The sequence below is a fragment of the Natrix helvetica genome (assembly GCF_964273705.1).
Source record: "Natrix helvetica genome assembly, chromosome: 6".
NCBI lineage: Eukaryota > Metazoa > Chordata > Lepidosauria > Squamata > Natricidae > Natrix > Natrix helvetica.
The window spans coordinates 25,358,793-25,647,150 of NC_138553.1; the positions used below are offsets into that span (position 1 = coordinate 25,358,793).

Sequence of the window (288,358 nt, forward strand, 5' to 3'; positions counted from 1 at the left end):
AATCACCTGTATTTATTCAGTCAATTATGCTGAACCATCAAAAGTGATCCTCAATAATGTACAGTAATTCCTAGGCTGGCTTTTTGTAGTATTATGGAATATTTTATTTCAGTGGTGAGATTCAATATTTTTTATTATCGGTTCTGTGGGCGTGGCTTGGTGGGTGTGGCTTGACTTGGTGGGCATGGCAGAGGAAGGATACTGTAAAATCTCCCAACGGGAAGGTTACTGCAAAATCCCCATTTCCTCCCGATCACCTGGGACTCGGGAGGCAGAGAATAGATGGGGTGGAGCCAGTCAGAGGTGGTATTTACCAGTATTTTGAACTACTCAAAATTTCCGCTACCAGTTCTCCAGAACTGGTCAGAGCCTGCTGAACACCACCTCTGTATTATTTGTATTATTTGTAATGGTAAAAGCTACACATATCAGTGTTTAAAAACTGATAATCAAACTGTTTTAGGGATCCTAAAGTCAATACTTGCAAATATACTTCTTAATTAGTACATTTTCCACTGTACCTATAAGATTGATTCAATGTGATGTCCATATCGTCTACATTTCCTTTACAGCTCTCAAGCAACAATTTTAAATGACCGAATACATTCTGAGACACTTTTACAATTGCTGTGATATTTACTCCTGAAATGAAGACAGCCCCACTTCCGGAATCTTTGCTGTGGACAATAAAACACAAATGCTCATTTTATTCTCTTGTTCTCAAGAAAATGCCAGGATTGCTTTAGAATTAAATAACAAAATAACCATTCAGATATAATATATACACAACATATAATATATAATATACATGTCTAATAATCAAAGTAAAAATACATGTTTCTATAAGAATATCAGATCTTAATCATCAAAAATTAAAAGTTCATTTTTATCTTTCTCAAATAGGAAATTCAAAAGGGATCTCCAAATAGAAACAAAGCAAGATAAGGGTTTGTCTTTCATCAAAGTTGTCAGTTTGACATCTCTGCCAGTTCCATTAATTCCACAATCCACTCTTCAGTTGTGGCAATTTGTATATCTTTCCACTTCTGATTGCTTAAATTGTATATTTTTATATGGTGTTTCTGCTTTTTTGTTTTAACCTTAGACTAAGGGGTTCCTATATTATATATTTCAGTATCTATACTGAAGAAAGTCAGAAATTAACTTTTTCTTTTTAATTTTCTTGTTGTTTCTTCTTTCACTTTGCCCTCCCATTTTTCCTTTTATTTTATATTTTATTTCTCTTTAAAATGTAATAAAGTTAATAAAAAAGAAAATGCCAGGAAAGGTTTTGCTGAAGAACGTGAAGGTGGGTTCTTTTTAGCAAGCAATATAGCTATTTTTTTGAAAGCCTGCCTTAAAGATTCATTACAACTTCAGACATTTCTTGCTGACATCTCTGGATAGCACTAAATTATGGAAAGTTGATGCAAAATCTAAGTTATGCCTAATACACCAGAAGTACCTACCAGAAAAGCAATTCCACCCACTCAAAAGAATGTACAGGTAGTCCTCAATTTATGACCACAGTTAAGCCCAAAATTTCTGTTGCTAAGTGAGGCATTTGTTAAATTTTGCCCCATTTTACCACCTTTCTTACCATAATTATTAAGTGAATCACAGCAGTTGCTAAAGTTAATAACCAGATTGTTAAGTGAATCTGGCTTCCCCATTGACTTTGCTTGTCAAAGGTGTAGAAGGTGATCACATGACCCTGGGACACTGCAAGTGTCATAAATATGAGACAATTGCTAAGCATCTGAATTTTGATCATGTGACCACAGGGATGTTGCAATGGTCGTAAGTGTGAAAAATGGCCGTAAAGTACTTTTGTCAGTGCCTTTGTAACTTTGAATGGTCACTAAATAAACTGTTGTAAGTTGAAGTCAACCTGCAACCTTCTGAAATTTATTCAGTGGGTATATACCAGTGGTGGGTCCGTGATACTGAAGACTGACAAGAACAGTCATCTTCCTTCTGTAAGTTGCTCTTTTATTGTTTTTGTACTTATTTTAATCTTATTGTAGTTCATCCATTGGGGCAAAGAATTCAGTGACATCGTCTTGGCCACTCCCACCCAGTCACATGGCCGGCAAACCACTTCCACCCGGTCATATGGCCAGCAAGCCACTCCTACCTGGTCACATGGCCGGCAAGCCACTCCCACCAGGTCACATGGTCAGCAAGCCACTCCCACAAAGGAGGCCACACCCACAGAGTAGGTTCCAAAAAAATTTGAAACCCACCACTGGTATATACGTACAGTATCTGCATTCTTACAAAATTGGTTGTATTTTAGGCAGGATAAGATCATTGTCTTTGGTTGAAGATGCTGAGGGCAGCGAGATGCAGCTGCTCCCTTTAACTGCTTGCTTTCCTTACTTCCTGAATCTCCCTATTTTCTATGTGATCCAGGATAAAAGTATCTTTTTAATTAATCGTGAGTTGTCCTTTTCCTGCAAAGATTTAGAAGTTGCAGTTTTTTAGGCATAAAATTTGTCTAAATATGTATTTCTTCAAGAGGCAAGATAAGACAAACCCCCATAACTTTAACCTTAGACTGTCTACTGTTGACCTCATCCCATTCCTAAGACGTCTGTAAGGAGCGTGCATAAGTGCACCAACGTGCCTACCATCCCTGTCCTACTGTCCCCACTTATTCGTATCCATTTCCTGTATTCATAATCATGTTTATACGTATATCTGTTATCTTATACAAGCTTGATAAATTAAATTAAATTAAATTAAAATTAAAGTTTTTATCCCTTTGCAACACCCTTCAATGAACTCAAGATAAAGCACATAAACCTAGTTTTTTAAAATTTATTTTGCAATATTGGTGAATTTTTAAAATTAAAATATAATAATGCGTTTGTGGTTGTCTTGTATATTCACGGTACTTTCACCATTCTGCCTTGACAATGTCCCTCCTGATTCAAACAGCCACTTTGGGGAACATTTTTTGACAGGAGCACAATGGAATAAAAGACTTGCCTTTCCACCTCCTCCTTCTGGGACTGTTATGCGTGCTTTATAAAATGTGTGCAAGCATTTGAATTTGTAAAGCTGACATGATATTAATGTCTTGCCTTCATTATTCCACTTACAATAGCCAGGTCTCCACGCTCCAATCCGCAGTGGCAATTGCTGAAGCATTTTCAACTAATAGTTTAATCCCAGTTCCAGAGATGAGAGACAAGGATGTATTGGGGAATTCCATGTTATTAATTCTTATCCTGTCAAACACCAAAATTATGTTAGCTTGATTTAAACCACAATCCATGAACATAGGTAAGACTAGCAGGAATAGTATAACCCACCATCCAATTTCTGGTGAAACACTAAGCACCTACAGATTTTGTATCATCCACTTATATCTGTTTTTCCAAGCATTGCAGAACTCACTGGACTCTACATGTGACTTTTTTTAGATGATACTAACCAAGCTACATTTATTTATTTTATTATATTTAAGTGTTGTATCACTTTAATATATTTGTTTATTATATTTGTATACTGCCAAGCTTAGAAAATGACTTTGTGATATTTGCCCTATAACTTTATAAAACAAAGATAACACACACTTTTTTTTCACAATATCACAAATGAATTTAGAATCTATTGAGATTCTAAATTATCCAGGTCATGCTTGTCCCAAAGGTGTTCTTCATAAGGCAGCTGGACATTCCTGAGTTGTTCATGTGATGGGTAATGTTGCTGACCACAAGAGCAAAAAAAACCCACCAAGAAAGCCCAGTTGTTTTTTGAAAAGCACATTTGGGTCACAGTATCACAGGTAAGATGCTGATGATTCACTTCCCAAAGAGTCTTTTAAAAAAACCCTCTTGGTTTCAAGTTTCCAGAAGACCACTTATAATTCAACCAGGATATTTAGAAAATGCTGCCCTTGGGGACCCATCACTTGATAGGTTTTTTGGTATATTCTTAAGCAGTTGGACATATTTGTGAAATAGAATAACTAGGCCTTCTATGTTCAGTGCCTGAATATATATTGCTCTGTGTTGTTGAACGTAAGGCTAAACTTGCTCTGTTAGTGACTCAAACATGGCAGCAGTTTAATCTTCTACCATCCTTTGAGATTATTGGCTTAGTTTTATAGAGACTAGAAATGGCTGTTGAACCTTGCCCATAATAGAATGATAAGAGAAGCACATTATTAAATTGGGCTATATGAAACATTAATCAGAAACTGGGAGATGACTACAACATAGCCATACTAGGTAAAAGGTAACATAGCCATACTAGGTAATCTCTTCAATTGGAAACCAGATTCCAATAAGTGCAGAAAGAACGCCTTCATTCATTCACCCATTTCAAAACTCAAGGTGAAAAAAAAAGGAATCAATTGGGTTTTTTGGGTGTAGTAAAGAACCGGAACTTTGAGAAATCTGTATTAAAAAAGTGCTTGCTCCCAGATAGGGTTGTGAAATTAATGAGGTGTATACTGCCTAAGAGGGATAGAAAACCATTGGAAATACTTAACACTGAGCTATACTAAAGGGCCCTGTTATGAGAACATTTCTTACTTTGAAATTGCATATTTGAGTGCAAATAACCCATATGTAGAGTCTCCATTCCAGTCTTCAAAGGTCTTTTCTTTTAATTTCTGCTTCAGAAGCTTTACTCCAAATTGATTACCTATAAGCATACAACATACATGTACACTGAAATAGTAATTTATATAAATTTGTGTTACTCCTGATTCTGCTTCTATGTTTTTATCAGCCTGGAGTGGTTGCTAGGAATGACTTACTGCATTTTAAGTTACTAAAGTATTTTGAAAATGCCTTGGTCCATCCTATGCAGAATACTATTAAAGATCTCCTAATAGTGATTGAGGGCCATGCATTATTTTATTATTGAATAATATAGTGACACAAAAGTTTGGATAGTGGATATTGCAGTAATGGAAGCAGAAGAAAAAGAAGTGAAGGAAATCACAAAATACAGAGGTTTACAAGGAAAATAAACAACTGTGGCAAAAGAAAGCAAAGAGAGTACTAATAGTAATAGGTACTTTGGGTGCAATACCAAAACAGTGGATGGCCACTGTTATTATTAAAATTACGTATATGCTGCCAATTTCACCAAGGTTAAATCAACCACTTGAACATTATCACCATCACCAATGCAAAATCACCATCGATCAATTGCAAAAAACAGCTTTACTTGCTGCAATGATACCTTTAAATAACATCTGCCTATCCCACATCTTCGGAAAGGACTCAATAGGTCGATAAAAATGTCAAATCCAGCCTAACATCTTACTGATTATTATAACCAATTATTATATCCCACATTTCTTGTAAGAACTCAGAGGAAATTTCCTCTTAAGGGGAAGATACATTATTTATTAACCTTGACTGGTACAATCAAGGTTGGCATTTGGGTCAACATCTTGATTAAATGTCCTCTGGTACACTCATTCTTCTAAAGGTTACAATATAGTCATAATTCCAAATATTTCTTCCATACTCACCATAGTCCAATGCTTTTTGTGTGATTTTCACTTTGATTCCTGGGTGAGCCTCAAGAAGCAGGATGGATAAGCCCAAGATAAGGAAAGTGATAGAAACTTTCATTCTCTTTCTTCCCCTCTTCCTTCCTTTTTTCACAGAAATGTATAAAGGTAAATTAATTTTTTTAAAAATGTGGTGACTAAATACGTACTGTTTAACTATCTGATTGCACTCATTTAATTTTTTTCCAGAGGGAAAGAAACCTCCCATCCTTTAAAACTTAGCATCTTGGTCATGAAAAGGCAATTATAAAGATATGATTGTGAAGGCATTATGTATATTTACAGAATCATATTTTTGTTTAATAGAGCACCAAACTTTGGAATAAAATATTGACAATATTAAATCTTCCTTCATTTATAAGTGCTTATGTTGTTTTTATGACACTTTGCATACAGTGAAATGGAATCAGTGAACCCATTCTAATTTAGATTAGGTTGAAGTTAAACATCTCACAAAAATTAGCAATAAAATTATGCCCACTTGTAAATAGGCAAATTGACTTCCTTTCTAATGAAAATAAAGCTGACTGCTTTGATTGACAGTCAATTGTAAGTTAATTGAAGCAAGCCTTTATCAAACAGTAAAACCTTTGCTCAATATTATGCTGACAAGAGTATTTTGCTTTCAATAAAACTTATTCTCAGGTTAATATGCATCAGCGTCATTATTATAACTTCATATTTAGTGGGAATTAATACCACAATATCATCTTCTGCTGGTCAAATAACTACAGGGCAAAGAAGTAAATATCTTTGTGCTAGAACTTCAGTTTGAACTTTGAAACTTCTGGGCTGAGCTATGTTACCAGATCTGGGCCATGCCAACTTAGTTGACAGTTAGTTAGCAATAAAAAGACACAGAAAAGTCTAACTCACAAACCCTTTGGGTTTGCCATATGTGTAACTCCTAAACCCCTGTCTATAGGTATAAGGGCTTACATCATACACCTGTGTATAATATCCCTTTAACATAGTAATAATCCATTGCCTCTTTCACTGGAAGACTATTATAAATTCTCAAAACCTTTCCCATTAAACATGAGGCAATTCTGAACACCCATTCATTCTCAGACCATTTGCAAGAGGTTGTAATTTTTTCAAACATGTAAGTAAGCTAACTTAGTAAAGTAAGCTTCTATGTCTTCTTCCTCTGTCAATTTAGGGAGTTTTATATCTTTTATGTACCACCTCCCTTACTATATGTTCTGAAAATGCTAAAGGTGAATGTGACCCTTCTGGAAGTGTATCAGCTCCCCATCCTCTTCTCTTCTTGCTTCTCTTTTACACTTTTAACATTCTAGATCTAGACTCTTTCTGTCTCCCTCCAAAGTTGCTTTTTTAATTAATCAAAGCCTTTCTTCTTGCTGTGGCTTTAACACTTTTGTAATGGTATCAGAACCTAGCCCAGTTTCTGGTTGATCTGCTTTCTTCTTTTGTTTAATTCATTCATTCATTTTCATTTCAGTTTAATTACTGGTGTAGAGTGGATATATGTCCCTACAAAAGTCGTAATCTGTTTTAAGGGAGAATCTGTCTCTTCTGCCTTTTTACATGTCTGTTTGGCGTAGGCTCTAGTGAGATGTTTGGTTTCTGCAGCCAGGATGTTGGATACTGCTTGCAAAGCCTGAGCATTGCAAGGCCAAACTCCCTTCCTTTTGTCACCAAGGTTTGTTCTCTTTTCATGGAGTATTTAATGAATTCCTTGAGTTTAAGCCAATCCCACTTGTCCTTCTGTTGGATATCCACCACTATTACTTTCTCACAGGTTCTTTTAAGTATATCCAATTTAGTTGGGTCAAAACACCCAAGAGCCAGCACAAGTCCCTAGGCAACTATTCACAAGTTATTACTACTCACCCCTACTGTTCACCACTCCTACTACTCTAGTACTCCTTGTGAATCCTACTACTCCTAGTCCTGGTGAATACTGCTAGAGAAAAAACTCTCTCTTTCAATCTGCTTTACTTCCACACATTAACACACACCTTTTTGCTCTGTCTCTCTTCTCTCTCACAGACGTGACACCCCAGCTCTTCTCAGCACAGCTTTTATAGCTGCCCTGCCCTCTGGGGAGAAGTCTTAAAAGAAACAGGATGAATGCAGCACAGCTGCTGGCCATTTTCTGGGCAACCCACCCTCTCCTGTTTACATTGTTTTTTCTCCATTATAGATAGCAACAATTGGGAAACTCTTTGTAAAGAGATACTGAAATAACCTTTTCCATATTTTAATTTTGCCTTGAATGAAAAATATTGATTTGGACATAGTGAGTTCTATATTTCCTAAAGAAAAAAAGATTATACTGTGTCAGACTTTAATTTTAAACACACTGAGAAATAGTCTGAGGCTGAATTTATGCATACGGCTGAGACAGAAAGCCCTACTGAAATCATATTTCTGAGTTAGCATGCTTACGATCATATTGTATCTGTAAGAATGTGTTGTCATATGAACACATTGCAATAGGATATTTATCTTCCTGCCTTATTCATATGAATTCCAAAAAGCAATTTACAAAGGCAAGTAAATATTATTACCTAGTTAGATTTAGGGCCTGCATTTTCTGTAGAAACTCATGGTAGCTTACATATTAGACTTTTATTGCAACACCACCTTGTAAATTGTGTTGGGCTGAAAATGATTGGCCCAAAGCACCCACTAAGCTTTCGTGGCTGATGTGAATGTGAGTCCTCCTATTCTTAATCCAATAAAAATTAAATAAGAAGAATATAAAATTCAAGCATTTGCTGATGATTTAGTATTTATATTAGAAGCACCATTAGAATCTGGACCTAAATTAATTCAGAGAGTAGAAGAATTTGGCAAGGTGGCAGGTCTAAAAATCAATAAAAGCAAAACAAAAATAATAACAAAAAAATTACAAAAAACCAGGAAAAAGAATTAGGAAACAATCTGCAATTGTCACTTATTGGGTTTATTGCTGCTATTAAAATAAACGTATTGCTGAGATTATTATTCTTATTCCAAGTCGCCCCAATAAAACCAGGAATAGTTAATTTTTATCACAACTACTTTCTCTTGCTTCTAACTTAAAAAAATCTCTCTATACAAGGGCAATCTTTTAAAAAAATGCTTATCATCCAGAACTCAAGGCAAAGGTGCTATTATCATTCATATGATCCACAAATTGTAACATAGGATAGAACCATAAATTATTTGTCTTTTTTGTTATGTAGCATTTTCAAGTTTTATGATGAATTTCAGTCATTGGTTACTATGTTTACCTCCTGAATTAAGTTTTTTTTACACAGAGTACGTTCTCATTGAATAGTTTATGAGAAACGGGTTCTTTATTTAGAACTAATGAGCAGAAATGGTGATCCAGCTCATTGAATTTAATCAGGATTTGCTACACAATAGCACTTATTTTGGCCAGCAGCTGCTGAAAGCTAATTTTGCCTCATTCATTTTAGACCAGCTAAGAATTTTTGTTTCTTTCAGTTCTTGAAAGACACCCAACTAATTATTTCCCTTAGAATCAAAGCTTCTTTTCTTCCCACAACTAACTATCTGATTAATCACCAAATCCATGGGTTTCCATTACCTTAGTTTTGTTAGGATGAATCTCAGTAAGTACAGGATGAATCTTGTCTGTCTCATAAGCAAGCACCTTTATTTATAACCCAGCTGTGGTAGAAACTCATGCAATGAACATAATCTGTAAGACATTTTTTAAGTTCAAGCAAACATTAACTATACCTTATGATGTACAAACAATGGATCTAGTTAAGGTATTCTTTTAAAAGATAAAGGATTACTCCTATATTTCCATCTTTGTAGATTTCTGGGCTGTTACCATTGCTGAATGGCTTTGTCAGACTGTTTTCTATCTTTTCTATAGTTTATGACTCCTTGGACAAATAAAACTGCTAGTAAATGGTTTCTAAAGGTAAAGGTAAAGGTTCCCTTTGCACATATGTGTTACTTGTTTCCGACTCTAGGGGGCAGTGCTCATCTCCTTTTCAAAGCCGAAGAGCCAGCACTGTCTGAAGATGTCTCCATGGTCATATGGCTGGCATCACTAAATGTCAAGGTGCACGGAACGCTGTTACCTTCCCGCCAAAGGCAATTCCTATTTTTCTACTTGCATTTTTTACGTGCTTTCGAACTTAAGGTTGGCAGAAACTGGGACAAGTAACAGGAGCTCACTTCGTTACGCAGCACTAGAGATTCGAACCACCAAACTCATCTTAGCCACTGAGCCACCACATCCCTAAATGGTTTCTAAAGGGAGCCAAAAGTTTACATACTGTGGAATGAAACTCTGACATATAATACTTTTATGCATAATTATTTTCCTTATTAAAGCAAAAGCTTGATTATTGTGTTGTTGGTCGCAATACAAAAGGCTCCAGAGTTAAAATAATAATAATTTTAAGTTCCAGTTGTTTGTCTCAATAGGCTTTCAACAGATTTGGTCTCTAAAAGAGCAAATATTGCAGATAATATGGCTTGGGATATTAGAATAAGGACAAAATCTTAATATGCTTTATGGTTGCAGAATTTAGCCTTATGGGATCAAGATGTTGTTTTGCTAGAACTCCTGTGTTGATGACTGAAGTCAGGTTTAAACAGTAGTCAAAATGCATAGAATTAAGAAAGGGAACACTTTTGGAAATATGCTCATCTGACTTTGAAAAAGTACTTTTTAGTTCTTTTCCTAAAAACATTTATTTCTCATCCTTCTTCATTTCAACATCCTTGTTTATGATAGAGAATATATGCTCATCCCTAAGAAACTATTTAATGAACTATTGTAAAACATACCTAGATCTTCCCAAGATATATTTCTGTCTACCTTTATATCTTACAAAGAGTGACTAACTAGGGATTTAAATTTGCAAAGGGAAATCTCAGTATAGAAGGTCAGGACCTTTAGGGGTTTGATAAAAGCCAATGAATCACACTTCCCTGACATGGTAATGGTTTATGGAGACTTAGTCTAATAGAGCTGAAGGGTCTCATAGTGGGGAAGGGTGAATTATAGAAAAGGATAGCCTGATGAAAATGTATAACTACCAAGAGCTGAGAACTTATTAGACTATTGATAACTGAGGTCATGTTTCAAATGTTGAATATTTTCGTAATGTTGTTTGTTTAGTATATAATTCTGAAACAAAAACAAAATAAAGAAAAAAGTTATTTGTAAAATATAGCAGTTTTGTAGGGTATTATTTAGAATACTGTATATATTTATCACGCCAGGATCCTCAGGTATGTTCTGGCTTTCTTGGTCTATATAGTTTGGTTCCTTCAAAAGGACTTTACCCATAGAGAACATTTTGAAAATTTGCAAATCTTTGGTTCTCTAAACCTCTAAAGCCTAAACCCACATCTTTCTTCTGTATGAGTGGTATCTGCTTACATTAAAAGAAGACACTTGGGGAATTCATTAATCTTGATTGTCATTTTGGCCACTATGCTGGCTTTAAAAGAGAAATTAATAATTTCATGTTTTATAAGTGATTCCGTGATACCTCTGGTTAGAGGTAACATGTATTCAAATATGAGTTGCAGAAGAATGTCAGTGGACACTGGCATGTCTCTATCTTCTGCTTCTGAGCAGTACGTTTTTTGGGTCGGGTCAAGATGATGGTTGCTCTTTATGGAGAATTAGGCAGACAGGGACTGAGGCGAGGCAGGTTGTGCAATAAAACAACCTTTATTCTAACAGTTAACAAGGCAGAATGCAGTACTGCAGGCAACTTCTGCTGACTACTGGCTTCCTGCAGTTTGGCAGTTTGATCCTGACCGGCTTAAGATCGACTTACCCTTCCATCCTTCCGAGGTCGATAAAAGGAGGACCCAGATTGTTGGGGACAATATGCTGACTCGTAAACTGCTTAGAGAGGGCTGTAAAGCACTATGAAGCGGTATATAAGTCTAAGTGCTATTGCTATAAATACATGCCGGCTGACCAGCACCCAAATTTTGATCCCATGACTGCGGGGATACTTTCTTCAGTGCCATTGTAATAGTTTCTAAACAAATGGTTGTAAATTGAAGATTATCTGTATATCCATCAAATACAATGAAGAAACTCAAGACATCTATTTAAAAAGTCAGCCCATTTAAGCAATAAAATAATCAGCTCCATGATGTCTTTTCACAAGCTACACCATTATGGATGTACTTTTTCTTGGTCCAAAGAAATATTTACACATTTTCTTCCTTTCTTAAAATAAATACTTTAATTCCAAAACACAAAGGTTGCATGCGCTACTGAGAGAGAGAATAGGAAAATACTAACAGATTATTTCACAAACAGTAATAGTGATATATCAAACAAACTTTTGAGATTTCAAAATGTGATGTGGTTGTACCAAATTGTTTATTTACAGCATTTGGAAGTTTATAGACAGTTAATGTTTTGTTTTTGACACTTATTTCAAATGATTGTGGTCTTCTTTAAAATCATCTAGAGAAAACTGCTTACAGAGTGTTAAGTATTCCACAGTAATTCTTCCACTTGATGAAACATCCGATTTCTTAATATTTGTAATTTAGGTCAGTGCAAATCAGTATATATCCCTGGGAAGTTTAAAACAACAACAGAAAGAAATAATTTATCATCTCCAGTTACATTTAAATAGTTTCATTATTTGGTTTTCATGTTGGTTTTCACTATGTGCTAATTATACTCCTCATTGCTGACTGTATTTTGCAACATTTTTTTAAAATAAAAAACATGTTTTATTTATACGGAAAAGCTTCAAGTCAACTTTGTTAACATGTCAGAGATTATATTGCCCATATGGGATAAAAAGTCAGCTGTGAATAGAACAAAATTAGTTTCATTTCTTTCTACAGAGCAGTGCAATTAGTTTACATTGCAATACAAGTATGCAACAAAATCAAAACCATGTGTTTCCCCATAATCAGCATACTGAAGATTAGAGTGCAAAGTTTGTTTTTAGAAGTCTATCAGTTTATAGAATATTCCTTTGGGAAGGAATAGTTCACTCATTTAGTAGCAGTTGTATTTTTCAATACTGTGCAGAAAGTCTAAAATGAGTTGAAATATATGGCAAATAAAATATAGCATATACAGTAAAAAAATACAATTATACAATGAGCTAACAAAGAATGACATTCAAGCAGACTTACAAAACTGACATCTCAAAGACACAGAATATTTATTATGTACCACCTAGTTTTCAGCAAAAATAGTTTGGTTGCTCTACAACTGCACTTGCATTTTGCAACATTTTATTATCATTGTTTTCTTGTGGATTTGTAACTCACAATTTTAACTTCCCTCTATTTTGCTGAGGGGACTTTAGTTATTAGGGCGTCTAAAATATTGTTTAAAATGTGAAACCTGTAGAACTAAATTCCATATATAGTATAATGTAAGATTCCGAGAAATTCTGAAACAGAATGGGTTTAGGAGACAACAGATTAATACTTTTAAATTAAATTAATTTGTAGGACACTTCATTGCTGACTTGAAGGTTGCTATTTTTCATCAAGAAAACTTTAGGAAGAAAGCCTAGCGTGAAAGAGCTAAATGAGATGTCTAACTTTGCCCTTATACTAAACTAAATTAGAGATTGTGGTTTCCTTTACAGGTGTTAAATTAACATAGCAGTCCTGAAGTAGTCGTATTATAACTAACTTGGAATGGTTATTGATAATCTTTAATCTATCATTTGATAATTGATAAAATGGTAATATTTATATTCAAAAGGGTTTTGCTTCACAAAGCAATCTAATCATGCTCCAGGTTCTTTGCTAAAATGTCAAATCCACTCAGACCCCTATTTCAAGAGTCTCCTAATATTGACTGACCATGCACTGAAGTCATGTCAGCTCATATTGCCTCCGCAGTGACAGAGACTTATGTACAATTCACATAATCAAATTAACATGCAGAAAATGAAGGTGTTGCAAAAATGTTATGGGATGGAGAAGCACATCTGTCTAATAAACCCTCCAGCTTATACGTATATCCATTCTTATCTACTAACGCTTGCTTTTGAGCCAATATCTGATTATTTCATTAAAAACAAAGCAGGTTGTAGTTTGTTGTTATTTGTGTTGGGACTGAAGTTCTGAATGTTCCCAAACGTATCTTCTCAATAACTTAAATTTATGAGTTTTGTCAGCAAGGACACCATCACTTTACAATTAAAAATAGAGGGAAACAAAGAGGATATTCTGCAAAGAAAACTGAATTCTACCTTGTTAACTTCAGTCACAGCTTCAGAAAAAACAAATTTGGCCATTGTGGGTAACTGTAATCCTCTCTTCAGTGCAGCTTAAGATAACAAAGAAAAAAAAAGGCATTAAAAGGAAAATACACAACAAATAGATGCAATATGGATTCTTCTTAGTAACACAAGCTCTGGATAATTCGAAGTGGCATTTTGGTGGCTTTCTAGGAACAAATAATAATGTTAATTATTATAGTGTAATTAAGACTATAGCATGGAATGCCAAGCTCAAGGCAACTCTTAGCGATCAGAATCAGCCATTTCCTCTCAGCCTAATGTACCTCACAGCAGGGGTGGGTTCCAGCATCTGTTACTGCTGGTTCACTCAGGGGCACGCTTGATGCACGCTAGGCGTGCATGCACAGAAGTAAAAAAACTGCTTCTGCGCACGTGCAGAAGCAAAAAACAAGATGGTGGTGCCTATATCGTCACCAATAGAACCAGTTTGGGGGTGTGGCCGGCCAAGTTACTACTCGGCTGAACCGGGCTGAACTGGTAGGAACCCACCTCTGCCTCACAGAGTGATTGTGGGGAAAACAAGAGAAGGAGCTGGGTTATAGGATTGCACAAAATAAGGGTGGGATATAAATCTAACATCTGTATGTCTCCATACGTTTCTGGAAAAAGGTTGTATATAAATCTAACAAATAAGTAAATGTAGATTCTGATCATATTGACATTTATTGCTTAGCTATCACACTATATTTATTATTCTCAAGACTTAATTGCATGCCATTTTGTTGCTGACATTTCTGATTGTTTTTAAACATGATTTTACTTTTTAGTTCTTATTCTTAAGGAGTAACAAAGCCTCCGTTGATGGCTGTTTCTGCTATACCTTTCTATAAGACCTAGGATCTTGGTAACCCTTGGGAAATATTTAACTTAAAAGGCAACCCAAGAACCATAACTTCTGAAGAAAGTTTTCATAATCTTACCAGAGATAGGTGGAATTACTGTATTCTGTAAAGAGTAAGATAAGAGGTTCTTCAAACGTTGGACCTATATAATAGAAATATATATTTAACACTACTCCCAGGAAATAGACATATATTTAGGCAAAGTCTGACCTTGATTAAGTTGCTTCATTTAACTTCTCCTCTAAGTTGACTCTATTTTTCAATTTTGTCTAGTCATGTCTCAACCAGCATTATTTTACAAATACTCAAGATTCCCAATTTTGATCTCTCATCTGATAAATTTACTTCTACAAGAGTATATACTGCCATTGACCAGAAAATCAATCAGTCACAATCTCATCAAAGCCCTCTCTTCTTCTCCCTAGTCTTGTCCCTGGTAATTCCTCTTGCTCCTAGTATTTATCCAGATTCAATCTGGAAACAATGGAGAATTTTCTGGCAATATGAACAATTAATCAGTGGGACAGCTCGCTTCCTGCAGTTGTGGCTGCTCCATTGCTGGAATTTTCACAAAAAGTTTGGACAACCATTTGTCCTGGATAGTATAACAACTCCTTCCTAGGGCAGACAGTTGGACTGGAAGACTAGAATGGACTCCAAGACCTATGATTCCATGGCTATCTAGTTATGAATTGCTGTGGAGTCAAGAGCAAATATATTGAGTTGTATTTCATTATAACAGGTATACAAATAAGTATAAAAAATCTGACTATAAGAATTTATTTTTATGACTGTCCTCCTTTCTACTCTTACCCTTTATTCTACTCTGAATTTCTTTTCAATAAACTTGTGTTTGGAGTAAATTGTGTTTACTCTAAATTATATATTTAGAGTAATGAAGGGGTGAATTTCTTTTCTCTTTAAATGATCACTCTGTATACATTTTGATTGCTTGAAAATGTTGTATAACTGTATCTGTTTAGCTAAAAGCTAATAAGTCAGATTGTCTTTTCATTCACACAATCTAGGAGAAACTCTAACTTCTGTTTTTAATTGCTGGGTCAAGCTCAGAATTAAAACTCCTTGCCTTGTATTTTCACAATAAGAAGTATTCTAATACATTTTCTATTATTATTGTCATTTGTCATTTACCTGGAAAGAGCCAATGCTTGAATAAGTCAGAGATAGGTATAATCTAAAATAAAACATAGGAATATGATAATTTGGTATTTGTAAGTCTTAACATTTTAGTGTGAATGGTACAGATGGAAGGAGGCATCCATTCTAATGCAGAAATCCAAATTAAAATGAGCTCACCAGCAAACATCTACCCAGGTTTTGCTTGAACATGTCTGGTGAAGAGAAGCTTACAACCTTCCTAGATAAATCACAGCTGGGAGAGTAATCAACTTCCTTTATCACAAAATGTAGGAATAATACTAGTATGGATTAGTGTGTAGTAAGATAGTATTCATGATGCTATTCATTATCTTCAGCACTAGGACTAATCTATATACAGTATTTTTCGGAGTATAAGATGCACCTTTTTCCCTCAAAAAAGAGGCTGAAAATCTCTTATACACTGAATACAGCATTTTTGGCCCCCCAAAACCCCGCCCCTTCACCAAAATGGCTGTGCATAGCTTGTAGGAAGCTTTTAGAGAGCTCCTGGGAGCTGGGGAGGGCAGAAATGAGCAAAAAACAGCCAGTTTTTTGCTCAATTTTAACCCCCCCCCCCAGTCCCCAGGAGCACTCTATAAGCTTCCTAAAGGCTATCCATGCCCTTTTTTTAAAAACGAAAAACGGGTCTGTTTTCATGAAAAACAGGCTGGGATTTGCTCACTTTTGCCCCCCCCCCCCCTGGAGCACTCTGCAGGCTTCCTAAAGGCTATTTATGCCTTTTGGGGGAGAAAAAATGGGCCCGTTTTCATGAAAAAAAGGGCTGTTTTGGGAGGTTTGCAGAGTGCAAAAACTTTTTTTTTATTTTCCTCATCAAAACCTTGCTGCATCTTATACTCTGGTGCATCTTATACTCCATAAAATACGGTATATAAAAATGGCTGTGTGTGTGTATGTTCCAGCATAGCTCTGGAACGTCTTGAGAAATTTCAACCAAACTTGGTACACAGATGACTTACTCTCTGGAAACAAATAGACACCCCTAACACCACTCGGGGTGTGTCATCTGTTAAGATATAGCCTGTTGTGCCTCAAAATGGCTTCTACTGTACTGCTGTAAAATGGCTTCTACTGTACAGTGCAGTGGAGTTGCCATGGTAACAGCTTCACAGTAGTCCACAAGGGGGCTCCCTCTGGTAAGGGGGAAAATCCAACATTAGAAATTACATTGGTCTGGACATTTTCCCTGTATAAATAAATACCCAGGCAACGTCGGGTTATAGTGTATCACTAAATAAGTGATATTTCAGAAAATGAATAGTAAGGTCTTTTTAGGTGCATGTCCTACTTATGCTTATCAAGATCCACCCGATCGGCTACTCTGGGAACAGAATGATATAAAATCTGTTCCTAATGTAACCAGAACAGCACATAGGGAGGTTTAAGGTACTCCTTTACATGGAAGATTTCTTACGGCACAGAATACTTAAGGAACATTCCTGTAATCTATGAGTATTTACAATAGACAACTAGTTACAGTATTGAAATAAAAGGCAAAGTGTCAGTAATTCAACAATGCATTGATGAAGGTTGTTCTAGTTATTTATGGATGGGTTGAAAGAAGTTATTAAAATGTCCCTGAAAAAGAATTTATTTGGTATAATAAACTTATTTCTGTGTACCAAGAAGTCTTTGTGCTGTTTTTTGGGGGGTGTTGGGGTTAATTAATATCTTGCTTTTCAATCTATTCATTCTTTTCAGAAAAATCAATGCCAGACTTCCCTCTTTTAGCATCTTGTCCATTAGTATTATATTCATAAAACCTGTCTGCTGAAAAAAAAAATCAAATCTACCGTGTTTCTTTTTCCATTGTGTAAATGACAACAATGACAATCCCAAGTGAGAAATTTGGAAAGTAATTATTATTTAAATTGTAATAATGGACTGAGTTTCTCGATTACCTCTGCAGCTGCAATAAGACAATTAGCTTTTGCTTAGCTACTACTGCATTGGCTTTCAAACCTATAGACTACAAAGAGAGAAAAAAGTATTAATAGATGGACAAAATAATATTTGTGTTTATTTGGGCTAAAACTAGAGTGTTCTATTCATATATGCGAAATAGAAGTTCTTTTTTCTTGTTCCTGATCTTTTATTCAAGAGGGGAGAATTTTTCATGTTCTACTTCACCAACATCTCTTTTTTCCCAATTGTTTCCAGTAGGTAATTTAAGTTCTTTGTAACCTGGTCCCTGAATATCTAAAGGTAGTCATTTCTCACTATTTTCTTTTTTGTGTTCCATCCAATGTATTGTACAGCTGGGGAACAGGCTGACCTATTTGCTGTTAATGTTATGTAAAAGCTCTAGCTCTTTCTTTGGGTAGAAAACAAAGTTAAATTATTAAAGTTTTAAAAAATGACATTTTAACCTCTAATTTGCTTAAGAGAATACTAGGTGGACTGAATATTTAAACGATTTGATTGTGAGCACTTTCATTAATTTCAATTCTTAAACAGACTACTGTCTTTTTAGCACCAATTAAAATGTAAATGCCAACAATTTTTAAATAATGAGCATGGACCATATACCTCTTGAGGGAGTCATTAATTCATCTACATGACAATCTATTATATGGTTCAGTGAACCATAGCTAAGAACAACACTATCCTAACTAACAAATCAAAGACAAACTAATAACAGAGAACCCTCCATAGATGCATTATCTATGACAATTATATCAAAGAGAAACTCACACATCTATACTTTGCTTCAAAAGCAAATATTGCTTCCTTTGTAAAAGTGAATACTAAAGGAGGAATTCAAATAGTCAATCCTAAAATAGTGCCAATGGATTAGTATTATTAGATTTGGCCTTTTATAATGTAAAGATAGAAAAAATTCTGGATAGGATTTCTAGGAGAGGTATGAAGAACTGAAGACAGCTGAGTCAGAGGTGATATTCAGCAGGTTCTGACCAGTTCTGGAAACCGGTAGTGGAAATTTTGAGTAGTTCGGAGAACCGGTAAATACCACCTCTGACTGGCCCCACCCCCATCTATTCTCTGCCTCCCGAGTCCCAGCTGATTGGGAGGGAATGGGGATTTTATAGTAACCTTCCCCTGGAGTGGGGAGGGAATGGGGATCTCACACTATCCTTCCCTTGCCATGCCCACCAAGCCATGCCCACCTACCATGCCATGCCCACAGAACCTGTAGTAAACAAAAATTGAATCCCACCACTGAGCTGAGTGATATCAGAGCCAACAAATCTGATTGGCAAATACCAAGGCAGTGGTAAGCCTGGACATGGAGAAAACATTTTAAAACAAGGAAAAAGCATAAAAACAAACATAAAAACAGAATGTCAGAAATGAGAAAAATGAATGGGAACCAAGAAAACAAGAGGTTTAATCACTTTTGCACATTACATCAAATTATTACATAGCTATGATTTTCATTGGCTGGCTCTTGATCATCTCTATAATAAGTGGCAGGGAAGAAGTGAGTTTTATCCAACCAATTACTTTTATATATTGTAATATTCTATAATTACTTACAACATTCACAGCAAAGATGGGCTTAATCATTGAGTTTGACAGAAGAGCAGATACTACTACAAAACAAGGAATCTCAATAGTGAAACTGTTATTTTTCAGTATTAAAACTGGAGCTGCAGTTACCATCAATTTCATTCTCACTGGGTGTGATTTGGCATAATGCTGCATAACCTGCATAAAGAAATAATTATTTCATAATAATTATATACATAATTATTTGGCCTCAAATCTACATTGCTACATATGTTTACTTTAAAACAACATGTGTACGTGATTAATCCCATGCATGTTTGCTTGGACATGTAATCCCACTATCCCACTATTGTTTAGAATTGTTAAGTCTGGTTATTTCAAAGCTGGAATTAGCAATATGAGGAGTAATAAAATTCTTAGGTTTTTACATTTTACTTACACATTATGTGCATGTTGTCATTCAGAATTTACAAAATTTATATGCCTCATATCTACTCCTGCCATTCTAGGGTGAGAGCAACTACCTTTGTAGAGTAGCTACAAAACTGGAAAAACAAAGAATCAGATCTCATATTGGTTCGTATGGGTTGAAATTCTGATCCTAATGGATCTGGATTAATATTTTTCCTTCATTGTTGAGTCAAATCATTAATTTCCATGGAGGAGGAAATGGACAAATATCAACATGAATTTCCTGCTATCACATGTCCTTTGATCCTTTCTTGAACACATTTTCCTCATGCTGAAAGAGACAATCTTTCCTAAAATCACATTTTGTCACAAGTAAATGCTGAAAACCTTTGGAAATCAATCAATACTTATCCAACATTCATGCATATAAACCCACAATTATTTAGATTTTTAAAATAGTTCATGCTTACTTGAGGAATGACTTTGCTTAAGGTATCTGTGGTTAAATTAAAGTATGAAGAATGCTGCAAAATGAAAGAAATATATGAGTCTCCTACTCATCTTTTAAATGAAGGACTACTTAAATCCCTTCCCTTGATTACCATCATGGAGTGTTGTGTGCATAGGAGCAGAAACTTTTATGTTTCTTTCCACATATTTATTTTTCAAATTTATATCCTACCTTTCTTTTGGAACATTAAGAAGGTCTACATAGTGCTTTCCACTCCCCGCCCCAATAATTCTGTGAAATAGGCTAGTTCAAGAAAGAGGATCTTAAGACATCCAGTGAGCAGTGAGAATGATGCTTCTTTGTTGAAATGGAATGAGTGATTGGATGGATGAGAAAGGTGAAAACTTGAGTTTGTATTGTGTTGTGTTGCCCCTTTTATAAAAGGCATATTGAATCTAGGGAGACCAAATGTACAAAAATTAGGATGAGACTACTGCTTGTTAGTCATCTGTTAACTTGGTTTAACATTAAAGTTATTCGGCAAACATAACAGGGAATTGGAATATAGATTATTGCTTTCCTCTTTGCTGCTGTTCACAGTCCTTCAAGTACTCAAGAAAGGGGCTGCAAAAAATCTAGATGACTGCTGTATAGCAAAAAAGCTTAGTTGCTAAAAATTGACTCTGACATGATGGTACATAATCAAACACTTATCCAACAATGAAGATGTTCAAGTTTGAAAAAAACACCAAGATTTCCTTCTACAAATAAACATATGAATATAAAAAATATGAACTTAAGTTTAAATTACAGATATTTGCAGCCTTTATAATATCCAAATCAGTTGCTTTGCTTGAGTTAGTGGTATTTTGACCCCATATATGAACACATGCATTTTTTCAAGATCACTTAGGACTTTTCATAAGTTCAGGCTCATTCACAAAATATGTAATACTACTAATAATGCTGTTGATACTATTGACAATTACCTCTTCAGAAAAAGTTATCTTTGACACTCTAGTAGTGTAGTAAGTTAAAGTAATAGAGTTTAGCAAAGATTCAGAAATTCCACCGAAGAGCATATAGTTGTTCTTTTCTGGAAAAGTGAAGGGAGCAGCCGCAAAGGAAGACTCTGTATGATTACTTGAAAAATACACAGAAACCTGAAAAATATATTTATAGAACAAATTTTTACTTATAAAACGAAACAGGTACTCCACGGCCTCTTAATGGCGTGTTAGTCTTATTGATTTCAATGGGCTTAATTTAGAAGTGTACCTCCTTCTCTGAGAAAATGTCCATGACTGCTCATGCATTTCTTTACCATTCCAGCTACAGGTTTCCCACAAGTGAATGAGGTGATTTTGATTGAAAAATGCAACTCCAAAAACCTAACTCCATTTATGCAGCTACATATTTTTATAATGAACTCACAGGGACAAAAAAGATGGTTGTTTAAAAACTCCATTGCTCCTTAAAGGTAAAGGTTTCCCGTGCCCATATGTGCTAATTGTTCCTGCCTCTAGGGGGCAGTGCTCATCTCCGTTTCAAAGCCGAAAAGCCAGCACTGTCCTAAGACGTCTCCGTGGTCATGTGGCTGGCATGACCAAACACCAAAGGTGCACGGAACACTGTTACCTTCCCACCAAAGCTGGTTCCTATTTTCCTACTTGCACTTTTACATGCTTTCGAACTGCTAGGTTGGCAGAAGCTGGGACAAGTAACGGGAGCTCGCTCCGTTACGCGGTGCTAGGGATTCAAACTGCTGAACTGTCAACCTATCTGATCACCAAACTCAGCATCTTAGCCACTGAGCCACCGCGTCCCTCCATTGCCCCTTATTGGCCTCCATTTCTGATATTTGAAAGAAATGTTCCCATTCACTTCATTGTATGTTTTCCACTTTATCTCAGACAACTTTGGATCAGAAGTGAAGCACAGAGTACAAGGTGATCCACAGTATTTTGTCAGCATCTAGGACAGGGTCAAAACCTACAGCAGTAATTTAATTTAGAAATTATATATTTTATAATTTCTTCATGCATCAAGTATTACACTCATTAGTGGTGGAAAATCGCTTATGTACTTTTTGCTGAAAAAATGGCCCTTAAGATAGTTTGATATAACCTTAGAGCAGGTGTGTCAAACTTGATTTCATTGAGGGCCGCATCAGGTTGTGTCTGACCTCGGGCTCTGGATGGGGCATGGCCACGGAGGGCATGGCCAGCTCGATGTCACTCATCAAGGCTCCATTTTTGGCTGCGACGGTCTCCTGGAGCAGCTTTCCTGGGCTCTGGTTTTGCTGGTAGAAGGCTCCAGGAAGCAGTTGCGGCTGAAAACAGCCTGGGCAGGCCGTGTGTGTCCTCCCTGAGCTCTGTTTTCACTGGCAGAGGGGTACAGAAGGCCATCGCAGCCGAAAAAGGAGCCCGGGACGGCTGCTCACAGCCCTCCTGAGCTCCATTTTTGCCGGCAGAGCCACCGCAGGCCAGTTGTTTGCTGTTTATAGGGTGGACCTGGGGGTCAGATCTAATTATTTTCTTTGTTCATTTTCTAATATTTGTACAGTATTGTTTTTATCTTGTTAACAATTTTCAATCAAAATATAAGAAATACAATATTTGCAAGTGCTGAATGAACAGTTACAATATCTTGTTTGGCTCTGAGTTTTGATTTATTTCACTTTTGACTTTCAGCTTTTTCAAATTTTCTATTCCTATTCTGTGCTTTCCCTATAATTACCATTATCTCTCATGCATGGCTGGGGGTTATGGAGTTTGTAATTACACAGACTAAAATGGTCGAAGAAGGCAGATTTAAGTCCAATTTTAGCTGTGTTTAGTTTTTGTTATTAATTTGTGTCCCTACCCAATGAAGGAGGTACTTGCATTTATGAAAAAAATCTAAGAATTAAACAAGTAAGCTAAAATAAAATAAATAAAAATTAAATAAATGAATGAAATGCAAGAATCAAAATGTTTATCTACATTTCTTAGAAATGGACGAACATTGAATCAGAGAATCTGACAGTTTTTTTCAATTTAATAATAACATACAATTATATTTATAAGTTTAATAAATTTATAAAATAAAGAAACAATGCTTTAGGCTTTTGAAGATCTCTGGATGATCCTTAAAGCAAAAATAGCCTATTAAACTACAATTTCAAACAGTATAACAACCAACAGAATTACCTTAAAATCCAGATCAACATGGGATTTAAAGACTTCAGGAGGTGTAATAAGTGAATACTTTACTTGGATAATGGGATTAATCTGGAATACACCTGCAATGTTATTGAAAAGAGGACATTGAGGTCTCTCAAACTCTCTCTCCCTCAAGATCTCATATATTCAAGATTTCAGATCCCCCCCCCCACTTCCACGCATCCTGTAAGGTAGAGTAGGGCTCTCAATGTCATCCAGGAAACCTCACAAATAGCAGGAATTTCAAGAATTTTCCTTTCTAAACCCAACAACCTTACCATTAATCTTGCCGATGACTAGCTAATCAAGCGAAGCATTTTGATATAACTAGTACACAAAACTTGAAGCAGACCAAAATGTTAGGAGCATGACAAGTGTCTAATCTTTTCTGCTCGTGAGCAATGCCTATTGCCTATTAGGCACAGATAATATTGAAATTAACAGATCTCCTGATAACACTTGAAATTTAGTTTCAGAGGGGGGGAAAAAGGTTTTATTCTTTGTTTATCCTTCCTAATCCACGTCCTGAATATGAACAGATTGACCACAGCTATAAGAAACTGCCACGAAATACTTTGATAAAAGATGCAAGGTACTTGAAAGAGATTACAAGTCTCTGGCCTGTATTTGCTGTTATTCTTGGTTTGTTAGCTTTGCCATGGAAGAAAACTGCGTGTCATTTATCCAGCCTACTTTCTGTATTACTGTATTACTTTCTGTAATAACCTAATCAAAATGCAGCTCCCCCCCCAGAAAGAACAGCAAGATTGTAAATACATAAATAAAACAATCAATAGTATAAATGAAACAGATCAAACCAAACACTCCCATTTAAGAAAAATTCTCCATGCTACATCTGAGTGTAACACAATACTGTGCTTTCACTGCAACAAACCAGAGGTGGGTTCCTACTGGTTCGGACCTGTTCAGCTGAGTAGGTAGTAACTCAGCCAGCCATGCCACCCCCGGAACCTGAACCCACCCCTGCAACAAACCAAATCTGAATTCTGCATTTGAGGTTTCTTTACTCTAAAGTGAAATGGTGATAGGATTTTCCTATAGTGGGAGTACTGGATGCTATAACAGCAATTTGAAAACTAGAGAAATGTAACAAGAAAGAGGGTGAGCAAAGGAACCCTCATGTCATGCAATAGGAAGAAATAGACCCTCTTTTTTTGTACTGAAATATATTCCCAGTAATATTACAGAGATTTTCAGTCAATAGCTGCCTTTCATGAGGTCTTTCATGTACAAATCGAGAAAAGGTAAGATAGAAATATGAAATTGTTTTTGGAAAGGAAAAACAATTGGGCTTTTGAACGCATGCGCTAAAATAAGCCCTTCCCTGAAAATATTGCAACACAGCAGCAGTCATGAGGTGACCACGCTCACCGCCTCCTGCACCTCAAAATAACAAGACCTCCCCGAAAATAAGGCCAGGTGCTTATTTCGGGGGTCAAAAGAAAATAAGACCCTGTTTATTTGGGGGGAACATGGTAATTAAAAAAAAACCACTGTGTGTATGGATGACAAATATAATTCCACTTGAGAAAAACTAAAATTTTATATTGAGCACAGAAAGCTGGGCTGTTTTAAGCACACTTCCCTTAACTCAATATCAGTGTAAGTATCACATAAGTAGTATTTATCAAAACAAAAAGGATCAGAACGCCTTTCATTTTTAACTTCAGAATTCTTAGATTTTAAAGATTTTGCATATTGCTCAAATGTTGTTAGTTTACAGTACAGTAAGTCCATCAGCAAAATATAGATAGTTTGTCACAGACTCACCTTTTAGTCCTTTAAGTACTTCAGTTTCCTTTTGGATTCTTAATATAACATTTAGGCAGAGCTGTGAAAAATATATATACATACATAAGATTTTTGATTTTTGTCAAGCGTAGGAAAGAGTCGACTAAGAAAAAGAACATATTGTTCTTTGTAGGCAAATTTATAATCCACTCATATTTCCCAAACTTACTTGGCTTTCCAATCTTGTACGTATAACCTTTTCCAAATGTTGAACAAAAGTGTTATAAAACCACCTAGAGATTTTAAAAAACCAGAACGTATGTTAATTCTTTCATAATTTAAGTTTTAGATAATAGAAATATGCAGATGTATGCAACAGTTGAATGCTCATTGAAAGTTAACTGCTATGAAGCTTAATAATTAATTAAAATAATACCTCATGGCATGCCACTTTTGGGAGAAGTTTTAAAATGATTGGATTCTCCATTTGGTTTCCACATGTGAAACACAATGTGGAAAACTGAGCTATTTATCTGAAGAAGACTGGAATGTTATAAAACCCATTTAATTTGTTGGGGCATAGTTCACAACAGACAGATTTAGGACTGGGTGTAAATAACTGGATGTTTCTAATATATGGAAGCCTTTAATGTACACAAATTTTTAATCTACACATTACAGGTACATATATCTATATATTCATTAGGGTGACCTGAGTGAAATTTATCAGACTTTGATGTTTATCAGGCTTTGTATACAACAGACCAAATTCTGCTACTATTTATGCTATCTACATAATTTGCAACCTCATACAAACAACAAAATTCCGACAATTATGCACTGTTCAATATATTAAAAATTCATTAAAAACAGATCCCCATTACTGTAGTTCCTTATAATTAAATGTCATTAAATAATATATTTCTTGAATTTACCTTCCTTCACTATTAAGCTGGACTTCAATTTTACCAGTGTTCACTTGGCAGTTTTGAATAGACACCAGCAAATCTCCTATATTATTTTGTGCCACAAACATATTTGTTGTAATAGACAGTCCTACAATTGATATTTCAACTTCTCCCTGATAGTCACTACACAGGGAAAAATAAAAAGACATAGCAAGAGTTAAACTCAATATTTCATTTGGTTTAAAAAGTATATTTGTGATTCAGTTTCTTGTTTAATTTCCAATTTAAATACTACCTGGGTGAAAGCAGCTAATCTAATGCATAGCTTTAATTATTTTCAATTATCAGGTGACAGAATAAATAGCCTTAGATTTACAAAATTGCACTTACATCAACCAGTTGTTCAAGGTCCAGTGTGTAGTAACTGTCACAGAAATATTTGTAATTAATAGTCTAATACCATTCCCAGGTATCAAGATCACAGAAGAATTATATATTGAAATAGACAGGATTTGAATCCTATAAAGAGAGAAGCTTGACATATCATATTGCAAGGTGAAATGAAGCTTAATCTATGTAATGTAAAGCAGGACATGTTAACTCAGAATAAAGTTCTTCGACATGGCTTGTGAAATGAAAAGAATAACTGCAAAATAAAATATGCATTTATAGAAAAAAATGATAAACAGCAGCAGTTATACTGAAATAAATGAATATATTTTATATCAAAAAACTGGTATATTGTCACAAAATTCAGAAATTAAAGATAAGATAACACATACATGGCATAAATAGTCAAAATACCTTGATATTGTGTAGTCAACTGTGCCCAAAAAGTATTTCTCAGTGCCAATCTCATCTGGAAATATTCTTGTCCTTAGTTCTTGTTCAAGAAGCTTCATTCCAATTTCTTTTGCTAAAGGAAATACATAATCTTTAGATCCATCACTTGTCAATCTATATATTATTTACTTGGATTCATAAGCCACCCAACCCAATATTCTTGTGAGCATGTTTGAAGATGGAAAATTAGTGGCAGATTTGTTAGTAATTATTCTAATTCTTCATATCCTGCTTCTTACGTACCTTGAAATATTGTCAAGAAAGAAGGTTAGTTTGTCAACTGCATAGAAAGGGAAGAGAATTTAATGAGTACTTAAAAATTGAAAATGAAGTTCTTACTTCATAAGGAAGATCTTACTTCTATTAATGAATGGGACTGCTTATTGTATTTCACTTTCAGACAGTTAGGAATGGACTTGTGTAGATATGCAATTTAATTTCTACTTTACAGATATGAGATTCCTTAAGCATGTTTACCAACAGCATTTTAGGCAGATCAGATTACTCAAGTTCTCTGAGGTGACCATTGCAATTGCTATGATGCTTTGAGGAAATCCATAGTATTATATAAAAGGTTTGAAGTATATTGAAATATAGTTGCAAAATAAAATAAATCAATTTACCATAATTCAATCCCCTTTGTGTAATTCTTATTCTGACTTCCGGGTTAGCCTCAAGTTGAAAAGGACATAAACTTAAAAGAATTAAAACCCACCAGAATCTCATCTTCCTTATTCACCTTTTGTTGAGTATTACCTGTTAAAATATATTGTAAATTTAGTTATTTCATAATCCTAATCCTAATTTCATGTTTGTTAAAAGTAAAATTTAAGGCACAATTAGCCAATTACAATTAAATATTTAGATCTAAAATTATTAGGAATATGTTTACATGAGATTTCAAAAATACCATTATGAGTCTACCATTTGCCATATATTTAACAGCTGTAACATTGTCATCTGCATATTTTAAAAATATCTCCATTGTAAATAGTTTTGTAGAAAAAAAAGTAGAATCCTATAGACATCATATTAATTCCAATGCATCGATGCAGGCTTAGTCCTGAAATAAAAGAGATGCTTTATCATGATTATCCCTGATTTCAACAAGTCTCCTTGAAGGAAATTAAAGTCTAGTTACAACACCCTGATGCAAAGCAAATTAAGATCAGAAAAGAAAACCCAGGGAATGCATGTAGGGTTAAAATCAAGGTACAGGATAATTGTAATAATCTTTGAAAAGAAAGACTTTCTAATCCTTACCTTTCAAGACTCCCAGTGTTCTAAATGTCAGAAGCAATTTACGGAGCACGATACTGCAAAATGTGAGAACTGTTCATCCTACAAGCAGAAGCAAACACTTCATTCATTTTTTAAAAAAATGTTGGCCTGATTACTTTTGTTTGTATATGTGGTTTCATTGTTTGTGGTACCGGATGCACAATTCAGAATCCTGAAACGGTTAGTCAGAAATGAGGACATGCCAGCTAACTGAACTGAGACTCCGTCCATAGCAACTACTCAGAAATGCTGAAGTTTAAAAACTTCAAGAAGCTGTGTTTCACCTCCAATGTTTACGATCCTCGAAGGCCTTCATGGCTTGGCACCAGGTTATTTATGTTATATGTATTTTATTTAATTTTTAATTTAACCACCAAGAGTCACATTTAAAAAAATATTTTTATCACGGTTTAAAAAGAATACAAATGAAGAGAACTATAAAAATACAATATAAAAAAGAAACAATAAAAATTGCAGAGAAGAAAACGAGAAAAGGGAGGAAAAATATATAAAGTGAAAACAATTCAAAAGAAATTACATTCCCTTTCATCAAATCAAGTGCAAACATTTTCAGTAACTTAATATCCTTCTCTAATACTGTATTTCAATCAAAAACCTCTTTATCCCATACCTCAGCTTCTATCTACTAGCATAAACCCTCATCATTCGGTCTTATTCAGCAAGTCTGTTAGAAGCTGCCAGATAGAACACATCATAATTTTTAATATTTAATCCCTTCAAATGATGTCCTACAATTAATTTATCAATTTCTCTTCATCTCCTTTCAACTTCACTTTCTCAACCAAAGTTAGAATGTACATGATTATTTTTTTAAAGCAGCTTAATGGTTTTTTTCCTGGATTAAAACTGAACGTAAGACTTTATGGAAAGAAGAGAGTTTCTAATGCATTTTTAGATAAAGTGATAATCTTGTTTTTATAGAAAACATTGCATTAGAACTGTGATGGCAAATCTATGGCACATGTGCCACAGGTGGCACACGGAGCCATTTGTTAGGGCACGTGAGGCGATGCCCTGTCAGCTGGCCAGCCCTCATGCGCGCACTGGCCAGCTGATTTCAGCCTTCTTTTGAGGCCGTTTTTTTGCCCTACGGAGGCGTCTGTAAGGCTCCAAAGGCTTAAAAATCAGCCATACGGGCAAACTGGAAGTTTAGGAATGGACTTCCAGTTTGCTTGTAGGATTGTTTTTTGCCCTCTGGATCCTTCAGGGAAGCCTCCTGAAGGCCCCTGAAGGCTCCGGAGGTCAAAAACCAGCCCTACAGGGAACCCGGAAGTTTGGAAATGGTGACTTCCGGTTTGTCCGTAGGGCCAATTTTCGACCTCTGGAGTCTTCAGGAAAGCCTCCTGAAGGCTCCGGAGATCAAAACTCTGCCCTATGGACAAAATGGAAGTCACCATTCCTGAACTTCTGAGTTTCCCATAGGTTCGTTTTTTGTCCTCCGGAGGCTTCAGGGAAGCTCCTGAGGCCTCCGGAGAACCTCCAGGGGGTGCAGAGAGGCTGTTTTTGTCCTCCCCAGGCTCCTAGAAAGCCTCTGGAACCTGGGGAAGGCGAACAAAACCGTGGCAAAAGCAGTGTGTGTGTTGCTGATTGCACGCATGCGCACGTGCTGAGGGGGGCTCGTGCATAGCATTATGGGTATGGCACACCAGCGCATGACCCCCCTGTGCTCCCTCCGCTTTTGGTATGGCAGCCAAAAAAGGTTCACCATCACTGCATTAGAACTTCTTCAAAGTGAACTCTGCAACCCTGAGTCATTTGATTCCACAGCTGTATTCACAGGTTAGCAAACCATAATCATTGTTATCAAACAATGGTAAGCCTAACAAGCCAACCCGATGCAGAGATATTGCCAGATATGCGTGCACTAGGTTGAGAAGTGTTAATTCTTTTTCTTGGTTCTTCTTTGAGTGGATAACACTTATTTTTGAGTGGCAAAGAAGATAAACATATTGTAACTGAGACCTTAACAGAATAAGTAGCATAAAAGATGTATATAGCTTGTTTGGTTTTAGTGTTTTGTGTGAATTCAGGTAATTGTCCATGGAGAGAGAATTGTGTGTAAATACTCTTGCCCCTTCATTCAAACTTCAAGCTTCCATCTCTACATGAATATACGACTCGCTTCTAAATATATATGGTTCTCGAGTTTCCGAATGATAGTTAGAAGGGAATCAAGGCAAATGAATGTGTGTCTACTTCTGTGTAATTACCATTGGGACTTCTCCCACATAAGTTTGATTGCCAATTAAGCCAGCTTGGATTCTTTCTAGATTTTGTTTTTGCTAACATCAGAATAAAATAAAAAGTGTGCCAACTCACACATATATTTTAATGATCAGCAGCAAAATGCTACATGTTCTAATTAATCATATTACTTTTATTTTATGTATTTGACTTGCTAATTATTGTTTGAACTTCACACTGTGGTCAGTGCAAGTCTGTCTGATGAAAAAGAGAAATATCCCGAGGGTTTCACATGTATTCAATTCTCTTTTAGAATGGCAAAGAAACATTGTGTTATTTTCAGCAATCCCATAAGGCAGGAGACTATTCCAGCCTCTAACACCCGAGATGGATGCTCTTTTAATCATTTTCACCGGGAAGAAAAAAATATTATCCAGTGTGTGTGTGAATGTATGTATGTAAAGTGTTGGTGTGTAGCATATGCCAACCTATCTGGGCTTGGAAGCCAAGAAGCTCAGACCTGTTAGACCTAGTAAGTTTATGGATGGGAAACCACCAGAATCCCCCTCCCCCCCTAAATTGTGAAGTGGAAAAAGTAACTGGAGATAAAGGAAACCACTTTCATGTTGCTCCCATTACAGTCATCTAGAAGTGTCCACAAAGGTACCAGCAACTGAGATTATTTGAACGAGATTCTTCCTTTTTTAACAACATGAATCGGTCCTTACTAGAGCTGCCATGTTGTAATCCTGTTGTAAAGCAAGACCCTGCCGTCATAAATCACAAAACCCAGAGTCCTCCACATCCTGTTTTGGGCAGCCTGATGACATCCCATAACCAGATGCTGTGGACAAAGATGGCTCGACCCCCAGGATAAAGAATCCTCTTTAGTCTATGGAGATTCTCAGCCATCCAGGTCATGGCTGTCCCAAAAGTGCTTTTTCCAAGAGGCAACTGGACTTTCTAGTTTTTTTCCTTGAACATTTCACTTCAAGAAGCTTTTTCAGCTCTGGACTGAAGAAATTAAAGAATCTTCTTGGATGAGAAGTGAAATGTCTTCAAGGAAAAAACACCAGAAAGTCTAGTTGCCTCTTGAAAAAGCACCCATGGGAATTCTCTTTAGATCAGGGGTCTCCAACTTCGCCAACTTTAAGCCAAGTGGACTTCAACTCTTAGAATTCCCCCAGCCAGGTGGGGGAATTCTGGGAGTTGAAGTTCGGCAGACTTAAAGTTGCCAAAGTTGGCGACCCCTGCATTAGATGACAGCCCTTGGCTATCAGAGAAGCGCCAGACGGGAAGAACGCCGATGTCATCAACCGAAGACCAACTTCGGTAGAGAGCAGGGATGATAAGGCGAGCACCGAATTATCATCGCGCAGCACCATCAGTTTCTGCCTTCCTTCGGTGAGGGGGGGGGCCGCGGGGAGAGTAGTTGCGTGGAACGACGCAGCCGCCGAGAGGGGAGGGTTCAAGCGACGGACGGAACTACGTCATCGTAAGGTCGCCGGGGTCAAGGAGGCGGTTCCTCGGCAGCCCAAACCCACAACAAACAACGGCGGCGGCAGCGTCTTCGCTTGCGGCCTCCTGTGCCGCCACCTTCGCGAAGGGGCCTCTGCGGCGCGCGGGACGGGGAGGAGGGGGCCAGGGGGCTTAGGCGGCGCGAGCGCAGTTCGCCGCCATGAAGCTCCGCGTACGGCTACAGAGGCACACGGCTCCGTTGGAGTTGGCGGAGGCGGAGCCAAGGCTGAGGGATCTGCGTGCGCACCTTGGCCAAACCCTCCTGCCCGCTTGGGGTTACAGGTATCGGCGAGCGGAGCTGCCTGGCAATGAATGTGAGGGGTGGTGATCGACGAGAGTGATGGGAAGCCGGCCTTTCCCTTTTCTAGGAGATGGAAACGGTTTCCATTTGTAGGAGAGCCCAGGGGTGTTATGCTGGCTGGGGAATTCTGGGAGTTGAAGTCCACAAGTCTTAAAGTTCCCAAGTTTGGACACCCCTGGCCCAGAGGAATGGCCCAGAGTCGGAGAAGACTCGTGGAAGACAATAAATGTTTTATGCTTTCATTTATTTATTTCCTCAAGCGTGTATTAGATAACATATAAGTATAAACGTGATTTGAATACATGAAATGGATACGAATAAAAGGGAACTTTTTAGGACAGGGACGGTAGGCTTGGAAGTTATCAAAATGCTTCAATTCGATAGTGACAGTGAATGGAACAGACGAATAAATAATTTGGGGATCCAAAGGACCTATCTGTCTGCCTGCCTCCCTGCCTGCCTCCCTCCCTACCTATATATTTTGGCCTGGCACAAAATAGGAATGAGGGAAATATTAAGAGGAGGATTTCCCTCGTGACTAAAACTGCATGTTAACTTGATATCTTAACAAGATTGATTCCCAAGATGGATTGTTTTAAGTTAAAAACTTAACTGTCAGATTGGCAACTAGCGGGGGAGATGGGGAAAGCATCTCAAGGAACCGGATGGTTTTACCCACTTTCTGTATTGCTGCTGAGAAAATTACATGGATGTGTTTAGGGAGTTAACCAGAACTCAGGCATGGCTTAAAAGAGGCTTTATTGTTAAAGTGTTGAATCAGATTTTAGGATTTTTGGCTTAATGATGGAGCTTGCAGTATTGTTGGCATTTGTAGCATTATAAATTACATGGGATGTGTGTGGAATCAGTCCCATCCTTCACACACAATTTTTGTGCAGAGGAAAACATGAGTGTTTTCTAAATGCTCATACATTTCAGGCTAGAAATGGTTTGGTCAATGTTTCAATGCATTGACCAAAGCAAAACAAAAATAAATATTTACATACCAGCAATGTTCAGAATCTTGATTTCTGAAAAAGTGGAGAATATATCACCTGAATAGTGTCTTCAGTGATTATATTTCCCAATCTTTAGTCATTTATGTTGAAGTCTTTTTAATTTTTGGTAAAACATTTTTGCAAGACATATTATCTAAATAGTGTAGCAAGTTGGACTAGAACTGATTTATTTTCTCTCTCCCTCCACCTAATGCCAAGTCATCATCTTTCAGGTTTGCCTTATATTCAAAATTGTAAATCTGTACATAGTTTATTGAAAAAAACCCCACGTTTTTGCAAGCATTGTGGGGAATCTGCACAGGTTTTGATCTAGTTACTGAATATCTATTCTTTTCTGTAGAGCAGATTTAATTTCAAAACTTATATAGCAAACCTTTTAATTCATGTGGCTTGATGGATATTTTAGAAATGTTTTCATTAAATGATGGATTCCTGGATTCCTAACTTTTAAAATAAACTAATGTGTAGAGTAATTGGAGAATTAAGTAACGGAGTCAACATACTAAGAAACAAATCTTATTTTCCCAAGTAAGCGGTACATGAGATTGTATTTTAATGAACTAGTTGATCTATAATCCTGAATCCAGTCTTACTAGTCATAGGTATATTCAGAAGGTATTGAGATTATGTTGTGATAGTTAGAATCAGACTTTTTCTGTCCTGTTGATGAGAGATATACTGTAAGAGAAAGATGATAATATTTTTCTTATGAAACTGAAAGTCAAAGTAAGATTACACGTTCAGTTTCGTTTATGGGCTACAGTTACAATAGAAACTGATAGTTATTTCATGGAAATTATGTGATTTATTAAAGTGTTAGTAGTACACATACCTCTAATTATTTTAGCTTATTTTATTCAGTTGAATTCTGGATATCCTCTCTAGAAGACTGAGTGGCTTACAAACACACACACACATCCCACAAAAACAACTTGTACCATAACATCAAACAGTACAAAAACAATATAATAGGGGTTCAGCCAATAAATTACCTACATTAATCCCAGGCCTGGGAATAGAGCCAGGTCTTAAGCGTTTTCTGGAATCCCAGAAGAACGAATGCTAGTTTCATAGCTGAGACTTATAATGGTAGGGTTTGGTATGCTAGAGATTTGGGATTGATTTGCCTTGAGTTTACAGTGAAAAAAGTAATTATTTTAAAAATTAAACATTGCTGTTTTCCTCAGACATGCCCTGTAAAATAATAGTCACTGGAAAAATATGTATAAAAACTGATTTTGTGATTGTTGAATATGAAAATATCTCTTGTGTTCAAAAGTGAGTTGCAAATGTTGTAAGGTGAAATGCACCATTTAGGTTTTGTGGAGATGGACATTGTGTTTGATTGTGAAAGGTTTCCCTTGGTACCTACTAAATTTCTTTTTTAAAAATTACATGCAAAACTTAAAATGATACTTTTGAAAGGCAAATCATAAATTAGATACTATTTAGTTACTACAATGCAGGCAAATTCAAGAGCCTTGATAATATGTTTTATTTAGTAAGACTGAAAGCATTCTTTTAGAAATGTGGCCTTCCTATTTAGCATTCTACTACTAATAATTTAAATGCTAATAGTACAAATACTACTTTTAAATATATATTAGACTTACATTTCTAAAAAAAAAAGTAACATGTATAATAAAGGCAGGTGAAAATGAATTAGTTTGAGAATTGTTTTGGTTTTAGTGGCTATACTTATTGGTTGCATTATAGTAAATTGTGGAATTAGGTAATTAAGGACCTATTTTAGTTTGCAGTTATTGTGTGTTTCTCAATACAAAATGTGTGCTTATTGTTGTTTCCCTGCAGTTCTGACATCAAGTTTGCGATAACGTTGAACAACAAAGACTCCCTTACTGGAGATGAGGAAACCCTAGCATCATTTGGGATTGTTTCAGGAGACTTGATTTGTTTGATATTGGAAGATACTGAGACAGAATTAAGAGTATTTCCAGCTCACACCTCATCTCTGCAACCACAACAGAATAATCATGAACCATCCACTTCAGCCATTTATCACAACCAATCTAAAATTCTAGATAGTGAAAGACACAATGTACATGTACCAGACCATACAGTTCAAGATGATGTTCAGATGAATATAAACCATATGGTAAGTCCATTAGAAGTGAAGATGTCTTAAGTGAGCCACGGTGGTGCAGAGGTTAGAGTGCAATACTGCAGGCTACCTCTGCTGCCTGCAATTTGGCAGTTCAAATATCACCAGGTTCAAGGTTGACTCAGCCTTTCATCCGTCCAAGGTGGGTAAAATGAGGACCCAGATTGTTGGGAGCAATATGCTGGCTCTGTAAACCGCTTACAATGGGCTGTACAGCACTATGAAGTGGTACATAAGTCTAAGTGCTATTGCTATTATGCCTAGTAGGGAAAATACTGAGTAGAGAAAATACTGAGTAAGGAAAATACTGAGGTACTGCTTCCATTAATTTTAGAGAAACCAGCTTTTTTCACAGAAACCCTTTGCTCTTATCATTTTAAATATAATTTTTAATATAATTTTTCAATGCTCTCTTGTTTCTGCTGCTATCCTTTCAAGGAAGAATCCAGCCAAGCATTTGCTTCAGAAGCTGTATCTGATGACTTTGACTTCCAAGAAGCTTCAGGTTCTTATCCTTCAGAGCCAATGCTTTGCTCTGAAGCTACGGATGGACAAGTACCACATTCGCTTCAGACCCTATATCATTCTGCAGAATGTACCAGTGCCAATGATGCCTTGATAGTTTTGATTCATCTTATTATGATGGAGACAGGATATATACCTCAAGTAAGCAAATTTTTACAAAGGATGTCTGAATGTGAATACTATGCATCCCATCAGATTTGGTTGATTTTCATTTCTCATCATTTCTCATAATTTTCATCATTGACATAGATCTTAGGTCAGTAATAAGATAATGTTGGCTTCTAGTAAATCATAATTTGCTGATAACACATACTATTGCTCATGAATATATTGGTTGTTATTGGTTCGTTGTTATCCAGAATATTATGGCCACACACTGTTCTGCCTTAGAAAGTGACTTCTAGCCTGTTAACATTACAGAGGCTGGATGAAGAAGCACACAAGCAGGAACTTTAATTTCAGGATGAATGGGGTTTCATTTGATACTCGATGGGCACTTTTGTACTGCTTACCCATTGAGCAGAACACAGTTAATGCACAACACATTATCTAATGAAAGAAATGTGAAAACCAGAATTGCATATAGTATTCTAGGTGTTGCTTTACAACATAAATTTGTATTGTGAATGTTGAATATTAAAATAAATGCAGAATCCCAATTAAAGAAACATATCTGATTGTCCTTTTTAAATGAGCTTTAGCATGGAAGGTATTTAGGTAAATTCTTGTCTTGCAGACATTTTGCCTTTAGCCCCTGGAAGATGAATGAAATAATAGAAAATAGATTTCTCCTTTCTAATGTGTAGAGTGTATCGTATTAAAAATAATTAAGACTAATTAGAACTGGGATAGTGAATATGAGTTATCAAAGATTTATCAAACTTCCCAGCCCAGCAATGTATGCAGAATTAAGTTCTGAATTTAATATTTTAATCTCAGTACTTTTTTGGGCAAATATTTGTGGCTTTGAGTTTGATTCATAACATTTCAATTTAGCCTCTTCATTATCAAAGGCATAATTTTAGATGATGATCTTAATGGAAACTAGTTATCAAATTTCATAAATATATAATTAACCAAGGTATAAAGCTATGCCAATGATGGGGACTGCTTTTCGCTGGGCTGGGCTGCAGATGATGCACAGCTGACCTGTGAAAGCTCTCAAAGGAGGTGGACATGGACACTTGACCAAAAGAAAGTGACTTCTAGCCTGTTAACATTGCAGAGGCTGGATGAAGAGGCACACAAACAGGAACTTTAATTTCAGGATGAATGGGGCTTCATTTGATACTCGATGGCCACTTTTGTAATGGCTTTATTAACTCGATAACAATAAATCTCCTGATTAGAATTATGGTTCTCAGTAAGGCTTTTTTGTAATTTCTTGCCTGACTGAGAAAGATTTGACAATGACTATTTGCATGCTTTAGTTGCACTGTTGCAACTAATCAATATTCCCCTCCCTATGATTTTAGTAGTGCTGTTGGAAACACACAACAAATCTGTAGTCAAGTTTTAGTTGCCTTGTTAAATTCTTCTTTTATTATTTATAGGGAACACAGTCAAAGGCAACAAGAATGCCTGACCAATGGCGGAACAGAGGTGTTTATAAGCTACAGTATGCCCATCCCCTCTGTGAAAATGGTATTGCTGCCCTTACTTGTGTGCCTCTGGGAGATCTTATTGTTATCAATGGTAGGTATATTCTGATATTTATTTGTTATTCTTTGTCTTCCATGCTATGTAACTCCTAACAAACTTGAAAGTCATAAGAATCAGTTGACTCTTACATCATACGTGATGTCAGCTTTTAGACATTACTAAGTATGTCAAAATGCGTTGAGAAGTGCTATGAAATGAGATAGATTAGCCTTTTGAACTGTATTAAAGAAGAAATGGTAGACTTTTATATTTTGCAACTTGACTTGTCATGTCCATCTCTGAAGAATCAGCAATACAAATGTAAACTTGGACAGAAAAAAGCTTTCTTAGCTGATTTTGCAAAGGTTTCAATACAACTTGTGTTTCCCTTCTTCCAATGTTTCAACTGCCTATCATCTTTGTCTTGGAAGAAATGTGATATTTATTCTCTCCAAACTGAACGTTTTTAACCAGATGTGCATGGAATTTACATTGGTTATCAGTCACCCTAATCATCTTCCTCCAACCCTTTTATTGACTTCCCAGCACATCCTCCCTGTTTCACAAATCTTGCCACCAGCTCTCCTTGCAGTCCTTCCGCAACCCTGGCTGATTGATTCACGTCCATGCCCACTGTCTTCCAAATCTCTCTTCCTGATGCGCTGCATCAAATTGGCTCCAGCTCTTCCTCTGAGCAGCAAATTGAGATCTGATAGTGGCCAGTCTATGTTCCTGCTTCATTTCCAAACAGCTCTTCAGTCTTTCATTAATTCTCCTACTCTCAGTGCTCATTTAAAACACTTATAAAATATTCATTTAATGGTAAAGTAATAATAACTAGATAACTCTATGGCTCAATGAATATTTGCTCCAGAGAATTTCCAAAGATAAACAGAAAGAGAAATAGAATGACATCTGGCAGGCAAAAAAGCTGTGGGAATGGGAACGACTTCCTACTTATTGTTGTTTTGCCCATTGGTGTTTCTTGTGGAAAGGTGATAGGGAGTTGTTGTAATCGACAATCATGTGTCCAGCTGACTGCGGCAGAACGGAACTGCCCACAATTTAGGCAAATTTCAATTGCATGAGAGTCCTGGGTCCCTGATTTTGGTTTGTTAGCCCATTTGAGGTATGTTGATAGAAAAAATAGTGCCCTGTGATGCATGTTTTGAAGGTTTGAAGGTTACAAGTAATCAGATAAGAAGCCGTTAGTAGTATATTTAAACTAATTTGCTTAAAAAGAAGTATTAGGCTGTAAAACAGATACTGAGATACAGTATCAAAAGAGATAGAACAGTGGGTAATCCCGAGATGCTGTTTAAGGTCTCAGAAAAGTCCCTTTCGAAAGAAGTGAGAAAGACTTTCCATGAGCACAGACAAAATTAAACTATTCACTCTGTAACACATTACACTTAATAATCCAAGCTAGTTAGATTCCTTCATATATCCTGGAATATTATGCCACACAGCCTCAAATGGGAAAGAAGGGTGTTGTGTGTTGTATTTTTTATTGTGTTTCTCATAGCACACACTGCTATTGGTTAAATTTATTCTGTTGAGTTTCCCCAGGAAGTTCAGAATCATTAGTAATGTTTTGGTTAAGTTCTTTTAGTGTCTTTTTTTTATTTTTAGCAATGCTGAAGATTGACATTGACATCAAAAGTGTGAAGAGACTACAGCTTCTGCCAGCAACATTTATCTGCTTTGAAGACTCAGGTATCTGAATCTGAATTTTGGGGAACAGCAAGAAGCTAATAGATGAGTAATGCCACAGTAATTGTAATTGTTAACTGAGCAAATTAGAAGATGAAGTTGAGTGCAGTAGGTGGGAGGCATTTTTAAGTTGCATCATTGAACATTTAAAACATATTCAAATAACTACAAAGACCTCAGGAACTCCTATCAGGCTTTGAGTTTATCAGTAAAATATTTTATTAAAACAAAACATTCCAAACAATGAAAAAATATATTGCAAGGGACATATTTTCTCTTAGGGCCTTAGAAAATACTTATACATTATAGAGCTGTGATGGCAAGCCTATATCACGCGTGCCAGAGGTGGCACTCAGAGCCCTCTCTGTGGGCATGTGCGCGCCGGCCACCTGGTCTTTGAATTTCTGGTGCTCTGGTGCGTACAAAGATCAGCTGGCTGGCCCGGGAGCCTGAAGACCAGGTGCTGCATTGGCCAGCTGATCTTCGGGTTTCTGGTGCTCCGGTGCACGCACATATTCTGGTTTGGGCACTCAGTTCCAAAAAGATTTGTCATCATTGATCTAAACAATTGTGGTGGGTCTAGAAAATCTAAATATTCTGAAAAAAAAACTAATTTATTATGATACATTCCCCCCCCCCCCCGCCCCCATAAAAACATATTTATTCTAATGTTTCAAGAAACCCATGGTAAATCTGGAGAATTTGATACCAATTTAAAATAAAACAGCTTTTAAAAGAGATAACTTAAAATACATGTGGGAAATTAACAAGCAAGATTAGTTGTGTTTCCACACACACCCACACACACACACCACACTATTTACCAAGAAGACTTTACTTTTATTTGCAATTCTGGTTTATTTTCCTTCTTGGCCACAGCAGAAGGAGATATTGATGCTTGAGTTGGGAGCTTTATGCTGATCCTTTCGACTTGTGCAGCTAATCTAAGTTAGAGCTTTATCCAAACTTGTCCAAATGTGTTTTCTTTCATTTCTGCACAATAACCTGTAGGAAATCATGGGTATGTTGTGTTCAGGGGAAGGTTTTGAGCTAGATTCTAATACAGGCTTCATAAGAGGCAACCTTCCATTTTCAGCCTTTCACCATTTACATTTCTAAGGCTGTATCTGTAAAAAAAAAAGTTTACACAATCTTCTTTGTAAACCACTTGTTTGTTTATACAGTATTAAGCTAATGGTGTAATGGCAGATAATGCCTCACTAGGGGGACCCATTGTGTTCAAAATTTTAAGAAACTCATTCTAATAGCATTCATAAAGGAGACAACAATAGTTTCCCAGCTCAAAGTGAAATAATGAAACAGCCATAGATGCTTATTATTGAAAGATCTGTTACAGTCGATATAATGCAGTTTCTTATCTTCTTCTTCATTAAAAGCTTTAAAAGAAACTTTCCATAGATTCTCTTTTGTGCTATTTAACCATGGTAATAGGTCCACCAAATTCATCAGCCCATGCAGGCTTTGCTATTTGTTGTAAATCAAATTATTACAGCATATTGCCAGTCTGAATGATAGAACCAGCTGTTTTCCATTTTCCTGCTTGGTGATTTATTCTTGGAGGCAAATAATTAGAATAGAATATACTCAGCAGATGATAACTTACTTCTAATTTTTCCTAAAGGAAATGTTGCAGGTGTGTATAAGGACCTTCAGAAGCTCTCTTGTCTCTTTAAAGATCGACTGGTATACCCTCTTCTGGCTGCTACTCGGCAAGGTAATCACATAATGGAAGGAGTCTTATAAATCTTTTTGTAGAATATTTATTATGGAACAGGTAAAACCACCGAGAATGATGAGTGAAGTATGTTTGTAGCCCAACGTGCTTAGCATAAGACATGGACACACACACACACACACACACCCGAACTCATTTAGCAGGAATGTTTTGAGAGTATAACAGCAATATTTTTTCAGTATGATTCTGGATTCCCTTCACTTATTAAATGTGATCATGTTTGATTCAAACTGTGTTAAGAGTTGAGATGACTCTCTATACATTGAGCTCTCTGCTGCTGACTAACCTAGTGTTTCTCGACCTCAGCAAGTAAGATGTGTTGGTTTCAACTCCCAGAAACTGAACTTGGGCAATACTGGGAACTGAAGTCCAGATATCTTAAAGTTGCCAAGTTTGAAAAATAGTGGTCTAGACCAGGGGTGTCAAACTCAAGGCCTGTAGGGCTGGCCTGGAAATGGACATGCATGTGTTGCTTCCAGATGGGTGGGGACAGGACGGATACCACTTGTAGCACCCTTCCGGCAAAAATGGGATGCCGGATAAAATGGGGTATGGGGAGGCTGCATGTGGCCCCCCTTGCGTCTCATTTTCACCTTGGATGGCCTCCAGGATTCTGCCTGCCAAAATAGCATGGGGGGAGCATGCACTACTGGTCAAAATGGGGCACGGGGGGCTGTGTGTGCCACGGCGCCCCATTTTGGCTGGCAGAATGCTGCAGGCTGTCCAGGCTGAAAACGAAGTGCGGGGGGGCCCATGCGTGTCCCCCATGTCCTGTTTTGGCTGGCAGTATGCTGGTGCCCTGCGCCCTGTTTTGGCGGCAGGGTGCTGCAGGAGGCATCCGTCTCATTCCTTCCCGCTCCACCTGTCCAGTGGATGACAATTACAATGCTGATCTGGCCCTCGAAGAAATCCAGTTTGACACCCTAGACCCTCAAGGGTACCGCCTGAAGCTCATTTGTGCAAACAAATTTGCTACTCTCTGTTTAGGCTCTGATGCCAAGTAACCAGAATGGATCTCAACTCAGAAAGATTTTGTCTCCACCACTGGATGAGTACTCAGTTTCTAAGTCACAATTCTTTTGCTATTTATAAATTAGACACTTCCTTCTGCTTCTCATCCTATCATGGCTGCAGCTGTGACTTGCAAGTTGAACAAGTACCAAATTCTAATTTGAGAAATGTTATAAAATAGATTAAAATCTGTAAGTGCCTTTTGAAACAATTCTTGTTTCACTTAACAGGCAACGCTCTATTGTAGTTGAGCCAGCCAAAGAGGCTTTTTCCTATGTGGCTTGACAACATAGTAAAGCAATAATATATTAACTTTGATCTGAATAGGGGTGTTTTTTGTTTCTTTTCTTTTTGATTAGGCTGAAGAAAAACTGGATGATATTGCATACTGATCTCATTGTGTAGCTGCCAAAGGATTTTGGCTCTAATCAGGAGAGTGAAACCTTTCATTGTGGAAAGTCTAATGTGACTTCTCCCTAAATAAGTGCCTTCTAAATCTTGTTAGGGAGGGTGCTTTAGAGTTTTATTTCAGGGATTATTGAGAATTTGGTTAGTGGCCATCATACCTCTGGTAACATTGTTTTTTAGTCCCACTTAGTCATTTGTTTCAATAGAAATACAGTGGTGCTTAAAATTAATGAACTCTTGAAGTTTCAGTATTTCTGTATAATTTTTCTGATGTGATCTGTTTCCAATAGAAGTCCAAAAAGTAGGTAGAGAACCCAGTTAAACGAATGATCTTAGTATTATGTCATTTTTGATGTCTTTGATAAATGAATGATTAAATTCAAAGCATTTGCATAAAAAATAGGCTTTTTCTTTAGCCAAATCTTACCAACGTGCTTTGTTTCATGCAGTATGTAATTATAATTATGAAATGGATAAGAAGTTAAAACTCTTGGAATGTTGTAATAATGTTGTTCTTCCCCTTCTCCTTTTAGCATTGAATCTACCTGATGTGTTTGGCCTGGTGGTTCTTCCGTTGGAGCTGAAACTCCGAATCTTCAGGCTCTTGGACTTTCGCTCATTAATTTCTTTGTCTGCTGTTTGTCATGATCTTTATGCTGCTTCAAATGACCAGTTATTGTGGAGGTTCATATACTTGCGAGATTTTAGAGGTAATTGTTCGTAAAACCTTTTTTTACTAATGACATGACGCTGAATGAGAGGCTTGTTGTCAGCTTTACAAGTTAATTTGCCAGGGTTCTTTGTAAGGAATTATACCTCTATGAAGCTGTTTGAACATTGTGTCCAAATAAATGGTTATTGTCTTGGAGCAGTCATGCAATCAATGCAAGTTACCTAATGTGTTGTTGTCCACATCGTTATAGAATTGCTGTAGCAAGCTGATTTGTATCTTACATGTTTATGCAGATCCGGTTGCCAGATCTCGAGACACGGATTGGAAAGAAGTAAGTGGATGTTATGATAGGTTTTTTGGGTTTGGCTTTGTTTTTTTTAAAGAATATATGCAGTTAGAATAACCAAGTTACATTCTCAGCTAACTGAAACCTCCAGTTATCACAGGAAGCAAACTCTACATTAAAGATCTCAGCTGAAAGAGCAGGTGAACAATATTATTCCAATGGATGCCAGCCTGCACTGCTTCTTTCAAGCTGTTGGATTCTGGTCTGAAATCTCATATCGATTGAAAAATTGCATGAAATAAAAAACTACGAAGCTGCAGAAGGCATGGAGATAGTTGTGCTAATAAATTTGGTTCATATATTCTAAATAGCTAGGCCTGTACTAGAAAACCTTTTGTAACAACGAACGCTATGAAATGTCAAGCTAAATTTTATTTTCCCCCTTTCTACAGCTGTACAAGAAAAAATTGAAGCAGAAGAAAGACGCGCTGAAGTGGAGACACACAATGTTTCTGCCCCCTCCTCCCCTCCCTGTGCCATTTCACCCCAGTCCATTGTATCCCAATCCTTTTTGTCCTAATCCACTTTATCCCCCCAATATCATTGGTGGTGAATTTGATGAGAGGTTAGCAATCCCTTCCATTGGTGATCCAATAAGCTCCCTCTTTCCTGGCCCCTCTGAGCTTCCAAATCAGTATCTTCCTATTGCCCCACACTTAGATCCATTCTCCACTTTACCATATTTCGATCCTTTTGTGTCATTTCCAGAACCCAATCCAACTCTCCCAGGAAGAGCCAATCGGAGCCGCCCAATTGATAGTCGCCGTGCATTCATATGAGAACTCTTTCAGCCTTATTGATAAAGTTTTAAACCTCTCTTTGTTGGCTTACTTTAAAATTGTACAGCTTCAGAGCTATGATGCCTACTGTTTTAAAGTTATGACAGTGCATAAGTACTATAGCATATTGATTCCATAGACTTGGGCCCAACAGTTCCATGCAAACGATTTTTCCTGCCTCCCTTGGAAACGCAGATACCTTTTGCAAGAATATTGAGGGACACTATTCTTTTCATTTACAGTGGCAGGCTCCCTAGAAAGTAAAAGGTGGTTTGCTTTTGTTGCATCAGATAAAAAGCACTTTAAAATATAAGATTCTAAGTTGGTCTGGGTTGTTTTCATTTTTAGATCTGTCATTTAAATATTTGTGCTATGTTCTTTTCTCCCAGTAATTAGCCTGACTCAGTGCTTTTTCCATGAAAATATTTTCGGTTCTATGCAATATCTGGCACTTGGAAGACTGCAAAAACCACCTGATTTGATTGTTCTTCGGACACTTTATGTATTTTATTACTTGAAAAACAATGTTGGTATTGGGGATTTCAAAGCACAAAGAATATTGAGTTTAAATGATTTTTTTTACATATGAGGGAATAAGACATTGAACTGTTCACCTTACAAACAGTTGAATAATAACATGCTACACAGTATAACCCAGAAGATGAGAAATGGTGAATGTCAGAAGATCTGGCAAAAAGTTGCTGCCTTTCTACTTCAATTTTTTTCTAGTAAATATCAACAGAAAGTACCCCAAGTACTTTATGAAATAAAATGACAGGCCATCTGTACATTTAAAGAATCGTGTGATTGATGGGACTAATGAGCATGATCGTTGTTTTTAACATTTTTCAGGCAACTACATTGGGTAAACATTCCTAGTTATTTTTAAATGTATAATTACAAGATGTGCAATTCTTAGGGATAAATAGACATAATTGTGTCTAGTTGATCAGTGGATAAAGAGATATAAGTCTTATTAGAAGGTGATCTTCTAAAGTTGAGCATAAATAATGGATGACTGTCCATTGATGGCTGCTCAAGGGAAAATGTATTATCTTTGCTATTCCTCCGAATTTTTCTCTGTATAGTATTTTCAGCCTTATTAACAAAACAAAAATAATCACTTAAGTGCACTGATTTGATGTGTCAGTTTTGTCTCATTCTAAATTTCAACTTGATGAAATTGAATTTTAAATTAGTTTTACAATAATGAACTCACTTATTAAGCCTAAATTAAAGATGTGGTTGTACTATATTTAGAATATATAGTACTTTATAGGTGGAGTGTTATAAATATGTGTTTGTTTATTTACTATCACAAGGAGTGCTCAGTGTTTGTGACCACTGATTATTTGTTCTAACTTTCAGGAAATGTCTTAGTTCTCTCCTTGATTAGTTTCCATCCATTGCTTCTTGTCCTACCTTCAGGTGCTTTGGAGAATAAGTTAACTCCCTCTTCTTTGCGGCAGCCCCTTAGGTATTAGAACACTGCTATCATGTCACCAACAGACCAACAGTTAATACTTAAGTGCTAGTTTATAATACAGTAAAGTGCTGTAATCATCCTTGTTAGAACTCAAACATGCATAAATCAGTTCTAAAATTGCTTGAGTCTTAACACAATTTTGCTTTGTTACTAAACAATTGGTTCTTTGTAATTGTATTTCTAATACTTGCATTGTGGTGGCATTTTTCCACTTAGGATGCATACTGCTCAGAATATTGCAGATGATAAAGATCTTTGTCCCAACAACTGCACAACATTGGTATAATTAGCTCTTTGGCTTGCAAAATAGGCTAACTGCTTATGAGAGGAATTATTTAACATTTCTGTAATATTTCAGTGCAAAATGGACTAGTATGTAATGGTTCTATTATTATTGAGGTAGGTTAAACTTACTTGAGAGGAGAATTGAAGATGAAATTTAGTAGATCTAAGAATTACATTAATTTATTATGTGCTGGTGATGGGAAACTGCACTAGCAAATTCTGTCGGAATTTTCCTATTGCGCTCTGAAGTCATTGAACAGTTGGCTGTACAGTGCCATCGTACATGACACATTCAGAGAAATAAGTCACACTGATAATATTGAAGACATTTGTTCACCTTGCTATCAACATTTAGCTTGAAACCGAAACTATGGGCTGGGTTTGACAAGCAATTCCAGTTGGGTAATTTGAAATGGAAGTGAATCCTTATCTGTACTTCTCTTAAAATCCTGAATTGTTGTTCAGATGCATCCCATATAGCTGGTAAACAAAGTAGTGGTAATCTTTGTTTTCATCAGTCTACCAAATGTTGTTAACAGCATTTAGGAAAAAGGCGGGGAAGTAGGTAAGGTTCCATTCTAGAACTTGGAAAAAAGTAGCTCTTGCCAACCTATTCAGAGCTTTCCCTGTGCAAACAATATTAAAGAGCAAAGCAGTTTGTCTGGCTTTTTTTGAACTTGGCTCTACTGAGTTGAAAAATTATGTGCTTGCAGTAGACTTACTCTAGAGCAGTGATGACTAAACTTTTTGTCGCGGAGTGCCGAAAGCGTGCATGTGAGTGCACCCAAAATGCAATGTGTGTACAGTCCCCCCGTGCATGCGTGCGACCACTGTGTGTGCTCCATCCCACCCATGCGCATGCATTCCCACATGAACTACACCCTGTACATGTGCACATGACCCCCGTGCATGCCCCATGACCTCTGTGTTTCCCCAACCCACATTTTCCCCATCCCCTGTGCATGTGCGGCAGAGACACGAAAACTAGCTGGCCAGCGGGAGGTGCGCACACATGCACGGTGGAGCTGAGCTGGGGAGACGGCTTGCATGTCCACAGAGAGGGTTCTGTGTGCCACCTGTGACACACATGCCATAGGTTTGCCATCACGGCTCTAGAGCATGGGTGTCCAACCGTTGGCTTCCCTAGCCTGCATTGAATGAAGAGGAATTGTCTTGAGCCACATATAAAAAAGTAGTTAATGTATATAAATCACAATGTTAAAAATGTACAATCTTGTGGGACTGCCTTAGCTGTCTAGGGCCACATGCGTGTTGGACATGCCTGCTCTACAATCTATATACAGCAAATGCACACATAATGCGATGTCCCCTTTGCATCAGTTTTGCATAGGTAGGTTTTTTGCGCTCCGGAGGCTTCAGGGAAGCTCATGAAGCCTCTGGAGGGCCTCCAGGACGAGGGAGGCTCTTTTCGCCCTCCCCAGGCTCCTATAAAGGCTCTGGAGCCTGAGGAGGGCGAAAAATGGCTTTTAAAAAGGGTGAACTCAGCTGATGGCAGCGCCTTGCGTGCCCTGAGAAATGCCTCCGCGTGCCAGCTGTGGCACGCGTGCCATAGATTTGCCATCACTGGCATAGATACTGTAGTAAAAGGAGGTGGATCATATCAATGCTTAAAGTGAGAAATCTCTAAAATTTTTGCAACAGAACTCATATTTTCCTCATCTCTTTTAACACTTCACTTGTATCCTGACTTGGATGGCTAAAATGTTATGGTATACTGCGTAATTTGGATATTGATATTGGGGAGAACTTTTAGGCTGGGATCAAAGATTTTTGCTTCAATTATCTTTTTCTGAAATGCATGATACGCAGCTCTAAAGATGAATTCTGGCATGCTGATATAGTTCAAGACCTGTATATTCATTTCCATACATGGTACTTCAGTGTAAAGACCTACATAATCATAGTTTAATTTATTACTTTGGAATAGGACAGTTGATACTAGGTCTTGGGCAAATTGCACCATTGTAACAGAGCAAGCAAAGGATTTTAATGCCAAATGATCTCTATACACTTGCACCTGGGAATCAGAATGGATTTCATCCTGGTTGTATGCCGACCAAAGTAAAATGCTTCAGTTGTGTGCTACCTAAGAATTAAAATAATTTAGTCCAGTAAATTTGACTTGAGAAAGAATAATTCTGGATTTGAAGGGGATGTAACAGATAACACATTTTCTGAGTAGTAGTTTCATAATTGAGTTTTAAAAAAAGTAAACTAAAACCTGACTTATAAAAGACATGAAGAATCATGCTAGTAGATAAAAATAGTTAAGATAAATGAACATTGAGGGAGATGATTATGTGTTTCACCTCATTTGCCTCTTTCCTGCACATCTGCCGTAAATGGCACAGCAAGTGTTCAAGGCAGTTTATATGCACTGCAGCATTCTATAGGCTGGATTGTGCGTGAGATGACCTCTGGGTGTAGGCAATGATGGACATGTATTTGCCTTCTGTTAAGTTGATAGCATTTAGACGCCAATAGGATCCAGATCACAGGGAGGCAGATTGGATTGCCTTTTGATTTTTTCCCCTTTGCTGAATATAGGAATACATACAAGAAACTATAATGACCGATGCATTTAAAGACAAATTTGTATAGGGAACTATAAAATGAGTGAGGAATATGCAAGAAAAGAAGACCCAAATATCCAAAATTGCTCTAAGGTTGGATTGTGATGCTAATCAGAAAACAGGCTAGCAAATGACTTTCTCAGGTTGCGGATGGTTTCAGCCTTTGCCTCATCTTCGTTTGTGATACCTCGCTGTGAAGATTCTGAGATGTTGAAGGTGTTTGTCAAGGATTGTGATTTGCTGAAAAAAAGAAAAAGGAATAAAAATTTGGTTATTTCCTTTATAAAATTCAGAAGCTTTAGGAAGTAGTGGGTCACTACTGTTGTTAGACACCTATAGTGGTGCTTAAAAGTTTATAAACCCTTTTGAGTTTTCAATATGCATAAATATCACCTAAATGTGATCTGTTCTCCATATAAATCCTAAAAACTAGATAGAGAGCAGTAAAGCTATGAATCAAAAACATACTTGTCCATTGATTTTTTGAAGACAATAGCAATTAGACATATACCGCTTCATAGTGTTTTACAGCCCTCTCTAAGCGGTTTACAGAGTCAGTATATTGCCCCCAACAATCTGGGTCTGGTGAGATTCGATCTGTCAAACTGCTCGCAGCCCAGCAGTAGAAGTAGCCTGCAGTACTGCACTCTAACCACTGCGCCACCGTGGCTCAATGATCTAAAGCAGTGTTTCTCAAACTTGGCGACTTTAAGTCCTGTGGACTTCAACTCCCAGAATTCCCCAGCCAGCTATGCTGGCTGGGGGATTCTGGGAGTTGAAGTCCACAGGACTTAAAGTCGCCAAGTTTGAGAAACACTGATCTAAAGCTACATTTTTGTGTGGCAAAAGTATGTGAAATGTTGCAATGTCATGTCTTGGGCCAGCTTTGCAAGTTTCCAGGTGATTTTCATCATTGATGGAATTATGAATTTCGGATTGTATCAGCAAATTGTATAGGAAAATAGGATATCTGTCTGAGGTGAAGCTCAAGAGAAGCAGCAAATCAATGATCCAAAACAGAAGCTATATGTCCAAAGAATGGCAAAAGAAGAAGAAACTTTCCTTCAGGATTCCTTCCTCCCAGAATTCCTTCAGGCTAATGTGCAGAAGAGATCCAAGAGTTATCACAAATAATTAGTTACAGTTATTGCTGACCAAGGTGGGCATACCAATTCCTAAAAGCAAAGGCTCACATGCTTTTGCCATATACTGTATATCTAGCTTTGGATCATTTTCCTCAATAAAAAAATGAATTACAATATGTTTGACTTATTTTTTTTAATAAGTTTTTCTTTATCTAGGTTTAAGGTTTCTGTGATGCTTTATGTCATATTTATGCAGTCATGACAATTCAAAAGAGTTCACAAACTCTTAACATTACTGTATTATTAGGATTTATGTTAGATTTGAATATTATTTTCAGGGTGGGCTGTGGTTAAGCTGGAAAATGTTTCCCTAAATAAGACTGTGCCAAAAATTAGGTTTAATGTAGTCTTCCCTTTAAGTTCAGTTGTTGAGTCTCATGTATGCACTTGTTTTGGTGTTCTATTCTGGAGAAGATACTGATAATGGCTTGATCTTGACTTTAAATTGCAAGAATTATCCATTGTAAAAAAAAATCCCACATACTTTAGATGAGGATGCTGCTTAGAAGGTTCACTGAATCCTTGGCCAGGAGCCCAGCCTTGTGCTGGAGGCCGAGGTTGCTGGGCAGGAAACGTGCCTAATTTGGAAGGCTGACTTGGTGAGCTTCCTGAAGACGATCTAGTTTGCTGGGGAGATCCAGGTGACTTCTGCTGCTGTGATGAGGTGGACTGAGGGCTCAGAGGTTGCTGACCCTGGGGGGACAGCCTTTGCTGTGGTGGGGCTCCTGGCTGTATGGGCTGTGATCCTTGAGGCTGCCATGGGCCACCTGGAACAAAGGAATACAGACACAGTCTGTAAAACAATGTTAGTTTTTATAAAAGGTCTGATCTTTGTCTATATTATGAGACTGGTCTGATACAAGTTCATTGGAAGACTGGACACTTCCTTTTCTTGGATTATTAATCAGTTATAATTAATTATAAACCTTAGCTGATGAAGAGTTCTAAGAAATATGAAAACTTTCAAGGATTTTAAAATGTATTTTGTTCCCGAGAATATATTATCTCTCTATTTCCACCCCCTCATAATCAACTTTGGGAAATTTTCATAAAGGAGGTTGAATATATGGCTCCCCTAGATAGCTAACCTCTTTAAAAAATCAGTAACTATGAACAGAGAAACTGCCAAAAGGTTTTGCGGGCTGATACCAAATGCACTAAATTAGAAAGGATGAAAGTAGAGTGGGTCACTACTTTTCTTCTTGCAAACTAGTGTTTTCCGTCTAGTGGTGCCAACTCTAACAGCCATTTTGTAAATGGCAAAGTCTCTCAGGAAAACCATTTCCTTTGTGCACTCCCATTGCAGTCACTTATCACACATACCCACTGGCACAAATATTTATAGATCATTGCCATAGCTTAATAAAAGATTAATAAAAAAATCTTTATTGTCTCAGTTCGCTAACATTCTCCTAATAAACTGCATTTTAAATTCTGCTCTTTAATTTTTGAAATTTGTAACTTCAATCTCTGGGCAATCTGAAACAAAAACACGTTTTTGTTGGCATTGGTTCTGTTTCCTTATTAAGCTTGGATGTTAAATCTAATACTGTCTGAGAAGAAATCCATATATATTCTTCATCTTTTCTCCTTCTCTATAAATACTGCTGTAATTTATTAAACTTAACCCTGCCCTGTCACCATATTCCCCTCAATAAAATAAGCAGAAATCTTTGACAGCCACATTTCATTACTCATGCTTTTACACAGGGAACTAGTACCTCACTCTTAAAAAATTACATAGTAGAGGTAGTACCTTGAGGTGGTGGTCGGGGTTGGGAAAACTGTCCAAGATGTGGTCCTGACATTTGTGATTTCAATGATGGAGGCTTGAAATAAAGACAGTACAGTCAGAATATCACAAAGAGAATCAACAGAAGTCTGTTACGTATTGCCCACAGCAATTTCAAATCAGTGGTGGGTTTCTACCGGATCGCACCGGATCGTGCGAACCGGTTGAAGAATGAACCCGGAAGTAATTTCCGGCCCCGCCCCCTTGGCGTTTTTTTTTGCATCGGGGCTGACTCCCCGCCGCCACTGCTGTTCCTTGTCTTCTGGCCCGTTTCCCAACTGGCCTTTCCTCGCTTGGAGGGCTTTGGAGGGAAGCTTCTGCAGAAGCCCGGGTGAGTGACAACAAGTTCCCGCCGTTACGAAGTCTCGGAGGCTGTAATTTTCTGATCTGTGCGCGCGCGCCTGTTTTCCACGGCGTGGAGCAGCAGCGAGGCTCTGCGAGGCCGGCAATGACTCAGGATGCCATCCGGGAAGACGAGGAACGCGAGGGGGGACAGTTGACAGCCTCCGCAATCATCGCTCGCCTCGCAGAGCCTCGCTGCTGCTCCACGCCGTGGAAAACAGGCGCGCGCGCACAGCTCAGAAAATTACAGCCTCCGAGGCTCAGAACGCTTCGGAGGGAAGCTTCTGCAGAAGCCCGGGTGAGTGACAACAAGTTCCCGCCGTTACGAAGTCTCGGAGGCTGTAATTTTCTGAGCTGTGCGCGCGCGCCTGTTTTCCACGGCGTGGAGCAGCAACGAGGCTCTGCGAGGCGAGCGATGATTGCGGAGGCCGTCAACGGTCCCCCCTCACGTTCCTCGTCTTCCCGGATGGCATTTGGAGTGATTGCCGGCCACACAAACCTTGCTGCTGCTCCACGCCGTGGAAAAAAAGCGGGCGCGCACAGCTCAGAAAATTACAGCCTCCGAGGCTCAGAACGCTTCGGAGGGAAGCTTCTGCAGAAGCCCGGGTGAGTGACAACAAGTTCCCGCCGTTACGAAGTCTCGGAGGCTGTAATTTTCTGAGCTGTGCGCGCGCGCCTGTTTTCCACGGCGTGGAGCAGCAACGAGGCTCTGCGAGGCGAGCGATGATTGCGGAGGCCGTCAACGGTCCCCCCTCACGTTCCTCGTCTTCCCGGATGGCATTTGGAGTGATTGCCGGCCACACAAACCTCGCTGCTGCTCCACGCCGTGGAAAAAAAGCGGGCGCGCACAGCTCAGAAAATTACAGCCTCCGAGGCTCAGAACGCTTCGGAGGGAAGCTTCTGCAGAAGCCCGGGTGAGTGACAACAAGTTCCCGCCGTTACGAAGTCTCGGAGGCTGTAATTTTCTGAGCTGTGCGCGCGCGCCTGTTTTCCACGGCGTGGAGCAGCAACGAGGCTCTGCGAGGCGAGCGATGATTGCGGAGGCCGTCAACGGTCCCCCCTCACGTTCCTCGTCTTCCCGGATGGCATTTGGAGTGATTGCCGGCCACACAAACCTTGCTGCTGCTCCACGCCGTGGAAAAAAAGCGGGCGCGCACAGCTCAGAAAATTACAGCCTCCGAGGCTCAGAACGCTTCGGAGGGAAGCTTCTGCAGAAGCCCGGGTGAGTGACAACAAGTTCCCGCCGTTACGAAGTCTCGGAGGCTGTAATTTTCTGAGCTGTGCGCGCGCGCCTGTTTTCCACGGCGTGGAGCAGCAACGAGGCTCTGCGAGGCGAGCGATGATTGCGGAGGCCGTCAACGGTCCCCCCTCACGTTCCTCGTCTTCCCGGATGGCATTTGGAGTGATTGCCGGCCACACAAACCTCGCTGCTGCTCCACGCCGTGGAAAAAAAGCGGGCGCGCACAGCTCAGAAAATTACAGCCTCCGAGGCTCAGAACGCTTCGGAGGGAAGCTTCTGCAGAAGCCCGGGTGAGTGACAACAAGTTCCCGCCGTTACGAAGTCTCGGAGGCTGTAATTTTCTGAGCTGTGCGCGCGCGCCTGTTTTCCACGGCGTGGAGCAGCAACGAGGCTCTGCGAGGCGAGCGATGATTGCGGAGGCCGTCAACGGTCCCCCCTCACGTTCCTCGTCTTCCCGGATGGCATTTGGAGTGATTGCCGGCCACACAAACCTCGCTGCTGCTCCACGCCGTGGAAAAAAAGCGGGCGCGCACAGCTCAGAAAATTACAGCCTCCGAGGCTCAGAACGCTTCGGAGGGAAGCTTCTGCAGAAGCCCGGGTGAGTGACAACAAGTTCCCGCCGTTACGAAGTCTCGGAGGCTGTAATTTTCTGAGCTGTGCGCGCGCGCCTGTTTTCCACGGCGTGGAGCAGCAACGAGGCTCTGCGAGGCGAGCGATGATTGCGGAGGCCGTCAACGGTCCCCCCTCACGTTCCTCGTCTTCCCGGATGGCATTTGGAGTGATTGCCGGCCACACAAACCTCGCTGCTGCTCCACGCCGTGGAAAAAAAGCGGGCACGCACAGCTCAGAAAATTACAGCCTCCGAGGCTTCGTAACGGTGGGAACTTGTTGTCACTCGGCTGGGCTTATGCAGAAGCTTCCCTCCAAAGCCCTCCAAGCGAGGAAAGGCCAGTTGGAAAAGGGGCTTTGCTCCTGCTCCGGGCTGGAGGCTTCCCTCCGAAGTCTTAGGATGTTCTGAGGAGCCCCTCAAGGAAAAACGCCGCTGCCAGGTAGTTAAAAGTACCTCTCTGATTCTGTCAGACTCTGTCAGTCTCTCTCTGATTCCCTCTCTCACTCCCTCTCTGTTCCTCTCTCTCTCTGTCTGTCTGTCTCACTCACACACACACACTGTGGTCACCTTGTTGAGTGTTCCAATCACATTTGAAACACTCAACAACTGGCTTGCATTTATGGTATTTTGCAGCATTCTGCAGTCATAGGACCAAAATATATGGTTAAAAGCATATATTTTGGTCCTATGACTGCAGAATGCTGCAAAATACCATAAATGCAAGCCAGTTGTTGAGTGTTTCAAATGTGATTGGAACACTCAACAAGGTGACCACAGTGTGTGTGTGTGAGTGAGACAGACAGACAGACAGAGAGAGGGAGTGAGGGAGGGAATCAGAGAGACTGACAGACACACACACACACACAGAGAGACAGAGAGGGGGAGGGAGGGAGAGAAAGATAGAGAGACACACACAGAGTGAGTGATTAAGTGAATGAGTGAGAGACAGACACACCCAAATACACAGAATGACAGAGAGAGAGGAAGGGAGGGGAGAGAGACAGAGGGAGAGACAGAGACAGACACACACACACACACACACATACACACAGAGTGAGTGAGAGACAGACAGACACACACACACAGAGTGACAGAGATGGGGGAAGGAGGAGAGAGAGACAGAGATACAGAGAGAGAGACAGACAGATAGACACCCAGAGAAAATGACAGAGGGAGACAGAGAGGGAGAGAGAGAGAAAGAGCCAGAGAGAGAGAAAAAAAGAAAAAGAAAAAAAGAAAGTGGGAGAGAGAGATGAAAGAAAGAAAAAGAACTTATGACCACAATTGAGCCCAAAATTTTGGTTGCTAAGCAAGAGCATCGTTAAGTGAGTTTCACCACATTTTCCAAGTTAGCCATGCCCACCTGGTCACATGACTGCCAAGCCACTCCCACCAGGTCACATGGCCGGCAAGCCACTCCCACAAAGGAGGCCACACCCACAGAGTAGGTTCCAAAAAAATTTGAAACCCACCACTGTTTCAAATTAACTCCTACTAAAACTCTTGTGTCTGTTTGATTTTTTTTTTTTGTAACCTTAAATTGGGTAAGCATCATAGGGCAACTATTTGCCCGATTACAACCATTAACATATCTCAAATGATCTAACTTAAAAACTGTCTCTAAAATGCAGGATTTGGGACTCCTGTAGGATTGAAATTTGGCAAAGTTGTAGCTGTTTCGGTAGTGCTATGCTCTGTGCTCAGATGCAATCACATGATTGTCATTTCCAACACAATCTGCCTGCGTTCTGTAAGGTAAGTCAATGGGAAAGTTAGCAGGAAGTTGGAAATCCTTCCTACAAGCACTTCTTTAAAACCCATATTAGTCTGTGGGTAAGGAAATATCTCTACAACAATGATGTTGCTCAGAGGTGGGTTCCTACCAGTTTGGACTGGTTCAGGAGAATCGGTAGAGGTTTGGCGGCCTGGGTTGTTGGAACTGGCAGCAACCCAGGCCTGCCATGCCCCTAACTGGTTCATAGGTGCCACCATCTTGTTTTTTGCTTTGGCACAGAGCACTTTTTATTGCACTGCATGTGCCCGCACAGGGCACATCAAGCACATGTGCGGCCATGAGCAAACCAGAAGTAGTGACTGCCGGAACCAATCCCTGATGCCGCTACCATCAATCAAGGAAGCACAACCTATCGGTGCCAAAGCACATTTTCTTTACCAATTTGTAAGTACAGAGACAATTACATCGCCAGAACTGATAGGTGCCTGGCTTTCAGAATGAAGGTACACTTTCCGAAGTGGGTTCAGACAATATTGAGTAATCCAACAGCAAACCATGGCCACAAATGCCTTCTATCATGAGACATACTAGCTACGGGTCAATTTAAATACTGTGTTCAAAGTTTTGCCACAGGAACTCTTTGTTTTCTGCGTTTCGCCAAAGCGGTTGCCATCAATCGATTGAAGCCTCCTTTGTGTGTGCAGAAACAACTGTACCTCACTCTACGCCTTCCGTGGGCGTAAGGTTTCTCATGGGCTGGTTTCCACATATGTCACATGTTTCACTAACGCTCTCGCTGGACCCTATGTTTTAACACTTTATTGTAAGTTTGGTCCTAACGAGTCATTACAAAATGCTTGCATCTACCGCTGTTGGTTTTTTGAACTGCATTGTTTAAATGATCCAATTATCTAGTACAGTGTTGGTGAACCTATGGCACACATGCCAGAGGTGACACATAGAGCCCCTTCGGTGGGCATGTGCACCGCCGCCCCAGCTCTGTCTCAGGTCTCTGCTGCGCATGTCCTCACGACTCCTGCCAGCCAGCTGGTCTTAAGGTCTCTGCTGCACATGCATAGGGCGTGCATGCGCCCGCACCTTGCAGTTTGGGTGTGCATGCGTGCACTTTGGGCACTTGGTGCCTAAAGTTCACCAACACTGATCTAGTTGGTGACTATAAGCCCATATTTATAGTTAATCCTTGACTGTAGCTAGAATAAATGGGGAGAATATGTTGTAGATGGGCATGGAAACTATGTAACTTTAGCAAAATGTATAACACTTCTTGAACTTTTATTCCTTATCTGAGTAAAAGGAAGAATTTAGGTAGGCGCAGATTCATGCAATACAATAGGGAAAGCTGAGTTCTTTTTTGCATAGCCTTTAATAAGCCAATTCCAATTCTAATGCTTCTTCACAAAGTCACTTAATGAAGCCTAACTAATTGTAATACAGTCTATCTTAAAAGCTGCTTAGGACAAACCTTGCAATCTTGAGACCTGCCTGGTGTCTTTTATAAGGATCTGAGCAACCTGCAGAACATTAGGATGGCAAGTGACATCCTAGAGTGATATAATGGCCTTTCTGGGAAATCCTACTGGAGCCTCTCTAAAAGGGAAACGTCTCCTTTATATTAATGCTAAGTTTTTTAATATATTGGATTTTTTTTAGTTTAGAAATTTGCATATGGGTTTTGATCTGAACCAACTCCACCACATTTAAAAGTTGGAAAAATTAGAGATGCTTAATTCTTTTATAATGAATAAATAAGGGTTTAGAAGCACTCAAGTTTATTCATGGATAAAGTTTTGATCTTAGGATAAGAAGCAACCTATTAAATCAAAGGCCTGGTTTAGCAATCAGCCTCCCATAGCACCAAGTGAAAAGACCCAAGAAAAGAACACGAGAATAACATTTCTCTTTTGCTATAATTCCAAGTGATATTCAAACACATGCCATCTGTGGGCCTGGAAGCTGTGTGTGTGTGTGTGTGTAAAATTCTATACCATCCATTACACATGCAATGCCTCTGGGTGGTTTACAGATAAAACAGTAAAATGATATTAAAGCTATACTTAAAAAACAGTTAAAAACAAGATTAAAGCAAAGTTAAAAGGAACAATTACAAAATGAAAAAGCAGCCCACCAATCTCCTTCAGGGTTGCATGGCACTCTTAGGCTCCCTAGTCAGTGGGAGAACAATTGATATTGTGAATGAATATGTTCCTAAAATAAGGACACTTATATCTGACCTGAGATTGAACACAATGCAACAATTAAATGTGTTTCCGAGTCAAGAATCCGAGTCAACATTCAGTAGCTTATAAATACATTTTTCTAGCCTTAATTCAGAAGCTGATTGGCTCAGTGGACTTCGACAGCTTACAATATTTGGAAGGGATGGTGAATGTGATAGCTTTCTTCAGGATTAACCAAATTGAGGAACGGATTTCATACAGATATCTGTGCACATCTGCCATTTGATTTTTGCTACCTTTCCAATAAGGTAATAAATATGCCTTGTATCATCTGTTTATTCAGATAAGAGATGAAATTAATATTTCTATTATTTGCATTGCTGCTTTTTGCATAAAGATGAACCTTGAATTTTTAAACATAACCTTGATGAAGAGAAAGGAAAGTTACACATGCAAATCTACAATATTCTGCACTTGTTAAATGAATAGCACTGCATGTTGCTTACACAGTTGTCTATGCTGTCGTAAAAAAACTTTAAGGAATTTTCAATACTTCCCCCCCCTCTTTCAGCTACACTTCAGATTGTAGTCTCAGCTACTGTGTTATCCTGTTTAAAAAGTGCAGAATTACATGTCTGTAATGTATTTAAGAATTCTAGAAAAAAGAGCATAGAATTTTATTCAGAGTAATATTTTTTCAAATTAAGGAAGTATTGAAAAGGTCTATGTTTTTAGACTCACTGGACTGAAGGACTCACTGGAGAAGAGCCTAATTCTGGGAAAGATTGAGGGCAAAAGAAGAAGGGAATGACAGAGAATGAGATGGCTGGATGGAGTCACTGAAGCAATAGCCGTGAGCTTAAATGGACTCCAGAGGATGGTAGAGGACAGGAAGGCCTGGAGGAACATTGTCCATGGCTTCGCAGTGGGTCGGATACGACTTCGCAACTAACAACAACGTTTTTAGATGTCATTTGAAAACTATCACCTGGTTAGATTGATTTCTCTGAAAGATGCCTCCTGTTCTTACCCAAGGCCTCAGAGGTGAAGGCGAAGATCCCACAGTCATTAAAGTCTGTGTCATCCTGGAGACCACCATATCAGCTATAAGCTGCCTATCTTCCTCCACGTGCTCTCCTATCAGAGGCATTGAGCTGTCCATCACCTGTTGAAACAAGGAAAACATTCTTTTCAATCTGGTTATCTTTGCTAGTGCAGCAGAAAAGCTCAGACACTGCAAAAACACATGTTCAAGAACATGGTGGCTTTGCTTCTTGCTCTCTTGTGTATCAGTTTCCATACAAGTCAGAAGCTTTTTTTAAATGTGACACTGACTTTTTCAGTGACATCATTCACATTTTTTTGAAGTTAAAACACAATAAACCTTTTCTAACACAGGAAAGAATAAAAGCTTTCCATATTTCACAAGGATGGGATTGCAACTATTGTATAAATTGCTGAAAGAAAATTTTCAGGTTTTCCTTGACAAATTTAACAGTTTCAGCCTTGGCTGAAAATCTTCCCTATTCATTGGTCCTTTATATGCAATATGCTAAGCCATGGTTTGCCTAATGATAGTTTACTCAATAAACTGTGATTGGATGGATCTGTGCAGTTTCTGTAATTTTTTTTTAAAACCAGGACTACATTTTGGCATAAGGTGTGAAGCAGGCCGATACTTTCATTTACTGCATTTATATGGCTAATCATCTAATATAAATTACTCAAAGCAGACAACAAAATAAAAACACAACACAACCTGAGTTGGCTGCAGGATTTAACCAAATGTCAAATAGAATTCAAACCAGAAACGTTTGTCCCCGGGATAATTAGGGTGAAGTATAATAGAAAGTTAAAATACTTGATGTTACATATAGTAACGGTGGCAAGGACTGCTTTTGCGCAATATTGGAAGAAAGCTAATACTCCGCCAGAGGGATTAGTAATCAAAAAAATATTTGATGGTGCAGAAATGGACAAACTCACGTTAAAGGGAAAGGCTGATTCAGAATATTATGCAGTACGGGAGAAATGATATGAATGGATAGATAATAGAAATAAGAAATGGAAATGTACAAAGGGTTAGAACATTAGAAAATGGAATGTATATAATGTATACATACTAATATTGATTCTAGTTGTATGAATAATGCCACAGACCTGTTAAATGTGTGATAGAGACATGTAAAGAAAAAATGTGCAATAAAAAAAAATAAAAACACAACCAATAATTAAAAACATAAGCAACACTGCATAAAGTAGCATAAATACTGAGAACCATAACATTACATAATAAATATAACCAAGAAGCAGGCTCACCCATGCTGTCAGGGCCCAGATTTGACAGCAAAGCCAAGTTTTTAATGCTGTGCAAATTTGTAGGGTGGAAAAATCGATTGCAATATAAGATGAGCAAGAATGACATGGAACTCTTCACAAACCAATATACATTCCCTCTTTAGTTACATTTTTTATCTACAGTTTTAGATTTCATGTGAAAAATATTTCCTCTGAAGCTATATTTACATGATTATTCTGACCACAAGATGGTGCCCTCATATCTCCCAAGTCTTTGTAGTTCTATTCTAGAAACTAGCAATTGGGGTCTTCTCCATCAGAGTGATAATAGTCAACTTACTCTCTTTTTTACTCCATATGTAGTCAGAAGATCTTCCATGAAAAAGAAAACATCAATTGGCTTAGAAGTTGCAAAACTACAAAAGTTGTATTCACCGCCTCCCGATGTCTAAGATTCTGACCCAGGATGTACCAAAAGAGTGAAAGAAAAGGACACCGGTTCTTGCCTTGGAAAGCAACCCTGCCAATCACGGGGGCCTGCAATAATGTGAAAATGTTGAAATGTGGCACCACAACACAAATTCTGCCTTTTCTACTTGTATTCCCAATGTGGCACATAAATATGTATATTGTGTTGTTTGTGTGCCACACTGTAACCCAAATTTAGTCATATGCCACCTTCTCCACCCGTGGGTATCATGTTTCCAATTCTAAAGTAGTAAATAACCAAAGCTGCAGGAAACTGGTTAAACTGTTATTTTTATGTATCAGTTATCTTACTACAAAATAGGGGGTGGACCTTATAAAATCAAAATCAAACCGTCTTCTAGCGGGCCCAGGTGACTAATGTTGTGAGCATGAGATGTTTCATCAGTTTTTCTATCTATCTGAAATAATTGTCTATTTTTTAAATACTTTCGAGTCAGTGTTGACTCCTGATGACTGCCTGAATTATTCCCAGCATTTTCTTAGCAAGGTTTTTCAGAAGTGGTTCTGTTGTGGTCCGCCAGCGGCCTGCGGACCTGGCAGCAGATTTGGACAATGAGGAGGCTGGGGAGGAATATGGGCCAGTCCTGGAGTCTTAGGAAGGCTCGGACGATGGCTCTGCATCAGAGGCAGAGAGGGGGCCAGGGCCATCTGGGAGTTATGTGCTGCCTCCGGAGCCTCCAGGATCGGACATCAGTGAGGCAGAGGAACAGGGGGAGCCTGTTCCCATTGCGCGCATGCACTGAGCTGCCAGAAGGCAAGACAGTTAAGACAAAAGGGACAACTCGGGAGCAAGGCTTGGAGATGATTGGCCTCTCCCATAAGACATAAAGGCACGTGGGACTTTGCAGGAACTTTGCAACTTTGTTCGTTCTGGTCAGTTTAAAGTCTGAAGCTCCGTTTTGACTGTGCTCTGTGTGGTCTTGAAAAGCTAATTGCCAATTAGGTCTTTGGCAGCGTTTCAAGAGAGATAAAGGTGGGTGCTAATCAGCCTTATCCCAAAAGACTTTGGCAGACTTCTGTCGGACTCTTTACAAACTATTTGTGATTCATTACCAGCTGTGAATGAACATAATTCACAGTCGTTGAAATAAAAAGAGGGTTTTTGGGACTAAGTGTGTGTTTTTTACTGTCTCAGGAAGCCTAGGTCAGAACAGGTTCACCCTTGCCTTCTTCCTAGGGCTGAGAGACTGCTTGGCTCAAGGACATCTGACTGGCTTTGTGCCCAAGGCCTTAACTACTTCAAATTGGCTGTTAGTTGTATATTGCTTTCCATTAAAAAAAATCTCAAAAACAATTACAATTGAAATGCAACAGTAAAAAGAAAATACAATATAGAGATAAGAAGTAAAATAAAATTAAAACAAGTAGAAGCAGCAATAGAAACTTAAAAATTGCAAGTATTATCACACCATTAAAGTATATTGGAAAATAAAGCTTTCTGCATTAAACAAGAAGCAATTATTTAAAATTAATTTATAGTCTAAGAGTGGACACCAAGTGACCTTCCAAAGCTGAGATAAATACAAGATAAACTCAAGGCAAAACTTATTTTCCTTGATTCTGGGAATAAGACATTCATGTAGTAGCTGAGAAAAAACAGGTTGACCCAGCTATGCAGTTCTGCTGTTTATCCTGTACAAGGTTTGTGGCTTTCTCCACTACACTTGTTTTTTCCTGATAAAAGTCTCTCAAAGAAATGAGGGATATGGTCAAAGAGAGGGAACTACATGGAAAGCCCCTTTTCTTCTACTACTTCCCTAATTCCATGAAATCTGTAGACTAAACATTCCTGTTTCCATGAGTTTCATGAGTCAGTAAATTTGTATTATCACAAGAACTCATTAAAAACATCACGTGAGCATGTCCAGTAGCATAAGGTTAACTAGACATTTATATCACTAGCAGTAGGGCTAAATACAAAGAACAATGAAATGATTATATTTAAAGTAGTTGTTGTGAAGTCGTGTCTGACCCATCTTGACCCCATGGACAACGTTCCTCTAGGCCTTCCTCTCCACTACTATCCTCTGGAGTCCATTCAAGCTTCAGTGACTCCATCCAACCACCTCATTCTCTGTCTTCCCCTTCTTCTTTTGCCCTCAATCTTTTCCAGCATTAAGCTCTTCTCCAGTGAGTCCTTCCTTCTCATTAGGTGGCCAAAGTATTTTTGAGTTTCATCTTCAGGATCTGGCCTTCTAAAGAGCAGTCAGGATTGATCTCCTCTAGGACTGACTGGTTTGAATTTAAAACGGAGAAACTGACAATTGATTTTTAAAAAATGTCTCTTCAACTGCTACTATATAAGCAGCTAATCTAAAAGATGAACATTTTCTCAACCTGGTTATCTGCTAAGGAGGTCTGATTGGGTTTTATCTTGTCTTCAGAAAGATGCTAAAATGTGGCTGTTCCAGAAATTTCTATATACCGTATCATACAAATGAACAGCCTTTGGACATTAACATCTGTCCTTTGCCTGCTATCTCTTTGGCAGGATGCTATCCTAATGGTACATTATTTTTAATGAGTATTCCTATATGGTTATATAGTTTGGCTTTTAGGTTTGTGAGCCACCTAGAGATGCACAACTATGGCAGTATATAAGTAATAGGAAATAAATATCCATACATGAATGCTTTTAAAATAACATGTCAGCTCAAACTACTGTATGCATAATTTTAGAAAGGGATGGATGTATATTTCAAAAAGATTTGTTTTATTGATTTGATTGCTCTTGTGATTTATATCTAATTGTACACCTCCCTTATTGTACGTGATTTAAAAGATTGTTAAAAAAGAATCAGCTGCTTTTGGAAGCATGTCAATAGGAATATTCATTCTATAGGGTTTCGTCCTACAGCATTTGCTGCAGTTCTGCAGTCATCCTATAGGGTTTGCTGCAATTCTCTTTTATTAAAGATAATTCATGTTTTGGAGCTGGGTTGTGATTCTTTCTCATCTTCCTAGGTAATTCTCATTGCAGTACTTAAAATGGCTGGACTAAGTAAGTGGTTGTGACCCTATATATATTCATAGGAAATTCAGATATTGCAAGCATAGGATAATTAATTCTATAGTCTTTGCCGCAATTCTCCTTTCATTTAAGATAAATGGACGGGGTTAAAAGCAATCATTTCTCAGCTATCCCAATCCCCATTAGTAAAACAGTCCTTGAGTGGCACAGTGGTTAGAATTGACTCAGCTTTCGATCCTTCCAAGGTCGGTTAAATGAGGACTCAGATTGTTGGGGGCAATATGCTGACTCTATAAATCATCTAGAGAGGGCTGTAAAGCACTATGAAGCGGTATATAAGTCTAAGTTCTATTGCTAAGTGCTATAAAACCCCAAGGTAGGATCCTGAGACATATCTATATGTGTGCAATTCAGGAGCAGGGACAGACTAGATGGAAAATTATGCAAGGGAGTAAATCTGCATTCTTATGTGGTCTAGATGGAGAAATAAAATTGTGCTTTATATTAAAAGTTGGGATTATTCAACTAGGAAAACAATGAGTGATTTAACTTCTCTTTGTTTTCTATTTTTACTGGAAAGATTTTAGTATATCACAAATGAAATCACTATTAACAGAAATATTGATCAACTTTTAAAGAGCAGCCGTTCTTACTTTGCTTTCCCTTCATTTTTTAATATATGTTCTCTCCTTAGAGATGGGGGATGGAATAACCACAGTTTATGGTTTGGGAGGGAGTTATCTTCAGTGACTGCAATGATGATGGTAAATAGACAACCTGTATCATACATGAAGGTAGGAACAGAAATGAAATGTTTTTCAGACAGATGATTCCTATGTCTAGCAAATTTTTTTTTAAAAAAACCATATACCTATACTATTTTTTTCTTCTAAATCAATACCTGTTTTGGTAAGAAAATAGCTGAAACAGCCATGGAAAAAGATGGGAGAATTAGAAATGCAGAATATTGTTTAGATCTCTTGTAAAATTCTAGAACAAAAGAGAACAGCTTTATTTTACAATAAAAGCTTAATCTGCTAATATCCTGTGCTGCTTTCCAGTTTCCTAGTTTGTGCTTTTAAATGCTTTGTATCAATAGTACGCCTAGGATTTCTAAAGTATAACTTGGGATAATCAGAAGAAAGGTCATTTGATTTTGGCCTGAAGCCACCTATACTGTATATATTCCACCTCCATATGAAGGTTGTGGCAAGTACAATTTTGTGTTAACCAGTAAAAATGACCCACACAATAGTTGCTCTTGCTTGATTTACAGGAAGAGAAGAAATAGAAAAAGCAGAGACACCCCCCCCCCCGCCGCTTTCCTGGCAGCACACTTGTGTCACATAACCTTTGACCTGTCACTGATTCCTGCAGGACATTTATGCATCAGAAGAATGTGCTGGTCTTAGAGGGCTCATGTGGTTCTCATCAGCTTCCCAAGGCTCAGTGGGTGGGAATGCTCTCCCACATGCAGCTATTTGGATATGTCAGTGGCCCTGAATGTTGCAGTAGGCCGGCTCTATTCACCTCCCTGCGTTGGTGGAGTTTACAGCAGGGCAGACACTGAGTCTCCATTCCAGCATCCTCATATGGTAACCAAGGACACTTGCTCCTTTTTCTCTCCAGTTGCCCTGATTATCTTCTCTTCCCCCACACCCCTTGAGGAGGTCTTGCATTTCAGCTTTGATGATTTTCAAATATCCATCCCTCTCCATGGTCTGACCCACTCTACTCTGACAAATAAGTTTCTCTCAGCATGACGAGCTCTACTTCAGAAAACTTCAAGTTTTTTTTTTAAGATCTAGGGTGTCCCTGATAAAGAGGGACAGAAGGATTTATTATTCACGCCACCCACAAGCTCCTTGGGGAATTTCCTTATTTTGTTTTAGCTGGAATCTCAAAAAAGCTGCGGCTCTGATTCAAGGCTTCATTTTGGGGTTAGGCCAAGAACTGCAATAATACATATTAGAACCTTCTGAAGAAATATGAAAACCAGCATCTAAAGAAAGCTAACCCAATAGGGCAAGCCGGTGCCTTCCAGGTGTTTGGAGTTCAACTCTCATCTTCAATTATCCTGACCAAGGATTGCAGGAATTGTAGCAAAACATCTGGAAAACACCATGCACCTGCTAAGTTTTTGTTTAATTGTTAAAAGACACAGGAGCAGGATAGATCCCCTTTTCTGGTCTGATGGCTGCCAACAAGGTCATCGGTTTTCTTATCTTTTGACTCCGCCAGCCTTTGATTTGCATTGTTCCATTTCTCTCTGCTTTAAACTTTTTCTTTTCTTATATCGCTGCTTTGATGTGCATAATCTACTCTTTCCTTCCTCTGAGTTGGCTAGCTTCCCAAGTCTAATGAAAACAGCACAAAGTTCAGTCTACACATCCCATTATGATGCAATCTATAAAAGCTGGGTGATGAAAAGAGACAGGAGTCCTCTCTATTACAGGGCATTCAACTTTGTTCTGCCTCTTTCTTTCTCTCCTTTAGATCATATACTTACCATCTACACCAATGAAGCAAGTGGAAAAGGAAGTTGAGTGGAATTAGCATCCTGAACATTGTTATTGAACTGCCAGGTTTATTTATTTTTTCAAGTTAATAAGGGTTTTGTTTCCCTGCCCTTTATTATTTCCATTCATAGCATTCACCTTGTTTCAAAGTGCATCCGAGGAGGAAAAATCCTACTCCTTGTAATTTAAAGGTACAAAAGGTGCTTGAAAGGGCCTGGCAGACTGAAATGGAAAAAGTGCTTCCTAATTATTTTGACATGGATGTATAACCCTGAGAATAGTTAATACCCTACTATTTTGATGCCAAGTGCTCTGTCTTTTATTAAATCTAGTTAAATGATTTCATAGATTCCGTTCTAAGATGGAATAGGTGAAAAAGATATGTAGGCAAAGTGCTGAAATAACTGCATGTGTGTCAGGATGGGATGCCATGGTTTTTTATTAATTTCGTATGGCATACATTTGTCAAGGAGCTCTACAATGCTTTGTTACAGAGTGTCAAACCTGCGGCCCGCAGGCTATATGTGTCATGTGATGGCCATGCCCACCCACACTTTAGTGAAGGAAGAAAAGTTGCGATACATCACATGATGACAATGTGATGATGCGGTGCTTGACGCCCCTGTTACAGAGTATCCTGACAGCCTAATTCCTAGTTTGTTCAGTTTTGTGCTTGCACGCTTATCCATGGGAAGTAAACTAGCTTGTACCAGCTGGCTAGTAGCATTTAGGTTGGTGACATCTTCCAGAGTCTCTTCCACCAATCTCACCTCGCATCTGACCAGGTCCAGCATCAACCCCCATTCTCTTCATGCAACTAGCCTTTCCCACTGGAGTGGTACCCATTTATCTATTTGCAATAATGCTTTAGAACTGCTGGGTGGACAGGAGAGGAGCTAGAGGCAAGTGATGGGTTGCCATGATGAATCTCTTTGTTTAAATGATACTTACATTCTATTCATTCAGCTCTCCTCACCTCAATGATATAATCTTTGCCATCCTTGCTGTGAACAGCTTTGACTGCACAGATGTCAAGGCCACCAAACATCTCCGCAACAGAATCTGCCCAGAGCCGGTATCTGCCAAAACCAGATAGGAATATTATTTGTATAAACTGTGATTAAAATAAATAAATAAAACAAACTTCTTATTTAGGAATGGCAAAATTCTTAACTTTCCACAAAAGGGATAGCTTTGTTTTACAATGGTTTTATGCTAATAATATAGATATTTTCTTAAATTAAAGTATTTCTGATTAAATCCATATTTGTGATGAAAATATTAATTTATTGTCTAGCTTCTGCATTTTACATTCAACTGTCAACACTACAAGAATGTAATAAATACACTACAGGTTATCATTTGGTAGAATAGTGTTGAAAGTATTACAAAATATATTAAATGTCCTATTAATCTATACCTGCAAAGATCAACATCTGTACAATACAATACAATACAATACAATACAATACAATAGCAAAGTTGGAACTGTTCTTCATATGTTTTAGTCTCCAGTCCCCTAATCATCTTTGTTGCTCTTCTCTGCACTCTTTCTAGAGTCTCCACATCTTTTCTACATTGTGGCGACCAAAACTGGATGTAGTATTCCAAGTGTGGCATTACCAAGGCATTATAAAGTGGTATTAACACTTCACGTGATCCCTCTGTTTATAGGTTATAGAACTGTGTTGGCTTTTTTTGGCAGCTGCTGCACACTGCTGGCTCATATTTAAATGGTTGTCCACTAGACTCCAAGATCCCTTTCACAGTTACTACTGTTGAGCAAGGTACCACCTATACTGTACCTGTGCATTTCGTTTTTCTTGCCTAAATGTAGAACCTTACTCTTTTCACCATTGAATTTCATTTTATTAGATAGTGCCCAATGTTCAAATTTGTCAAGATCCTTCTGTATCTTAAGCCTGTCTTCTGGAGTGTTGGCTATTCCTGCCATGTAATGGCTTTTTTCTGTGACACTTAATGGAAGTAAACATTGGACTTTGAAAATGCAAGATAGAAAGTGTATTGACATGTTTTAATTTTGATGTTAGAGAAAATTCAATATCAAAACCGGAGAATATCATGAATAGCCAAGAAAAAAAATATATGGACCTTAACAAAAAAATATCATACAAATGTCCACAAATACTATATTTTGGATGCATTGTGCAAAGAGCTAGCTCTGTTGAGAAGATTATAAAGCTGAGAAAATGGAAGGAAAGACAAAAACCCAATTGCTATGCTGATAGGTGAGCTATTGGAAGACTTGAAGAACCGGGTTGAGAAGAGGCCACTCTGGAGATAATCTATGTATGTGGTGACTAAGAATTAACACCAACTTTATAATACAGAATCAAATAGAATAACCACGCCCTCAGGAACTTGGTGGGAAAAGAAAGAGAATTAGAAGAATTAAGAGCTTTGTTGGCATTGCGGTTAGAATGCAATAATGCAGACTACTTCTGCTGACTGGCGGCTGCCAGCAATTTGGCAGTTCAATTCTCACCAGCAAAAAGTTGACACAGCCTTCCATCCTTCCAAAGTTGATAAAATGAAGACTCAGATTGTTGGGTGCAAAATTCTGACTCTGTAAACTGCTTACAGAGGGCCCGTAAAGCACTGTGAAGTGGTATACAAGTCTAAGTGCTAAATCTTTTGAGAAAGCTGGACAAAGAATGACTTCTGTCCTTAGTTCAGTACTGAATATGTTGACTAGAAAGTGTCCTATTTTGTGTCTTAATAGGTATGTTAATTCTTATCACTATATCAAGCAATACCAAATATTTAATGGGTTATTTTCTCTAATAAAGAAAAAAGTTCCCAGTGCTGGAAAGCTTAGTCTTCCTGGGTTTTTTGGGGGGAAAAGCAACAGTATGACTAGCCCATGCAGCTCTTTCCCTACATAATCCTTTTAAAACAGAATCTCAAAAGAATAGGGGAATGGTAGGCAGAAAAACAGTTCCCAGTAAGTACCCCTTCTGCTTTAGATGATAAGAAAGAAGAAAATTCTCTGGAAGCACATGGTCTCGCAACAGTTGTCTAAATGAAACAAGCAACAGGAATTTTTAATCGCATGTTTCTATTCTCTTGAACATTCAGCAAATTTCAAAAATTCCAAACATTTGTGGAGAAGATTAGAAAGATTAGATCCAGCCTGGATAAAGAACATGGAATGTAATTCCTCATGTATCTTCCAGACCACATGACAAAAGGGACTTTCCTTTCTTTTGTACACAATTGTGGCAAAGATTAGGGCTAGAGATATCGGAAGATGATCCATCGCCATAGGAATCTTCCTGACTATTATGTTCTTTAATGGGCATAAAATTTAAAGTGGCCGCATGTTTTGACATGCCGTCAGTGAGAATAACCCCTCATTTCCACCCATGGTTGCTTATGTTGGCATCCTTACGTCAATCACTGCCCAAAGGGAAAAGGATCAGAGAGGCAAACGGCTTTAATTCCTTGTTGCCCACATTGGACAACTAGATGACAATGATTAAAAGAGCAGCGGTAGCACTTGGGTGTCATTGGTTGTGGAACTCTGTCTTCCTAGCCCCTGAAATGTTCTTTGTTGATTGTAATTGTAGGTAAAATGCTTTTGCTCTGCTGGGTGATAGCACCTAGGCAACCTTAGCTTAATTAATGCTAATTCATTCTAATTCTAATTAGACTTAATTAGAATTGGGTGAGAGGCACAATTCCTGAATTGTAAGCAAGACTGGAAATTAATAATAAAAAAGATTCAGAATACACTGGAAAACTACTTCTGTATCATTTCCAAGAAAAGCACATGGACATGTCTGTCAAAGCAGGGTCAAAGCTGATCCCCATTTCACTTGATTTCAGTGCAATTTAATTACCATGCTACTGCCAACTGTTTTTATTCCTTTGTTTTCTTTATTTTACATTTTATTGCAGTTTATTTTGTTGCTTTTAGTTTTTATATCTAAGTTGTCAGTCACTTACAGAAGTAAATGTATTGCTTTTGAAAGCTGCATATGAGTTTTCTGTAGCCATGTCAAAATATCTAGTACATGGAAGGCCTATAAAACAAAAAAGGTATTCTGTATTTCATCCTTTCTGTATTTAGGTGTATTACCTTATTTTTATCTTTTATAAGGGCTTAAAAGGGGTCTGCATCGTCTGCTGCTTTCCTGAATTGAAGCTGAAGAGATGTAAACCAGGATAAGATTTTGTAGTTTTGGGTATTTTTATTATTTATTTATTTGTAAAATTTATTATCTCAGGGTAACTCTGGGCAGCTTACAATCTTAAAAGATAAAAACTATGCAAAGCTAAAAAGACATAAATAAAATACCACGAAGAGCCAAATACTTCAACCCAATTAAAAGATGGAATGGAGCGGAAGTGGGTCTGTTATTAATTGATCAACCACCTCCGCTGTGATGCTTCTACATTAGCGCCCCAAGCTTACTGGCAAAGTCAGGTCTTTTGCCTCTTATGGCTCCCAAGTGAAGAGCAAGATGATCTGAAGGGCAGGTGCAATGGCAGATAACACTCTTCTCCTGAACTCTGCCATATTTGGACTGATAGGACCCTTTACTTTACTTTTTTACTTTATTTTGGACTTTTATACCGCCCCCTCTCCCCAAAGGGACTCGGGGCGGTGTACAGTCAAATAAAACAAATAAATAAATAGAAAGAACAAACATAATTACAAACTCAGTACCTAAAAGAGGAGGCAATAAGAAACTGTACATAAAGCAAAGCAGCTAAAAACAATATTTAATAACCCTAAAAATACCCATATCAGACCTCCTCAGCTGGTATGAATAAAAGGTAGAGTTGGAGTTTTTCATATTTCTGCATAAGTAGCAGTACTTGCTAAATACTCTGTCTGTAGTTTATAGTCAATTAAAGTTTTAAAAAAGTCTTATTAGGGCCAGCCCTACCTATTAAGCCTAATGAAATAGACAACTTAGATAGCTTATCTTGTGAATCATTAAAAGGGAGCAAAGAGTTACTTGATCCTAAAAATGCAAATGAGCCACTTTATCCAAAGCTGCATATTCACTCATGCTGACCAAACAATGGATAGGAGAGATATTTCTTGTACTTTTATTTTCCTTAAATTTTCATTTCTTTTCTTTCCTTTCACCCATGACAGTAGGAGAAAAAATAGTTATATTAACTCTGAAGGCTTTTCAGAAGTCCGAAAGGACTTGAGATTCTGCAGCCCATGTTTTCTGTTCTGAAATACCTTGGGAATGCCCTCATATGGTGGAAATCTGTGTCTAATGGAGAAATGGCTCACACTGATTTCTGACTGACATCATCCTAACAGTGTTGCCATTGTAGTCACCACTGCACTTCTAGAGCGAGGTGACAAAGCATTAGGGAAAGGCAGAAACAATGGGGACAAAGGTGAAAATCTGAATACCTTTCTTGAAGAGAAACTCTAAAATTAGAATACATTATCATTGTTAAGCTAATTCTTTCCCACACTGGGTTTGTGTGAGGAGAAGGGTACTAGGAATGCGCTGTTGACATTATGGATTAACCCCATGAATCAGACAGGTTGCCCATGCTAATTCACAAGGAACTTCATGGAAATCTAGGGCTGGAGGAAGGGAACAAAGTAGCTCCTCATGAAAGAATGAACAAGAAGACGTTGGAAAGACAGCATACAACTTTCTAGGGTAAGTGTAGATAGGAAAGAATTCAACAGTCTCAAACAAGATTTGAATGCAATAGTAGTTGGGCATTATAAGCCCATCCTGAATACTTCAGTAACTCGCATGGTCATGTGGCCATCCAAGAAGTGCTGAATAGGAGTCTGTTCAAATGCTTTAAAAAAAAAGAGAGATGTTCAAATTGTTCGATAATCTATTCCACTACAAAAATTAGAGGAAGTGGGGAACCAGAAAATGCTAACTGAATTCATCCAGCACAAAAGAGAAAGACTCCAGCACCTCTCCACCAGTAATCAGCACCCAGATCAGCATAGATTAACTCCAAGGTTAACTTCAGACCAACAATCAAGTAAGCAATACCCCAATGAAGAAACTGCCAGAGAGCCATCAGTAAACAGCCCAACCAAAGAATCTCTAAGACCACCCCTACCCACACTGACAGGCAAGACACCAGAATATAACCTGACAGCAAACAGCATTCCTTAATAGCACTGATGATGTTACCTGGTGAGAGTAATGCAACGATTACAAGAAAACAAGCAAGCTCAGAGACCACCAAGGACCCCTCATTTCAACCCTGAGCTACAAATATTCTCCTTTATTGAATTAATTCTGGCTAGCATCAGTCCTGTCTAGAATCTGTAGGAAGTGAAACATTCAAATTGATTTATGCCAGGATTCTACATAGGATTTGCTTAGAATTCAGCTACAGAGCTAACATGGCATCATAAGGGGTCAATAGAAGACTGATCAATTACTTGTGACTCTGTTTTGCATTCATATTATAATATGTGGGTTACCAAGATTTAGCTGAGCCCAGTGAGATTCATGTGTCTCACATATTTCATAAAGGAGTACTTGAAAGTATAATATTAATACAACACAATTCAAAAACGATTACACTTTTCAAGTTAATTATGATTATATATCATCTTTTACAGGCTTGCATTTGAATGCGTGCAGAAGACATTGCCTTACGTTGGCCTATTCAATTCAATGTTACGGTATATATACTGCAAGTATACACACAGAGCTCTTCTAAACTTATTTTAATTCAGTCCAGGTTAGCCTAGGACCTTGATGCTTTATTACTTTCCATAATGTGTAATAAAATATACAACGGCAATGTAGTAAACACATATAACAACCTGATTGTAGGCTGAATAGTTCTGTGCAGAAAATGTTGGTATAGGAAACCTGCCTTGACTGGAAATGGAAAAGCTCAGGCATATTCTCCTTTCAGCCTGCCTCTCCCTCTGCCTTCTTGGCATGACAATCCAGGCTGAATAAGAGATATCACCCCACTGTGCTTTCTTGCTCCAGAGAAAGGAACAACAGAGTTGAGCAGTTAAATGAGAAGGAGGAGAAGCAGAGAGCAGCAGATGCCATGTTTTAATGTTCAATAATGCAAATTGGGTTTCTGCACTACTGCTGGCTGTTGAGATAATACTTAATGCAGTTTTAAGCCTATCAAATGTACCCCAAAGATTGTATGTTACTAATAGTAACTCTTTTCTATTTAATACCTCTCAGTCATGGCGATCTGTTCCAACATGGCAGAACCTGTGTTTGCTTTCCAGTTTCCAGAGATCGATGTCCTCCTGGGAAAAACAAACAAGCCATATGAGAACAATCAATGCTCCCAAACATTGTAATTCCTCTCCAAACTGAACAAAGGAGGGAAGAAATGAGGGAAGCAGGACAGACTGAGTTGGCACAAAATCCTTTCAGAGCCCTGCTGTCTTCGAAGCTTTTAACTGTTGCTGATGATTCAGTCCATGCGTAACACCATCCATAAGCTGGAAATGGCCCTCTAAATGCTGGCAGCCTCCCACGTAGTTACATCTTTATCCAAATCCTTGTTGGGTGTTCTTATATCAGCCTTATGAACTCTTTTTGCAGGGTATGCCAGGCATTGTACAGTAGAAATGCCTGTGAAAAGGCTGTGGAATAATTAACCTTGCCCACTGTAGTATAGAATTTAAACTGCTCATGAAGCTCTATGCCAGAAAGGCCAAGCAAAAGCTTCCCACAGAAATCAGTGAGCTTTAGAATTGGCTTTAAAAAAAAGGAGATGATAGGATAAAAAGCTAAACCGGTGGCTTTCATTGAGGTCTGCTTCCTATTGTGATAGAAATACAGCTATCTCTTCTGACAGAGATTGAATGGCACTAAAAACCACCCACTGACTTTCTCCCACTGATTCCTCAAGTGGTATTAAAGGACTGAAGTCTTTTTTTTTTGTAACTAGTTATTAATGCCTGTGCTTGCTGGTAGTGCCGCTGGCAGACTTGGTCTACTGAAATTACATTTAGAATGTAGCACCTACTAGATTGCCCAGCTGCATGATCAGATACTACAAACGTCAGCTTTCACAGGCTCTTGATGTGCATCATCAGAAAGGTACAAGAACATAGCTGTCTGCTGAAAAGTAGAACATTTTGAAACTAATGTTCAGAATTTTAATTTCAGTATCAGCCATGGTACCAGCTTTGAGCGCATCACTTGTTACAGTGATACAAATATTTTTCCACACACTGGAAAAGAACTAGCTATCAGATACATTTAATTACATTTTGGCTGCTGCTTGGGTAAGACCAACACAATGTGGTTTAATGTTTACAGCAATGTCTAAGCAAGATATATGGAGAAGTTCCTTCAAATACATTATTATTCTGTTAAGGAAACTATATTGACAAGCTAAGGAAGTGCTAATCTTTCTGGACTTTTAAAAAATCATTTCAGATCAAGAGCTGAATCTATTTTACAATTTTGGCTGATGTCTCCTCCTTGTGCAGTCTTAATGTTTGTAAGGTAGTATCTCTTCTGCCCTCAAGTAAAGGTAAAAGTTCCCCTCACACATATGTGCTAGTCATTCCTGACTCTAGGCGGCACTGCTTATCTCCATTTCAAAGCTGAAGAGCCAGCGCTGTCCGAAGATGACTCCATGGTCATGTAGCTGGCATGACTAAATGCCAAAGGCACACAGAATGCTGTTACCTTAATTTAATAATAATAATAATTTATTAAATTACTAGACCGCCCCCTCTCCCCGGAGGGACTCCCCACCAAAGGTGGTCCCTATTTTTCTATTTGCATTTTTACGTGCTTTTGAACTGCTAGGTTGGCAGAAGCTGGCTCAAGTAACGGGAACTCACTCCGTTACATTGCACTAGGGATTTGAACCATTGAACTGCCGACCTTTCTGATCAACAAGCTTTGTGTCTTAGCCACTGAGTCACTGCATCCCTCATCTGCCCTCAGAAAAGATGGCATCACAAACAAAAATTTAGATCATTATGTGTTGTCTATATACATTTTATATCACACACAAAAATCATAGTTTACTAAGATGCATGTTGATGGCTTCAAGGAGAGGTTTAACACAAAATTGGCAAAGAGATATATTACTGATAATATCAGAATGGGAAGTATAATCAACAGTGGTAAAATTAGCAGCATATATTCACAATTGAAGTTTGACTAAATTTAAGCAAAATTAGTTTCCATGCATGTTATATATTACATAGCAAGGCAACTGTAAACATTAGAGTACATTTTAAGAGGAAAAGAATTGATTAAAGAACTGAAGTTAGAAATAAATAAAATTTTGAATTATATAAATCTTCAATATCAGTCAGGATAAAAATGGGAAGTTGGAAACTAAATATTTACTCAATAATGCTTTTAGCAGATCCCTCCCCCCCTTTTTTCTCTTTTCTCTAGGGGAATTTATCTTTAAATAATAAATAGTGGAGATATTGGCATTCAACTCAGACATTTAAAAAGAAACATAATCCTTTTCCTTTTTGTTAAAAACAACTCAATACATTTTGCTTTTTATCCATTATCAACAATATACTGAGCACCAACTGCACAATTTTGCTATCTCTCGGTCCACCTACCAATTCAATGTTTGCTCTAATTGTTTTCTTTTTTATCTATTTAGTTTTTCAAAAATATTAATAAAAATACATTCATTCCTCCCTTCTTTCTTTCTTTCTTTCTTTCTTTCTTTCTTTCTTTCTTTCTTTCTTTCTCCCCCCCTCTTTTTCTTGTACTCATCAAATGAGTGTACAAAAAATTTCTGAGATGCTACTGATGACAAAATGTCTTACCTTTTGCTGGACAAATGTTCTTTGTAACACAATATATTTCAGAAAATATTATATTGTGAACAATTGAACAAACAATAGCATTTGGGAGTATGTTCTAAGAATGATACAATTATAACAAGGATTAGTTGTGGTTAAATTCCACGGGTTGCAAATTTTGCTTTTCCTGTTATTGTTGAGTTCTTAGTCTTAATTATTAGTCTCTACCCATTGCAAAAGGGCTTGTTATCCACATCCATAATAACAGGCTGCTGATATTTAACACTTATCTAGTCCAATATCGAGTATAATATTTTCAGTTGCCATTTTCCCTAGCCTTCAGCAACCTATAACTGTTGCCGTCCATGTATATTGGGGCTGCAGCTCTAAAATTGCATCTCTCACATCTGGAGAGCACCAAATCCACTGTTGGTTGCCTAAATCCTTCTTTTAATAGACCTTCCAACATGTCTTTTTCTATGTGCTGCTGAACAGCAAAGCAACCGCAACATGTGTGAATTTCTTTAACTAGTGATTCAGAATCCTGTTAAGACAATATGTTTGGCAGCTGCCTAAAGCCTCACCAGAAGGGAATGCATTATATCAAAGTTATTATTTCTCTTTTCATTTAACATACATTACTTTTCTTGGCTAGCCTTTAAAACAAGAGAAGAATGCAATATTTAGAATGTAACATGCGTTTAGAATTCTAACATTTCTTTGGTTACTACTTTTGTTTTCAGTTGAAAACAAAATCTCTTCAACATAGTCACAATATCTGTAAAAAAAAAACCTCACATGTAAGCTTTGTAATTGTTGCCAATTTTCTGGATTCGGATGTCGTATTTGGAGTCCACAAAAGTTTCTGTCGTGACATATGTTTTGGCCATGGCTACCACACTTACAATGTCCTGGAAATCATGCTGGTTCTCAATTTTCACCTATGATTGAGAAAGATCCAAAACAGAAAAATGAAAAACAGTGCAGTCAGTCAGGGATTACTAGGAATTACTGTCATTTTGCTGGGTGAAATGCCCTGGGGAGGGAATGCATTTAAAAAAAACCCTGAGGGATAGGAGTTGTAAGACATTTCTGTGCTCGCTGCTCACCTCTTTCAGAGTAACAGAATCTTAGTCTTGTCCATTGCTCAATTCCTCCAAAGCAATTTGAAATAAGCCTACTAATCATCTTCATTCCTATCAATCTGAGAATAATAGAACCACATAGTGTCATGAATTGGTGTTTGGGGCTCAGGACCCCGGACAGCACCCCGAGGTTTGGGGAGCTGGTTAGAGTTTTTAAAGAGGATTTGGGTTAATGTCAGAGTTTCAATTAACACCTCCAACGAAAGAAGAAGGCTTGAAGTTCCTCAAAGTTTGATTTTATTAGAGATGTCATATTTGCACATCTGGAAAACCCGAATCTGAAAGCTTCCAGGTTTTCCTCACCCAAATGAATGTCAAAGTCCCTGCCCAGCACTCACATGTCCATCACATGGCCTAATCAGGCATTGTCCCAATTAGAGATATCTCCCAGTCACACCCCTCCAGGTGCAGGACAAGATGTCCTTGACTCCCCGAAAAAGGAAAGTTATTGTGACTATATATCAGTGATGGCGAACCTATAGCACGTGTGCAACAAGTGGCACACGGAGCCATTTGTCAGGGCAGCGAGGCGCTGCCCTGTCAGCTGGCCAGTGCGCATGTGCGCGCTGGCCAGCTGAGTTCACCTTTTTAAAAGCCATTTTTTGCCTTCCCCAGGCTCCAGAGGCTTTATAGGAGCCTGGGGAGGGTGAAAAGAGCCTCCCCCACTGCCCCAGAAGCCCCCCGGAGGCTTCAGGGACTGTCCGGAGGCTTCCCTGAAGCCTTTGGAACGCTTAAAACCACCCTTCGAGCAAACCGGAAGTGACTTCCGGGTTGCTCGGAGGGTCGTTTAAAGCGTTCCGAAGGCTTCAGGGACCGTCCGGAGGCTTCCCTGATGCCTTCGGAGCGCTTAAAACCACCCTCCGAGCAAACTGGAAGTGACTTCCGGGTTGCTCGGAGGGTCGTTTTAAGCGTTCCGAAGGCTTCGGGGACCGTCCAGTCACTTCCGGTTTGCTCGGAGGATCCTTTTGAGCACTCCGAAGGCTTCAGGGACCATCCGGACAGTCCCTGAAGCCTTCGGAGTGCTTAAAACCACCCTCCGAGCAACCCGGAAGTCACTTCTTGTTTGCTCGGAGAGTGGTTTTAAGCGTTCCGAAGGCTTCAGGGAAGCCTCCGGATGGTCCCTGAAGCCTCCGGAGAGCCTCCAGGGAGGCGGAGGAGGCTCTTTTCGCCCTCCCCAGGCTCCTATAAAGCCTCTGGAGCCTGGGGAGGGCAAAAAAAGCATTTAAAAATGGGGGGGGGGTTGCGCATGTGCGCGCATGTGCACTGGGGGGGTGCGCATTGCATTATGGGTGTGGCACGCCCGCACACGACCCCCCTGCGCTCCCCCCACTTGTGGCACGCGAGCCAAAAAAGGTTCGCCATCGCTGCTATATATCATCCATATTCCATACAATCCCTCCTCCCAATTTCCCGCAGCTTTAAGTGTGGAGGCTGGAAGACCCAATGCAAAAGATGGCTTCCAGACTTGACACATAGAGGGGCAGAATAAGAAGACAAATCAATCATCCCAATATGTTTGCTATTTTCCATGATTTGTTCTAGATTACTATTTACCATATCAAAGCTACTGAAAGTCTTGAAGCAATGTCCCTCTCCCAATCCTTTTCATCATTCCACAGAAAAAGGAAATGAAATACATTATTGTTTGCTCTTTCGTGTTTTAAAATATGTACTGTGTGCATTTTCCTGTTGTCAAAATATATAAATCAATCTGATGCTTGCAATGGTGTGAAGCCGCCTTTCAAGCCACCATTCCTCCTCTACTAGAGAATCACCGTAAAATGGAAGGATAGCCCAGAATGCCCTTAGTACATTCTAAAACAATTGCAGAATGCTTATCTTGCAAAAACAGGAACAACACTTCTATGCTGCCACCAACTTGATTGCACTGGGATAACCAAAATCAATTCTCCCACCTCCATCCCAAAAGGGAAGGGGGAAAAAAAGACTGAGAAACAAAAGGGGCTTCTTCACCCTTTTATGTAAAAATAGCACCCCCCTTCCTGGACTTGCTAAGAGGGCTAAAACTCAGAAAGGAAGAGGAAAGGTAAAGCAAGAGATCCTTCCAGCAGAAAAATACCTATAGTCTCTCCAAAATCTCCTGTTGAAAAAGGTTATGATTTGCATCATCATCATCGATTAAAACAGAAATAGGCTTAGACTAAACTCAGTTAACATGGGATCTCAAGAAACCAGAGCTGCTTTTGAATTGGCATAAAGACCTCCATGGAAATATCCTTGGAGTGCACTGGAATTAATAGAGCAGAGGTGGGTGGGGGATACTAATTTGAATCTCTTTTGTGGAACTGAACATCTACCCTCCAACCTGGAGACATAATGGGTTGATTCTCAGTTAAATCCGGTTCAATTTGAGGCATAACCCTAACCCTAACCCTAACCCTAACCTGAAGTTATCTCAATTTTGCCTGGTGCTTTTAACACCTCATACTCTAAAAACCAGATCATCCTCAAGCTGGAGATAATAACTATATTCATTCATATCATCTGGAAAGTACGAGATTGCAGAAGGAAGTTCTGTCTGAGTTTGGTTTTGTATGTGGTTGAAAAGACACCAATGTGTGTATGTAGCAGCAGTTTGCAGATGTAGGTAAATATGTGATGTGGCCTGCAAAAATCAGGATAACTGCTAGATAGCTTTAAAGAGTAAATGTTGGAATGGGGGGCGGTGGGGAGAATAAAAGTTAGGGGTTTTATCGCTTTGGTGCCATTTAGTGATTATCTGGCTTTTGCAGTGTCAGATCTGGTAGCTCTAGGTTTAGGACCAGAAAGGCTTATTGGATCTTATCCAGACTGCTTTTTACCAAGAATTGTTTGCTTGTCCCTGTCTTTACAGGGAAGGATGCTCTTTGAGAGCTGCATGACAAAGAGAAATGAACAAACATTTTTCTGGCATGGAGTGGACCCATGTTGCTTCTGCCTGTTTGTGCAGCTGCTGGAGATATAGAATGTCTATGTGGAAAAGAAAGCAATTCTGCTGCCATTTTTAACTTTTACCATTGTAAATATATTATGGAATTGTAGAAATATATACTTTAGATGCTGCTAACACCCCCCCCCCAAATCAGCGATATTGCTTATAATTTTAACATGTTGTGTGACATTTGCAATAATTATACTATTGACTGCATTGCTATTAACTGTCAATATTATAAAACTGGATGCTCTTCTATCATTAAACTTAAACGTGTAAATAAAATAATTGCATTTCTCTTCCTGATTAAACAAATACATCTCCTGATTTTTATTTTTATTTTATTTTTCTCAGTGTTTGAGACTGTGATCTTGTTGGAACCAACTTACCAACTTGCATTGTGCAATAAACATGATTTTTTTAAAAAAACAGAAATAAAAAAGCATAGTAAGCTGCATTTGGATAGAAAAATAGACACCTTAGTGCCACTAAGCTTGATGCTATGAAGCTGCTTGCTGCATCTAACTTTATTTTTAAAATATTTACAGTAAATTTAAAAGCAAAATTCTGGCGTCTCATTTTGCAGCCCCAAATGCATTCTTACAAAATAAAAGAGGACTTCATGTGGAAATGGACTAACCCATCCCAAAAAGACAGAGCTGAAATGGCAGAATATCTAGCAGTCCAAAGGACCAACTTCACCATGTAGTCTTCTAGTAAATGGGTATCTTATGACCATTTGGATTCAAGCTGGCAACTTCTTGGGCTAGCATAGGGGTGCCAAACCCATGGCCCGCATCCAATGCATTACACACTGGCCACGTCCACCCCCAGTTTAGCAAAAGGGGGGGGGGAAATCATGATATGTCACATGACTACAAATTGATCCTGCGAGTTTGACACTCCTGGGCTAGAAAGTTAAGCAGGATTGGTCAAATCTGTGAGTGAAGGACCACAAAAAACACCTCAAGAAAACTGTCAATGTGGTCAACAGAAGTTGTACTTAAGTGGACAGCATCATTATTTTTTATGTCAGTTACACAATTTGAATTCCAAAGTTATTGTTGGAGTACTGCAGCCCATTTAATAAGTTGATAAATGACTTTAAAGAGGCGGGTTGCTGTTGACATCATCTCAGGGCAGAGATGACTCTAGACCAGGGGTGTCAAAATTGGGGTGTCACAGAGGTGTCATGTGACATATCGGGACTTTCCCCCCCTTCGCTAAACCAAGAAGGGGTGGGGCCAGCACATGATGCATCTGGTCCGCGAGCCGCAAGTTTGACACCCCTGCTCTAGAGTCATCTACAGGTTCTAGGAAAGATTAGTTGGAAATCAAACTTTATTTGTGTCAAAACTTTGATTCAATTTTCTTTCTTCTAGAATGCTGATCCCCTTGTTCCCCCTTTAAGTTTACTTATTATTGGTAGTCCAAATAAATACAAAATGGAAAAGAGTGGCATGCTTGACTGTAGTTTGATTCCTTCATCTCAGTGAAAACTATTTGTGCAGATGCAAATGTATAGTCTAAATCAGGGGTGTCCAAACTTGGGAACTTTAAGACTTGTGGACTTCAACTGTTGAAGTCCACAAGTCTTAAAGTTCCCAAGTTTGGACACCCCTGGTCTAAATCTATTAACATAAAATCATTCGACATTCTGAGTGGGTTTTTTTCCCCTGTGATTGTTAAAGCAGGGTGACAATATATTTTGTTATCAGTCAAGGATGTAAACTATTAATCCTGAAACTGGGGGCCTCCAACTGGGTTGGGATTTTAACTTCCAGAATTCTAAATGCTGGCATGTATCATGGAAGTCTGAATTCATCTGCAAATCATCAGATTGAGGAAGGAAGATAAAACCTGAAGTCCATTTATCTATCTACAGTAATATAGAGTTAAAAAAAAACTTGCTGCATTTACACATAACTTTCTTGGCAAGACAAAAACAGTTGGAAACAGAGTATCACACCTCAGGAATTCTTTAATTTGGATTACTGCACTCAGTAGGATGTTGACTTGGTTTCCTGGCCTAAATGACCCTTCCCAATGTATGGATTTTTATGAAAAGATCAGGGATGGAAATTATTATGCAGCCTAGAAGCTCTCTGATTACTCTTTCCAATTTTGCTATTTCGGAGTATTACGTCACAATGATTGGAACTTAGCTAATCTAAACCTCTGAAACTTCCAGTAAGGGCAGACTCTCATGGTTTCTCTTTTTTTGGAAAGATAGGAGCCATGGTGGTGCAGTGGTTAGAATGCAGTATTGCAGGCTAATTCTGCTGCCTGACAGCAGCTTGATCCTGATCGGCTCAAGGTTGACTCAGCTTTCCATCCTTCCAAGATGGGAAAATGAAGGCCCAGATTGTTGAGGGCAATAATCTGAGATTTTGTAAAGAGGGCTATAAAGCATTATGAAGCGGTATGTAAGTGTTAGATCTGGGCAACGAGAGAACAGACTGCGGACACGAAGTGACTTAACAGCTCTTTATTAGTAGTAGTAGTGATCCAGCTTGCTCTGTGGTCGGAGGGTTCCCCTTTTATAGGGATCGGGTATGCCCCTCGACCAATCAGAACGATACCTGTTTCCCGCTGTAGCAGCGGACCAGAGAGGAGACTTGCCCCGATATATGCTAATATCTAACAGTAAGTAAATATTATTGCTATTGGCATTTGACCAGATTGCAATGTTATAACCACGGGGTAAGCATCTTGCTTCTAAATACTATGTGAACATAGTCCTGTCTCACACAATGGCCAAATAAGAAGAGTGTGTGAAAAAGCAGAACCCGTATACTCTCTTGATTACAGACTTCTTAGCTTTGAAATGTCTCTATGTGTGTGTGCATGCATGTGGGAGCGTGCTTTTTTCAAGCCTATGCTTGAGAATAGGAGTGATTGCTTATGGTTTAAATTTGATCCTCCAACTTTATTAATGGGTGGCATTTTTGCCAAATAAAAGCCAAATACTGTTAGGAATACTATCTAATAATCCAGGATGTTGGGATTAAAAGGATTACAAATTTCATGTCCAGAAAATGTTAAAATATTTATTTATTTATTTATTTATTTATTTATTTATTTATTTATTTATTTATTTATTTATTTATTTATTTATTTATTTATTTATTTATTTATTTATTTATTTATTTATTTGATTTCTAGACCGCCCCCTCTCCCTGAAGGGACTCGGGGCGGTGTACAGGTACCAGATTAAAAACCATACAAATAATCATAAATATAGTTAAAATCGGATTAAACTTTAAACCCCTGTACAAATTTGTAAAAATTAAAAACTTAGCCTAAGACCAACCCGTGAAATTTAAAAATACAGACTGAGGTGGGAGAGCTGGAATTAAGCCAAGCCGGCTAGATTAAACAGGTGGGTTTTGAGCTTCTGGCGGAAGGAGCGGAGGTCCGTGGTTGTTCTAATATCAGGGGGAAGGTCATTCCAGAGGGTCGGGCCCATCACAGAGAAGGCCCTTCCCCTGAGCGTCGCCCGCTGGCACAGCCTAGTGGATGGCACCCGGAGGAGTCCCTCTCTGTGTGAGCGAATCGGCCGAAGGGATGTGTGGGGCAGGATACAATCCCGCAAATAACTAGGCCCTGTGCCATGGAGCGCTTTGAAGATGATAATCAGCACCTTGAAACGCACCCGAAAAGCTACAGGTAGCCAGTGCAGCCCACGCAGGAGAGGTGTTACGCGGGAGTATCTAAAATATTATGTTATCTCTACTTGAATATTTCTTTGAACTTTTCCCTATATTTTTCAGCCAAATGATCCTAAGAGCAATTAATGTTCAAACAAACAAACAAAGGAACAAAGGAAATGAATGGTCTCACTATGCCATTTGCAACTTCCTGTATCTGTTTTGTTTTAAGCAGATATCAGCATCCAAATAAAAATATTCTGTCCTGATCTGCTGAGGTCCAAATAGATACAAGCATAATTGTATCTGATCCTTGTCTGCTGAGGGGTCAGTTATGTTTGCAGGAAATCAGTTTGTGCACAGTATGTTTTTTTCCCTTTATACAACCGCACACAAAAGAAGTAACTGCAGAGAAACGTTGCAGATTTGAGGAAAATATACATATTGTACTTCTTACATCTCACATCTTCAATAAGTTTGAGGAGTTCAGGAAAAGCATTGGGGCACCACAACGTTGTAGGTACCCAGGAACCCTCAGCATTTTATCATTATACAGGTAGTCCTCAACTTAGGACCACAATTGAATCCAAAATTTAAGTCGTTAAGTGAGAAATTTGTTAAGTGAATTTTGCCCCATTTTACAACGGTTCTTTGCCAAATTTGTTAAACGAATCACTGCAGTTGTTAAATTAGTAACTTGTTTGTAAGTGAATCTGGCTTCCCCATTGACTTTGTCGAAAGGTCGCGCAAGGAGATCACATGATCCAGGGACACGGCAACTGTCATAAATATGGACCAGTTGCCAAGCATCCAGATTTTGATCATGTGACCATGGGGATGCTGCAACAATTGTAAGTGTGAAAAATGGTCATGTCACTTTTTTCAGTGCCATTGTAACTTTGGTGGTCACTCAAAGGACTACCTGTATATACCCATTTAATTCCTCACTCAGTTCATAGATTGCTTGCCTTCTAACTAACAGGCAAGGCAAGGCTGAATCCAGACAGCTTGGTAGATCTGCTGGCTAAAGGAGCCAAAGCTGACCTAAGTTTGACTGTTGCACACAATGTGCCTTATTTCACACACACAAGTGTGCTCTGCACTGCTGACTCTATCTCCATAGCGTGCTTCAGAATAAGGAATAGCACACCATAACATAGCACAGCATAGCATAGCATAGAACTGGAACGGACCTTGGAGGTCTTCTAGTCCAGCCCACCATTCAAGCAGGAGAACCTGTACCATTTCAGTTAAGTGGCTGTCTAGCTTCTTCTTAGAAACCTCCAGTGATGGAGCGCCCATGATTTCTGAGGGGAAGCCATTCCACTGGTTAATTGTCCTCACTATTACGTAGGACGTTTCTTCTTAATTCCAGGTTGCTTCTCTCTTTGATTAATTTCTGACCATTGTTTCTTGTCCTGCCCTCTGGTGCTTTGTAAAATAATTTGACCCCCTCTTTTTTTGTGGCAGCTCCTCAAATTCTGGCATACTATTATCATGTTACTCCTAATTCTTCTTTCCTTTAGACTAGCCAAACCCAAATCCTGCAGCCGTTCTTCATGTGTTTTAGTCTCTCGGCCTTTGATCATCTTAGTTGCTCTTCTCTGAACTTTTTCCAAGGTCTCAACATATTATGTTAGAATATTAGAATGTTATTGGCAGTTGGTGTCTGAGTTCCACCTGATGTTAGCTGCCTCAGGCAAAGACTTTGACAATTCACAGACTGGCTGCTTTTTAATTTTTTATTATTATTTTAAAAAATAGAAAAATATTTTTTGGTAATCAACAGCGTGACCCACAGGGTCCATTGGCTGATTTGTCAACATGCCAACTACAGGTACTTGTGTAATGTGTAGGCAATTGCTGATGAACAGTGCATGAAGGGTGGGATATCTTTGTGCTGAAATGAGGAGCTTGGATAGAAGTGCCCATATTTCAGAGCTGGGAAAGGAACATTCAGTAGAGGCCAAAAGCTGACTTTAAAACTGAGTATTAAAAAACTACTGAAAAAAAAAATCAAGGCAGAAGACAATGCAAGATCAGCTCTTTCTGTGGCTCAGGAAATTAAGTTCATATGTTGCTCATGGCTTTATTTCCCAGGTCACTGTCAATGTTTCCCCCTTCAATTCCACTAACTTTTTTTTGGAAGGGGAAAACTTAATTAGGTTATAAATGAAAAGTGAAAGTATCTGGACTAAAGATGTATACTTTGGCTCCTTTCAAATAGGAGGAAATGGAAATTTAAAGAGTGGCTTTGTTTCCATGGAACACACACTGCAGGTTTTTTTTAACCTCATAAGTCTTAGGTTACATGTTCAATTTTGGGTTCTCCTAATTTGGTATTCAATAAACACATTTCTGAACTTAGTGTTACACACTGTATTTTGGGTTGGAACCACTAATTTGATCGATTTTTTTTTTCTTTCTCCGAATATAAGCAGCTCTGTATTAAGATAGATCAGTGTTTCTCAAACTTGGCGACTTTAAGTCCTGTGGACTTCAACTCCCAGAATTCCCCAGCCAGCTATGCTGGCTGGGGAATTCTGGGAGTTGAAGTCCACAGGACTTAAAGTCGCCAAGTTTGAGAAACACTGAGATAGATCTTTAGGTTTGAACAATTTAGTGAGTTTTATAGATAAGAGTTAGCAAATCTTCAGTAAACTAAGCAAAGAGTTTGCTTCCATCCATAAAAGGAAAGGTGTGGTTTGACAAAAAGGAAACAGCTTTTGGCCAGTGATCAGACTCGTATATTAGTAAAGCTGTATAGAATTTTTATTTATTTAATTGCACAAAGGGAACTCGGACTACAGGTATAAGTAATCTAATTAATTTTAATACAATTATAAGAGAAAGAGAGACAGAAGGAGTTGCAATATGCTGGACATTGGTGTGAATATTCAATAATGGCTAAGAAGTCTGAATTAACTATTGTTTTTCTGTTGAAGATATGTGAATGTACAGTATGTGTCTTTAAATGTTTTGAGATTTAAATATGAGATTCTAGGAATATTTAGCTTGGAATAACAGAATAACAGAGTTGGAAAGGACCTTGGAGGTCTTTTCTGGAGCATATTTTGATTTGCATTATTTTGAAGTTCTTTTCAAGAATATATATTTCATATACACAGACATACACATATGCACATAGCTAAAAAGGGTGGAAAGCTTAAATATCGCTTACATTTTTTCTTGAAATAACACAAGCATTAGCTCAGTGTGATATGCGTTCTACTAATTTCTCATTTCAACTTTCCAAGAGCTTCCATTTAGAAACCAAATACTTAATTATTTTGCAAAGAAGTCATGCCAAGAAACAAACTATAAATCTTCTTACACAAAGAATTTTAAAACTCAATTACAATGCTTTAGTTATTTCCATCTACAAGCGGTTTATTCTGAACAATCCATATTGCTAATAATTTCTAGAGACTGACATTGTGACACAATGTCTTTATTTTCAGAAAAAAGATTTAATAATTGAGCTCATTATTTGAGCTCAATTTACAGCAAAGAGTGCAGCTGCTAAAATGAATTTGTGTGAATGGAACGCTTAACCTGTGTTACACCTGAACTTATTTGCCCTCCTTTAAAGAAAATATTTGCCTGTTGTCAGGTAAAGACTTTTACTCTTTTCCTTTTGAAAGCAGTTTTTCATACTTCAGAATCACTTATTTCTAGCTTTGGAAAAAGCATGATGATGATGAAAAAACTTTCTCCTCTAAAAGACTATGTTTAAACAAGACATTAATGATCCTCCTTATTTTTGGTTACCTGTAAAAAAACAAACAACCCAAATCCCCAAAGCATGAAAATACTCCACCCTAAATAATTCAAATAGTAACTACAAACAACTAAGTGTTGGTCCATGAATTGCCTTAAATAGGTATTTTAAAAACGAGAAAGAAATATGACTAACAGGAATATGAAGAAATCTCTTTATTTGATCTAATTTTAAAGTTAAAGTTACAAAAATACACATTACCCATAAATAGGAAATGTACTTTCCCTTCAATATAAAACTGGCACGACACTGTTCCATGATCTGGTCAAAGAAAGGTGAAGACTCTATTTGAAGGAATGTGGTATGGTTGGGAGCCCAGTTACTATATAACTGGCATGTATTTTCACAATGAATGTTTTAAGTTTCATATAGATATGGAGAAATTTGGAGACATATGCTGTCCTCTCATTTGGTCAGTAATAGCAACAGCACTAGCAATAGCACTTAGACTTATATACCGCTTTACCACTGTAAAGCGGTATATAAGTCTAAGTGGTATTTTACAACCCCCTCTAAGCCCCCTCTAAGCAATTTACAGAGTCAGCATAATGCCTCCAACAATTTTGGGTCCTCATCAGAGGTAGGTTGCTCCCAGTTCAGCCTGGTTCAGCCGAACTGGTAGTGGCGGTGGTGGGAAGCTCTGCCCACCCACCTGGACACTTCTGCACATGCGTGAGCATGAGAAAACTGGTAGTAAACCAGTAGTAAATCGGTTATCAACCCACCACTCATTTTATCTACCCCAGAAATATAGAAGGATGAGTCAACCTTGATCCTGGGGAGATTTGAACTGTCAAATTGCAGTCAGCTGGCAGTCAGCAGAAGAAGTCTGCAATACTGCACTCTAACCACTGCTCCACTGTGGCTCATAATAGGTCTAGAGAGCAACTTTGCAACATTTTTTTGTGTGCGCTGAACCAGCAGTAATGCCAGCAGCAACCCACCCTTGAGTTGTGACCCATGATTCCTTGTTGGAAACAACCATCTGATCTTGGAGTCTTGCATGATGTTTGTGTCTGTGTGGCTACCTTGACCTGGAACTTTTGTTAAATAAAATCCATTCAGATAAGTTTCTTTCAGAGAGTCTGTTTTGGCTTGCAGTCCTTGTCTGCTGGTATATTTTGGCCTTAACTAAACAGCTAATAAATGAATATATAATTGGAATTTGAATTGGGATACCTGAGGGATTTCAATGTACAACCTGGCTAGTATTACATAAATATGGAGTGGGGACAAGTTAACATTCAAAAGATACATTCTTAAGAACATGTAGCTTTTGTTATTAATTTAGCTTTTGTTTTCAATCTGTTTATACCTTTTGAGATTTCTTGGTTTACATATAATTAATGTCGTTCAGCTCATCAATATAATTCAGATTGCAAAGGTGGGCTGGTTGAAGAATTTTGATGCTGGTGTGAAATAAAAATGCTCCATTCAAATGACACCATTTATGTTGTTATGAGTTGGAGGGTGGGTCACATTATGTCACCAACAATCCTTTTGTTGTATTTTGTATTTTATTTCATGGAAAAAGGCAAAGAGAGTGAGAATAGGAACAATGATAACTGTGACAAATAACAGCAAATATGTAATTGGGAAAATATGTATTGGGGAATTAGAAAGTAACCCTGCAAGCTACATTATGAGAAATATTTAGTCCCATGCGTTGTATCCCTTCTTAAAATATTTTTCTTTGAAAAATTTGCCACCTCAGTAATTCTTGTCCATAATTCTATAAATTGAACAATCAGTTTGGGTATTCTCTGACAGTATTAGAGGAGTTTCATTGTGTGGGTAGTTTGTTTCCAGTTTCTGATGTCCAGAAAAAGTATATACACATCTTCCAACAAAATGAATACCCATACAACTTTATCAAAAAGTACCTGGCCATTCAACTCACTACTGCACAATCAACACAAGCCATGAAAAGACTATTACTGCCATACACCAAAAATATATCAAACAACCTAAAGACTATTGTAATCTGCAAGCCCTCCAAAACATTTTAAGTAAACCAAAGACCAATTCGGACAAATACTCAAGCAGTAAACCAGTGGTGTCCAAACTTGGCAACTTTAAGACTTGTGGAGCAGAGCTGGCTGGGAATTCTGGGAGTTGAAGTCCACAAGTCTTAAAGTTGCCAAGTTTGGACACCCGTGCAGTAAACAATAACCTAATCAAGGAAATACTAAGGAGAAAAGAACACCCCTAGTAACACTGAGAGGACAAGCTACAATATATAAAAAGCAAATTCCACACCTTTTTAGCACTGAAAATGTTACTTAGTCTGGTAACAAATTGTTTGCAAGAAAACAGCCAAGTTCAGAGAGCACTATGGACTCTACAAGCTTTGTTTGCCAGGGGGAGAAATTAAGGCAGAGAACTGAATTTTCTTCCTACAACAAATCTAATAGTAATAGGATTCTCCTAAAAATCTGATGGGGAAAAGTGCTAATGCTGTAAAGCTTCATCTTATTTCAGTCTTTCTCCCTCTCCTTCTGTAAATAAACTTTATACCACAGAAATGTTGAAAACCTCAATGAATCCTTTCAGAAAATCTTACCATTAAGAAGCGAAGTATATAAACATAAACATAACTGAAGATAATGAAAATTTACTTCTGAGAATTTTGATCCCACAACCAAACTAGTAAAGAAAATCTTCTGCTGGGGTCACTGAAGTTGAGCCCCCCCAATATGATTTCACATTGGCCAGATTAGTTTATATAAAATCAAAGTCAAAGACCAGTTATTTTCTGTGCACATTTCTGGATTGAGTATAGCTAAATTGCAACATTAGATCCAGGAAAGGCAATTATCTTAAATTACTTTACATGGGATTACTGTAGAGGCTTTTGCATGGGTGAAGATAACAAATGGATTTGCCAAGGATTGAGCTGACCTCTTAAAATGTGGCATCCAATTAAAAGAAAGCATTGTAATTACTGGCTTCATTTTAATATAAAATGAAATAGAATACATCAGAATGGCAATATATTTTTGGCTTCTGTAGAACTCCAAGGTTTGCACAGCAGGGAATCTTGGCTATGACAGCCAAACACAGGAACTTATCTGATTTCTAATTTGCTCTGAACTCCTGATCTGTTGGCAGGTAGATTTGAAGTTCCTTCCTGCTGGTTCAATCAATCGTTGGCATTAGATAAAGTAAATATGCATTGCATTAACAAATCATCTCTCTCTCTCTCTGCCCTTCAGTCAAAAAAATTACCATAGAAGGGGACATTATAGAAGAAATTTTGAACTAGATTGAAGAAGATTTGGGCAATTTCATGCTCAAAACCAATATATCAACCCTAGAAGATGGAATTGCTTAATCAATCAATTGATGTGATGACATATGGATGTGAAATTTGGACAATGCAGAAGTTTAAAGTTGCATAGTTGAAAACATGAAATGGCAAATGCTGAACATAGCATAAAGTGACAAAAAATATAAGTATACACAGGTGAAACTTGAAAAATTAGAATATCGTGCAAAAGTTCATTTATTTCAGTAATGCAGCTTAAAAGGTGAAAGTAATATATGACATAAGACTCATTACATGCAAAGCAAGATAGTTAAAGCCGTGATTTGTCATAATTGTGATGATTATGGCGTACATCTCATGAAAACCCCAAATCCACCATCTCAGAAAATTAGAATATTACATGCAATCAATAAAACAAGGATTGTACATAGAACAATATCGGACCTCTGAAAAGTATAAGCATGCATATGTACTCAGTACTTGGTTTGGGCCCCTTTTGCAGCAATTATTGCTTCAATGCGGCGTGGCATGGAAGCTATTAGCCTGTGGCACTGCTGAAGTGATATGGAAGATCAGGATGCTTCAATAGCAGCATTCAGCTCTTCTGCATTGTTCGGTCTCATGTCTCTCATCTTTCTCTTGGCAATGCCCCATAGGTTCTCTATGGGGTTCAGGTCAGGCGAGTTTGCTGGCCAATCAAGCACAGTAATCCCACAGTCATTGAACCAGGTTTTGGTGTTTTGGGCAGTGTGGGCATCTGGAAAATGAAGTCAGCATCCCCATAAAGCTCGTCTGCAGAAGAAAGCATGAAGTGCTCCAAAATCTCCTGGTAGACGGCTGCGTTGACCCTGGTCTTAATGAAGCACAGTGGTCCAAAGTCCTGTTGCTCAGTAGTCCAAAGTCCTCTTTTCTGATGAGAGCAACTTTTGCATTTCATTTGGAAACCAAGGACCCAGAGTAAGGAGGAAGAATGGAGAGGCCAATCAAGCACAGTAATCCCACAGTGATTGAACCAGTTTTTGATGCTTTTGGCAAAAGTTGCTCTCATCAGAAAAGAGGACTGTGTATTCTCTCCCCAGGCTCCAGAGGCTTTATAGGAGCCTGGGGAGGATGAAAACAGCCTCTCCCCCGGGCCCTCCAGAGGTTTCAGGAGCTTCCCTGAAGTCACTTCTGGTTTGTCCATTGGGCCGTTTTTAGTCCTCCATAGCCTTCAGGGAAGCCACCAGAAGGCCCCTGAAGGCTCTGGAGGGCTTAAACCGACTGTACGAGCAAACCGGAAGTGACTTCCAGTTTGCTCGTAGGGTCATTTTTTGTCCTCTGGAGCCTTCAGGGAAGCCTCCAGAAGGCCCCTGAAGGCTCCGGAGGGCTTAAACCGGCCCTACAAGCAAACTAGAAGTCCGTTCCTAAACTTCTGGCTTGCCCATAGGGCCGTTTTTTGTGCTCCGGAAGATCCTGAAGCCTCTGGAGGGCCTCCGTGTGTGTGTGTGTGGAGGCTGTTTTCGCCCTCCCCAGGCTCCTATAAAGCCTATGGAGCCTGGGGAGGGCGAAAAATGGCCTCAAAAAAGGCTAAAGTCAGTTGGCCAGTGTGCGCATGCACGTTGGCCAGCTGACAGGGCAATGCCTCGTGTGCCCTGACAAATGCCTCCATGTGCCACCTGTGGCACATGTGCCATAGGTTCCCCATCCTGGTGTCCTAGCATGTGTTGTATGATCCAAGGCTATTGTGATTTCCTCAAATATCATGATTATGCAAGACCCACATAAGCCAGGTAATTAACTGTTTCTCAGATTAGTTTAGTTCTTCCTTACAAGGTTGTTGCCAAGCAGAGAAAGTGCTTGTTAGACTGAAGAGGTCTCAACTTTCTCCTTACAAATGAATTGCCACTTAAGTTCAAATTCAAGTTCTTATTTGCCTTGGAACAAAGAAGATGCTGATATAAAAATAGAATTCCGGGAAAAATGACTTTATTGGGCAGAAAAACCAAGTCATAGCATCTTTTGTAGCGTCTGAGAATTATTCTAACTAATAATAAGATACTGTTATTTTCAATGGCAATGGATATCCTAGGATTTATTTTTGCTTTATTTTATTAAAACTGAATGCACACAGACATATGTGCAAGAAAAGGGGGGGAGAAGCAGGAATATTTTGCCATGTTGCTGTTAAAGGCTCTGCAATTAAAAATTCTGCTTATACAATGAAAGACAGAACCCAGCTTTCCTATGAAACAATTATCCCTCATACGTTTCCAGTTTTGTGAATTTACCATGGAAGAAAATATATTTGCCCTCCTCATATTATATTTCCTGTAACCGTTTTTTACTTCAATATCCTGCACGCTAGATAATAGCCATCTGTTTCTTTCATATGGTCTGGCCAACACGATCAATATATGGACTTACCTCTTTTAAGGAAGGGCTGAAACAAAGATTTTAGAAGTTTGACTTATTGGACTGAAGAGATTCTGCATATTCATGTGAGAATGTCTATGCACGTCCTTACCTTTCCCATTCCTGCATGAGCATGTCCCAGCTTGATGACCATTGGAAAAACTGGAGTTGTGAGCTGAAAACAGAAGGAAATCGTTATCAAAGTGGAACATGAAAGCCTGTTTCAATGTTGTGATTTCAGTCTGGATGTATTCAACAGAAACATTTGGTTATCATATGATCAAAAGTAAATATGTCTGACAGTCTTATGGAGAATGAAGCTTTCAACAAGCACTTCCCAACAACTTTTGTCAATATCTTCTGGAGAACAAAGCCTAGATATGTGGCAGATGCACATGAGTGCACATGAATGGCTTTTTAATTTTTTTTCCACAGAATTCTTCAGATGTGCAGACTTTTTAAGCAGCTGCCAAACACACTGCTCAGATATTGGTGGAAGTTATTTGGGGATTTAAAAATATGTTACATTTGCAATCACCAACTGTTGTGTGCAAGTCTCCCAACTTCTATTTGAACCATTGTATTTATTTGTTGTTAAATTTGGTATGCCGCCCTTCAAAAGCAGATTGTTCCAGGAGACTTCATAACAAATTAAAATTGCAAAATAAAAATGTAAGAACAGTTTGCACTAATGTAAAACATATTCACTTAAATAAGCTTTAACAGCATTTTTGAAATTAGCACATTATTTTATTCAGAGCATACAAATTAAAGATGTATTTTTAACTTGCTTAAATGCAATAAAAGGGGATATGTGCTGGGAAAAGACAAAACAAAGTTAGAGGACTATCTCTGAAAGAGTTGTTTTGGAGAGCCATTGAAGTCACAAGGAAAGGCTCCAATATCAAGGCTCTAAAGGTCTTAGTGTACATGTAAGAACTTAGTGAAAATAATATATTTATGGACTGTATGTATTTATCCAACCAATGCATATGGTCAGCCATCTGTTAAAAAAAACTTCAGTAATGAACAAAATAAGAAAAAGAGAAACCAAATAAAATACCATCAAGGCACAATCAGGTACACCTGTACTAGAGATTCTCCCCCCCCCCAATGAACATCCTGGATTAAATGGGGGAAAGCCAGATCCTTGTGAAAGGCTAATAGAGTTGGGACTGTTTGTGTTTGGGGAAAGAAGCTATTCCACAGGGCAGGTAATATTACAGAAAAGGAACATTTCCTGAGACTTGCCAGGCGACAATGTTTCATTGAAGGTACCTGGACTAGGCCCATTCTGCCAAATCTGATGGGATGGTGAATACCACTGGGGATTAATTGGGTCCCATGCCATGAAGGCTTTAAAGGTGACAGCCATCAATTGGAATTGTATCTGGAAGCTCACTGGCAGCCAGTGCAGTTCTCATAGCAGTGGTGTTATATTGATGTACTGCAGTGAAGCTTTCAGATCAGAGGTGGTATTCTGCCAGTTCGCACCGGTTTGGGCAAACCAGTAGTGGTGATGGCGCGAGGCTCCGCCTACCCACCCATACATCATCACTGACCTTCTGTGCATGCACAGAAGGTACTGCTCCAGTGGTGGATTGCAGGCGATACACCCTGGTATGGGCGTACCGGTGCCTGCTGGGAGCACCGGGTACCATTCTGGTATGGGCTCTGGAGGGTCCACCCGCCTGCCCAAGCTCCTTACGTGTATTTGAGCTCTTCAGCGCTTCTGCGCGCACACACAGAGCGTACGGTACTTGCGATGCTCTGCTGAGCAGCTGGAGCGTCGCGGAGGCATCGCAGAGGTAAGGACGCAGGCACGTGCTTTGCGTATGTGCGCACATGCTACACACATGTGTTTGGGGGATGCCGAGTTCCATTGTACCGTACCGGTTGCAACAGGAATTGGAATCCACCACTGTACTGTGCATGCCCAGATGCACGCACTCCCACTACCGAACTGGTAGTGAAGATAAGAGGATTTCATGCCTGTTCCAGATGCTCTTCAAGAGCAGCCTCACACTGAACATGTTGCGATGATTTAAAGGGAGCGGGGTGAGGGTTGACTAAAGCATGAGTGATTGTGATTAGTGCCTCCTGATCTTCAAATGGGCACAACTGGTACACTGGGAATTAATGTAAAGCTCTCCTGGCCATGGTTGTCACCTGCTCCTTGAACAGAAACTATGCATCCAAGAGAACCCCAGGTTTCAGATATTGTAGTTTGTACCTGTGAAAGTCTTTATAAGTTAATACCACCCCTGTGAACTAGGATCAGAGATGAACAGGAAAGTTCTTATAAAACTAGCTTAATATGTTTATAATGCTTATTTCTACTCAGTAGAATATCAATGACTACTTCAGCTTCAACCACAACAATAGATGCAAACTTAAAGGTTAAACTGCTCTGAACTCAACTGCAGCAACAGAGTGGTCAATGCCTGGAATGCTCTACCTGACTCTGTGGTTTCTTCCCCAAACCCCCAAAACTTTAACTTTAGACTGTCTTCTGTGGACCTCACCCTATTCCTAAGAGGTCTGTAAGGAGTGTGCATAAGCGCATCAACGTGCCTACCGTCTGTCCTACCAACCAACCCCATTTATTTGTATCCATTTCACGTATTCATAATCTTGTATATACTTATATCTATTATCTTATACATGCTTGACAAACCAAACAAATAAAAAATAACATAAATATTAACTGAAGTATGTTGATAACTTTCAAGGGCAGCCCCACATGTAAATACTTTAAAGCAGGGGTCCCCAAACTTGGCAACTTTAAGACTTGTGGACTTCAACTCCCAGAATTCTCCAGCCAGCATCTTAGTGTTGCCAAGATGGAAGACTTGTGCTTTAAATTAAATTAAATGTGTTGTTGCTAGGACACTAATTACTGTACAAGGTTATCTCTGTCTGAAAAGAACGATAACAGGCAGATCAGTGTACTGTGGTAAAAGGCACTCTGTGTCACAGTAGGCCTCTAATGACCATGAAAGCTCTAGAAAATCTCCAAGCTATAAACGTAATTATTTAGAGGCCTGCAGCCAATTCCAGAACATGCTGAATGCCACTCTGCTGGACAGATAAGCCTTCCACTAACTGTATTCCTGGCTCATTTGGACTCAGCTGCAGTTTGTTGGCCCTCACCCAGTCCATAATGTTGATTCAACATTTTCACTGCCAGTGCTAAATCTGATGAAAAGAGGCAGAGTTGGATGTCACATGCATATTGATGATGCTTTATTCTAAATCTTAATGTGATCTCATGCAAAGGCTTCATATACATGATAAATAGTCTCAGGAATAAAACAGAACCTTGGAATCTTTTTTGTAGCCTGTGGAGGGTCTTTTCCTCCTTTGTAAGATGATTAGTTTTGGGTTTCATGGTAGTTCTCACTTTCTGTAACACTTTAGCCTAAGAAATATGAGCAACACCAGCCAACCTTGTTTTTAGCAAAAGTTAATAACAGTCCTGTTCTAGCAAGCTTTTGGCCTATAACCTGTTGGGAGAATGATAATAGATGACTGACATTGTTATTTTGGATCATTTCGTTTGTATTGCATTGTATGCTGCCTAGTTAAGGGACATGGTGGCTCAGTGGCGAACACGCTGAGCTTGTCAATTGAAAGGTCAGCAGTTTGGCGGTTTGAATCCCTAGCACCACATAATGGCATGACTCCCGTTACTTGTCCCAGCTTCTGCCAACCTAGCAGTTTAAAAGTATGTAAAAATGCAAGTAGAAAAATAGGAACCACCTTTGGTGTGTAGTCATGCTGGCCACATGACAACGGAGACGTCTTCAGACAGCACTGACTCTTCGGCTTTGAAACGGAGATGAGCACTGCCCCCTAGAGTCAGGAACGACTAGCACATATGTGTGAGGGGAACCTTTACATTTACTTTATGCTGCATAGAGCCCATAGTCTGTAAGGACTGGAGCAGCATATACATATTTTTTACAAAAATGAGTAAGATTGGAGCTGCTAAAATTCCATCCTCTATCCTCCTGAATCTTTTTTTTCCCTTTGAAGTTGACCGCCATGATGGGAAAAGTATAGATAACAAAACCTAGTACTTTAGATTCATCGAACAGGATGATGCAAATTATGTTTAGTTTTAAAAACCAATAAAATATATTATTCCTGTTCAATCACCAGTTTTCTCTTTAAAGAGAAACCTGTTTAAGGTTTAAATATAGAATGGAGAATGTTATCTCCATCTGTGACAATTCTATATATAAGAAATTATTCTTCACTGAGGCTCTCTGTTCCATTATGTTGATTAGTAAGAAAGGTTGCAAGGTGGCAAACGTCCAATATCTCACTTTATTCTTGAAATTAAGAGTACCTCATACTGCAAAGTTCCAAATTCCCATAATTATGAAGACCACATGTTAAGTTCCCAAAGAATTGTGACCATATGTCACAGTTCTTTGGGAAGGTGAGAGAGCAAGGTTATCATAGCCATGGCCAGGGCCAGGACATGTTCTCCCCAGCAATATTGCCACTACCTCTCTTGCTTGATATAGCTTTGGAATGGGAAACATGGCTTTGCATCCAGACAGACTAAACTGTGCAGTGGTCGCACATGTAGCCCACGCTAAGGAAATATCAGAGGTAGGGCCAAGTTGTGATCATTTACTCCCATCACTAACATCAATGCTGACAGTTTTTTCCTAGTTCAAAGTCAGAACGGCATTGAAAACACTTACCACTGTTGCAGCATCCCATTGTCATATTATCAAAATTCAGAGCAGAGGTGGTTTCTGACATTTTGCCCTGGATTGGGAAAACAGTAGTGGTGGTGGCAGGAGGCTCTGCCCACCCACCTGGATTGCGCATGCACAGGGCAAACTGGTAGTAAGATAAATTGAAACCCACTGCTGATTCAGATAGTTGGCATAGTTGCTGTCCCAGGGTCATGTGATCAAATTTGTGAACTTCTCACAAGCAAAGTCGATGGGGAAACCAGATTCATTTAACAACTGTGTTGCTAAGTTAACCGCTGCAGAGATTCACTTAACAACTATGGCAAGAAAGGTCATAAAATGGGGTAAACTTAACAAATTTCTCACTTAGCAATAGGAATTTGGGGATCAATTGTAGTTGTACATCGAGGACTACTTGTTTTTGCATATTCAAGAAACATTATTATTTTAATTTCATTTTCATGTGCCTTCTCATTACACACAACACATTAAAGCAGAAATACATGTAGCTTAGAAGGACACTAAATGTCTGTTTAAGCGCCACTCCTCAATCTAAAGAAAAGATTAGTCATATGTCATGCAACTAAAAAGAAAGCATTTAAAAGCATAATGAATTTCACCAATAAATGTATGAATCGGGTACTGATTGAGACTCCCTGAGGAAGCATTCCATAAGGCATCATCATTAAAACACTCTTATTTTTAGTAGTCAACCGTCTCACTTGAACTGTGAACTTCCAGTCATAGTGTCAACCTTGCCAAGTAAACCAGTCAAGAAACATGATTACAATGGTTAAATCTACTTTATTATAAGGCTACATTGACAGATCTTGCAAGTTGGAAGGTATGAATTTCCCACACTCCAGTTTAAAGGCTTGCTCGATTATCTCAGGCCCTTCCTTTGTTTCTCTGACCATTAAGGGACTGCAGCCTCTTGTCTTATTGTTTCCCATGCAACATGTCTTTTTCCCTTTCCTCAAGGTCATCCATGCATTCTGTGATGATCTGGGACAAGGCACAGTGGCCACACAGTCAATTGATAGTTCAAAATACCTGTTTATTGCTCCAACGTTCCCTCAAATGCTCCCCCATTTATGACCAGTCCTAGAGCAAAGTGTTCCCTCCCGCCCTCCCTCCCTCCCTCCCCCCCCTCTCTCTCTCTCTCACACACACACACACACACTTCCAGCAGCTTCTGCTGCAAGTAGTCCAGCAAAATGCTGTTAGTTCAATGACTTCAAAGCAAGAAGTCTAGCGGGGCAAGGGAATAAGGCAACGAGTCCAGGAAACAAGGAATAAGGCAATTAGTCCAGGAAGCAAGGAATAAGGCAAGAAGTCCAGCAAACTCCAAATGTCATAAACGGCACACAAAGCTCCACAAATTCAGCATTTGTTCCCGAAAAAATGCCCCTCCCTACAGCATTTCCTTAAGTCTCAGTCCCCAAGTGTGCCTTGTGAAGAGGGGTGGGGCACTCTCCTCCTGAGTCATTGGGTCAGTCTGTGCTGTTCCTGCCTCCTCTTCACTCTGTGTGCTCAGGGATCAGGAGTGGGAGGACCTTGCTCATTGCCTGTGCTCCGTTCTCTTCATCTCCACTGCTTGTCCTCTCTTGGTTATCCTGCCCCTCTTCCTCCCTGCTGGCAGGCTGTCCCAAGCCTGAGTGGCCAGGTGCTGCCTCATCCTGCTCTTCTCCACCTTCCTCTGACGCCAATGAGGCCACCCCCTCAACCACCGTCGGGCCCAGCTGTAGCTCATCTTCTCTGCGGATTCAGGCTCCGACCGGGTCATGACACATTCCATTACACTTAGAAAGTTACTTTTGCTCCCCCTATTTATCCTTTCAAACACTCCCCTCCCTGACTTTCCCTTTTCCTCTTTCCATTCTTAGTGCTATGTACTTCTCTAGGGGATTTCTGAGAAGCTGGAATGAGGACCAGCAACCTTTCCTATGGACAATTCTTTTGCACTGCTGGATGAAACAAAATATGCTTCAAGGCTCCCCAAAATAATCTTATGGTCCTTATGGGTGAAGATTGGTATAATCCAGTTCCCATGTATATTCACTTGTAGGTAATTCTTGTTGCAATCAGTAATTCTACTGCAAAATAAATGTGGTAGGATTTTCACTTTAATGATGTGCTTGTGCTACATGCATGAAAGGCATAACAGCCTCCAGAGTGAAGCTGAGACCCAAGCCGGCTATTTTTATAACCCCAGTCACAGTTCTCGTGGGAAGGTGTTGAATATAATTAAGAAAGGATATGGCAAGAGTTTAACTAGAACAAACATGTTTGTACTGAAACCTTGTATAAAATAAACCATGGAACTCCAGAGTATTTGTTTAGTTAAGATTTGTTTTCTTATGAGAAACAGGAAAACAAACAGGATAATGTTATTTGAATTTACAAAGTCCCCTCTACTGATCATAGAAACAGAGGCTGGTAGAATTATGGAATAGGAAATGACATTGTCACACTAGAGACAAATGAACTATTCACCGTAAGTAAAGCAACAGGGTGAACTCTCCAAATCTTAGTTGCACAAAGCATTGGTCATTTGAATGTTTGCTGGGTTTTTTTTTGTTATTCCTATTTTCCCAATACAGCTAGGGGTTAGCTGAAATAGTTTCCTGCCTGCAACAAAATCTAGTTGGAGGACTGGCCAAAATTACCCATACAGCAGGGGTGTCAAACTCAAGGACCGAGGCCCAGATCTGGTCTGTCGGGTGCTTAGATCTGGCCTGCATGGCTGCCCTGGAAACAGCAAAGAACCAGCCTACAGTGCCTCTGCCAGAGAAAACAGAGCTTGTGAGGTCTGCACGCAGCCTTCCCAAGCTCCATTTTCACTGGTAGATGCTTGCAGAAGGCAGTTGCAGCCGAAAACGGAGTTTGGGAGCCTGTTATCGCTGGCAGAGTGCTCAGGCCATCACAGGCACCCCCAACATGAGTGAGAGCATGCTGGCCACACCCACCCTGGCCACTCCCACCCCAGCCCCCCAAGATGAAACACAATCCTGATGCGGCCCTCAATGAAATCGAGTTTGGCCCCCCTGCCATACTGTGTTCATACAGAAGACAATTGGATTGACAATGGAACTTGCATTGGCACTGAATTAGATAGCTCCATCTCTGAAAAGGCTGTAGATACGAGACCTGCTATTGTAACATCCCGTTTATGCTGGTTAAACCTGATGCCTGATGAAGACAGAACTTAAGGTTTTACCAAAGTGGGCTCCAATGCCTTCTGTAGCATTTCAGATATCTGCACCTCATAAATGCCACTTGAAACAGAGTGATTTGCTCTTGCTGCAGATTAAGATCAGTCTAAAAGATGGGGCAATAAAGTGACAGCTGTTCTCATTTAGGCTAGCACTTTCTGGAGCCCATCTTTCTCTTCTATACACAAGCGATCACAGATTTGTATAAAGTCGATATGTGCTTATTTCTATATAGAGATGTATATTCAGGAATATTTACTATAGTCATAGCAATAAAACAAAGCATCTCTGCACAGGGGTCCAGGATTTATTTCCCGTGCTAGTTCAAGCTGCGGTCCTGTTGCAGCTTGAACATGTACTGTAAATGGACAATTTTAAAGGTCTGGGTCTTTGCTTTCATGGTCCTTAATTTTTAAAGTTGACCTCAACTGGAGAGCCAGAAAATTGTTTTTTTTTTTCCTTTGTAAAATAAGACCTGTGTCAGGCCTGTAGTTATGTTCCTTTTAGGATCTTTGGCCTGCCACATTTTCTATTATTTTCCTATGCTGTTTCATTAGTGTAGTAGTTGGGAGGGGGGAATAGAAAGGAGTAGAATTGTGGAATGTGTTGTTGTGATTCTTTCTAGAAGCTCAAGGTCATCTTTTGTCTCGGCACCTCGACACCTGACCGGAAGCAGAGAGGTATAGATGCCAGCATGGAAGATGAAGATTGGACCATGTGATGGATTATGGGTGTGGGGATAGGATCATGAATTTTCAACTGGGTGGAATCCCAGGAAGCAAATCAGATTTGGGATTGCATAGCACAATGCCAACATGTCTGTCTTATTAAATTGGAGTTTTAAGTATAACTCTGCCTTGGACTTTGATTTAATTCTGCATGATATTTGGAACTCTGACAACATGACTATTTTCATTTCATAGAAGAAATCAGAAGAGTTTTCACAAGCAGCATTTCTGTTTGTTGGATTTATTCCCAAACTGAGTCTTTTAGGAAAAGAATAACAAAGAACCCCTATCTCCAATCTTTTATTTTTTAATACTTCACACAATGTTTCTGCAAAACAAAAACTCCCACCTTCTTTGTCAATCTGAAAATTGGTATTGGCATTGGCATTCTCTATCATAGATCTTACAATCAGTCTTCCATCCTTCTGAGGTGGGTAAAATGAGGACCCAGATTGTTGGGGAAAATATGCTGACTCTAAACTGCTTAGAGAGGGCTTTAAAAGCACTGTGAAGAGGTATATAAGTCTAAGTGCTATTGCTATTTAGGTGTGCTTATAACAGACACTCTGCAAAATGTGTAAACCAGGGGTGTCCAAACTTGGGAACTTTAAGACTTCTGGACTTCAACTCCCAGAATTCCCCAGCCAGCCAGTCCACAAGTCTTAAAGTTCCCAAGTTTGGATACTCCTGGTCAGTGACGTGCGGTGAGCTTTACGGCTGGTGAGGCTGGTGACGTCATAAGCGTGAGCCGCGGTCCCCTTCATGTTGACTCAGGAAGGAGGGGAATGGGACCACATCAGTCTCCCTCCTGCGCACGTCCCATTCCCCGCCTTCCTAGTCAACATGAAGGGGACCGCGGCTCACGCTCCATAGTCCCCTTCATGTTGACTTAGGAAGGCGGGGAATGGGACGTGCGCAGGAGGGAGGCTGAGGCTAGAGGAGCCTCCTGCACACGTGGTCCTATTCCCTTCCTTCCTGACTCCTGAGTCAACATGAAGGGGACCATGGAGCGCTCCCATTCCCGACCACATGTGCAGAAGGCTCCTCAGCGCCTTTTCCCTTTTAAAAAAAATTTTCATGATGAGAGCAGTGCGGCTCTGCCTCCCCTGCCTCCCCTGACTGCACGTCCCTGTTCCTGGTGTAAACAGAGTGGCTGGCAGCTATGCATTCAAGCAAAATTCTGGGATGCATCATTACAGGGATCACCAGCAGGAAAAGTCCTGCTATATAGGGCTTCAATCAGACCCCATTTAGACTATTGTGTCCAGTTCTGAAACCTCTCTTTAAAAAAGATACTGATAAAATTGAGCAAGTCCAGAGATGGGCTACAAAAACGGTGTAAGATCTGAGGGACAAAACATATCAGGAGAGATGGGAAGAACTGTAGTATGTACAGCTTGGAGCACAGAAGGGAAAGGGGAGGATGTGATAAAATAAAAACTCTTTAAATATATATAATATAAATATATCAAACTAACAGGAGGGAAGTTCATTAGAAAGTATTACTTCCCAGAAAGAGTAGTACAAGCTTGGAACCAACTTCCAGTGGTGGTAATGGGTCAATCGTCAGCAACTAAGTTTAAACATGCTTGGGATAAACACATGTCCATTATCCAACAAAATAATAATAATAATTAAACAACAACAATAATAAACAAAGTACCATGAAATATTGCAACCTGGCCATCAAAACAACATGATTATGGATGAAACATGTAACAGAGGTACCCATTGTCATTGGGGCACTTGGTACCATGGCCAAGAATTTTGCAAAATACATCAAGAAGTTGCAGCTTCCTGCTGTAGCGCCAGTGGAGCTGCGAAAGACTGCGCTGCTCGGAACAGCATACATTTTAAGAAGATACTTGGTTGATACCTAGGATGCTGGCAGCAACCTGTATCAACCATCAGAGCCAGTCAATGATATTTGTGATACATTTTTAAATGTTCAATTGACTGAGTTTCATAATAGAAATTTATAATAAAAGTTTATAATGATAAATAAATCAAAAGGAAACAACAACATCATCATAAACAACAAAGTCTTAAAGGACAGACTTGATAAACCATTAGGTCTTTTTCTGCTGTCAGTTTTATATATTTCCATGGGTCTAAGGTCCCCAATGATCCAAATACAATAATGCAGACTGGAGCTAAAACAACCATAATTGAGGACTGACATTAAGTAATAGTCCTTCTTTCCTGAATTTGCCCACCTGGGCTCTCCATTATATTTTCCCCAACCCAAGACTGGTAGGATTTACTCACCTTCTTCTTTTTTGAATCTCCTCCCATCCCCACCCCGTGTATCAGTTTCAATTTCTTCTCACCATGTTACATTTGCTTTGCACTATCACACTTCAGTTGGAAGGACAGCAATCTAAGCCAGCCATGCTGGCCTTGCATACCTTTAACATCCATCACTGCAACCACTGCAATCTCATATGTCCCAGGTGCAAGATGGGCTGTCTGGTGGGGGTGTGACAAATTATTTCAAGGAAGAACAGTGGCATCACTCAGTGCTGTGCAAACAGAAGCCTTTGCACAAAGGATTTAGCTGGCTATCCTTTCCCAGCAACAGCTTACCTGATTTCCTGGCCTTATTAGTGTCACTCAACAACCTGTGGCTTGTTGGCAGAAAAGAGGGGAAGGCATTAGCCTTCCTTCCTTATGACGAAATATAGGGAAAATGAGGTTCAGCAGAGAGTCCCCAGACAATATCTTTCCCAAAGTCCTTCTCCCTTTCAGAAATAATTCAAAACAAATCTCAGTTGCCAATATCTGAGATGCCAAGTTATACACACTACACGTAAGAATTCATGTAATACAAAAACCATCCTCCAGGGGTGGTATTCAGCCAGTTCTGAGTGGTTCTGGTGAACCAGTAGCGGAAATTTTGAGGAGTTTGGAGAACCGTCAAATACCACCTCTCTGCCCTCATCTATTTGGTGCCTCCCGAGTCCCAGCTGATCAGAGTCCCAGCTGATCAGCTGGGTCTTCTGTTGTCCTGCACAGGAGAAGGGAAGCTGGAAACCAGGTTAGTGGGGTGGGGTGGAAAAAGGAGATTTTACAGTATCCTTCCCCTGGAGTGGGGAGGGAATGGGGATTTTGCACTATCCTTCCCCTGCCATGCCCACCAAGCCATGCCCACCAAGCCACACCATGTCTACAGAACTGGTAGTAAAAAAAATGAATCCCACCACTACCATTCTCCTGAAAAAGGGAGTGACATTAGGTAACCCACACCATTTTTTAAAAAAATAAAGCAAAAACATAGATAATCATTTGCAAGAGTCAAGAATCAGAAACTTCAGCCTGATCTTGGGAAATAAGAATGGTGGAATATCCAAGCATGCTGGTGGGCAAATTTCACTGACGCAAATTCTCTCAGCAACATGAGTTGGCATGCTTCCTGTTAGTTTAACGGCATAGTTACTTTAAAGACCTGAGCTCTAGTAGGTTTATTCATAGGAATTAACAATTGACAAGAAGTTAGTGTGGACTTGAGGTGTAATTTTCTAAGAAACAAGTTGATTACTAAAGTTTCTCCTAGCTGGTGGTCTTTTTGCTCCGTAGTAAACCACAACGGAGAACAAGCTCTCAAACAAGACCTACCCAACACTTTGACTATTGTTTCCATAATTGCCCTTGAATAGCTGGAGGATAATTTGTGGTGTCTCTTTCCTTCTGGAACAAAGAAACCTCAGACCACAGGCCTCTGTTCATAACACTTGCTTTAGTTAGAGCATGCTATTGTAGCAGCTGGTGGGTCCTGGCTAGACATGGAGCTTTTGCTACTGTCTTTCCAAGATATGTCATTGAAACCTTTTTGTATGACTCAAGAAGCTTTTCCCAATTGTGACACGAGATACAGCTCAAGTTGAAAAGAAATCCTCAAAGTTTTGTCAATATTCTAGCCAGAATAATTGTGAAAAGCACTAGAGAAATGGCAAATCGATCATATATTCAAAAAACCTGTCCATGAAATCACAAGTTGGAGGCCAATAAATCCCGAATTGCCACTTGCCAAATAAAGAAAATGTTTCTTTTCTTTTCTTTTCTTTTTTTAAAGCAGCACTGAGAGTAAGGGAAACATATCATTTCTTTAATGTGCAGAATTCACACTGTGGAACATGGCGGAAACCCGTTGATTACAAAACAAGCAGGGAACATGGCTTTATTTAAGCAAAGTAAAGAACAGTGGGGGAGAAATTTATGTTCACTTTTATGCATTGGAACTTTTTGTTTTGCTCCCTTCTGCCCATGATGTTTTTACTTTCAACAAGATGACGGATTTCCTGAAATAAAAAGCAGGAAAAGAAAAAGGATACCAAGCATCGTGTTTGGCATTGCGTTAATTCTTTTACTATAAATATCCAACGGTATAAATAATATTGGAAACAGGAGTAATGGTTTGGACTGCTAAGAAATAACGTGCGAGTATAATGCTGCATCTACCTGGCAAATTATTGGTTTTGTTAGAATAATCCTACTACTGGAGATTGGAGAACTAGTTGAATAGAGAAACCCCCTCCTGGGCTCATAATAACAGGGTAATGAAAAAAAAAAACGTGATTCTGTTTTTCCTTTCTTTTGCTTCTCTCCAACACCTGCTTAAGCGATTGTTTTTCTCATTGATGCTAATGACAATAAAATAAAATATACCACCTCTAGTGATAGTATATTGGGGCATGCTCATTTTCCCCAGATATGGCAGATACATATTTTTTCCCATACTTTTCAGTGTTTGGTGTTTTTTTATTTTATATATTTAAGACACTTTAGCTATTGACATCTACATAGTTTCATCCAGGCATCTGAAAGAGTTAGATCACTCTATCTGAGAGCTGGGCAATTCTTTGGAAAAACCCCATAGCCTTTGAGAAACATGTATTGTGTAATTTTTGATTGCCCAAATTCAACCAGTAAATGCTACTTGTTACTTGGCCTACAAGTGAATACACCCAAACTGAATGAACTGCTCTAAATGGTGCATACTATTGGAACGAATTAATAAATTCATTAAATTATAGCATTACAAAAAGTGCTTCAGGAAGTCAAGACTGGAACAACAAAACAGATTCCAAGTTAGGATAATGTTTTTTCCTCCTCAAATTATCATTCATAATCTGTATCTGTGTGCATTTTTTCATAGGCCCCCTTCATCCTGTGCTGAACACTTTTTATGAAATTGTAAAGGTCACTATCATCAGGTTGATAAGCAGATACTAGAAAAAACAGCACAAATATAAACTTGTCCACACTTTTCTACTGAATATCTCTAAAGAATGGAGATTAAAAACGCTTGCTATCAAACTGATCTCCACTGGCACCCACTGTGGCATATATTCTACTTTTTATACATGATGCAACCACAGCTACACACGTATTTCTATGTGACTACACTTGCAGTATGATATTTGAACCTGATAACACTTGCTTGTCAGCAGCCAACTATCTAGTATCCTCCAAATTTGTTGAACTAACCTACATAATTCCCAGCCAAGAAGGCATCATATTGCATTAAGTTAAAGGCCTCCTGTTTTGAGCAAGGGGTTGGACTAGAAGACCTCCAATGTCCCTTCCAGCCCTATGATTCCATGTTCTATGTTTTCTAGGGTATAATTTGTGTGATTATAATGGAAATCAACATGGGGTCAACTTCAACCTGATCTAAGATGCTTTGTATCTTGGAAGCCCAGCTGATGAACACAATATCCTCCATTTAAGCAATATCGAAAAAGACATACTGTATCTATGAAATACACACAATTCAGAATAATGAACATTTAAAAACTCCCTATCTCCCTTCCCTCTTTTTTACTCTTCAAGAAAATAACTTTCTCAAAGCTCTGGCCAAACATTATCCCCCACTCCTCACCCTCTTCTGCAATCATTACCTTAACTAGTGTCATTATTTTCTTTCTTAAATAAATATGTTAAGACGGACTATGTTTGGGAATTGTGAGTAGCAGGAAACCGAGAAATTCTTTTGGGAACAGAACAGAAGCCTTCTTCTTTCTGTGCACATGTCTGGAGTTGTAGAGTGGCTATGGTCTGTTTAAACCCACTTGGTAAGTCATTCTTGACGTAGAAAGGAAATTTTTTACCTCTCCTTTGACAGGAAAGTAAAAGGCTGCGGAGGCAGCTTTGATTCATTCTTTGAGGTGATACTACACTTCACAAGACTAAATTAAACAAATATGAATGAGCTGCTCTATTCAAACAATAGTAACAGAGCTGTTTTTCCCATCATCAAAATTCTTTGCTTTTTCAGAGCTACAAGAAAATAATTATAGTTTGGAATACTGTGTTCAAAATGCTTCCTTCTGAGTAGAAGTGCATAGGATTGTGAGGTCGGATTCTTTACATTTATTTTAGGCAAATTTCCACCTAATTATGTTAATGCACATCAAAGTCAATGTTGTGCATAATTATTATTTCTAGAGTATGCATAGGCACCAGTGGTGGGTTTCAATTTTTTAAAAAACGTCTTCTGTAGGTGTGGCCTGCTTTGTGGGAGTGGCTTGCCAGCCATGTGACTGGGTGGGAGTGGCTTACCAGCCATGTGACCGAGTGGGAGTGGCCAACTTGTAAATGTGGTGAAATTCACTTAACAACGCTCTTGCTTAGCAACCAAAATGTTGGCTCAGAAACTCTGGCATTTGAAGCACGCAAGTCTTAAAGTTGTCAAGTTACAAGACCCTTGCACCCCTAACCCTTTAGAAAAAAACTCCCAGGAGTGTTCAAACTTGACAGCTTTAAGACTTGTGGACTTCAACTCCTAGAATTCCTCCTCCAGTCATGTCGGCTCAGGAACTCTGGCATTGAAGTGTGCAAGTCTTAAAGCTGTCAAGTTACAAGACCCTTGCACCCCTAACCCTTTGGAAAAAAAACCCAGGGGTGTTCAAACTTGGCAGCTTTAATACTTGTGGACTTCAGCTCCCAGAATTCCTCCTCTCGCTCTTCATCTTGATGATGTGTGGATGGGTGGGGGGAGGGAGCTGGAACCGGTTCTAAACGGCACTGTAGATTTGTGGAACCTCTTCTATAGAAGAGGTTAGAACTGGCAGGAACCCACCCCTGATAGGCACAGTATGTTGTTCCAAGGAAAGCAACCTTTAAAAGTTGTGATTTAATAGCCAAAGCCGTGTAAAAGCCCTCCAGACACAGAGTTATGAATCCAGGCTGGTGACCATGCTCTTTGGGGAAAACACAACCCCATAAAAAAAGGTGCAATCTTGGATTCAAATGGCTTTTGAGTTGAGTTTCAGCCTGTTTTTCCCTGTCTATACCCCTCAATCTCCAAACACCAGTTCTTGACTTTCTCCATTTTTCTAATCTAATCTGTCCATAGTAGAGAAGTATCAGATGCATATTGATGATACCTCACTCTGAACATATGGATAACCTATCCGATCATTTTGTTATAAATCAGGGCTGTCAAACTCCTGGCCTACGGGCCGCATGCATCACATGCTGGCCATGCCCACGCCTAGTTTAGCAAAAAGGAAGAAAGTCCCGATATGTCACATGATGCTGCCATGACAATGCGAGTTTGACACCGCTGATATAGCTGTTGAATAAGATACTAACTTTAGTTTTTGACTGGGAACCACCCAGAGTTTGTTATAATATGGGTAGCTATATAAACATTATATATAGCACTATGCCCCCAACTCCTAACCCTCACAGGCAGTCAAGAAAAATAATATGGTTGACAGCATCAAAAGCTCTGAAAACTCTGGGTGGGCAAGGATGCTCACACCAACTCCATCCAGATCCTCCCATAGGTAATCCATGAAACTCACCAGTGCAGTTTTTGCCCCAATCCTAGGTCTGTAATCTGCAGCTCTACTCACTAGCCTTCTTCTCAAAGGGAAGATCAGAGATATGACAGTAGTTGTTAGCTTTTGTTGGCTTCTTGAAATGTGGATGAACCAATGCCTCTTTAACTGGTCCATGCATTGCATGTTACTGAAAACTGATATTGCTTATTGCCTGCATCCAACTTGCAGTCTTCCTACTAGCTGATATTACCAAGGTAATCCAGGGTTCAATCCATAAGTGGTGTAGATAAGATTTCAGAGAACTGTTCATTTCCTTGGGCTCTACAGGTTCAAAAGCCTCGTGATAACACTATAAGAAGTCATCTATGTCTTCACCTCAATCCCTTCATTGTTTGCTGGTAAAAGAAATTCCCGTCATGCTGAAAAATCATGGCTGTTAAGATTGCAAAACTATTTTGCAGATCCTTTTGAGAAGAGGCTTTCTTTGTATGAAGTATTTCTGTTTAACTTTGTATTTACCAGTTTGCTTTCCTGAATAAATGTTCTAAAACTGGATAAATGAAACATGTTTCTTGACGAAATGATCACATTTTTTGTCGTTTCGGGGCTCCTACTGAATTTGTTGCTCTGATTAATTCAGCTTCCTGCCAAATATTTTCTAGCCATACATTCTTGGCATTTTCAAGCATATCTATTTTATTGTTATTTCCAGCCTCTCAATAGTAAATAAATCCATATTATGCCATCTCCTATCCAATCTTTCAAATAGTCAAGTAAAGATATTACATGAAAATTGCATTGGTTGGATGGTCCAAATGAGCTCTGGTGTTACTCTCAACAACTTCTAGTTAAATGTCTGTTTGCTGCCCTGAGTTACTTTCTAAAATAATAAAGTCAGGATAAAAATCTAATAAATAATATAAAGCTTCTATAGTGTCAGTCCTCACAAAGTAGAACAGATCAAGAAACAGATACCACATAGGTTAAATTAATAAGTGGAACAACTTGCCTCCAGAAGTTGTGAATGCCCCAACACTGGAAGTCTTTAAGAAGATGTTGGATAACGATTTGTCTGAAACGGTATAGGGCAGGGGTGTCCAAACTTGGGAACTTTAAGACTTGTGGACTTCAACTCCCAGAATTCCCCAGCCAGCTGGCTGGGGAATTCTGGGAGTTGAAGTCCACAAGTCTTAAAGGTCCCAAGTTTGGACACCCCTGGTATAGGGTTTCCTGCCTAGGCAGGGGCTTGGACTCGAAGACCTCCAAGGTCTCTTCCAACTCTGCTATTGTATTGTATTGTATAGGTCTAAAATTACTTGTATCAAAATTGCAAGATTCAGTAACAGAATCTTTCAAATCTCAATGTGCTTTCCCTCCTCTCTTTTTTTAAATCTTTTAGTGAATTATGTGGGTGCCTGAGATGTTTTTGCAAACTTCCCTCTTTGTACAGACTTAAGGCGTGTTCATCGGTTTATTGCTTTGTTTCTCATCCTTCCCGTCTCTTTTTTGTTTTTTTTCTCTTTGTTTGTCGGTCTACATAACACTTCAGTGATGGGAATGTTCTCATTCATCAGCTGATTGCTATCTCTCTGTGGGTATGTTTCGTTTCTCTTTTTCTTCTTCTTGTTCTTAAAGGAAAAATAAAATAAATGCCTCACAGAAAAAGAGGCCCAGCAATCAAAATCACCTCAGTGTCAGTAAGCAGTAGTGGGTCGAATGTTTGGAGTGTAATGTTTGCGTAGTTGAACATCACTTGGCTTGAGTTTTAGACATGACATGTTTGGTTTTACTGCAGTTGCATAATTGCTTTATACCACCTTTCCAGTAATCGAGGCTCTTCGTGTAAAACAAAAGTTTCTTTCTCTGTCCAGGACACAGCTATGAGTCTCACAGTTGCTTCAGTCAGAGGTAAAGGAAGATGAAAATCACATCCTTTGCTTTGAAGATCTTTTCCTACATCCTGGACAATTGAATCAAACTGTGGGATTATTCTGAAGCAGAAGGAAGTCGTTGCTTCTAGTTTTGGGCACTGTGTACTTCACATTTATAACATTTTATAAGGTCAAACTCTGGCGCAGTTGGATTATGTTAATTAAATTTAATGTACTTATTAGTTTTATTGCAGGATGTCAGTGAAAATTTCTTAGAACTAAAGTAGCCCAGGTTTGCTCTACATACTTGGCAGTTTCATTTTCTGAGCTTTGGGAGATCATTGCCAAGTTTTCAAGCACTGCATTCTACATCCCAGCAAGGTTTTCTATATCTAATATTTCAGAAGTCTCTCTCTCTCTTTCTTTCTTTCTTTCTTTCTTTCTTTCTTTCTTTCTTTCTTTCTTTCTTTCTTTCTTTCTTTCTTTCTTTCTTTCTTTCTTTCTTTCTTTCTTTCTTGTCTGAGAAAGATTTGGATTCAGAAGGGTGGTTAGTGACTGGAGGTGTTGGCAAATTGTTTGCTAGGAGTGATGTTGTCTCCATTTGCATTAGTCTCCCTTGCTATATATGGTCTGGATCATTTTATTATTTTGTTTGTTTGCCAAACATGTACAAGATAGCAGGTATAAGTATGAACATGGATATGAAAGAAGAAAATGAATACAAATAAATAGGGACAGTAGGACAGGGACATTAGGCACGCGGGTGCGCTTATGCACGCCTCCTTTACGAACCTCTTAGGAATGGGGTAAGGTCCATGGTAGACAGTTTGAGGTTGAAGCTGTGAGGGTTAGAGGATGTAACAAGGGAGTCAGGTAGAGCATATCCAGAAACCATTTGGGTATATGACCTGAGTGGGTGTTACAGTGTATCTGGCTCCACTGATCTGTTTATTAAATTTGTTTATTCATTTATTAAATTTGTTTGCTGTCCATTTCTATACAAGGTGACTTTGGGTGGCTCTGAGTGGCCCATGTGAGTGCCAGAATTCTACAAATTCCTTGGGTGTCTTGCTGTTGGTATTGTTGTTGTAATTATTATTTCTGTGCTTTCCCAGTCAAATGCAATTGGGGGGTGGATGGCTATTAAGTAAATGCAATCCCTGCCCTTCATTGCGGTTATGGGTTCTTTAGTTCTTTGATGCAACTGGCAGCCTGCTTGCCCTGTGGGTAGCGCAGACTACAGGCCATCTGTTTATTTTGTAGATGATTTTGGTTCTTTCTTATTCATGCTTGAAGTCTTTTGCTTTGTGCAGAATTCCTTGTAGTGTTTTTGCAGATTTCTGAACCACTGTGATGCCTATTGATTGGAACAGTCTGTTAGCAATGAATTATTTTTAAAAAACATTCTTCGTAATGGTTCTCAGGGTGCCTTTGTGTTCTTGTTTTGTTGCTTGGTGCATTTTTAAAAAAATGAAATTGGAGGATAGATGTTGTTCTTGGACAGTATTCATTTCAAGGTTACCATCCTGAGCTTATCTTCTTAACTGTGGCACAAACATGCCAAGGTTACAAGTTTTCATATCTTGTCTTCATGATATTGCCCTTGTCTCCTTACCAGCCCACAGCTAAGGGGGTTTAAAGTAACCTTTAGATGCTCCAGTTTTAAAGTAATGTTTGCTCTCTTTCTACACAATTTTGACCATGGATATTATCTTGCAGGGTTCATTGATAGTGTGGTTTCTGACATAGTTAGGATTGGAATTTGCCTAGCTTTTACTGATGATTTTATATTGCTCAGGGCATGAGTGGTTTCCTTCACTTAATGCAGGGGTGTCCAAACTTGGCAACTTTAAGACTTGTGGACTTCAATTGCCAGAATTCCCCAGCCAGCTCTGCTGGCTGGGGAATTCTGGGAATTGAAGTCCACAAGTCTTAAAGTTGCCAAGTTTGGACACCCCTGACTTAATGGGAACAGCTGTTTTGGCTTTCACTGCACAAGAAGCCGGGCACTTGGCTTTTCCAGAGGTATCAGCCCATGTCACTTCTGACAGGCACTTTCCATAGGTTATACAGTATATAAACATGGGTGTAATGCTCTTCTGAAAGACTGTAGAACCTAGTTTTTTTCAGCCTGTTCTAGGGCTTTTTTGAAAGTGCTATTCAGTGCAGCAAACAAGTTTGATATAAATTGAAAAAGAGAGTGAGATTCTGCTAAACAGGAGTGCATTTCATATTTTCTTTTGCTTTTGATAACTATGGGTTTCATATGACCATATTATTTACTATTTTTATTTCTTGGATTGAGGGGCTACATTATTTTGCTGGGTTGATAACCATCTCTGAGTTACTTCCAGGTACTGCCAGTCACAAAGACAGAACCAGACCTGTGATTCACACAGTGCTGTTCTCTTGCAACAGCACTGCTGAAGATGGGGCCTCTTCATTGGCTCCTGCTTTGCTCCACTCCGTATCCTTTCTGCATGTTGAAGAGCTACATTTGGGACACCAATTCAATCAAGTGTTGATTACATGAATGTGGACATTCAGTTTTATGATACTGTTTTCAGAAATGAATTGCTCTTGCCTTCTTCCTTGGATCAAGGAAATGGAGTGAGTGGCTCTAAGTCACCCAGGTAGCTCATGGTTTCTTTAACACCACACCAAACTAACTCCTTCATCAGATGATAATGTTGAAAGCACCCAATTATACTTTCGCATGTCTTTCCATCCTCCCCATATTAGGGAGAAAGTAGTTGTTCTTCTATTGGCAGGTAATACTTGATAAGAGGGTCTCACATTAAAGCAATCAGGGGCTGATCTCATTACTCTAGCAGCATCTCATGACTATACTCTGGAGGAACAGGGCTTGCTGTTTGAGATTGCAAATTGTATGCCATGATACCTTTATTTCAGTTCAAGAACTGGAAGATAACACTTTAACATGGCTTATGTCCATGTTTTATCAACATGTTTAGGTAGATATGGTGAAGTGTTCATTATGATTTTATGGTTAGGCAAGCAAGACTGGGTTAGTTTGCTGTTTTCTTTAGAATTGTTTTTCACGGTGTAGCTTATATTTCTGTAAGTGCACTCTCTTTCAAAGAGCTAACCATGAAAATGCTGCCATTTTCTGCTTTATACCAAATCCAATATGTATATCAAGAACTAGTAAGCTAGCATCACAATTTTCAAGAGGGACTTTCTGGTGAAGCACTTCAAACTTAAGCTGATCCTAAGTCTAAATATCTAAGCTTAAATGAGTGGCACAAAGTTAGAATGCAGCATAACAGGCTAACTCTGCCCACTGCCAGGAATTTGATTTTGACCGGCTTAAGGTTGACTTAGTCTTCCATCCTTCGAAGTTCAGTAAAATGAAGACCCAGATTTTTGGGGGTAATATGTTGAGTCTCTAAACTGCTCAGAGAGGGCTGTAAAGCACTATGGAGTAGTATATAGTCTAAGTACTATTAGTATTGCTAATTATCTAAGTAATCAGGAAAGAGCACAACTGGTGGGAAAAAAAACTGGTTCTGTTTATACTCTCATCCTATAAATGTTGCCTGAAAATAAATAACCTCTCCTCATTTTTTTATAACTATCTTACTATATCTTGATCTCAGAACCATAATTTCTGGGCTGGAAAAATCCCGGCAACCACTAGAGGGAAGCAAAGTGCTAGATTTTGCTGTGTGTTTTTGCCGCCATCCACAGTCTATTCAGATTTTTGCAGTCAGATATGGTAGCCATACATACTGATGTGATCTCCAGTTTCTTTTTGTTATAAATGAGAACCAGAGATGAATTTAAATATCGAGGTGTAAACTGAGTTAAATTGCAATAACTTTAATGTCATGCTTTTACTCTCCTTTAATAGGGAATTCAATGGTGGTTAAAGTCATATCCTTGGATGAGGAGTGGAACACTTGGTATGTACACACTGACTAATGATATTACCTGGCAGCAGTATGTTTGCAGTGGGAATATGGACAGCTGGGAAAATTCCAGCATGAGCAAAATGTTCTGCCAGTCACTTCAAATCAGTAAACGTTTAAATTTAAAACATTAGTAGACTGTGCAATATTATTCTATTTATCTTACACTACCACAGGTGTAGGAAAGAGCAGTTTCCTGTTGTGCAATTTTTCCTATCCCAGTTCTACTGCTGAAATGAAAAAGTAAACAGATGGTGAGGATGCCAAAGGGAAGAGGGAGGGCTGGGTCCCATCATATAGCACACTAACCTTATGACACCTAGAGGACTGCTGAGTGAGACAGAGTAGAATTCCACACTAGCTTACGCAAAGGAAATGTAATGGGCTGTTTGACAAGCTTCTCCAACAGAGTAGGTTTAGATATATAATCATCCAATTCATAGCTTTTTCCAATAATAATAATAATAATAATAATAATAATAATAATAATAATAATAATAATAATAATAATTTATTAAATTTCTAGACCGCCCCCTCTCCCCGGAGGGACTCGGGGCGGTGTACAGGAATAAATTTAAAACATACAAACAAACATACACATAAGTAAAAATCACATTAAACAACCCCTGTACAATTTATAAAAATTAAAAAAGAGACCTTAAAACCAATCTTAAAAATTTAAAAATAGAACTGAGGTGGGATAGGTTGAATTAGGCCAAGCCGGCTAGCTGGAATAGGTGGGTTTTAAGTTTCTGATGGAAGGAGCGGAGATCCGTAGTCACTCTAATGTGGGGGGGAAGGTCATTCCAGAGGGTCGGGCCCATCACAGAGAAGGCCCTTCCCCTAGCCGTCGCCTGCTGGCACATAGGGTTGTTGTTGTTGTTGTTGTTGTTGTTGTTGTTGTTATTATTATTATTATTATTATTATTATTATTATTATGAAGTAATATTTTACAACAAAAGCATGAAAACTGTGGAGTGGTTATATTTACAGTATATAATGAATTAATGTCACATACGATTTATGTTGTCTGCTTATCTATCTATTCATCTATTTATTTATCTTTATTGATTAAATTTATAATATATCCAGTAAAACTTACGGTGATGGATATAACAGCACAAGCAACCAGACTGAGGCCCCTCGTTCAAATCTCAGGACACATATACATCAACACCAGAGCTCCCAAACCAATTGCTTGGCTCAGTGCCTGGGGAATTTATGTATGATAGATTGAATATTCAGGGTGGAAATGGACAGAATTAAAAATGATATAGACATTGATTATATTCTCTCTAAATAGCCATAAGATGAACAGGTAATGGGAGTCCTATCTCTCATGCAAACTGGGTTAAAGAGGATGGCAACAGATCAAAACATCCATGGTAAAAGACGCAATGATGGCAGCATCTATAAAGTCTTTACATCAAGACAGAAGATAGAGCTCAGGTGTGTAGACCCAAAGAATCTTTGGAGAGAAAGCCGGAGATGACCTCAGCTTTGATGTGACATACATACATACATACATACATACATACATACATACATACATACATGGATGTTACTGTACAGCCTTTTAAAATATTTTATACATGTCAATTTTCCATGCCAGAAAAATAAACAGAGTAAAATAAAAGATATACTTTTATACTATATAAAATATTATATGTATTCATAATATGTATATAACATTAATTTAATTATCAACCATGATTTAAACTATTCATTGTAGTAGTCACCGTAGTAGAGATAGTGTTACTATTTTCATTTATATGCTGTTCTTCTTTCCAAAGAGAGCCTAAAAGCTTTCTAAAAAGCCTATCCAAAAAATATTTAAAATAAAACACAATTAAGAAAATACCAAAAGTTCTATATTTTTAAGTGACAGAAATAAATCTAATTGTATATATTTTATCAGGCAGATAAAGATCAATCACAGAAAAACAATTTTACCATGAGGATAAGAGGCATTTAGCAAAGTCATATCCAAAACCTCATCAGCCAAAAAAGGAATTTCCAGATTTAACAGAAGATATTTGTACATTTAGGAGAGCATCTGGGTTCAGTAAGCCTGAGGGTATAAGTAGACATGACATGACTGGATATCTCTACACATTTATCTTTGATCAGGGAAGAGGCAATTTGGATTAGGAATACAGGAATGAAAGAGATTCATTCTCCTGTGTGTTAGATTTCCTGGCTTATGGTTCTCTTGACTTGCTATCAGCTGCCTTGATGGGGAGAAGCAGACACACACACACACGGAAGGGACATGGTGGCTCAGTGGCTAAGACGCTGAGCTTGTCAATCATAAAGGTCAACAGCTCAGTGGTTTGAATCCCTAGTGCTGTGTAACCGAGTGAGCTCCCCTTTCCTGTCCCAGCTTCTGCCAACCTAGCAGTTCGAAAGCATGTAAAAATGCAAGTAAAAAAATAAGAACCACCTTTGGTGGGAAGGTTAACAGTGTGTGTTAAGGTGCCTGTATTGTCTCTTGGTATAGCTAGCGAGGGTTTTCAATCAAAGTTAGAAATTGCCACAGATGCCCTGCATCACATCTGTACCTCTGTAGCACCAGAGCATTAGTTACTTATTTTCCTTAAGAATTGTCTCAAATTACAACCATTTTAACTGAATATTTACCACATGAGGCAGAATGTAACAAAGAAAGAGACAGTGCATGTGTGAAATAGGGCAATAAATTGATATAAAGAACACTTACAGATACAGCACGTAAGAAAGTAAAATGATAACCAAATCCTCACAGGGAAAGCCATGAACTGTGGCAAAACTGGTTGTCGGTTTCATCATTCCCTCAAGCATAAAATATATCGTAAGTCTAGGAGGGAAACGTGTCTCTATTTATTTTTAGATTGTTGGTGAAACAATCTAAAAATAAATAGAGACACGTTTCCCTTTTCAAAAAAAAATGCATGCTACATAGATTGAATTTTTGGGTTATTCCTTGCCAATGGAAACTACCATATTTTTCGGAGTATAAGATGGACTGGAGTATAAGACACACTGGAGTATAAGACACACCAAGGTTTTGAAGAGACAAATTTAAAAAAAAGTTTTTGCATTCTGCAAATCTCCCAAAACCGGCCCGTTTTTCGTGAAAACGGGCCCATCCCCCCCAAAGGCATGAATAGCCTTTAGGGGGCTTGCAGAGTGCTTGGGGGGGGGGGCAAAATGAGCAAAAAAGGCCCATTTTTCGTAAAGAAAGGGCATGGATAGCATTTAGGAAGCTTATAGAGTGCTCCTGGGGGTTGTGGGGGGGGGGCAAAATTGAGCAAAAACCGGGTTGTTTTTTGCTCATTTCTGCCCTCCACAGTCCCCAGGAGCTCTCCAAAAGCTTCCTAGAGGCTATGCACTGCCATTTTGGTGAAGGGGACGGGGTTTCGGGAGGCCAAAAATGCTGTATTCAGTGTATAAGATGCAGCCAGATTTTCAGCCTCTTTTTTGAGGGGAAAAGGTACATCTTATAGTCTGAAAAATATGGTAGGTTAATAAATTGTCACTAATGCATGGATTATATGCATTTTCCTTGCCCTGTCTTCAAACTATCTCTCTCCAAAAAGAATATGGAAATGTTTTGGATTAGATAATAATGAAGTTCTCTCTTCAAAATCTGTCTACAAAATCTCTATAGGACTCCACTCAAATGATTTTGGGATAAGGAAAGAAAGGAGAGAAAGAAAAATCAACCACCCGGTATGTCTCCCCTCTGCTGCTTCCACTTATATCTGTGAACCAACTAGCTATTTGGTGGAAATAGCTAGAGATAACTGAGCAGAGAATTAAAGGGGAAAAAAATGAGGCAATACACTTCAGATATGTCACTAAAAACAATGTGACACTGCAATATAAGCCGTTTTATCTCCTGTGGTCTCCCAGCTGTTTTTAAGTCAACTTCAGACATTCCAGTCCCAATTGCAGTGATTTGGCAACAGTCATAAGCCCAGCCCTGACTGTGGTCATCATAAGTGGCTCCCAGGTTTCTTGCCTTTCCCATCAATGCAAAGAAGACAAGGCTCATTGGCCTGCTTTGATGTGGACTGATCTACCAGTGGCTTCCTTTTTTCTTTTTGGATAGTCCCCGTTGTTTTGCCTTTGCTTTTCTCAGATGTTTGCACCCTCCCCCTTCCTATATTATTTCTTTTGACACTAGAACATATCCTATAGTTTTTGGGCTTTGTTTTTGTTTTCCCTTATAGTACCATTGCTGTTCTGATTCTGCCATTCCAAAGCAGCTGGGAACAGCCTTTTGTTCTAGCTTCCTCTCTAGTTCCATCAAGTTTACATCAAGAAAGAACTGATAGTTCAGCTTCCTAGAAACAAAGGAGCAGCATTCCTTTATTGAAACTTAAAGAAGTTAAAAAATAATAATAAGGGAAAAAAGAGGTTTTGCAATATTGTGGCCAGGGACAGCAAAGCTGAAAAAGATGGAAAGAGTGAATGGGGCATGAACTGTATTACTATTATTCTTCTCATCCTTCCTATTACCTACCATATTTTTTCAGACTATAAGATGCTCTGCACTATAAGACGCACCTAGCTTTTGGGGGAGAAAACAAGAAAAAAAAATCTGCCTCAGCTTCCCAGCATCCATCTGGTATTCATCTGGCCTGTTTGCTGAGGTCTGTTCGCCGTGGCCCATTCACCACAGCCTGTTCGCTGCAGCCGGCAAGGCCCATCTGGTGTGCCCCTTTTGGCGTGGCCCATTCGTCGCTGACCATTTGCCACAGCCCATTCACCCCGACCCTTTTGCGGCCACAGCCCATTTGCCACTGCCACCGTTGTCCATTTGTCGCTGCCGTGGCCCATTCTAGAACAGCTGATTGGTGCCACATCAACTCCCCTCACCCCTGCCACAATATTTTCTGTATAAGGCACACAGACTTTTCCACCCACTTTTTTGGGGGGGAAGGGAGGGGGAAATGCATCTTAAACTCCGAAAAATACGGTATCTCCTCCCACTTATGACTATAATCTTGTTGCTTGTATTTTTACAATTTATATTGTTTTGTTTCCTAGTATGATTTGATTGCTTATTAGTAACCTATGACTTGGGTAACAGTCTATCCTCCATATTATTCTAGCCAGGCCTCATGCTTGGAGAGGACACTCCAGCTTTGACCTCTTTCCAGAGCACGATACCATAGTCTTTTGAGACTGAAGGATGCCAATGCAATGCAATACCTATGACTATCACTAAGTGTTGTATCTTATACTTCTTGATGTACTTTTTTCTTTTTATGTACAATGAGCACATATGCACCAAAGATAAATTCCTTGTGGTCCAATTATCCTTGGCCAATAAATTATTCTATTCTATTCTATTCTATTCTATTCTATTCTATTCTATTCTATTCTATTCTATTCTATTCTATTCTATTCTATTCTATTCTATTCTATTCTATTCCATTCGCAAAGGCTTAACAGACAACCATTAGATCAACTGCAAGAATATTTAAAACAAATACACAAAACACTCTACCAATTGCCAGTCAGCAGAGAAATTGTTGCCCATAAGCCCAAATGAAATGGCTATTGGAGCAGTGGTAAGCTGCTGGAGGCCTGCCAAGCATTGCAAACAGTTAGAACTGGGGCTGCTATTAGAATGCAATAAAAGCCTGAAGGCATCTGTTCTGAAGGTTTTTTTTAAAAGCCGCTTACGTCAGAAAACAGCAGATTTGAATCAAGCTGAAAAAATATGGTAGGGAGTGCATTGTGTGCTGGGACTCAGAGGAAGATGACTGTCATGTGTTGCTGCATTGAGGAAATAGTGAGTGGCTTACTGTATATTGGCTTTGGGCCAAACAGGAGGCGTAAATTTCCCCTAACAAGTATTTTACCTTGGAATGTTGTGTGACGATGAGCAAAATAGTCCGTATATAGAGATAGAATATTGCTGCCCACTCAGGTTAGCTGTACAGCCTACTTTGTAATCAAGAAGTCAGACAGAGGAAGGACATATGCAGTGTTTTTTAAAAAAAAACAGCCGTAGGAGTATTCAAAAGGCAGGCCATTTCTCCAGCTAACCTTTAAAACTTTAGCAGTGAATATATAAGCATTGGTTTGGGGATAGGCAACATAATGTGCTCTGTTGTTGAACTTTAACTCACAGCAATCTTAAAATGAGGTAGTCATGAGGGATGAGTCCAGCAACATCTGGAAAATGTATATTGCCCATCCCGCTTGAATTATTAACGTTTACTGTATAAAGTTAGGAAATGATCTTAGCTCTTGTCTTGCTTGCAAAAGGTCTCAGGCTGAATTCTGCTACTTGAATCATTACAGGGAAGCAATACTGAAGGGGATGGTCAACTGTTTGCTTTGGGACAATGGAGACCACTATTTAAGGCCATACTCTATATGCCACCAGGAAGAATTGCTCAGATAAGCTTAGTGTGAGAGAACGGTAGCCAGGTTTTGACTTGGTAAACTAAGTTTAGATGCATTAGTAAGCCAGGAGGCAAAGCAACACAGGCTTTGAGTGATAAGTTTTGCTACCTTTATTTATCAGCACCCGAAACAAAGGGGGAAACTAGAGATTAGCAGAAGCTGGCTACTTCATCTTTCATTTTATTAAAGAATTAAAAGTAAACACTTTGACTATTAACTTGCAATATCAGATCTGATATATGAAGGACCTCATAACTGCTACTTTCCGGATCACAATATGCTCAATAATATTAACATTTTATAAGAATAGAAGGAGGTAGCCTGTTTTCATATGCATTTAACCATGGCATAATTAATAAGAATTCTTTTGTTTGATGAAGGTTGTAGTTACATTGTCCCAGCCCTTGAGTGACGCAGCCTTAAAATGACATTTGCTGTACTGATATAAAAATAATCTTTATGCTTTATTCCAACACTATTCAAAAGAAGAGCCTCACAAGGTACACATTCTATTATGTTTTGCCACTCATTATCTTGAAAGCAAAGCCGTGGGACCATAATAGGGTGTGATCATAGATATGTGTTGTGAGTATGTTAGTCTGGTTGTGTTTAACATGGGTTTGTAGTATTATAATAAACCTGGTTTGGTCTAGTGCAGGGGTCTCATTCTAGCAGCCTGTGGGCCAGATGCATCACACACAGGCCGCACCCATCCCAGCTCCGCGAAGGGGAAAAATGTTGCGATACGTCATACGATGGCAACGTGACATGGTGAGTTAGACAGCAGTGGTCTAGTGGTTAAAGCACAAGTCTAGAGACTGGGAGATCATGAGTTCTAGTTCTGCCTTATACATGAAAACCAGCTGAGTAACTTTCTCTCAGCCCAACTCACCTAAATGTAGAACCTTACTTTTTCAACATTGCATTTCATTTTGTTAGATAGTGTCCAATGTTCAAGTCTGTCAAGTTTGTCCTGTATCTTAAGCCTATCTTCTGGAGCATTGGCTATTACTGTCAGCTTGATGTCACCTGTAAATTTGATGAGTTCCCCATCTATCCTCTCATCCATATCATTGATGAAGATGTTGAAAAGTAATAGGCCTAAAACAGAGCCTTGGGGTATTCCATTGCATCTACATTCTACTCTCCATGTAGATGCAGTTCCACTAAGGATTATATGTTGAGTACAGTTGTTCAGCCAGTTACAAATCTATCTGGTGGTGATGCTGTCTAATACACATTTTTCTATCTTATCAAGTAGGAGGTTGTGGTCTACTTTATCAAACGCCTTACTGAAGTCCAAGTAAATTATATTGACAGCATTTCTCTAGTCCACCATCTTTGTCACTTTGTCAAAGAATACAACAAGATTTGTCTGGCATGATCTATTTTTGACAAACCCTGTTGGCTTTTGATTGTGACTTTGTTTCCCTCTAGGTATTTGTATATTCTTTGCTTGATTATCTTTTCCAGGATCTTCCCAGGTATTGAAGTCGGGCTGATAAGTCTGTAGTTTCCTGGATCTATTCCCCCCCCCCTTTTTTTTTTGGAAGATGGGAATTACATCAGCTCTTTTCCAGTCCTCTGGTAGTTCCCCAGTGCTCCAGGATCTTTGAAAGATATAGTTCAGTGGTTCTGAGATCACGTCTGCCAATTCTTTCAGAACCTTGAGGTGTAATCCATCTGGCGATGGTGATTTGAACTCATCTAGGCTAGACAGGTGCTCTCTTACCATTTTCTTGCCTATTTTAACCTGTATTGCTAATCTGTTTTTTACGACACTGTTTTTGATAGTTTGGACTGGTTTTTTTTCCTTTTGTGTAAAGACAGATGCAAAAAACGAGTTAAGCAGTTCTGCTTTCTCCCTGTTGCTTGTCACCTTCTTGCCACTTTCTCCCATAATGGGCCATTATGGTCTGTTGTTCTCAAGGGGGCTATTTCTACCCTGATATCTTCCATTGTATTTCTTTAATTCACATTATTTTAAATGATGTGCAAATGTGTGAGGGGAAGGCTTCTCAACCAGCCCAGGGAAGCCCAGATAGATTTCTGAAGTCAGGGCTTTGCCATTCTTGCAGCAGTGTTTTCACTGGGGGATGCTTTCATTGCTAGTCAGCGAGGTGTTGAAAAGAAAACTAAATCATTATAATAAGCAGCATACTCACCAATTGTTTGACAGTGACATGAAAGAAACACAATAGATTTAGGATAGAGAGTGGCAAATGAGATAGAACATGGGTTATCCTGAGTCAGCAGAAGGGAGAGGCTCTGAGGTCACAATCGAATGGAAGCAGTCCCATAAAAGGTAGTAATGAAATCTGAATCCATAAAAAACGGCATTGTAAGTTTCTACCTAAAGATGGTAAGAGATTGCAGATGATCTCAGGACCTACTGAAAAAATATGTGGGCAGGCCTTAGTCTTCAGATGCGCCCAGAAATTATGTCTGTATATCAATAACCTCAAAACAGAAATAACAATGTCCTAAAACATTTGCTTACATAAATATCAAAATTAGGAAAAATATTCATGTGAATTCAGAACCATTCTTGTGGCTAATCTTAAGAATCAGATATCCAACAAGTATCTCTTATTCCTCTCCTTTTACTCTTGCAGAAGGAGCTTATTTGTTAATAAAAGGTACAGTTCTTAACATTTTTTTAAAAAAATACAATTTTCCACCTTTATATGCCCATCAGGCCATCTTCCTTCTAGAAATCTGGATATGAAAAGGGTAATACGACCCAAAGTATCTCCAAATCATTCAGTCAACAGAATGCATGATAAAAGCCAAGAGAAAAGTGCCTGGTGCAATTCCATAGGGTTTTATCTCATGGCATGACTGTTGAATAAAGTCTCTGGAACTAGCTGGAAAACCCCCCCAAAAAACCTCATACAGAACATGATTCAAAACCTGACAATGGGAACTTCTTGCAATGACTCACATAAACTCTTGTTTTCTTTCTTATTTTAGGGACAGAACAACAGTAACATAGCCAAAAACATGTGTTTCCCATCATCAAGGAAACCTCAGAACTGACTGCTGTGGGCAGTGCATGTATATGTCCACGTGCCAAAAAGAAAATAACATCAACCGAGCGTGGTGGAATGCCTTATGTTTGGAATGTGGGATCTGGAAATTTTGGCTGGAGGCAGTTTTTGACTAATTCACATTGTCAGAGTTACAACCATTAGCAATACAGGGAATTCTTGTCTCTGTTAAAGATGCATGTTAGAAAAGAAATCAGACGAAGATGTGGGCTTTGGGGAGAGTTTTATTGAAAGTCTCTCTCTATCTGTAGACACACACACACACACATTTTGAACAAAGGCATTGGACAAGATGAGAAAATAATGGGAGTGAAAACTAAAAAAAAAACCTTACAAACTGTGGAGTTTTGCTGATGATCTAATTTTGATTTTACAAGAGCCTCAGAGTGGTATTGAACTCTTAATAAAGAAACTGAAGGACTTTAATGCATTAGCTGTTTTGAAAATAAATAAACCAAAACAAAGATGTTGGTTAAGAATTGGAATACACAGGATCAAGAGACCGGTGGAAACATCTGATTTTAAAATTGAGAAACCTAAATATTTAGGGTTAAGTGACCAATGTGAATTGTCACTTGTGTGGAATGACCTCCCTCCCGATATTAGAATTACCAATGACCTCCGCTCCTTCCGACAGAAGCTCAAGACTCACCTGTTCCGACTAGCTGGCTTAGCTGATTGACAGTTCCATCTTCCACCTCCTGGCAAACATTTTATTGGGGAATTTTTAAGGGTATTTTAATATTTGTATTTTAACTAAGAATTGTACAGTATATTTTTTACCTCCTCTGTCTACGTCCACGTCTATGTCTATGTCTATGTTCATGTCTATGTATTTGTATATGGTTTTAATATGACTGTACACCGCCCCAAGTCCTGCCTAGGAAAGGGTGCGGCCTAGAAATAAAAGTTGTTATTATTATTATTATTATTATTATTATTATTATTATTATTATTATTATTATTATTATTATTATTATTATTATTTTATATTGGTGCAGAAGAACCATGTTAAACTAAGGAACATCATTTAAAAGACTTACTAAAGTGGAACAAATTACATCTGTTGTTGGGTAGAATTTCAGTGACTGAGATACATGTTTTACCTAAGATGCTAATTTTTATTTCAAACAATATTGACATTGACAACTGTTGTGCCATTCAAACAATGGCAAAAAGATATTTCTAAATTTATATGGCAAACCAAAAATCAAGAATTAAATATAAATTGTTGCAAGATGTTTAAAAAAGAAGCAGCCTATGACTACCTGATCTAAAATTGTATTTTCCTGCTTTCTGTCAGGGACAGATAAAAGAGTGGGTGAGTTTGTGAAATAGGAGGTTGTTGGAAGGTTTTGAGATTTGGATAGCATGCCTATTTGGATGGCATAACAAAGTTAAGGTTAATATAGATTTTAAAAATCATTGTATTATGTGTGCCATGTTGAGCATTTTGGACAGGTGTAAAGCAAGACTGACCTCCCCCCGCAAAGTTACCTTATGGTTGTCACCAAAATTAGACATCTCTGGTAACATTACACTGCTAACCAGGGCATACAAAACCTTTGCCAGACCAGTTCTCGAATACAGCTCATATGCATTGAATCCACACTGTGTAACAAACATTAATATAATCAAGCGAGTCCAGAGGTATTTCACAAGAAGAGTACTCCACTCTCTGCTTGCAATAGAATACCTTATGCCACTAGGATTGAAATTTTGGACCTGGACAACCTAGAATTACGCCACCTACAGACTGACCTAAGCTTGGTACACAAAATTGTCTGCTATAACATCCTACCTGTCAATGACTACTTCAGCTTCAACCACAATAATACACGGGCAAACAATAGATACAAACTCAAAGTAAACTGCTCCAAACTCAATTGCAGAAAATATGACTTCAGCAACAGAGTGGTCAATGCCTGGAATGCACTACCCGACTCTGTTGTTACATCCTCAAACCCCAAAACTTTCACCTTAAATTGTTTACCGTGGACCTCACCCCATTCCTAATAGGTCTGTAAGGGTGTGTGCATAAGAGCACCAGCATGACTATCTTCCCTGTCCTACTGTCCCCATTTATTTGTACTCATTTATATACACGTATACCTGCTTATAGGTTTATATGTTATATTCATACTTATGCTTATTTTATCATACATGCTTTACAAACCAAAATAAATAAAATAAATAAAATAAATAAAAATAAAATAAATAATAGTGACATGATCCTGATCTATTTTGATTTATTGGTTTTTTCGAAGGGGAATCTAAATTAAAAACAAAAGAATTGGAAACAGAATGTCTAACCGCATTTCTTTCTGAACACTCTTTTTCTGACAATATTCACTGGCATGGACTGTCTTTTTCTAAGATTTATAATGCATCTATGTAGGGCAGCACTGGCAAAGCATTTCTTTTCAAGTGGGAGTAAATAAAACTTGCATGAGCTCATACTTGCTCTGTGACTGGCCATTTGTAAGAATTTTCCTTTTCAAATGTTTCTGACAGGATAGTCATAACTTAGTTTCCTATGGGATACTTACAAAATGTTTAAATAGCCAATCAGAGCAACAGCAAATGAAGATAGTCTTCTTGTGTCAACTACCTGATCGCTTGGACTTTCCTTTTCAAATAGTGGGGCGTGAAGGATTTTGAGGAGAAAATGGGTATTAATGGAAGCTGTTAAATGCTACCATGTTTATGTGAATTCATGAGGTTTATGTGTGTATGGATCTTTTTTTGTTAAAAAAGTGGATAAGTGCAAGTATTAGGTTTCTGTCCCCAAAAGGCAAGATTGAAGTCAGAAAAAGGAAGGTATGAATGGTCAATGATAAAACTGAATGCTGTTTTGCACTATTAAACATGGGATAAGAAGCCTGTTGGTGTCAGGAATGGCTCTATGAGCAATAAGCAAGAATTGTTTTAAAACTGATGATGTGCTCAGCATTATATATCACTTAGAAACCCATGAATTGAATCAGTATATAAATCAGCAATATGGTTTTCATTTGTAATCTTGCAATGCTATCAGATTGTAAAAATTCAGATGATCACTAGATGGCAGCAAAGAAAGACCAGCAGCTATTAACTATTTGTCCCCATCTAATAGCCACAGGATTTATGCAGCTCAGATCTGGAAGGCCAACCTTTTTCTTTTGCTGAAGGTTTACTTAGTAGCATCAACCTTGGGCTCAATAACCATTCCTTCAGCAGTGCTAGGAGGATTGTGGGAAACTAAATTGGTGAATCATGGTATTTGGTGCATCATGATGCAGTGGTTAGAGTGCAGTACTACAGGCTACTTCTGTTGACTGCCAGCTTCAAGCAATTTGGCAGTTCAAATCTCACCAGACTCAAGGTTGACTCAGCCTTCAATCCTTCCGAGGTGGGTAAAAGGAGGACCCAGATTGTTGGGGGCAATATGCTGACTCTGTAAACCACTTAGAGAGTGCTGTAAACAGCATGAAGCGGTATATAAGTCTAAGTGCTATTGCTATTTAAAATGTCAGCTTCTACTTGCTGGAATGGATCTGAAGTAAACAGAACTCTTGCTTTGCTTTCCGGTGTGCAGCAACATTTTAGTCTGAACTTGCCTTAGTCATTATAATCAAATGGCACAGGTTGTACTCTCCTTAAATTACAAGAGAGAAGAACAATCATTCCTGTCAGGCAAATAATAATATAATAAAGACCATTCTATGCAGAATAATGATAGACTGTTATTTTGTATGGAATAACCTTATTTCTAGATGGCAATAAACAAACACAAAGCAACCTATAGCCTGCAGTGGAATCTAGGAATGATTTGTTTTGGAATGTGTCACGTGCTGCAAAATAAATGTTGATACATAGCCAGTTGAATTCATAAAGCTAACTGTGGTTAGGCAAGGGAAAGAAGTTGTCTTCAAACCGTAATGAGCTAAACTACTTTTGCCCAACTAAAACAAAGGTTTGGTGAGCGGTGGCTTGACAATATGTTCCTACGGATTGAAGCAGAAGGAATGACATCAACTTAGAAGTCCAGCCAGCAGCCCATGCTGTGCCAAAAGTACTCAATGTCTTGTGTGTATTTCCCAAAGCATAAGACAAAAAAAATATTGTTTGACTGAATTCCAAACATGCCAATGGTGAGTTTTCCATAAAGCAATAGCTCGAGTTGCTTGCAGGGAATGTTGGGCATTGTAATCCCAACATATTACCCTGTTTCCCTGAAAATAAGACCTCTCCGGATAATAAGCCCAATCGGGCTTTTGAGAGCATGTGCTAAAATTAACCCTCCCCTGAAAATAAGCCTTCCCTGAAAATATTGCAATACAGCAGCAGCCTTGAGGTGACCATGCTTGCTGCCTCCTGCACCTCAAAAATAATAAGGGGGGGGGGTGTCTATACAATAGTTCCTGTAGCATCTAGTTGTGCCAGATGTGACCAATTTTTCCTTCAACAAATCACATTGGCCCCAGGGTTTGTAAAGCTAAAATATGCTTCTGTTTTTCAAAGAAAGAATAGAACGTATGAAATATAATAATTATACAAGCAAGTAAATCATTCATACAAGAGGGCATGAGGGAGGAACAAAAAGGACAGACTCACTGTTGTGTTCATCAGACATGAAAAGAAAGCAATATCTGAGCTGAAGGCTGATTATTCAGTGAAAAAAAAATTGCTTGCATACATTAGCCTGTTGTCACAGCCTTTTAGCAGCTTGTATGCTTGTGGGCTTTTTTTTGTATGATAAACTTGAAAAAGCATGGAAACAGATAGTCTACACCATCCTGTGCCACACCTGGTAACTTTAGCATCACCTCTCTTCAAATGTTTGCCCCCTTTTGGTTAGAATTTGGGCAGATTTATTTATTTTCCATTCAGTCATTATAATCTTCAGCAGACGGGAAAAGGCTTAGTAAATGATTGGTTCTTTGTACTAAGTCCAAGAGTTTTAAAAGCAAGCTCAGTTTTCCCAGAACACATGACATTTCCTATTAATTCCAACCCACACTTTTTTTCTGACCTTTTTCAAAAAAAAAAGAAATCTTTTTCCACAGCTTGTACACACTGAGGATGAGAATATTTGTACAAAGATGTTGGCACTCAGGATTTTATGAGTGTGAAAGATGTGTACTTGCTTATGCTCTCTTCTAAGAACTGCAGTTCCAAAAGATCTTAGTTTCTCCTGGCAATCCCTCTTGAGGACACTCTGATAAAAGGAGTCAGACAGCAGGTGAAAGGGACATTTTTGTTGTTGTTAGTTGCGAAGTCATGTCTGACCCATCGCAACCCCATGGACAATGTGGCTGGACTTCCCTGGCGCTACCCTCCACCGTGAGGAGGCGGAGCCAGTTTGTCCAAGCTGGTACCGCCCCAAGCACTTGATGGAACCGGATAGGTTCCAGATGGAGCTTGGGCCACTACCTGTAGCCCTGACCCGCGCTCGGTCAGAGGACCTAGTGGCCGCCTGGAATAGGGCGACGGCTGGGGCCTTGGACCGGGTTGCGCCTTTGCGACCTCTCCTACGGCAGTGACCCACCCGGGCTCCTTGGTACACCGAGGAGTTGAGGGTGATGAAGCGCCATAGGAGACGTCTAGAGAGCAGGTGGAGGTCCTCACGCTCCGAGTCTGACCGAACACAGGTAAGAGCCTATTTACGGACCTACCTTGTGGCATTGAGAGCGGCCAAACGCAGACATTGTGCCGCTCTCATTGCGTCTGCGGATAACCGCCCTGCTGCCCTGTTTAGGGTGACCCGCTCCCTCTTGTCGCAAGAGACACGGGGGGCACCCTTGCAGGGAAGAGCAGAGGAGTTTGGGGAATATCTGCAGGACAAAGTCGCTCAGATCCGGAGCGGATGGCCCCCCCCCAGTGGACCGGACGAGCCGTCAACAGTGAGTCTTGTGAGACCACTCTGGGAGGGGTTTGACTCTGTTGCCCCCGAGGATTTAGACAGGTTGCATGGACGGCTGCGACCCACCACATGTTCAATGGACCCGTGTCCCGCCTGGCTGGTACTAGCATCCTGGGACGTGACTCGAGGCTGGCTTCTGGGCCTGGTGAACGCCTCATTGGGTGAGGGATCCTTACCAACTGCCTTGAAAGAGGCGGTGGTGAGGCCCTTACTCAAGAGGCCTTCACTTGACCCAACGGAGCTAGCTAATTATCGTCCAGTCTCCAACCTTCCCTTCTTAGCGAAGGTTGTTGAGAATGTGGTGGCGCAGCAATTTCCACGTCACCTTGATGAATCCGAATATCTAGACCCACGCCAGTCCAGCTTCCGACCCGGGCACAGCACAGAGACAGCCTTGGTCGCGTTGGTTGATGATCTCTGGAGGGCCAGAGATAGAGGTTGTTCCTCTATCCTGGTCCTATTAGACCTCTCAGCGGCTTTTGATACCATCGACCATGGTATCCTATTGCGCCGGCTAGAGGGGATGGGAGTCGGAGGCACCGTTTTACGGTGGTTCGGCTCCTACCTCTCCGGCCGGATGCAATGTGTGTTGACAGGGGGGCAGAGGTCGACCCTGAGGCCACTCTCTTGTGGGGTGCCGCAGGGGTCGGTCCTCTCGCCCCTTCTGTTCAACGCATATGTGAAGCCGCTGGGCGAGATCATCCGTGGTTTTGGGGTTGAGTATCATCTGTACGCTGATGATACTCAGCTGTACATCTCAACCCCAAGCCACCCCAACGAGGCTGTCGAAGTGTTGTCCCGGTGTTTGGAAGCCGTCGGGGTCTGGATGGGGGACAACAGACTCAAACTCAACCCTTCCAAGACTGAGTGGCTGTGGCTACCGGCACCTCGGTTCAGCCAGCTGACTCCATCACTGGCCATAGGGGGCAAACAATTGCCCCCTGTGGAACGGGCGCGCAATTTGGGCGTCCTCCTAGATGGCCGGCTGTCATTGGACGACCATGTGGCAGCCGTGGCAAGGGGGGCGTTCCACCAGGTTTGCCTGGTGCGCCAATTGCGCCCCCTTCTGGACCGGGATGCCCTACGCACGGTCACTCATGCACTGGTGACGTCTCGTCTGGACTACTGTAATGCTCTCTACATGGGACTTCCCTTGGGACGCGCCCGAAGACTGCAGCTAGTCCAGAACGCAGCCGCGCGGGTAGTCATGGGGAGTACCAGGTACTCCCACGTAACACCGCTCCTGCGCAAGCTGCACTGGCTGCCTGTGGTCTTTCGGGTGCGTTTCAAGGTTCTGACCACCATCTTTAAAGCGCTCCATGGCATAGGGCCTAGCTACCTGTGGGATTGCATCCTCCCATACACATCCCTGCGGCCAATTCGCTCTCACAGGGAGGGGCTTCTCCTGGTGCCGTCCACTAGGCAATGCCAACGTGCGACACCAAGGAGTAGGGCCTTCTCTGTGATGGGCCCAACCCTCTGGAATGACCTCCCCCCCGACATTAGAACCACCACTGACTTCCGCTCCTTCCGACAGAAATTGAAGACACACCTGTTCCGACTGGCTGGCCTGGCATAATTATAACGTCTACCTCCTGGCATACATATTTCCTACTGGTTTTTTAGAGGGATTGTTCTTTTAAACTTAATTTTATAGGATATTGGGGTTTTAAATTTTGTACATTTTAAATTATTTATTTAGCAGTACAGTTCTGTATATCTTTTTATCCTCCTCTTATTTATGTATCTATCTACTTAATAATTTTAATTGTCTAAATTTTATAGTTACTTATGATGTATTTCTGATATGGACTGTACACCGCCCCGAGTCCCTTTTGGGAGAGGGGGCGGTCTATAAGCGCTAAGAAATAAATAAATAAATAAATAATAAATAATGTTCCTTCAGGCCTTTCTGTCCTCTACCATCCTCTGGAGTCCATTTAAGCTCATGCCTACTGCTTCGGTGACTCCATCCATCCACCTCATTCTCTGTCATCCCATTCTTCTTTTGGACCATAAAAAATGACTCTGATATCTTAGCAGGAAAGGTGGGGAAAAATATGCTGCTGCATGGGATGTAGAAATTTCAGAACATGGGTGAATTAATGACTTAAACTTTTACACACACACACCCGCAAAGAACATAACAAAATCAATTCCAGCAGCAAGGAATAGCATTGAAAACATTTTCTGAGTACTCCATATATTGATATTATGCAGCCCTGTCTGGCTATGACTACAAATTAGGCAGCCAAAGATGGAAAGAACACAAACAAAATGATCTAAAAGTAACTTTTCAAAACACAATTTTTTGAAAAACAGGCCAATGTTTGAATAATGGGAAAGAGAAAGGGTCCAGACAAATTATACTAGAAAGTGGAGCTTCCCAAGAGCATCCGCTCTTAAATGAAACCTCCAAATGGTAAGAAGAGCTTGACAGTGGACCCACTAACCAAGGAGATTGTGAGCTGCCATTCACTAGACTTCCATTCACTAGAATTCCAGACTTTAATCTGGAATCCTACACCTGAGGGTTAGAAGTGAAAATTGTGTTTGAGAAAGGAAGACAAATCTTTGACCTCATGTTCTTTAATCTGCCACATATTCCTCTCCAGGGCAAAGTATATATAGGGCCCTAAATCAGCATCTGGAACCAAAACCTAGTTACAAGCATACTGTATGCAGAACAGCTAAGGGTTACCCTCCCATTCTTGCCTGTCAAAGGATTTCTGAGGGAAATGAAAGTAGGAAAGAAAGCAGCTTTTTAGTATCATTTATCATCCTCCTCTGTGGACTTCAATGTTGGGCTCTGAGATAAGTGTAGAAAAAGGGTACTAGCCACTGGATGTCTTCCTCAATGTAACAGCACTTCCTGCAGCCTTGGGAGTAAAGGAAGATAACTTTCCCTTCGGCTTATTAAATGGTCTTGGGTCTAGCTTTGGCTAATTCTCCAGGGTTTGGGGAGAGCCAGGCCATCTGTTTTTCATTTGTTGTACTTTTGCTGGAGCCTGTAATTGCTCTTTGAACCTACTAGAGCAGGAAACCCCTTAAAATGCTGACAAGACAGGGACTCCATTTTGAAGGCAGCACATTCCACAACTCCTTTCATCTTAAAAGGCAAATAACTGGTGACTTCTCAAGAGTTTCAGGTGGTATAGGGTTACGTGCTGATTAGAAAAATCCATTTTGTCACTGAAATTATTAATATGAGCTACTGCTATGTTTTGTAACTGTCATCTAGGATAGGAATACTCAGCTACCTTGTCTGGCAAACAGCCTACTTCCTGGCCTGTCATCTTATTTTTCTAAGCTTACTCCCTCAGTAGCTACTAGCTCATCCAACTTAGTCAGTATATTTCCAGTTTTTATTGCACCCCCAAATATATCAATTTTTTTAAAAAAATTGCTGCTACATATAAATTAAGATAGCTTTTATGCTGATAAATGGTCAGAATTTGACCAGAATTTTACAGCCCAGTTTCAAAACTGAGCACATGCATTCATCTTGTCAGAAGTCAGCAAGATGAGGTGATATAGTCAGCCTGGTGATCATGTCAATAGTCAGATAATCCAGAATCTGAATAATAATAACAATCCTTCAGCAAGACTTTCTTCTTCTACTTGATGTTTTCCTACAAGTGCAATGTCCCTTTTGGGGGATCAACTGATTATTGATTCATTAGTTGCAACAGGAATTGACTGGGTGGCGTGTTGCCTGAGCCTTTCTGAACCAGAATATCCCATTAAAATTCAATATCCCATTAAAAATACTGGCCTAATTGAATGGAGTCATTCCAATACTTGATAATTCTTCATTTCCCAAGGACACTGTTGAGTTCCTTTTCTGGACCAAATAGTTTCTCCCCAATCTCTAACTAATATACTAAGCACATTATAGTTGCTGGAGCCAAAGAGAATTGTGTTGTTGTTGTTTACCTATATTGTGTTTCTTCACAATACAAGAGATTTGGCTTACAACAGATTTCTGTTATTGTAATGTAATATGCCTTAGGACAAGCTGCAACCTACCCATAAAATAGCAAAAAAATAATAGTAATAATCTAAATTACACACACACACACACACACACACACACAAACACACACACACACACAGAATTGCCATGAGTGCTATAAGAAAATTCATCTGTTGCTGGAATAGCCAATCACAAAATACCAATTGGGGGACACTAGTACAATGAGCTCTGCAAAATTTTAATGTTCTGGTTTTCACCTCTAAAGCCCTTCATGGTTCCAAAATTAATATCTAAGGCAGCACCTCCCCAAAATCTGGGAGAGATTGGTGGTTAAATTACATTTATAGAAAAAATAAATAAATAAATAAAATAAATAAATAAATAAAGTGTCCTTCCATTTTCCCTCTTTAAAAGAATGTCAGAGATCCTGGAACTAGATGTATTTTATATAGTATTCTACTCCAGATTTAGAAAAGTGATAAAAACATAGTTTATTGTAAGAGGCCTTCCTTCGCCATTCTAGTTTGTAGGTGTTATTGATTAATCTTGGTATTGTTCCTTGATTTTGACTAGGTAACTACTCTTTGTAACTATTTTGCTTTATGGGGTTATGGTATTTTTTTTGGTCTTGACTTTCTTTATATGAGCACTGCTAAAAGCTGGTATTTGAAGCAGCATAAAGCATTTAAAAGATAAGTGCCAGAAATCCTAGAGAGGATTAAAGGATCCTAGCAGGGAATTAAAACGTTGCTACAGCAAAATCAAACCTGTGGGAATGGAAATGCAGCAATTATAAAAGTGGTGGAAAATGAAATGGAAATAGTCCTGTAGGTGTGTGTGGGTCTGTATGTGTATAGACGAATGGTGTGTGTGTATAGACGGATGGATGGATGGATAATAGATAGATAATTTTTGTGCACTGAGCACTACGAGCCTCACAAGATAAATGGGTTAAAAGTCAAAAGAGGTAGAGTTCCATGGAATAGAACTGAGATAAGTACATAAGGAGAAAGTTACTCATTTCAGTTATCACCAAAGAAAAACTGCTTACTCAGAGGAATGACTTGGAATATGAAGGAGGGACTGATTTTTCTTATTTAACTACCTAACGTAATTGCAACTCCATTGCTTGACCCATTCTTAATGGCGAGAAAAATAATTTCAGTTCTGGGTGCTTTGTTTTGTCATCTCATGGTTAACCTACATGAACAAAAACAATGGCAAATGACAAAACTAATGTTCTGTCGTATTTGTTGGCTGACTACTACTCATGTAAACTGATAGTGAGTTATTGCTGCCTAGCAGTATGAACTAATAATTTCAAATGGAAAAGAAAGCAGCAGATATTTTAACCTGTTCCAAATTGTGTTGAATTAAGAATAGGAGACTGGAAAAATATAGAACATGCCTCAAGCTAGTTGACTTCCAATATTTGTGGCAAGAAGACCCCAATTAAAAAAGAGAGATTTTGCTTAGGCAATACTGTCCTGGATTAGATGCATTGGCAGTCTTTGACAATATTCCGTGACATAGTATGGCCCCTCTATATCACACATTTAACTTTTTATCCAGCACTACTCTTGGGTAATTGGATAAAGAAAATGTACTGCTATGTGTGAAGATCTGGCCAGTGTTTCTTCTGTCAGTGACTTGCTTCTTAAGACATTCAATTTACACTGATGTCACCTAATGCAGTGTTGAAATCATAACTAACCTTCTCTTCACACTGTTCCACCCTCCAATAACATACAAGAAGCATTTCATCTCCACCCTCTAGACAAACAAGCACTTGAAGGTTTACTGAACAATGTGTGAGCCCTCATTAATGGTAATCCATTTATGGCCTTGGAATGGCCTTCTGAAAGCTGCACCAGGCAAAGCAGTAGTCTTCATTTCCCAACAGCCACGTATGCATCTCCTGACAGGACAATAAAATAACATTATTGTGAGAAGCAGTCTGGATGAGAAAAGATAGGGTGTTAGGATGTAGACACAGGCATAGTTTCTATACAGGGATTTCATATCTGCTTCTGTGTTAGCCATGATAAAAAGATTTCACTAAGAGATGCCAATCTCAGGTCTTGTTTTGTGAGGGCATTTTTCATTCCAGAAAATTAAAATTGCACAGAAATAAATCTTTTCTTTCCAAACAGTCAGTTACACAGAATTCAAAGATTAGATAAGAATACTTTAAAAGTTAACTTTGTTTTCAAGCTTTGAGTTTTGCATTCTTGATAGCCATGAAGCAAATCATGATAGCTTCTCAGGTAAAAAAAAATATTTCTTAACATGTACAATCTCTGCAACAGTGAAATGTATGTATTAAGTTGTAAATTCCTTCCCATTGTGGTTAAACGTTTCAGGTATTTAGGGACAGTGTTTCACGCAATGACTTTTTTTCATTGTAGGGTGAAAGTGCTATGATTTCTCATTGAGTGCCAAGAATTTAGACCTGACTGCCCTACTCAGATATATTACTTGGGCAATCATTCACCATTTTTTCAGGCTGGCTATATATCTGTGTGAAATAACAGTTCCAAAATTCAGAATAGCCCTAATCCTAGCAAGATTTAATGCAACAACTGTTCTTGAGAAGAGATTATGGGATATCCCATTTGAACAAAGATTTTGAACTTGTGAAGGAGGTCCTGAAAAAATAATTCATATTAATGTAGGATAATATTTGTAAGGGTGAAATAAGGGGTCCTTCGTGCTCTTTGAGCTTGATTGTTTTCTGGTGATACTTTATTAGCATTGACAATGTTACCTAGTTTGAGTAATGAAATGTCTGCAAGAAAGCAACCAAGTTTAGAGAACACTAAGGACATCTCATTAACCACATTTTATGTACTGCTTCCATTGCAAAGATGCTCAGTTACAGTAAATGATAGCATATCTATTCAGATTACCAATATCACTGAGATCAAATTTATTTACAGTTATTTCTATGTCATCAATGTGATTTTATTTCTCTTAACATGGTTAAGAGTACAAGTTGCTTCACTACTTGTAAAATACATCACACTTGACCACCCCAGTTTTATAATTATTATGGTTTCTATTTAATTAGATTTCTTTTTGTTTTTTGAGCTGGTCAACAATTGTAATGAATTGCTACTACTGTTTTGAACCAATATATAGCAGTGATGCAATTTTCGGTCAAAGAATCTTCTTCTCCTCGATATTTTTTAAATTATGCAATTGTTCTGCTCATTTACATAGGTTTATTTGGATTTAGACATCATCAGCCCAATTCACCTCACAGGGTTGTTGTCATAGGGAAAATAGAAGAAGGAAGAAGTATTGGGTAAGTTTGCTGCTTTGAGTTATTTATATAAATAATAATAAAAGCAGGATAAAAATCTTCCTCTTACAACACTCCTGTAGTTTTCCACAGCTATTTTTCTTCTTTTGTTTTCTTTTTGTTCACATACATAGGAAAAAAATCTATTAAGGGCTAAAATTGCTGTGTAATACTTTTACATGAGTAACATTAGGAAGATCTAGTTAGACCTGAAAAAAGTTGGCTGTCTTTAGTCCCAAGCAAAATACTCTACAATACAGCCAAGGTCTGAGCTGTTGCAAAAAATACCTGACTGATCATCAGAATTATGGCTAGCAAAGGCTTTTGAACAGAAACAATAGATTGTTACATCAGGGTGACTTCTGTATGAACAACTGGTCATTAGTATATTTATTTATGGAAATATCCAGACACACACAAATGCACACAACCTGTATTGAAAATGTGGATATCTGTGTTTGCATTCTTGGCATTTGTTTCTTTTTATGTACACTGAAGGTTAGAATATTTTGTTATCTCAAGAACAAAGCCAACATGGTTTGAATCTTGTTGCTGCTTCAACTACCCTATCTAAAAGGAAAACTAAAATGTTCTGCCTTTTCAAGGTCATCAGAAGCAAAATATATTGAAGGTTGGCTTCAAAATGATAAAGTAGTATAAAAGGGAGATAGAAATGGGGTGAAAACTATGGCATGTGGAAATCTTCCAAGTTACAAGAAACTAAGGGGAAGTCTGGGCAAATCATTTTCAAACACACCAAAGACTACAAGCAATGGTGAAAAACTGTTTTTTAAAGTTAATGCCTTCTTGTTAAATTTATAGATTAGACAAGGAAGGAAAAACCATAAATAGAGTTTCCTCTATATGACTGGGTTACTAATGCAAGACTTCCACCCTTGGGACCAATGAATAATAATTAATTGGTCACCATGACCACACAGTCCCAGATGGACTTAACCCTAAGGCTTTCCAACATTCTCTCCAGTTTAGTCAGCTAATTTTCTATCTACTTACACAACCATGCTAGTTACAGTTATACGTTCCCATATAGAGAAGGCTTTTTGACACTAAATAAAATATAAACATGTCATGAGAAATGTACTTCTTCTCTGTACAAGATGGAGTTATACCGTAATTGTTGCAGCCATGCTATTAGACAGAATAGAATGTGAAACGAATAGCCGTCAAAAGCTTGTAGGAAAAGAAAAAAAATCTAAATGTCTTAGACAAATTGGAAGGCTTTGACACACATATTTGATTAAGTTACTAGTTTGGTCAGCTTTTGTGAGGCACTATCTTGTCTGTTTAGGGGGAAAATGCATTCAGCCGGGTCTTTTAGAAAGCATATATAGGTAGTTCTCAATGAAGTTAATTGTCCAGTGACCATTCAAAACTTTGAGAAAGTTGCAGTCATCATAACATCCATGCAACCACATGATTCCAATGACAATTCCAATTGTCAACTGACTTGCAATTTATAATAATTGCACTGTCCTGCAGTCATATGTTCACCATTCTAAAGAGGAATTATTGAGTCTGTCATCTGCGCCTCTATAACTGTCTGGTTTGGCACTGCAACCAATCAAGACAAACACAGACTTCATCGAGGAATTAGAACTGCAGAAAAAACAATTGCTACCAGCCTGCCTTCTGTTGAGGACCTATATACTACACGAGCCAGAAATGGGGCTGTGAAAATATCTACAGATCCTTCGCATCCTTGAAATAAACAGTTTCAACTTCTACCCTCAAAACGACGCTATATAGCAGTGCACGTCAAAACAAGGACAGTTTCCCCCCCCCCAAGCCATCACTCTATTAAACAACTAATTCCCACAACACTGTCAAACTATCTAAAAAGGTAGTATTACCATCATTAGCTATTACCAATATCCTTATCTTCTTATGATTATAACTTTGTTGCTTGTATCTTATGATTTATATTGTTTACTTAGTATTCTAGTATGATTTATGTTGATTGCTTATTTAGTGTACATGACTATCACTAAGTGTTGTATCTAATGTTTTATGATGAATGTATTTTACAATGATTATGTTAATGATATATCATTATTGTTGTATGTACATTGAGATCTTATGCACCTGAAACAAATTCCTTGCATGTCTAAGCACACTTGGCCAATAAAGAGTTCTATTCTATTTGTGACCTCTGCTACCAGCTTCCAACAAACTCAATAGGAAAGCCAGGACTAAGTTGCAAATGGCGATCATTTGATGTCTTACCTAATGACCACAACCGGAATTTTCAGAACTGCCATCATAAGATGGTGTGGTCATATACATTGTGCTTTGCAGCCCTGTTAATTACCATTGTTAACCACCTCTAAAATGCTTTATGTAAATATTACACTCTTGACAAAGGAATAAGCACTGTTGCCAAGCACCTATTAGTTGTAGATAATTAGTAGTTTCCCCATAATCTTTGCAAAGTTTGCTTTCTATCTTGACCTAGCTCGAAATGTTGGCAATAAGTAAAAAAATATAACTATGATAGAATCTCCAGCTGTTCCATATCATGATTATTTTTATATGTTTGTATGGTGAGTATTCTAATAATTAATTCCATAGGCATAATGGCAAAAATTGCATCTTCTGCTTCAAAAGAAAACAGGCCAATTGCAATTCTTTACTTTTCTAAATGGCATATTCCATTATTTCAGATCAGCTCTTACATATTATAGTTATTTTACTGACATAAAATATTTAGAATTGGGTGAGGAATTTTTAGAGTTGGCTGAGGTAATTACAGCTATCAAAATAGTTATCTGGAAATGAAAAAGATTTTCTATAGAAACAAATCTATTGCCTTTCTTGGCAAGGTTTTTCAGAAGCGGTTTGCCATTCCCTCCTTCCTGAGAATGAGGGAGTATGATTAGCCCAAGGTCACCCATCTGGTTTCATGGTCACGGTGGAATTAGAATGTATGGTTTCCTGATTTCTAACTTGATTCCTTAACCATATACCATGGCCCTCATCTCTTTGATACATTTCCTTATCTTACTGGCAGTGGCTGCTCATGTCCCATTTGAAGAAGTTTGAATCTGTGGGATCTTCTGTTTTTAAAGAATGTGCTCTACAGATTTTGTCCCTCAAAACCTATAAATAATCTCTATGCTATTTTTTTAGATGGATATAATTTCAGTGCAAACATTGTATTCCTGTTGCATAATCCTTGATTATTCAATAACTAGCTAGTCATCCTCTTGGTTCCTGAAATTGCTTCATGTTCACATTTAGGTGCACTGGTTATAAAGCAAGCTTGTCTTGGATCATCTCTGATCAACACCCACACAGATGTTGTCATTCACATAGTTTGGTGAGCTGAAAGCCAAAAAAAAAAAAAATTGGTATGAAACGGAACAGGCCAATCACATGTTACTAAATTAGCAAAGAGAAAAGGAATGCTGGAGGACACTGTATTAAAACAACTAAACTCCCACTCTTTGTATTCTTATGTACGAAGCCCTTTTTTTCCACCCATAATAACTTGAGCAACACATGGATCTAGTCAGGAGATAAAAACCCTTGTCATTTTTCCTGCAGTCAATGTGGGCAGGAAGTCCTAATATAGTTATAGACATCCAAATGGAAACAGGTCACAACCTTAAGCTTTTTGATATGATTCATTTGCACCTATAGAGAAGGATGCTTCCTTCATATGGTAATAATTTTCCATATTCTCCTTAATAGGATAAGAAAATTTGTACTGGGTTATTACGGTAGGTGAAATTCAATATGGCTTCCCCCCCCCCCCCCTCATGCTAGTCTTTTCAGGATCTTATGTATTTAAGCTGATATATAGCTTTTGAGTGACAAATAAATTTTAGGTCTGTGCCTACAAAATTATTTGGAAGAAGCACTTTGGATGTCCAGCATCTCTCATTATAGTACTTTTTTTAAAAAAAAGCTGTGGGCTTTTTCAGCTTTAGGAGTTGCTTCAAATACTGCTTTAACAATCTGATTTATTAAAATAGTCACATCTTTTTCACACTCATGCAAAAGCCCCTCCAAAAGATAAGCATGCTTCAATGAATAACAGAGGAATTTTATACTTATGTTCAATTAGCAATAATCACGCCTCGGATAAACCTCATTGGCTACGCTACTGCCACTGCGCAAAAGCAAAAGTTTATAGATCTGCCAGGAAGGACAGACAATTTTTATGTAGGCTTTCTCCTCTAGGACTCAAACCCGTCTACCACACATGCAGTGGCAAAATTCTGTGCTGCTGCAATGTCCATAAGAAAAAAATTGGTCACAGAATTATAGCTGTCATCTTGTACCAATTATTTGGACATATCTCTAACAATTTCTGGACCATTATATTTATCCCACACTTATTGGCTTTTCACCCACGTAAACCAGGGAGTGACCCAAACAGTTTGAAAGCATATATGTCATTATCTACTTTTAATGTTAGTACTTTTAATATATATTTTAATGTCAGTACTTTTTAAATATATTGTAAAAAGTGATGTCTATTGCTGGCCTTTGACCATAATAAAGATGATATTATTATTATACGATTGTATCACAGCAGCCAGTTGTTTCGCCAGATTTGGCATTGATTACTAGTCGGGCCCCACCCAGGGGCCTAGGACGTCGTAACATATTTTCGTAATATACGTGCAGATCCAAGCAGTGCAGCTTTTTGCATTTGACTGATGGTGATTTTGTCAAGTTTTAACTGTTTTAAATGTAATTCCAGTGCTTTTGGAATAGCACCCAGTGTGCCGATTACCACTGAAATTACCACTGCTGGTTTGTGCCATAATCGTGGTAATTCCAGTGGTAATCGGCACACTATCACGATTATGGCACAAACCAGCAGTGGTGGTGGTGGTGGTGGTGGTGGTGGTGGTGGTGGTGGTGGTGGTGGTGGTAGTAGTAGTAGTAGTAGTAGTAGTAGTAGTAGTAGTAGTAGTAATAATAATAATAATAATAATAATAATAATAATAATAATAATAATAATAATTTTCAAAGTCTGAAGCATTTCTTCCCAAAAATTTCCATACAACCATAGCCTGATAGGACAAATTATCGGAAGGGAACTGATTCTGGAGCCGGATTAAAAGTCTTCTGAGAACTAACCCTGGCAAGACCTCCAAAATCACATTGCTTCCCATAAAGACCGAATTGAAATATAATAAACTTACTGCACTTGTTTTTCTCTTAAATACAAGAATAGTATCATAGATACTTTATCTTGTAGACATGACAGATATTTTCAGATGAAAGAGAGAATAAAGTGCTGATATAGTGGAATAAACTTGACCGAAGTAGAAATGAACCAGATCGTTTTTAAATATTTTGCAATAATTTATTGCCTGTGATTCAGAGTTAAAACTTATGTTTCGCCTGTCAGTTCCTAGCATGACTAGTCAAAAGGAATTCAAGCAACTAGAGTTAGGCAGAGTAATGAAGTTGCTTCAGGTGGCCAAGGCTGAGAGTTGGCAGCAGACTATTGGAAGGGAAAGTTGTTTGCTACATTGCTTGCCTTATAGTCTGTGTTTTTCAGGCTGGGATATGGAAAAAATTGCCTAACCAGATAATTCTAAATTTATTATTTGTACAGCATTGGTATCTAAACTGCCCCCAAAAATGCAAATCTGGCCTGAAAGGAAAATAATTAATGGAATGCTATCTCAAACATAATGCTTGGTATGATATGAATGGGATTTGATGCCCAAAAGTCTTCTCACAAACACACTCTCTTACACTCTGTGGTGAACTTCTTTGTGAACCTGACTTCACATAGTCTTGTGAAAACTGGACAGAAGAAGAACTGGTCAAGATTTGTTTTTGCTTAAGGTACTTAAAAGATACTGTCCTTCCGCCTGCCCGTTCTGCATACTGAAGCAATGGCTTTCCAGAAGAGTGCCAAGATTTGGCTCCACCAATTAGCTTAAGAATGTTAAGCAACCATGGGTTGGCTGGTGGCTTGAAGGCTCTCTATTACCTCATTAAACTTTATAGCCTTTGGAATTCTTAAACTTTGATTTTTACTTTTAATTTATAATTTTTAACTGCTTTTAACTCTGTTTTTAATATGTGATTTTATTTATGTGTTCATATGTTTTATCATGCTGTTGTAAACTGCCCATAGTTACTTAGGTGAGCTGGGATGTATAGAAATTTAATAAATACATACATACAAGCATACATATTGCGCTGAATAATGAATTGTCCTTGAAAGATGGATGGCAAATACCAGGCAAATTTGATGTGTGCAGCAAAGATCACATGGTGGCAAAAGTTGTGTCCACAATACCTCAGTGCTGCTGTCTTCTCACTAACATATATGAACCACTGCTCTGTCTCATTCTTGGAGTCCTATGTATCACTTCACACATTTAATTCAATCTTCTCTGACCTGTGACCTACAGATGTATTGAATGTCAATTCCATCATTCCCAGCCATCATAGTCTTGAGGAAAATGGAATGGTTTGTGGTAGCAAAGAAGAAGAAAAGGCATCCCATAGAAGGAAGTCTCATTAGAAGAGCTGTGAGCACTGCAAGTTCAGTGCTTCTCATAGCACTGTTTTTTTTTACTAAAGAGTACACCATCCGCCCTGCCTTTCAAAACATTCATGGAATATGACTAGCCAACTCTTCAGATGATAAATATTAAACACGTGGTGTTTCACTAAGTACAAGCATGATACATCAGTTCTAATGATGTTCTGTGACAGTTCACCTATCAAAAGTACATTTAGGTAATACAAATATGACAATAAATAAATTTATCCCTCCATGGCCTTACACTGAAAAAAGAATTCAGTCATAACACTGTGTTAGAAACATGTGCTGAAGTGATAATGAAAGCATATTTTTCCTGCTTTTAATTTATAAACATAAAGTTAATATATTTAACTTTATTAAAAGAGGGCTGTGAGACCCCTCACATCCTGGACATAAATTGTTTCAACTTCTACCCTCAAAACAACGCTATAGAGCACTGCACACCAGAACAACTAGACACAAGGACAGTTTTTCCCCACATGCCATCATTCTGCTAAACAACTAATTCCCACAACACTGTCAAACTATTACTAAGACTGTGTTACTATTATTCTTCTCATCCTTCCTATTACCTATCTCCTCCTACTTATGACTATAACCTTGTTGCTTGTATTTGTTTAGTTTCCTAGTATGATTTGATTGCTTATTTAGTATCCTGTGACTATCACTAAGTGTTGTATCTTATGATTCTTGATGAACGTATTTTTAAATACACTGAGAGCTTATGCACTGAATACACATTCCTTGTGTGTCCAATCACACTTGGCCAATAAAGAATTCAATTCAATTCAATTCAATTCAATTCAATTCAATTCAATTCAATTCTATTCTATTCTATTCTATTCTATTCTATTCTATGCATGTTTGGTCTTTCTGTTCTAGTAAGCATTCAATATCACACCGAAAATGCATACAAGCTACCTGTCCCATTTACCTCTTAACTTCCCTAGCTATGGTTTGGGAATCTACTTACATTTTACACTAAAATTGATGAAGGATTTCACCTATAGCAGTGTATTCTCTTTTAAATTTGGCATTAATGTAGAATATTTGGCAAGGCAAAGATCACAGAAAGTTGTTTCAGTTTCCTCTTGATCATTGTATAGATTTAATGCGAGAGAAACAGGAAAATTTTTGAGTGATGTGATATTTACTTCAGGCTGTATATCTGCTATCCTCTTGTCATTGCTCTATACAGTATTTGAAAAATGTAAGAGGGATGGGGAAGGGAAATTCCACAATGATGAGGAAACAGATGCTCAGCTATATGCTAGAAATCTCTGTCTGAAAAATATTAGGCATAATATATTATCCTCAAGGTTATATTGACTAGAGATCTAAATTGAAACAGGCCTTTTGTGCACTTTTTATACCAAAATGCAAAAGCAAAAATATATAGCAATGTAACACCACTTCGTTCATGAATATTCATAGAAGGCGAATTAAATACTTATACTACAGTGTGAAAAAAGAAGCAAAGAAACAAAAAGAGAAAAGGGAAGAAGAAAGGAATTTTTTCCCCAGTTACTAAAAAGTTATTAGCTGTTTTGCAACTGGGCAATGCTATCTTTTAAACTGGAAAACATCTGGCTCATGAAACTGAAATTGAATCTTCTTTCTGGATAAAAGGGGTATGCAACATATTGTTCATTGTTTTATTCCATTCTGCTGATGTTCTTTTTGTGGGTAATCAACTTCATTCTCTCTAGATACTTCCACACTACTATGGGATATATCACGGGTGTCAAACTCATGATAGCACGTTGCCGTCAAGTGACGTTTTGCCCATTCGTCGAAGCTGGGGTGGGTGTGGCATGCACGTGACACCTCTGGCCCATGGGTTGCCAGTTTGACACCCCTGATATATCCTTCAGTTCCTTAGTGTGAAACCAACCTCTCTTGAAACACAAAGAACACCACAAGAAACCAGTGCTCATTGTTTCTTTCCTGCTCAATAAAAAGTACAATAACATATAGCCACCATATTCCAAATTTTCTGTCAAACCATTTTGAAAAAGTCACGGTTTTCCAGAAGCAAAATACAGCATACTTTAGTTGCACTAAATGAAACACTCTGAACAGAGAAGAAAATAGTGGCTATTGCACACAGTTCTCTTTCTGTTTTCCCTCAAGTAGCTCCTAGTATGCCATTTCCCACTGCCTCACTTATTGTTGATCTTCCCAATGCCTTTCCTCCCTCCAATCAGCTGTCACTGATGTTCCAGTATGTCTGGCACATCCCACTGGCTTATACTATCTTGCCAATGCCTTCATTTTCCATCTTCAGCTACTACCGTACTAACAATATACTAATATGTCTACCCAAAACCATTGTAATAATTCAGTAAGACTCCATACAGGTAGCCCTTGTTTAGCAACCGCATTTAGTTCAGAAAAAAAAGATCATTAAGATGTAAATGTTTATTGGTGTGTTCATGTAGGCTGCATAAACTTGGGGATTTTCCTAAGTATCATGGTACCTTTTCTGGCATGAATGGCGACTAATTTGCAACACTTGGGTACGTTTTGGTTGGATAAAGTGAAGGAGAGAGAGAAAGAGCGAGAGAGACAGTGACAGCAAGAAAGTGTGTGTATGTGTGTGTGTGAGAGAGAGAGAGAGAGAGAGTGGGGGGGAGGGAGGATGGGAGGGAGGGAGGGAGAGAGAGATGCTGTGAAAATCACTGTTTTGATTAGTTTTAGGTGAACCAGCATTATTCTTATTCTGGCATGTATTGTTGTTAGGTGCAGAATTTTGGGTGCAAAATTCTGGGTCACAATTTATTTTATTGGCATTTATTAGCATCATATTTGTAAATGGTAACTATCTGAGATAGCTGTTAATTGGACATTATCTATATTCCACTAACTCACTTATCCTTTGATCTTCTCAGGGTCTTCCTTCCCTTCTGTTTCCTTAACTATTACTATACTTGGCTTTTTTCCTGGTTCTCCCCAAACACTTTACCTGAAACTAACCAGCTCTGTTACATACCATGCATACACCAAACTATCTGCATTGTGCATATTTTGCTTCAGACATGAATCATTCCAAGCCAGGTATTTAGTGCATAGGTTGGCTTTGCACATCCCTGTTTCCAATAAAATGGTATAGAATGAAAAGCAAATTTACTCAGCTATCAGATGTCACTATCATATTGATCAGGTTGGCAGATGATTCTGAAGTAGATAAAATATAACTGGCATTAAAGTACCCTTAGCCTTCTTCTTCCCAGCCTTTTCAATAATGACCAACATTTTTATTCACTACTGAGAACATTCAATTCTAGTTGGCTTGCGTTGGATTACATTTTTCCTTACAATATTTTACTTTGTTTGTCCTTCCATAAACCTTGGGCTTTTCCTAGTTTTATGGTGCCCTTTCTGGCATGAATGGAAACTATTTTGTAACACTTGGATACTTGTTAGCTAGATACATATATTTTGATCTTATAACAATAAGTTTATAAGACTGTCTGTCTGTCTGTCTGTCTGTCTATCTATCTATCTATCTATCTATCTATCTATCTATCTATCTATCTATCATCTATGTCATATACTGTATATATTATGGAAGATACTTGTGCTCCTTCAAAAGTCTTTGAAACCTTTTTCTTCATAACACAGGAGACAACATTTCTTTCAAGATATTTTTGTAAAATATAACTTCAACTGAAGCTATGCCTTCTCATAAATTTCATCAGCAAATCCAATGCCAATGAGTTGTTTGGAAGTACTCTTAAAATAAGAAGCATTTCAGGCATTTTAATTTCAAAAGATTTGTAAGGCAAAGGTTATTCACACAAAGTAATGAAAAGGAAAACAAACTATCAACTTTTAACTACCCTATCCCTTGTTTATTCCAGACATAAAGCCTCCAGGAATTCTATTTTTCATAGCCTTTCTGAAGTACGATATCTGATTTATCTGAAATCTGTTTGTTTCATAATAAATAAATCACTGAAGTCTTTAATGCATTTTGAATGTTTTAATATTAAACTAGCTCTTACAATTTTAAAATAAATGTGAAGAAAATAAATAAAAGGGAGAGTGATATGACCAGCTCCCTGGCTAGTTCAGGAATTAACATTACTTTGGGAAGTGTATAGATATTTATAGGTAGATGCAGCATAATGGAGAGAATATTTAAATTATATGGCATACAGCTCTAATCCTAATGTTCATTTCCAGGCTACCAAGCTGTGAGAAACCCAAATATGCCAGTTCCTTCTCTTCCCTTTCCTCTATTTGCCCAATTGTCACAGTAGACAATTCCAAATAGCTCAACAGTTTTCTGTAACTCATTTAATAGCTGATGCACATGTTCACCACCTACAATCTTTAGACCAGGGGTGTCAAATCAAGGCCTGGGGCCCAGATTCGGCCTGCAGGGCCTACCTGAAAACAGCAAAGAACTGGCCCTCGGTGCCTCTGCCAGCAAAAAAAGAGGTTGAGAGGTCCACCTGCAGTTCTCCTGACCTCTGTTTTTGCTGGCAGAGGGTTGTAGGAGGCCATCACATCCAGAAATGGAGCGCAGAAGCTCGTTTTCACTGGCAGATTGCTTGGGCCGCCACAGGTGTCCCCTACACAAGTGATGTCAAGCTAACCACGCCCACCCTGGCCATAGCCACTCTGGCACCCCAAGGTCAAACACAACCCTGAAGTGGCCCTCAATGAAATTGAGTTTGACACTCCTGCTTCACACCATTTCTCCCTGTTCACAGAATGATAGTGAAATATTCCACTGAAACCAGAAAAAATATAGCTAAATTAGATTTTACATCGAATATATGTCTCCTTAAAGGTTGTTTATAGTGTGGATTTATGTCAGAATCACATTTTTTTTAAAAGGAGAAACCAGATTTCTTTTGGTCCATTAACTTTGCCTCTCTCCATAAAGATAATAATAATACTTGACAACCTCCTCACAAGGAGCTGCTGGAGAACCGGTAGCAGAAATTGTGAGTAGTTTGAAGAATCAGTAAATATCACCCCTGACTGACCTTGCCCCCAACTATTTTCTGCCTCCCGAGTCCCAGCTGATTGGGAGGGAATGGGGATTTTGCAGTAACCTTCCCCTGCCATGCCCACCAAGCCACACCACACCCACCAAGTCACGCCCACAGAACCAATAGTAAAAGTTTTTGAATCCCACCACTGATCAGAACCATATCAGCAGTTCAAGCATATTGAACTGGGTCTCATCAGAGGAACCACTCCCAATCCTATAAGCAATATAGTAAGACAAAATTTACAGAAACCCATACTAGATCTGTCTTTGTCCAGGTCAACAAGGACCGCAATAGGTGCTGGAGTTTCTGGACATCTGGTGACAAATGGGCTACAAGACTCAGGACTGTTGGCAGAGCAACCAGGACCACCAATTGCAGATCTATAGGAAGAAAAGGATTTTACTCGATGCAAATATAGAAAGATTGAAAACAAAGAGATAATGAGATTTTATTACAGATCAAGTAACAAGAATACTGTATATGTTGCAATGATGCTTTTAATAACATCAGAAGGGAAGAGTATTATTTTTGTAAGCTTTGAGTCATGCTGTAGTTGATATGGAAATATTAGAAATAAAGGGTTATGTGAATATAATTTATATGTAATACTAGACACTTGTGGAATTTCACTTGCTTCTGACATGTAGATTAGAAAACGACTCATTGCTTGTCTAACTTCACAGAAGTTGAGAGATGGTTGAAATTTTATAAGCTAGTAGAAGAGTGAGAATTAGCCATAGAAGCAATTTTCTTCCAGAGCATAATTTATGAAGAATATCAGTACAGAGCAGTGGTGGGTTTCAAACTTTTTAGAACCTCTTCTGTAGGTGTGGCCTGCTTTGTGGGAGTGACTTGTCGGCCATGTGACTGGGTAGGAGTGGCTTGCCACCATGTGACCGAGTGGGAGTGGCTTGGCAGTCATGTGAATGGGTGGGCGTGGTCAACTTGTAAAATGTGGTGAAACTCACTTAACAACGCTCTTGCTTAGCAACCAAAATGTTGGCTCAGAAACTCTGGCATTTGAAGCACACAAGTCTTAAAGCTGTCAAGTAACAAGACTCTTGCACCCCTACCCCTTTAGAAAAAAAACCCCAAGAGTGTTCAAACTTGACAGCTTTAAGACTTGTGGACTTCAACTCCCAGAATTCCTCCTCCAGTCATGTTGGCTCAGGAACTCTGTCAAATTTGACAGCTTTAAGACTTTAAGGTTTAGCTAGGACTCTTAGAGGTGGGCAGGGCGATTGGTGAGCCAGCCAATCAGTGAGCAGCGGGTGGGGGAAGCGTGGTGCAGACGGGCAGGGGGAGGGAGGTGGAACTGGTTCTAAAGGGCAAGGTAGATTTGTGGAACCTCTTCTATAGAAGAGGTTAGAACTGGCAGGAACCCACCCCTGGTACAGAGAAGGCATTTAAAGTGGCTTTATCATCATCTTTTGTAATTGCAAATAAATTGTAGCTCACATGCATTCTAAAGTCTCAGAAAAGCTATCTTGTAATAATTCAGATAATTAGACCTTTGTGTAAGAGTAACAGCTAATGGTATTGCTTCTTTTTAATGTGGCCTGAAACTGTTACTGAGGGAGTCGTATGCCAAGGCACAGTGTGGAGATCCACAGCTTTATCAGGAGAGAGAAAAAAAGTGTTTAGCTAACAAGATGCTTCTTTCCCAGCACTAGTAAAAGCATGCAAGATAGACGACTCAAGGGTATGAATTTGGTAACACACTGTAAAATATAATACAGTATGCAGTCATTAATTTACTTCATATATTCCTTCATGTATACACTATTTATTTAAATGAATTGGGTTTCTTTGCCTTTCCAGGATTCCCGTTTCCCTACCACCAGTAGCATCTCCTTTCTGAATAATATTTACTAAAGGATACATCCCAGAAAGCAGGGGTGTCAAACTCACAGCCAGATGCATCACAGGCTGGCCATGTCGATGTCCGGTTTAGTGAAGGGGGAAAACGTCACAATATGTCGTGTGATGGACTCTGTGACGATGCAAGTTTGACACCCCTGCCACAAAGCATGTAGATTTCAAATAGATCTGATGATGCCTGATACCTCCAGGAAATCCCTGTCAACATGATAATTCTGTCTCACATGAGACACATGATGGAAATAAAATGATGCAGCTATGCATCGATGTAGAAAAATGGAAAGAGCAGCCGTGATAAGAAAACACATAGATACAAATTGTCTCCAAAGATATCACCAAACATGATAAAACATCTGTACCCTGGCAAAGAGGTGGGTTCCTTACATAAACAAACAAACAAACAAACAAACAAACAAACAAACAATCCATTAAACATTATGCTTTTCTTTAGATCCCAGAACTCCTGTGGCATTTTTGAAATCCCAATTTAAAATTGTATAATAGTATCCTGTATGCCAGGGGTGTCCAAACTTAGGAACTTCAAAACTTGTGGACTTCTGGGAGTTGAAGTCCACAAAGTCTTAAAGTTCCTATGTTTGGACACCCCTGCTATATGCTAAGGTGAGTAAATTCATCTTTTGGGAACTGATTTCAGGTCTTCCACACTATGAACTGGAGTCAGAAAAATCTGTCTAAATAGAACTGGCTGAGGTTATGACAGGTGGCTTAGGGACAATCTGATCTGGAATTTAGCAAAAACAGACATCATGACTAACTGAGAACCCCACCCAGGCAAGCAGAAATTTTAATTGTTCCAAGTGGTGAACATTTCTTCTCTTCAGAAAATCCCCCCAAGGCCAGTCTCTTGCAACACAGTGCCCTCTAGCATAATACTTAGACAGATTCCAAACTGATTTAGGAAGTGAAATGTTTTCAGTGGAAAGCTTTGCTTCCAGGTGTGATTATGGTATGTTATGTCCTCCCAAAACAGTACAGAGACAAGATGAAGTTGGTTTGCATGAATTGCTGAAACAGTGCATAACCAAAGTAGAGGGAGGAATCATAAAGTTGTGGTGTATATTTTTTTTGCTGGACTTTCCCATATTAGGAAATCAGTGTTTTAGAATCGATACAGGGATAATGGTAACTTTTTTGTGACCACAGTTAACATTATTTTTAATTTCTGGAGAAAGATACAGGATAGATGAAATGATATAATCTATTCACCATAAAATTTTGTTTGTAGCAAAAATATACAGTAAGTGAACATGAATCAAACCAATAGCAGAGAAATAACTATAATTAGGATGGATTTGTTTGCAATCTCATCGCAGCTCTTCTTATCCTTGGAGCAATTTCTCCACTCATACCTTAGCTTCAATTCAGTGTTTAAATGTGTTCACAGCTAACCATGGCATTTCAATTTGGCTAGGATTTAAAACTAATATTAAACTAGATGAAAATATCAGAACAAACAATAAAAGAGACATTTGCTGCAGGGACAGAGACAAACTAAAGTGAAAGGATCATATGATTCTGTGGCTAGTGCCAATCAGTGTACATAAATAGTCAGTTTTATGTGTGTATCAGCTGAAACACTTGACAGCTACAGATCAAAGCATGTCAATGTTGAGATGTAGGATATCTGAAATCAGCATACATAAATATTTTGGAAAAGTACCATAAATTAATATATGTTAACATAATGTCACTGAACACGCTGTACCAGTGATGGTTAACCTTTTTGGCACTGAGTGCTGAAACTGAAGCATGTGTGTGTGTGCCGGAGTGCATGTGCACAGCAGTCAGCTGATCTTCCAGGTTCCATTGCATGTATGGAAGCTGGTCCAGCTGGTCCAGCATGCATGCACTCTTAAAGTAGAAGAAAGCAAGTCTAAGCCCTGGAAGTAACTTAGTCTTCTTAAGTTCTGTGATGGAAATTTGAAATCCTAGGTCTGTGATGATGAATCTATGGAACCATTTGTTAGGGCATGCGAGGCATTGCCCTGTCAGCTCCAGCTGACTTCGGCCTTCATTTATGGCTGTTTTTCGCCCTCTGGAGGCTTCCCCTAAGCCTCTAGAGGGCTAAAACAACTCAATGCACAAACCAGAAGTTTGGGAACGGACGTCCGAGTTGCCCATAGGGTTGTTTTTCTCCCTCTGGAGGCTTTAGGAAAGCCTCCTGAAGCTTCTGGAGGGCCTCCGGGGGAGGGGGCAGGGGAGCCCGTTTTTGCCCTCCCCAGGCTCCTAGAAAGCCTCTGAAGCCTGGGGAGGGTGAAAAATGGATGCATCGCGCCCCAAAAGTGGGGGGAGGGTGAGGGTCATGCGTGCATGTGCAGGGGGGTGTCATGTGCACATGTGCGGGGGGGTTCATGCACATAGAATTATGGGTGTGGGCACGCCCACGCATGACCCCCCTGTGCTCCTTCCATTTTTGGCACGCGAAAGCAAAAAGGTTAGCCATCACTGTCCTAGGTAATGATCTAATGATTTTAATAGTTCCCATTATTTTTCCAGGGCAATACAATACAATTCCCTTTGATGTGATTCTATTCCTATTTGATAGTTGCAGAGAGAAATAAAGCAAAAGGACATCAAGAAAACCTCTTTATAAATGCATTGAGTATAGTAATTGCTGAAAACCAAATATGCTACTTGGAAGAGCGTATGAAGATATGATGGGGCTTTTCCAAGCTGAGTTTTAAACACTTTACTTTAGTCACTCAGGATGACTAAGAAACTTTATATTTAGTGTATGAATGATTACCTAACTTAAAATCATATAAATATTTTTCTCAATGTGAAGGAAGCATGCCACTCATTTTTCCAGTAGCAGATTGCTATGGATGAAATAATGTTTTCTTAAAATACAAAATAAACACTTGAAATGGAAATTCTTTGTCACCAACTCAGACTAAGAATTTGTTTATAACTATTTAAAGTGAATATATGAGTACAAATACATATGGTTTCTATTGCTGAACTTTATTCTCAAGGAAGTCCTTGAGTTGCAGTATTATAATAGGATTGTAGAAATAATATCAAATAAAATTTTATCCATCTCCACTACATTACAATTTTTTAAATTCTTGAGGAGACATAATTAAAGGGTTATAAAATCATCATATATAGTTTCATCTTACTTCTTTTCATGAAAGTTGAGACAAAAGTAAAATACCATCAGTATGCTCCTTTCACGCAATGCTACCCTGTTTCCCCGAAAATAAGACCTCCCCAGATATTAAGCCCAATCGGGCTTTTGAGCCCATGTGCTAAAATAATTATCCCCTGAAAATAAACCCTCTTCAAAAACATTGCAACACAGCAGCAGCCATGTGGTGACCACAGTCACCGCCTCCTGCACCTCAAAAATAATAAGACCTTCCCGAAAATAAGGCCAAGCGCTTATTTTGGGGGTCAAAAGAAAATAAGACTCTGTCTTAAACATGGTATCTTTAGTTTACTATCTGAACCATATTTACTCATGAAGCTACTTCTCAGTAGTAGCAGGTACCTCTAAATACAAACTTGAAGCATCTTCTTTTCTACCAGGTCATGTATTAAGATTATCAGATGGGTTTGACCAGCAATAGTGGAAAAGAGCCTTTTATGATAGTGACTTCCACATTATAATATCTTTCAAAGGTGTTATATTTCTTCTAGTGTTGGATTGAAATATTTTTAAGTGTCTCATTATTGACAGCAATTCTCATATCCTTGGATGGTTGTACATTTACTATTTATTATTTATTTCTTTTTTTCTTTTGGATATTTCTAAATTTCAGTGTGATGTTCCTTGAAATCCATTTTTGGACAGTGGTCAATCTAGAACAGGGATGTCAAAATCAAGGCCTGAGAGCCACATCCAGCATGAGGGGTGCTTAGATCTGGCCCGCCTGGCCACCTGGAAACAGCGAAGGATCAGCCTGCAGTGCCTCTGCCAGGAAAAATGGAGCTTGTGAGGGCTCCATTTTCGGCTGTGACGGCCTCCTGCAGCCCTCTGCCAGCAAAAATGGTGCTTGAGTGACCCTCCTGAGCTCCATTTTTGCTGGCAGCATGCTAGCAAAACAAACTACTAGCAAAAATGGCATTTGATCATACAAGTGATGTTGAGCTGCAACCCCCCCCCCAGCCGCCACCCCCCCCAAGGTCAAACACAACCCTGATACGCCCCTCAATGGAATCGAATTTGATACTGCTGATCTAAAATAAGGATAAGTAAATTAGTGCCTATAGGTCTACATACTTTTTTCTTGTGCTTCTGACTTTCTATCCCAGCTAACCTTTCTCTCTCTTAGTCTTTCAATTTAGAAAATAAATGGAATAAATAACATGCTGCAGAGCAATCTCCAGACGTCTCGTATCATCTTTATTTCCAATAATGTGCTTGTGGTCTATATACGCAACCTTAGAAAATAAAATTATTTGGTGGCTGTTATTCTGGCATGCATGTCTAGATGCATGGACATTCATTGGTTTCAGCCACTTTAATCAAAAAGCTTGTGCAGTTGAGCCGTGAACTCTACCCCTTTTGGATTTGTGTGCAAAGACACAACACACATACAAAAGAGGTGAGGTTTGTGCTTTTAAAAATGGGATGCTGTTTTCATCAGACTCAGTCAATTATTATAACCTTACCAGAGGTGGTATTCAGCAGGTTCTGACCAGTTCTGGAGAACCAGTAGTGGAAATTTTGAGTAGTCCAGAGAACCTGTAAATATCACCTCTGACTGGCCCCACAGCCATTTATTCTTTGCCTCCCGAGTCCCAGCTGATTGGGAGGAAATTGGGATTTTGCAGTATCCTTCCCCTGGAGTCAGGTAGGAATGGAGATTTTACAGTATCCTTCCCCTGCCACGCCCTGCCCATCAAGTCACGCCCACAGAACCAGTAGTAAAAAAAGAAATGAATCCCACCACTGCTCCTCACTCCAGACACTGCTGTATGAATACATATTTATTTGTATATAGAAAGCAACATAAGAAATTGATGGAGATATGGGAAGCATTAATTTGCCCACCAATAAATAGATGATGTAAGTCTAGCATGATCACTATGGTAGCTGCTTTATCAACAATCAAGCTTCCCAAGGGCAGCTGTTTGGTAATGGCACAGGCTTTTTGGATTGGACTGGCAGCTCCTGCTACTGAACGTGAGGAAAAAAACAAAACAAAACCCAATCTTAAGACTGAAATGTGGCTGTTGAAAGTAGAACAATGGACCCTGGGAATAAAATTATGGGCTTCGATCACTAATGGCTGCAGTTTTATCCCTAATAATTCCAGTCACAGGAGCTTTTCTCTATTTCAGTGGGGGGTTTTTGGTTTCTGAAATTGTCATTACAGCCCTACATTTATCATTTCAATTCCTGGGGAAGTTATTTCTCTTCCAGAAACCACCATTGCACTTCTGGGATGTTCATTTCAAACTTAAGGTAAACCGCTGCAAACTCGATTGTAGAAAATACGACTTCAGCAACAGAGTGGGCAATGCCTGGAATGCACTACCTGACTCTGTGGTTTCTTCCCCAAACCCCCAAAACTTTAACCTTAGACTGTCTACTGTTGACCTCACCCCATTCCTAAGAGATCTGTAAGGGTCATGCATAAGCGCACCAACGTGCCTACGGTTCCAGTCCTAATGCTCCATTTCATGTATTCAAAATCTTGTTTATGCTTATATATGTTATCTAATAAATGCTTGAGGAAATAAAGAAATAAAAAGAAATAAAAAATAGACAAGAACAGGAGAGCGGTTCTCAGACAGATGGGATCGATGACGGCAACCTCAAATTGTTTTCCAGTAGTGAGACAGAGAATGCAGACTTCCTATATAGTACTGGTATGTACAACATAAGAATTTTCTAACTACTGTGTATGTACACCCAAAGGTTGAATGAAAAATAATGCCTCCAATGTTACAAGTCACCAACTCATGGCAGGATAGATAGTCCTCGATTTATGACCACAATTAAGCCCAACATTTCTATTCATAAGTGAGATATTTGTTTAGTAAGCCCCATTTTACGACCTCTCTTGCCATGATTGTTAAGTGAATACCTGCAATTGTTAAGTGAATGTGGCTTCCCCCGAGTCAGTTGCCAATAAATTTTGATCATGTGACCATGGGGATGCCTCAATGGTTGTAAGTGTGAAAAATGGTCATGTCACTTTTTTCAGTGCTGTTGTAACTTCAAACAGTCACTAAATGAACCGTTGTAAGACAAGGATTACCTGTACTTGCAAGCTAGAATGTTGGATGGGTTCTTTGTGTCCTTTCATTTCAGTTAGTATGAAGTTGTTGTAAGAAAGTTTGTGTTGCTGTTGTTTGTGAAATGAAAGCCTGCAGAGAAAATTCATCAATTGAGTTTTATGGAATATACATAATAGATTTTTGATTGCAGTTTCAATCTCTCCAATTGAAACTGATGACCGATTGTGGGTTGTCGATGACAGCTTATGGGAATATTGTTATTAGACCAAAAGGTGTAAAAATTGTGTAATGATTTGTGTGATCAACCCGTGACAACCTGACAATAGCCAATTAGTTTCACATGAGAAAAATGGATGAACAGATTAGTCAAAGGGAAATTACTGTTAAGATTGGCTTGTCAAGAGGATCACATTACTAACATTTTTCAATGTCAGAAGTGTTCTGCAATTGATTTCTTGCACATAGATGGAATTGAAATTTGCAGGCAAATTGTGTCATGCAATGAGAATGAAGGTAAGAAATTTATTTGCAGCAACATGACAGACAATGAAACTCGAGATCATTATTACCAAAAATGAAATGTTATTCCATAAAATATCATCACAAGTTTTTATTGCTTGAAAAAAAAAGTCAAAACCTAGGCTTTGGCAAGACCACTTATGATCACCATTTTTTTTTGGAATGCAGGTAGTTTTATTGGCATTTTTCTGGAAAATGATGCTACCACCAACTCAAGAATGCTACACTGCAACTTTCAAAACTTTGAAACAGGAATCATAAAAAGGATTTTTCTTTAACATGTTAATGGCAGGCTGCACGAGCCAGTCAAGAGGGAATAGAAAACTTGAATCTCACCACCTTGAATCTCTGCTCTACCATTCAGATTTGGCACTATGTGACTTCCAACTTTTCTCCAAATTGAAGGAATTTTTTTGGGTGGGCATCTTATTTGACTAAAATGAAGAGATGAAAAGGACAGTCAGGATCTGATTGAAGAGACAAAAACGTGAAGTTCTTTCATGGTGTTTCTAAGAACTTGTCCATCATTGGCAGGAATATGTAGTGAATGCTGGTGATTGTGCAAAGGAAGAAATACAGGTAACAAAAAAAGCTTACTTCAAGGAGTATTTCTATTTCATTTATTAAAGTATTCTTATTTTACTCCATTTAAACTAAAGATATGGAGTGAAGGCATTGCTTTTCATTCAACATTCTTAGTAAGGAGCCATCCTTTAGTTCAGCTGAGAAACCAACTATTTTCCAATCTGATTCCTTTCAAGCTTTTCCATTCAGGATAGACAATAAAACACTATCAACAAGGACGAAGATGCCTTTCAGACTTTTCAGCTCTACAGATGAATAGCACTTGACTATCTGATGTGAGTATTCTCCCTGCCCCCATTTTTTTTTTATTTTGTGTGGTGACTTTTTAGACCAAAATCTGCATGGCCATATTTGTTTGTTTGTTTTATGTTTGTTTTAGTGGATTTATATGCCGCCCTTCTCCCAAAGGACTCAGGTAAACTGAAAGTGTAAACTGCTGTGAAGTTGGGAAATAATCAAAATTTGAATGTATAGATTTTTAAAAAATAGCCAACAGGACCAGCAGTTACTGGTTTCCTTCTCCTGCATATGTTTATCAAAGTTTCCTTCTAACGTTCTTCATCATCCCTGCCACAGTCTAGTCTCTACTTGTCCTTCCTGTTCCCCTTTAGTAACTGTCAACAGAAATCCTGCTTCTTAGCCCCAACTGCCACATACGGAGAATACAGATTATTCCCTATATGGAACTGAATCCCTTGGTAGGACCCCGCCTCCAACTATGGTGGGGGTTTTTTTTGTAGCCTCTCCCCTTTCCTGAGGAATGAGGTAATGCGGGGCTCCGATTGGTCCGGGAGGCGGCACCCCAATAGCCGTGTGGGGCGCGCTCAAGGCTATAACTCCCTGCAGCCGCCAAAGAACGCAGAGGCGCGCGCGAGAGTGGCTGGGGAGCGTCAAACGCGCTGAGAGGAAAGTCGACGCTGCACTTTTACTAGGAGCGGAACCGCGCGCAAAAGAAAAAGTCTTGCTCCAGTTCAGCGCTCGCTCGCCTCGCCAAACAGGGGAAGGAGCGTCCGGACGAAGCAGAATTGCAACTACATTTTTCCTTTCTTTCTTCCTAAACAGCATCTCCCTCTACTTCTTAACTATTCTCCACGTGGGTGGAGACAGAGGAGTAGGGGAAGAACGGTACTCCTGTAACAGCAGTCTCGACCCAATATGTCAGGGCGGGTGCTGAATCTTTTCTTGCTGCTCTGCAGCTGGAGCCTGACTGAGCTGCTGGTCGAAGCTTGTACCTGCGTCCCAGTTCATCCCCAGGATGCCTTCTGTAACTCAGATATCGGTGAGTGTGGCGTTACTCTCTCGCTAACTGCGCCCGGCAGCCTCTGTTAGCGGCGTATTTCCGATGGTCAGATTTTCTAGAGCCCTGGGTTCTCGTTTGAAGCACGGGCATGAAATTTGTCGGCGGGTGTACACAGTTCCAGTCCAGAACGGATTAGATTTAAATACAGTATTGAATTTAAAACAGCGAGAACACTGGCCCCAAATGACTTGTTACCTCGCCGTGCTTTGGGGTTGCTTTGCAAAACAGTTAAAGACCAGCCTTACAAATCCGAATTGTTTGCACTCGGTTCAGTCCTTTCTGCACGTATATGAATGGCACACCTACTTTGTGACAGTGGCGTTATGGTTAGTGGTAGCTGGAAAGTTCTGTAACGCAGCACATTAACTTTTGTGAACTCGGCAGATTTTTCGGGGGGGGGGGAACCTAGAAAAAATAAATTTTAACACCACTTCAGTCCTAGAATGTCAATAGTTAGAAGCTTGCCTGGTTGTTTTCAGGGGATATTACTTCTGAATAGTGTTGCATAGGCTAAAGTTATGTGCTAATACTACTGCTCCACCCAGTGTATTTACCTGCAGGTTATAGATTAAATACGGAAAAGAATCTGAAATTTACTTAAGCATGATTCCTCTGTTTGTATGTCTAACTTATTTGCATATGTAAATATATATATATAATGGGATGATAATTGTTTGGCACAGTAACTACTTATCTAGATAGTATTTTATAGTGGTTAAATGGTAGACTAATATTGGGAGATCCAGCTTCAAGTAGAAGCTCTCTTCTGCAACTGAGTTTGGTTCAGTTGCTTTTTTTTCTCAGCTTTATCCTATCTTATACGATATTTCTGTGGAAAAACATAAGGAAGTGCTTCCTATAGTACTTCCTACAGTACCTTGCAGTTCTTCTCCCAAAGGCAGGATATATATCTAACAGACATAGTTTTAAAAATCTGTTATAGTTGGTTTCAAGATCACTGCACATCAAACCCATCTATTGATTTCCCTTCTCACCCAAAATTATTTCGTGTTATTAACTCCTTCCTTGCAATATGTTTTGGTTACTGAGTGGTCTCAGCTGAACGTTTTTGCCATCTCATTAGTTTTAACCTTTTAATTTGATGGTTGCCTGTCAGGAATATAATACTGGAAATAATTTATTCATTTTTAATTTTTATGTGCATTTGCAAACTACAAGGTTTCCATTCCCCATAAATCACTTTGAAGCTGACCTGATGACTTCCGCACCCCGAAAAATGCTGAGATTGGTAGAGAACATTTCATGCCAATCTGTGCTTTCTTTAGCTGACCAAGGGAACAATACAAAAATGTCAATCATTTTCCTGAGCAAATGGATACCCTGAAATAATCCCCTTATGACCACACTATAGGAAGTATGGTGTCATATTTATTCCACTCATATTTTCAGTACTTGTTGTATACATTTGTCTTATTGTTTTCCAAAAATAAAATCTAAGCAATTGCTACCAATATTCCTAAAGGTAAAGTTGCCATTCTGCCTGCAGTGTGATAGGCAGAAGATTAACATGTGAGAATGTTTAAAACTAGGACTTTTTCCAATAGTTGGTGAATCATAGTTGTTTGTTGCTATGGCAGCTCTCATGGGAGAGAAAGGAAGATATATTCTAAACAATGCCTATCTATGGAAAGACACCAGAAACAGAACAGTGATGCCTTGAGGCCTGTAGAGCCAGTGACACTGTCCGCAAACTCCACAGAGTCATATTGTTGCAAAGAACATAGGAGCTTTGCTTCAATTTCTAGTAAACAGTAGCCACAGGTAGGATTGCTTTAAGAATGGTTAATTCTAAATTCAAGGAGTTTTGCAGCTGGTTCCAAACTAGGATAAAATCCTGGTATGAAGGTTCTTCAAATGACAGTCTTTATTGTTGTTGTTAGTTGCAAAGTCACATCCGACCCATCGCGACCCCATGGACAATGTTCCTCCAGGCCTTCCTGTCCTCTACCGTCCTCTGGATTCCATTTAAGCTCGCACCGACTGCTTTGGTGTCTCCATCCAGACACCTCATTCTCTGTCATCCCCTTCTTCTTTTGCCCTCAATTTTCCCCAGCATTAGGTTCTTCTCCAGTGAGTCCTTCCTTCTCATTAGGTGGCCAAAGTATTTAAGTTTCATCTTCAGGATCTGGCCTTCTAAAGAGCAGTCAGGATTTATCTCCTCTAGGACTGACCGGTTTGATTACCTTGTAGTCCAAGGGACCCTCAGGAGTCTTCTCCAGCACCATAGTTCTTTATAAAGAGTACAATTTCCTAATCCCAAAATTGTGCTAGTTTCATATTGGTGTAAAAACCTTCCAGAATATTTGGAATCCAGCCATCTCAGTTTGTTCCCATGCTAGTGAAATCTTTGCAAGCTTAAACCATAAACCACATGGGAAGTAAATGGCATGCATGGCATGCAGAACAAACTACAGAGAAAAACATATGGGTGGAAGCATTTTCATGGACTAGGAATGAAGCAAGCATGAAGGTAGCAGTTTTCAGGTAAATAAAGTTTTGACCCCTGAAACGAATATAAAATCAAAACTATGCTATAGACTGGAAGCCTCTGATGCACCTAAAATTTTTCAATCTGCTGCCTACATGAAAGTATTTTGTAGATATTTTCATTACTTAGCATTTCATTGCTACTTTACGTGTGTGGCATTGGTTAACTTTTGGTTTCCAAAATAGTTACTCGGTAACTCCCATGGCAAGGTTTGTTTGCTTGTTTCTAAATTGAGATTTTAAGATTCTGAGAGTTGCAGTTTTACTTGAGTAATATTAGACTACAATATTCTTTCAATGATGTTATATCAGAGGATGCACAAGGGTAAAGGAGAAGTTCAAAGTCCTTTAAAGGACTTTTATTACTGGGCTTTATTTGCTCTGTAGGAGTAGGCATGTCAATTCAGAATCCACTGCCAAAAGGCAGCTGCCCTTTTCTTGAAAACACAAATGCCAATTTGTCTGTCTCTACCAGAAAATTGTCCACATGCCCCTAATATGTGACAATGTATGATCTTTTGATTTCTAAATGTTGTGGCTATGAATTTCCCACTCTGCTAGTTTTCATAGCCAGTAAAGAAGCTAAAAAAGAAACAAGATATATTCTACTGGGAAGTGTGGAAGAGAAAAATATAAAATATAAAAAAGTGAGTAATGTAAGAAGTGTCATTGAAAGAATCAAATGATAAAGCAATATTCAATGGATGTGATGCAAACTCTGCCCCTTTTCTATATGCATTGTGACATTACACATATATGAAAGGGGCTGAGCTAATGTCATGTTGGCATGACTGTTTTCATCATTTTGAAAAAAAAATCTTGGATGTCTCTGAACATGAGTTGAAATGGCTTGAAAGTAACTGAGGGAAAGTAACTGTTTCTGAACTTCCACTTGAATCTTAAATTCTCCTGGTTTTTTTCATCCTGTACTAAATTATGTGATTTTTCTGTGGTTAATGTTTGCTACACATACTGTGATGTGTTGAACTTGTTGAATAAACTGCTATAGCCTTAGTCATGCTTGTGTATTAATACAAAATCAAACAAATCACATTATAACACATGTGAATCCAGTTTATAAAGTTGTTTCTAAACTGAAAATTATAGACAGCGTGTATCTAGTGTGAATGCATAGGAATACTAAGGCAGTAAGGTAAGAGCCACTTTTTTCACATGCCAAATTGGTGTCAAACTCACGTCATCATGGTGTCGTCAAGTGACATGTCTCCCCTTTGCTAAACCAAGCATGGGCAGTGCACATCTGGTCCGTGGCCCGTGAGTTTGACAGCCCTGTTCTCGACTTAGTTTATAGATTTTTTTACCAGTCTTACTTCCTTTTAAATCAACAAATAGGAGGTAATTGTATATTGCCTAAAAATGTTATAATGACCTATACTGATTTTATATTTAGTGCATTAAGCAAAGAACTGAATCCCAAACCAGTAACAAATTATCCTAATCACCTAGTATTGTCATCACTTGAAGTAAGCCAGGCCTCACAATCTTTTTTTTAAAATATATATAACTTGGATTCTGGGTCTTTGAGATATCCCTGGTTTTGAGGGACAAATTAAAGCATAGTGCTGTGTGTGCACAGGTATTACCCAGGCCACCTGTTTTAGCAACACACACACACACACCTGCTAAAAATTGCACTACTGAAAATTGAATATTTTGCCAGCAAATTGTCATGTTGTGAGCTGGAGGTACTTTGTAAGACTACAAAAATGGTGTTTAAAAAAAGTTGCATTCAGCCTACAGATTATTATTTTGGTATGATGTCAATACCAAATAAACAATGATGTTTTGTTTATTTGGTACCACAGTTTTCACTATACTATATTTTATTTTGAAATGTTAGTTTTCAAATCTTATTTACATATGGAATTAGAGAGGGAACTGGATCTGAATTTATCCTTCATAGAACAATATATTAAGCAGCAGCAGAATTTCTAATGAGTGGTTATTTTTGATTCCTCATTTTGTGGAGTACAAAGTTGTGAAAAAGCAAGGTCTTCCTTAAGCCACCAGCCCTGCCAGCACCTCTTTAGTAAACACTGCCATTCTTTTCTAAAATCAAAAGGGGAAGAAGCTGATCCAAATTTCTAGCTGATGAAGAGTTACATGTTTCCATGGAGACTTGTTGCAGTTTGATACTTTATTTAAAGCAGACTAAACTGCATGCTGGTTTACAAAACAAGTAACTTTTTATAGCTCTTCAACTCTGACAAAATACATGTCTTAAAGGGAGGAGTCAGTGCCCCAAGGGGTTGATGCTAGACAAGGTTGCCAGAACAGATCTATTCATAGTTCTCTTTGCAATTAAATACAATGGCAAAATAGAATCCTTGAAAAGGATTTGCTGTATTTTATTTTAAAGGAAATGCCATTATGGTTTCAAAAACAACGGAAATAAATGCCTGAACTTGAAAGAAATTGTTTGCTCAAATTTGGCTACTAGTGTGCCGTCATTCATTACTTTTATTTGCATTACTTATTTTTTATTTATTACTTTTATTGTGCCATCCTATCCTTGAATTTATTTATCTAAATAAAGATAGGATCACTGCCAAATCTTTTTTACTGGAAGAACTCAAAGATGAAAGTATTTTGTGCAAATGCATAAAAATTAGTTGGATCCTATTTACACAGCATCAGGGTGGAGATATAGATATCTATACCAACTGTCACAAATCTGGAGTACACTAGTTAGTTATTGACAAGAAGAAGCATCAGAATAAGGAATGTTTATCCTGTTGGCTGTCATAGAGTTGTGATAGCAACATGATTATCATAAAGAAATACATGCTCGCTTCTTCAAGTGAGAACCAATGATAACAATTGCCTCCTATTTCTTCTATACAGTGACACAGAGTGATTTTAAACTGTTATCTAATATCCTTTATTTGTTACAGTTGCTCAGATCATGCCTTGTACTAACCCGGGGTGTCAAACTCTATTTAATTGAGGGTCACATCAGGATTATGTTTGACCTCAGGGGCTGGAGTAGGCATGGCCAGCTCGATGTCACTTGTGTGAGGAGCGCCTTTGGTGGCTTCAGCACTCTGCCCGTGAAAACAGATTCCCAAACTCTATTTTCAGCTGCACCAGCCACTTGCAACCCTCTGCCAGCAAAAAAAGGAGCCCAGGAGGGCTGCCAGATCCAAGCACACTATGGGCCGAATCAGACCCGCGGGCCTTCAATTTGACACCCCTGTACTAACCCATAATATGGTTTGTTTGATTTGGGCTGAGAATGCTACATGAATCCAATGACATTTTCTGGTATAGCAATTTAAACTCAACAAATTGTGGTTTATTCAGTCAAATAAGGTTTAATAAATTATAGCTTAGCTTGAAGTGTGACTCCTATTCAATGTAAAATCACTGTAAAGAAAATTGTCCCAAACTCCATCTAGTTTTTTCATTCTTTCATTAGAGTATCTAATTCAGTGGCCCCCAACTAGCATCAGGGACTGGTTCTGTGGAGAGAGGTTTTTCTGTGGACCAGAGGGGGCGTGGCTTTGTGTGCTGCCTGCATCCCACAGATGGGCTTTGCTTGTTTGCATGGAGCTATTTCTGGCACGGTGCTGGTCCATGGACCAGGCGTTGGGAACCCCTGTTCTAGATTGCTAAGGGTTTTCCTATCTACCGGTAGTTGCAAGATGCTAAGTTGAAATTCCAGATTCTCCTTTCTCTCATGGACCTTTTGATTTTGCACATGTAGTTTATTTCAGGATGCATATTGGTTAATTCCGCTTCTCTACAGAACTGTAAACTCCCTAAACTACGAAAGCCATTGCTAGCAGTAAGGAGCTTTGGGATGAAGACTAATTCTTCTGTGCTTTTATTGTATTTGTTTATTCTGTGGTCACCTGAGAGAGCCATATGAATTGGCTGAATGCAAATCCCTTCAAATCTTAATAACAATGCAGCAGAATTAGCCCAAGAAATGGGCCTCCTACTAAGCTAGCCAAGTTTTAGGGACTTTAGGAAGGGAAAGTTGAAGCCTGAAGGATAAGTTGAAGTTATATAAAACATTTCTTCAGAAGTTACAATTCAATTAGAATTATTATTTTCAAAACATTGAAACAAATCAGGTGAGTAGGGTGGCTCACCAGTGGAGTAAATTATGTTATATTTGTGATTATAGTGGCACATATTGTGGAAGAAAGTCTATAAATCTTGTATTGCTGCATCTTTCCTAAAAAGTTAAATTTTTAGTGCAAGTCTGATTGTTTTATTTCTTTATTGTATGTTGCCTCAAGTCACCTTTAGTGAGTTGGGGTGGTCATATGAATTTGATAAAAAGGTATTTCTGCTTTAAGAATAGCACTAACTTAAAGCCATGGATTTTTTAAAAGCAACAACTTCAGACTCAGAAAGTCAGGCTACCTGAATGTATAACGTCTGAACGGAGGTGGCATTCAGCTGGTTCAGTAGTGAAAATGTTGAGTAGTTCAGAGAACCGGCAAATACCACCTCTGATTGGCCCTGCCCTCACGTTCCTGTCGTTCCCTGTCCTATATTCCCTCAGCTGATTTGCGTGGCAGAGTGGATTGCAGTGCCTCAGCTGAGCTAAAAAAACAGCTCACCAGTGCTGACACCGAAGGAGGTCTTTGAGTGCTACGCACGCGCGCAAAGCACTCTCTCACAGAACCGGTAGGAAAAGATTTGGAATCCCACCATTGGGTCTGAAGCACTTTTGAATAGTTGTTGAAGCATATGCAACTCTACAAGATAAATAGGTTGGAATCCTAATATATAGATTTACTAAATGTACAGCTTAGGACATTGTAATATCTCTTTATTTGGTTGTGCTATGCTACAATACAGGTAGTCCTCAACTTACAACAGTTCATTTAGTGACTGTTCAAAATTACAACAGCACTAAAGAGTGACTTATGACTGGTTTTCACACATATGACTGTCACAGCATACCCATGGTCACGTGATCAAAATTCAGATGCTTGGCAACTGATTCATATTTATGTTGCAATGTTCCGGGGTCATGTGATCACCTTTTAACATCTTCTGATAGGCATACTCAATGGGAAAGCCATATTCACTTAACAACCATATTACTAACTTAACCATCACAGTGATTCATTTAACAACTGTGGCAAGAAAAGTCATAAAATGGGGCAAAACCCATTAACAAATGTCTCGCTTAGCAACAGAAATTTTGGGATCAATTGTGGTCATAAGATGAGGACTACCTGTGCTGTACTTTGCATGCTTAAAGGAAATAATCAGACCAAACTGCCTCTTGTTGCTATACTGTAGAATAGAAATAGCTTATCCTTATGCTAGGCTAGCATGATGTATATCAGTTGAGTAGCTGTATTACCTCTTTTTATTTATTTTTCTTTCTTAAATATTATGATGCACACACAGAATTACGGGGATAAAAATTATGATACAGTATAGGTTAGCCTGAATATAAAACACGTAAACTATATGATCTTGCCTTGAGCAGGGGGCTGGACTAGAAGATCTCCGAGGTCTCTTCCAGCCCTACTGTTTTATGTTCTAAATCTGTATGACAGTGACTATAGGAACATTCTGTGTTCTATGTTGAACAATGGAACAAGATGTCTGAACAAAAAGAGAGAACATGGCCAAGAAAACGTCTGTGAAGGTAATTGTCTCTTATAAACAAAATATTTTTGTTTCTCTTTTGTTTTCCTGAATGAGATAATACTGAAAATACATTACTAAGCTGTGACCTTCATTGTGTTTGTTATCATTTTATATGGGAGGCTAGGACTCCTCGGAAAGCAAAATATACATCCAGAAAGTCCCTTCCTTGCTCTCTTTCTGGTAAATTATAATAAATACTAATCATTTTGCCTGTGACTAAAAACTCAACTATGTATAAAGGGGGGGGGGGGTCCTGGAGCAATGCCTTTTTTGCTTCAGTGACAACACTTTCCCAAGCCTTTCTTAGCTAAAATATTTTGATAAATTTACGAGCATGTGTCTCACGTTAACCAAGGAATTTGCTGATGTAATGGGTGGATGCTATTGTCCTCTGATAGTGTTTGTCTTTAAATTTTTATTTCTTTGACACATTCTCAACACATCTGCATGGATCTCTGCATAAAGCAGATTCATATTCCGCCACATTACATGCTAACACTGAATTCCATTACTCCTATGCTTGCCATGAAAGAACTACCAGTAATAGCAGCATTAATAACAATAGCACTCAGACTTACATACTGCTTTACAGTGCTTTACAGCCCTCTCTAAGTGGTTTAAAGAGTCAGCATATTGTCCCCAACAACAATCTGAATCTTCATTTTACTGACCTTGGAAGGATGAGTCAATCTTGATCCAGTGAGAATTGAACTGCCAAAGTGCTGGCAGCAGGCAGTCAACGGAAGCAGCCTGCAGTACTGCATTCTAACCACTGGGCTACCACAGCTCAACTACTAGAATAATGTTTCCAGTCCTAGGGTCCTGTCCCAGTACACACACACACACACACCATGAGCGGGCTTACACATGTTTATTTCACACAACCAACCCCATAGTCATTTCCTAGGTCCCAACTCTGTGTGCAGTTTTTAGAATTAGTTTCAAGCAACCTTTCTGAAAAACGCTGACTGGACATAGTGAAAGCAACAGGGGCAAGAAAAGGTGCAGTCATGGGCATAATGGCAGCAAGAGGAACTAAGAACCCCAGGCAAGATGACAGAAGGATGCATCATTGGATTTCAGGCAGAACAACTGCAACCGCTGATTGCAAGGCCCAATGAAAGCAACCACAACTCTCCAGATTCCAGGCACAGTGCAGGCAATTTGGCTTTAATGGGCTCAAGGCACGATTGAGGCAAAATTATTCCCACAGGTTCAAGGCACAACAAAGGCAATTTGACTTCAATGGGTGCAAGACATGAGAACTTGACTTCAATGGGTTCAAGGAATGATGATGGCAACATCTTTAAATGAATTCAAAGCAAAGTGTCAATAGTATTCACATATTGAAGGATTATGAATGGTTCCAAGCACTGAAGTAAATAGGTACCAGTATGCCTCATTAGGAGGGTTGTGGCTGCCTTCTCATGAATAGACTCACCAACCTCTGTTGCTCCTCCGTCTGCTCAACTCTTAAGTGACCTGGGATTGGGTGGGAGTGGCAATTCCTCTACTTTACTGACTGGCTGCAGCTGAGCTTCTTCTCCAGCCTGTGCAACTGGCTGTTTATCTGACTGCTCTCTTTCATCTTTGGGATTTAATTTTCCATGCTCAAATGTAGAGCTTTGCTTCATATTTAAATTCCATATCCTCAAGATTCTCCCGATTTCTGATATGTTCTTATAAGATCTTTGTTTCGTCTCCTGTCTTTGTGTTATCTGCAAATTTGGTATAAGTAGTCAGCGTTTAGCAACCACTATTGGGACCCACAATTGGATCATTAAGTGAAGCAGTCACTAAGTGAAACTGCCACTGTGCTTAAGATCTTACTTCAGCTTAATTTTGCTTAATGGATCTTTGAAAATCATCAATAAGAGGATCAGTTATAAAATTACTTTTTTCATCACCATGGTTGCTTAATGAGGCAGTTGCTAAACAAGAACTGCCTCTAATTATATTTTCTAGTCTCTTAGCCACAGATAAAATCAGCAAAATTCTCCACAAACACAATATCAAGACAGCCTTCGGCACTGACCAAAAATAGCCAACATCTTAAGAAACCCAAAAGACAAAACCCAGCTAGAAAACCAAGGAGTCTATGAAATACCATGCAAAATCTGCCTAGCCACATACATTGGACAAACTAATAGGACAATAAATGCACGCATTGCAGAACACAAGAATGCAGTCAGAAAAGAAGAAAAAACTTCCTCCCTGTTCCAGCACCTTAAAGCAACAGGGCATGAAATTGATTTTGAAGGAACCAAATTAAATCTCCAAAACTGAACATTTCAACAAGAGAATAATTATGGAAGCCATCGAAATAGAGAAACACCCCCACAATATGAATAAATGTGACGATACCTCCCGCCTACCAGACATCTAGAAACTAGCCGTAGTCAACAAACGAGTCCCAGCCATGAAAACCGACATCGGACCCAGAACAACACAGGACGCCACCACCAATCACCCTCACCAGACTCAAACCGAAACCCGTAGACCAAATGCAACCACCATCCAGAAACCAAACTATGGCGGCATCACCAACTACTGCACCCCCCCTCTGACCCCCACACAAAGCAAACTGACACATGCCATGAACACATGGCCAGACTGCAAACCCAGAGCCAAACCAAAGCCCCTGGCTGTTACATCACAGCCATCTGCTCAGGACGTTACATCACAGAACTCAGGAGGTTACAATGCAAAGGCTTAGGATGTTACAACACAGCCATCCTCCCAGGATTTTGCAGCACAGGAGTCAGGATATCAGTTCACTAGAGCTCAGGATGTCATCACACAGCACATTACCCAGGTTGTTACAACACAAAAGTCTAATGGGCACACAGCTAGTACCTCAGCCACACAGGATGTTACGAAACAGCCTACTAATCTGCATACATCAACTCCATCAACTAATCAAGATATAACAACACAGCCAAACAACCCACTTACAGCAACAAAGCCAGCACTCCACACGCCCCCACCAATATTTATAGAAAGACAGCAGCTCCGATCATGCTTTGCTCGCACAAGCACGAAGCTGAAGGCACCAGCCTGAAGATGGCAAGTGGGACCTCGTGGAAACGTCACCAAGATACTCTCAATCTTATGCGGGAAAAGATCCGAATATGCCAAAACCTGCATATATAGTATATAGTATATATTAATTTATAGTGTATAGTGCAGGGGTGGCGAACACGCGGCTCTCGAGCTGCATGCGGCTCCCGGCCAAAATGAATGCGGCTCTTTGCCTCTTATCATTATTTTGTATACTGTGGCTCTTTGCCAAGTTTGGATTTTGTCCCTTTCGGTGCTAAACCCGGATCGCGCGCTCCCTTTCGGTGCTAAACCCGGAAGTACGGTCTTGTCCCGCCCCTGGCGACGCGACGATGCTTGCCTGCGCTCCACCAGCTCGGCTGGGAACGGAGACGTTTCTTTGCTCAGCAATGTCTTCAGTGGAGTGGTGGCAGCCTGGCAGGCTGAGCCTGCGTCCCTTTCAGGCGCTCCGCTCCGCTGAGGAAACGTCTCCGTTCCCAGCCGAGCTGGTGGAGCGCAGGCAAGCGTCGTCGCGTCGCCAGGGGCGGGGCAAGACCGTACTTCCGGGTTTAGCGCCGAAAGGGAGCGCGTGGTGTGGCTCTCTGACTCTCACAGTTTAAAATTTTGGCTCTTTTTGTCGAACTTGTTCGCCACCCCTGGTATAGTGTATACAAAGGCTGCTTTCCTTTCCATACTGAGCCCCAATATATTTTCCTATTGAGAATCCTATCCTGCTACTGCAGATGTTTCTGTATTTTGATTCAGGGAACAAGAGAATTCTCCTGAGCCAACATAGAAAATAAGGGCTTTCTATTTTTGGCAAGCCAGTCACTTAGTAATGTTAAATAACTTATTTCTATTAGAGAATCTTGGCTGAAAAAACTCCCTGATGATGTAGTATCCCACATGATTTACTAGGTCTTGACTCTCGTCGTCCCGTTAGGATTGCCACTTTAAATGTTGGGAAGGTTAATAAATCCAAAGAAAAGTTTCTTCTGTGCAATTCTTAGAGACAGAAGTGTTCTCATGTAGTTTAGATTTGGCAGCCTTATCCTTAGTTTTCCACACCGTATATCCCAAGCTTTTTATTCAAGCCATTCTCTCTTTCTCTTGCCTTCTCTCAGATTGCTATATCACCGTCAGTTAAATATCTGACTTTTTTTTCTTATTATAATAACATGGGACACATGGGCTTTCTGAAGACAGCATTACCCAGCATTAATGTCCAAAGAGAAATGCAGTGCCAGGCTTCTGAAATTCACCTCTCAAAGCACTGTAAATTGCCCCTAGCAGAATTTCCCATAATTGAATTCAGCATATAGGATGAAACATGGGCTTAAATACATGGAATATCATCATAACAGTTAGATCAGTTTCTGAGAAGTAGAAATATTTTCTTTCTGCCTAAGTATAGGACAGATGTAATCAATAGACTATAAAATCTCAGATGAGATTTGTGAATGTAATCAGTATATCTGTTATTGAGAATTCTACTAGTGTCATGCCTAGAAATTGTAATAAGAAAAGTTCTGGAAATAAGACTTAAAAACAATTACATTGAGTTAAAAGCTTATTTTATGCTATGTTATTTCTCCTTGGAGATTCCTATGTTCACATTATAGGACACTAATTCTCAAAATAATACAATATTTTTCAGTCTTGACTATTTTCTGCACTTGGCATTTCTTAATTGGGTTACTGCGAAGCTACAGCTGCTGAAAAACGCTGCATTATGCACAGTTCTGGGGACCCTTAGGATAACACTACTGTTGCACAAGCTGCATTGGTTTTCAGTTTCTTCATCCAATTTAAGTTGCTGGGTTTTGCCTTTAAAGTACTACATGGCATGGGTTCATGGTATCTGAGGAGCTGTTTCACTCTAGCCATTTTTTGGGCCACCTAAGCATCTTTAAAAACCTGATGTCCCTCGGTGACATAATTCTTACTTTAGTCAAAAAGTGAACTCTACTCATCCGGAGGAAGCCTAAAAGGCCATTAACTTGGTTTAAACAAGGTTAAAATTGCCCCCATTAAATATCAAATTGCACCCTGTGGGGCCTGAGTCCCACGTTGGGAACCACTGGGCTAGCCCATCACTCTAGTGGAAGGGGCCTGGTTTGGACATGGCCTGCTAATGAATTCTGGTGGGCAGGGTTAAGGAGAGGACTGTGGCTCCAGCCTTGGGAACACTAGGTCAGTATTGTTCCCATCCTTTTCTCCTTCCAGAAGGGATTTTAAATTTGTTTTTGCTAGTTGGCTTGGGGCTCTGAGGGGCCACTCCTTGCCGGAGGTAGTTGATGGGGTAAGAAGATTTATGGACCATTTATGTCCTTGGTTTAGGTTTTTTGCATAGGTTTAAATTTTTAATTGTTTTTTGTTCATCTTTTTAGTGTTTGTAAGCTGCCCAGAGTTGCCTTATCAGGGAGATGGGAAACATCTAAATGTAATAAATATTGTCTCTGAATTGCCTAAATTCCTGATTGTATTTATATAAGTCCTTTCTAGGAGAAAATAGGACAAGCTGAATAAAATGAATTGAACAGAACAGAGACAATTATATTATTTTACTTGTATTATTAAAAGGCTATGAGCTAGTCTTTCTCAAAGTGAAGCTCTCTAGATGTTAATAGATTACAATTTCCATAGTCTGGACCAACCACATTTGGAACACTGAATTGGGAAAGGTGGTTGAAGCAATAAACTCTATAAAACAGAAAAACTGTACTGCTAATCTAAAGTCCCTGTAGTGCTCAATGGAAGCAATATAGCTACACATATTCTATACAGTGTGGTTATAATATGCAGATAGATGCTGCCCTACAAATATGATGTTAATACTTCATCAGTTAGCCCTTGGCAGAGCATGCTTTAAATTAGACAAATATAATTCAGCCGCACTGATAAAAAACAATTCTTTTCACCATTTTATTTTCTGGATATGTAGTTAGCCTTATCTTTGCTGAGCTGTCTCATTGGGTGGTAAGGCGTTCAGTAGCTTATTTGCTTTATAATTTTTTTAATATGCTTATGTTCCAAAGGTTGTGCAGTAAATCTAAATCTGAAACATGGATTAGCATTTAGGTTTTAGGGTTGGTACTATGGCATTAGGTGTACCTTTGTAACACTGGACCTGAGCTCTAGCTATGGCTTCCTTTCATTTTTATAAACACTAATCTTTACTCAAATAATCCTTTTAAGAAATGTAGTAGAAAGAAGAAATTCTTATTGCCTTGTCCCTAGGAAAATCCAAAAGGGGAAAAAAACACATTTTGGCTGAAAGTAGCGCAAACTTAATTGTGGGAAAACTAGGCTGAAAAGAATTAGCATGCTGTATTCATGTCAGGAAAGTGGCTAAGATGTATTTGGTTGACTGCAGAAGGCAAAAACAACACTCACGAGGATTCTCTGGATATTGGGATAAATTTAAAATACAGCCCCAGTTCTTTTTTAACCAAGTTTTAAGGAGTGCTCTGCAGATACGTTAAGGATTTACATTTTTTGTTGAGGTTTGAATTTTGATGATTAAAGAGTAATTCTGTGTTGTATGTCTATTCAAAACCGGGCCTTATTTGAGACTTAATTTGCACACCGTATTGCCACTTCAGATTGGACGCTAAAATAAAAGCTCCATGCCTACTATTTACAGTTTTTTGTTTGTTACTTCTACAGATAATTGGAATACAGGGCAATCCCTAAAATTAATACATGGTAAATGTAAGTCCATTTGTAAATATATGAATTGTGTTTGTGACGCTTACCTTAATATATTCTATTTTATTATATTATTATCACATTCTTTTGTATTTGATATTTTTAATCCATTGTTAGTGACCCACGGTTGTTTGGTAAGTGGGTGGATGTATAAATGAAAAGACTAGATAAATGAATACATCTTAAGTGCCAGTTCTACTTCCATATGATAGAAGATAAGTATATTTCTAAGTTTTTCTTGTCTAAAAATTCAGAAATCTAAATATAGATTTCCTCCACCTTCCATATCCACCACTGAGGAATGGTGACCATTTCGTGGTCACTAGTATACTTGTGGATTAGTTAAGTAAAGAGGCAATCCTCCTGCCCTTAATTCAAATGAGACAGATATACTGTATGTATGGAAATTCTCTTAAAAATGGATCACGATGTCCTAGTTTTAAATGGAAACCTGAGAGAGATACAATTAAAAAGGTAAAGGTTCCCCTCACGCATACATGCTAGTCGTTCCTGACTCTAAGGGGCGGTGCTTATCTCCGTTTCAAAGCCGAAGAACCAGTGCTGTCTGAAGATATTCCCGTGGTCATGTAGCTGGCATGACTAAATGCGAAGGTACATGGAATGCTGTTATCTTCTCACCAAAGTATTTTCTACTTGCATTTTTTTAAACATGCTTTTGAACTGCTAGGTTGGCAGAAGCTGGGACAAGTAACGGGGGCTCTCTCTGTTACGTGGCGCTAGGGATTCAAACCGCCAAACTGCCGACCTTTCTGATCGACAAGCTCAGCATCTTAGCCACTGAGCCACCATGTCCCTTAGAGATACACTTATTCCTCTCTAAATATCAGTCACATGCTTAGGGGAACTATAATTTCTGCCCATGTTTGGAAAACTTGAACAGACAAGTCTTTGATCAAGTTTTAGTATACTGTGCACAAAACAAACTCTTGTTTATACTGTGCACTCAAACATGGGTACAAACTTCTGAACAAAGAAGAACTTCATTTGTACTTATTCAATAGCTTGTGGTTTCTGCATTGGAGCAATAATAGAATTAGCAGTATTTCTGAACTTTAATTCTGGATGTGAATTGGTAGAAAATTAGCTAACACAACTATCTAACAGCTGGAAAAATTCCTACAAATTACTTTTTAGACTCATGACATTTTAAAATATATTTTATAGTAAAATATGTGAGCTTAATATCTACTGCGGTATACAATCTGTTTCTTTCCTCCTCCTATCTTAGAATCAGGAAGCAGTACATTTAGAGAGGGGATTTAGGAGTAGGAGGCTGAAGGATACAACTTGAATCTGCTATTTGAAAAATATTTAGTATTTAACTGAAATGCCCTAAAGAACAGGCAGCAAAACCAGATATGAACCTTTTGTATAGTAATATTATAAAATATGTCAAAACTCGTGTGGAATGCTTTTTCTTATTATGAGAAGGCTGATGGTAGCATTATAAGTAGCAACAAAGCAACATATTTGCTGGTAGCTGAACATAGGAGAATCACAAGATGTAGAAAAGTATTCTACCTATCACCTCAAAAGAGTATAACATGAATATAAAATGCTAATCAATATTTTAGATGGAGACCCAAACTGATATTTAGGTTAAACCAAATGTTCTCTGACATTACTACTTTGCATTTCGCAGGGGAAAAAAATCAATATTTAGGCCTGGCCTTGTGATTTTTTTTCCCCTTGTAAAATTTCCAGTTCTTTCTTCTACTTCCTTCCTGCCTTCCTCAAACAGAGGATGTTAACTTAAACAAAGTTAAATATGTTTACTTTCCTTCTGCATACATACTTTGGGCGTAAGTATATTCTTTATAGGTGAATAAGTGATCTATATGCTATCTGAAGTAAATTCTCCTGAAACCCTCCTGTTTCTATTTACTATTTTATGGTAGATGTAACTGGGAAGAAAAATGAGGTTTTTTTTTCTTGTCCATCTATATACTATCACAACTCTTGTCTTTACCATCAATTGACATAGGACAAAACTTTTTGAATCAAAATAAAACAAATGGCTAAGGATGTGCTCAAAATATCGCACTCATGACTCCCAAAGGAATGAAATTTGGGAAAGTTGTGGCTGCTTCAGGCTGCGCCGTGCTCGGTCTGCTGCTGGGGTCATGTGATGCTCATTCTGAACTGTAGCAAGAAAGGTTGTAAAATGGGGCAAAACTCACTTAGCGAATGTCTTGCTTAGCAACAGAAATTTTAGATTCAATTGTGGTCATAAATTGAGGACTACCGGTATTTTGGAATTTGGCATGCCATACAGAATAGACTGTCTGCATATATAAATATGCACTTTAACTACATAACTGTTCCTGATGCATACTTTATTCTCTAATCTTCTATTATACTTTTAAAATATTTGTGAACTGGGTGCTTCTTGAACTATCCAGAAATAACTAAGATCTTTTATAGATTATTTGAAGCACAATATTTTTATGGTTGTACGGTTGCATGTGTGAATATGTCTCCATTTGAATGATTAGTCAGAAACACAATCACATGACTAATTTCCTTCCTCTGTTGTATTCTTGAATTACCTGTCTCTTCATGTCTATGAATGAGATATAAATCATCTTCGTTATCTTAAAGTTCATTGATTTTTCTCTCTTTTTCTACTGAAATAATAATACTAACTGATCAGAACTCCTAGTCCCCAAATTGCATTCTTATCAATGTTATTTTGAAAAGAAAATCTCTGAAACATCTGGGGCAGCACAGAACATCATCATAGATATCATCTACCATTGTTGCAGATCAAGCTGTCCTGGAAGAACTTTTTAAAAAAGTTCTTTGAAGATATTACGTATGGTTTCCAAATCATTGTATACCTCAAAAATATCTGTCCTTTCTGAATACATATATTAATTGAGGGACTTTGACTTAGTATGCCTTTTATTCCTTTCCTTCTCCTTTTTTTTTTGTACATTTGCTCATTCAAATAGTAAGACTGGAGAATGAAAGGCTTGTCCTTGGTTGAATCATACTTTTTTTTAATGCTTAAGGTATCTCTAAGTTATAGGGCCAGATCTATTTTGCTTCAGAAATAACATTGGCTCCAAGGACTACTTCAATTCTAGATTTCTAACACATTCTGACATAATAAAGTAGTGTCTGATTCTTTGTGGAAAGATCTTTTCCTCTTCATTACTTACAGCTCACATCCATTCAAAGCAAGTGGGAGGATCTTTTAGATTAGATCATGTTAAAAATGTCCAGACAGATTTAAGTTCTATGCTTTTTGCTTGAGAATAAAAGCCCTGGCAATGATCCAGCACATTATTTTGCAAGATTGTCTTTGTTGAGGAATGTTGACTCACGAAATGAAGGATTTATGACATTCTTTATATCAGCTGGCTACTGTCAGAAAATTTAGCACTGTGCATTTGATACAAGCAATAGCAAAGGATGACAGCTTTGGAAGATACCTTAGAAGTCATCTAGTCCAACCCTCAATGCAGGAGCTACTAGACAGATGATCATTCAGCCTTTTTTTTTTTGAAGACCTCCAGAGTTCTCGTGGCATTTTTTTCACTGTCAGTTTGACTGAATATACCACCATATAACTTTAACATGCTGGTTCTGGTCTGACCTTCTAGAATAGTAGAGAATACATTCAAATCCCTCTCTTGTGTGCAACTCTTCAGTAAGCTAAAGTGATCTATTACAAAGTTGCATAACCATATCAATGATACTAGTATATCCTAAACTGTTGGATAACCTATTGAAAAGCTTTCTATACTTGTTAAAAAAGATAGGGAAAAGGATCAAGGTATAATATATAGCTTAGTGCAAATTTATCTTTTGGGGTTTATTTAGCAAACTGGTTAAAGTAGCACAATAGCAATAGCATTCAGAATTACTGTATGTATATACCCACCCACAGTGCTTTACAGCAGTCTCTGGGCAGTTTATAATGTCAGCAAATTGCCTCCAACTATCTGGGTCCTCATTTTACCAACCTTGGAAGGATGGAAGGCTGAGTCAGCCTCGAGCCATATCAGGATCAAACTCCAGAGTGTGGGCAGAGTTATCCTGCAATATTGCATTCTAACCACTGTATCACCAGTGGTTAGAATATCAGTATCTGAACCAGTATAAGTTTCAAATATGAAATTCTAGTTTCATACACAATTGATAAATGCATAGGGCCTCTGTCTGAAGAAGAATCATTCATGAGGTTATTATTGGCACAGGTACCCTATTGGATGATTTGTTTTGTCTTTGTTTTTAGATATATAGCAGGTACAGGCTCTGTATTTGTTGGCTGAAGGAGACTTTCTAAATGCATGTGAAGATACCTGTGCTGGTGGCCTAATAGTTTAATCAGAAAATCTTCTGCAACAGCATAAATAAGCAAAATTTGCTGCTGCCTCACAGTTATCCACGTTGTTTTGCGTACATTTGAACCGAACAGGAATATACAGATGCGAATCATTGCTGCAGAGATGAAAAATGATTTATTCTCTTCCTCTCTGGGGTATCTATGCATCCCCATGCACTGAGCAATTCAAATTGAACCCTCCCTCTTTTTACAAAATAAAAATTTAGTCCCTTAGCAAATTTCCTCATTTTATTAGTTTTAAATTAGTTTAAAAATGTACAATATTTTGATTGCTTTATTTGGTTTTTAAGAAATTAGGTAGGCTGAGTATAGTATCTCATTGCTGAACTACACATGCTGTTTTTTTAGACCGTTGATAAAAGGACACAACAAAACTGTTCAAAACCTTTCTAGTTATTTTTTTTTAAGTTATGCATTCTGTTTAAAGTTCATGTCTCCCTGGTATTCTGAATTTACTTTTAAGAGAAAAGTCTAGAAAGATAGTAAAAAATAATCTCTCTAGTTTATAATAAGCATGCTTAAATGCTGGCTTAATCAAAGAAAAAATGAAAAGGGTGGCATCAATAACAATGTATACTTTCTCTGTGTTTATACATACACTTTCTTTTTGGCTTGGACAGCTGCTTAATCAATCAACTTGGTCGGGTTTTCTAATATGCAGGAAAGAATTTGTGAGGCCCACCCAGTTCCCACGAAGTCAATATAAGTTTCCAAACACCTCTAGAGCTCCTACGTGCAAAAATGTGTGCAAACCATGTGATCACTAAAGTTTTAGCCTCTTTGCAAAAATGCTGGCACCCATCCCAGTGGGATTTAGTTTTTGAGAAAGGAGAGATGGATCTCTGACATACTGAAGTATTGCCCTTACCCAAAGCATGGAGCTCTGACTCTGTCTTCTGAAAGATCATACTCAGAAGTTTAAGAAGATGGCCTAGTTTCTTAAAATTTAATAGAAATTCTTGGATGCTTTATTGTACTGCTGTAGTGGTGGTTGATTAATTAGTTCTACCTACTGTATTTGGGGAGATTTCAGCTAATAGGGAGTTGATATCAGTGGTGGGTTTCACATGTTGTTACTACCGGTTCGCTGTGCGCATACCTGCCCGCTTCGTGCACATGAGCCTACTTTGCAAGCACATGCGTCCTTTTCCACACATGCACCCTGGCCTCAAAAACGTGCCTAAATAGGACGATATAGAGCAGGGCGAGTGGGCGGACCCACCTGTGATTGCACAACCGCTTTGGGTGAATCAGTCCAAACCAGCTAAATACCACCTCTGGTTGATAGGATGTAATAATCAACTTACATAACAGAATTATAAAATCTGAATTTATAGAATTTATTAGAGCAAATGTGACATGGAATTGAGCTTTTGCCCCCTAATATTGTGACATTCCCTCATATTGTGACATTCAGATTGCAAGGAAATGGATCGTAAGCTGCTTGCTATGATAGGAGTCATTGCCTTTAATGTTCTTTACATTAGCAGCATCAGAGTAAGCTGGGAGTGAGAGGACAGCAGCTTTAAGTCTGCGATTTAAGAGGATTGCAGTTAATGTCCTTTTAGAATTAGAGACAGCTGAGTGGATAAGGCCTGTTTTTAGGAATAGCGTGTATTGTCTGTGTCACTGTATGGATTGTATGTATGGGCAGGCTAGCTTAACTGAACACTGAGTCCAATGGATGAGCAGAAGTGGACCAAATTTCTGATGATCTGATTGGTTAGCTAGTGATTAGTTTGGATGTCTGTAACAAGTGTTCCTCATGCAGGATTTTACTGTCGGTGGAAGGGCCAACCTGATACATATCACTTAAGACTTGAATAAACTTGGGAGGGGGTGTGTGTTTCAGCCTTGGAAATGTGCTCACATTTATGTTTTAAGTAAGATACCAGTAAGGCAGGGAGAGTGGCTATTATCATTCAGAAGATTCTTGTGTCTTTCATAGATGCTGCTTCAGAGATAAATTGTGAAGTTGGGCTCTAAGGAACAGATAGAATTGCTGCGACTGTACTGGTCTTCCTGTTATGTAGCTATTGCTCTGTCTGAACTTCTTGATGCTATGGCCAGATTGGCAGGAGTTTCCTAGACTTATAGTACAGCCTTGAAGTTCATGGCTACCTTTGCAACCATAGATTTGATACAAATAATTGAGAGTCTGACCTTAAGAGCAACAAAACATAGCTATTCTCACTGCATTTATGGATGCCATCTGGCTGTTCTGTTTCAGGTGATCTACAACTTCTTAGATTGATTCAGAACATCACTTGAAGGGTTGCTTGAAGCATCTATTGATAAAATTGCCTGGATTCATTCTGAGTTGGACCCTTGCTTTACAAGTCCTGTTGAGTTGCTTTAGATGTAGCTTGGTGGGGTTGTATATAAGCATGTGTGTATACATATACACACATATACACACATACACTTAGGCAAGAAAAACCAAATGTACCAGTACAGATTAGACGAAACTTGGCTCTGTAGCAGGATTTTGGAGTCCTATTGGACAATCACTTAAATATGATCCAGCAGTTGGTAGTAGCAGTCAAAAAAGGCCAATACAATCCTGAGTTGCATTTAGATATAGAATCAAGATCACATGAAGTAATAGTACTGCTTTATAAAATCTTAGTAAGACCACACTTGGAATATTGCATCCAGGTTTTTTCACTACAATATATATTAAAAAAAGACTGTTTTTCTGAGATTCTGGAAAAAGTTCAGAGAAGAGTAACAAAGATGATTAGGGGCCTGTAGGCTAAAATGTATGAAGAACAGCTGCAGGAATTGGATATGTCTAGTCTAGAGAAAAGAAGGACGAGGTGTGATGTGATAGCATTGTTTCAATATTTGAGGAGCTGCCACGAAGAAGAGGAGTCAACCTATTTTCCAAAGCACCAGAAGGCAAGACAAGAAACAATGGATGGAAACTAAATGAGGAAAGAAGCAAATTAGAACTAAGGAAATATTTCCTAACAGTGAGAAAAATTAACCAGTGGAACAGTTTGCCTTCAGAAGTTGTGCTTGCTCCATTGCTGTAGTTTTTAAAGAAGTGGTTGCTCCAATGTTGGAGGCACTGTGGAGCCATTTGTCTGAAATGGTATAGGGTCTCCTGTTTGAGGAAGCGGGTGGACTAGAAGACTCCAAAGGTTCCTTCCAACTCTATTACTATATTCATTAATTCAGTGTATGTAAGAGTTTGAGCTTGTTGATTCTGAAGATACACCAGATGGCCTGAATTTTGAACAGTCACCTATTCATTAGGTCCACATCTCTTCTGGTAGGTCATTTCAGATCATTATGTGTAATTGTGTCCAAATGGTGTGGTTCCATCTCCTCTAAAGGAATTGGATGTCTTCCTCTTCTTCAATAATCTATTAATAGATCCAGTGGTATTAGATAAGCCTTCCTATCCTGAAGAAAGTTGTTAAGAAGATGACCAAACTGCAGATTCAAAAGCCTCTGGAAGAAGAAATTTATTATATGGACCTCTTTATGTTCTCCTGTTTTCTTTTGAGAATGTGGAATCATTTTCCACATAATTCCAACTACGGCCAATCTTAAAAACCTGAAAATACTAAAAATCAAATATATGGAAAGATTATGATACAGAAATCATGATGATGATGATAATAATAATAATAATAATAATAATAAAGTAGTAGTAGTAGTAGTAGTAGTAACTTCTGATGATCAAACAACTGTACCTTAATTTTTCATTTTGTCCTCCATTCAAATATTATCTCAATAAAGTTTTGAGTATTTTTCTGGGATTACGTTTGATGGCTTCTTTGAGAGCCCCCAGGACAAAAGAGCAGGATATAACTTGAATAAATCTATGATGATGAATCATTCTAAGATTTATCTCTTCAAAGCATCACACAGCTGCATTTTTCTTATTCTATAGCCTGTGTTATAGCTTCAGGCATTATTGAATCAGAGAATTTGTTCTTTTCCAATTAGGTTTATTAAAAGTCTACATCCAGCATAGATCTTCTATGAAATTCAATAGGTATTGTCCCAATGCATACCCAGGAAACGTTGAAAACAATAAAATACAGACTATTACAGGAAGTTACTGAGCTAGTAGAGCTTTTCTTATGTATGGAACTTTTTGAAGATAGATTGTTGAATTTATGCTTATAGAAAGTTAAGAACATACACCTTCTGTTAATTTACTGTTATGATGGCTTCTTCTGTGGTTGCAGCTGGGACTGATTCTTCCTGCATTATTTTCTTTAAGTAGTAGCATGCAAGTAGGTACCAAGATGGCAGCAATGGATGACATAGATGGAAGATTTTTGTCTTTTTATTTCTTAAGAACCACCAAAAGTTCTTAATGCTTATTTAGAATTGGAATTATTAAAATTCCAGGCAGGCAGACATTCTTCATAAAGGAGAATTGTTGGTTGCTCATGCAAAAGCATGGTAAACTCTCAGATGTAATTTTCTAGAGCATCATGTAGAATTTTCCATATTTCTATGTTCACTAAACTTGCAAGTTGGATTATAAAGATATAATGGCTTTAATCTTTTTATCTGTGTTTTATAGCTTTCAAGACAGCTGGTTCAAACAAAACACGAATGTTTTCAAGTAATTTCCAGCAAAAAAGTTTTTTTAAAAAAATATAGCATATGTGCAAGCATATGGAAAATGTTATTTTTTAAATTAAAATAACTGCATCTATATAATTGCATCTCAATTCAATTGGTCTGTGGGATTGGTTTAGTATTATAAGCTAGCTGGCTTGCTTATATTACTAGAATTTTATATGCTTATCCAAATTAATATTACATAAACAATTACAAATCATCTGTGAGGCCTTAGCAGCTGCTCTCATCCCACAAAATAATTTGACCCTAAACCCCAAAGTATTCAGAAACATTCTTCACAGTCTGTTTTGATGGGCACCACTTCAAAGTGACTGTGGTTTAAAAATATGCTGCTATTTTGGTGTCCACTTGTGTGGGATAAAATTTCCCATCAGTAATAGTAAGACTGTAATAAGACACCGGAAAAAAATAGAAAAGATAAAAAGAATGTTCAAGGTACATTTTTTTTCTGGAAAACATATGTGATGATGAAATAACTTTTAGAAATCTTTTTTTTAAATTCGAAATAATTCTGGCTAATGAAATACAGAAATCAGAGCAGTGGATAGAAGAAATCCCAAGCAGAAGGCTTTTTACAGCAGATTAGATATCAGTTTAAAAATGAATGTTATGCCCCTTATGGGCCACCATGCACAGCTGGTTAGTTATGTTGGCCTGATGGATCATATTATGCACATTAAGTGCATGATCTGCAATATTAGTACACCTATGTCAAAGAACTGAATCTTAATAGTTTTTACTTATGATTCTTCAGATATCCTATAACTCATTTCATAACCTTGCCTTGTACCTGCTGAACCCGCACCCCAATAACTTATTTGATATTTATATTTAGCAGGCATAGGCCATCATTAAGAGAGAAATATGGACCATCAGGGCTTCTTCTCGTACATATGTCCACATATACCGTATTTTTCGAGTATAAGACGCACCGGAGTATAAGACGCACCAAGGTTTTGAAGAGGCAATTTTTTTAAAAAAAGTAAGTAGGTAGATAGATGGATAGAGAGGGAGAGAAGGAGAGAGAAATGCAGTACGTAGGTAGGGAGAGAGTGAGTAGTTAGTTAGGTAGGTAGATAAAGGGATAGAAAGAGAGAAATAGAGAGAGATAGAGAAATACAGTACGTAGGTAGGGAGAGAGAGTGTGTGTAGGTAAGTAGGTAGAGGGATAGAGAGAGAGAAATAGAGATAGAGGGAAATACAGTACATAGGTATGTGTTTCTGCTGGCACAGCACTTGATTAATGTAATTCTCATCAATCAGTTAAAGAGCTTTCCAAAAGGGAAAAAAAAAGTTTTTGCACTCGGCAAACCTCCCCAAAACAGCCCGTTTTGCATGCATAGTCTTATGGAGGCTTATAGAGTGCAGCTGGGGGCGGGGAACGACAACAACGACAAAACAGCCCGTTTTTTGCTCATTTCTGCCTCCCCCAGCCACCAGGAGCTCTCTGAAAGCCTCCCTAAGGGTATGCACGGCCATTTTGGTGAAGGGGGCGGGGTTTTGGGAGGCAAAAAATGCTGTTTTCGGTGTATAAGACGTACCCAGCTTTTCAGCCTCTTTTTTGAGGAAAAGAGGAGTGTCTTATACTCCAAAAAATACGGTATATATGGACCGTATTTATCTATGTCTATATATATATATACCTGTAGGGCCTCTTCAAATTATCTTAAAATTATCACTGAATGCATGGCTGCTTGTAGATTGTGTCTAAAAGTTGTGATTCCATTACTTTCATAATACATTGATGATAGGAATATACAGTTACACTTCTTTCAACAGGGAATATTGTTTCCTAGCAGCAGATATGGCTTAGCAAAGCAGATTGTGCTAATATATCCATTATTTAAAAGCAAAAAATAACTTTGAAATAAGGAATATTCCATTCCAGCAATACTTCTAGCAGCTCCAAACCCATATCCATAAGAGAATTTGTCATAGTCTTATTTGATTCATTTGGCAGAGTTGCAAACTAATACTTGGGTTAGAAATAATAAGGTTAGAAATGAGGGACATTTTTAAAAAAATATTCAAAAAAGGATAAAGCAGAAACGCTCTCAAAGTTACGAATTATCACATATATTGGATGCATCCTTATTCTTGCAGGCTGCATATATTTCTTTCAGCCCATCTCAACAGTGGAAAATATGCTCACATGGTGAGCCATATGTAGTAAATTGGAGTAATGTAAATGCGTTTCACTGGTTTTCTTTTCTTTTTGAAGGAAAATGTCACATGCCTACTTTTGAGTCAAAGTGAAATTTAACCAGATAATATATTTTTCTTGGATAAATATTTTTGTACAATTGAAATCTAGATCATTGCTATCTATTCGGTATTTGATAAAATAGTAAGACAATTTTGTCAGGAAAAGAGAAATGATTAAAATATTTCATTTAACCTTTTTAAAGTTACTGCAAACTCCTCTAAATGATCCAAGTTTGTTTTAACTGTTATTAGTTTAAGGCTGTACAAGCCTCTCGAGAGACTCTACTTTTCTTACAGAATTTCTTACAGAAATTCATTATAACCTCTCAAATGTTCTGACTCAATATAAACCTGACAAATTCAGCATAAAGTATTATTTTAGATTTATATCCTGCATTTATTTTGCATTACATTTAATTTGTATTACTCCATAGTGATACTTGTCTCCCTTTTCTCCACAACAACAATCTTGTGAAGTGGGTTGGGCTGGGAGAGAATGACTAGCTCAGAGTCACATAGCTCGACTTTCACACTGTGATTCAGTTCTCCACATTTCTACTACAGAACATTAGCCAGTTTTTAGTTCAGAATCTTAAATCAAATTGCTATCTACTACTTAGACACTGTTAGTGTGATGGAGTGTAGTAAGGAGATGGATTTCCAGGAGGAAGGAGATACATTTCAGAGGAGTAAGAGGTACCTCAGACCAGATAGGTTGAGAGGAAGAGGGCGAAGACATCCTCTCTCTAATAGCTCACAGAGAATATTCTACAGTAGATGCAAATAGTAGACTGCTCAGTCTGGTAAGATTTTGTCTATAGGCATAAAGACCTCAGCATGGAAGAATCGCCGTGTCATTCTTGGTTTTGAGCCTGATGTATAGGCTTTGTATAATGATTCTCTCCACTAAAGAGCTAAGTTTGCCACTGACTGTACTAGCTGAGCTGAAAAGCCCTCTTGACAAATAAGATGTGTTGAAAGAAAGCACTAAGGAAACATGTTGATGCCATGCTTTGTAGCATCTAGATCAGGGCTGTCAAACTCATGGCCCATAGGTCAGATGTGTGGCCATGCCCACGCCCACTTTAGCAAAGGGGGAAAAAGTCCCAAAACGTCACATGATGCTGCTGTGAAGTCGTGGATTTGACAGCCGAGTTGATTCCATCTTGGTATATTTATTTACTAGAAGAAGATATCACTAGATATTTCAAAGCTATAGCCACTGAAATTTACACAAAGTGGTATTACTTATTATTACTATTACAATGGTTGGTTGCATAACCAGATTTGGCATTTTTATCCATCTACTGAGTTTTTCCCAAGGACCTGGGGTAGGCAGATGTTATTGCTTAAAAATATTGTCACAGGATGTAAACTGTTCCAATAAAGCCGCCTTTTGCAATTGACTAATGGTGATTTTAGCAATGCTGATGGTATTCAAGTGGTGCTCCAGATGTTGTGTGATTGCACCCAAAGCACCTGTTACTGTTGGTCCGCCTTTGCTTTTATTTTGCCACAACTACTTTGCAAATCTTTATATTTTGTGATTATTTTCTCAGTTCATTATTTTCTATTTTGCTGTCTCTGGGAACTGCGTGTCCATTATCCAGGCTTGTTTTGTCTGTGTTATGAACAATTTTTAAGTCTGGGTTGTTGTGTGGAAAATTCTTGTCTGTTTGAATATTAAAGTCCCAGGGCAGTTTAACTTCTAATTATTTTTATTATTATAATTATGGTTAACTATATTACTATTAGCAGTAGTAATATTTCAAGTATAAATCAAGAAGTATTTCTACACACTGCATTTTACAAACTGAAATTTTAAAAGCTTAGCCGCTATTCTCTTTCATTTATGCTATTTGAAAATGAGCTAATAGTAAAGTAAATTAGAGAATGAAATTAGAGAATGTCTTCTTTTATTGTAGTTATCCGGGCCAAGGTCGTGGGCAAGAAACTTATGAAAGATGGACCATTTGGGACAATGCGATACACTGTCAAACAAATGAAGGTGAGTAAACAGATGCCAGTCATATTTAGCTGAAACCACAAAGCATTATCAGAGATCATTAGGTGAGTCATTCAGTCCCCTGAGCTCATTCATATCCCAAATAATGAATGACTTGGGTAGTTTTGTGAATAGGCAAAGGTGATTTCCCACATGTAAGCTATTCTTTTTTCTCTATGCAGTGTTGTGCTAATTTACATATACATAGAAATACCTAGCTATTTGTCTTAAGTGATTCTTTCCAACTTGACAAATGTTTAATTTTTAAGATGTATAGAAGCAATTGTTTATAATTTGTACTCATTAACAGTTTAGCGAAATAAGTCTGTTCGACCATGGCCTTAGAAGTACCATGTTTCCCCGAAAATAAGACAGGGTCTTATTTTTTTTTACCCACGAAATATGGCCTTGGGCTAATTATAGGGGGAGGGCTTATTATTTTCTAGGACAGGTGAGAAGCGAGGCACACCTTTTACCTTTCCAGCTCCGTCGTGTTCTTCGCCATTGTGTCCAGGGAAACCTGGTAAAAAAAAAACCTTCTCATGAGTTCTATCAAACTTCTTGAAGTCGTGAGAAGGGTTTCTTCTTTTTCTTTTACCAGGGGCTTCCCTGGTCACAATGGCGAGGACCGCGGAGGACCTGGAAAGGTAAGAGGTACGCTTCGCGGCCCAACACCGCCCACCTCGCCCCAATGGTAAAGGCAGCCTGCCTGGTTCCCTTCCCCGTAGTCCCTTTAGCGAGGGGTGGCAGGTAGGAGAGAGAGAAGCGAAGAAATATTGAGAATATTAAGAAATATTGCTTAGTTTGTGACTGTGTGATGCAGTGATTAGGGAGATAGAATGGGATAGGGAGTTTCAGTTCTATTTTCAACCATAGCCACGCAATAGTAATTTCAAGCCAGTCACTATCTCCCACAATGTCATACCTCATAGGATCATTGTGAGAATAAATGTTGGGGAAATAATATTATTTATCCTGTCTTAGACTTTTGTAGCATTGATCAGTATAACAAACAAATGAATCTAAAATTATAACATCAACTCTGAAACTCTTAATTTTTTGGGCAGAGTGAGTTAACGAGTGTCCCATTTGTTTTTTGTTTTCCAACAAGTCTGACAGTGAGAAACATACGTGAAGCTCCTTGTGTAGAGTTTAGAAATAATTGGACCCTTGAAGTCTGGCTAGATTTCACTTGCTCATTCTGAAGAAAAACAATTCTTTCCTCCTCTTTCACATTGGTTCTTTTCTGTAGTCCTGGCGTAATAAACAGACTTCACTTGGATCTCTTGCTCTGGACATTCTTTTGTTAACTGACCTCTTATGTAATGTTAAAAATCTGCTCTGGTTTATTTTTCTTGGCTGTTACATCTCAGTCATAAGACTAGTTTAATGTCTTTAGAACAGGGGTGTCCAGCAGAGCTGGCTGGGGAATTCTGGGAGTTGAAGTCCACAAGTCTTAAAGTTGCCAAGTTTGGACACCCCTGCTTTAGAAGAATGATTATTAAAAAAAATAGACTTTGGCAGTGACTGTAGAAACCTGAAACATATTACACAAAGTAATTTGGTGATTGAGCAAAATAGCCACTTGCCTGTCTCCTAATAATAGTAATTCTGTTTATTGTCTTACCATCTTAGTATAAAGTCAGTGAGCAAGCAGAGATGGTTTTGAAGGCCATTACAAACCAGTGTTGACATTTCTCAAGGGTAACTTGAGTAGAATTTTACCATGTAATGATAGATCCTATGAGTAACAATGCCACCTTGATTGCTTTAACAAAAGAGAATCCCCTGTTTAAATAGATCTGAGAATGCAACAGGTTCCACAAGATTCTGCTCAAGCCTAATAAAAGTTGTCTGCTATTCTATATTTGTTGAAGAATCAAGGTTTTGGGTTTTCTTTTAAGATTTTATAATTTTTTCCAGAACAAGAGAGAGCTAGATGCAACAGACAGTTTTTGAATGGAGTCAGGATATGTATACTTCTACAATTCTAACCCATTTATCTTAGTTGTGCTTTTGGGGATATTGGAAACTGTAGGCTTCTGGACTCATCAGGGATACACATTCTTCTTAATATAAAGGCAGATAAGACAGTAGCTGTATAATGGAAAAAGTGAGGTGTTTGTTTGCTTGCTTTGGTTGCACTGCATTTCATTCTTGTTGGTTTGCTCTCTTTTTGTAGATGTACAGAGGTTTTGACAAGATGCCACATGTTCAATACATCTACACTGAGGCCTCTGAAAGTCTTTGTGGAGTCAAGTTGGAGGTCAACAAGTATCAGTATATGATTACAGGTAAAAACATAACAAATTTTCTGCTATGGTAAGATTACAGGCTGTATCAGTTTCAGCTATTTTTAGAGGCTGAAGTTCAGCATTAGTGGGTGCAATTTACAAGTATTTATTGCAGTCATTATATTGAGGTCTATTGTCATGCATACATTAGTCTGTTTTTCACTAATATGATCAGCTTTTAAACTATAAAGCTAAAAAATAATTTATGTATATAATCAAGAACCTGTTTTAAAGGGTGTATGTTTAAGGCTTTTAAAAAACCCAGTAAATATTAGGACTTTCAACGGAAATGGGAGTGCATTCCAAATAAATGTGGCAGCATATTTTAACCTCCTCTTAATTACAGGGTAAGATATCTTCTTTCCCTGTGCTTTTTTTTAAAGTATTATTGCTCTCTGATGCTGATGATGATTGGGTCTTTGTTTTTAAATCTAATTTATCTGCTTAATTGGCTTTTATTACAGTTGTATCAGTAAAATACTCGCTATGACAAATTATTTAATTTCTCTTTCTAAACTTACTATAGTTGGAAATATTGGGAAAATTGGCATTAGAAAAGGACAAGTTAAGTTGTTTTTCTCCCAATAAATTAAGAAATTATCTTGAGCTCTCAAATGAATGACACTGGAATGGATAATTTGTGTTTATGTTTTGTAGGTCGAGTTTTTGATGGAAAGGTTTATACTGGACTGTGTAATCTGAATGAAAAGTGGGATCGATTGACCTTGTCTCAGCGCAAAGGACTAAACCATCGTTACCATCTAGGTTGTGGCTGCAAGGTAAGAGATGTCCCTACCAACCTGATACATTCGAAATGTTTATTACTTATTTAATCAAGGTGTATATAGTTGGATACTTGACACATAGTTCAGGGTGCCATTCATCATTAATAAACAACTCAGATTAATAAAAAAATAAAGTAAAACAAATATTAAACATAATCCTAAACAGAAACACATGAAATGCTTTGGGGGGAAATCACTCTAGTTCAGACCACTCCTGGATGCAATGCCAGCACTTTAATACCTTTCAAAAAGAAGATAGGAACAGGTACAACCTTTTTTTTTGGGGGGGGGATACTCTTACTAAGGTTAAGGAAAGCAACAGAAAAGGCCTGTCTCCTGTGTCAACTAGATGATGTTGCCAAATAATGAGACCGAGATAATGTCTTTCTTGTCAGATCGTGCAGAAATGATCAGGGATAGATGATTATGAATGTAACCTGGCCCTGTGCCATGAAGGGCTTTATAAGAAAGAACTGACATCTAGAAGCACAATGGAGTTTGTGAAATAGAGATGCTACATGGGTGTGCTGAGGCATATCAGTAGCTACCATGCTTCTGCTCTCTGGACCAGTTGAAGTTTTTGAATGATCATCTAAGTATGGCCTCACATGTAGAGCATATTGAGGTAGTCTAATTGTAAGATGAATAATGCACACAGGAGGATAAACAGGTACTCCTGACCTACAACAATTGCATAAGATGGAGTTGTGCAATGTCCCTTTGCACTGCAGCTTCCATGTGCTTTTCATGCAGGTGTTGTGAGTCTAGCAGTACGTCCAAATTACCCACTGCTTAGGGTACTGCAACTATATCCAGAATCAAAGATTGAGTGATGTCTAGTCCTGTGTCAACGGATGACCACGTAGAGCAATTTCATGTAGATATTAAGCAGAAATGGGAAAATAACTACTGCTTGAGACACCTCACAAAGTAACAGATGAATGAAGGCAAATATATATGTCCCAGGATAATGTTGCTGAATCCAATCTGGATTGCTCACCGGTGATTGACCCAGATTGGATCCTGTAATAGCCATATCTTAGCCACTTACCAATATTGACCGGAATTGGCCCCAGATGAAGGATGAGAACAATGCAACACCCAGTTCCTGCCTCCCAATCCTCTGAACTAATCCAAAAAGATACTATGATACTAAGACACTATGATTAATATTCTGGGATAGATGGTTCACAAAGGCAACAAAAAGGAATTGTACTCCTTCGTTAAAATCTGGGGAAGAAAATGAGGCCTGCAAATTCCAGGAACTTATTATAATGTTGCTTTCATACTAGGATTAGGATTTCCAGACTCAATAAATTACTAGATGGTTGAAAATATTGAAGAGATTAAAAATGGATTGAAATAATGCTTTACCTCATGACTAATCTAGTGGTATATGCTACTTTTTGTATATGAAAATAGCAATAGCAATAGTAGTTATACTTACCACTTCACAGTGGTTTTACATCCCTTTCTAAACCATTTACAGAGTCGGCATATTGTCCCCAACAATCTGGGCCCTCATTTTACCAACCTCAGAAGGATGGAACACTGAGTCAACTTTGACCCGATGACAATTGAACTGCTGACAGCTGGCAGTCAGCAGAATTAGCCTGCAATACTGCATTCTAACCACTGCCCCACCATGGCTCAGAAGATATATATGAACACAAAAGTTACTTTGTTTCCCTGAAAATAAGACCTCCCCGGATAATAAGCCCAATCAGGCTTTTGAGCGCATGGACTAAAATAAGCCCTTCCTGAAAATATTGCAACACAGCTGCAGCCATGAGATGACCATGCTCGTCACCTCCCACACTTCAAAAATAATAAGACCTCCCCAAAAATATGGCCAAGCACTTATTTCAGGGGTCAAAAGAAAATAAGACCCTGTTTTATGTTTAGGGAAACATGGTAATTATGCAGTCTTAAAGTGTCTGATTAATTCAACACCTTTCATTTGTTTTGTTTTGTAATTACAGATTAAGCCCTGCTACTATCTTCCTTGCTTTGTGACTTCCAAGAATGAATGCCTCTGGACAGACATGCTTTCCAGCTTTGGTCAACTAGGGTACCAGTCAAAGCATTATGCTTGCATCAAACACAAAGATGGCTACTGCAGCTGGTATAGAGGATGGGCACCTCCTGATAAAACCATCATCAATGCAACTGACCCCTGAAATTCCATTTGTCTTTCTTTCCTGTTCTTTTCTTTCCATGTGGCTGAGAATTCTTTGGACACTAACGCATATTTGATCATGATGGCAACCATGATATTAGTGCCTGTTTCTTGCAATTTTTAGCACTTCGAACTGTTGTGATTTTTAAATCTATGCTGTCTTAACTCTTTTTTAAAATTATCTTTTAAAAAATTGCTCTCATCCCATGTTGGTCAAATATTTATCTGGTGTGTGAACAGAAGTTCCCAGATGATCAAGGGAGCTTTTGCGTGAAGTTTTTATAGCACTATACATATAGCAATATATATTTTTGTAGGAAAACACAAATCTCAAAAACTTCCTGATTAAAATTCTATTCCCTCCTCTTCATTTCCTGTGCTGCTGTTTTATTCTCACATTCAGTTCTCAGAGCAGGTAGCAGTTGGGATTAATCACCATTGTGAGCCACATAATGAAGGGATGCAAAGAAAGCCATTATGCTTATATAGAATGGAATATGGAGTATTTGGGGAAATTCCTTTGCATGAATTTAAAAGATTGCATACTTCAAAATGCCTGTCCATTCCAATATGAATGTAGAAATTTCATGGCAGTTCTAGGTTTGCACAGAAAATAAATTTCTTTTAAAAAAAATGAAAATCAACTAAAATGAAGCTAATACTACATCTAAATACAAATGTGGAACAAACCTGTTGAGAACCAAATCAACACCAGATATTTTTGTGGCTTTGATGTGGATGTAAAACTGCTTCTTCAATATTTGTTTTACACACAAGTTTCCCAGAATGTTGTAGAGAGGGGACACAGTTGGAGCACAGGAGGAAAGAAACAACCCTCCCTGGGCCATATTGATGTAAGAAACCAGCTGCCTAAACACTGCTTTTGCTGAACAAAAATGTATATAGATATAATGATATAAGCTATTTTTGACAGGGCATGATTTTGTTTCATGCTATAAGTAATAAAAAGTTTCATGCTTTTGTTTCAAAAGAGCAACCATTCACATTCCAAGTCATTAGTTATTATTTTGGTTTTTTTTTTAGTTTGAAAGCTACTAGAGTTCCAGTAATTTCTAAAGCGGTGATAATAATCTGTTTTTATTCCCTTCCCTGTATGCTTGTTTTCCTTCTTGCCATCAAAATAAGGGCCAATGCAAACAATTGTTCTAAGACTGAAATATTTCCATGGTCCCCTATCCCCTTCCCTCAAAATATACAATAGAATGGTGGCGTAAAAGTGCCTTACTATTGTATAAAATACTGGTTCAGCCTGTACTTAGAAAAACATTGAATTTTTAAAATAGTTTTTTCATGATGCGGTATTTTGTAAATTCTGTTATATAGGAATCTTTTCATAATACTTATTCTCCTGTGAATATTGGCAAGGAAGTGAAAAATCGTTTCTTCATAATATTTTCCTACTTGTTAATAGTGTGTTTATCAGTAGGCACAGTGAAAATAGAGAAGATGGGCAGGGAATATATTAAAACCTACTTTTCCAGCCCTTAATGTAATTCTTAAAGAACTAGATCTATTAACTAAAATAATATTTTAGAGAGATTATTATGTATTCCACTGTTGACTACAGTTAAACAGCCCTATAGTTTGGGCTCACTATACTTTCTAGAAGTAAGGAACTGGCTATTCTGCGTTCACTACAGTCTTTATTACTATTATGAAAAGGTGTTAATATAAAAATATTTTAAAAATAATTTAAGAGCGAAGTTTCTATTGGGGTTGGCAACTGCATAATTTACTGAGACCGTAGAATGGGTGAAGGTTAATACACTTATTACAAGCACACGTTCTGTCCTTTTGTGCTGTTATAATTTGTCTTAACATTACTTCCTGTCTTCAATTCATTCCTCCTAAAAACAGAGCTGCCATAAGTTCAAAATTGTTCTATAATATAATCAAAAAATGCATCTAGTTTTCTCAGCTGAACTGAATAAGTTTTTGTAACAGAAAGGGCTTCCACAACCCAAAAAAGATGGTTGAGCAGGAATGAGGACACACAAACACACAAATATATCACAACGTCACTATACCACGTGGATTCAGAAAAGTATCTGTTGTATTTTCCACAACAGTATTTTTATGTTTATAAAGTACAGTGCAAACATTGTTAACAGTAGATTCAGAGTTGTTTCCATAAAAAGACTAATTTATATTGCAATCAGCCAAAATTATAAAAGCCAGCAATATGAATTGCCCCATTTCTTGAGACAAACTTAATTTAAGTTCAGATCTTAAAGGCAAAAAGAAAGCAGCTGTGTCACATTTTGATCTTTCCTTTCACTGACTGGCAGCTCTAGATTGTTATTTTCACTTATTCAGGTCATACCTGAATCGCCATAATACTGCAGTCAAAAAATGGTGAAAAGCTCTCTTACGCTAAGAAAAACATGTTCTTATTCAAGTTGTAATGTATCTCTGTATTTGTAAGAAATAAAATAGCATACCCATCCAATAAAATATATTTCTCTATGTAGGTCAGTGTTTCTCAACCTTGGCGACTTTACGTCCTGTGGACTTCAACTCCCAGAATCCCCCAGCCAGCAGGATTCTGGGAGTTGACGTCCACAGGACTTAAAGTCGCCAGGTTGAGAAACACTGATGTAGATGTTCTATTGTACATCACAGAAGACAGAGTTATTTGAGGAAGAGTGATAGCTTAATCAATAATCCTCCCCTACAGGGTGGCTTGGTTCTTGGTTTTGTTTTAATAAGGTGGGAAAAACCCAGCAAAAAATACATTTCTTTTGGGATGCCTTCAAAGTTTTCAATGCTAAAACTTACTTTACAGTAGTTTTTTTTTAAAGAAAAGTGAACCATCTAAAGTTTGGCACAAGATGGGTGGCTATATAAAGGCAAACAAATTAAAATATGGGCCTTTTTATCATTCCCATTTTACAGACTGTAATGTGGGATTTGAAATGGCAGTCTGACTCATGTGTTGATCCAGTAAACTTATCAGCAAGATGCCCTGAGTGCTTAGTTTTCTATTTGATGTATGGGCCTGAGTCATAAAGTCAGCTGGTGTCTTTCCATTGATTCCAGAAGTAATAAGACCTGATATATCCAATTATGAACTCATCTGCAAGGGATTTAATTTAGCATGTCTTTTTTCTTCAGAAGGGAATTCATTAAATTTGATGGAGGTTATTCTCAGGAAAAGCATGCATAAGGCCGCAGAATTAGGATTTAATTCTATTTACACCTTAATAATAAACCCTACTGATTTCAACTCTTTTTTTTTGTAGAAACAGCCCTAGGACCAAGATGTAAAGAATTGTTTGTTTTTTTGCATTACCATTGTTAGCAATTATGAACATTAGAGTGGAAATAAATGCAATCTAGGAGAAAGCTCCTCCCCAAAAGGAATGTACTTTTTGCTTAGTTTAGTAGCACTGTTTACAGTTTTCCTCCTTATTTTGTTATTTATAAATTTTATATTCATTGAATGTATATTGTCTTTTAAGGTAATAATGTTCACTTTTTATAGTGTACTTTTATTCTAAACAATAAAGTGTTTTATTTCTTACCACAGATATTCTATCATCTCTATTGTAACTCATTTTACTCTATAAAAAGGTATCCAACTGAATATTGTTGGCAATAACAATAGCACTTAGAGTTATATACCATTTCATAGTGCTCTCTGAGCAATTTACAGAGTTAGCATATTGCCCCCCCCCCCCCCCCAACAATCTGGGTCCTCATTTTACTGACCTTAGAAGCATGGAAGGTTGAGTCAACGTTGAGCCGGTGAAATTTGAACTGCTGAACTGCAGCTAGCAGTCAGCAGAAGTAGCTTGCAGTACTGCACTCTAACCACTGCACCACCTCAGCTCTTAAGTACCCTGCTGATATACATCTGATAGTCTTTTTTTACAGGCAAATTTTGTATGTTTGTCATATTTAAGTTGAATGCACGTACACAAATAACCAAATCCCAATAAATCACCAACCTAAATTGTTCCCAGCTTTCACATTGACACATCATTAGCACTATTTGTGTGAAATAGAATAGCATTTGCACAATCCATCTTATCTACCTACAAAATGAAATACTGTAGACAACTTTAAAAAACATTAGTAATGTCTGGTAGGTATACTGTTGCAAGCAGTATACAGATATGTCTTTTATCTGGCCATGTGGATAAATATAACTATCCTCTCCACATTCCGTTTTTTATCAACCTAACTAGGTAAGCAACAAGGTTGTGATTCATATCTGTTGCTCAATAGGCTGAGGTAGGCTACATAAAGCAGCCTAACCACTTTGTTCAGAATATTTAAATTGATGTCTCTTAAAACCAGGTATTTTGTTCTGATCACAAAAAAACCTAGAATGGGTTTATTCAACTCAAAGCATTCAAAATGTTTTAAAGATGGAACATTTCAAACTGAAAAATTTTGCATATTTCTGGCCAAAACAATATATGATGGCTCAATATTGAAATTTAATTTGTTTTATTTTTTATTTTTTAAATTTATTTTTAATAAATTTTATTTATTTACCACTCTTGTAGGTGCTAACATAACGTTTCTATACAGGAAAAAAAATAGCTTGGGTAATATATGGTCCTCACAGTTCCCCAAATTATCATTAACCATGATGTGAGTTCACCAACATTTAAAGGTTTCCTATCCCCTAATTAAATGATAGATTTTTTTTTACTATTAGCTCACTAGTCCATCTATGCAGTATTATGCCTACAATACCACAGACAAGTCTTTTCTAGTTTAAAAAGTAAAAACTTCCTAACTAGGAAAATAAATTGGAAGATTTTCTAGTAAATTATACTGCTATGGTGTTTGCCTTATTCAGAGTTACTGAAAAATTATAGCTATTTAGAACAAGTTCTTGAAAGTTACTTTAGTACAGTATATCACAGAGTGAAATTCCACTCTGACAATAATCTCCAAGATGTATGGATCCTAAATTAAACCATTTCCCTAATGTAATGCCGATGGAATCAGTGTGTAATTTTTCTGGATTTGTATTTCTGGAATTTACAAGGGCAAATTATGAATGGACTCAAGCAATAAAGGAAGTAAGTTCTGGAACAATGTAGAAAGCACAAATAAAAAATTCCAAGGAAGGAATATTTTTTATACACAAGTTTTTTAAAATGTATTTTTGTTTCATTGCATGTTATTTTCCGTATTGACATGTAAATAGAAACAACATTTTGCTTCTTGAATAAAGGTATACATTTCATTGCCCAGAGATGCCCCACTCAAAAATATATTATATGAATCCACCTAAATATATGTAGGTGGATTTTACAACCCTTTGGTGTTTAAAAAAGTTTGAATTTATATTTTTTAATATTTTTGATATAGTATTTTAATCTTAAATATACTGATGTTAAAAAATATTCTTTCATTTCTAGGGAACATGACAGTCAATTTAAGAGAATTTGGAGATAGCAGGAAATAATTGGGAGGGTCAAGGTTTCCACAGGGAATTCAAAAACAAGCAAGCTCCCCTTGTATATTCATCATGACATTTCATCCATGCATAAAAGGGGCAGAGCCTGCTCTGCTCGGTTACTATTCTGTTCAGTTATAATGAAATTGGATTTTCTGGAAGACACTGGGGAGGGTAAGAAACATTACATAAAGTCTGAATATTTTCAATACTCAAGTCCTTCTATTTTTGCACCATGTAATATTAATAATATTATCTACCCTAATGCCTATTACTTATTTTGAGCAACATGGTGATACAAACTGATAATAATAATTATCAATCAACACAAGAGAGATAGGATGAAATGCTGCTTCTCATAATGTTGGTGATTATTATGCCTAACTCTGTATAGAATGAGTCAAAATAACCTTACAAAGATTTTGATACATTCTCAATCTCTTTTTAATTACATACTAGACAATGACAGGTCATTGTTTCAAAGAAATTGCTTTACCTACACCAGGGGCGTCAAACTCTATTTCATTGAGGGCCACATCAGGGTTGTATTTGACCTCGGGGTGGGTGGGGTGGGACAGAGTGGTGTGACCAGCTCGACGTCATTTGTGTTCAGGACTCCTATGGTGACGCGAGTGCTCTACTAGCGGAAATGGGCACCCGAGCTCCATTTTTGCTAGCAGAGGCACTGTGGACCGGTCTTTTGCTGTTTCCAGGGTGGCCCTGCGGGCCAGATCTAAGCACTTCACAGAACGGATCCAGCCCCCAGGCCTTGAAGTTGACACCCCTGACCTACACTGACTGACCATAGGAAGGAAAAATGTGGAAAAAGCAGGAGCAACTTTCAACTTCCTGGGAGCCACTTATGGGAATGACTTTGGACCTTCCTGCTGCTTCCCCATTTGCAGGAAAAGTCACAAATTGCTACAATGTGGTTCACTGTGATATAACTGGGCACTTGAGCACCCAGATGGCAATCGTGATCATAGTAATGCAGCAATGGCTGCAATTTCATGAACTAGTTTCAGGTGCCCCTCATTCAAGGGCTGTTGTAATTTTGAATGCTGTTTGAACAAGTGATCAAAAGTTGAAGAATACCTGTAAAGAATTCATTTTTGTATAATGAGAAAAGAAAGCTGGACTTTGCAAATAATTTTGCAAAGGGAGCCAGTGAGTGACAATTTTCAAATTTGCTTCATTGAGTAATAGAGATATTGCAGTACTTTACCAGTAAAAAAACCCCATATTTTTCTTATTTTTCTTGCTTTGTTTCTTAGTTGCCATTCTTATGGGGGGGGGGAGGGACTTATGAAATGTAGAATGTTTTCCTCCAATGTGCCAGACACAATAATGATAAGGCACCTGAGAACCAAGGCCAAATCAGCGTGCCCTAACAATGGCAGGAGGGAGTGCTGAGAAGTTCATTACCTGCTCCATTGGCTAATGTGACCTGTGACACAACGGGTTGGCCAGTATCTATTTTTTAATTATACAACAAACACAGGCATTATTCAGTGTTGGTTTCACCTTTGACTGCGCCAATATGATGTACCCAATAAACCAGTTTTTTGAGAAAGCCAAGGCCCCAGAATCTTGATTTGGTTGGGAGCATTACTCAGAACCATGACACCTTACTTCCTAGCTCTCCCCCCCCGTCTCTTTCTTTGTACACACACCTAGACACACACACGCGCACACGCGCACACACACACATCAGACTGAATGTTGAAATTGCTCAGGTAAGAACTCTATAGTCCAACACAGCAAGCAACATCTGTATTTTATGTGTACCACATAGTATGCTGATATAATTCAGGAGATATGACAATGCATTGGACATCCATAAGTTCAACATTGTAGTCAAGCTTCTGCAAAACATAATAATCCTCTGTGTTTGCATTACACTTGCATTCTTCTTTGTGGCCAGCAATAATATTTCCTTGTAATACCAAGAAATGTGTTTTGTATTACAATAAATCATTGATCAAGAGTGTGCACTGACAACTGTAATGAAACTAAATAGTGGGGAAGATTAGAGCTATCATAAACCCAGCCTGAAATTATAAAAGTTATTGATGAGAAGGAAGTGGAATGAACATTTCTGGGAAGGGGCATGACTACCTCTGTAGGATATTGATGTATGCAATCTCAGTTCCTTTTGCAAAACATTGTACTCCTGAAACAAAGAAACCAAGTTACTTACCATCTGCTTATGGCTTGGGAAGAATGTTTGTTCTACAAGAGGGAACTTCTCAGGACCCAATGAGCTGACAATCTTAATTAGTTGAGAGAACTAGGAAGAAGGAAGGAAGGAAGGAAGGAAGGAAGGAAGGAAGGAAGGAAGGAAGGAAGGAAAAAGAAGAACAATCACTTGGAAGCAATATTGCAAAGTGGACAAACATCAAATACAAATGCACATGAAGAGTTAATGTCTCTGTTTCATCCAAAATATTTCATCCAAAATATTTGTCAATGTATGATTGTTGCCAATCACACCTTCTGTAACTACACCTTTATAATAATGCATGCTGAAAATCCTTTTGGTTGCATGCATGCACGTACAAAACACAATCTTAAAATTATGTCAGGTTTTGAGTTTAAACAAGCAAACGTCTAACATCCCTCTTCTGTTTATGCAAATGATATGATTGCTATTTCTCCAATCCCAGTCTGAAATCTCTACTGCCATGATATCTGCCTTCGAGTTGTTCACTTGAGGGTGCTGGCAAGTGTATAGGCGCGTACTTCAAATCGGCCTCCGGTTGCAAGTACATAATGAGAAGAAATTAATTATATTTTGGATTATATTTTGCATGGAGTTTTATCCTTGCTGGAAAACTTAAGTGCTCATCCTCTATGTACCTAAAGCGATGTAGAAATGATACAGCAAGATCTCTTAAAATTATATAGTGATCTTTTAGGAATGGCACATGACATTACAGAGAAGTTTTGTGTGTGTGTATGAGTCTTCAAATCAGTGTTTACTTCTGAAGACTGCCTGAACAGGTCCCTGCAGTTTTCTTGGCAATATTTCCAAAGAGGTTTTCCACTGCTTCTTTTTTTAGTACAGAGGGTGAGTGACTGGCCCTTCTCACAATTATCTCAAATATCTGATTACAAAACAAAACCAAAAATCCTGTTTTATCTATTTTAATGAAACAGCATATAAATCAAAGCAAGCCCCCCCCCATGAAAGTCTATATTCACATAAATTAGCGAATATGCAGTTCTGTAGCTTATTTTTGCTGAATAAAAGGGAAATAAGTAGTTAAAATAGTTCAGATTTCTGCATGACTGCTCATTCCAGTAATGGTATTCTATTCTCTTCACTATTGGTTCAGTAGTAGAAGCGCATGCATGTCTGGGCATGTGCAGAAGGTCCGTGATGATGTCAGGGTGGGTGGGAGGAGCCTCATGCTGCCACCACTACAAGTTTGTCTGAACCGGTGCGAACCGGCAGCATATCACCTCCGGCTCATTCATAGGAACACATTTTTATAAGTGATAGTCCCTTTGATATGTTCTATATCAATCCTATCTACATTAACAATATGCCACAAGAGGGTGACAGCTCGATATGAAATATATTTCACGGTAATGATCTATATAAGCTTTCATGTTTATTGTTTTATTGGACATGTTCTTCTTGCAGCCTTCAGAAAGGCCCATGAGGTTGTTTGCCTCGAGGAAGCAGTCAAATCATAGCATGTATGAGTCCCAGTGGTCGGTGACTGGGTCATATGGAGTCGGTGGGGCGTGCATGGCCATTTTGTATTCAGAGGGCGTTTTGAGTTTGCCACTCAAAAATGGCTGCTTGAAGCCGTGCTGAGCTCCGGGCTGGATGTACTTGTTGGATTGCTACACTCTTTTGGTTCGCCTAGTTTCCTTCCAATCCCATCCTTGTCACCAGTATTAGACTGGGTAATGGATAGGCACACACAGGCTCAACGGTAACAACAGCTCTTTATTAAGTACAACCAGTGAGAACAATCCAGCGAAGGTTGAGTCCCTTTTATAGGGAGCTGTCAGACCCTTCGACCAATAGAATTAAACCTCTGTTCCTGCCGGAAAAGAGGACCTTGGTGGAAATCACTATAGTTAGAACAAGTATCTAACAGAAACACTGGCACTAATTTGTACAAATCTTTCTTCAGACTCCTTGGCTCTGAGTCCCATGCTTGCATATCTACTTAGTAGAATTACAATATGCATCATTTAATCTTGTAATCTGTAAAGTTCAGTTTTGTAATACAATACATACATAAGGTGTATTGTACATGCCAACACAAGGATGATACCAATTTTGAACCAAACCTGGCAGCAGCAATTTTTCTGTTCCTCAGTTGCCACACAGAGAGAAAAGGCGGGAAGAAGGTTGGAATGTCTCACTAGACACAACAGAGAGCTTTCTCATGAGAACCAAGGTCATCTCTACTGGCAATGGATAAGATTAGGGAAGGAATGCCTGGAGAGTCCGCCAATCAACTCAATTGGCCAATGTGATCAGTGAAACTTGGGGATGGGGTTATTTCCTATTTTAATTATACTGAAACCATGGGAAAGATTTAAAGTTAGTTTTCCTTTAAAGCCATACCAATATGATGTACTCAATAAAGAAGAACTTTGAGGCGGATTCTAGTCTCAGAGTTCTGATTTGCTTGGGTTCATTAGTCGGGGCCTTGACAGATGACCAATGTGATTATATATGAAATCTCTGCTCTCAATTTGTTTAAAATATATAGAGAAAGAAAGAGTGTTCAATCTGGGTGGGTGGCACAAGCAATTGCACGTGATCTCAAATATACCAAGGCCATCTATATAAGGTGGGCAAGATAAGGATATAAATAAACAGAGCCAGTACAAAATTGAATTTGATTAGTTAAATTAATGGAATAAAAAAATTAAATTAAATTTAAAAATTAAATTAAATTAAATTTAAAAATTAAATTAAATTAAATTTAAAAATTAAATTAAATTAAATTAAAAAATTAAATTAAATTAAATTAAAAAATTAAATTAAATTAAATTAAAAAATTAAATTAAATTAAATTAAAAAATTAAATTAAATTAAATTAAAAAATTAAATTAAATTAAATTAAAAAATTAAATTAAATTAAATTAAAAAATTAAATTAAATTAAAAAATTAAATTAAATTTAAAAATTAAATTAAATTAAATTTAAAAATTAAATTAAATTAAATTAAATTAAAAAATTAAATTAAATTAAATTTAAAAATTAAATTAAATTAAATTTAAAAATTAAATTAAATCAAATTAAATTAATTAAAGGTTGGCTCTGTTTATCTGGCCCAGCATAAAACTGAATAATACAAGTAAAAGTAATGAAATAACAATAGCACTTAGATTTATATACTGTTTCACGGTGCTTTATAATCTTCTCTAAACAGTTTACAGAGTCAGCATATTTTCCCCAACAATCTGGCTCCTTATTTTACCAACCTCAGAAAGATGGAAGGCTAAATCAACCTCGAGCCAGTCAGGATTGAATTGCCAATCTTCTGGCAACCGGCAGTCAGGAGAATTAGTCTGCAATACTGCATTCTAACCACTGCACCACTACTCAGGTCTTGAACCCAAGGAATTTCAGAGCCTCTGAAAGTCTTGTTCCTCAATGGCCCATATATATGACGCACAACATTCCATGGTCACAGGGTTGCCACTTGGGTGCTTTGCAATTGGCTTGCAACAAGCAGAGTCAACAGAGAAGACAGAAGTAAAATCATAAATCTTGGTCATTTGATGTTTTGCTTAACAACCACAGTGATTTGTTTAACAACCAAAGGGGTAAAGTGAGGTTGTCAGTACAACTTGGTCAAGTGATGTTCAACTCAGTGATTGTGGTGCTTAGACTCTCTTGAATGACTTAGAGAGACCCATCAAAACAGAGTGAAGAGCAGGAGGAATAAATACAGATATATGTGTCCTAATCCTACCTCTTAAAAAATACTCTTCACACATACAAAGACCCTTTCTGTGCAAATATAAATTATTTTTTAATGAGAGTGGCTATAATAGTAAAATCTTGAAAGTGTGATTAAGTTGTACTTTCTCCATCTTCTTATACTCCTGTGAATTAGGGAAACATCTGCCTGGGCCTCTTCTGCATATTTTCTGTCCTTGTGGATTTACAATATGTTTTACCATTTGTTGCTTTAGTAACAGAGCTTGCATATCTTCCTCAAGGTCATCTTCCTCTCTCTCCACAGACTTTATGCAATGCCACTCTACAAATTTTATATTTTTACTTTAGCTACTATCCTTTCTTTGACAAGGTATTTGAACACTATAATGTTTCCAATAAAATGAATTTGTGCAGAAATAATTTAACTATTGTGTATTTTCTATAGTTTTTAAACTATTATGATAGTTCTTTAGTTGGTTTCTTTAGTGAAAAAAAAGCAACCTGAGATAGGGTAGTGGTGGTAGCAATTTAGAATTTCCCAGAATTGTAAAAAGAACATCAAAACAGAGTTTTCCAAAGAAGCAAAACAAAACAAATATCCTAAACTATATTTTTGTCTTAATTCCCAGCTATACATTATTCCCTTTCAGGATAGACAATGTTATTAAAGATGCAGAAAGGGATTTTCTAGGCTTGATGAAATGAGACATTTTGTGCTGAGATGGATTAAACACCTGAGAAATTGTTTTGTTTGGGGAAGTAAAACAGTTGTATTATTTACTGAAATCTTCAGTAGGAGTAAAGATAAAGAATGTGATTATTTTGCACTAAACATTGGCTTTCAAATTCCTTTGTTTACATATATACCTAAATAACTCCCTTTTTATTTCATGTGAGGATATTTAAAAATATCACCTACCACCCAGGGTTTGCTGCAGAAATTGTAGATAGAGAAAAGGGAATTGACACTGTGGACCCCACCATATTGGAGGCCAATGATAAGGCTGCGAAAGTCTTCTCCTAAGGCCATGCTGTAAGCATGCTGACGGATGAGAACAAAATCAGGCTTGAAAGATCTAGGAGAAAAAAACCCAAAAAATACGTTTACGGTAATAGTCAATTGAATCCTCCAATTCCAATCTGTTTTTTTCTTTTCTGATTCTTCCTCTTCTTAAACCAGGTGACAATTTCTCAAATTTCAAACTAAGTACTCATTACAGCATTAATTTATATTAAAGCATCATCTAAACTTTCATTGCCTACAGCAACAGGTTTTAAAACTTTGAATACATTTTTTATATATAATCCATTAGCACTCATGCCAAACTAGAATGTTCTGTGATAAGATCTAAATATATTATTTCAGTATAACAAAGTCAAGCAGAAGTTGCTCTCTAAGAATTCTGGATAGACTCCATAATTTTTTTCCCAATGGTCTGTACAGATGAAAAAAGACCGTTTCTGAATCTTTGGGGGTAAAAATGATCATATAAATAATATAGGCTCAGGAGCAAAAAAAGAGAATTGACTTTTGAGTCTATCACCTTTATATCCAAGTAGGTGAGACATCTCTAGAAGGGTCTTCAACTGAATTTTCTCATTTTTTAATTTCCTTTCCTTGAAAATGTATACATTTTAAATGTATTTTTTCTGAATGCTTCTACAATTTCAGCTATTCCTTATTCAATGATTACTTTCAACAAGGCAGAGATAGCATTTATTTTGGTTGGGTTTATATTAAAGGGCACAGTTTTTTCATGGCAAGAAACCTATGGAATCATAGAGAGTGGTGTTGTCATCTTATTAATCAACTTTATGTTACAGAGAAAAATGTAATTGTAGTCTATTTTAACCCTGTGCTCCATGAACATATCTAAAATTGGTGCCACTTTATATGCCACTTTGATATTCTAAAGGAAAGGAAGCAGTTAACTTAATAGGTAACCAAGTAACTAACAAGCCATTATAACCTTGGTAATTTTATAAAAGCAAGACTTGCCACATATCCTATCTGGACTATGAGGTGTTTTTACAAGTCTGGTTCATCTCCCCTGTCTAGACAGAGCACAGAAATAACATGCAGGAATTTCATTTGGCTTATTGCTCATTGGAAATTAGCCCAAATTTGCCAAATTCTCCATAATAAGGGAAGTAAAATGAGAATAAAATAAATAAAGGAAGAAGACCATTTTACACAATCAAAACAGATTTCTGCTCTCAAGGAATCCTCATTTATCCATTATATTTAAAGACTGGTTTGTCTTAGCTGAGATTTTTGAGTGACAAGAAGTACTTTGAATTGGATTATTTTCTTAAATAGTGATTATTGAACTATTTTCCAACAAGAATAAACAATTAGGTGCAAAATTGCGACAATGTATAAATTGCTGTGGCATTCTTGGCCTTCTCAAACAAACTTGAGGGGGAAAAAAGGTGACCGCAGCTACCTGAAGAGATCATACAGCTTTTCTGTTTTTCCTCACAACATGATATTTGTAATGATATCTGAGAAAAGGCTTAAAATGTATGTGAAGAAATGAAAACACAGAAAAAACTTTTTAAGCAAAATATTTCATACGATAAAGCAACAGACAAGTTTCAAAAGATGGGGTTTATTTAGAATTAAGAATCCTTTCCCCTGACTGGACTCCCTAAATGTATAAAGTACAGCTCCCAAATATCCCGAAGTCTTCTACCCTTGTCTTAGTCTATATACTTTTTAATTTATTTCCAGGGTCAATTTAAGAAATTGTTTGTTGTCTTTAGATTTACAACATTTAGGATAGGAAAAATAAAATAATATCCCTGCCTTATGTCCTTACTATATAAACAGCCATTCTAAAGTGTACCACACAAGGACTTGAAGGCAAGTATTTTAAATAGCAGAATAACAGAGTTGGAAGGGACCTTGGAGATCTTCTAGTCCAACCCCCTGCTATACCATTTCAGACAAATGGTTGTTCAATTTCTTCTTAAAAACATCCAGTGTTGGAGTATCCACATCTTCTGTAGGCAAGTTGTTCCACTGGTTAATTGTTCTCACTGTCAGGAAATTTCTCCGTAGTTCTAGGTTGCTTCTCTCCTTATTAGTTTCCACCCATTGGAAACTTGTCGTGCAGTGACCAAATTATGAAGTACTACCAAGTAGTTTAGCTCATTCTCTATCTTTAGGCAATTAACAAATACTTTGCTGCTAGTGCTTTACTTATGTATTTTCTACGGAATTATGTCATTGCTTTCTATTTTAATCCCTTCCCATCTTAGATTTGCTGAACACAATAATGCCAAGTGGAATGATAACAAAAATCAAGCATAAAATACTTCTATAATTAAGAAATTATAATTAAACCAGTATGATGGTAGGGAAAACATGTACAAGTTCCAGGCTTGTACATTCTGGGATTGTGTGGGGTGTGGGAAAATGACAAAATATGCATCACAATGCAAAATCTGTCCTTTATATATTTTTGAAAGATATTGTGATGCAAGTACTTTGAACCTTGCTCTGTTATGTAATTTTAGTCATTTTAGTGTCTTGGTGATTAGGAACGGATGGCTATATAGTACAGGTCCTGTATGAAAACATATTATGTTCATTTCACAAAAGAATAAAGAGCAAGTGAATGAAAAGAGAGAAGATATAAAAGCTACCTGAAGAGTTAAAAAAAGGAATGTGTAGAATTAAGACATAGAATAAATAAGTAAAAATGGTGGCGGAAAAGGAAAAAAAATATGAGGAAAGGATATTGTATAATGTGTACACTGAGAGTAAAACATAATTTAAAGAATATAATCAAAAATAGCAAGGAACTGAAATGTAATCCTGCAAAGATTAAAAGATGCATCCAAATGCAGTATGATTTTGATGATGGAAATTAAAAATTGAAAGTGGTTGAAAAGAACTAAAAAAGGATCTTCCACTGAATGAAGAAAAGTAAAAATAAAAGTGATGACATGATTCTGAAAGAAACTAAAGTGAGAGAATGCTGGAATGGGAATTTCAGAAAGTTGTATTTAAATAATGATATGTTGATGAGTAGAATTCAAATAAATGCTACAGTTGTTAACATCCAAGAAAAATGGATGTGAGAATGTTGAAAATTTGCAGGGCAACACATATGGCTGAAGGAATCTTAAAATATACCGTGTTTCCCCGAAAATATGACATGTCCTGAAACTAAGGCCATGCCAGATTTTCGCGGTGGGCAAAAATATAAACCCTCCCCAGAAAATAAGCCCTAGGGAAGGGCTGGGTTTAGCCAAAACAAGGGGCAGCCCTTTCCTTCCCTGGTCACCTCAGGGCTTCTTGGCCCCTTAACCGGATCAGCTGGGCTGCTCCGTTCACAAAACAGCTGATTTGCAGGTGCCGCTCAGGCCTCTTCCTCCAGCAAACGCCGGTCATTTTTGCAGCCAATTGCGGCTGCAAAAGAAGCCGGAGGCCAAGCAACACAACCCAAATGCCTCATGCCCTCCTTGCCTAACAGTGACAGTCACAGCTCGCAATTCTGTCCAAGGAACAGGAAAAGAAGGCATGGAAATCAATACACCTGGGACATCAGAAGAAGCCATGCGAGGAGACACTGCTGCCGAAGTCCAGGAAATCTCCCCTGTTGGATGCGCTATTAATTGAAAAGGCGTGAGGCAGCTGAGGTAAGAAGAACAGCTATTTATTTGGTAGAATGGCAACAACAAACTATGTACAGAGATTCATCACCTCGCCCTGCTTGACAGCTATTTATAATGCAGCTGTCAAGCAGGGCGACCAATAGGAATGCTTAGACAGCCCGCACTCAGCCAGCCGCGCCTTAGCCAATCAGGCGTGGCTGAGCTGTTGCCGGCTGTCAGTCGTAAGTCAAGACCTGCGGCCGGTTGCAAGTCGAGGACTTAGCATCCCCCCCACCTGCAGATCATCCTTTCAAAGAGGAGTTTCACCAGGATGAAGGCAACACAAACGCTGCCTTCAGCCACCTCTTCGTCCTGGTGAAACTCCTCTTTGAAAGGACGATCTGCAGGTTGGGGGGGGGGAGAGATTTCCTGCACTTCGGCAGCAGCGTCTCCTCACAGGGCTTCTTCCGATGTCCCAAGTGTATGGATTTTAATGCCTACAGGAGGTCGCTTCTCACCTGCATATTCACATTGAAGGCTCGAAATGGGGTATTTTTGCAAATGGCTTGAAAATGGGGAGGGAGATATTCCTGCCTCTCCCCCTGTTCTGAAGGTCAGCACAGACTGAGAACAGGATAAGAGACGAAATCCCCCCTCCCCATTTTCAAGAGGTTTGAAAAATGCCACATACCAAGCCTTCACATTATCCAGGATTGCAGGATTGAAGGCATGCAGGAGGGAGGATTTTGTCTCTTATCCTGTTTTCAGTCTGTGACCTTCAGAATAGAGGGAGAGGCAGGAATATCACCCTCCATATTTTCAAACGGTTTGCAAAAACGTTCCATTTCGAGCCTTCAGCATATTCCAGGATTGCAGGATTGAAGGCTCGGAATGAGGCATTTTTGCGAATGGCTTGAAAATGGGGAGGGGAGATTTTCCTTTGTCGTTCTGCCAGGAAGAGCCCATCCCGTGAGGCCAGAGCAACAGTCAGCTGTCCGCAGCCAGCAACCAGGGCAGGTGAAGGCCAGGATTCAAAGAGAACTTGGGTCACTGTAGCCGCAGGCAAGCAGATGGTGGGACGGAGAGGGTGAGGCTGGTGGGATTGCTGCTTCCTGCACCTGAAAAATAATAAGCCCTTCCCCTTTAATAAGCCCAAGGCCATATTTTGTGGGTCAAAAAATATATAAGACCCTGTCTTATTTTCGGGGACACACGGTAGAGTGACTGTGAAACTTGTTTGACAAGACTAGGAAGACTGTATCTGTCCCTAACATCTGGAAAAATGCTATTTTTTTTCTTATACAAATGGCAAATTGGCAAAAGCAAATATAAAACTACCGTGTTTCCCCGAAAATAAGACAGGGGCTTATTTTCTTTTGCCCCACGAAATATGGCCTTGGGCTTATTATAGGGGAAGGCTTATTATTTCTGGGGCAGGTGAGAAGCAAGGCGCGCCTTTTACCTTTCCAGCTGCGTCGCGTTCCTCGCCATTGTGCTCAGGGAAGTGGCTGGTTGAAAAAAAAAACTTCTCGCGAGTTCAATCAAACATCTTGAAATCGCGAGGTTTTTTTTTACCAGGGGTTTCCCTGAATACAATGGCGAGGAACGCGACAGAGCTGGAAAGGTAAGAGGCACGCCTCACGGCCCAACACCACCCACCTCGCCCCAATGGTAAAGGCAGCCTGCCTGGTTCCCTTCCCCGCCATCCCTTTAACGAGGGGTGGCAGGTGGGGGGGGAGAAGCGAAGCATGCCTCTTAACTTTCCAGCTCCGTTCCGTTCCTCGCCCTTTCGCCGATTGAATCCCCTTCTAAAAAAAGCCTCATGAGTTCAACTCGCAAGATTATTTTTACAAGGGGATTCAATGAGCGAAAGGGCGAGGAATGCAACATAGCTTTTAGTCTCTGGTAGCGCTAGGACACGCGTCTCACTTTTCCCCCCCCACCTCTCCCCCCTCACTAAAGGGATGGCAGGAGAGGGAACCAGCCAGGCTGCCTTTATCATTGGGGCGAGGTGGGCGGTGTTGGGCTGCGATGCGCACCTCTTTCCAGCTTCATCGCGTTCCTCGCCCTTTCGCCGATTGAATCCCCTTGTAAAAAAAACTCATTAGTTCAACTCGCGAGGTTTTCCTACAAGGGGATTCAATGGGCGAAAGGGCGAGGAACGTGACAAAGCTGGAAAGATAAGAGGTGTACCTCACAGCCCAACACCGCCCACCTCGCCCCAATGATAAAGGCAGCCTGGCTGGTTCCCTTCCCCACCATCCCTTTAGTGAGGGGGGAGAGGTGTGGGGGGGGAGAAGCGAGACGCGTGTCCTAGCGCTACCAGAGACTGACAGCTCTGTTGCGTTCCTCGCCCTTTCGCTCATTGAATCCCCTTGTAAAAAAAGATCTCGCGAGTTGAACTAATGAGATTTTTTTACAAGGGGATTCAATCGGCGAAAGGGCGAGGAACACGACAGAGCTGGAAAGGTAGGAGGTGTGCCTCGCTTCTCCCCCCCACCCCACCTGCCGCCCCTCGTTAAAGGGATGGCGGGGAAAGGAACCAGGCAGGCTGCCTTTCCCATTGGGGCAAAGTGGGCGGTGTTGGGCCGCGGGGCGTGCCTCCTACCTTTCTAGCTTTGTTGCATTCCTCAACATTATATTCAGGGAAGCCCCTGGTAAAAAAAAAAAAAAACCTTCTCGCGATTTCAAGATGTTTGATTGAACTCGTGAGAAGTTTTTTTTTTCACCAGCCGCTTCCCTGAGCACAATGGCGAGGAACGCGAGGAAGGGAACCAGGCAGGCTGCCTTTGCCATTGGGGTTGGCGGTGTTTTTTTGCACGAGAAGGAACAGGCAGGAGGGGGTGATCACATTGCTGGCCTGCCGCTGTTTTTGCGGCGAGCCCTCTTTTTGCCCCGGAAGCTGTACCGGTAGGTGGTACAGTGTTAATGGTGGGGACTGGGGGCGGGCTTATTTTCAGGGGAGGGCGTATTGTGGCGCATGCTCTGAAAAGCCCGATTGGGCTTATTAGCAGGGCGTGGCTTATTTTCGGGGAAACACGGTACCATGGAATTAGTTTATTAAGCATGTTTGATAGAGTTCTGATTAATAGGATATAAAAACAAGAAGAAACCAATAAAACAAGAACAAGAAGGTGATGCGGAAATCTTTGCAATAAATAGCACAAAAATGTAGACCTTAATTGCCGTAGTTACAGCTAATATGGAATTCTAGTGCAACAGGTCACAACCCTGGCAAGATCCCCAATTTGGCTGACAACACGAATCAATGGGACAGTTTTAATTAAAGAATGAATATGATTATATCAAGGAAACAGAACAACCTCTGCCCCCTCCATTGTACTGACAGTCAAGTGATTGCTATTCAATAACTAGACTAAAGAATAAATGTTGTTAGGCAAAAGGGTTGAAATTCAGACATGTAACTATTCCATCCTGCTACTAGCATCCTCATAATTGTAATTTGTTCCTTACTAGCTGGCCTTACTTTATCGGTTCTCCCATTGAAGCAGCCATACCTTCAGAATAATAATTACTTTTATATTTAATCTATTTTCTCTTGAAGATTCACAGAATCCCTCAAAGGTTTCTTCAGATTAATTATCATCCCAAGTAATTGATTCTGCAGAATACATTATAATAAATGTATTCATAATTTATTTTATCACAATTTAGCTAATATGATCTGGAAACCTTTCAAACTAACACATAAAGAAAGTCAGTCTGTGACTAAATAGAATTCTTTGACCAAAATGTCACCTTCAAAACTTTTTTACGCATCTGGTTTATTAAACCTGTGGCCTGATTTTAAAACACTAATGAAATTTCAGTTTGCACATCTGACTTATGTTTAGTCCAGTATTTCAAATATTTGGTACAGATACCTTTTATAGGAAGGCTGTAAAAGTTTTCTGGCATTCATACAGGTCACCTCTAGACCATCATAGGTACTTTTTTAGTTTACTCTCCTTTGGCTCCGTTGTTGTTTTTTTTCTTGAAATGAGTGTCATCTGAAGAAATGTCTTTTAAGCTGTCACTTGAAATAGAATGCTCTCATCAAGGAGATTCATCTGAAAGCAACACGAATGTCTTTCCAGTGACAGTTCAAGGCTACTGACCAGGGCTGAAATGCTACCTGTTCGCACTGGTTCACGCGAACCGGTAGGGATGATTGTTGTTGGTTCTGTGAACTGGTAGTAAAAAAAACCTTCTGAGGATCGCGTGCCTCAGCTGTGAACTGCGTGATTGTCGGAAGCTTTTTTTCTGCTTTTTAAAGCATTTCCCCCCTGCTTTTTAAAGCATTTTTTTCCTGCCTATTCGCCCGAACCGGCAGGAAAAAAATGCTTTAAAAAGCGGGAAAAAAGCTTCCGACGATCACGTGGCTCACAGCTGAGCCATGAAATCCTCGGAAGCTTTCACCCCCCTCCCTGCTTTTTAAAGCATTTTTTTCCTGCCGGTTCTGGCTAATAGGTAGTAAAAGTGCTTGAAATTTTTTTTAAAAAGTTGGCCACACTCACCCAATCACATGACCCCCCCATCAAGCCACATCCACCAAGCCATGCCCAGAGAACCGATGGCAAAAAAATTTACATTTCACCACTGATACTGACCTTTTACCATGGTTACCCACTAGTTTTGCTTTAAATCTTATGTTTTATCGCTCCTTATTGGATGGATTTTATTGCTCCTTTTATTGCTCCTGTATAACTGATTTTCTTTCTGGGTAAAGGTGTGTCTGTGTGTGTTTATTCTTACAAAAAAAAACATGATACAGGACAATATTTTAAGAAGCAGAACCTTGGACTGGTCAACTTGATTTTATTTATGACATCTATTTATTACCACTATCTGTTCAGATTTAGAAACCCTTATACTGATGGTTCTGTACTTTCTACTGATTTGGGGCAAATTTTCATTTGGTTGGAATTATGGATTGGAGGATATTTGTATGAGCAGCAAGAGGTCAGGGACAAAGCACTGGATAATTCATGGAGAATAATTTGAATACTATGACAAAGGCATGAGAAATTAGAGAAGGGAGAAGGAGAAATAAGGAGTCTTTCTAAAGGGTTCATTAGAAATATGCTTTCATACTGACTCTGCCAAACATCTCCCCTATCTACCTTCACCCATGTCTCTAAAGTCTACCATGCTACTTTAAGACAGATGTGTTGAGTGTCCCAGAGGTTAAATCATCACTGTTTAGACCAAATGCTAAATGCAATTATCTGCCAAATCAAACTTCTTTCATGGAGACAAAGGAAAGGAAGGAATTGATTCTAGAGTTCCAAGATCAGGTCCCTGAACCCCAAAATTGGAACCTGTGTCCTGGAAGTTACAAACAAAAGAAGGATTTTTTTTTAATGAGCAGGAGGGAGAAATACAGACAGATACTTTGGATTATGTCTGGAGCACTATGAATAAAAGTGTTAGTGCTTCAAATTGGGCTTTGGCTTATAAGATATTAACAGGAACAGAAGAAAAGGCGATAAAAAATTGTACAGTTATTTACTGCGGATTAAATTAGAAGAACAACAAGAAAAAGAAACAATGATAGCATAGGCAACGAACTTTGGGCATACGATAGAGTTAGATAAGTGGCAGCAATTGTGGGATAGAAATTATAAAATAACAATGTCAACTACGTACAAGGAGAATTTCTATAAAATGTCTTATAGATGGCATATGTCACCCAAAAGATTGGCAAAATTGTTTAAAGACAAATCAACTAAATGTTGGAAATGTCACCAGCCACCGGGGTTGTATTTTCATATGTGGTGGACATGTGTGGAAGCAAAAAAAAACTGGGAAAAAATCCGAATGTGGTTGGAGAAAATGATGCAGCAACATATTGATTTAAAACCTGAACTGTTCTTGTTGGGTATTTTATCAGAAAAAGATAGTAAAGAAAATGTATATTTGATTATTCATGTAATAACTGCAGTTAGAATTGTATTTGCACAAAATTGGAAAGGCGAAGAGAACCCCACAGATGAAAACATGATTAAAAAAGTGTTAGAATGTGCAGAAATGAATTGATTAACACTTGCAATTAAGGGAAAGGAAGAATCTGATTATTATAATATATGGTAACTCTTTTTTTTCGCTCTCACAGGGAGGGGCTTCTCCTGGTGCCATCCACTAGGCAATGCCAACGGGCGACACCAAGGAGTAGGGCCTTCTCTGTGATGGGCCCAACCCTCTGGAATGACCTCCCCCCCGACATTAGAACCACCACTGACTTCCGCTCCTTCCGGCAGAAACTGAAGACACACCTGTTCCGACTGGCTGGCCTGGCATAATTTTTAACGTCTACCTCCTGGCATATATATTTCCTACTGGTTTTTTAGGGGACTTAATTTTATAGGACACTGGGGTTTTAAATTTTGTATATTTTAAATTATTCATTTAGCAATTACAGTTCTGTCTATTTTTATCCTCCTCTTATTTATGTATTTATCCATTTAATAATTTTAATTGTTTAAATTTTATTTATGATGTTTTTGATATGGACTGTACACCGCCCCGAGTCCCTTTTGGGAGAGGGGGCGGTCTAGAAGTGCTAATTAAATTAAATTAAAAATTAAATAAATATGAAAATAATATATTATAAAATAAGCTTTAACTATTATGACACAAAAAATTGTACCCAGATGACACACTGTTTAATGAATGATGAAATGTTTGTATTAAAAGAAAAAAGGGGGAAAAGGGGCTTTGCCTTGAATAGGGAATCTATGAAGAGAGTTGGAGTGTAATGAGATGTAAGAGAACAGGAAGGTTCAGACAATCTGTAAGACTGGATTAACTTCAGAGATTGTAAAAAGATATTGAGAAGACACAACTAAAGCACTCATTGGAACAGCCATGGTCTTCCCCCTGAGAAAATTCTGTATCTTGAAAATGTTTGTCAAATTGAAATTAGCAATCTCACTTAAAATAAATACATGGGTCTTAACTCAGCAAATCATTGAGATTATGAGCCAGTGAGAAAGGAAATTGTGGAAAACAGGAAACCCTAGAAATGGGGAAGAAACAATAGAGAATGGAAGATGATCAGACTGAAACATTACATTGTCCTTCTTATTCATAATTTAAACTGGAACAGTGGGAAAACATGCAAGAGGAAGCTCCAAGAAGTCATTTTGTTATGATGACCATGTGCCATCATTGGCATAATATCAATACTAAAAATCTAAGTTCAGGATTTCCTCTTAGTTCTAGGATGGAGGAAAGTATGGCAATAACTAGCTATGTGGGTGAGCTCTTTGTCTATTTCTTTCATCTGCATCTTTAATCTATATTTCTCTCATTGTGGTTTCTTCGTACTATCTATGTTCTGCAATATACTGTACTATATGATTATCTAATTGGCTATGGTGACTGGTCAGAATTTCTTAATAACCATTTGTAAGATCTTGAAGTCAAATCCATGTATAACAGCATTTATATCACCAAAATCAGCAGGATTAGGTGGCATATAGGTGCACAAAGCTAGAGACTATGAGGACACAAAAAGAAAGAAAATATGACTAAGAAGAAGAGTACACAAACAATTGGAAATCATAGGTGGGAAGTGCCATTTATTTATTTATTCATCAAATTTATATGCTGCCCATCTAGCACTACAAAGTGATCCTAGGAGGCTTTTAGCACACATGAAAGTCAACACATGAACAGAAATATTGTTTTCAGCTTAGCTGCAATGATAACAGATATAAATGTACAAAACAATTGTTTCATACTCAAGAGTAAGGAAAATGTGAAGATGTCCTCAAATTTAGCTTGACTCTTGGGAATTACATAGACACTACCATGTTGGTTTCTTGGAAACACTAGCAGTTTGCTACTCCAGGATGGTTTTTTAAAAGCTCCTGCTGTATCTACATCTCTAGTGTTTCTTGGTCATTTTCTATCTAAGCAGTAACTAAATCCAACTCTGCTTAGCTTCCAAATCAGGTAATGTAAGCATAATAGTACTTAACTTTCAAAGAAAGCTGTTTCACTGCTAAGGGATTAGACTTGAGCAGATCAACCGAGAATGCAAAATTAACATCAACAACCAAGGCTTAGACATTGGTCAGTGTGGGGAAAAAAAGACTTGCTTTAATTCTCTCTTCCTTCAACCTCCTTTTGTTTGATTAAATGCCATCAGGTCAGAATTCACTCTTAGCTACCACATAGACAGATTTTCTCCAAGATGATATGTCCTGACATTTTAGTTATATTAGTTACAAATGAAATAAATATGTGACATAATTATATTTCAACAATACTTTCTGGCTTATAAAAGCAAGTCACCAGCCTACTTTTCTAATACAAAATACATTTCTTTATATATTTTATTTCAAAGATATACACATGTGCTAAGCAGCATTTGGGATTATATGTTGATATGGGATTTCCTACCAGTGTAGTTGTGTACTCATTTCTCAAGATCTCAACAAATAAAACAGTTTCTGGAAAAAAAATCTCTTTTAACAATCAACACATCACAAAAATCTTTTTTCTAGTGCTAAAGGTCACACGTTGTTTGCAATTATCTATTCCTTATTGACAGAACCTGAGAAGCACGCATTTTTTTAAAAAACCAAGGACAAAGAAGTTAATTGGAAGGAAACAAAAACTCTAATATTTGTCACCTGACCACTTTTGTGCCATTCCTGATGACCTGCATGTCTACCATACAGCCAGCAGTAGAATAGGCAGCCAAGTTGAGTTCTGAAAACTCTGCCTGAAGTGGAAGAATAAAAGAACACAGGGTTACTTGATAACAAAACACACAGAATAGAGTGACCTATTTGCAAAATTCTCTTTCAAATGGAATGTTTGCCTCAAGATTTCCACAGCAGCGGCATGTCTAATTAGTGCTGTTCTGCACTGGAAACACTCAAGAAGTGTTTATAGTCTAATAATAAGTGGATGCTGAATTAGGTTTACTGCAACCATCATCATCATCATCATCATCCCAGACCAAATCCAACTGGAAAATTCTTTAAATAGGACTTGTGTGCCTATTTCAAACATCACATCTGGGTTTATTTTTGAAATCTGGCTTCACTGACCAGCTATAAACTTAACAAAGTTTTGTGCCTGTGGTATTGGCCAAAATTTTCATTATATTTTGAGAGAATTCCATTTGAAAACATTAAACAAGTTTAGAGCGTAGTGAATCTGGGCAGCACATTGTATTATATAATCATTCAAAAACAACCTTTTTTCATGCCTGACCATAAGAAACAACATTGCAAAATGACTGCAGGTTAGACTAATCCCAAATAGGTTCCTCCAATTCCGTTGTACTTCAAGAACCTTAATCCACATCCCACAAACCCACCAGATAAGAAAGGGCTGTTTTAGAAACAAATCTATAGTTTACTATATTAATAGTTCAGCAAATTCATTTGAACCTGTGGAATAGACACGACAAAAGACAGGTTTTTCTCTTGCTAGGCTTGCAGAATGCATGATAATTATGCATTATTTAATGCATTAGTCTAGCCCAAAGTATCTTGCAGAACAGTGAAGAAGGATCACCCAATCTGGACTACAAAAAAAGCACACGACACCAGTACCGGTATTTCTTAACCATGTCAACTTAAAAATGTGTGGATTTAAACTCCCAGAATCCCTAAATCAGTTAACCTTGGGTTCTGTGTTTTTGGGTGGAAAAAGATGGGAGCTTTAAAAAGACCCCTTTTTTCATAGCAAAAAAGTCAGAAATAAAGCCTGACCTGTTTTATGTCAACAGTGTGAAGTTTGGCACATCAGAGACAAAGTAAAACAAAAACAAATTGCAAGCTAGCCATTCTGGGAAGATAGAACTTAGGTAGTAGTGACAGTATAGGGAAGAACCTTACAAATTTCTCCCAGAATATTTTGAAGCAAAATTAAATTATTTTCCCACAAGGTTTAATTGTTTGGAGATTTCACTTATAAAACATTTTTCTTTTTTTATCCAAAACAGAGTAGTTTTTCTAATACGAACAACAACTTGTTTTTTTCTGAGAAAGCATTTCTACTCAGCAGCAAACAAAAGTATAACATTCTCCAGCACAGTTAGGTAGATAGGTGACAGTACACTCTGTACTCTGCCATAACAGAAAAGGCAATTATATCTGAGGTAATCAAGCTCCAAAGTGTTCCTTTAGATAAATATCTCTTCCTAACTGACACCTGCAAGGCCAGCAGTGAACTAAATGCCTGGGCTGCTTTTTTTCCCCACTGACCTGTTCCACTCGGATCTCATATTCCCCATTCACCTTCTTTCCTTGAAAATACTTAGGCCTATAGAAAAAAAAGAGGGGGGGGAGGGAGAACACGTGTTAAATAAGTTTATCTTGTCTCCATTCATCTGATTTTTTTAAAAAAAATATCATTGACAAGATTGTTCAGTATTGTTTCCCTGCTTAGGATGATTCAGGCAAGACATATTAAAAAAATAGAGTCTCTGAAATGTTGATTTAACCCATATAAACTGCCTAGTTTAACTTTCTAAAATGGAGGGAAAAGGTTTATCGTATGTTATTATTGCAAGACTGATGTTTATAGTAACCTTATAGTATATATAGTTTATACTTATATACTACAGCATACCATATAGCATAGTAACCGTGGGTTCTTTTAGCACCTTAAATAATATAATTTTACTTGATACATGAGCACGGCTAAAGTATAAGGAGACGGGGATCAATGAACTCTATCCTTGTGACTCCTTATCTGTAGTACAAACATGCTGCAGCCAGATTTCTTTTCTGCTGTTTCCTCATAATGTTGCATTTGTCTTATCTTTAACTGTTGCTTTCCAAGGACTCCATCAGCAAAGATGAGTCTAGCTGAATCCAGAATTTCCAAGGTAAGAAATAAATATTTTTATCTGGTTCACAGAAAGAGATTATCTCCAGTTTCGTTGTGGTGGAGCAAAATAGCAGAAAGCCACTTGAGAGAATAGAAGAAGAATCTATTACATTGCTTTACATATAGCTAGAAGAATAACAGATTGCCCTCACTTTCCTTCTCATCATGAATACACAAGAATTAGCAACTAACTCTTAGTCCCAGTTCAGTATTGATCTGTCTGCTTTTGCCACTCCAACATCCTTTCTCAATGGTATGTGGCCTCATCATCCAAGGCTCATTCCTCTCAAAGCTTGCATGTTGATCTGTGGTTAAGGCTTTATCAGTAAGCCTTTATATTTTCTGTTGGAGCTCATTTGGAACTCTGTCTAGCAGCTTCCTTAGTAGAGGCTGTTTCATATCAATATTTTGGTACTGGAGTCCTAAAAACTCTCTGTTCAGTTCCTTCACAAACAGGTTCTTTCCATCTTCTACTAAGCTTTATTCTTATATTTTCATTTTTTGGTTTTTTTTTGCCACTGGCCTTAGAATCTATGCAGCTTTGGATTCACTGTCTACCTTGATTGTTGACCCACTGTGACTTACAGACATCTGCTCTCTTCCCTTCACTAGCTGTAGCTTTCACTACCTCTTTCTTTGCAGCAGTTCTCCTCTTGTGATCCTCAATCTACCAGAATGAGCAGTCTTTCTCTAGCTGCCTTGCTTTGTTGCTGTGAAAATAGTACAGGGCCTCTTTCAATCTGTTTCTCCCTGGGGCTTGAGAGCTATCTCATTTTGATTCCCTGCCTGCATTCTCCCTGCTGTGGTGATGATATTCATCAATCAGCTTGACTGACACATTCTCCAGTATGAACTTGCATTCCAGCAGCAACATGGTTGCTCTACTGTAATTTCCTCTTCCATGTTCTTGAGTTGCTATATAGATTTTAGCATTAAATTCACATACTTTTGCAATTTTGTTCCATGTAAACTCCTTAGTCATACATTAAGCATTTAAATTAGCCCTCTCAAGTGATTTCTATAGGGAATTCCACATTCCTTCAACTATATTTTGTCTTGTTATATTAATTGGATGCATATTTTCCATAGAGAAATTGAATATAGCTCTTGGTTTGCTATCTCCTCTGCTCTAGCTCTTTCTGTGGTAATAATTTCCACAGACCATCCTCAGAGTGAGACATTTCCATTTTAGAATCCTATTGCTGATAACTTTTACTGGTTAGCTTTATTATATTTGAATGGTAACTTTTGCCAGCTAGTCTACTTCTAAATCAATTTTTATTGTTCCAGCCCTGTAGAATAGCTTCTGTTTCATAAGTTTAACAGCAGCTTAAGCTGCAATCGGAATAACAAAAACCTATATTTCATCTATTTTTATTTTATTCAAAAAGTTAAAATAGAAAACATCATTTTTAAAAGATAAAAAGAAAACAAACAAGACATTAAAAAGAAAAAAGTGCATTAAAAAACTACTACACATACACATATTGCCTCTCCAATTAAATGCTGATTAATACTGTATATTACAACAATATTAGTTTTCCATCTCTTGCAAAATGGGCCCAAAGAATTTTAAAATACTAAACTACTAATTCCATTTGCAAGTTTTTAACCTATCATCTATGCACTATATTAATAACAAAATAATTAACAGAAAGAACAACAATAAAAATAAAAGATAAGATTAAAATTCTAAAATCCTTGGTTAACAAACTATTATTGTAAAGAATTTATAGAAAATTTACCACCTTCTTAATCATCCAAAAGCATCCCAAGGATTAGCACTGGTTATATTTGATCCTGGATCAAATATCCACGTTTGTTTCTTAATAGCACCTCTTATCAATTGTTGCCTGATTAAATACAAAAAATGCAATCGTCAAAGCCGTCTATCTTTCCAAAAGAATCCAGATGAAGCTGTTCCCCAGTTAAATATGACAAAACTATTCCTCAATCTCCTTTAAGGATAAATCCTTAAAAGAACCCAATTTATCGTTTGTCAGCTGAGACAGTTTTCTGCTGTTGTATAAGAGTGCAGGCTTGAACTTCAGGGAGGCCTATGGCATTGACTCCGTTATTTCTAAGTCCATATTTCTTCTCAGAGAATCTACTGCTTTGAAATCACATTCCTTTTGTGGGTTTAATACAATGGTGGGTTCCGGATCCCATTGCAACTGGTACGGTGCAACAGGGTGGGCATCCACCACATGAATGCATACAGCACGCGTGCAGCGCCCGCGACGCTCTGCGATGCCTCTGTGATGCTCCAGCTACTTGGCGGAGCTTTGCGCAGGCGCCGTAAGGAGTGTGAGCGGGCCCTCCGGAGCACCATACTGGAATGGTACCTAGTGCTCCCGGCAAGCACCGGTAAGCCCATACTGGGGCGTAACCCACCATTGGTTTAATAAATTTACAGTCACTTACCTCTGAGTTCAGCAGCCATCTTGGGAATGAACCCCCCCCCCCCCCGATTACTTGTTATTTGTACCCCATTATTTATTGGCAGATATTGTCAATTGCAGGATGCTTATTGATAAGAGATAGTTGCATAAAATGCAATTTAGCATCATTTTATAGGTTACATCATTACAAATTAGAACATTTAAGTTCTTGATTGTACAGGACAGCAGAGAGCTCTTTGTGAGAACTGAGAGAGAAAATATTCTATTATGCTGCTGACTTTGTTTCCTTTTCTTCATGAAAGTACATGGTATAGAATTAACTCTTTTTACAATAATACAATAATACAATAGTAGAGTTGGAAGGGACCTTGGAGGTCTTCTAGTCCAACCCCCTGCCTAGGCAAGAAACCCTATACCATTCCAGACAAATGGCTATCCAACATCTTCTTAAAGACTTCCAGTGTTGGGGCATTTACAACTTCTGGAGGCAAGCTGTTCCACTGATTAATTGTTCTAACTGTCAGGAAGTTTCTCCTCAGTTCTAAGTTACTTCTCTCCTTGATTAGTTTCCACCCATTGCTTCTTGTTCTGTTCTCAGGTGCCTTGGAGAATAGCTTGACTCCCTCTTCTTTGTGGCAACCCCTGAGATATTGGAACACTGCTATCATGTCTCCCCTAGTCCTTCTTTCTCTTAAGCTAGACATACCTAGTTCCTGCAACCATTCTTCATATGTTTTAGTCTCCAGTCCCCTAATCATCTTTGTTGCTCTTCTCTGCACTCTTTCTAGAGTCTCCACATCTTTTTACATCGTGGCGACCAGAACTGAATGCAGTATTCCAAGTGTGGCCTTACCAAGGCATTATAAAGTGGTATTAACACTTCACGTGATCTTGATTCTATCCCTCTGTTGATGCAGCCTAGAACTGTGTTGGCTTTTTTGGCAGCTGCTGCACACTGCTGGCTCATATTTAAATGGTTGTCCACTAGAACTCCAAGATCCTTCTCACAGTTACTACTATTGACCACGGTACCACCAATACTGTACCTGTGCATTCCGTTTTTGTTGCCTAAATGTAGAACCTTACTCTTTTCACCATTGAATTTCATTTTATTAGATAGTGCCCAATGTTCAAGTTTGTCAAGATCCTTCTGTATCTTAAGCCTATCTTCTGGAGTGTTGGCTATTCCTGCCAGCTTGGTGTCATCTGCAAATCTGATGAGTTCCCCATTTATTCCCTCATCCGAATCATTGATGAAGACGTTGAAGAGTACTGGGCCTAAAACAGAGCCTTGGGGTAGTCCACTGCATACTTCCCTCCATGTAGATGCAGTTCCATTGAGGACTACACGTTGAGTGCGGTTGGTCAGCCAGTTATAGCCAGTTTTAGTCCCAGTGCAGTCTTCATCTGATTGCTGTTCTTCCAACACTCTTTTATAAGCACAAATTTAGGATTCTCTTGATGAAGTGCTAGTCTTGCATTTAAGAATCAGGGCTAGTATTCTCTAGAAAGGATACTAATCCTGCGCTGCACCAAAAGTTAAACTGGGAAGAAGACCCAGTCTCTGCCTTGCGTGCTGCTCTTTCTGTGACCACTATGTGTATATTGCAGATTTTCTGCTGTTTCAACTAATAAAAGGATTTTCATGGTCATCCCTTTTAGTTTTCTGGCTCCATGGCCACCCCCAGTTCCTCCTAAATGCTGGCAGCTATGAGGATAATTTACTTACTGTAAGCATTACTGTCTTCTTGTAACACAATTTAAGAAAAGAGTTTGCTCAAAACAAACATATTTGTTCTTTCAGCTTCATCTCATGCCATTCCTTTATGTCTGCAACAAGTTAACCTGACCATTTCAAAGTATGGGTTTAGCACTCATTTAGGACAGGGCTAGGCTTGTGTTTAGAAATAACCTGGCTGATGGGTCACAGGCAGGAAGCATCGCCAACCTGTGACTTGTTAGTTGAATTTCCTGATAAATAGATAAACATATTGCTCCAAACATTTGCCTATATTTACTCAACCCACTTTACCCCAAGAGATTAGGTTATTTCTCACTCATCAGCCTTCATACTAAAGTGGATGGGGATACAAATGTTATGCTGGCATTTTTTTTTTTTTTTTGCAGATTCAGGGACTGGTACAGAGTACTTCAACATTGCCATGTGGTTTCATTTATTGTCTTACTGCTTGGAATTGATTGCCTGCAGGAAATGTTTAGCATCTTAAGGAACTTAAGAAGAGTGATCCGGCTGATTATAAACTTGTAAGCAAATCTACATATCCTTCCATTGACAAAGAAGGACAACTGGATTGTTCAATTCGCTTGTTTAAACTTCCCGAATTGAATTGAATTTAAATTAATTTAATTTCCTGAATTGTTTACATATTAAAGAACATTTTGCAATTTAAATCTTTTGTTAGTTCTAGTCTAAAATAACCTCATAGGAGCTATCTAGGCAGCATTTATGAAGCATTTATTTTTCTTCTCTCCAGCATTTTTTTAGGTGAAAAGAAAAGACAGAAAGTTCATTCTCACAAACTAGCATCTTGTATTAACTTTTGCCATTTGCCCTCATTAAGTTTTATTAAAAGGCTAGATTTACAATTATTTGATAGTTCTTACTCATTTACCTTAATAACAGCCCTCTGTTATTTGTAATCTAACCATAATTTTCTTTCAGTATGTTCCTGAGGCTGTAGATAAAATTCTTCAGAACTAATTCTCTTTATTCTTACTCATAATTCATACAGTCAGAGTTAAACAAAGACCAGGAATGATAATTTGAATTTTTACATAAGAATGTGAATAGAATGGCATAGTAGCTAGAGGGATACTAGTTATAAAATACTTCCTGTGGAGAATGGAAATTCTTATTCCTTGATTAGCTGCAGTGTTCAGCCTTCTGCCCTATAGGGTAATGCTGTTTTTTTAATTTAAAAATCAACAGGGCTAATATTTTCCTCCCTTTTAAACTTCTAATAGAATAGCTGAGAGGACTATTTATATGTAACAAAATGTATTCTTTGTTTGGCGCTCATAATTTATCAATAATCATCTTGTTCATGTCTGATAGCCCATACCACTTTGTTCTTGGCGTACTGCTTTGTTTATTCTCTGCTTCATTCTTTCCCCTTCTGCTTGTTTCTTTATTTTAAATGAATGAAATGAATGAAATGAATGTTGAAATAGCTGAAAAGGAATGCATGAATGGATGCATTGCTATACTCAAACTTCCTCAGAGAGTGCTGCAAACATTTGCTTAGTATGTAACTGGAATTAGATGTTTTTTTAAAATGGGTTTTACTGTTTTAAAATGTCAGCATATTGCCCCCAACAATCTGTGTCCTAAGTTTACTGCCCTCGGAAGGATGGAAGACTATGTCAACCTTGATCTTGATGAGATTTGAGCTGCCAAGTTGCAGCAGGCAGCTGGCAGTCAAAAGATATATATTGAGTTTACCTACATAGCCTGCTTTGCAAAGCTTCCTTCCTTCCTATTGCTCAAAATCTTGATGATCCTACAATACACTGTTATTATGCATTCAGCATAGACCCATGCTCTGCTACTGTGTGTACATCTCTAGTGTGTGATGCTGTTAGGACAGTGTTGGTGGTTCCTTACCATAATTCAGACATGGGCAAAGTTAAGAAAAGTTGGTGAAGTTTCACCATAAGATAGCAATGAGAGTGTGAGGATAAATTCTTAGCAAACAGTAAATGGGACATCCTTATGCTGGGGCAGGAAAGCTTTGTTGATGATATCTAATAAAGAACCATCAATATTTTTTTTAAAAAAGCAGCAGAAAAGGAACGCAGAGTAAAAAGCAGTACAAAACCAATAAAAAATAGAATCCATATGACAAGCTACAATTGCTCAATAAATGCAAATGTTCTAAGTTATAACGATCTTTAGTTAATCTGCCTACTCATTTTGGGGATCTAATTCCATTGTTTTAGAACTAAAAGCACTTCAAGAAACTGAAAGACAAAAAGAGGTATAAGAATATACCTCTATAAGAACAATTTCTCATATTATTAAATGTTCATAGGTTGTAACAGTTGGGAAAGCTTTTATATCAGAAAGTCATGAACTAAATGGTTAATTGATAAGATAGCTCTTTCTTCTGCAGCAATAAAATGATATTATTCTCTCTTGGCTGAGTGAATTCTTTGCATGAACAGAAAACCATGCTGAAACAACTTTATTTTATATAATATTCAGATTACTCTAGTATATCATTTGCTCATTCCCTATAAACAATACATCAGAAATAGTTATAACGCTATACAGCATGGAAGTGTTTGTTATACATTTGTTTTCAGTGGAAACAATTCAGCTGAAATTTGGAAACAAGGAAACTTGAAAACCCCATGAGGACAATAAATAGCTGAAGTTCACTCCTGGGGCTCAAGCCACATGTCCCATACAAACTAGTATACCTGCTTATTATCATGGGTGACATGCCTAAACTGCTTTAGCAGGTGGTTCAACTTATAAATCCACTTCAGCTATAATCAGTGTATAAAATAATGTGTATGCTAACAGCCAAAGCAACTCATTTCCTGAAGCTATGCCATCTGCAACTGTAGACACTTCACTTAAGGAGATCATTAAGCAGACATGAGCAGGCTAAGAAAACCACAGACTGACAACCTCAGAGTGGATTAGCTTTATCTACCTTTCCTAATGCCAAAGTCCACTTTTGCCTTCTCAACCACCTCCTTTTCAATCATTAAAGAAAGAAAGAAGAAAGAAAGGAAGGAAGGAAGGAAGATAGGAACCATATTTTTCAGAGTATAAATCGCAGCAAGATTTTGAAGAGGTAAATTAATTAGTTTTAGCACTCTGCAGGCCTCCCAAATCCTATGCACGGCTCATTTTTTGTGAAAAATGTGGCATGTAGAGAGTTTGAGATGCGTGCAAAGTGCTCCAGGGGGCTGGAGGGGGCAAAAGCGAGCAAAAAACTGCTGGTTTTTCGAGAAAATGGGCCCGGTTTTTTTTGCCAAAAACAGGAAATGCATAGCCTTTAGGAGGCTTGTAGAATGCTCCTGCGGGGTGGGGTTGGGGGCAAAAATGAGAAAAAGCGGCCCATTTTTGGTTTGTTTTTGCTCTCCCCATCCCCCAGGAGCACTTTGCATGCCTCCCAAACCCTCTGCACATCCACTTTTGTGAGGGCGGTGGGGTTTTGGGAGGGGTTTCGGGCTGTATTCAGTGTATAAGACACACTCAGATTTCCCCCCTCTTGTTTTGGGGGGTGGGAAATGTGTGTCGTATACTCCAATATATATATATATGGCATATTAGTATACGGCAACCCAACTTCAGCTCTGGCTCAATTCACTTTGAATTCCAGTCCCAGATGCCACTAGGCCTATTTTATATGTCATTGTGTCTTCAGATTTCTCCCATAGCATAAGCCTAATTTTCCAGTTATGCCTATCTTTACCATAGCTTCTTTATATCACTGTCAGATGTCTAAACCATGATAGTTTATTTTTTGATAATTTGGCTGCACCTTTGGCTTGCCTGACCGTATTATTATCTTGGAAGGCTATTTATATGACCATATTAATCCACAGTCTTGGGGTGGGGAGAATAGGGAAGAAAATAGATAGCAAATGATGACATTTGCATCATAATGTTCTAATGCAAATGATGCCACCCCTTTTTTTTCAGGCTTGTTTTGTGCATATACCATTTTCCCCAAAATAAGCCCTAGCATGTTTTTATGTGTGTATCTAATATAAGCCCTATCCCCCAAATAAGTCCTACTTAAGAGCCTGCACAGAAGGCCACCCGCAGGCCACCTGCCCATTCCATCTGGTTGCTCGCAGTGCCGTGGTCACAAGGTGAGGCAGGGGGGATTACTTCAGGGACCCTGCAGCCAGGCCATCCACACTCCAACATCTGCCTAGTGGCGGCAGTACTACCAACCATGTGCAGCAGGAGTTGACGTGGCCACTGGCCCACTTCTGCTTGCTTGTGGCTGCAATGGAGCAGGAAGCCGAATGATGTGTTGGTACAGCAGCTGTGAGGCCAGGCAAGTATCGGGGTGAGGATGGCCTGGCTGTAGGGGTCCTAAGGCAGGCCAGTATGGAGTGCATGGGGCAGCTCTACAACCCCTGCCTCACGGTGGCATCACTGGTGCATCACATAGCTTCCTGCCCTGCTGCAAGCAAGCAAAAGAAGTGGGCCTCCCATACATGGAAAAAAATAAGACATCCCTGGTCTTATTTTCGGGAAAACATGGGTACATGTTATTATTTAGTATCTTCACAGGTTGTTATGGATGCAACTCATTGGTGGGTTCCGGATCCCGTTCCAACTGGTACGGTTGGAAAGGGCCCGGCGTCGTCCACATGGATGCGCGCAGCAAGCGCATGCATCTTACTGCTTCTGTGAGCCTCTGCAACACTCCTGCTGCTCAGCGGAGCATCACGCAGGTGCTGTATGTACCGTGTACGTGCGCAGAAGCACCAAAGACTTAAAAGACCGGTAAGGACCTCAGGGCTCTCCGGAGCACCGGAATGGAACAGTATCCAGTGCTCCGGGCAGGCTCCTGTACGCCCGTACTGGGGCATACCACTTGCAACCCACCACTGATGCAACTGTACACTCATGCCACTACTAATGGCTGCTGCTGTTCATATTATAATTTTATGTTAAATGTTTGTTTCTATTTATATTAGGAACTTCCCAGAATTTTATATCAGTTGGTGGCTACATGTTTTAAATAAATAAATAAATTTAATAAATAAATTAAATACATGTCACTAGTCTCCCCAAAATATGTCATATATTTTGTGTACCATTTTGGATTTTTCAGCAATAAATTGTATGCTATTCAGCAGAGAGGCTGGGATGAAGGCCTTTGAAAACTATAAATTACATTCCTCCACTTTTATGCTTAGTGCTACTGCATAGAACTGCCAACTCATTGATGAATAGAATGAAATGGTGTAACTTATTGCATATAGTAGCGCGTATCTTGTGCCAAGACTTGGCACAGTCAGGCAGCAGCCTGGAGCTTCTGAATAAATTGCTTTGAGAGCCTAATTGGTCTGGCTGTTAGTATACCATCCATGTAGAATAGCCAGCAGAAAAAGCAGATAACTGAGATGCAAGGAAGTCCGCTGCCTCACATTTTGAAGCAAACCATCTTGTTTCATGGCGCCTGGAAAATAGTTTCTCCAATCTTTCTTCTTTTTTGACTTTGCTTCTTTGCAGGGTTGATTTTAACTGCTGGATTTTATTTTCCAGAAATAAAACTATTTCATTTTTCTTTTTCCTAATAAGTTTGCAGAACCTATTCTCTTCTACACCTAGAAAAATGATCCTATGAATCTATCCACAGGGACTTCAGTCTGGTACAAAACTTCTGTGGCAGCCCTGCATATCTTCATTCCTATTCTATTGTTGCTTTCCCCAACAGAAACATTTTTGGAGTTCTCCAAAAGTCTCAAATCACAAAAAAGAAAAACACAGTGGTTTTAAACATTTGAATCTCTGCATGCTTGGGTAGAGAATGCTTTTCATTTGAACTTCTTAAGTTCATTGCTTTCCCATTCTTCTCAATCATCAAGTCTATTGAGTGCCATCACTCTTTTCTTTCCTTGTAATAAACAACATGGCAGTGCAAGATTCAGGAAGTGGGTGTCTGGCCAGAGGGCATTTTCTGTGTTCCCAAATTAATGTACATTAACTCAAGTGTTTCCATAATCGGTGTGGTGAATATAATCACTGATCCACTATAAGACATTCAATTATAACGTTCTGAGGCATCTTTGAAGAGTGATAACAGTGACCATGTGGAAGCATCTTGCAGATGCTTCCCCATCATCTTTCTTAAACATCATATTTTATTTACTTAGCAGATTTATATAGGCACCCATCCCATAAATATGTGACTCTGGACAGCATAAGGTAAAAGTAAAGGTTCCCCTTGCACATATGTGCTAGTTGTTCCCAACTTTAGGGGGCGATGCACATATCTGTTTCAAAGCCGAAGAGCCAGCGCTGTCCAAAGGCGTCTCTGTGGTCATGTGGCCAGCATGACTAAATGCTGAAGGTGCACAGAACGCTGTTACCTTCCCACCAAAGGTGGTACCTATTTTTCTACTTGCATTTTTACATGCTTTTGAACTGCTAGGTTGGCAGAAGCTGGGACAAGTAACGGGAGCTCACTCTGCTATGCTGCACTAGGGATTCGAACCGCCGAACTGCCGGTCTTTCTGATCGACAAGCTCAGCCCGGACAGCATACAAGGCAACAATTAAAAACTCCATGACAATTTAAAAATCAAAATAAGTACAGTTAAACTGATAAAACCCAAGAGTAGGGGAATAAACATCACTTAACCTTTTCCAGCTACTTTATTAAGAATTTTTGAAAGTATAGGCTTCCGGTTCCAGTGGCTGACGGCGACGGGCAAGTCCTTTGCCCGCTCTGGCTCCCTGGTGGGTTTCCCCACTCCTTGGGGGGCACAGGACGCCCCGGAGAGGCGTCCTGCCGGAGGAGCAGCTTGGCGGGGGATCCCTGCATTGGCGGCGGCTGGTGGGGGGGCCCCCGCTTCGCTCTAGGCATCGGGGAGCAGTATCTGAGGGCGCGCAGCGTCTTCGCAACAGGCTGACCGGAGAATGAAAAAATAGAAGGAAGCAGCAGCGGTGTGGTGAGGCGCTTCCCCCCTTCATTCCCTTTCTTGACTTTAAGGATTTTTCAGCTCTTTAAAACTTTTACTTTCGGATTGCTTTGGAGGCGCGGCTGGAGGGAGGGGGATTTCCCCCCCCTTGGACAAGCGGCTTGGAACAATTCTGCTCTCAGCCCCAGGGGAAGGAGGAGGGGGGAGAGCCAACCAATGATGCCACACCCTTGCTAAAGTGATTTTTTATTGAACTTAGCTCCATAATTGCTGATGATCTGAAGACTTTGGGAACTTTGAAAACTTTGTTATGCCTCTGAGCCCAAAGCTGGCAGGGCAAGATGGCACACTTCCGTTGTCTTTATGAACTGTGAAACCTGACTCCACCTTTAAAAATTCAGGCTTCCGGTCTTTGTCTCTGTGCTACCCAGAAGAATCTCTTGTGGATTGTTACTCCTTGAACTCTGGGGGAAAATTTTTTACTCTACTGCCAGACTGACTAGAGAAATTCTCTCCTGCTTGGATCTTCTGCCTCCTGGACTCATCTGGCTGCTCTGCTGCTCCAGCTGTCCATTCTCTACACTGACTGAACTCTTTATTTCATAAACTATGTCTCCTAAAAGACCGCCTCCTGGAAAACCTGGCTTTGCTACCTCTGCCCCGACATCATCATCATCCAGTCCTGCTACACAATCAAAGATTACAGACCTGATGCAACCCAAAAGTACAGAGATGGATCTGCAACAAATGCTTCAGCAACTCATACAGGGCCAAGAGGAAATTAAGAAACAATTAAAGGAAATGAAAGAAGAAATTAAACAGAACCAAGTCCAAATCTATAAGAACTCACAGAGACTGGACCTTGTGGAGGGTGGGGTGGCGGAGGTGAGGAGGGGGGGGTAGAAGCAGTGCAGAAGGGAAACAAAGAACTTGATACCCAGCAAATGAAAACAGAATTTGAGAGAATGTCCTTTTATCTTAGATTCCAAAATGTGATAGAAGCAGATGAGGAAAACATAAGGGACATCATGACAAACATTTTGGCTGAATATATACACAAAGAAAAACAACAGATGGAATGGGAGATAGACCTGGTTTATAGAGTGAACTCAGCCTATGCCAGAACACACAATGTACCCAGGGAGGTACATATTAAATTTCTTAGAAAAAGCACAAGAGACGAAATTCTGGGTGTACAAAGGGGGCAGGCACCGACATACCACGATAGGGAGATAACCATCTTGAAGCAGATCCCCAAGAAAATTAGGGAAAAAAGGAAAAATTATTCGCAATTGGCGAATAAATTATACCAGAAGGGGGTGTGGTTTAGATGGTTGATGCCTGAAGGTATGTTGATATTCTGGGAGGAGACAAGAATTAGAATTAACACACCCATAGAGGCACAGGCCTTTATGGAAAAAAATAAAATACACCTAGAAAAAACAGAAGATCCTACAACGGATATGCAAGACACGGGAGGGGCCGGAGCTCTGCCAGCGGGGGGAGAAGGGGCAATACCAAGAAAGCTCAGATCACAAAAATGAATAAGAAAATCTCATTGATATAAACTGACCGAAAGTAGTAATGAAATTAATATGTGGATTATATACTACAATGTATAAACTGATTGAAAGTACCAATAGAACTAACATGCTGATTATATATGACTATGTATTAATGTTTTATATTCAAATGTATACTATGAGTTTGGAGGGAGGGGGCGCCTACCACACTTTGCAACTGCCAAAATTTGTAGACCTTTCCATTACCTTTTCCCTTATAAATGTTAAAAAAACCAATAAAACTTCTTTATAAAAAAAAAGAATTTTTGAAAGTATGAAAGCATTACATCATTTTGTAAACTTTAACTTGACCTAGGGCTAAATGCTGTCTCAAAAGAGCTTCTAGGATCATGTTTGCCCTATGGCAGGGGTGGCGAACAAGTTCGACAAAAAGAGCCAAAATTTTAAACTGTGAGAGTCAGAGAGCCACACCACGCAGTGACCTGCCAAAACATACAAACACTCACACAAAAGCATATAATTTTAACAATAATATATTAAATACATAATATAACATGCTCAGTCAGGTGTTTTTTGTTATAAATTTTTATAAACCCATTAGAGCTGCAACGGAAGGCAACGGAAATATTTTTAGACACAAAGCTTTTGACAAGTTAAAATTCACAGTAAATGGAATAATCTCTACAATCTTTTAATATGGAAAGTCAAAGGCAAGGATGGGCATTTTCTCTTTTATTATTTATAATTGGTTAGGACAGTGGTGTCCAAACTTGGCTGGGGAATTCTGGGAGTTGAAGTCCACAAGTCTTAAAGTTCCCAAGTTTGGACACCCCTGGGTTAGGAGGTCCTGGCAGGCCAGAACTGAAAAGCTAAACAAATATTTCAGCTAAAGATTCAGGTAGAAAGAGATACAAGATGAAATGCTATGCAAATGATATAGTAGTAACGATAATGCAAACACAAAGCTGCATAAGATACTAATGGCAGAATCTAAAGATTTTTGGCTACCTTTTAGAGATAAAAAATTAAATGAAAAGTAAGATAATAAGGCATTCAATTTCCAATGAAAAAAAAACATGAAAAGGGGGATTGGGATATGAGAAAAATATAGTGAAATATCTAGAACTCTTATTTAATAGGATATAATAATAATACATTTGAAAACAATTATAACAAATTATTGAATGAAATGAACAATTCCTTGAAACTTAGATATTATCTAAGATAAATGTTTTATTCCAAATGGCACCAACTGGAAGCTGGGTGGTGGGGTGGGGGAGCAAGATTCAAAATCATACAAGACTCAAAAGAAAGATATAGAGGAGCAGCATTTCTTAATCTTAGACTGGATTACAAAGCAAATTGTCTTAATCTTATTTAAAGATAAAATTGAACAATCACCTCTGTGGTCCCTTCCAACCCTGTGATTCTATGGGTTTGGTATATCTACAAATGATTGGCAGATCACCAATCTTTTCCAACTTCCAGTATTTTAAGTTAAATGAAATGTTAAAAATTTAGAAAGATCTCTGCCATAGCCACCATTCTGATAATTGCTTGTCTTTTAACTTCAGTATAATGATTAATTCATTGCATTTGAATTAATCTATTTCCTTGGACACTTTGATCTCTAGTAACTAAGATATAAGTTTGTATTTTTTAAAATATAGAATACTTGATTCATGATGAGGTGCAAAAACTTAAGACTTCATCTTAACTTAACACGCGGCTCGCGGCCAAAATGAATGAGGCTTTTTGCCTCTTACCATTATTTAGTATACTGTGGCTCAGATCGCGCGCTAAACCCGGAAGTACGGTCGACGCGACAACGCTTGCCTGCGCTCGTCGCGTCGACCGTACTTCCGGGTTTAGCGCGCGATCTGAGCCACAGTATACTAAATAATGGTAAGAGGCAAAAAGCCTCATTCATTTTGGCCGCGAGCCGCGTGTTTGCCACCCCGGGCCTATGGCCAAAATGGGTTATTAACTTTACTACTGTGCAGTACTAAACAAAAATATTAAGATTATAATGTGTTATAATAATATGAGTTGCTTTGCAATGCCAATATAAAATAGTTGTTCAAGAACTAAGACATTTGAAGTAATGTTTCAGAATTCTAGTTTTTCTTAAGATTGCTGCTTTGTTTAATAATATATAATGAACTACCTTCTTATGCTTCCTACCTAACAAATGTATTTATTTTAGTGAAACATTGCAAAGTATGTTACTTTCCAGTAGCATGCTCCAAACAAGGCCCTAGGGGGTTAAATGTAGTACATTTAAGGAAACTCTGCTAAAGTAATTAGGCTACCAAATTTGACTCGCATGACTGTATTTATAACCTAGGAGGAAATATTTTCCAGACCCCTTATGCCTATTTTTGTATCAACATTAATCCTTATAGTTCTTGGCTATTTTTCTGCCAGGAAAACTGGATCCTAAGTTGCTTTAAATATATACTACATAAAGTATAAATACAAGTGGCAGCAGACTTATGAGACTTTACATGAGTTAAGTGAGAAGTCCTATTGGTCTTGACACTTTGACAAAATTACCTGGAATCAAAGGCATTAATTGATTATAGCTTGACTTTTATTTCAGGCTCAAAATCTCTAGGCAGCTATCATGTGCTGTAAATCTGCACCTGATTTGCTTTGTTCAGGATTACAGTGGGTTTGCTTTTAATATTGTACAGGGTAGAAGCACACTACTGAATGCAATTTGCAAATGATAGTTCAGCTAGTTTTAAGTTAAATCTATTCTCATATCAAAATTACTCTGATCAGCATTTATTTAAGCACACTATTAATATTTCCACACTCATAATATTTATAAGGGGGAAAATGCAAAAGACATGCAGAAGTTCATGACTTTGGAGATACACTCAGACAGAGTTCTGTCTGATATGTGTGTGTGTGTGTGTGTGTGTGTGTGTGTGTGTGTGTGCAAACCATTTGTAACAATTCCTAGCCATCTTTTCTTTTGTATGGAAAACTCTCAAGGACTACAACTCAGGGTTTCTTTTCTTTTGACATGCTTGTTGAAAGGGAATTCTAAATATTATTTTTTCCCTAGAGTTACACAATCTTTCTCTGGGGTTTATTTTTGTGGTAGAAAAAAAGTGTGCATTTTCGTTTCCCTATTCAGAATAATCCATATGTAGACATGTAAGATGAGCAGCTATTAAACTTTATACTCTACTTACTGAGTGAAGCGTTCCCAGTCAGAGGTCCTCTAGTCATTGCAATGAACTTAATAATTTAGTTTTAGCTGAGTTGAAATAACAGCACTTGCTAATATAAACAACCAGAATTATGGAATCATATGATTGAAAGGGACCTTGGATGGCTTCTGATTGCAGAACAGATATCCACTAAGTTGTATCCTATGCAAATGGCTATGCAACCTTTGAAGCCCCTTCAGTGATGGAGCACACATGACTTCAGGAGGTAGATTGTTCACCTAATATTCCTCTTTATTTTGAGTTTGGATGTCTCACTGTAAAACTTCCACCCATTAGTTGGCATGATCATTGAATGAAATGAATGAAAAGTATAATTAGTACATCATATTATGGGCACATTAATAAATCCAAAATAAAAGTATCATCTGCCATATTTAAACATGTTTTTAAATTCAATTCAATTCACCTGTCAAAGAAATATGAATCTCATGATGTTACATGAACACACAGAAGAAATCAATTGGCAACAGTTTGAAATTTAAGATAGCAAGCTTTTGATTGATTCTGGTAAGGACATGATGAATAATATCCCTGGCAGAGAGGGACAATATTACGGCTGAAAACAGTATCTTGGATGCTGTACCGAGACTGCAGTAATCTCCCTGGACAAAGGAGAAATATGGAAATTGCCCATTCCTGACAGTTGATTTTCATGAGACCATGAGAGGAATTGAGATTTTTGTGGCAGTCTTGTAAATATCTAGTAGTTGTGAGATTTCTTCAAGCTTGGGGCCATCAATGTGGCCTATCAAGACGTAAAATTAATCTGAGCCTCATCTCTTAATCACTTTGGATTTAATTTTTTTTAAATGTCTTTGCAAAGATTGAGAACCTTTGGAATGGTGAGTTTTATTTGATTTACTGAATGAGTTTGCTTCACTCCTTTAAGAAATGAATTTTAACTACGAGTTTAAGTATTTCTAAAAAAAGTACAAAATATAGAGCAAAAGGGTAATTAGAGTGTTGATTTTAGAAATTTTAATGGGATAAGAATCCAGATGGGCTTGAATTAGGATTTTGAAATTAATTGTAAGAATTCTTCTTATGGGAAACTATCTACGTTTGTAGCTCAGAGTTGAAATGAGGAGTCCTTGGTGCTCTCTGAGCATGGTCCACTTGGTGCATTGATGTTACCTAGTTTGGATAATGAAACATCAAAAGTTATAGAATCAGAATCTTGAAATCTTGCTTGAAAAGGTTAATATATGGTCAGAATTCAATCTAGCACGAACATAATTGAATTTAGAGCTGGCAAGGAAATTGCCAGAGGTGGAACTTTTCCTCTTGAGTGAGGTCATGTGCCTAAATTTGGCTGATGTACAGTAACATGGAGTTCTGCCATTCTGTTTCCTGATGCTTTGAATATACATCTGTAGTCCTTTCCCTGGACTTTTAAAATCCTATTCTGACAGGTACTCTTAGGAAATTAAAAAGTCTCCAAAATAAATCCTTCAAGTAAAAAGAAGCATGCACTTTTCTGCAATTGAATTACATGTATGTATTTCATGGATATGAATAGCTAGTTTATTAAAAGATATAAAAAATAGATACGTCTGTGTGTATGTCTGTATGTGGATAGATAGATAGATAGATAGATAGATAGATAGATAGATAGATGATAGATAGATAGATAGATAGATAGATAGAGAGATAGCATTTGTGCTGATAAATAAATAAATGGAGACTAGTATAGATCTATTTCAAGCTATTCAGCTCTCGTCAGCTAGCCATACCCTTACTGGGATTTGAACCTGGGCTGAATTTTATATATTAGGCAGTTATATTAACCTCTAAGCTACAAGTTCTCCTTCCTTATCAGCTGAGCTAAGAAAATGATTAAGTATTATGTCAAAGCACCAAGTTTGCCCAAATATGGGAGGGAGCATACTGCTTCCCTTTTGCCTTTCAGTTCCACTCTAGGAGCCTTCCAGGCAGAAAACCATGCTTTTGCTGAAAGACAAGAGGGAAGCAGCATGCTCCCTCCCGTATTTGGGCATACCAGGTACTTTGACATAACACACACACACACACACACACAGACACCTGAACCTGCTATGCATTCTGTTCCACTGAAAAGTAAACTCTACCATAGCTAGGAAAAGAAAACTGGGTGTCTTTCAGATAGTTCTGATCTACCAGATTCATTGTACCTCACCCATTGGCCAAGAGATGTGGGGTCTCCAAATTTTTAGTTTAGCACATCTTGTGGACTGTTGGTTTCTCGCTTTTGTCACACGTGAAAAGCTTTTTTAAAATATTTGAATTTTAATCTATGCAAATATAAGTTTTTATATTCAGGAATATTATGAAAAGTTGATATTATGATCCATGGAAAGCTTGGTCATACATTTCAATGAGCACAAAATCATGTTTGCTCATTTTGCTTATGGGACTGAAAAAACCATTGGACACTATTTGGGATACCAGATTGCAAAGCCCACAATGTGCAGTTATTATATGTATGCCTGTATGAGGAGGTACTTGAGGAAGTACTGACACCTGGCGCCCTTGTAATGCAATTACATGGAGCATAAAAATCATAAACAGGTTAGAAGGGGGAAAGACACACAAACCTTACCCCCTTTTACACCCTTTTTAAACCCTTTTACAAAAGATAGCAGACAAATCTATCCTAAGAAAACTCCAACATCAGTACAATTTTTACCAAAAAATATTTGGTAAGATACTGGTGGCTACCTCTCCTTACTTCTCCCTAAAACAGAAAGATAAACATTGTGGCTGCGGATGGTTTTCAGACTATGAGTCAAATTACAGTTAGAAAGCATTTGATAGATGACCAGGATGAAAGAATAAAATAAACAACTTGTTGGTTTCAGCTTTAAATATACACAAAGTAGTCTCATTGTTGAATACAAAGGATTTAAATAACAATGACTAACATTCTCAAAGATGTCACAGGGGCACTTCAAATATGACTGCATTAAACTCGTTTAGTTTTTTTAAAGTGGCCAATTTTCAAATGAAAAATATCAAGAGACAACCTCCTCTGCTGTTTGTAAAATAAGCGGTGGAATTAGTTTCATTTCAAGCAGTAGAGACACTAACAGCAATAACCTTGCACTTTGTTATGTATCTTCAAATCCCAGTAGCAACCTTTCCAAGATAATCACCACTTTGTTAATAATGTCACTTTTCTTTTCAAAGAAACAACTTTGTGCATTTTCTTAATATACTGCCACATTTATGGCTACCTGTTATTTCTGGTTCGCATTATATATTTTAGACATATTCTAAGCTACTGTGATCTATATTCAGAACATGGTATGTGGTGTGCAAAAGAAATACGTTTATCTGAGGCATGCATTCCAGAGGCATTAATCGATTTGAGTTCAGACCTTTTAGGGTTACTGCAGCTGAAACAAACAAGAAACAAAACATGGTTACTTACCAATCTGTGTGGGGGTCATCAATTATCAAGAGAATTTGGGGCTTCTGTTGGGCTACAGGGACAGGTGTTGCTGATGGCTCTATGAGTCCTGCAGCAGCTTGTGTGGTTTGCTTCATGGCACTGGAGATGGAGTTGAAGATGCTGGTACCAGAAGAAAGAGCAGTTGGTTGCTGTATTGGCTGCTGCCTCCTCTCTGTTGCTGGGGAAACAGGGTTGCTGGTGGAATTATCTGGACGCTGAAGGTCCATCATGTAAGCATTTGGCAAGTTAGCCACAAAACTACTGTCTGAGAGACGCCTTCGCAGGAAATTCATTCTGGAAACTTTCCCAAAGTCAGGTAGAAGAATGCAGAAGCAGATTCTAAAGGGTCTATTTGAGTTTTTACACGTTGGTTGATATTCTGTCACCTTCAGTGTGGAAGAGATATTCTGCCACCTACAATGTTCCTTTCTTTAGTTCTCACCTGTGAAATGTAAGAGGAAACCCATTTGAATCCATCACTAGCAGGCTAGGCCCACCAGAAAGCCAACAAGACAACTGCTTCAGGAATTAGGTGATTGAAAAACATAGCAGTAGGACCTCTTTTCCTATTTTCCAAAGGGAGATAAAATGATGAAGGCCATGTGATCTTGCCTGTAGTTCCTTAGTTCACCAGTTACCCATGGATGTTGTGGGAAATGCTCTCCCATGCAGTTCTAGTAAAAGAACAATTTCCAGATCTCCATACAGTGACAGTGCAAAGAAATATGAATGTAATCATACTACAGAAACAGCAAAAACATTCAAAAACAGGCTAAACATGAAAAGCAATGCATTACATATGGGCAAATTACTAAAATATATAGGTACTTCACAAGATTGTACAAGTAAATTAAAGTGCATAAGTAATGGTTTATAGATAAGCAATTTGATTAATTAAATGCAAAATATATTTAATGATTTCTTTGGCCCACAGTCATATACTGGGCATAAGAAGTCTATTCTTAGACTCAACATATAGGCTGATATAAAAGCAAGACACTCGTGTTTCAATGCACTAGCAAGAACAATTATGCTCCCAAACTATACCTTTTTTTGCCAAGTATATTTTTATAAAATTTTGATAGTTCACTGTTGACTGTAGGAAACATCAAGTTGACTTACAAACGTGCTTGTCTTTCTTGAGCTGAAAGGAATAGTTAGTAATGAAATTGAACATTTTTTACCCTTTGCTTGAAAGAGAAACCTCCTCCGGCTAGTGTATATAATTTTGAATCTGGCAATACTTTCTAACAATAGGAACAACTTCTCTCCTTATGATAAAAGAATCCTATCTTGGGAACTTAGTGAGTTGCAAAGGCCTTTTGTATTGCCTGCTTATCAGGGAAGCCAGAGGCAGTTCGATAAAAGCCAGCCGTGTCAGAGAAATAAATCTTTTAAAATTACAGAAGCTATCTACATTTTTCAAAGGCTGTCTAAAATGACGCATTGTTTGTCACTCCCCTTTGCCTTTGCATTTCTTGAATGCAAATTCCATTTTTAAGATGGAACATGCTGAAGGCATTCTTATCCCAAAGATATAGAAGACAATAGATGATATGGAGGCAATCTAATGTAGAAAAACAAACCTGTACATTTTTAAAAAAAATTCTGAAAACAAACATGTTATTTTTATTTCTCATTTCTAACTTTTGGATGGTATACAATGTGATCAGTCTTTGCTGAGATCTAGTCTTAAATCAAATCAGTTGATCCTAAAGGAAATCAATCCTGACTGTTGCTTGGAAGGACAAATACTGAAGTTGAAGCTTAAATACTTTGGCCATCTAATGAGAAGAGAGGATTCATTGGAAAAGACCCTGATGTTGGGAAAGATGCAAAGCAAATGTAGAATGCAATGGCAGGGGATAGCAATAGCAATAGCACTTAGACTTATATACGGCTTCACAGTGCATTATAGCGCCCTCTAAGTGGTTTACAGAGTCAGCATATTGCCCCCAGCAATCTGGGTCCTCATTTTACTGACCTCAGAAGGATGGAAGGCTGAGTCAACCTTCAGCCTGGTGAGATTTGATCTGCCAAACTTCTGGCAGCCAGTAATCAGCAGAAGTAGTCTGCAGTACTGCACTCTAACCACTGCACCACTGCACCACTGCAGCTCATGAGATGAGCCACAGAATGAGATGGTTAAATAGTTTCATCAACACAATGAATATGAATTTGGGAAAATTCATGGCATACTGTGGTCCATGGGGTGGCAAAGAGACAGACAGCAACTTAGTGACTGAACAACAACAGACTTAAATCAAAAGTTCATATGGAATAATGGTTGCCATGAGTAGGGCAAGGTTTTCCTTTATTGGGAGAAATTATCCTTCAAAGTACACTGTTAAGAACTTTAAGATAAATGGACTTCATGCTGGCAGGGGAATTCTGGGAGCCGAAGTCCATGCATCAAAAAGTTGCTAAGAAGCACTGAAATAGAAAGTAAGGATGTAATAAGAGAATATAAAACCTTCCATTCCCCACCATCCAGTCAGAGTGAAGAAGCTTCTTGGATGAGAAGCGAAACATCTTCAAAGAAAAAAAAAACCCAAGAAATTTCAATTGCCTTGTGAAAAAGCACCTTTGGGACAACCTTGACCTGGATGACTGAGAATCTCTACAGACTTTTAGCTATGCAATTTGGCTGAACACCCTTCGAATGGTGTGGGAGTATGAATGGATTTCCAGCAGGGGTGAAATTCAGTAGGTTCTGATAGGTTCTGGAGAACTGGTAGTGGAAATTTTGAGTAGTTCGGAGAACTGGCAAATATCACCTCTGGCTGGCCCCAGAGTGGGGAGGGAATGGAGATTTTGCAATATCCTTTCCCTGCCTCACCCACCAAGCCATGTCCACAGAACCGGTAATAAAAAAAATTGAATTTCACCACTGATTCCAGAAAAAAAATTGCAGACTACAGGAACCATTAGCACTACTCAAGAGACCCTGAGGACACAGATAAACCTCCAAGTGCTTCATCAATGCTCTAAAAGGATGCAAATGACCAGTTGTCTTGAAGGAATATAGATCCTTCCAATCCCCATCATCCAGTCAGAGATGAAGAAGCTCTTGGATGAGAAGCAAAATATCTTCAAAGAAAAAACAAGAAAGTCCTGTTGAAAAGCATCTTTGGGACAACCATGACCTGGATGATTGAGAATCTCTACAGACTTTCAATTTTTCACTTATAATAATCTTCTTTCTAGATTCACCTTATTTTAGTATTGGCCTAACCCATGTTATGTATATGATCCTGCTTGTAGGCTTTATTTTTTTTTACTAATATTGATTTATTCTCTCTCTCTCTCTCTCTCTCTCTCTCTCTCTCTCTCTCTCTCTCTCTCTCTCTCTCTCTCTCATTCTAGAGGCATATTAAAGTAGAATTGCCCTATTTTAAATTTTTTAAAAAGAGGATGCTCTGGAGAGGGGATTGCTTTACAGAAAGTAAGGTGCACAATGTTATTTAATTAATTATTGTTGTTTCTTTCATTGTTTCTCTCTTTCTTTCCCTTTCACCCTCTCTATCTCCCATCCCAATGGTGCATTTTATCCACCATCACATTACACCATTAGTAATTGAAATTGAAGCGTGTTTGTCACCTTCAGAAGAATCTGTCTTTAAAGCCAATCAAAACGTATGTTCAAATAATCTAGCTTTTAATGTTATAGTAACAAACATAAATAATAATCAACATTGGGTAGAACTCTACGTGGAACTGGTTCCATTACAAGAGTGCCAGTACTTCACACATGAAAAAAGACTTTCTTTTCCTGAGTGAGATCTTCATATATCATATACACTAAAATCTCTCTTTCTCCAACCAGAGGAAACAGCATTCTCTGATTTACACTGGTTTCTGAAAGAGTGAGAGATCTGGTTCACTTATTGTATTAAGCAACATCTTACTTAATAACTCTCAATCAATTGAGTCTGTATTCTATTTTTTCCTGTTGTTAAATGTATACACTGTCCCTACCAGCAACTCTATTCTTTAATCATATTTCCCTGCCTAATTCCTTCCAGATGTTCTGAATCTCAATTCCCATAAACAATTGCTAATCCAACCTGTCTGGAGGCTGCAATGATGGGAAAGGCCTTGTCTCAACTGTCACTCCCTCAGTTACACCCTCTGACTAAACTCCTACAGTACTGTTTTCCCATGAGCAAACTGTCCATGTGTTACATTACAAATAATCTATTTCTAATAAACAACCATTCCTCAGCACACAGATAATGTACTGCTGTCTTTATGGCAATGGACAAGTAAGTGAGAACTCTATTTCTCCCTTGGAGCTATCCAACCAGCCTCAGGTTCGCAAGAAACGATAAAAATGGTTTCTTAATGAAAAGTAAATTGGAAATAGTGTCCATTCTTCCATAGAGATCTTATTTATGAATGTGGATCTGAAATTTGTTTTAATTCCTAAGAGAGGGATTTCTCCTGCAGCTTTTATAAAGTATTGCCTACTGCAAGGCAACCAGAATTCAGGCAATGATGTGACAGAATCCCAGAAACTTTGAGGTAATTAAAAATCTTGATCAGACCAGCTTTTGAGGACAAAAGCTTAGAAGGCTTTTGGGAAAACTCTAATATAGAGCAATTGACTCCTTTATATATTAACTTTTATTATAAATGGCTCATAGTTTTGCTTATTTACATTTTCTATTCCAGCATTGGCAGGACAGAATTCTATCTTACAAACTGAATTGCAGTCTATCATCAACAGTGATAGATATTTATATGGAATTTGGATCATTCCAAATAAATATAATTTTACCACAATATGTTTTCCAAATAGGTATCCCAAAACAGATGGTGTTTATATTCTCCTCTATTATATTCACTGCTTGTTTACCATTTTTTAAAACTATTATACCCTTTTCTTCTTCCCTATTCTCAGATTGTTTGATCCTAAATGGAAAATTAGTACTGTTATTACTGCTACAAATATTTTTAAAAGCCAAAGTATCAGGTTTTTCTTTCCCTTTCCCTTACCCCTCCATTAGACTAAAGTCCTTGGGGAATCATTTTTCTAAACTGAAATTCTCAGAAGGCAAAATGAAAAACCAAAATAAAAGGCTACAATTTCTAATCTCTACGGGGCTTTTATTTTGAAGCAATAAAGGAATTTTAATGCATAAAATAAAAAGGAGCCTGAGGGGAGTACAAATACAACCTCATTATTGAAAGCTTTGGCTGAATTATTAACATTGCTGGGGTTAAGTCAGGCAATATTTCATAGCAAATCCTTGGATAATTTCTTTAATGTTTTGAATTGAATATAGAAGTAGCCTGTTTTTTTTAAGCCACACTGAAATCTCAAATCTTGTCTTCCACTATGACCCCCCACCCCTCACTAACTCATCTGGCCTCCCAGACATGTCTCAATTACAATATAAAAATGAATATACAAGTTAACTGTTAGATACTTGTTCGAACTACAGAGGTTTCCACCAAGGTCCTCTGTTCCGGCAGGAACAGAGGTTTGATCCTATTGGCCGAAGGGTCTGACAGCTCCCTATAAAAGGGCTGCTGTCAGACTCAATCTTCGCTGGATTGTTATCACTTCTTGTACTTAATAAAGAGTTGTTGTTACCGTTGAGCCTGTGTGTGCCTATCCATTACCCAATCTAACATTAACATTATCTTTCCCTTCCCAATAATGTAAATTCTGCATAAGAGTGTTTAAAATTAAAACATTTTGCTTCTATTCACTCACTTTACAAACTTCAAAGTTTGCCTGTAATAAGCTATATTTTTGTATTGTGTTATATGGCCTGATCTACTTATGCAGCAGAATGGTATGGTAGAATTCAGATGAAGAGAGAGTAGACTTCACTGCTTTATTCAACAAATAATGTCCCCGCCCCACAAAGGATGGGAAGACACCCAGTGGAAAGAAGGATCTTCTCTGGCTTCTTTTATGCTATAGTAGTTTTCTATTTACAGTGAGAATTTTAAAAAATCAAATATACTAGAACTTCAACAAAATGTGTTGGAGTATATTATACAAAACCCAATTTATGCAGCACTTGGGTAACACTTTTGATGGACAATATTTGCCAAATCATTTTTCTTTTGACAAAATTCATCAGCGAGTAAACCTTGACTTGTATAAAAGAGTTCCAATACATTTCTCTTCTAATTTATTATCTAACCTCTCCTTGCTGTCTTACTATGACATCCTAATGCGAGAGCTGAATCAAAAGCAATTCTTACATATTACATCAGGAGTCCCCAACCCTTCCTTGGCCGTGACCCACTACCAGGCCACAACCTGTTTGGAATCACTTATGCACAGCTCCATTTGTGTGAGTGGTGGGCACACGTGCTCACACGTAAGTTCTATTTGCACAAGCTGCAAGCACTTGTGCCTACCACTCAGACAAAACCATCCCCTTTCCTTCCCCCACCAGGCTCCCTAGTCAGAAAGGTTGAGGACCGCTGTATTACATGAAACAATTTAATGAAATCTATTGAAAATTCTCCATGTTCTTTCTTAATGCTGCATTGCTAATATACATGTGATTTTATACATATCAGACTAGAAAGATAATTAAGATCTTCATCTTCATTCCCATATCCTAAAGATTCCTGACAAGTGGATCTGTTTTTCACATTTGTTATCTTCTCCCTGGAAAATCGGTAGGTATAAAAGACTCCTTGTATAAGAAAATCCGCAGCCATAGGTTGAAGCTGAGTGACAGATCAGCCAACAATAATTTTTCTTCCTTCTATCTGCTCTTGTTCCAGTTACATTCATACCACAATCAAAGTACACTCTTCTAACCAAAGGGAACATGATGTGCCTTGCCTTGCCTTGCTTTTTTTCTTCTCTACACCTGACCTCTCTCACTCTGAAAGACATGTCTTCTTTGCAAGATTCTATCCTTTTTTCTTCAAAAAAGTATTTTTCTTCTTGCACTATCACTACTGTATTCTGAACCTTCTAAGGCAAATGCTAGGTACAGAATAAAACACAGTTTCTCTCCTGTCAATACTTCCTACTGGCCCTAATGTGGTTCACCTTTCTTTGGTTAAAGCTAAAGGTTTCTCCTGTCTAATTGTGTCCAACTCTAGGGGGGATGCTCATCTCCATTTGTTAGCTGAGGGAGTCAGCATTGTCTGAAGACATTTCTGTAGTCATGAGGCCTGCAAGACTTCTGTGTTTTCCCCAAAATAAGACCCTGTCTAATATTTTTTGCCACCAAAAAAAGACACCAGGTCTTATTTTCAGGGGGGGAGGAATGTTGTCCACTGACTCATCTCGCTTGCGTGCATCATCCCCAGCCTTATTTTAGCTCTCAGAGGCCTTCAGGAACTTCTTCAGCTGGCAAGGCCAGCAAGGGTTTCCTGAAGGCTTCTGTAGCCAATAACAGCTCCAGTTGGATCCGGAGCTCAGGAAAGCCTTGCTGGCTGCAAAAGAAATGGGCCGAGGTGTGCAAAGCCTGGCTACAACTGCCAGAAGGTAAATTGTAGGGCAGCTTCCCCCAATCCCCACTCTAGCTTAATTTTTACCCATGCACCCTGGAATGGGTGGGGTCTTAATTAGGGCTTATTTTGGGCGTAGGGCTTATATTGGGTGCATGTGTAAAAATCAAGATAGGGCTTTCTTTCAGAGTAGGTCATATTTTGGGGAAAACATGGCATACACAAAGACACATGGAATGTTGTTACCTTCCTGACAAACTGGTACCTATTTATTTACTCACATTTGCATGGTTTCAAACTTTCAGGCAGGTAGGAGCTGGGGCAAGGGTAGGAGTTCACCCATCGCACTATGCTCGGGTCTTAAACTCTGGCTGTCATCTTTCCAGAGACAAGCTTAGTGTCTTTTAAAAAAAAACAATTTTTATTTGTTTTTGAACAAGGACAAACAAACATAAAAATAAAATAAAAACCATCTTCCATTACAAATTGTAAAAGGTGTGTCAGTTGGTTACAGTATTTCCATGCATCTCTTCCATAGTCACCACCCGCTTTTCATATCAAATCACATATTTTAAATTCACCTATATTCATGTATATCATAATTATTATATCTCAACCTTAATTTGACTATAATTGTTTTTATGTCCTTTTATATATAATATTCAAAATCTAGAATAGGATTATATGATAACATTCCATTAAATCATCCTAAAATCATCCAATCACAATACATCTTTATAACTTATTCTGGATAAAGCTTTTAAATTTCCTCTCATAATCTCCATATATTGTTTATATAAAATTTCATATTATCAAACTAATATATCTATATGTATTGTTATCATTATTAATCATTATTTAACTATAGCTATTGTCGCTTCATTTTATACATACTACTAGTAAACTAAACTTAGCTTAATTTTTATTATACATTTTCATTGCATCAACCTGTATCCCTCCAGCAATAGTCCGGTCTTATATCTCTTGCCATTTGTAGCATTAATGTTCTAGTTACTTTCTTAATAAATCTTGTATAAACCTCCCTTGGCAACATGCTGATCCTTTTGTATCTCACAAAAGCTTGAAACCCAACATCTGCTCTTTCCATCAGCTTATCTTTGGATATTGCTAGTGCTTCTATCAAGATTTCTCTCCTTATCTCTATCAATTTTTTTCTCTTTTCTTCTTCTGTGCTTCGAAGTCTGGGATAGAGTTCCAATCCATCCATCTCCCCTTTCCATATTCCGCTCTTGCCATTACCAACCATGCTCACTTTGTTGTCAGTATCCACAGTTTTCTTATGTCTTTACTCATTTTTTTCTTCCATCTTTGGAACTCTGTCCTCCACTTTCGTCATTTGGTAAACATCCTCAGTTTCTCCATCAGATTTTTCTGTTTTGTATTCCATATTCTCCCATCTCTTTTCAATTCTCTCTGTCACAACTAATAGATTTTGAATTTAAAACATAATCATTTTCAATGTTATAGTTTCTTTTTCCTGCTAGGCCATTCTTTCAATTTTGCAGACACTGCCAATATAGGGTTCAAGGTTCAACTTGTGCTCTTCCTACTATCACTGTCAGTAAACAAGCTGAAAGAACCTTGAATCTCAAGTGATCAAAGAGAAAGAAGAAAAAACAATGTATCCAGCCTCCAGCCTCTAAGTGGGAGTGTAATTGCTTTTCCTCCTGTTGTTACAACCCTCTTTACAATCCTTCTTATTTTCTTCTTTATATTCCAAACTTAAGAAAGAAAGAAACCCTTAAATGGAGATCAAAACAATCCAATCAATCAAATTAAGCATTATATGAAAAAGGAGAATTTTAATCCATAGGTATAAGCAAAAGTGAAAAAAGAAGAAAGAATTAATCCATTCAGTTTAAAAAATAGTCTCTTCCTCTAATAATAAAATTTCCTCACCAATTTGACACACTTCTCTTTCCGCTTTCTTCCCATTCTGGAGCTGTCCCAACATCAGCAGCTTCATTAGCTGCATTTCTGTCGCTGGAAAAAAAGGCTATTCCCTGGATCTTTCAGGGACTTTGTGGTGTCCCTGAGATCAGCAGGAGGTGCCCTTCGGTTTAGGTCCAAATGGATTGTCCAGCGGCAGTAATTCAACTGCGATCTTGGAGCACCAAGATTGCATGTCGTGCCGTCGCGACATCAGCTATCTTCCGACAAGCTTAGTGTCTTTAACGGCTGAGCTTGTTAGTGATTATATCACTACAATTATTCTCTTGGAAACTTCTTAGCTCCAACCTTGCCAGCTTTAGTTAGAGCGGGACATCAGGGCCGAAATCCAGGATTTTCTAATCTCCAATAGAGATTGACAGATAATAGGGCAACTTTTCTAGGGTATGATGACGACAAAACAGGAGTAATGTTGCTCATCAAAACTTTCTTATTTTTAGAAACACTTTACACTTAGGAGTTAGCTGACTAGTATTTTCAGAATTATTGATGACCAGTTAAAAAAAATATATTATTTTCTGCAAAACGGTGCTTGATCTGTGATTGTCCAAAGAAAGGTTGCAAAAGTTTATGTCTATGACTTAAATGAACCACTGACCTGGATAGACCTCTGACTATTCATGAGACGACAGTAATACAAAATGTTGCATACTACTGGGCAATTCAGCTAGCCTGTAAATGACAAAGAGAGATGTGTTGGCAGGGTCTATATTTTCTAACCTTTTTGATTATGATGCACTCTTCCTTTTTTATCTTCCTAAGTGTTTTTTAAGTTATATTGCTGTGCTCCTGGACCCTAGCCACTTCTTTCTTTTTTGTATTTGGATTTACAATCTCATTGTAGAGGAAAGCAAAAGCTCAGCTGCACAACGGACAATATTTTTCAGGTTTCTCCTGCCTACAATTTACTACTGAGTGGCTAATTATTCTCTTCTGTCTAAGTAATTAAATGGTATGAAAAGAAGAAGAGTTTATTGTACATTATAATCAATAGATTAGACATGCACTGACCTATGTAACAGAGGTGGTATTCAGCAGGTTTTGACCAGTTCTGGAGAACTGATAGCTGAAATTTTAAGTAGTTTGGAGAACCAGTAAATACCACTTCTGACTGGCCCCACCCCCTCTATTCTCTGCCTCCTGAGTCATAGCTGATCGGGAAGAAATGGGGATTTTGCAGTAAGCTTCCCCTGGCATAGGGAGAGAATGGAGATTTTACAGTATCCTTCCCCTGCCAAAGCCACCAATCCATGCCCACCAATCCACTCCCACAGAACTGGTTGTCAAAATTTTTGAATTCCACCACTGCTATGTAAATGCAAAAAACAAATTATATAACTGCATAGTATGAAATTGTATTTGTAGAAACGTTGAACTGGCCAAAACATTGTGAGTTTAACGATTGGCAAGGACTTCAGTTCTACCTCTATGATTAGCTGCTAAATCTGAAATTTGTTATTATTATTTTGCAAAGCAAAGTAGTTGAGATTGACAAAACTAGAGAGCAGGAAGGAGGGAAGGCATGGTCACAAAGTTTGGGCTTTACTTTATTTTTATTGCGAAAAATCTTTCAGCATCCCTTTCCCATCCATTTTTACCTGTTATTTTTCATACATGATACTACTCTACGTGCCATCATTGAATCAACTCTGAAGAAAAAGCCCAAAGAGATTCCCTATACTTGAAATAAAAGAACTGTCCAGCCCAGTTCATACCAAATCAATACATACTGACTTTTCACTGGTTCATGAGTTGGATTGCTATCATTTCATGTAATAGTGGGCAGTACAGCTACCAGTATGTACAGCAAACAATCAAAATAGAAGATAGACAAAAGTTTAGCATTTATTGATAATGCATCTGCAGCCCAGATTACTGGCATCATCCGTATTGCATTTATGGGATGAAGTGGGAGGTACCTTATGTATGGGTTCCTTGTAAATGGATAACTCCAATAAATACAGTCAGGATAAGGAGGGTAAGAGAGCTGGTTTGTTATGGTTAAGGCACAGGACTAGAAACCAAGAAACCATGACTTCCAATCCTGCCTTAGGCACAAGGCCAACCGTGTGACCTTGGGCCAATCATTCTCTCAATCTTTTCAGGTAAGTAATATTAAACCACTTCTGAAATTTTGCCAAGAAAACTGTAGGAACTTGTTCAGGCAGTCAATGGGAGTTGACCGCCCCGAGTCCCTTTTGGGAGAGGGGGCGGTCTATAAGCGCTAATAAATAATAATAATAATAAAATAATGGGAGTCAATACTGCTCTATGCTGTCTCAAGCCAGCTCAATCAATTTTACAGAAAACCTAAGTCATATATTGAATGTTTCCAAGCTTCAGAAGGATTATCTCTGCATGCAGCATTGTTTCCAATGACATCTAAGCATTGGGGGCCACATTTAGACACCCAAGAGGAGGATGTCATTATCTGTGTCCATCTATCCTTTCATTAATACAATAATACAATAGTAGAGTTGGAAGGGACCTTGGAGGTCTTCTAGTCCAACCCCCTGCCTAGGCAGGAAACCCTATACCGTTTCAGACAGATGGCTCTCCAACATCTTCTTAAAAACTTCCAGTGTTGGGGCATTCACAACTTCTGGAGGCAGGCTGTTCCACTGATTAATTGTTCTAACTGTCAGGAAGTTTCTCCTCAGTTCTAAGTTGCTTCTCTCCTTGATTAGTTTCCACCCATTGCTTCTTGTTCTACCCTCAGGTGCCTTGGAGAATAGTTTGACTCCCTCTTCTTTGTGGCAACCCCTGAGATATTGGAACACTGCTATCATGTCTCCCCTAGTCCTTCTTTCTCTTAAGCTAGACATACCCAGCTCCTGCATTAAGGAGATGATCAATGTAGGTGTATTTTTATGTGCTTGGTACCAAAGCAAGAACAAAACCAATGCCATTAGACATCCATGTGGACATAATTCATTCAAGGGAAATGGTGGTAAGACTGCTTCCAGTTAAGGAAGAGGTTTGTTTAGGGGAGAAAGTAAGGGAGGAATGATCCAGAATGTACTATTTAAGGTTACAGATGGTATAATTTTGAAATATTGGTAAAATCCCAATATTCACTAATGTGTTTATGTTGACTAGAAATACACAAATCACTTTTCAATTGTGATCATATGTTATTTTTGAGTGCAGGGATGAAATCTACTTACCTTTGTTACCAGTTTGCAAATGTGAGCATGCACGTGCACGCACTCACATTTGAGAACCAGTAGCGAAAGAAAATAGATCTCACCCCTGCACTCAAAGATAACATATGGTCACAATGGAAAAGGGATTTGTGGTTTCTAGTCAAAGTACACACTCGCTCCGCTCCCATATGCCACCTCCGTGCATGCGCAGGACCTTCAGGGCATGTGCAGGACCTTCTATGCATGCGCAGAGCATCAAAAACGGATGTGATGACGTCTGGGCGGAGCCTGCTACAGAATGTGCCTGTAAAGGTAAGTAGAACAGCAAGGGGGGGAGGAGAAATCCACTGTGCCATGTGATTTAGATTAGCAAGAAAACAGGAAATTCTGCTTTCTAGTTAATCTAAATCATGTGGCACAGCTGATTGTTGGAAAATACCAGTTGGCTTGAACTGGTAGCATTTTTTGACTACCGATTCAGGTGAACCGGTCAGAACCGGTAGCATTTCACCCTTGTTTGAGTGGTTTCTTAGATATATTGCATGACAAATCTGACATGATTTACAGGTGTGATGGAATATACCCAGAGAAACAGGACTTTTCCACAGAGACCAACAAGATAGCCTAGTTTGGAAGATGCAGGAATAAGACAAAGGAGGAACCTCCCAAGCAGTTTCCAGGCTACATTTAATAGTTATGCAGATAGTTGCTTTAGTCTGACAAATGAACAATAAAAAAATATTCTGAACGGATCTCATTCTTGGTTCCTTGGACCTGTCAACTAGGAAAATTGGGGTGGGAGTTAATCAGACAGTAAAAGAAATTGCATTAATAAATATTCCAGGATTATTTACAAACATTCTGTCAGCGTTCCAAATATCGTGCAGAATTAGAGTCCAAGGCAGAGCTATCCTTAAAGTTCCAATTTAATAAGACAGACACGTTGGCATCGGACTGTGGAATCCCAAATCTGAAAACTTCCTGGGATTCCACCCAGTTGAAAGTTCATGATCTTTTCCCCACACCCATAAATCCATCACACATTCTTTGAATCTTGTAGTGTACCAAATACAGTTTTAAAAATTATCTTACATGCTTTCCAGTAAAAAATATTTGGCAGCCATGCAAGTAGGATGCTTATAATCAGTCATCTTCTGTCAAAAATACCAAGAGAGGCAGCTATGGCTGCACAATCAAACTCTCACCTGTTTTTACAGGTGTACTACATTAAAAAAAAAAAGAGTGGCCCTATGATCACATAACCCGAGCTGCCATTTTGATGTGACACTGGTCAACATTTAGCCAATAGAGGTGAAAGGGCCTGGCATCATCTCCAGTCCAGTCAATCAGTTGCAGGAAGCATGAGTTTTGAAGACACAAAAATAGATCAGAGAAGGGTCAGTTGAAGGTAACTCAACCCAGGACAATGGGTAAAATGAACAGACAGAAATGAAGCATACAAAATATGCTACAAGATATTTTTCCATACCTATCTTTGGTTTTCGGGATTTTGCAAGGGCCTGGGAAATACATGGTATAGCTTTAAAATGTACCACACTTTTTAAAAGTCTGCCTGATTTTATCAGGACAAATTGCTAATTTCATGGCAAGACATCTTTGCAGGATGACCACTGTTCTATTGCAGATTTCACATATATGCATACCCAATTTCTTAGGTGATTATCAGGTTACTATTAGACTGAAGAATTTGCAGTGAAACTAACAAATCTAAGCAAAGTCAACACTTGCCTGTAATTTTGCTTTGAGAATGGGAGCATGTTGAAAAATGATCTAGAGCAGGAATGTCAAACTGGTGGGCCAGATGCATCACACTCAGGCCACACCTACCCCAGGTCTGTGAATGGGAACGATGTCACAAAACATCATATGACAGCAACGTGATGCAGAAAGTTTGACACCCATGATCTAGACTCAGGTCAAGGTTGTCAGGCAAGATTGTCTGACCCAAGGTCAGAAGTCCAAGAAGCAGAATTCACACATGAATGTCACGCATGAGCAGCACGTTATAATGTTTCCAGCAAAGAGAACAGAAATATAGATTCTTATGTAGGCTACAATTACCATTGTACTGTTTACTCTTTTGGCTAGTGAGTACCACAGAACAACATAATTAAAAGGGACCTTTGTAGATTTTGGTTGTTCTGTTCCTTTTTATTTGGCTGGTGGGAGGAATGAGATTTTACATTATCTTCAGCTGACAATTCCAGCTGCTCAGGTGGTGCCTGTGATTGATTGATCAGTCTTGTGGGATGTCTGGCTTTCTCCTTCATGAGGCTAATATTCCAGAGACTCGGCTGGAACAGCTTCTTTAGCTTCAGAATCTGAGTCTAGAACCTGGGTCACGACATCAATTGGATCTGTAACTTGACGTTATTCAAAATTATTCCTGTCCCCATGATGCATCCCGTTTCAGGTTTCAAAGTCACACACTCGATTGCTAGGTGGAAAGAGCAATATAGCTAAGGCTACATACTGTAGATGACAGTGGAAAAGGAAAGAAATGTAAATCAAAATCCTGGTGGTTTATCTTTCAATCTGAACATGTAGAAGAGAAGTTAAATCCAGCCCAAAGTTCAGAGAGCCAAGTCAGGTTTGTTAGCTAGTTCAAAGATCTGGAATCATGATCAGGGCTGCCTCTTAAATCAAGCTGCAGCCAGATGACTTTAAGGAACCTCACTGAGCACTTTTTTCTGCTTTCCACTTTATTCGCCAAATCTGAAGTCTTACACCCCCTTAGTCACCATCTGACTTATCCAGCGGTTCATGGGGCGCCTGGGTCTCAGGTGATTCCTGTTGGTGTCTCTTGAGGCTGACATGCCACTGGTTCAACTGGAGCAGTCCTGAATCCTGGACTATTACAAGATGTACTTTTTTTAATAATAATAATAATAATAAAATTTATTTCTTAGCCGCACCCTCTCCCGAAGGACTCGGGGCGGCGTACAAGAAAACACATAAAATATAAAATAGACAACACATACACAATAAACAAATACATGGACATGGACATGGAGAAGGGAGGCAGATAAATAAAGACAATTAAAACACAGTAAAATCTAAAAACCCCAGAATTAAAATTAAAAAACCCGTCAGGAGCAGAGTGAGCGAACTATGGTTGAGCCAGGCCAGCTATTTGGAATAGGTGGGTCTTGAGTTTTATCCGAAAGGCGCGGAGGTCAGAGGTAGTCCTAATATCCAGGGGAAGGTCATTCCACAGGGCTGGGCCCGCTACAGAGAAGGCTCTACTCCTAGACACCGCCCCCCGACATTGTCTGGCGGACGGCACCTGGAGGAGTCCCTCTCTGTGCGAGCGGATTGGTAGCAGGGATGTATGGGGCAGGATACGATCCCGCAGGTATCTAGGTCCTGAGCCATGGAGCGCTTTAAAGATCGTTATCAAGACCTTGAAACGCACCCGGTAGACCACAGGTAGCCAGTGCAGCTCGCGCAGGAAAGGTGTCACATGGGAGTACCTTGTACTCCCCATAATTACCCGCGCGGCCGCGTTCTGGACCAACTGTAGTCTCCGAGTGCATTTCAAGGGAAGCCCCATGTAGAGAGCGTTGCAGTAGTCCAGGCGAGATGTCACCAGCGCATGAGTGACTGTGCGCAAGGCATCCTGGTCCAATAGGGGGCGCAATTGGCGCACCAGGCGAACCTGGTGGAACGCCCCCCTTGCCACGGCCGTCACATGGTCATCCATGGACAGCCGGGCATCCAGGAGGACGCCCAAATTGCGCGCCCGCTCCACCGGGGCAAGTTGTATGCCCCCGATGGCCAGAGATGGAATTAACTGGTTGAACCGGGGGGCCGGCAGCCACAGCCACTCTGTCTTGGAAGGGTTGAGCCTGAGTCGGTTGTCATCCATCCAGACCCGTACGGCTTCCACACACCGGGACATCACTTCGACGGCTCGTTGGGGTGGTTCGGGGTGGAAATGTACAGCTGAGTATCATCAGCGTACAGATGATATCCCACCCCAAAACCATGGATGATCTCACCCAGTGGCTTCATATATGTGTTGAACAGGAGCGGCGAGAGGACCGACCCCTGCGGCACCCCACAGATAAGGGGGCTTAGAGTCGACCTCTGCTCCCCTGTCAACACACGTTGCATCCAGCCGGAGAGGTAGGAGCCGAACCACCGTAGAACGGTGCCCCTGACCCCCAACCCCTCCAGTCGGTGCAACAGGATAACATGGTCGATGGTATCAAAAGCCGCCGAGAGATCTAATAGGACCAGGATAGAGGAACAACCCCTATCTCTGGCCCTCCAGAGATCATCCACCAATGCGACCAAGGCCGTCTCCATGCTGTGTCCGGGGCGAAAGCCGGACTGGCGCGGGTCTAGATAATCATTTTCTTCCAGATGTCGTGGAAACTGATAAGCCACCACACTCTCTACAACCTTCGCCAAAAAGGGAAGGTTGGAGACAGGACGATAATTGGCCAGCTCCATAGGGTCCAGGGAAGGCTTCTTGAGCAAGGGTCTCACCACCGCCTCTTTCAAGGCGGCTGGAAGAGACCCCTCGCCCAGCGAAGTGTTCACTAGGCCCTGGAGCCAGTCGCGTGTAACCTCCCAGGATGCCAGTACAAGCCAGGAGGGACACGGGTCCAGAAAACATGTGGTAGGTCGCAGTCGTCCACGCACTCTGTCCAAATCCTCGATGGCAACCAAATCAAACTCTTCCCAGGTTGGTTTCTCAAGACTCGCCACGGACGTCTCCACTGGGCCACTGAAAGGGACCCAGTCCTTCCGGATTTGAGCGATTTTCTGTTATTACCACGGGTAGTAAAACTGTTTGCATTTGCTCATCAGGGGTTTTCTCTCTCTTAAATTTGCAAAAGAGGGAGAATGGGAAAATGTCCCTTAGAAACCCTCCTATGGTGCTTGGAGAATTAAGGCCAGGATGGAAAGCAGCATGACTACAGACTCACTGATTTTTGTTCAGATAGGTGACAAATGGCAAAATAGATCAGAGTGGAGCTGGGCTTTTATGTAGCTTTGTATTCTTTGTTACTGTTGGAAGTATACTCCTAGTGTTGGGTAGGCAACATATATCTATATACAACAACAAATGGTCGTTGTTGCTTTAAATGGCTGAATGTACTTATCAGCTGTAATTAACTTTACAATAAGAGGGAGTCAGGAGAGCTCACTCACTCTCTCTCTGCTTGTCCTGTGCTTGATGACTGGAATGTGAACTGCGACTGTAAGTAATTGTTTGTTATTTGAATTGTGTTTGGACATATATCTACTATCACTGCTTGTGAAGCAATTATTATTAGTAAAGCTACTTGTTTTTTACTAGCGGTGTCTGAAACTCTATTCGTATGTTTTTCTACTAGCAACGTTCTTTCTCTCTAGCTGCACATTCTGCTGCGCTATTGTCTGTCTCCCAACGGAAATACCCCTAACAGTTACATCACCCTGCCAACAAAAGTGTGTATAGTCAAGGCTATCATTTTTTCCAGTTGCAATGTATGGCTGTGAAAGTTGGACCATAAGAAAGGCTGAGCACCAAAGAATTGAGGCCTTTGAACTATGGTTCTGGAGAACACTCCTGCGAGTCCCTTGGACTGCAAGGTGATCAAAGCGGGTCAGTCCTAGAGGAGATCAACCCTGACTGCTCTTTGGAAGGCCAAATCCTGAAGATGAAACTCAAATACTTTGGCCACCTAATGAGAAGGAAGGACTCACTGGAGAAGAGCCTAATGCTGAGAAAGATTGAGGGCAAATGAATAAGGGGACAGCAGAGAATAAGGTGGCTGGATGGACTCCCCAAAGCAATAGGCATGAGTTTAAATGGATTCCAGAGGATGGAAAAGGGCAGGATGGCATGGAGGAACGTTGTCCATGGGGTCGTGATGGGTCAGACACAATTTTGCAACTAACAACAACAACAATAACAACAACTCTTCATTACAGAATTAATCCTTAAGTTACATAAACATAATGATTTAGTGATAGAAGCGTTAAAAGAGGTAGAAGCTTCAGCAATAAACAGGGTGGGTAAATATACCCTGCCAATTTTCCATCCCTAACTGATCAGCTAATTGGCTAAGTAAGTGGGGATCAGATTGCTGGCCTCCAGCTGCTAATAGCATTGGGAAAGCAGTACTCTTCAGCAGGTATCTAGAAATCTTGAACAGAAATCCTAAGAGGTCCATTGGGAAAAAAATCTGAACATGGGCTTCTGGAAAGAAAATTAGTAAAGCAGGTTTGGACATTTTAACCAAAAGGTTTATTTATATTATATACATGAAGTAGGCAGAAAAAAAATCAGCCTTACTGTGGACACCTACAATCTAGCAAGAGAAGAAGCAAGAGACAAGGGTCTGCAGTATGTATATGTGGTAGAAAACAAAAAAAGAAGGTAGGATCCTGAAGTAACAGTCTCAAAAACTAAAAGCAGGCAAGGAAGGTGTTGGAAAAAAAGCCCCTGATTCTTTCTATTCTATTGCCCCTTGTGCTCAGTGAGTTAGGAAAGTAGGTTTCTACCTGCCTTCCTTCTCCCACTAATGTTTAAGATGGTTCTTTTCCCATAATGGGACATACGAAATTTGCAAACTGATTATTTGTAGATTGGGGGAAAGGAGATGTTGATTCTCTGAGTGATCTGTTAAGAATCACTGGGAGACAGACAGACAAAATTATAGGTGAATATGTACGAGTGGGGTATGAAGACATTAACTGTTGTGGATGGATGAATGAATGGTGATGGGCCCTTGACATGGTAGCTTATGTATCCTTTATGGTAGATAAATAACCAGATCTTATGTGAGTAAAAGTTACAGGTATCCTGTAACCTGTACAGGTATCCTGTATCCTGGCTGAGGTACTTTCATACACACTGAACCATGTAACCACCACAGATAGAAACCATAAGAGGATAGTAAAATTCTGAATTTCACTACTGTGAAATGGCTGTTATAATCATTGCCCTTGTATATTAGCAATAAAAACTGAAATAGCTCCTTTCAATAAATGTAATAGATTGTATATTAGGGAGAAAACTATATTACCTCATCATTTACATCAGGGCTGTCAAACTCACAGCCTGCGGGCTGGATGCGTCATGTGCTGGCCATGCCCCTGCCCAGTTTAGCAAAGGAGGAAAAAGTCCTGATATATCACATAGTGCTGCCATGACAACACGAGTTTGACACCCCGGATTTACCTGCTCAACATGTATATTTCAAGGAAGTTGAATGCACCTAGTTGAGAATATTCAGAATATTCAAAATTATAACATCCCACGCTCTGTAACTTCAAACAGTACTCTTTCCTTTCTCTTCCTTAAGGGAATGTAATTCTTTCCACCTACCTTTCTTGACTGAACTATGCCCACATATGTGCCTGATGGCACTGTTTTTGTCATTGCTTTAGCACATATAATGACACCATACTCTTGGGCTTCAAACGTGGCCCCCAAATGCTTAGATAGAGAAGGAAACGAAGCTGAATGCAGAGATAATCTCTCTGAAACTTGGAACTTCACATTCAGTATAGTACTTGGGTTTTCTATAACATTGATTGAGCTGGCTTGAGAAAACATAGAGCAGTTTCTCTTGACCGTGAAAACCTAAAGAAGTGTGGATTTCAGTTCACAGAATTTCCCAGCCAGCATGCCTGCTAGGGAATTCTAAGAGTTGGTCCATACATCTTAAAACTGCCAAGGATGAAAAACACTGAGATCAAGGCACTAAGTTGTAGGAGAAGAACCATGTTAGTATATGGTGATCAAAAATAAAATAAAAATTCAGTGGCACCTTTTCCATCTTATCTTGAAAGGCATTAAATTTTCATGAGCTTGAGCATCTGTAGAGTAGCTAAACCACATTGTTTACAAGCAATGACATAATTCCTAATTCCTAAGTAGACCCCATAATTAGTACTGCTTTGTATACTACTTGTAACTACAGGTTTGATGTCACTGCAGCCTAGAGCAACAATGTTTAGTTAAATCTTTAGTTCAGCAATTAATAGGGATAATGACCTTGGATTTCATGAACACAAGTAGGTTGGTAATGACATTGTTTCCTAGGGACCATTGGCAACTTGCCTGTTTTACTCGTAATGCTTATGCCAGGGAAGAGGTAAATAATGGATGCAGCCAGCCAGTAATAAATTTCTTACCTCATGACCAAACTACAATTGCTGCTGAATCCTTTATCAGTTTATCTTTGATAAATTTTCCCAGAGAAAGTAGCAATGCAATGTTAGTGATAATATAGCAGCCTATTTTCATTTGATTCAACTCATTGTTCACACTGAAACTGATATGTAGAAGAAGAGCATCATGTTTTGATGTATCCTTTACATCAAGGACTCACAAGGACATAATCCTTATATCAGTTACATAATAAACTTTATGCACAACACAGTGGAAGTTGTAACCATGACTTCTACAAATAGTGTTATGAATGTTGGCTTCTGTCAACTACAAAAAATGATATATTATTTAATATAACTGATCTTATTGGTGAAAATTATTTTTAGAGACATTGCTGATTTGTGAATTTCTAACATTCCTAGCATAGCCTTAGCATTATGTATAATTCTGCATTATCTATAATTCTGTATAATTATTTCAGTTTTCTCTTTTTAACAGATTTTGTATGATATAAAAATAAAAATGATGAAAGAAGCATCTTCTTGAGGAGAAAATGCCTTAAAATGCAAGAGATGAGCAGAGGGGGTTTTCCTGAGGGAAAGAAAAGCATTTAGTTGATAGGTGAAATTGTGTGTAATGGAAGCCCCACCCCTTTTACGAGTAGTGGATGCATATTTAAAAGGGGTGGCTTTAATTGTGGAGTTGCATCCACCATTTTAAGTTATGCTCTGCAAGCATTCCTGAATGAAGAAAGCAAAGCAGAAATACAAAAATCATTGGACATTGAAATACATAATTTCCTTTTTATAAAAAAAACACATTTAAAATAATGCTATCAGAAAAATCACATTAATTGTTATCACAAAAATAATTTGATACTCATTATTTTATGTACTATTACTCATATACTGGTTTATATAGGAAGATAACAATTCTTTCCAAGAAGTTTTTAATCTAAACAGTAAAATGAAGGAGATGACAAAGGATGGTGAAAAGTGGAAACTGAAGTACATATTAGAAGAACATGCATCACACTTATTCCCTGGGCAAACATAATTTCATTTAATTCCTAAAATAGTATCTCTCCTCTACAGGTAATATCATTGTGGAATTCAAGAGTTGAGAAATTATTTCTCTAATTGCTTGCTTAAACCTATTTGATGTTCCTTTTTAATGCAAATGTCTTCCTAGTTAATGGAAGTGATGCAGAAGCAGCATTTCAATATTATTTAAATGTTTTCATAGGGGCACATGAAAATAGGCAAGCTGTTTATATTATTGGTTTTTTTTTTACAAATATGCACAAATCTCTTCTTGTTTACGCAGGAATAATCTCTAGTATGCTCAACGGGATTTACTCTCAATCATGAGAGAATATGGAAGATTGCAGCACAGTTTATTAATACCCAACCTATTTTAATTCATGTATTTTCCAGATTTCAATCTATATGTTTATGTAGTTTTTCTGCTTCTTATGAGTTATTTATTTTTATCTCATTTAATAATAATAATAATAATAATAATAATAATAATAATAATAATAATAATAATTTGAATTTATTAGCCGCTCCCTTTCCAGGCAGGACTCGGGGCGGCGTACAATGGAGCATATAGAACATAAAACATGTGTACAAACACATAAACATACATATATACAAAGACACACATGCACGGAGGAGGTAACAAATTACAACATTTTGACAGTTAAGAATCACCATTAAAATACCCCAATTGTAAGAAACCCAATGTACAATTAAAATTTAAAATTTAAAAAGACAGTCAGGAGGAGTGAGAAAAATTACGGTTGAGCCAGGCCAGATAATTGAAAGAGGTGGGTCTTCAGCTGTACACGGAAGGAGCGGAGATCGGAAGTAATCCTGATGTCACGGGGGAGGTTATTCCACAGGGCTGGGCCCATCACAGAGAAGGCTCTGCTCCTGGGTGTCGCCCCCCGACACTGTTTGGCGGACGGCACCCGGAGAATTCCCTCTCTGTGTGAGCGAATTGGTCGTAGGGATGTGTGGGGCAGGATGCGATCCTGCATGTAACTAGGCCCTGTGCCATGAAGCGCTTTAAAGATCATAATCAAAACCTTGAAACGCACTCGGTAGACCACAGGAAGCCAGTGCAGCTCGCGCAGGAGAGGTGTTACAGGGGAGTATCTAGTCCTCCCCATAATCACCCGCGCGGCCGCGTTCTGGACCAACTGTAGTCTCCGAGTGCATCTCAAGGGAAGCCCCATGTAGAGAGCATTGCAGTAGTCCAGGCGAGACGTCACTAGCGCATGGGTGACTGTGCGTAGGGCATCCCGGTCCAATAAGGGGCGCAATTGGCGCATCAGGCAGACCTGATGGAACGCCCCCCTTGCCACGGCTGTTACATGGTCATCCATGGACAGCCGGGCATCTAGGAGGACGCCCAAATTGCGCACCTGTTCCATGGGGGCTAGTTGCACGCCCCCGATGGCCAGAGATGGAAGCACCTGGTTGAACCGGGAGGCCGGAAGCCACAGCCACTCCGTCTTGGAAGGGTTGAGTTTTAGTCGGTTGCCATCCATCCAGACCCGTACGGCCTCCAAACACCGGGACATCATTTCGACGGCCTTATTGGGGTGGTTCGGGGTGGAAATGTATAGCTGAGTATCATCAGCATACAGATGATATCCCACCCCGAAACCACGGATGATCTCGCCCAGCGGTTTCATGTATGTGTTGAACAGGAGAGGCGAGAGCACCGATCCCTGTGGCACTCCACATGTGAGTGGCCTCCGGGTCGATCTCTGCTCCCCTGCCAACACACGTTGCGTCCGGTCAGAGAGGTAGGAGCCAAACCACCGTAAAACGGTGCCCCTGACTCCCAACCCCTCTAGCCGGTGCAACATAATACCATGGTCGATGGTATCGAACGCCGCCAAGAGATCTAATAGGACCAGGATAGAGGAACAACCCCTATCTCTGGCCCTCCAGAGATCATCAACCAATGCGACCAAGGCCGTCTCCGTGCTGTGCCCGGGTCGGAAGCCGGACTGGCGCGGGTCTAGATAATCATTTTCCTCCAGGTGACGTGGGAACTGCTGTACCACCACACTCTCTACAACCTTCGCTAAGAAAGGAAGGTTGGAGACTGGACGATAATTGACTAGGTCCGTTGGGTCCAGGGAAGGCTTCTTGAGCAGGGGCCTCACCACCGCCTCTTTCAAGGCGGCCGGTAGAGACCCCTCACCCAACGAGGCGTTCACTAGGCCCAGGAGCCAGTCGCGCGTAACCTCCCAGGATGCCAGTACAAGCCAGGAGGGACACGGGTCCAATAAACATGTGGTGGGTCACAGACGTCCACGCAACCTGTCCAAATCCTCGATGGCAACCGAGTCAAACTCCTCCCAAAGCGGTCCCTCAAGACTCGCCACGGGCGTCTCTACTGAACCACTGAAAGGGGCCCATCCCATCCGGATTTGAGCGACTTTGTCCTGTAGATATTTTCCAAACTCCTCTGCTCTGCCCTGTAAAGGGGCTTCCCGCGGTCTCTCAAACAAGAGGGAGCGAGTCACCCGAAACAGGGCGGCAGGGCGGTTATCTGCGGACGCAATAAGAGCGGCGCAATGTTGACGTTTGGCCGCTCTTAATGCCACGAGGTACGTCCTCAAATAGGCTCGTGCCTGTGCTCGGTCAAATTCGGAACGGGAGGATCTCCAACGACTCTCTAGGCGTCTCTTGTGGTGTTTCATCACCCTTAGCTCCTCGGTAAACCAAGGGGCCAGGGTGGTTCGTCGCCGCAGGAGAGGCCGCAAAGGCGCCACCCTGTCTAGGGCCCCAGTAGTCGCACTATTCCATGCGTCTACCAGGTCCTCCACTCGGGGGCGGGTCAGGTCCACAGGAGGTGGCCCAAGCTCCGTCTGGAACCTATCTGGTTCCATCAGGCGCTTGGGGCGGAACCATCTAATACCTTCCAGTTCCGCCTCCTCGTGGCGGGGGGTAGCAACAGGGAAGTCCAGCCGGAGAAGTGAGTGATCCGACCATGACAGGGGAATAATGGCTGGATCCCCTATTCCCAGATCACTCATCCACTGGCCAGAGACAAAGACAAGGTCCAGCGTGTGGCCTCCCTCGTGAGTAGGGCCCTGAATTAACTGGGTCAGGTCCATGGCTGTCATGGAAGCCATGAACTCCCGAACCCCCTCAGACGCTTCTCCCATCGACGGCAGATTAAAATCCCCCATCACTAAAAGTTTGGGGGTCTCAACCGCCACCGATGAGATCAGCTCAAGGAGTTCAGGCAGGGCCGCTGACGTATAGCGAGGAGCCAGGTATACTATCAGCAGGCCCAACTGCCTCCCTGGGCCCCATCTCACGACAAGGGACTCACACCCGGATGTCTGTGGCACGGTGAACTCTCTCGGCTCTAAGTCTTCCCGGATAATCACTGCTACCCCGCCGCCCCTTCCCTGGGCCCGAGGCTGGTGAAATGCTCGATAACCTGGCGGGCACATTTCCACGAGGGGTAAACCTCCCTCGTGTCCCAACCAGGTCTCGGTTATTCCTGCGAGGTCCGGCTCCCCCTCCAAAATTAGATCGTGGATGAGTGGGGCCTTATTGACAACAGACCTCGCGTTGCATAACAGCAGTCTCAGGCCTTGGGTCTGTAGATCCTGACCACCTAGTATGCAGGGGTTGGTACAAACGACCGGGAATGACCAAAAACCCCGGTCTCCCAACCGACTACGCGCTCTTGATCTGTCCTCGCACCTGCCCCTCCCCACGACCGTTGGTATCAAAGAGCCCTGCACAGGAATGCTATCTCCCCTCACCTCCCCCACTCCGCTCCCTCCTCCTTCGACCACACCTAGATGCCTGGCTCTCCCATCCCTCCTGACCTGTTCCCCCCCCATCCCTGGAACCCCTTAAAATTTTTAAAAAGCTATTAATTAAAAAACCCCTCAATGTGCGCTTCCTCCACCTCTCTGGGTTAATGAACCCATCCTCAAGGTGGGCCCTCGAAAGGGCAGGAGGCCATACCTGCGAGAGGGGGGACTCTCGCAGTAGCAGTAGGTCAGACCTTGTGTACGTGAGAATCATACAAAAATCATACAGTTATATCACGGGGCAAGATTATTTCAAGTGCTGAAGATGGAATCATAGTTTGTCGTGAAATTGTCCTTACCCTAGATGGAAAGGGTAAGTTGGTGGGCTAGCCGACTAGCTAGATTTATCTAAGGAGGCGCTCAAGCCGATTAAAGCAGGATGTTAATGAGAGAGCCATAGTCATGATAATAAAGAAAATAAAGAAAATTGATGGAAATCGAAGTTTTGGCAAGGGAGGCAGTTGTCAACAGGGGTAGAAGGGAAAAAAGTCAAGCCTTCAGCAGATGTCCACCAATCCCCCCGGTGTCTCTCCTCCATGTCCAGGCCCAGGGAAGAATGGCCATCTGCCTCCTCGGGGGTCCTGGAGCTCATCTTCCCGGGGGCTGTTGTTCTCAAATCCGAGACCGCCATAGCTCCCTGAGGCTTTCCCAAGCCTCCTGGAGTTGGCAGCACTCTCTCTAGTCCCCCCAGGCCTCGTTCTTCTTCTTGCAACTCCCCTGGAGAACCAGGGGTCATGGCGACCAGAGGGTGTGGCGCTCGGCGTCTCCGACTGCCTCCCCCGCCGCCGCCATCGCCAAACCCTCGCCGCCTGAGCTGTGCGGACCGCCAGGGCAATCCTCACCTCCGTCATTGATCTTCAAAGCTTGCCACTCTGGCCTGCTTCCCTCCGGTCTGCTTCGCTCAGCTCCACCCTCCACCAGCCGCTTCCTTTTGTTCTACCTGACTCCATTCCACAGAACACGGCTGTTCATTTAGCATATTCTAAACTATATATATATATATATATATATATATATATATATATATATATATATATATATATATGTGTGTGTGTGTGTGTGTGTGTGTGTGTGTGTGTGTGTGTGTGTGTGTGTGTGTGTGTGTGTGTTTTGTATTAGGCATACCAGGGGTTGTAACACAAATACATACATACATACATACATACATACATACATACATACATACATACATATATATATATAATGTTGTATTTGTACTGATAAATAAATAAAGGGAGACTAGTATAGATCTATTTCGAGCTAATTAGCTCTCATCAGCTAGCCATACCCTTACTGGGATTCAAACCTGGGCTGTATTATATCTTAGGCAGGAGTCTTAGCCACTAAGCCACAGGCTGTCCTCCTTATCAGTTGATCTAATAAGGAGGACAGCCCATATATAAAATAATAGTTCGAACAATAGGAAAAACTGCAGATTAAAAGAATTTTTTAAAAATCTGTTAAAAAAGTAAGCCAACTGAGAGAAAAGCAGAAGATATATGGTATCAGTTTTCCAATATTTGAGGGGCTGCCACAAAGAAGAGGGGATCGATGTATTGTGCAAAGTCCCAGAAGGCAAGACAAGAAGCAATGGATGGAAACTGAACAAAGAGAGAAAGCAACCTAGAACTAAGAAGAAATGTCCTGACAGTGAGAACAATCAACCAGTGGAACAGTTTGTCTTCAGAAGCTGTGGGTGCTCCAACACTGGAAGCTTTTAAGAATAGAGTGGACAACCATTTACCTAAAATGGTATAGGTTCTCCTGCTTAAGCAGTGGGTTAGACTAGAAGACCTCCGAGGTTTGTCTTCAGAAGCTGTGGGTGCTCCAACCCTGGAAGCTTTTAAGAAAAGAGTGGTCAACCATTTACCTAAAATGGTATAGGTTCTCCTGCTTAAGCATCGGGTTAGACTAGAAGACCTCCGAGGTCCCTTCCAACTATTCAAATTCACTTAAAGCCAATGGAGACACCAATGTAAGAACAAAGAAGACTCTTGTTGGATAAAGCTAAAGTTCCTCTCTTTCCATCATACAGTAGTTAGATAAATGTCTCATAACAATGTTTCTTTATGTTCTTGAAAGTAGGATGTAAAATTAATGGCCTTTTTTCATTGTTGATTCCTAAGTTTTTTATTTATGGTATGCTGCCATTGTTACCAAAAGTACACAAAGCTATCAGAATTAGTAGCTGTTGATGGCTCTGGTCTACTTCTTTAATGTCTCTTTAGGCTTCTGAGGGCTGTAAAATTCCATAATTATCAATGGTGTATTAATCATGCTTCTCCTGGAACCAGAATAATTATATATATATTTGTCAAATCCTATATGATCAGAGAAGCAATATTAAGTCTAATAAGCTCATCCGTCTTGCTTTGTAACAAAGTATTATAATGCCCACACTTATAAGAGAGTAGGGGGAATTTCTTTCTAATTTCTGTATCCTGCTTTAACATCCCTTGGACTGCAGGTGTTACATACCATATCATTTAATCTTTATGTATTTTCCAGCACTTCATTGGGACTCGGTATATGAAAAAACAATTGAAAGAGGCAAATAAATATATATTGCAATACTAACTTGGTTATATTTCTTCCTATTACCTCCCTTGTGCAGTGTTAAGCACAATTCTTCAACCCTAGATTGATTAGAAAATCCAAAACCCATCCACTAAAAATCCTAAATTGTAAGTTTGTATAAAGTTTGGATGGTATTTTGGATGGTTTGTATAAAGTTTGGATGGTATGTTCAATGAAATTGATGTCTTCTGTGAAATTTCACAAGCTCTATATTACTTGAGCTGACATAAATATTTTGAACAGTCTTTTCCATTCTGACACTCATTAATTTCCCAGCCAGTTCGTTGGTTGTGGGAATTCTACAAGTTGCAGTTCCAATGTATCTGGAGGTTGCCCAGTTGGAGAAAGTTTATTTAGAAACACAAGTTCTGCCGAATTGCCACTTAGAATGATTACATGGTACATAAGACAGCAACTACCAGAAATAAATCCCACTGTTAGTCATTCACACTTTCTCCCCCATGTTATTGAATCTGATTGCACAAAGCACTTAGTATTGATTTCTGTTTGCCAAAGCACAATGCCTAGGTTGTCCTGCCCCCTATTCATTACAAAGGAAGGAATGATTCTTGAGCTATATAATACAAAATCAAGATGTTCTGTCTTTCCTTTTGGCTTGATTACTTTTACTTGAGCAGTAAGAAACCATTCTTGTAATAAATACACATTTTGAAGAAGAGTAGAAAGCTAAATTTCCTCCTGAACACAAAAGGTTTATAGAATGCTACTTTTATAAGATTCCTGATAGTTTTAGGTAATGCTTCGCTAACAGAGATGTTACAACTGAGACATGCATAAATTTGCCACTCAGAAATATGTTAGGAAGGCAGGAAAATTTGTAAATTGCTAGAACATCTTCCATACAATGTGGAATGAGATTATACATGGAGATGAATCTTCTACTAGGTGATACCTTACTCAGTAGTAGTAACTGTGAAAGGGATCTTGGAGTCCTAGTGGACAACCATTTAAATATGAGCCAGCAGTGTGCAGCAGCTGCCAAAAAAGCCAACACAGTTCTAGGCTGCATCAACAGAGGGATAGAATCAAGATCACGTGAAGTGTTAATACCACTTTATAATGCCTTGGTAAGGCCACACTTGGAATACTGCATTCAGTTCTGGTCGCCACGATGTAAAAAAGATGTGGAGACTCTAGAAAGAGTGCAGAGAAGAGCAACAAAGATGATTAGGGGACTGGAGACTAAAACATATGAAGAACGGTTGCAGGAACTGGGTATGTTTAGCTTAAGAGAAAGAAGGACTAGGGGAGACATGATAGCATTATTCCAATATCTCAGAGGTTGCCACAAAGAAGAGGGAGTCAAACTATTCTCCAAAGCACCTGAGGGTAGAACAAGAAGCAATGGGTGGAAACTAATCAAGGAGAGAAGCAACTTAGAACTGAGGAGAAATTTCCTGACAGTGAGAACAATTAATCAGTGGAACAGCTTGCCTCCAGAAGTTGTGAATGCCCCAACACTGGAAGTCTTTAAGAAGATGTTGGATAGCTATTTGTCTGAAACGGTATAGGGTTTCCTGCCTAGGCAGGGGGTTGGACTAGAAGACCTCCAAGGTCCCTTCCAACTCTACTATTGTATTGTATTGTATTGTACTCTATCCCACTATCAAATTTAGGCAGCTAAAGATTGTGTTGATAGTGTTGACATAACTGTTGCACTTTTGACATTACTTTTCAGGTTTGGAAAGTGCTGGTGTTTACCTTTCTCAAACTTTCTGAGCTGAAAGTTTGTTGGTGTTACTTAATAGATTGAACTCCTTGAAAGAAAATTGAGTTTTTACTCTGGAAACTGTGATACTAGTTCTGATCATAAGTGAACCTATCCAGTCGTGGGAATCTGCCAGTTTAACAACCAGTTCGGTGATAGCATGTTTCGTGTGCTGTGCACATGTGCACAGTTTTACTAAGCTTCCACGTTACTTCTTGGGGAGTAACACAGCTGAGGTGTGGCAATTCGCTCTGCCATGCTGATCAGCTGAGAGGATATAGGTAAAGTACAAGGGTGGGCGGGCGGGCCCACCTGATGGTCGGAGCAAACCGGTTTGCTCTCAGCTGATCATTGGAGCTACAGGTTCGCCCGAACCGGCTGAATCCCACCCCTGAACCTAACTTTACATGCTGAGTGAGTGACTATCTTTGATACCATCTGACACATATTAGACCCAAATCTTAGCACTGAAAACAGATCCTGGCTTGAACCTAGAGTTGTTAATATTGGGTTCATCTTGTGTTGGACTTGGAGGATTTTGATTAACCTTGACCTTTTCCTCCTACTTAGATACAGAGATAGCAAATAATTCACTACAGTACTATCTACTATTGTACTGACTAGGAAGATGTATTTTGAAAAATCAAGTACAGCGTGAGAAAAATCTTTCAACTTCCCATACTATCTGACTTACTTGCATTATTTACTTAAGTTTAATCTGATGCTACTTACTTGGTCCCAAATGAAAATTTGGGAGGAATTTTTTAATTTTGCTAGGGAAGCATTTCTTAATAGTAACTTTAAGATATGTGGATTTCAGCTCCCAGCTGCCTGGGGAATTCTGGAAGTTGAAGTCCACATAATCTTAAAGTTTTCCAAGGCTGAGAAGGACAGAAAAAACATTTGGTGATCGTTGGCTCCCTGTGTGGTTACTAATGAGTAATGCAAATACAAATAGCTGTACAACGGTGAGCAGGTGTCAAAACAAAGAACATATACAGGTTACTGTTGGAATGCAAACAACAATTTAAGATAAAATTTCTGCATGGACAGGTATGAAATTACCATCACACTGCTAAATAGCTATTATATTCTAGATGACGCTATGCATTCTACTGTAGAAATTTCGTATTATGGACAGCTCCCTGACTAATTCCTCCTACCTAACAGGATCTGTCAGTTTTGGTTTATTCCAGTTCTAATGTTTCCATGTTTAGTTTCAGTTCAACACATTTTCACCCCGTTTCAGTTTTTTTAAAAGTTTACACAAACTCTGCATACTTGTCTCATAATATATACATTTTCCATGCAATTTTTCTAATAAACATATCTTTATACAAGTGCTTTTGCTGAACAAAATGCAAAGTGCATCATATTATAAAATACCATTATACGCATTTCTGCACATACCTCTCCACAATACATACTATTGAGCATATATAACAGATATGTATATATAACAGAACACTATGACAAAACTGACAGAAGTTTCTGAAGCAGCAACACTGAGTTTGGGAACAGACTTTAAAGATTCAAAAAAGCATCACTTTATATATGCTGCCATGCTTTCCATGGGTTTTGAAGCACACCCATACAGCTTATGCATTTATCTTGTCAGACTACATTGTGTCCTAAATAGGCTTCCCAATTCCTACAATGCCAGGCATATACAGTATGCCAGGGAGTCATCCTTAGAGATATACTGCCTGCCATTAAAACAAGAAAAGAAAAAAAAGAGAACTTACAACAATTCACATTGTTCACTCTGTGTGCTTCTTGTATGGTATCTGTGAAGCTGTCAGGCTTTCATAAGTTTAAATTGTACACATATCCAAGTAGAAGAATGGGTTTTTGCAATGCCTTAGTTGGTCATGAAGACAACACAAAATTCTTTGTTATTTTTGCGTCAGTGGAGTTCCCGTCTAGAATTTGTGTAAATCATAGGAGATGATCTCTATAAGAATAAGTATTAGTTTTGCTTTGCCAGGTTGATTTCTACTATAAGGGTACAAAATTAAGCACAGGTCACTTGCCAGGAAGAGAGGAACCTCACTTTGAGACTAACCTGCTGAATACACTAAAGAGTATAAACCATAGGATTATGCTATTAACCCCACTAAGAGCAAATAGACGGACTTCTGAAAAAATGCAGTTGGAATGAGGCTGTAAAATCTGACCTACAGCTTTCTCTGTCAGTCTGAGTCTCTTGCCCTTCTCAGTTTCTTCCTTTTCTTAATTCAGTCTACAAAATCCCTCAGTTTATACAGTCATACTTCAAAGAAAGGCCTGTCTCGTAATTTGGGGGTAGAAATGGTTACAAATGTAGGGGGAAAAAAACATAATTGGACATATATATACACACCTCTAGTTTCTCATTCTGTTAGCATCAAGATTGGTTTGAATGCTCATTGTTATTATTTTTAATTTTACAGATGCAACATAGAACACCGTGAAAACAGTGGTGGGCATAACACAGCTTCTTTATCTTCTCACAATTTAGAACAGAAGTAGGCAGACAAAGACACAAAGGCAGTATAAATTTACATGTCAGCTGCATGCATGAGGCATCCACATATCCCTCTCCCCCACTCTCCATGCCAGCCCCGTAACAGAAAAACCATTCTTTGGCTAAAACGATTCTTGTACACTTGACTGCATTGTTCTGTTTAATCCTTGAGACGACCGCCCTCAGCTCTTACCTTCCAGTCCACCAATGCACTGCCTCTGGGATCTGTTTCTTCTTTTCTAATCTGCACGTCTCTGCTTCTCTTTCACATTTGCAGGCTGCACACTAGCCATGTACACTGTCATCCTGCATCCTTACTGCATCTTGACTGCTGATTGGCTCAAAGCAGGCAGTAAGTTAAATCAGGCCCCTCCTTAAATCTCTATGATCATGGGAGTAGGATAAATTATTGAGTAAAACAGCAAGTGGGCAGGCAGAATATCACACAGCCTGCTGGAAAGGGAAGGAGAAGTCTTTTCCTTAAAGACTTTTCCATTTAGAAGAGCCCCCAGCTGATAGATCCAGGCAGTCATCCTACTGATAGGCTAGGTTGGAGCTGTTGATATTAAGTAATAGCAAGGAATCACAGATATTGAGTTTGTTTCAGTGGCACTATAAAACTTTTTATTAGACACTTTATTTTGTAAAAAAGTATACATTAACTACAAATGTTTGACAATGGATAGATGTCATGAACAATGCAGTCAGTATCTCATTTATTTTGTAAAGCTGTGCCAAAATTCAGTTTGGAGATTAAATTTGAAGATCATTTTTATTGAATTTCTGAACAGAATACTTTCCAAATTTGAATGTTCAATTTTCATTCAACATTCCAAATGTTGAATGAAATTGTTGAATCAAAGTGGATACATTCGATTATGGTTTAGGATTTGGCATTTCCTACTATATCATTATTGTAAATATCATTATATATATTAAAAATTATCTTAATGTGTGAAAGTTGATTATTGGGCCTGTTACCAAACTTCAATTTGAGTGTTATTTTTTTAAAAAAAGAAATAAACCCAACTAAAATTGTTTCAGAAAACTTAAAGCATTAAAAAAAAATCTACATAATGTGGTGCCTGCATTGATCTTGAGAGGACTATAAACCATTGAAATACTATGGAAACTGTCATACCCTCCAATCTGAAATCTGGACAAAGGCTGCCTGGCATGGTAGACTAGGAGCCTTCTTAATAATGGAGGTTTATGGAAATTATAGGTAAAACCTCCTGGAAGATGTTCCCTAGTACCTAGTCAATTGTGAGTTATATTAATAATCTAACTAGATTTTTATTGATCTTCCTATTTTTGCAGAATAATGGTATTTTGAACGAATAATAAGATATACCTTTCTAGTCAGAAGTCAATATTTTTATTTTATTTATTTATTAAAATGATTTGTTTGGACATCCATCTTATGGCAGTGACTCTGAGTAGTGTACAATCCAAATCATAAATGTCTGAGGTCACAAACAGCAGTTCCAATGTTCAATAAATCAACCTTAACTGGCAGAGCTTGGTTAAACTCCTGACCTAAATACCTAGGAGAATAGCCACGTCTTTAATGCCTTGTGAAAGACTATTGTGGGGCTGGGGCCATCTAGTTCTTTAGATGTATCTCATAGGACAGGTGCTGCTACAGAGAAGGGATGACTCTTGGGTCCAACAAGATAACATTGTCTAATAGAGGGGACTCAGAGCTTTGACACCCCATTTTGAATTGTTTGATTTGCACTTCTTATGTAGTTATGATTTCTTATATAGTGTAGGAAGTAAATATAACAGAATATGACAGAGATATTCAGGAACCATTACTTAAAGGGCAATTTTAAGACCACTAAAGTAACTAGATAATTGCTGTAGTTTTTAATATGTTTGTGTACGTACTATATGTGCTGATATTTATTTAACTGCCAAGAATTGCTGAGAGCTGGTGACATGCAAATTGAATAAATTAGTTTTATTATGTTTGGTCAGCCAGATGTTTAGACTGGATTTGACATTCTAAATAACCCAGCAATGTTTTTCCAAGGACCTGGGATAGGCAGATATTATTATTTGATGGTGTTAAACATATTGTCTCAAGGGCAAACTTTAGGTACTTTACTATATTGAAAATACAATAATAATATCATGGAACATACAAATACAGCCTTTGGGATGGTGAAGATTCCTTCCTATCATAAGAACTAGGGTTGAGCATAAATACCTTATTTCTTAGCTTGGTACCAGTTATAATATAATGTTTCATCAAGCTTCATCACTCTTGACCTTTAAAAACTTGAACTCTTCAGAAATATGCTTAGTCAAAATTTGTCACTGTTACATTTATTACTGTTAATTCCAATTGTGAAAGATGTTGACAGTTTCAAGAATTGTTGTTTCAGCATTTCTGTTATAATTATTTTATTTTTTAGTCCACACTGCCACTGTGGAATGTGGTTGTGTATAAATACAGTAAATAAACAATAAATATTTTTGTGTGCATGTATAAAATGGTTCTTATTCAAACATTTTGTGAAGCAACATATCAGAAAGATTGAGATGGGTAAATAAGATATCAGAAATATATATGGTATGGCTTCCTACTGACTATATTACAGTATTTCAGGCTATAGATAGGGATCATGTATGTTTAGGTCACTAGTTGGTAAAGAATCAGTTCTGAAGAAAGATAATATGTTCAACTTACTTATAAGAAGTGGATGAAATCTTCAGAATCGACGAAACCTGCTTTGCAATATAAAAAATCCAGAGGGAAAAAATGAAGCAAACTCTGTCAAAGCCATTTTATACTTAATAAAGAAATGAGCCATACTGTCACCAAAAGGTGTTTAAACAATCCCTTGAAGCAGGTTGTTTTCCCTTCCCAATTAAACAGTCATGGCTACTATGCTTGTTATTATGGTAGCTTTATAATTATTCTAATAAGGATCCTAGAGGCTCTAATAAGCACGAAGGCTCCCTTATCCTAAGGGAATGAAAAAAGTAACACACACACACACACACACACACACACTCAGTATACTGGAGGTTATGTAATCAGAGAGTCATAAAGCCTTTAGAAGGAAGTGACAAGAACATAAAAAAAAATATTCTGATTAGTTTTGTCCAGGATGAGCTTACTGTTTAGGTTAGTTAGATAGAATAAGAGCTGTGGTAGCGAAGTGGTTAGAAGGCAGTACTGCAGGCTACAACTGCTGGCTGCCTGCAATTTGGCAGTCTGAATCTCCCCAGGCTCAAGGTTGACTCAGCCTTCCATCCTTCCGTGATGGGTAAAATGAGGACCCAGATTGTTGGGGGCAATATGCTGACTCTGTAAATCAGTTACAGAGGATTGTAAAACACTGTGAAGCGGTATATAAGTCTAAGTGCTATTGCTATTGCTGTATTGTACATAATGATCTTGGGACTATTTTATTGTGCACATTACTCCTCATTACTACTATATCTTGCCCCATGACTTCCATAAGTAAGATGTAAGGCACTTCAGCTTGCTATTTGGGGAATTCTGGGAGTTGAAACCCAGACATCCCAAAGTACCAAAGTTGTGAAACATTGCAGTATATTAAGCAATAGTGGAAAAATTGAACAACAATAATGAATCAATAATTTTTGCCTTGGTCAAATTTAACAGGGAATAGTGGCCAGCAATACTGCAGTTTTCAGAGGGAGAGGAGGAGACGCTGAAACAACAACAAATTTAATTAGAGACCTCATGCATCATGATCTATAAGATTACCTTGTCAGTTCCATTCTGCAGCTGTTGTATATTAGTTCTGTCCAGACATCTGAGTTGTCTAAGTCAAAGCTTAATATATCTTCTTCTCAGATAATTTAGGAAAGGGTGTTTTGTCATATTCAAAATATGGGGAAGAAAAAGCTGCTTACCTACCTGGAGAACTAAATGGACTCCAATTTGCTTCCCCCAAGTTCATCTCCTTAATGAAGATATACATACTATGGCCTTTATCCTGATATGAAGCACTGCTTGGCTAGAGGTTTTTTTTTTGAATATCCAAGGCATTTTTGTTGTTCACAGGTGCATTTGGTCATGCTGCTGAAGTGATATAATTTGAGACATAGGCTTTATTAGCTGACTTTTTAAAGATGAGAGCTTATATATGTGTAACTCCACAATATCATTTGAAATTACACTGGAAATCAAGTGATCAAATGCACTTTTAAATATTAGGAAATGTGGATTTAGATAGCGACTTTTATCCTCTTCTCCCTTTCTCTCCTTTCTTCTCTCTTCATTGCTGATAATATTTTTATCTCTTTCTGACTTTTCAATGCCACGAAATTTTAATTGAAAAAAAATCAACATTTGGCATCATCAAAATAGAACATTCCAAAGTCCATCTTTTTCTACCACTTTTGAAATTGATAAATACATGCCTCACGAATGTGCAATGGTCTATTTTTAAATTAGGTCTCCATCACAAATGCTGGTTCATGGTGATAGTTAATAGTACTATCCCTGGCTGACTTAATATTTGTCATCCTTTATAACCTCTCGCCTAATAGTCTTAGCTAAGTAAGTTTTGAAGAAGATAGAAAGGAAATAAATTTGCAAAAGTAGCGAAATTTCTTAAGAGGAACAGAGAGATCCAGGTTTCCTTTTGTATTTATTGAAGTGTGACATGCTTTAGAAAAATAATTTCCTCCAGGGATAGTCTGGATAAATCAAGTGTACTCTTTTGCTGTAAGGGTTTCACAGATGTCTGATTTAGGAATGAGTCATATCCAGATAGTGTACTTATTTATTTATATTTCCTTTATAAGCGTTCTGAGAATTCATTTTGTACAGCAACTTTTCTCACTGATAACTCTGTATATGTTTTTTCTCCTTAATACTTTGGAGCATAGATGGGAAGCCTGTTGTCTTTGAATTTTAGCACTATGAATGATGGCATAATGGAAGTTGTAGTTCAGCAGCAACCCCTAGACCAGGGGTTGGCAACCTTAAACAGTCAAAGAGCCACAAAGGTCCAAAATGGAAGCCCCCCATTCAATTCTGAAGCCAACCGGAAGTCTGGTTCCCCTATCATAGAGTCTCTTCCTAGCTCAGTGTCCTTTTTCCTCTATCTGACCCAAACAGAAGCCCTATCAATTGTGGAGCCGACCAGCGATAGGGAGCTGCAGCAGAGGGATGAAAGAGCCACATGCGGCTCCAGAGCCATGGGTTGCTGACCCCCGCCCTAGACCATTCATTCAATATGTCCTTTGAAACATCCCTCAAGAAGAAACTAAGTTTATATGATGCAGTTAAAAGTTTTATTTAAGTCATTATTCAATGACTATGCTTTCATAAAGCAAAGGTAAAGGCTCGCACATATGTGCTAGTCATTCCCGACTCTAGGAGGCAGTGCTCATCTCCGTTTCTAAGCTGAAGAACCAGTGCTGTCCGAAGACATCTCCGTGGTCATGTGGCTGGCATGACTAAACGTCGAAGGTACACAGAATGATGTTACTTTCTCACCAAAGGTGTTCCCTATTTTTCTCTTTGTATTTTTACATGCTTTCGAACTTCTAGGTTGGCAGAAGCTGGGACAAGTAACGGGAGCTCACTCCATTACATGGCACTAGGGATTCGAACTACCGAACTGCCGTCCTTTCTGATCAACAAGCTCAGCGTCTTAGCCACTGACCCACCTATATCTTTTACTGTTTTACCAGTTCACTTTTACCAGTTACTGTACTTTTGCAGAGTAATTCAATATCTTCCTATCCTTGAATTACCGTACAAAAAAGGGCATATTGCTTCTCTGTATCACACATGCAAAAAAGCAGTTCTTGTGACTTTTACTTCTGGGGGATTGCTTCAAGCAATAATTAAATATCAGATGAGAGGAATTATGATATGGAATTAACATTTCCGTCATGTAGAGTTTTAGTGCAGTTAGCTTTCACAATGAACCATCCTAATAACCGTTTCTATTTAGATAACTATCTATCTACACAGATAACATGTGTTGATTTTGATGGGGAGATTCAAAATTTAGTCCTGTCAAACAACCTTTAGAAACAAAAGAAACCAACATAGATTCTCTCATCTTGCAACATTTGAGATACCATTGGCTTAGATCTCCATAGGCATGTAGAAAGCCTACATGGTCACCAATATTTGTCATGGTAGTTGACCTCATTACTCATCAATCCAACTCTGCCTGATCTTACCAGATGGACGAAACCACGGAAAACAGGTGTCCTTCCAATTTCATGGCATATGAATTTCTGCTAAAGGTCATATTCCATCTCTAGGAAATTGAAATTGGAAAACTGTGTCAGAAATTGTTCCCAGGGACATCCCACTATATTAGTCACTAAAGAGCTCAGCAATCATTCTTCTCCAGTGAAATAAAAGAAAAACCCAGCCCATCTCCCTTTTCCTTGGCACCAAACCTCTGAAATTAGCCAGATTCTGTGTTAAGAGAACATGGCAGAGCAGAAGGGGCCAATATTGGGCCATATGACATTTCTGCATCTTTTATTTAAACATAACATAATGCAGCTGGCACAACAGGCAGCTGGCAGAGCAGGGTCTATGCTTGGTTTGAGTGTGACTAGCTGTTAGTTAGTCATAGCCAGAGAATGGTCTGCTCTGATTATTTAGTGTAGGAGTCAGGAAGCATCAGTGCCCACAAAAAATGAGCAAGAATGAAAATCAATTGGATGAAAATCAGGAAAAGCAAAAACGTTTTAAAAATCTGAAATATTTTGATACTGAAGCAAATAGGCAGTGCTTCCTACTCTGAACTAATGATGTAACTGAGTTCTTGAGACTATAGCTTTGATCATGAGATGTGGCAGATATGTATGTGCTTTGCTTACTTATATAAGGAATCTGAATGAATTATGAATACTATGTGAATTTCTGACTGTGAACTGGGAATTGAATTACTTATTTATTCATCTACTCATCATCCATCCATTCAGTCATTTTTAGCCTGCTGCCATTCCTCAATTCTCAGCAGGCTACATCCTGTAATTTCAAATAAAATATCCATAGTGCAATCAAAATCAAATTATAAAAAAAAGAAGATAATGTATGCCATCACAAGAAACAATAAAAACACTTCAAAATGCAAAAGACATATTCAAAAGTTAAAATCTTCTTAACAGTTCTATTTTAATAACAAATGTATTCATAATTTAATTAAAATGTAGGTAGTTACAATATAATGGCAAATAATTTGAATGAAATAAATAAGGTGATATGTTCTTGAATGGCTCTCTGTCTCATTAACATATAATGGAATGTTTTTGCCTGACTGGTTTGTCTCCAAATTCAGGCATCATTAAGATGCAAAGCAACAGTGGATGGAAATTATATTCAGCTGAATTAGACTGAGGCTAAAAAGTCACAGCTGGTAATAAGCAACTATCTTTAAGGGAAGTTTGTTACAGAAAACAAACAGTTGACTTGTTGTGTCAGTAGAATAGCAGGTAATAAATGCTTTCCTTTCACAACCATAGAATCATAGAGTTGGAAGGAACTTGTGATCCCCATAGAGCCAACCCCACACAGCCAACCTCAATTTAAAAACTCAAATTAAAGTGTCCCAGAGAGATGGTTTTGTAAACCTATGCCTGAATATGCCCATCCCTTTAGGTCAGGAGTGGGTTCCGGTTGCTTCTACTGCCAGTTCGCTCAGGGACACATGCACATGTTTGATGCATGCAATGGGCGCATATGCAGTACTAAAAAATTGCTTCTGTGCATAAGCAAAAAACAAGATGGTGGCATCTTTGACGCCACCCAGAGAACCGGTTCAGGGGCATGGCAGGCCGAGTGACCACCTACTCGACCAAACCGGTCCGAACTGGTAGGAACCCACCTCTGTTTTAGGTAATTGGTTTTCCTGTTAGACTGTTCTTATCTTTGGGACGTTCCCCCCCCATATGTTTCTATTATGTTTCTTCCTGTAATTTAAACCCATTACTCCTAGGCCTGTAGTCTGAAGAGACAGAGAACAGATCTGCATCTCCATTTATGGGCTTGTTAGGTATTTAAAGAGTAAGTTTTTCTTAATAACCATTTCTCAAAGCTAAACATGCCTTAAGAAAGACTTTCCTCAGTCCTTCCTCACAGAGTGATTTCTAGACCCCTTATTATCTTCATTGCTTTTCTTTAAACTGGTTGAGTGTCTTCTCCATGAGAAGGGAGAAGGCACTGTGAGTTGACAAGACTTCCGCAGTCACACTGTAAGTTGCTTGCATAGTCACACAGTGTGAAGAGTACAATAACTTCATGGACCACCAATATTTTGTATTTTCTGGATAAGCTTATCCATTTCCTTTCTATGAATTTTTTTTTTAAATTTAGAAGTAGTACTTCCACTGACGGGATTCCTGAAGTACTATTTTGAAATGACCCCACAAATAATCATCATTATTTCTTTTAATATTACATCCAATAAGAAAATATGATTTTAAAAAAATCAGAACCTTTCTTACTTTTCCTGATATCTTCTATTTTATTAATCTATAGATGCTTTAGGTTTCTGAAGCGGTTAGGGCAGGGGTGTCCAAACGTTTTGCAAGGAAGGCCAGATTTGGTGAGGTGAAAATGTGTGGGGCCGACCATTCAGTCTGACATTCTGTGAACCATTAACATTAATGTGCAGTGAAGGAAAAAATGCCAGCCGGCAGGGATAAGTGACAGGCTGACCCGGTGGGGAAAAGAGGCTGTGGGCTGCTCAAAATTTGAAAATGGGCTACAATTAGCCCTCGGGCTGGACTTTGGACATGCATGGGTTAGGGACTGTATAACTTTCTTTTCTCATGGTGATTGAGCCAGAAATTATCGAGATACTATACTCAGTACCTGTTGGTTTTCACACATTCCTGTTTGTAAAACTTCTGTCCAAATAATTTAAATAAATATGATCATGGGACTTAATCGAAGCAAATTAAGCACAGCCTAAAGTGGTATGAATTCATTTTTTCCAGGCATTCTGACACTAAGAAGCTGAATTCCATTATTTCCTCTTATAAAACCAGAATATTTAGGAAATGGTATGTACTGAAACTGCTTTGATAGTCTTGGACAATGACCTATATTAGAAACTGGGTGGGGGCAGAACAGCCCCACTACTTCTCCTGAACCTCAGTGCAACTTTTAACATCATGAAATCTATTTTGCCTTCTAGCAGGATTCAGCCTAAACCAAAATAAAGGGCAGTGGTTTGGAGAAGTGTTGGTTTTTCCTGTTGACCATGTCCAGAAGTAGTGTTATAGGGCTGTTGCTGAAAACAACCATTGACCTCTTGCAAAGGTGGAAACTCTTTAATGGTCAGGGGACTCTATGGACATTCTGGGTTCCCAGCAGTAGATGATGATGAAAAAGGAGTGATGGAAATAGTAAAAGGGGAAAGAACAGAAAAATGTTCATGTTTTTTTGTGGGATAATTTGAAGCATTTATTTATTACACAATGGACAGCTTTCAAATTAAAAAATAATAATAAAATGAAGCATGCAATATCAAGAAAGAGAAAACTCTTTTACTTAGGCAAAAGGTTTTGCATATCTCCATCATCAACCTCTTCCTTACTCTCTACCCAGTTTTTACATTCGTTCAGTGCTGGCTGGCTACAACAATGAACATGTTACAAATCCCAAACAAGTTCTTAAATGTCGTCTTGCAAAGCAAAGATGTTTTAAGAGAGACTAGATAATAGATATCAGAATGAGGACTTTTTCTATATCTTTATTGCTGTAGTTGCTGTGATGATATCTCTCTCTCTCTCTCTCTCTCTCTCTCTCTCTCTCTCTCTCTCTCTCTCTCTCTCTCTCTCTCTCTCTCTCTCTCTCTCTCTCTCTCTCTCTCTCTCTCTCTCTCGTTGGACAGTTAAGGCTTTTTAAACTTGGAAAACCAAATCCTTTCCACTGCCCTGGCTATACGTAACACATTTTCAGACTGTCTTTTGATCCATTTTTGCTGGTGAATTTACATCCACCTCTTCGAGTAGTAAATCTTTTCTAGTAGACTTTTATGTCCTCAAATAGGGCATAATGCCAGATCACCAATGCTCATTGATTTCTGTCTAATTGAGGACATCTGATAGCATTTCATTTTTTTGTAGAGTTCTTTCATTAAGTTTTTTCACAACTGTATAGACTCCTCTAGTAACAATAGAATATTGTTGCATATCAGACTTCCTTAAATCTACCTAGTAGTTTTAATATTCTGAATCTTTCTCTTCAAAAACTGGCCCCTTGCAAATGATTATCCCAGAGGTATGTCTGTTGATATATTTATTTTCATTTTAAGGCTACAACAGCTTATATTTGATATTAAATCTCATGTGATTCAGTCAGTTGTACAACTAAATATACATTATTATAGTACAATCCCATGCATATCTGCTCAGATGTAAATTTCACAAAATCTATAGCATTTATTTCTAGGTAACTGCAGGATACCTAGAAATAAAGTATCTCAAGCTAAATATTAAGAGGTGAATCTTATGTATTCTTATAAGCTAAAGTTCAATGAAGGTGCTTCTGAGAGCAGCATCTGGAGCTGAATGAAATTAGCAGCTTCAATGGAAGTTGCATTTGATCCTGTAATGAAAGGTACTTGATAAATTCTCTCAATTATTCATGTCCAGTTTAAACTGCCAATGCTTCCAGCTTTAGCAATTCTCCTCTATTATTCATGCGATCAAGACAGCGTAGGCTCAGGAGGGGAAAATATTTTCCACGCATGTGAAATGGAAGCTGGAATAGCTTACAACTACCTTCTGTTCATTGAACAAAGAGAATTAGATCTCTCTCCTTTCCTAGATTTAGTAAATAACTTCTGAATGCAAACATAAGCACCTGTAGTCATGTTCCCTTCCTCAACGTTATGTATTATTAATTCTGCGGATGCTACAGTGATTATTAACTCTTGTACTCCCAGAGATGGTCACAAGGGGCTATTGATGCTTCTTGTGCCATTGCTTCTAATAGGTTTAAATGTTAAATTTCAATTTCCTTCTTGTGGTACAATCATTTTAATAGCAATTGAACTTCCACAGCTAATTTGTCCCTACAATCACCAGATGGTCAACCTACACCCTAATGCTGAATAATAAACCTATTAAATTTTTGTTTATTTGTATTTTAAGGCCAATTATAACATAAATGAACAAATTACATAAAGAAAAAAACCAAACGTAAGGTTATCATGCCGTTATTGCACAAATATAGGTTTTTTAAAAAATCTAAAAAAATTCTAAAAAAAAAAAAGGACTGTCAGTCACCCTCTTGGCATCCATGACATTTTTCTATTGTTGAATAAAAAAGGGAAGTTCCTTCGGTGATCAGGATGTACTTGGCAAAACAAATGTAGGAAGCAAAATAAAAAGAGCAAAATAGGACCAGTTGTTTACTTGTTGGGAAAGCCAAAGGAAGATGAAACCACCTCCTTTAAAATAGGGTTGAAACCATTGTTTAGAATTCTAGTTCTGACAAGGGCTTCCTTAATTAAGGAAAGGCTAAAATTCTCTCCCACCCCCCCAAATGTGCCATTTGAGGAAAGGTCAATGGTTTATCCCTTGCCATTTAAAATTAAAACCATGAATCTGATTCCTCATAGAAAAGTAGAGATGGTTATAGAAAAGTAGAGATTTGTTTTGATTGACAAATAAATGCATAATCCTTCATTGAAGCTTCATCTAAGCCAGGGGTGTCCAAACTTGGCAACTTTAAGACTTGTGGACTTCAACTCCTAGAATTCCCCAGCTGGCTGGGGAATTCTGGGAGTTGAAGTCCACAAGTCTTAAAGTTGCCAAGTTTGGACACCCCTGATCTAAGCTCTTCCTGGTAGCACAGACTAAGCAGATAGTAGTAAGGATGCAGTGCTCTATCTATGTTGTAAAATACACTGGTTAATCTTTACATGCAATACTAGATGGTAAATCTGCTTCTGATTATACAAATCTCCGAGGGAAGGCTGCTAGCTTTCTTATAAATCTGTTCTGTAGAATCTCTTCAGAGCCTCACTTGGCCTGTGGCTTATATCCATGCAACATTTATGACACAACTTTCTCCACGTTGACTTTTAAGTGCAAGCTGTAGCAGACCAATTCAATCAATTGTACTGTCAAAGTGGATTTCCCCCCTTTTCTCCCTGGATTTCAGTGGGAACTGGATGCAACATTAGTTCTCATTAAGGATACTGCCACATTTGTTTCTGCATAGACATAATGTGAAGCACACTGTGCACGCCTTGACTGTAGCTATCTAAAATTGGCAGTTATGTAAGACAGGCAGTGCTCCAAAATAAGATTGATAAGGCCCTAAGGTAAACAACAAACTACCTAAGTTTGTGAAAGTACTTTAAAGCACAGTCCACAAGATTTAAGACGCAGCTGGATCATATTTTGGAGCATTATTTGAAATTGTCTGCCTCCTCTTGCTTGGATTCTGCCGCTTTGATGCCCGGATTATATCTCCAGGTCAGAGCAATCCTACTGGAGCAATAATATAACATAAGGATTCTACCAGACCAGTGATGGCTAACCTTTTGGTTGTTAAGTGCCAAAAATGTGAGTGCAGCACCCATAATGCAAAGCGCGCCTGCATATGCATATGCATGCACAACCTCCCCCATGTCCTCCCCACACACGCTGCACGGCGTGCCTCCAAGCTGAGCTTGGTATGTCTTCTGGGGGTCGGGGGAGGCTGTTTTTCGGTAAAAAAGTGCCCAATGGGCCTACTGGAAGTTCAGAAATGATCCATTTCCAGCTTTTGGAGGGCCTCCCTGGGGCCAGGCGAGGCCATTTTCACCCTTCCCAGGCTTCAGGAAAGCCTCCAGACACTGAGAAGGGTGGAAACAGCCTCTCTCGTCCCTCCAGAAGGCTGAAAATCAGCTGGCCAGCGTACGCATGGACGCTGGAGCTGACGACTTGCGTGCTGGCAAATATGGCTGTGCATGCCACCTGTGCCATAGGTTTGCCATCATGGTACTAGACCATGCCTCATTTCACATGTATTTCTCTGTGAGAGATTGTTTATTAATGCCTTATTGTTACCTCTGAATGTTCTGATTTTCCTTCCTTAATGTGTAGGACAATAGACCAGAGACATAGCCAGTCATCTCAATGAGTAATGCTATTCCCTTCCAAACAAGTTGGCAATTGCCTGCTAGTGATTAAGCATGTGACTGCAGCATGATGTCTTCAGATGTATTTGGTTAATAATAGCCAGAGTTCCTAATGACAGTGGAAAGGCTGAATTAAACAGTTCTGGGTTCTACTCAGAATTGCTGGCAACAAGAATTATATTCACACAGCAGTTTTTGGAAGAACATTGGTATGCCTTGCACAGTGTGTGTATATGTGATTTCATCCAGCATTGTTCTCTTAAGTTCCTATTAAAAAACAAAGTGGACTACACGATGAATTACAAAGTGGGAATTATCATACAAACCACCAAATCATTGTGCTCATTTATTTTTCAAGAACTACGAAGAAAGAAATGTCAAATGAACAGCCAGGTTTCAGCAGAAGCAGCGGGAGATGAGATCAGATACCTAACATAAGTTGGATAATGGAAAGAGCAAGGAAGAGCAACTTTTCCTTTGTTGGCTAGAATAAATCCTTTGATTATGTAAATTATGCCAGAATGAGGAATACATCATTCTGTTATGGTAAAGCTCCTTCTATTCTGCCACCAAGTTAGAACAATTAATGAGTGGAGCAACTTGCCTCCAGAAGTTGTGAATGCCCCAACACTGGAAGTCTTTAAGAAGATGTTGGATAGCCATTTGTCTGGAATGGTATAGGGTTTCCTGCCTAGGCAGGGGGTTGGACTAGAAGACCTCCAAGGTCCCTTCCAACTCTACTATTGTATTGTAGCTCTTACTATATTGGACAGCTCAGTATCAGCAGCACAATCCTTCAAATTTTTGGGTTCTATAATCTCCCAGGATTTGAAATGGATGCTTAACATTAGAACGATCTTCAAAAAGGCACAATCAAGACTACTCTTCTTGCATCAACTTTGAAGTTCAGGCTTCCCCAGGAGCTGTTGATGCAGTTTTACAGAGGAATTATTGAGTCTATCATTTGTACTCTCATAACTGTCTGGTTTGGTACAGCAACTAAACAGGACAGGTACAGGCTCAATAGATAGATAGGACTGCAGAAACAACAATTGCAACCATCCTGCCTTCATTGAGGAACTGTATGTTGTGTGGAGCAGAAGGAGGGCTTAGAAAATATCTACAAACCCTTCACATCCTGGACATAAACAGTTTCCTCTCAGGACACCGCTATAGGACATTGCATGCCAAAAGAATTATAGACACAGACAGTTTTTTCTCTCATGCCATCACTCTGCTGAACAGCTAATCCTCATAGTAATATTTTATGTCTAAGTATATTCATCCATGTTGTATGGCTGTAGTACTATTATTATCCTTCTCATCTTCTCTACTACCCTCTTTTATTGGTATCATTATTATTATGATTATTATTATTCTGTTGCTTTGCATATACACTGAGAGCTTATGCACAGTGTGTCTAATCAGACCTGGCCAAATGAAGTGTTCCGTTCCGTTCCATTCCATTCCATTCCACTCTACTCCACTCCATCCCACTCTCAAAGCTGTAGAATATACTAGAACACCTGATTATTCTTCTGAGGAACAAATCATGGAAAAGTACTATAAGAACTGAAATTGGATGAATAGAGTGATTCAGAATAAGCAAGCCAGTGAAGGAAAGATGAAATAGGGAAATATATCTGAGATATAAAATTGACACAATTTTATTATTTGAATATAAGATTGCAAAATATCCTGATATCAAAATAAAAATAGAAAATTTAAAAAAATATTCTAGCAAGTAGATTATGGTAATGAAAATTTAAAAATGGGTAAAATATACCAATTTATCTCAATTAGAAGTATCTCTGGAGATTCTCAATCATCCATGTCATGGTTATCCCAAAGTTGCTTTTCCAAAAGGCAATTGGATTTTTGTGATTTTTTTTCTTTGAAAATGTTTTGCTTCTCATCAAGAAATATCTTGAAGAACTCTAACACTTTTCTTTTACTTTTAGAAGCAACAGAAAAGTATTAGACATGATTGAGGCTAATCATATAACAGCAAAATTTTCATTTTTAAAGCAAAAATATTAATTTGATAGTAATAACTCAACATCACCAGCAAAGAGCCAAATATAAAAGATATATTAAATCATTAAAAACCTTAAGTCAGATTGCCACAAATGCAATATTACAATATTAATGCTAAATTTATGAATATGTTAATTGAACGCACTTACATGAAGGTCTTGTGGGAAACATGCATAAAATACAGAGATGTGATATACAATTACAAGGAAAACTATCTTTGCATTTATAAGTTTGACTACAGATAGAGGAAAATGGAAGGTTGGAGATTATCTAACTGCAGAGTTGGGAATAACAGCTACAGGAAATAGTTGAGGACAAAGGTTTGCCAGACACAAACTTCAGGTGCATTTGGCACTTTTCAAGTTTTACCATTTTGAAAAAAAAATATTTAGAGGACATCTGAAATAGTTTAAGGATATATTAGAAGAAATAGGTATCAGTAACAAAATATATCTATTTGTTTCCATTGGCTTCCACCAGGGGTAGGTTCCAGCAGTCACTATTGTCGGTTCGCTTGTGGGCATGCCACACGCATGTGCATGGAAATAAAAATTGTTCTGCACATGCACAGAAGCAAAAAACAATATGGCGGTGCCTTTCTTTTTGTTTTTTTTCCAAAGAAGATTGAATAGAAGGCTAGATGGTTTGACTCTTTCTTTCTCTATATATCTTGTATCCAAGTGGGGCTGATGCTTTCACTGAGAATTATGGTAAATTAGAAGAAAACCATATCAGGATGGCTGATGCAGGAATCATTTTTAAGGGGCCAATTAGAATTGAAAAGAAGAAAACCATTTTTAATCACCCTTCTTAATTCATGGGGGGTGTGGGAAGTTATGGGAAAAATAAGGATATTCTTCAGCGTAAAGGTGAGTGAGAGACTGGAAAATTATCATTAAATATTATTTTAAAGATCTTTGTGAGATATTGGTATGGTTAAAACAAATCAAGCTAGTGTGTTCAATGATGCACTTATAAAACAGTTTGATTGCACCATTATTGCAATCTTGACTTTTTTGCCTATACCCTGTTGACACCTCTGGGAGATTTGAATTCAGCAACAGCTTTGGGTGACAAAAGATATCAGCACAGGGATAAAAGAATAGTGACCTTTAAGTACAAAGCAGCTCACTAACTCTCATGATATAATCATGTTGGATACAAAGGATGTATGGACTTAAGGCATCAATCAATGCTAACAGACATTATTAGGATTACTAAGAAACACATAGGATGGGAAAGCAAAGTTTCACTTCTATTTATCCTACATCTTGAAGGATTTTGTTGCTAAGATTGGCACTCCATGTCTGTTTTCAATAAATATCAATACAGCACTCTAATTTGCTCACTGTGAACCACAGATGTGTTGCCCAATATGTTTGATTCCAATGATAAAGAGCGTTCCTGTGCTGGGCCACACCCTTGTAGACATTTCCTTATGATTTTGAAGAGTAGGGAACCTCAGCACAGTTTTCATCACTCTGACTATTTTGTGGTGCTTTGTTCTTTCTCTTCCTGTTTATTTTATAGGCCTGGCAACCTTCTGACAGTAAGGCAAAAAGAAAAGTCCTTAGTTTTCAAAACAAAATATCTGAGTATAATTTTTCCAACTTGTAAGATTACCATCTCTGCAAGAAGGTACAAGATATTCCTTTCTCCTTCTCCTTCTCCTTCTCCTTCTCCTCCTCCCCCTTCTCCTTCTCCTCCTCCTCCTCCT

General features: G+C 38.8%; 5 protein-coding genes across 6 annotated transcripts in view; 2 read left to right on the forward strand and 3 right to left on the reverse strand.

The window, feature by feature from the left end:
• Positions 1-7,628, reverse strand: part of BPIFC (BPI fold containing family C) — a 19,387-nt gene extending 11,759 nt beyond the window's left edge. For both annotated transcript variants that reach the window (XM_081956707.1, XM_081956706.1), the window contains exons 1-5: positions 7,528-7,628; positions 5,501-5,626; positions 4,548-4,659; positions 3,108-3,236; positions 522-677 (exon numbers count right to left, since the gene is read on the reverse strand). In XM_081956707.1, coding sequence (XP_081812833.1) covers positions 522-677; positions 3,108-3,236; positions 4,548-4,659; positions 5,501-5,603 — 500 coding nt within the window. In that variant the 5' untranslated portion in view covers positions 5,604-5,626; positions 7,528-7,628. The remainder of the gene's footprint in view (positions 1-521; positions 678-3,107; positions 3,237-4,547; positions 4,660-5,500; positions 5,627-7,527) is intronic.
• Positions 7,629-11,892: 4,264 nt separating this feature from the next.
• Positions 11,893-28,199, reverse strand: LOC309394051 (BPI fold-containing family C protein-like). Its single transcript, XM_081956741.1, has 16 exons — positions 28,121-28,199; positions 27,573-27,613; positions 26,819-26,930; positions 26,405-26,533; positions 26,042-26,197; positions 25,336-25,399; positions 25,146-25,206; positions 23,343-23,434; positions 21,141-21,314; positions 20,171-20,224; positions 19,317-19,487; positions 17,720-17,787; positions 15,792-15,834; positions 14,718-14,781; positions 13,747-13,823; positions 11,893-12,094 (listed from the first exon to the last, which is right to left on the reverse strand). The coding sequence occupies exons 3-16, from the start codon at positions 26,914-26,916 to the stop codon at positions 12,053-12,055; spliced, it is 1,293 nt and encodes a 430-aa protein (XP_081812867.1). The 5' UTR covers positions 26,917-26,930; positions 27,573-27,613; positions 28,121-28,199; the 3' UTR covers positions 11,893-12,052.
• A 3,639-nt stretch (positions 28,200-31,838) lies between these two features.
• Positions 31,839-45,884, forward strand: FBXO7 (F-box protein 7). The gene is made up of 9 exons (XM_081957074.1): positions 31,839-32,143; positions 34,994-35,297; positions 35,742-35,969; positions 37,382-37,523; positions 39,102-39,185; positions 40,825-40,917; positions 42,891-43,067; positions 43,324-43,361; positions 43,769-45,884. The coding sequence occupies exons 1-9, from the start codon at positions 32,022-32,024 to the stop codon at positions 44,153-44,155; spliced, it is 1,575 nt and encodes a 524-aa protein (XP_081813200.1). The 5' UTR covers positions 31,839-32,021; the 3' UTR covers positions 44,156-45,884.
• On the reverse strand, positions 44,967-239,515 carry SYN3 (synapsin III). The gene is made up of 13 exons (XM_081957073.1): positions 239,120-239,515; positions 219,271-219,328; positions 217,684-217,775; positions 205,356-205,512; positions 200,717-200,806; positions 92,890-92,952; positions 76,409-76,551; positions 73,043-73,117; positions 66,836-66,938; positions 58,613-58,747; positions 51,422-51,494; positions 50,150-50,432; positions 44,967-48,760 (listed from the first exon to the last, which is right to left on the reverse strand). The coding sequence occupies exons 1-13, from the start codon at positions 239,431-239,433 to the stop codon at positions 48,628-48,630; spliced, it is 1,719 nt and encodes a 572-aa protein (XP_081813199.1). The 5' UTR covers positions 239,434-239,515; the 3' UTR covers positions 44,967-48,627.
• TIMP3 (TIMP metallopeptidase inhibitor 3) lies at positions 159,272-196,625 on the forward strand. The gene is made up of 5 exons (XM_081956655.1): positions 159,272-159,700; positions 187,739-187,821; positions 190,001-190,112; positions 190,770-190,891; positions 192,880-196,625. The coding sequence occupies exons 1-5, from the start codon at positions 159,577-159,579 to the stop codon at positions 193,075-193,077; spliced, it is 639 nt and encodes a 212-aa protein (XP_081812781.1). The 5' UTR covers positions 159,272-159,576; the 3' UTR covers positions 193,078-196,625.
• Positions 239,516-288,358: the final 48,843 nt, after the last annotated feature.

What these genes read in the sequence shown, in the direction of transcription:
- LOC309394051 (XM_081956741.1), bottom strand. Translation starts at nt 26,916, where the DNA reads ATGAAGCTTCTTGAACAAGAACTAAGGACAAGAATATTTCCAGATGAG. An exon ending in ACCTTGAACAACTGGTTGAT is followed by an intron (nt 26,198 to 26,404) that starts GTAAGTGCAATT and finishes TTCCCTGTGTAG; the next exon opens with TGACTATCAGGGAGAAGTTG. An exon ending in GTACAAGATTGGAAAGCCAA is followed by an intron (nt 25,207 to 25,335) that starts GTAAGTTTGGGA and finishes TATTTTTCACAG; the next exon opens with CTCTGCCTAAATGTTATATT.
- FBXO7 (XM_081957074.1), top strand. Translation starts at nt 32,022, where the DNA reads ATGAAGCTCCGCGTACGGCTACAGAGGCACACGGCTCCGTTGGAGTTG. An exon ending in AGATGAATATAAACCATATG is followed by an intron (nt 35,298 to 35,741) that starts GTAAGTCCATTA and finishes TATCCTTTCAAG; the next exon opens with GAAGAATCCAGCCAAGCATT. An exon ending in GAGACACGGATTGGAAAGAA is followed by an intron (nt 43,362 to 43,768) that starts GTAAGTGGATGT and finishes CCCTTTCTACAG; the next exon opens with CTGTACAAGAAAAAATTGAA.
- TIMP3 (XM_081956655.1), top strand. Translation starts at nt 159,577, where the DNA reads ATGTCAGGGCGGGTGCTGAATCTTTTCTTGCTGCTCTGCAGCTGGAGC. An exon ending in CTTCTGTAACTCAGATATCG is followed by an intron (nt 159,701 to 187,738) that starts GTGAGTGTGGCG and finishes CTTTTATTGTAG; the next exon opens with TTATCCGGGCCAAGGTCGTG. An exon ending in ACACTGTCAAACAAATGAAG is followed by an intron (nt 187,822 to 190,000) that starts GTGAGTAAACAG and finishes CTCTTTTTGTAG; the next exon opens with ATGTACAGAGGTTTTGACAA.
- SYN3 (XM_081957073.1), bottom strand. Translation starts at nt 239,433, where the DNA reads ATGAATTTCCTGCGAAGGCGTCTCTCAGACAGTAGTTTTGTGGCTAAC. An exon ending in CAGATCGCCATGACTGAGAG is followed by an intron (nt 66,939 to 73,042) that starts GTATTAAATAGA and finishes TGGTTTTGGCAG; the next exon opens with ATACCGGCTCTGGGCAGATT. An exon ending in GCAAAGATTATATCATTGAG is followed by an intron (nt 58,748 to 66,835) that starts GTGAGGAGAGCT and finishes TTGTTTCAACAG; the next exon opens with GTGATGGACAGCTCAATGCC.